General features: G+C 40.1%; 1 protein-coding gene and 1 long non-coding RNA gene across 5 annotated transcripts; one reads left to right on the forward strand and one right to left on the reverse strand.

The window, feature by feature from the left end:
• The first annotated feature begins 96,474 nt into the window (after window positions 1-96,474).
• Window positions 96,475-227,229, forward strand: LOC127660706 (protein quaking-like). Of its 4 annotated transcripts, XM_052151084.1 has the most exons (9): window positions 96,475-97,091; window positions 137,979-138,121; window positions 166,251-166,367; window positions 187,748-187,891; window positions 214,225-214,312; window positions 216,614-216,908; window positions 218,627-218,645; window positions 221,748-221,757; window positions 223,108-227,229. In XM_052151084.1, exons 1-9 carry the CDS (start codon window positions 96,950-96,952, stop codon window positions 223,188-223,190), a joined length of 1,041 nt encoding a protein of 346 aa, XP_052007044.1. In that variant the 5' UTR covers window positions 96,475-96,949; the 3' UTR covers window positions 223,191-227,229. The 4 variants fall into 4 exon arrangements, with proteins under 4 accessions (XP_052007044.1, XP_052007041.1, XP_052007042.1 ...); XM_052151081.1 differs by lacking the exon at window positions 218,627-218,645 and having other exon boundaries at window positions 216,614-216,913; window positions 220,109-227,229; XM_052151082.1 differs by lacking the exon at window positions 218,627-218,645 and having other exon boundaries at window positions 216,638-216,913; window positions 220,109-227,229.
• Window positions 158,559-159,349, reverse strand: LOC127660710 (uncharacterized). The gene is made up of 3 exons (XR_007972671.1): window positions 159,245-159,349; window positions 159,016-159,079; window positions 158,559-158,702 (listed from the first exon to the last, which is right to left on the reverse strand). It is a non-coding gene; the product is annotated as an uncharacterized LOC127660710 (long non-coding RNA).
• Window positions 227,230-251,307: the final 24,078 nt, after the last annotated feature.

Below are 251,307 nucleotides of genomic sequence, written 5' to 3' on the forward strand. Positions count from 1 at the left end.
TGATATAAATAAGCATGTGTGCGGAGGTATTTCTAAAATGAAAAACTTTAAAAGAATTGTTCACCCAAAACTGGATATTTTTCCATTTTTTACTGGCCATCACTCTTGTGTTAATCGATCTCAATGTATCCACGTTGTCGGGGGAAGTTAATGTGAAAGTTTAATAATATTTATGACTTCTGAAATTGAATTCTTGTAAATGTTATATTGCATATAAGATTATTATTTTCATATGTAATAAATAATATTTTATCCCGATCATAATTGAATCATCATTTTATGTTTTTAGTTTACAATTATTGTGTGCATTGCATAGACATACTATTGTTTTATTACGGTTCACATGCATTATCAACTGAGGCTGATCTAAAAATGATAAAGTCTTTAACCGAACTTGTTTCATATCATGAGTTTCACCTCTTAAATCAATAAGTGTAGTACAATACAAATATTGATATTAGATACAACACTTGAATAATCATATTCAAATATACTGCTGGTGATTGAGTCTGCTTTAAACACAGAAGGAGATGTTTAGAAGAGTGTCCGAGCTTCTGTTTTTTGCAAGTGGATGTGATGATTTATACTACCATACAACATATAAGACAAAAAAGCATTGTAAAAGTATCATAAAATACACTGCCAGGCCAAAAAAACCTGGCATTGTTTTGAAAAATGTATGCACTGTCACAACATTTATTTCCATCCAGAGTTGCATTAATATTTGGCCGAGATCTTGTATTGATGACGGGAGAGTTGAACCACTCTGTCAAGTCTTCTCCAGCACATCCCAAAACTTTCAATGGGGTTGAAGTTAGGACTCTGTGGTGGCCAATCATGTGTTAAAATGATTCCTCATGCTCCCTGAACCACTCTTTCACAATTTGAGCCTGATGAATCTTGACATTGTCGGCCTGGAATATGCCGTGCCGTCAGGGAAGAAAAAAATCCATTGATGTGATAACCTGGTCATTCAGTACATTCAGGTAGTCAGCTGACTTAATTTTATTGCTGCTTAACATTGCTGAGCCTACACCTGACCAATTGAAGCTACCCCAGATCATAACGCTGCCTCCAAAGGATTGTACAGTGGGCATTATACATGACGGGTACATCGCTTCATGAGCTACCCTTCTTAACCTGATGCGCCCAACGCTTTGGAATAGAGTAAATCAGGACTCATCAGAATACATGACCTTTTGACATTGCTCCACAGACCCATTTATATGCTCTCAAGCAAATTGAAGTAATTTTATCAGATTAGCCTCACTAACGCTTTCTTGTGGCCACACAGCTGTTTAGTCCCAATCCTGTAAGTTCTCGTCACATTGTGTGTGTGGAAATGCTCTTACTTTCACTATTAAATATAGCCGTGATTTTTTACGATGTGACTTCACAAAGCGTTTTAATGTGATCTCCGATCATGATCATTCAAGATTTTTTTCCAACCACATTTCTTCAGTGAAGCTGACAGTTCATCACAATCCTTACAGGTTTTAATTATGTGTTGGACAGTTCTTTACCCAATTCCAGTAATCTTCTTAGTTGTTTTCTTTGCTTGATGCAGGCCAATAATTTGTCCCTTCTGAAACACAGTAACATCTTCTCCACGATCACGGTATACATCTTCAGACATGATTGTTTAAGAAATGAGAGGCTACACGCTGCATCGGTTAGGGTTAAAATAATTGTTGCCAGCGGAAACATATTAATAACAGCAGTAATGATCAAATCATAAGCTCTTAAGAATCTGCTTATTTAAATCTAAATGGTAAAAAATAAATTGGCCAGGCAATGAAGTTCATATAACTTGTGCACTAGATGTTCTGAAACCATACAATAGCTTTGTGTGAAGAAGAAACTGAAATTTAATCTTTCACTGATAACATGGAATACTCTACTGTACGTTTTCCTCTTTTTGGGGTCCAGTATAGATGTTGGGGGGAAGTTGGCAACAGGAAGGCTTCACTGAAGAGAAACTCCCATAAGATACTGAGTGGATTAAGAGTTTTATATGTAAGTCTTCATGACTTGAAAAACTTCGAGAGTACATCTTACATGTAAGGTATCCTTCATACACATGCTTGCTGTTTTAAAGGGATAATACACCCAAAAATGTAATTCCTGCCATTATTTACTCACCCTCATGTTGTTTCAAACCTGTATGTTGTCGTTTATTTATGTGAAACACAGAAATAGCATTCGTTCTTGCTATTGGTTCTTGCATGTGCTATAACTAAATGCAACATGCCAATTCCAATATGCAGAATGGAGAATAAGAATATTCTGTGCGTAATTTACAAAAGGTTTCTGTAGCTCAACTGGTAGAGCATGTTACAAACAAACCAAGGTCATGGGTTCAATTCCCACGAAATACACAAAATGATAAAATGTATTCCTTAAATGCCCTGTAAGTCTCTTTGGATAAAAGTGTCTACAAAATGTGTAAATGAACATTTTGGTCTGTTCCACACACAAATCTACAGTAGTATGGCTTCAAAAGACAAAGAATATAGCACATTCACGCATTATTCACATGGACCACTTTTAAGGGTCTTTTAAGGTGTTTAGGCCTAATTGTCCTTTTTGGAACGTAACCCTAGGCTCTATTAACTTTTGTTGTATGGGAAGAGTGATGTGAAAATATGTTCTATGAGGAAATAAAAACAGCACATGTGTTTGGATCCTCAGGATGGTGAGTAAATAATGACAGAATTTTTATTTTTGAGTCCACTATGCCTTTAAAGCTTCTAAAAAGTATCTGTTTGTGTGCAAACAATGCCTTTCCTTTATACCAGCAAACATTTTTTTATTTCTAATCTATCCTAGCCGTCTTTGTCTTCTTTAATGCATTTCACCTCTCCCTCAATTGCTCTTGTACTCTTTTCTCTTTTTCCATCAGCTAATGTAGATGATGGCATGCCGTCAGCACGTGCTGAAATTGCATTAGGTCTGCGATGTGGGTGCGGGCCCTGGCGCTGCATCTATAAATGACAGCACTGTGGCAATCCTCTGTCTAGCTGCAGGCCTCGCCACCCTACACGGAAAGCCATCAGAGATAAGAGGAGAATAGACAGAGACAACACACACAGCCAGTCACAGCATGCACGGGAGATGCTATCAGAGCAGACTGTATGGAATCAGCTGGGCTCAGAGGGTGAAGAGTGAGAGGTAGTGTGATGGTGGTAAGGGGAGACGGGAGAGAAAAGTGGAGAGTGAGATATTGAGTGATGTGCCCATCTTACAAGGGACAACAGTCTGTGCATGTTTTATGTGGATTGACACATTTGTGGGATTAAAATATCGGTCTGTGGCTTTCCATTGTCGAACTACAAAGAGCATAGAGTGAATCTTGTGTGTAGTGAATGAGTAATAGCCCTTACTACATGACTTTCACACTACTAAAATGATTGTACAGTTCACATTATACACCAATCCATCTTGTCATCAGTCATGTTTTATATTACAAGACAAGAGAAGACGAGGTACTCAAATTCCAGGATCTTGGGTCAAGTGGTTTCCCCAAACAACGAGGAAAAAAAAAAGGAGCTTTTTTTCTGGCTGTTCAAGTCAGTAATTTTTTTTATGAGGAAGCAGTTTCCTAGTTCACGTTCCACCGCTAATTCAGTAACCATATTTTAACCATGATATTCATAGTGAAACCTTAATAATATAGGAAAATGACATCTATGGTAATGAATATCATAATTTTGTGGTTAATATGGTTTTAATATACAAATACAATAGTCTAGCTATTATTTTACTATATTTGTACACTGTAGTAACCATAATCTTTTGGCAGAAATCATGGTTTTACCATAGTAATCTTGTAGTAACCATGAAAAACATGTTAAGTAACCATGTTTTTTGGCAGAAACTGGTGTATTAGATTGTAACCCGCACACACACACACACAAGACGAGACAGTCACAATGTGAGTAAACACTGCTTTTATTAAAGAGCAGGCGAAGGTACAGTGGGGAAAATCCAGAGGGAGAATCATCGAGGAAGCGTAGGGTCAAAAGCCGGGGAATCAAAGTAGAGAAAAGGGGCAAATCCGGGAGAGAGTGGTCAACGAGAGCGGGAGGTCGAAGCCGGGAATCAGACACAACTAGACGGGACTAGTGGGAGCAAAAGACAGGGGAACAAGGGGAGCTGGCAAGCTAAGGGGTAAACTAGAGGAGTACAGAACTAGATGAGACTAGCGGGGGGCAAAGATACGGGAAACTAAACACAATAACCAACGGGTGTGAAACGAATGTGCTGTGATATAAATAGGGGAACTAACGAGCGGTGCAGGTGTAACGAATAAAGGGGTGATTGAGACGAGTGCAGGTGTACATAATGTTCTGGCGATTGGGAGCGGGCATGTGAGCTCGTAGGAGCAAAAACGAGCGTGCAAGCTCGAGCGAGCAAAAGGGGCGTGGAAGCCCGAGGGAGCAAAACGAGCGAGGAAGCTCGAGGGGGCGGAGCGAGAGAGCGGGGTTCGTGACAGTACTCCCCCCTCTATAACGGACGGCTCCTGACGGCCGCGCTCGGTTGCGAGGAGCGTGATCTCTGGGAAGTGGTGCTGGACGATCCCAACAAACAAAAAACCCTGAACAGACAACCCACAAAACACATAAACAAAATTGAGGGCAGTCCAAGGGGCACAGAGGGAAATGAGACAGTCCATGGGGTCAATGGCCAGTTTCAAGGCAAGGTCAGGGGGAACATAGTGGACAGGCGGGTGGTCGGGAGATCTAGGGGGCAGCCATAGGGCAGAGACTGGGTCAGGGGGTCTGGAAGGCGACTGGAGGACAGGGACTGGGTCCGGGGGTCTGGAAGGTGACCACCGGACAGGAATAGGGTCCGGAGGCCAGGGAAGAGGCCACAGGACAGGGAGAGTGTCAGGAGGCCACCGGACGGGGTCAGGGGCCCAGGGAAGAGCTGTGATAGGCGGAGCCGTGGAGGACTTGGAGACAGAGCCGTGAGAGACTCGGCAGGCGGGGCACTGAGAGGCTGAGGAGGCGATGCCATAGGGAGCCCAAGAGACAGGGCAGAGGGAGGTGGTGCCGCAGGAGGCTCTAGAGCCGGAGGCCTGGAGGCTCTGGAGGTGGAGCCGAAGGGGGCTTTAGGGGCGAAGGCCTGGAAGGCTCAGGAGGTGGGGCCAATGATTGTGGCGCCGTGGGAGGCTCTAGCGAGTTAGGCCTGGAAGGCTCTGGAGGTGGAGCCAAGGGAGGTGGCGCCGTGGGAGGTCCCCAAGGCGACGACCTGGCAGGCTCTGTAGTCTCGGGGGGTAGAGCCGTAGGAGGCCCGAGAGGCGGAGCCCTAGGAAGCTCTGGAGTCTCTGGGAGTAGAGCCGTGGGAGGCTCGGGGAAAAAGGTCGTGGAAGACTAGAGAGGCTCTAGAGGTGGGGCCCTGGAAGGCTCGAGAGGCTCGAGGGGGGGAGCAATGAAAGACTCAAGAGACGGAGCCCCGAGAGGCTCGGGAGGAGGAGGAGGAGCCCTGGAAGAGTCGAGAGACGAAGCCCCGAGAGGCCGGAGGGGAGGAGGAGCCCTGAGAGACTCGAGGGACGGAGCCCTGAGAGGCTCGAGGGGAGGAGGAGCCCTGAAAGACTCGAGAGGAGAAGCCCTGAGAGGCTTGAGGGGAGGAGGAGCCCTGAGAGACTCGAGAGGGGAAGCCCTGAGAGGCTTGAGAGGGGGAGGAGCCCTGAGAGACTCGAGAGGGGAAGCCCTGAGAGGCTTGAGAGGGGGAGGAGCCCTGAGAGACTCGAGAGGCGAAGCTGTGAGAGGCTTGAGGGGTGGAGCCATGAAAGACTCGAGGGACGGAGCCCTGAGAGGCTCGAGGGGAGGAGGAGCCCTGAAAGACTCGAGAGGGGAAGCCTTGAGGGGCTCGAGGGGTAGAGCTCTGGGAGGCTCGAGAGACTTGAAAGGCAGAGCCCTGGGGGGCTTGGGAGGTAGAGCTCTGGGAGGCTCGAGAAACGGAGCCCTGGGAGGCTCGAGAGGAGGAGCCCTGGGAGGCTCGGGAGGAGGAGCCTTGGGAGGCTCGTGAGGCGGAGCCCTGGGAGGCTCGAGAGAAGGAGCCCTGGGAGGCTTGAGAGGAGGAGCCCTGGGAGGCTCGAGAGGAGGAGCCTTGGGAGGCTCGTGAGGCGGAGCCCACGAGGGCTCTGAGGGGCGAGCAGAGGCTGGCAGAGCCGTGGAAGACTCTGAGGGCGGAGCAGAGCCCGGCAGAGCCGTGGAAGACTCTGAGGGTGGAGCAGAGCCGTAGAAGACTCTGAGGGTGGAGCAGAGCCCGGCAGAGCCGTGGAAGACTCTGAGGGCGGAGCAGAGCCCGGCAGAGCCGTGGAAGACTCTGGGGGCGGAGCAGAGGTCGGTAGAGTTGTGGAAGACTCTGAGGGAACCTCTGCTGTCTTGAGCACAAAACGAGACTGGGGAGAAGGGGCCCTCTTCCTTCTCTTACGTCTTCGGCCAACAGGGGACGTGGCCATGGGGACAGTCGAGGCTACAGGCGCTGGCTCTGGGGCGGTCGAGGCTACAGGCCCTGGCTCGCTGACCGTGGCAGACATGGGCGCTGGCTCGTTGGCCGTGGCAGACATGGGTACTGGCTCGTTGGCCGTGGCAGACATGGGCGCTGGCTCGCTGGCTGTGGCGGGCATGGGCGCTGGCTCGTTGGCCGTGGCGGGCATGGGCGCTGGCTCGCTGGCTGTGGCAGGCATGGGCACTGGATCGCTGGCCGTGGCAGGCATGGGCGCTGGCTCGTTGGCCGTGGCAGGCATGGGCGTTGTCTCGCTGGTCGTGCCAGGCTTCGAGGCTGGGGCCGTGACAGGCCTCGGGACTGGGGCCGTGTCAGGCTCCGGGACGGGGGCCATGACAGGCCTCAGGAATAGGGCCGTGTAAGCTTCGGGGCGGGGACCGTGGTAGGCTTCGAGAAGGTGGCCGTGGTAGGCTTCGAGATGGGGGCCATGGTGTGGAACGCTGGTTCAGTTTCTGCCTCCCCCACAGTAAACGAGGAACCAGCGTACAGTAGGGCGAGGTCAATAAACTGAGCCAGGTTGAGAGAGCAGCGACCACCAGGCATGAATGATGAGGCTGGCTCATTCAGTCCATATTGAAAAATGTCTTTCAGAGCCACCTCATCAAAATTCACCTGGTTAGCCAGGGCACAAAAATCCACAACATAAGCCTCCATGGGTTGGCTCCCCTGGCGCAAAACCAAGAGTCGGGCCGCTGGCTCCATAATGTCAAGGACGGGGTTATGAGTTACACAACCACTGCCTTGCACGAAAAACTCTTGGTAAGCACCCGAAGAGCCGTCAAACCTCTCAGGGGGTTGAAGGCTCACGGCGCTCAGAAATGCATTGGAAGCATAAACGGGCTCAGGGGCAGATACAGGTGAAACAGGGTGAAATAAATCAGAAATAGTGCATACCTGCTGCCCCTGGGCCATGAGCGCGTGGTCATCTCTCCAAACTGTAGCTCCTCGCGCCGAATGTGACGTGCATCTCCGCTCTAGTGAGCTGCGCGAATCCTCCGCGTGACGCATTGTGACTGTCTACGGTGGGGTTGGTTATTCTGTAACCCGCACACACACACACAAGACGAGACAGTCACAATGTGAGTAAACACTGCTTTTATTAAAGAGCAGGCGAAGGTACAGTGGGGAAAATCCAGAGGGAGAATCGTCGAGGAAGCGTAGGGTCAAAAGCCGGGGAATCAAAGTAGAGAAAAGGGGCAAATCCGGGAGAGAGTGGTCAACGAGAGCGGGAGGTCGAAGCCGGGAATCAGACACAACTAGACGGGACTAGTGGGAGCAAAAGACAGGGGAACAAGGGGAGCTGGCAAGCTAAGGGGTAAACTAGAGGAGTACAGAACTAGACGAGACTAGCAGGGGGCAAAGATACGGGAAACTAAACACAATAACCAACGGGTGTGAAACGAATGTGCTGTGATATAAATAGGGGAACTAACGAGCGGTGCAGGTGTAACGAATAAAGGGGTGATTGAGACGAGTGCAGGTGTACATAATGTTCTGGCAATTGGGAGCGGGCATGTGAGCCCGAGGGGGGAGATAGTGTACGAGCATGTGAGCTCGTAGGAGCAAAAACGAGCGTGCAAGCTCGAGCGAGCAAAACGAGCGTGGAAGCCCGAGGGAGCAAAACGAGCGAGGAAGCTCGAGGGGGCGGAGCGAGGGAGCGGGGTTCGTGACATAGATACAGTATACAAGTGAGCAAGTTTTGCTTTCCTCTCCTCTCCCTCTCTCTCTGTGTGTCTCCCGCTCGCCATTCCCTCCCCCCACGTCTCTCCCCCAGGTTCCCACGGTAAAAAAACTGGCAGGTGTGGTTGCCAGAAATTGTACAAAAAGTACAATTACCATCTTTCAGGCATAAGGGATGTCATTTTGGTGCCTGTACATTTACAGTCCACTACTATTGAATTAAGCATCATTAAATTATATAATGTTAATTCTAATCTACTAAAAAAAAAAAAAAACTGCTTTGCACTTTTAAAGGGGTCATGTCATGAGAAATCAAATTTTCCTTGATATTTTGACATATAAGTGGTCTTTCTATTATAAAAAAAAAAACATACTGTACATTTCAGAAAACTTAATGCCCAATACAATAAAAGTATTTAATGAAGCCGCTGCAAAAACGTCTTGGTTACTGTTGTAACCTCCGTTCCCTGATGGAGGGAACGAGACGTTGTGTCGATGTTTTGACACTAGGGGTCGAACTTGGAAGCCTCCAACACCTCTGATATTTGAGAAAAGGCCAATGAGAATTGGCGAGTGGAATTTGCATGCCACTCCCTCGGATATATGGGTATTAAAAGATATGGCTTTCAACCACTGATTTGGGTTTGCGCTGACGAGCCGAGATAGATTCCCGGCCATTTCAGCGGGTATTTCAGTGTTGTGGCAGCAGGGACACAACGTCTTTTTCCCTCCATCATGGAATGGAGGTTACAACAGTAACCAAGATGTTCCCTATCTGTCACTCACTCGACGTTGTGTCGATATAGTGTCACTAGGGTCCAGCAGCACTGTACACCTTGGCCGTCAAGGTGAAGTGAACTTACAGACCCTGGACGGGAGCCTAGGATGATACCGCCAGGTGACGGCATTTTATTCACCTGCTTCATGTAAGGAACCTCCATGTACCCCCTGGCCGCCCTGCCATTGAGGGTAGTGAGAGCAGAAGAACCCAAGATATGGGACCAGGCAGTAAAAGGTGTCTGCCAAGACTTCTTGAGGTCTTTATGCACCCCTGGAAAGGAAGGAATCCAAGACCTCCTGGAAGAAAGGAACTGTGGCAGAGCGGCGCTCTGAGCCCATGAACCAATCGTCCAGCCTCAAATGCTCAGGCCTGGGTGGCCCGGGTGAGCATGTCCATCAGCCCTGCGACGTACTCTGACTGGGCGCGCTCTCCGATGCTGTGATTGATTCCTCATCCTCATCGCGAACCTCGAATGAGACATTAAGCCCGCTCTAAGGCGAGCCGCGTGACTCATCCATGAAATTGACCAGTGGATTCGAACATGCAGGGGAATGGGAGGTCCGTAGGGATTCACTTGGTGGAAATGCTCCCATTAATGCCCCCAAATCATCCCCAGTGCTAACCGCCACGGCCTTGTGCATGTAGGTAAAAGGACCTGGATGGGGAACGACTGGAGTGGACACTGTGTCAAGTTACATTTCTGAAAAGTAGGCCCAATTCTGCTTTATTCAGCAGCTTCTTATTTCTGTTTTGAGCACAAACGCATCCTAAAGGTCTTCTTGTGCCCACCTGCACTATTTATTTTTGTTGGTATATGAAAACATGCCTTAGATGGATGTCTTTGTCTGTTTTGATGCGTTTCCAACAATGTACACGATGATACTGTACAATTTGTGTGTGCACATCTTGTTTTACTGTACTTTGGACTATGTATGTTATTTTTATCTGCTCATATCAGTGTGGATTGCTTGTCACCAGTCATAATACAATTCAAGCTTTGCAAATAAACTGTTATTGAAGGGTGAGGCAGTTAAAAACATTAGGACCCGATCGCAAAACCTATATTTCATATGTCATGACTGATTGATAGTTAATGCCGATGCAGTGCTTACAGTAAGTGAACAGTTTAATCTATTCGGCTGCAATGTGTTGGATGAGTATTATGTTTAAACACTGAAATGTAGTTTTATAATGTTTTGGAGCTTGTTCATTGTCTTCTGATTGAGTTTCAAATATTGCTGAATTTGAGGGGCTGCATGATGATAGCTAATCAGAACAGTGGGCATTTAAATTGAAGTTTTAAGGAGGTGCTTATGCCAAAACTGTGTGTTTCAGACAGAGGGCCAGAGACAGGGTGCAAAAAAACTTTACTAACATTATCAGTGGACCTCAGGGAAGATAATAAAACTTTATAAAAATGAGAGTATGTCATGACCCCTTTAAATGTACTGTTAACAAACAAAAGGAAACAAATTTCCTTAAATTTAACTAAACACCATCAGGATAACACACACGTGGAACTAAAATAATGACATAATATTAACGTAATAAAAAAAATAGTAACAAAACATTCCAATGTAGCAAACTAATATATAGAATAAGAAGGAGCATTAATATTTCAATTTAATTTAATCAGATGTGCTGATTTTTTTTTTTTTTTTACAGTTTAATATATCATTATTTTGGATTATACATTTGGTTATATATTTGTTTTTTATTTAAAAATCAAATGCCACTCCATGTTGGATTCGCATTCATCAACACACTTCAGAAACAATATGACCTAATCTGGCAGATTCTCGGTAACTACAAAGCTACTAAACACTTATTTTGATTTCATTCTATATAAATAGTTATGCAAAAAAAAAAAGATCAAAACAAAATATAAGATTTTACCAATAAAACAAAGGAATTTTGGGGGGAATTTGCCCCCACATTTTAAATTGCTGGGGTACTTTTGCTTTTGAAGGAAAAATACTTGTTTGAGCAGAATGGACTACTTAGTTATTACACTTTTGGTGCTTTTTAATGCTTTCAAATTAGACACTATCCACTACTATTGTATTGAAATCAGCAAATGGGACATCCTTCAAATTTCTTCCTTTTGTGTTCCACATAAGAAAAAGTCATATGAGTTTGGAACATCATGAGGTTGAGTAAATGATCACAGAATTGTAATTTTTACTGGAGTGAGCGACAATTTGTCTACAACCTAGTACTTGTATTATCTTGTCACTTGAATTGATAATTTCTGCTTTTATTACACATATTTGCAGTCACTTTGGATAAAAGCTTATGCCAAATGAAGAAATCACAGCAAATGTAAATCCCAGTATAGAGAAATGAAGTATTCTCTGTTATAAAGAGATTAACTTATCATTTCAAGCTTTTCTTTGATATTGGAACCATGCAAGCCACTGACAAAAAGGAACTTTCACATCCTAGTGCACTCTTTGTGTTTATACCAGACTGGATTAACCCGGAGACTTTGGCCTGAACCTAAAGCACATCTGTATGTGCAGTGTGAATAAAAGGGATGGATGGATAGATGGATCCATGAAGAGAAAGACCAGAGAAAGGAAAGCCAAAATCCAAACTCAGAGCTGTTGCTGTTTGGCTCAGAATGAATGCTCCTCTCATTCTACGTGAGGTGGATTGCAATGTGCTGTTAGATTGCTGTGTTTACGACTGGCCTCGTTTAGAAATCCTCTACACAATCAGTAGCTTATAAGAACATAAATATAAATGGTAAGGTCTGTAATGCCTCTGAATGACACAATTATAGGATGTCTTTTATTTTTAGGATTAAAAATGGGTACATTCTCACAGACTCTTATTATAATAATAACTTCGCTTACATTTATAAAACAGTTGCGGTCCTCAAATCTGATTGGCCGAGCTGTGTTCTAAGAGTTGTGATATTTAGTATAACAGCATTTGATATAACACTATTTGTTACTCAACAATATGTATAACTCAACAAAAGTGGCAAGAGTTATGATTCATCGTACATTTTTATTTCATTCACTGATTCGTTCAGTGCTCATTTATGCAGATAACATCTTTACTCCAGTAGGTGGCGACAAATGAACATCTTTCATGTTATGAGTGAGTCATTCAATCATTAGCTATGTTTCCATCCAAACTGGTAATTAAATGTATGCGAAAAATTACAATATCACCAAAACAAATTCCATCCTATGGAATGTTTAATCATGTTTGTTAACGAACGGTGGTAGATGTCTTATGTCTGCAAGCAATGGCGGGTGTAATCGCATATATGTGTGCGCTATGTGTGTTCGTTTTGTTCCATTCTTATGACTTCGCTGTTCTGATCTATACCATTTTTATATATGTGTCTGATGAACCAAATATATTATGATTTTGTTCTGTGAAATGGAATGGAAACACTGCTTTATTTGCTAATTGTTTTTGTGATATTGTGATTTTTCGCATAAATAAATAGAATTTGCAATTTGAATTGAAACATACCGAAACAATGGATCTGAACGAGACTGATTTGTTTACTTTAAAGATTCATTCAAAAACACAGATTCATTGTGTGTTGCCTGATGCGTTGGTTTCTTTTGTGACTATTTTCACTACAGAGAAGAAAGCGCAAACTATTTTTTTCTTTTCTGAAACACAAGTTATTTGATATTTTTACTTCTTTGTTTAACTGTTGTATAAAAGCATTATCACACTTGCAATTGTGATGTATATACACAGATGTATATACACCTGCACTATTTTCTTGGTACAGTTTCAGTGAGCTGTCAGAGCACAATAAAAGCGATCTTCATCATCAAATCTTGAACAGACGCTCTGATTTCGTCCGATGTTCCACGACTAATCAAATCATTTAAAATGTATTTACCTTTTCTGTTTGATTGTTGTTGCTTCTAATTTAAATGACAATGATCTATGTATACTACTTCACTGACAGCAGGTAAACATGTTTCCTCAGGGCTGCTTAATAGCCCTTTCCATCAGTCGAGCAGTGCTTTCTGAAAAATAGGCATAAACAGACAACACATGTCCACTGTGTTTTCAACTGGGCCAAAACTCAGCGGCCCCTGTGTGTATGAGTTGTTTTTTTCAAAGGGACGTTGAATGAAGCAGGCCTGACTTTGATCTTGTGTGACCTGCAATTGAAATGGATGCACATTATGATTTGTCTATCTATCGGTTAAACTCATCTCATCTGGTTTTCAAACAGTCTATGTCATGTTTCTCTCTAGACACAGTCAAAGGGCTCGGAGTCATCTTTTTGTCTTTGAACAATTGCATTGCCTCTGTCTGCCTGCACCAGAGAGCGGCTTATCAAGGACGGAAAAAATTGTTTTGACAGAAATGTTCCATTCTTCGGATTTATGCAACAGAATGCTTCGACTATTCAATCACAGTGCACTTGACTACTTTAAAGACTTTTAGCGAAAATATTTATTCCTTAGCTCATACTTTGCCTTTTGAAGTTTTTAGTATGTCTTTATTATATGCGCATGAAGGTCAGTATGTCATTTGAAGCAAAATGTTCTCTAAACATTTCTTAAGCTGCCTCAAAGATGCATTCAAAGGAAACACAAGAAAAATGAATTTGTTTAAATAGTTTGTAAAAGGACTTTACGTACATTCATGTCAACGTGACTATTTGCGTACAAATGTATTTGTTAACGATTTACACACAATATCATTCTGTTTGTTGTTTGCTGCACTTAATTAATGCCAGATTGACTGCAAGGTTATTTTGTGTACCATTGCTTGCAAGAAAATACTCTAATTTAGTAGGTTTATGAGCTAACAGGCTTGCGTAACAAAACTACACGTCCGATCTTGTGCAACCACAGAGAATGATAAAACACATAAATCAACAATTAAGCAAAAGAAAGGCACCCTTGATTTTCATTTTGTTGCACTAGTGCTTAAAAGCTCCATGTAAGGAAGTAAAAACAAGATAAATAATTATGAAATAGCCCATTTTATTTTGACCAAAATTAAAATTTCCAAGCTAGTAAGTGGGAACTTTCCAGGGCGATTTGAAGGAAGCATTTCAGGAATGAGGCCCAGTTAGTTTGTTTCACAGGCTCTTATTTGTATGGAGATAAAACAGTATCAAAACATCTCACAAATGCGCATGACAATCCACAAATTAACACAATAATCCACAAATGCACGCACAAGGCAATACACAAATGCACACAACTGATCTACACACACAACTGTTGCATACGTTTATGAATTGAGCAGATGAGCGGATCTGTTTACGTGCATTTTTGGATTGCTGTGTTTGCACAATTTGCACATGACAATCCACAAATGAACACAATAAACCACAAATGCATGCACGAGGCAATCCATAAATGCACACAACTGATCTACACACACACACAAATGTTGTATACATTTGTGAAATAAGCAGATGAGTGGATCTGTTTACGTGCATTTTTGGATTGCTGTGTACGCGTGTGGATCTGTTGCATACATTTGTGAATTAAGCAGATGAGTGGATTAAGCGCACATTTTAATCTGTTAAGTGCATTTGTGGATTTCTGTGTGTGTGGATCTGTTATGTGCATTTTTAGATTCTGTGTTCATGTTTGAAACTGTTGCATGCATTTGTGAATTTGTTGCGTGCATTTGTGGAATGTTTCAACTGCCGTTTCACGCTGGAAAGCTTGTTTATCTTTTGTTTTGTTCTTTTCCATCTGTTTTATTTTTTTTCTAATATTATGCACATCAATAAAATGGACTTTCTTGGATTTGATCCCAATTAACTTTTGTGCATTGCTGGCTGCTGCATTGTTGTCTGCCTTGCATCGTTTGCTGTGTGACTGCTGTGAATGGTGCTACTGTGTTTTGGATGGAGACTAATGCAAAATTTGGAGTTCAAGATTTCTGCGTGCATCTCCAAGTTGGAAGTTTGACCTCAAGTGCTACTCTATTGCACTTTTTCCAAGTATGAAGTTGGAAATTTGTACTTTCTTAGTTGAATACAATGCAGCATATCTCAGTCAATCTGCAAGGCACATCTAGTCATGTGATCTCAACATGGCGATCTCCATGAGGGGGTGACCAGCTCCATGTATAGTAGAACAGAACATCTTTTTATAGGCTACAGATATGACGGGAGTCTTCATCTCAAAAGAGTGTACATCAGTTACATTTTTTTTTAATAATTTGTGCTGTTCATTTCTCTAAATGTAAATCTTTTTAAAGATTCTTTTTAAAGCAAACCAATAATGCCAAGCATTCAAGTTGTGAATTCAGTGGAAGGTTTTTCTTGTAGCACGTTCAGCTTCTGGTGGTTCTGGAAGCTCATTCAAAGCCACACAAATCCAGGGGATTCACAGCAATCAGACACACTAGCCAGGTGAGAGTAGTACAAATGACAACAGAGATCAGATTGTTCCCTTCTACTGTCTTTCTCTAATGACCATGTTCTGGGAGCAATAGGTTTGTCACTCTGAAATATCAGCCAGACCGCTGAACAATAATCAATCTGCAATATCCTTGCTTTGTCATTCTTATAAAGAGCTGTATGGATTTTATTTGAAGTAAAGGACCAGATTCTTTGATTCTGAAGTAAGAAACATAGTCAGTCACAATGAAAATCATCTAGAATTAAATGGTTTAAAGGGATAGTTTGCTCCAAAATGGATATTCTGATTTACTCACCATCATATTGTGCCAAAATGAAGGATTTTTGTTCATCTGTGGAAATCAAAAGAAGTTTTAAAGAATGGTGTCACTTTTTTTCAAACAATGAAAGTGGATGGATAGCTTGACTGTCAAGCTCCAAAAAGAAAACAAAAGTAGTCTATTAAAGCACAATAAAAGAAGTCCAGACTTGTGTGCAATATTCCATTCCAATAGTCTTTTAAATAAGCGTCCCGATCTCATTAATAAACAGCTAATTGTACGTTTGACACTGATGTTGAAGTAGAGTGGTGCCAATTAAAAAAGAATGAATTAATAAATTAGCAATTTATTTATTTGAAAATAAAAATGTGAATTAATAAACCAGTTTAATAGTGGAACAATCAGAAATGCATGATTATTGGATTAGCTTACAAATGATTAGCATTTAGCATTGTTTTTCCCCTGCTGTTTGCAACATTCTCAGATCTGATCTTTGGTCTATTTTGACCCACCTGCTGAGAAACAATTCTCTAAAGCCATTCAATAGCTTTGAGTGATGTTTTTATCTATTTTTTCTCATTTATTTATTTTATTTAACTATCCCTTTAATTTCATTAATAAATGCAGTTAACATTCAATAAAAAAAATCTATACATTTGCCTACAAGTATTTTGCCTTATATTCAACAGCACAAATTTCTTATTAGTCAATGTAATATAAAGAATTCCATTCCTAGGAAACACAAAAAGCACTTCTCATTCAACAGATACCCAATACACCATGCTAAATCAGAAACTATGAAAGAACCTCACTGAGAGTATCGATTAAAAGATGAAGACAGGATTCAAATGAATTGCTATTGCAGTGATGAATAAAGATAATGGGGAATGAGATCTACCATAAGGATGATAAAGGCTTAGGTAGAGTAACGAAGCTAAGGGGAAGAGATGGGCCAGTGAGTGATCTAATGAGACCTGAGGTATCTTCTGTCCCAGGGGTCTGGGAGCCTAATGGTAATTACCGCCTCCTTTTACACTTGGTGTAGTACTACCAACAGAAGGGTCTGTAACAACATGAAGAAGTCTAAATAAATAAGAGCCGCAATATATAGGCTATGCTTTGGTTTATTTTAATAGTTTTTTGGTAACACTTTAGATTAACGTTCCCTTTGTTAATAGGATCAATAAGCACGAGTAAGTCATTTACAAATGCGTTATAAATCATTGGTATGTGATTATAACAATGTGTAAAATGGGATGACTTTCATGAAATACCTGCCAAATAAAAAAGCTACTTTCATCCAACAGTTGCTAATAAGTGAGTCATTTTACCTCACATGTTGTAAATGCTCAATAACACTTATTCAACATTAATAACCTACGAAAATGTACCTAAATATAAAGTGGACACATATGAGTAATTTATTAAGGAGTTGCTAACATTAGAAACCTGTGTACATAAAGTTCAGTATGGTTTATGGTCGTCAGACTTTATTATATTATATCCAACAGTTAGTTCCAGTCCTTGAATCTGATTGGACAAGAGACATTCCATTAGCACTGATGGTCTGACACAATCAGCACTCCGATGCTTCAGTGTGTGTATTACTCCGCTTGTGTTCATGCCATTCTAAACTAATGTGTAAGAGCAGTGCAGATCTGTTAAGATGAGTAATATGAGCCAGTTACGTGATGTGAAGTGAATCTGCATAAAAATAAGCCGTTAACAAACAACAGCTCTTCATGATCGCTTACAACACTTACACCGCTAAGCTAAGAAATAGCTTTAAACGGCTTTAAACAAACAACTTGAGCATTACGGCTCATCACAGCTGAGAGACACAACAGTCTGATTAATTACACAATGGGTGCTGTTTAAAATGGCGGAGGACATTGCGGTTTCTATAGTGATTGACTCTTGCAAACCGTCTACTGCAAAATAGGGAGAAATACACCCGCTTGGATGCTATATTTCCACTGAGAAAGCTGATTTTCAGAAAGCTGACAGCATCTCTGCTTGGGTGTGACAACAGGTGATTGCACATGCTCTCTCTCTCACACACACTCTCTCACTCACTCACTCACTCACTCACTCACTCACTCACTCACTCACTCACTCACTCACTCACTCACTCACTCACACACACACACACACACACACACACACACACACACACACACACACACACACACACGCATTCATCCTTTTTTATCCAATAACTTGTTCGAAACAGCACAAGTCATGATACTATTTCTGAAGTGACATTTTTGAATTACTAATGAAGGCTTGGACAAAACATTTAGTTTGAACCAGCAACGGCAGATTCTGATCCATTGCTTAAGAAAGTAGTTCCATGCACAAATTACCTACGGCACTCGGCCTGTGGCCAATTCACAGCAGTGCTGATGTAGGGAACATATCGCACTCTTGCTCGAGTGATATTGCTTAAATACATGAAGCTAATGAACATGAAGACCTGAAAAGTGGTTTTGCAGAGGACTTTAGGTAACCAGGACAACATAAGTTGGGACACCACTCGGAGTAGCACCATTCTTCAGACATAAACGTGACAAGAAAAGTGTCAACACAAGTGAGTCAAGACATTACAGTAATGAAAATAAACATAAAGCGGACTATTTCAAAATGAAAAAAATCTTTCCTTTTAATCTAATGAATTAGGGCTTGTTATGTTTTTGATTAATATAAGAAGTGTATCTAATAAGCATTTATAACATGTGAGTTAAAATGCTCACTTATTAGCAACTGTTGGATGAAAGTAGCTTTTTTATTCATGTTGTTATAACTGTATATGTATATGGTTTATAATGGATTGTAAATGACTCATTAGTCATGAATGAACTCCACTGTAAACACTTAACAAAGGGAACATTAAAATAAATTGTTACTCATTTTTGCAAACATTGAAACTTTAAATAGTTCTATGTTAATAATCACTAAATCAAATATTACATTCATATTTTGCAGTGTTTGTGTTATTGATAAAGCTGGTAATAAAGATATTGTAATGATGTGATACAATAGAAATCATTATATTAAATGCATTAATAGCTATTTTATTAAATCAAGGTGGAGGTGATTTCACCATGCACGACTGCTCCATCTACTGTCTGAGATAGCTGAGAGACTAGCAAAACCAGCTTAAACTATCTTAGACCAGCACACCAGCTTAGCAGTTTTTCTTTTCTTTCCCATCCACAGAATACCACAGATTTTCCTTCATCATTTGCCAAAAATGCAAAAATTCCAGATTCCGTCTGGGCCTACTTAGGGCTTTCAGCGATTAATTATGCATGCCTAACATGATGGGAATCAAAATAAGGGAGGAATCCAATAAAGCTTTTAAATGCAAAATCAGAGATACATGTGCGTTTTATTAAATCAAATGTGCAAGTCATGTCACCATATGTGATTGCTTGGCTGCTCCTGACTGGCATGTATGATATGAGCCCTTAAAATCCTGCCCAGCCTTAAAAACAAGCACTTAAATGGATGACCGTGAAACTTGCGTATTATCCTAGTGGCCCTTTCCCATGGCCCTCTCAATCTATCACAATGAAAAGCTGCCCCCCACAACCCTCAATCCTCATGCACTGGCCCCAGTAAACAGTTTTCTTTTATTAAGTAAAGAGAGAGAGAAAGAGGGAGCGAGAGAGAGACCTGTGGGTACACAAAAGAAATAGCCCAATTATCACTGGCATGAACAGTACCTCTATCACCACTGCTTCCCTTATGAAGGTACTTAGTGTGAATATAGCAAAGTGGCTATGCCTTTGATTTCCCATTTTGAAGTCTCACGGTACACCTTGAGTTTTTGTCCACTTTGCTTCTGATTGTGAACTATTGCAGAGTCACACATGGTTAGGGAGATCAAATGCAACTGTTGCACTTCACAGATGCAACAAAATTATGGAACAAACAATGACAGACACTTTTGGGAACTTGCTGTACTCACATGGCAAATTTGTTTTTAACAAATCAGAAATTCTTGAATGTGTGGCTGCAGAACTGTAGATTTCCACAGAATACGAATGCCTGTTATTCATAAAATAGAGTTCCCTAGGACATATCAGTGATCATTTGGAAACCATGAAAACTTCTCTTATTTATACTTTATTGTGTCCAATTCAATACTCAATAATTTCAGTAATGTATTATTTAAAATGATTTAAATTCCAATAATTTCTCTTACATAAAATGTATATTCCGTTCCTTTCCATAAACACATTTGTTTACTTTTTCTACTCTTTTTCTGTTATTGTTCAGTTTTTCCCACCACCCATACATTTATGTACCATATTCAAAAATAAAAAGTAAGGTCCCACTTTATATTAGGTGTCTTTAACATCTAAGTAGTAACATTAAAATACATACAATACAATGTACTTATTGTGTAACTATGCTGTTATGCGAAATTCTCACAAGATGGCCCACATTTGCTGCTTCTGAGGTTGAGGTACGGGTAAGTTTAGGATTATCAGGTATGACTAGCACCTTGCATTAGGGTTAGTGTTTAAATTAGGGTTAAGGTTTGAGGTAAGGTTAACAGTGTAACTACAGAGGTAATTAAATGCAGGTACTTTAAATATAAGTACAATGCAACAATACATATGCACATAATAAGTACATTGTGTCAAATGCCCAAGTACAGTAAATAGTAGTTAAAGACACCTTATATAAAGTGGTTCCAAAAATAAATAAATATGTAAACATTTTTTAAATAATTTATTAAATTAATGAATACACAAATACATACTCGCAACTTAATGGCATGTGAAAAATGCATTTATACGTAAACATACTACAGTCACAAGCAATATAACTGTGTGTCTGTACATATACATATAAATGATGACTTTCCTATTTTCCTACTTATAATATAATTATTATTTTTTGTTATTATTATTAATTTAGTAGCTTATTATCTCAAGATTTCCACAGAATAGGAATTCCTGTCATTCATAAAACTTGATGGAGTGGGAGTGGTGGAGTGGGCTAAAGCACATAATTGGTAATCAGAAGGTCGCTGGTTTGATCCCCACAGCCACCACCATTGTGTCCTTGAGCAAGGCACTTAAATCCAGGTTGCTCCGGGGGGATTGTCCCTGTAATAAGTCCACTGTAAGTTGCTTTGTATAAAAGCGTCTGCCAAATGCATAAATGTAAATGTAAATGATGGACATCAGTAAAAAGCCATGGAAATAGTAAATATACTTTTATGTACGTATGTACAGAATTAGTATATATATATATATATATATATATATATATATCGGTTTCAAGTTTCCTTCCTCATTCTGAAAACCATTACGTTTGGCATGCATAACTAAGTCCTGAAAGCCCTAAGTAGGCTCAGATGGAATTTGCAGTCTTTTTCACATTTTCTGTGCTAATGTTGAAGAAACACTGGAATTTTTTGAATGGGAACATTCCCTGCTAAAACTTAAGCCTAAGCTGGTTTGCTGGTAAATATATACAGTATATTATATATATATATATATATATATATATATATATATATATATATCCATCTGAGCCTACTCAGAGCTTTCAGGACTTAATTATGCATGCCCAATGTGATGGTTTTCAGAATGAGGAAGGAAACTTGAAACTGATATATATATATCCATCTGAGCCTACTCAGGGCTTTCAGGACTTAATTATGCATTCCTAACATGATGGTTTTCAGAATGAGGAAGCAAACCTGAAATCTGAAACTTGAAACCAATTGGATTTGTATTTAAATCAAAGATTTGTATTCAGCCACACTGCATTGCTTTGCATGCAGATTGACAGCATTCTATTCTTCCTCATTTCTTAGCTTCGGTAGGTACTTGAGTAAAAGACAAAAGTCCATGAAGAACCAGTTTCATATCAATATTTGGAGAGCATTATGATAAAGAAAATTCACAAATAAACAAATTCCTTTATTGGTCCAAAAGAAGATTGCTTTGAAATAGAGAAAGAGAGAGAGAGAACAGAAAACAGAAAAGAAAAAGTAGAAAGACCAGAACGCCTGAGGCACATCAGCAGGGATTCCTAATAAGAAATATTGATTTCCCTGTTTTCTTTAAATGGGCCTGAAGCCCCAACTGTGCAAAACACAGAGTAACCGCTTTAAAGGTTTATGTAACGATCGAGATGCTACACATGCTGTGTGTCTGAGGGATTAGGCTCCTAAAAGTGGGAAACTGAGGAGGGGGATTTCTACCATGTTAGAGAGAGAGAGAGAGAGAGAGAGAGAGAGAGAGAGAGAGAGAGAAGGTGGAGAAGCAATAGGATGATTTAAAATTATACAGAATGTTCTCATTAAGGAACGCCATTGCAAAACATCTTGTGAAAAGCAACATTTTGAGCCAGATTACGGAATGCCGAGGTGGAAGGGAGGAATAGAAAGCAGGAGACGCAGGAGTGAATTCACTAAAGAATTTGTAAGGAGTTGAACAGTACGTAGTACCTGCAATTAAAAAAAATCTTGTATTGAATGTATGGCTCCAGATTAAAAAAACAAGTATTTTAAAAATTTTATTTTATATTATTTTACAAAGCCTAACCTGGCAGTTTGCTCACCATTCAGTGTGTGGTTTTGCAAACTTCGGCATCTTATTTATGAAGTATCTGCAATCAGGTTTCAATAGTTGTTATATGTGCTGTTATAACACTGCACCATATTTAAATCAAGTCATTATCATTCTTTCTAGAGCTTATTATAGATTTTCTTTTTCACAAAACTCAGCTATTTGCCTGTTGCAATTAATGTTGTGCAGTTACCGCCCACGGAATGCAGGTGTTAAGAAAAACACCTGTAGGTGTATAAAATATATTTTAGTGTAGACTTTCTTTTGATCATGTCAGCAGTAATTTATAGTAATCACATAATGGAGCAGAACGTTATAATAGGCCATATTTCCATATGCGTGGTGTGGTGTGGTCAAGCATACTTTCAGCATTTTAAAGAGTCATTTAAAGTGTCTAGATCACAGTAGTTGAGTGAGCAATGCTGTTACGTTGCAAGTGTCAGATTGAGGTAGTCTGCTGCATTCTCCTCAACCTAGCATGCAAAATCAGCCTGGAAGATCGGAAATTGTGCTTTACACATCATTTTGGGACATATTTGCACCATTTCCTTTTTGCATAATATTTTTAGTCTGGACGCTAATACAACACAGACATTGTTTGCATATAAACAACGCTATCAGCGAGCACATTTCATTTGAGTGAACTTGCCCCAGAGATACAAAAGAGGAAAATGAGGTAGGATGCACCCTGCTCTCTGTTACAACACATGAAAACATTGTTTATTCTCATGACCTTGCTCAGCTATTCAGCAACACAGTCCAATCTCTGTTCATATCTGTTCCTTCGGGATTGTAAAGGCATCTAAAAATTTGCTATTGTTCGACAAATGAGAGAACAATGTCTATCCCTAACAGTGATACCCACGGCATGAAAGTCATGTGGTCGTTGCCGTAGGCGATACCATTGCATCATGATCCCCGTCCCTCCTCAGAAAGATAGGACTACAGTATGTTGACCTCGCAAAGTACCTGGTCAGCAGACACTTGCTCAAATTGTTCCCCACCCTAAAAGAATGCAGTAGGCGTCTTAGCTTTGTGTAGCCAACATTTTCACTATCGGCATGAAGTCTGATTGCAGCTTGTTTTGGTAAAGAACAGCCCACTAAGACAGGATTGGTTTTTCTGACTGATATGTAAAGCGACCAATCACGGTCCATTTTTACATGGCATTGACAGGCACTCATTCAAACAACTGCACATCAGTGTTGACCTGGAAATGGCTCAACAGACAACACTGAAAAAATGTGTAAATGTGTGTAGAATTTGTAATAAGAATTTCTGTACATCCAAAAGTTACACATACTAATTAAGCTCGACATTGTACTTCTGAAAGTTCACATCCCATTAAATCAACCATATTCTGCCGAGTTACTGACAAGCACCATCTCCCATTTAGACAATTTTGCAACAATTGAAATATGATCACATTTCCTTCTGCGTATTGTGGGGGCATCCTCAGAGACATTAAGTCTGGTCCCATGGAAACCACAAAGTAATCATGTTCACATAAACAATGATGACCATAATTCTGAGGTTGCATTTTCCCTCAAAAAATAAATTTTTACTTTACCTATGGTTAGGTATAGGGTTTGTGTTAAGGGGTAGAGTTCATAAAATGTGCATTCCTGACTGCATTGTATCACTTACAATTAAAAAAACTAGCATTTGGCGTAACTATGTGGACTTTATAACATCTCTTGGGGCAGTTGTTTGAATTGTTTTAAGCACAGACTGATCTTCTGTAGATTTGATCAAATTATATAGTTTAATTTTGAGAAATATTTGAGCTTTAAATCTCATACTTTGCTCTCTTGGTAAATCTGAGCTCAGTTTGAGACATTGGTAAGATCTCTGCTGAAACTATGGAGGAGATATATTTGAGATTCAGTGTTGGAGAAGCTGCTATGAAACTCTAGTTTCCCACTCTACAAGCTATTCATAACATAAAGTTGTTAAACTGCTGTCAAGATAGTCTTTAAAAATACAACACAGACATTTCTTACATATAAACAACACTATCATGTTTCATTTGAGTGAATTTTCCCCAGAGAGACAAAAGAGGAAAATGAGGTAAGACACACCCTGCTACACAGGCACATATCGCTATCTTAGTTCATTAGTTTAAATAAATTCACAGATAGGTTGGCTATGTCACTGGTTAAATAAGCTCTCGATGTTCCAGGTCCAGGTACACATTCTGAGTCAAGTTACAAGCCACTTAAGCCATTCGGCCAAGCAGGCCAAGGCACACCTAGCTAGCATACACTTGGTGCACATAGCTCTTTGGAGCAACAGCAGTACACAAGCCTTGGTGGTAAATCTGCTTGTTGGGGGGTTGTGTTTTGAATTTTTGCAGCTTCCCTGCTTTGTTGGGGGATGTATTTATGTTTAATTGTGCAGCAGCAGCATGTCATACATGCTTGATTCAGTATGTCTTGTTTTTCTAATTGTGCAGCAGCAGCAGCATGTCCACATGCTTAACTCAATATATCTGTGCGTGCTCTAGAAGAAACAAGCCTCTATACATGCTCTGCAGCAGCAGCTTGTAGCAGATCTAGTCTGCCAAGACCAATATCCTATTAATATGGCATACCCACATTAACATGCTAAATATTTCCAAGAGAGTTGTCATGACTGACCTATAGTAAAACTATGGTTAAAAAAATAGGGTGACAACATTACATTGAACATGGATTTATAATTAATATACAGTAAACTAAAACTAGAAACCCCTCTATTTTATATAACTGAATCAAAATATAGTGATAAACACAAAAGCAATTAACTACATCAGGAGCACTAATTGTGTAGTTGTGTAAATTTAACTGGTATAGGTATAGGTACTGACTTCTTAAATGTTGACATTTTGACAACACTGCCTACAATGCATAGCAGATCTTACAATAATGGCATTATGAAAAAATAAACAATAATAATTCCTTACATTTATGTAGCGCTTTTCAAGGCACTCAGATCACTTTTCATATAGGGGGAATCTCCTCAACCAGATATCTCATACCATAGAAGTGTAATAATCCCCAAACTAAATATTTCACTTCAAAAATAGAAGGCAAAAGCCCTTTAAGCACCTGGCTCAAGTGAATCATTTAATCATTTGTGAACTAGTTCATTTTCATGAACCATCTCAAAGAACTGACTGACTTAAATTATTTGGTTTTCCCATTACTACATGAGAGAGAGAGAGGACGGTTTTTTACTCCCTCGCCATACAATGTGACAAAAGTAGCATTTTGTGATGCTACAGTGCTACTCGTAGGAAAATGTAGCTCAAAACTGGAAAAACTATACTTTTGTGAATATAGCTGAACAATTGTCACGCTACTGAAACATTTTGTAAAGTTAGTGTTCCTACTATCAGTTAACTACTCAACGTTGGTGAGATTACTGGGCAACGGTTCACAATGAGAGGTAGACCATGTTATATAAAAGAAAGATACATATTTGTTGTCAAAATCATTAAAGACATTTCAAAGATACCAGGAAAAATTGAAAGGGGCTTTCTTTGTTTTGTTTGCAAGAAGCACACCCTGCATTTATGTCCTTTCTGATTCGCATCTTAATCTCCACCGGATTTGGTACACTAAGACCATTGTGTGAAGGTTATGAGAAAGGCTGGTCTGTTTAAACCGAGGCAGAGGGGAGCAGGAGGAGGGGGTTGAAGTGAATGACTGTGTGGATGTGAGGATGTCACTGCCCATCAGTTCCACTGGCGAGCTGGTACTGGGCTGCGTACACCAAACAAGCAGTGCATTCTAATGCTGCCGTGCTCTCTCCCCCAATCGAACAGAGCTGTTTATGGAGGCCTGACTGATGAGAATCTGTTGCTTTATCTCTGCTATTAACAGTAGCTGACAGTTCGTAGTGTGAATGTGTGTGCTTCCTCTATCTTTTCTGACAAGCAGCAACTGTGTCTTTATCGCTGTCAAGATCCTGCCTCCTTTTATTCAGCTGCAGGTCTAACCAGTCTGCCTAGAGGAAGATTTTATTGCTCAAAAGTTAAAAAGGGATTCATAGCTATGGCTTACCCATAGTCAGCTAAGCTGACAAAGCTTTGGAATATGTAGGGATGTTATTTGGGGAAAAAAACATTGCTTAGGCTAACTAATTAAATGTTATGAACAATAGGATTTATATAATTCCCTTGTCCAAGCTTTAACACTTTTCCACATACTGCAAAGGTAAGCTCTGTCACTGTCTCTTTCGCTAGGGAGATTTGGAATGGAGTTCTCAATTATGTTTCTTTTAAAGATACATAACACAAATAAACACAATATAAATATATATATATATATATATATATATATATATATATATATATATATATATATATATATATCTTTTGTCATAGCTTTAACAATACTTTCGTAAAAGTATTGTTAAAGCTGCATTATGTAAGATCTTTTGGTTAAAAATTAACAAATTGGCATTATTGATTGAGTATTTAAAGGTCCTGTAAGTGGTATCAAGAGAAATCAAGTCAAGAAAATATGCAAAAAATGTTCCTACTCCTTGAAAGATATTAATGAAATAAGTGTTGTAACATATCTCACTGGTCTCTGTGACAGCGCTAGACTAGCAAACAAAAATGTGTCTGCGGACAATGACGCTTTTTGCCTGTCAATAGTTTTGCGCATTCTCATATTATTGTAGATGCAGCAAATTAATGAGGCATAATGCATTTTTATGACATGTTGTTCATAACAGTTGTCAGTTGAGGGCACCATAGGGCTTACTACTGTTGTTTATAACAACCATTTCTGCTCTCAATAAAGCTCATTTGTTATCTTTGGAGTATGGGTTTTGGAAAGAGGGGGCGTGGCTAATCAAATGGCTCAGTCTCGTGGAAGTAGAACGCCTGAAATCGCTTACAGCACATTTAACCAATCAGTGTTCAAAACAATGTCCTTACCTTACCCCGATTCAAAAAGATTTGGCACGAAATCGCTGGCTTATGATGTACATCCTTGCGTCATGTCTGTAAAACCAGGAAAAAAGTACCCCCTGTCTCGTTTTCTGACTGGAGAACCTATGTTCAGTTCAATCAGTAACATTCACACTTTTCAAGACAGCATCACAGCAATCTCTGAGGATGTTTATCTGTTATATGTTTGGTAAAGTTGTTTACCTGTTATGATGCTTGGATATGTTTTCTGGTAGGGCTGGAAGCTTCCATTGCTTGTCATACTTGTATGAATCAAACATTACTCATGTGTTAACCGATCGTGATGCATCTACGTTGTTGGGGGAAGTTACTGTGACATGATGCATTTTTACGCATATTATTTTTCATGTTTAATAAAGCATATTTTATCCTCATCATTACTGAATCCTTTTTTTATGTTTTAGGTTATTGTGTGCATTGCATAGACATAGTATTACAGTACACAAATACTTCCGTTGAACTCGTATCAGCCATATCATGAGTATCACTTTTAAATTGATGTGTAGCATAATACAAACATTAATAGTAGATAAAACCCTTGAATAATCATATAAAAAAATACTGGTAGTGATTGAGGTGATTGAGTCCACTGTTTTCTATGTAAAAGCGCTTTGTATGTAGTGTCATAAAAGCGCTATAAGTGAAAAATTATTATAAATATGTAGATAGGCGTTCTTTCATCAAAGCAAGTCGTCAAGGTTACTATTGTAACCTCCGTTCCCTGATGGAGGGAACGAGACGTTGTGTCGAAGAAGCGACACTAGGGGTCTCTCTTGAGAGCCTCATGCATCTCTGAACTTGAGAAAAGGCCAATGAGAAATTGGCAGACAGAATTTGCATATCCCGCCCCGGACATATGGGTATAAAGGGAGGGAAATATGCATCTGTCCATTCAGGTTTTTGCCCTGAGGAGCCAAGAATGAGGTTCAGCCATAACAGGGGCTTGGTTCAGCATCATGGCTGGGAGGACACAACGTCTCGTTCCCTCCATTAGGGAAATGAGGTTACAATAATAACCTAGACGTTCTCCATCTGTCCCTCACTTCGACGTTGTGTCGAAGAAGCGGCACTCGGGGTCCATATTTAATCACAACATGCGCTGAACCGTGTACGTGAGCTGCTGACTGCTATCACACGCATCAGCGAAGGTGTTCTTTTCCAACTCCTATTCTTTCAGGGGGAAAAGACCCCACAGAGACCACCACCTGCCCAGGCTGGGGGAGGTAAAGAGTGCCGAAATAAGTCACATGGGTTTTCAGTCCACATTTGGAAATGGCGCTGTGGTAGATCCTACCTGCTGAGAGGGAGGAGTTGCTACAACACGGCGACCGGGGGCAGTGGGGACTGAAAAATGGAGACGCAGGTGTGCCCGTAGGGGGACCGTACCATGGAAAAGAATCCATACAGGGTTCTATCCATACATAGTGGGTCTGGTCGAGTAATTTCTCCGCTGAATTTGTGGACCAGAGGGCTAGGGAAGAGTCATCCAGGGAGCAGAGTTAGCAGGGTCTCCTGGAATAAGAGCCCACGTGATTGCCTTAGAACATCTAAAGCTCTGCGTGCGGTCTACATAAGTACGCAAGGCACATATTGGATACAGTAACGGGTCTGCCTCCTCCCGGGGCAGCTCTTGCAGGTTCACTACTTGGTCCCTGAAGGGGGACATAGGAACATTGGGCACGTAGCCCGGTAGCAGTCTTAGGACGACATGAGTGTCTGCCGGACTGAACTCCAGGCAGGTGTCGCTGACAGAGAACGCTAGCAGGTCCCCAACCCTCTTGATGGAAGCTAGCACGATCAGGAGGGCCATCTTCAAGGAAAGGGCCTTGAGCTCAACAGATTCTAGCGGCTCGAAGGGGTGTCTCTGAATGCCCGAGAGGACCACTGAGAGATCCCAGGAGGGGAACAGTCTTGGCCGGGGAGGGATCAACCTCCGGGCACCTCTAAGGAAGCTGATAATCAAGTCGTGCTTACCCAAGGACTTGCCATCCACTGCGTTGCAGTGGGCTGCGATAGCGGCTACATACACCTTCAAGGTGGAGGGGGACAGCCTCCCCTCCAACTTCTCCTGCAGAAATGAGAGCACTTACCCGACTGTGCAGCACTGCGGGTCTTCAGACCAGGAAGAACACCAATTTGCAAACAAGGGCCACTTCAGGGCGTAAAGCTGCCTGGTAGAGAGAGCTCTGGCTTGGTTAATCATGTCTATGACCGCAGGTGGTAGGCCACTTAGATCTTCCGCATCATGTCCAAGGGCCAGACGTGGAGGTTCCAGAGGTCTGGGCATGGATGCCAGAGGGTCCCCTTCCCTGAGAAAGAAGGTCCTCCCTCAGGGGAAATTTCCAGGGAGGGGCTGTTGCGAGGAGCATGAGATCCGAGAACCAAGTCCGAGTGGGCCAGTAGGGGGCCACCAGAATGACTTGTTCCTCATCCTCCCTGACCTTGCACAGCACCCATGCAAGAAGGCTCACTGGGGGAAATGCATACTTGCACAGCCCCCAGGGTCAGCTGTGTGCCAGCACGGCTGTCCCAAGGGGAGCCTCCATTATGGAGTACCAGAGTGGGCAGTGGGAGGTCTCATGGGAAGAGAACAGGTCTATCTGTGCTTTGCCGAACCATTCCCAAAGCAGCTGGACCATCTGGGGGTGGAGCCTCCACTCTCCGCTGAGCATACCTTGTCACGACCTGCTGCGTTGAGGTTCCCCAGGATTTTAGTGCCGCGCAGCGATCTGAGTCGCTGCTTGATACAAAGGAGGAGATGGTGGGCGAATTGTGACATATGACAGGAGTGCACGCTGCCTTGGCGAATTATGTATGCTACCGTCGCGGTGCTGTCTGAAGGGATCAAGACGTGCTTGCTCTGAATTAGCGTTGGACAAGCAACTCTAGGCAGTTGATGTGCCAACGCAGCGAGGGCCCTTTCCAGGAGCTAGCGGCTGTGTGCCTGTTGCACATGGCGTCCCAACCCTGTTTGGAGGCATCTGTGGTGACCAGAACGTGTCAGGACACCTGCTGTAAGGGGACTCCTTTCCGCAGAAAACAGAGGTCTGTCCAGGGGTTGAAAGTCTGGTGGCAGACGGGGGTGATGAACACATTGTGCGTGCCAAGGCGCCATGCCCATCTTGGGACTCAAGTCTGGAGCCAGTGCTGAAGTGGTCTCATATGCATTAAACTGCCGCGGAGGATACCATATGCCCCAGGAGCCTCTGGAACTGTTTTAGAGGTATCGCCGTTCCTGGCTTGAACAAGGTGAGGCATTTCAGCACTGACTGCGCGTGCTTGCTGGTGAGGCGCGCTGTCATTGAGAGTAACTCCATGCCAAGAAAAGAGATGCTCTGAACCGGGGCAAGCTTGCTCTTTTCCCAGTTGACCTGAAGCCCTAGGTGGCTGAGGTGCCTGAGCACTTGGTCCCTGTGTGTACATAGTAGTCGAGGTAGTTTAGTATGGGGATGCCCACATATCTTAGCAGGGCAAGGGCTGCCTCTGCGACCTTCGTGAAGATGCGAGGGGACAGGGACATGCTGAAGGGGAGGACCTTGTACTGAAACGCCTGGCCGTTGAACGCGAACTGTAGAAAGGGTCGGTGTCGAACCAAGATAGAGATGTAGAAGTACGCGCCCATCAGGTCTACCGCTGCGAACCTATCTTGATGCTGGACGCAAGTTAGAATGTGTCTTTGCATGAGCATTTTGAACAGGAGTTTTTGCAGGGCCCTGTTGAAAACTCGCAAGTCCAAGAACAGACGTAAGCCGCCGGTTTTCTTGGATACAATGAAGTAAGGGCTGTAGAAACCCTTCTTCATTTTGGCTGGAGGGACAGGCTCTATCACGTCTTTGAGTAGAAGGGTCACGATTTCTGCATGCAGGGTGTTGGCGTCTTCGCTGTGCAACGAGGTAAAGCGGATGCCACTGAAAAGGGGTGGGGGCCTGGCGAACTGAATCACGTAGCCGTGTTGGATGGTCCTGGCCTACCAACGCGACACATTGGGGAGTGAAAGCCATGCATCCAAGCTCCATGCAAGGGGCACTAAGGCGACAATTGTTTTCGACGTACCTGGCGAGGCTTTGCAGTGTGGCGAAGCGGTCGAAGCACTTACCTACCTCCGCACACCCGGCAGGGGGGCGGGTTAGTGACTGAGAAGGAGGTCCCATGCAGGCGTTGAGAATGTGAGAATGGCATTTGCGGGCCAGGTGACCCAGAGAAAGAGGAAATTGCTCTTTTAATTTAATGTGGGTACCACAGCCTGAAGGGTGTGCAGCAAAGAAAACAAACTGAACTGAAGAGTCTCCTCCCGGCCCTCCACTGGGGGATGGCGTGGTCTGCTTACCAGCTCCGAAGCAAATGTCTTGTTCCCTGGGTCGTCCATCTCAGGAATGCTTGGGAGCCTTCTGGGTCCTTGAGGACATTCGGGAGATGGGGATGTGCGCTTCCTGCGGGGTGCTCGACGCTGGGGCTGAGATTTGGGTCCAGGTTGGGGCAGAGCTGCGCTGTTTTCTGGAAGCCGCTGGAGGATGCCCTTGGCGAGCAGACCAACCCCACACTGACGGCGGCCCAGGCAAGTATCTCGGCCATCTGAGCATCAGCATCAGACTGGCCGTGCCGACCCGATGGTGGCAGCCCAATGGAGTCCTCCGCATCAGATGCCGGAACACTCTCCAATTCAGTGGTGAGCCCATCATCCAGCTCGGGGGGCTCAAGGGGATAAGCAGGCCGTGAGGTGAGCTGCTGTCACCCTGAGCATGGGCGAAAGTCAATGAGCGTGCCGAGGGGCGGGTGGTTCATGCGGATCTACCCGGCGAAACCAAGCCCACTGCCATCCCCAAATCGCCTCCATCGCCAGCCAGGTCGTACTCAATCCCATGGGAAGAAGGAGCAACGTGGGGGGCTGCTGGAGTGGCATTACTCTTTAGGAAGGAAAGCCGCGACCGCAACATTGCCATGGTAAGATTCTCGCTATGAGAACACGAACCATCTATAAATGCTGCATCGGTGTGATCGCTGCCCAGACACACGAGGCAGCATCTGTGACCGTCAGGAGCGGAGAGAACTCCAGGAACTACACAGGGGCGGAAGGGCATCTTTATAAAGAAGCATCCTGTAAAGGACATTCAACGCCGCTGTGTATTGCTCTTTTAGAGAAAACAAACTCTTTTAGGAAAATATTCTCTTTTTACAGTGCTGTCGAAGCTCCCAGGGGCAAAGCTGCACTGTTGTGCAGAGAAGGAGAAAGCCGCTGATATGCGTCATAGATCCAACAGCATACGCTCTTGTAGAGATGAGTGCACAGTCGGTGAATACAGCTCGCTGATCAAACAACTGCTCAGCTCTGAAGGAAAAATCTGAATGGACAAATTAACATTTCCCTCCCTTTATGCCCGAATGTCCGGGGGGGCGGAAAATGCAGATTCTGTCTGCCAATTTCTCATTGGCCTTTTCTCAAGTTCAGAGAAGCGCGAGGCTCTCAAGAGAGACCCCTAGTGTTGCTTCTTCGACACAACGTCGAAGTGAGTGACAGACGGGGAAATTCAGTTTTAAATGTTTAATTGTATAACAATATGAACATGAAAATAGCACGTTATCACTATGGCACTGAATATCTCCCAGTCATGATCACATAGGAGATGCCCAGGTATGCTCAAATCATTAGATTCATCCACCAGAAGAGCAGTGCTGAAACACGACTAACATTATGTGTTCTTCCACTAATTGTTTGCAATTTAAAAATTCAACCTCAGATATCACTAGACAGCACAAAGCTACTTAGTGCAGCTTTACTGAATAACATAGCTTCGCATATCTTTTGGTTTTTAAGTTAATGGTGAAATCTATTACTTTTTATTGCAGACTTTGGTATTATTTTTATTGCAGACAAAAGTCTCCATTTGCTCTCATGTTAATCTCCAGCTTGATCTCATTTTTATTCATAGGTATTTTTATAAATTTGGATAGTGGTTGAAATGTACAATATGGACGTATTTACAGTATCTAAAACATATACGTTTTTGCGTATTTACAGCTTTAGAAATGTAAACAAATTATTTATGGATCATTTATTTTATATATCGGAGTGACTATTTGCACTAAGTGTAAATAGCACCTGCCACACAGCACAGATATTTGCACTTCAATAGTCCAGTAGAAACACACAAATTGAAGACACACCAAGTCAAGTTTAATTCAAGTCATGTTTTTGTTTCAAGTCATTCATGTTTATATTTTGTTTTGTTTGGTTGACATTTGTAGTCAGGGTGTTTGGATATCACGTGTTTAAATAAAATTGCACTTGGGTTCTTCACGTCATCGTCATCTCTCTTAGTTCAGTATTGTTACAGAATACATGACCAAACAAAATGAACCCAGTGGATATCCTTACATGTCTACATCAAGGAAAGCGATCTTTAGAATATTATCTGGAGGACTTCTGTATCCTGGCAGATGAGGTAGGCTTCAATGAGATCGCCCACAAACACTTCTTTCATGCAGGCTTGAATGAGCCGGTGCAGTCCTGGATGCCTGGCAGATGGAGTAACTTCAATCTGGCTCAATATATCGACCTTGCCCTGCGGATAAATGGATCAACTTTCACTGTGGGGGAGGCGGATGCCAAGCCAGAGTTCCGCGTCATGGCCGCAGAGTCAGAGTTCCACGTCATGGCAGCCGAGCTAGAGTTCCACGTCATGGCAGCTGAGCTAGAGTTCCACGTCATGGCAGCTAAGCTAGAGTTCCTTGTCATGGCAGCCGAGCTAAAGTTCCACATCATGGTAGACGAGCCAGGGTCCAACGTCATGGTTGCCGAGCCAGGGTCCCAAGCCATGGTCGCAGAGCCAGGGTCCCACGTCATGGTCGCCGAGCCAGGGTCCCACGTCATGGTTGCCGAGCCAGGGTCCCACGTCATGGTCATCGAGCCAAAATCCAACGTTATGGTCGCCAAGCTTGTGCCACACAGATCCTGAGTCTGTTCCATGCCATGTCACAGCCACACCTCGGCCTGCTCCATGCCATGTCACAGCCACACCTCGGCCTGCTCCATGCCATGTCACAGCCACACCTGGTTCTGCTCCATGCCATGTCACAGCCACACCTTGGCCTGCTCCATGCCATGTCACAGCCACACCTGGTTCTGCTCCATACCATGTCACAGACACGCCTGAGTCTGCTCCATGCCATGTCACAGCCATGCCTTACTCTGCTCTATGCCAGGTCACAGCCACGCCTGAGTCTGCTCCATGCCATGTCATAGCCACACCTGACTCTGCTCCATGCCATGTCACAGCCACGCCTGGGTCTGCTCCATGCCATGTCACAGCCACGACTGAGTCTGTTCCATGCCAGGTCACAGCAACGCCTCAGCCTGCTCCATGCTATGTCACAGCAATGCCTCAACCTGCTCCATGCCATGTCACAGCAATGCCACAGCCTGCTCCATGCCATGTCACAGCCAAGCCCCAGAATGCTCCATCCCATGTCACAGCAACGCCTCAGTCTGCTCCTTGTCATGTGAATTAATATGTTCATAATCAGATTTTTTTTGGCCATTTGTTCTCTGCATCTGCACTTTCATCCTCCCACAGAAGTATTAGCATCATCATTCAGTGAGATACATTTTACACTCCACGGCTGGATTATTTGCAGCGGCTGTTGTAAAACGCCACATAAAACACGTTTCCAATTATACTTCTTTTTATTTTTGACAATAAGTATTTTCTCTGTCCTCCCCAGACTCAAAAGTTCTTAACAGCATCTGAGTGGCTGAGTTCAGCTGTGCCACCCCCCCCCCCCCTCTCCAGAGCTGGAGAGAGAGAGAAGGGGGAATGATGCTACTTGGGTGAGTGTTTTCTGCATGCTCTCTCACACACCCTCTTTCACATCTCCTAATGGTCTGGAAAGGTGTTAATGTGTTTTTTCAGTTAATTAACTACTTCAATTAGAACCGAGGAACTGTGGTGGAACAAGGCAGATAGAAGGCAAGAGGAAAGGAAATGAGTGCAAATGTAATGATTGAGAAAGAGAGAGAGAGAGAGAGAGAGAGAGAGAGAGAGAGCGCAAAGTAGTGGTGGAGGGTGATAGTAATGCCGTTTGGAGGTAGACGTGGTGTGTTTGGTTAGTATGTTTCCATGGCTGAGGTCTGGTAGGGATGAGAATGAAATGTGATTTCTCCTCATTAATTTGTAGCCTTGCTAATGGCCTGTAACTTTTCTAATGTTCAAGTTTATTTTTTTGTCTAGACATTGTTGCAGGTATTTAGGTGTAAGCTTTATAAATGAGTATTGTGATTAATCCTGAAAAGGCCATTCTATGCACAGTCTCATTTGCATTCACTCTCTTTGTGGCACTTTTTTAAATTCATTGAGAGCTAAGAACTGCAAACTATGGAAGCATTTTCTCAACATTCACATGCTAATTTTATAGTATAAAAATATTAATAATTTCATAATATTATGAAACTGACTCTCAAATCTTATTGGATAAGCCACATTATCACAGAGCTGTAGTAAAATTAAGCAATAAGCCACAAGAGGCGGTGTACTACAGAAATTTTACAGTAGGTAAGGGATGTTTAAGCAGTTTATTTTTAATAATCATATACACTCACCGGCCACTTTATTAGATGTACAAGTACATCTTATGCATGTGATTATCTAATTAGCCAATCATGTGGCATCAGTGTAATGTATACAATCATGCAGATATGGGTCAGGAGCTTCAGTTAATTTTCACATCATCCATCAGAATGGGGAACAATGTGATCTCAGTGATTTAGACCATTGCATGATTGTTGGTGCCAGTATTTCTGTAAATGCTGATCTCCTGGGATTTTCATGCACAACAGTCTCTAGAGTGTATAGAGAATTGTGCAAAAAACAAAAAAACATCCAGTGAGGGGCAGTTCTGTGGACTGAAAAACCTTGTTGATGACAGAAGTCAACGGAGAATGGCCGGACTGGTTCGAGCTGACAGAAAGGCTATGGTAACTCAGATAACCATTCTGTTCAGTTGTAGTGAGCAGAATAGCATCTCAGAATGCACAACATGTCAAACCTTGAGGCTGATGTGTTACAACAGCAGAAGACCACGTTGGATTCCACTTCTGTCAGCCAAGAACAGAAATTTGAAGCTGCAGTGGGCCTGCCATCTGTGTATCTCAACAGAAATCCAGATTTTTCAGACCAGGCAATGTTTTTCCAATCGTTTAATGTCCAGTTTTGGTGAGCCTGTGCCCACTGCAGCCTCAGTTTCCTGTTCTTAGCTGACAGTAGTGGTACCATGAGGGGTCTTCTGCTGCTGTAGCCCATACGCATCAATATTCAAAAAATGTTATGTTCAGAAATGCTTTTCTGCTTAGCACTGTTGTAATGCATGTTTTTTGGGGTTACTGTCACCTTCCTGTCAGCTTGGACCAATCTGGCCAATATCCTTTGACCGCTGTCATTAACAAGCATTTTCACCCACAGAACTGCTGATCACTGGGTGTGTTTTGTTTCTCGCACCATTCTCAATTAATTCTCAATTAATCGCACCACAATTATATCTCCGTTACAGAAATACTCAAACCTGTCTGGCACCAATATTTATGCCATAGTCTAAATCACTGAGATACATATTTCCACATTCTGATGGTTGATATGAATATTAACTGAAGCTCCTAACCCATAGCTGCGTGATTTTATACATTACAGTGCTAAAAATGTATAAAAGGGAATAACAGTGTGCGGATCCACTTCAGTTTTATTTCAATACATTACACATCTGCCACACGGTTGGCTGATTAAATACAGTAATTGCATTAATAAGTAGATGTACAGATGTACCTAATAAAGTAACTGGTGACTGTATATTTTCATTCTAAAATTAAACTTTTACTCCACTGATGGTTAGGTTTAGGTTTGGGCATTGGGTTAGGTTTAATAAAATATGCCTTACTAATGACTGTATTCCATTATTTACAACTAAATCCTGTGGACATTTCCCCTCAACAGCACTTCCAGTTTCGGCACTGGAGTGAGTGGTTCAAATTTTGGTAAGCATTGATCGATTTCAGTAGCATAACTTTTGCCCTCCTGTTGCCGAATTCACAGTGTAATCAGTCTGACTAGCCATTACAGTTAAGCTAAGGAACTAAAATTTTTGTAAAATTGTTCTGATTATTAGTAATAAGAAATTGATTATTTATTGGATATTAGTGTTTTAAACACAATGCAATTGCCCCATTTTATAAAAACAATAAGTCACTCAAGGAGCTGTTTTAAAGTGATTTTACTGTGATTTAGATACACACACCTGTGATTGCACATCAATTCAATTCTATATTAATGAGCTTAAAATCTATCTAAAGCTACAATACAATATCACCTACTAATGAACTGTATTACTTGAATTGTTAATTGTTTTTATTATTAATAATAAATGTAATCACATATTTAACATTGGTGTCTGATGTTAATTGTTTATACTGAAGCCATCAGTCAGTGTTATTTCATCTTCAATTAAAAAATCCACCAATCGCAAAACGCACCAAAGATCTCTGCAGCAACCACCCACTTCAATGATTGTGTCGGCATCTGGAAACAAGATGGCTGAAAAAGTGGGCAGGCGCTGTTTTGCCTTATTGCAGTCATTTTATAAAAGCAATTAGCAACTCAAGAATGTCTGTTACAGTGATTTTAGCACAGTTGAAGCTAAGCTGTACAATTTCTGCACCACTAGCATCACCAGACAGAATTTTGTAAATATAGATTGCTTTCGAGCAGGTACAAATAGATAGTCCCGCCTAAATTCACGCCATTGATTGCAACGTTGCAATATCGGGCTGGTCAGGAGCAATATTTTGAATATCGTAACACAGCCACAGTGTATACACTTATTTCTTTTAAGGAGAAATCAACTTACAAATGGCTTATTTATAATTGCCTCATAAAATACTAGGATAAAGTATTTTAACATTAACAAATTGACATACATTAGCTTTAAGGGTTGCTGTCTGGTACAAAGTGAAGCAGAGAGCCTAAAACCCCTCAACCATGTCTTATTGCTAAATTTGCACTATATATTTTGCATGAAATATAGAATGCTTATCAAGTTGCTCTCAATATCCCTGTCAACATCTCCCAGACCTCATGCAACCCTCCCCCATCTCCTCCCTATTTCATTCCCTCTCAATTCCCGCTCCACCTACCTCATATATCTCAATGACAGCACTTAATGACTGTCCTGAATGAGGGAACTTTTTCTCCTGATTTCATTCTATCTCCGAGATGCTGTCAGCGGTGACATGCTTTAACTGTAAAGTCTGCAGAGGCCCACAGCAGACACACACCATCTATTCATCTCCGTTTGTCCGTGTCTTCTCGATTTTTCTTTTAAAATCCACACGACGGAGAGTTTATGCATGTTTCCCCATACTTATATTCCTCACAGATTGGTGTTGATCGATTGCTGAGCCCTCAAACGGCCACAAGCTACTCACTCTGACAGCCACTTGGATCAGAATTCCACCCCTATTAATAGCCACTGACAAAAGCAGGAAAAGAGACGCTGGTATCTGAGTCTTCATCTTTCTGCTATTTGCATGCAGTTCTTTCTCTTTGAATGTGTGTGAAACTCTTAACGGCTAAGCATGAAATTTGTTCGGTCTACTGTAAAAGCATGTCATAAAGAAAAAAGGGTATTATATGAAATACAATTTTACAATGAGGGTCTAGATTAAGTGATATGAACCACCAGTGTGTACATTATACAATAAATTGTGTGACCCACGATAAAATCTTGTTATTGCATGTTCAACGATTGCCCAGGGTTATGTTATTAGTATTTGTAGATATTTGTTGACATGTATAGGTTTGTACATTTGGATTGACATCAATACGTGCAATATCAACGTAGTCACTAGAACTTACTGTATGTTCTTTCACGTATGTACAGCTTTACAGATGTACAAATCTTTATGAATCCTTTGGTCAGAACAGAAATTCCCATAACCTTTACTAGGATACAGCTGCAGATGAATGATTTCATTACTAAGACAAAATCCCTTAGTGGGACTGTTATATATCAGTGATAAAGTCTGTAAAGTTGTTCAAGTGTAATAAGGTTTATATTTCAGATGCTGTCAACAGATCAATTTTATACGTTTCAGTTGCTATGCAAATGTACAAAAGTGTATGTGCGATATAACCAAACTTTAAGAACCAATACGTAAAAATACTAATGTTATCACATTGGATTCTCTCACAGACTTCAATGCACAGATTTGGAAATTTTGGGCTCATGTGATTTTAACTGAGAACTATATTCAGATACCATGATTTTGATTGTTTTCACTTGTTTTATACTTGCGTGCAAGCCAATTAGACATAGTGTAATAGAATAGACCACATTGCAGGGGTCTAAAGTAGCATTAATTTACCTTTACACAGCATTGTAAAAACATTAATCTCATGGCACAGAACATTGAGAAAACAAAGAGAAACATCTAACGACATTCGTCTTAACGTTTTTGTACATAGACAAGTACAAGAAGCATCCATTCCCCTTCTGTCGCTCTCTCCACGTTGTGTCAGAGAAGCGACACTAGGGGTCTCTCTTGAGCGCCGATATCCATCTCTGATCTATGAAAAAAGGCCAATGAGAGTTGGCAGCCGGTATTTGCATGTCCCGCCCCCGGACATACGGGTATTTAAGCGGCGCAAATACGAGAGTTCATTCAGAAAATTTCTTCGGAGCCGATGGTCTGTCTGCAGTTTGCTGCGAGTTACACACCACTTTAAACGTTCCTGTTTCCTCTGACGATCTGCATGCTGTTGGATCTTGACGGCGCACAACAGCGGCTTTCTCCTTCACATTGCACGGCGTGCATTGTTGCCCCTGAGCGCTCGACAGCGCAGACACACACACACACTGTGTATTAAAAGAGTAAATTCCTATTAAAAGAGTAATTTCTCTAAAAGAGCAAAACACAGCGGCGTTGAACGCCCTTTTCAGGACGCCGTCTTTTCAAGATGCCCTTCCGCTCCTGTGATGTTCCTGGATGCGTAGAGTGCTCTCCGCTTCAGACGGCTACAGGCGCTGTCTCGTGTGTTTGGGCCGCGATCACACCGAGGCGGCGTTGTAGGATGGCTCATGTTCTCACTGCGAGAACATGACCACGTTAGTGATCGCTGCTTGCTTTCAACAGAAAGCAAGCCACCCCAGCTGCACCCCGCATTGCTCCTTCTTCCCACATGATTGAGGATGATGCGGTTGGCGCTGGGGCGATTTGGGGAGGCAGTGGGTGCAGTTTTGCCGGTAGCCCCCGCGAACCTCCCGCTTCCTGACACGCTCGCTGGTCCCCGCTCACGCCGCGGCGATAGCGGCTCGCCTCACGGCCCGGCTGTCTATCCTCCCGAGCCCGAAGCAGATGAGCTCGCCGCTGCATCGGAGAGTGTGATGTCTGATGCCGAGGACTCCCCTGGACTGCCAACTTCGGGCCAGCAGGCCCAGGCTGAGGCCGACGCTCAGATGTCTGACATGCTTTCCCGGGTCGCCGTGAGCATGGGGTTGGATTGGAAACCCTCCATCCTCCCCACAGCCTTCACGGTTGGATGACTGGTTCCTGGGGGCAGTGCGCCGTTCGCGGCCTCGCATCCCCCGGTCCCATTTTTCCCGGAGATGCATGAAGAGCTGACGTCTATGTGGAGAGCCCCGCTCTCCGCCGTCTAGGTGCCACCCACTCCACTCTCACCACCCTCGACGGCGGAGAGCGCCACGGATACGGGGCGATTCCCCAGGTCGATAGGGCAGTTGCGTACCAAAAGAAGCAGACGGAGGCCATCTCTCACTTCATGCCCCGCCGCAGACCTGCCGCTACGGGCCCTGCCCCATCTGCCCACCGAGGGCGTCCCCCTGCGAAGAAACCAGCTCCTGCTCCGCCTCAACCCGGGCCCAGCTCTCAGCCCCAGCGTCGAGCACCCCGCAGGCGGCGCACGCCCCCCTGTCTCACGAACCCCCTCTAGGACCCGGAAGGCTCCCAAGCGTTCCTGAGACAGCCGACCCAGAGCCAAAGATGTTAGCTCCGGAGGTGGTAAGACTGCTCCGTCCCCCGGTGGAGGGCCAGGAGGAGAATACTTTGTTTTTTAATTTGCCACACCCCCTGACGAGGGCTGTGGTACCCACATTCTCAATAAAAGAGCTATTTCCTTTGCCTCTGGGTCACCTGGCCGGCAAATGCCCTTCTCACGGCAATCTGCTTTCAGATTATGACAGTCCCGGTACACCGGACGTGGCGATCTCGCCTTCCGCCTGCCCACGACTGTCCCCCGGCCGGCCGGTTCAGACGAGTCCAGAGGACGCCAGCATCAGACCTCCTCCTCAGTCATGAACCCGCCCCCTGCCAGGTGCGCGGAGCAAGGTAAGTGCTTTGAGTCTATTCTCAGCACCTCAGCCTCAGGCCGCAACGAAGCCGCCCGACGCTGCACTACCTGTTCCGCCCCGCTGCGAGGCCCCGCCGGGTACGTCCAAAATACTCGTCCCTTTGTTGCCCCTTGTGCAGAGCTGGTAAGCGTGGCTTTCGCTTCCCAACGCATCATGCTGGCTGCACCGGACCATTCGACTCGGTTACGCAATTCAGTTTGCCCGGCTCCCGCCCCCCTTCAGGGGCGTCCGCTTTTCCGCAGTACACGGCGAGCATGCCAGTTCCCTGCGTACGGAAATCGCGACCCTCTTAGCTAAGGGCGTGGTAGAGCCCGTCCCTCCAACCGAAATGAGGAAGGGTTTCTAAAGCCCTTACTTCATTGTACCCAAGAAAGGCGGCAGCTTACGACCAATCCTGGACCTGCGAGTTTTCAATCGGGCCTTGTTAAAACTCCCGTTCAAAATGCTCACGCAGAGAAATATTCTGGCTGGTGTTCAGCATCTAGATTGGTTCGCAGCGGTAGACCTGAAGGACGCGTACTTCCACTTCTCAATTCTGCCACGACACCGACCCTTCTTACGGTTCGCGTTCGACGGCCAGGTGTTTCAGTACAAAGTCCTCCCCTTCGGCCTGTCTCTGTCCCCTTGCATCTTCACGAAGGTCGCAGAGTTGGCCCTTGCCCCGCTACGAGTAGCCGGCATCCGCACAGAGACCAGGTGCTCCGGCACCTCAGCCGCTTGGGGCTTCAGGTCAACTGGGAAAAGAGCAAGCTCACTCCGGTTCAGAGCATCTCTTTTCTCAGGTTGGAGTTAGACTCAGTCTCAATGACAGCACGTCTCACGAGCGAGCGTGCTCAGTCGGTGCTGGACTGCCTCGCTTCCTTCAAGCCAGGCACAGTGGTCCCTCTAAAACTTTTCCAGAGGCTCCTGGGGCATATGGCGTCGCCGCTGGGGTTGATGCATATGAGACCACTCCAGCACTGGCTCCAGACTCCAGTCCCGAGACAAGCATGGTACCACGGCACTCATCGGGTAAGGATCACCCCCGCCTGCCTCAAAACACTCCGACCCTGGACAGACCTCTGCTTTTTACGGGCAGGAGTGCCCCTGCAGCAGGTGTCCCGACGCTTTCTGGTCACAACCGACGCCTCCCGGTCCGGGTGGGGTGCCGTGTGCAGTGGGCACGCAGCAGCGGGCCGTTGGAAAGGGGCCCCGCTGCGTTGGCACATCAATTGCCTGGAGTTGCTGACCGTCCTTCTTGCTCTCAGGAAGTTCCTCCCGTTAGTTCTGGACAAACATGTCCTCGTGAGATCAGACAGCACCACGGTGGTGGCGTACATAAATCGCCAAGGCGGCGTACGCTCCCGCCACGTCACAACTCGCCCGCCGTCTCCTCCTATGGAGCCAGCAGCGACTCAACGTCATAGCGGACGCGCTATCACGACAACGCCTGCCCGGCTGGGAGTGGAGGCTTCACCCCCAGTTGGTCCAGCTGATTTGGGAACGGTTTGGCAAGGCCCAGGTAGACCTGTTTGCCTCCCAGGAAACCTCCCACTGCCTGCTCTGGTACGCCCTAACAGAGGCTCCTCTCGGGACAGACGCGCTGGCCCACAGCTGGCCCTCGGGGCTGCGCAAGTACGCATTTCCCCCAGTGATCCTTCTTGCACCGGTGCTGTGCAAGGTCAGGGAGGATGAGGAGCAAGTCACGTTAGTGGCCCCCTACTGGCCCACTCGGACTTGGTTCTCAGAACTCAGAATTCTCGCGACAGCTCCTCCCTGGCGAATTCCCCTGAGAAAGGACCTTCTCTCTCAGGGACGGGGCACGCTCTGGCACCCGCGCCCAGACCTCTGGAACCTCCACGTCTGGTCCCTGGACGGGATGCGGAAGAGCTAGCCGGCTTACCGGCGACCGTTGTGAATACAATCAACCAAGCCAGAGCCCCCTCTACCAGGCAGAGGTTGAATCCCTCCTTTACGCCCTAAAGTGGCGCTTGTTCGCAGATTGGTGTTCTTCCCGAACTGAAGACCCGCAGAGATGCGCGATCAAGTCAGTGCTCCTGTTCCTACAGGAGAGGCTGGACAGGAGGCTGTCCCCGTCCACCCTCAAAGTGTATGTTGTCGCCATTGCCGCCCACCACGATCCTGTAGACGGCAAGTCTTTGGGTAAGCACGACTTGATCCTCAGGTTCCTGAGAGGCGCCCGGAGGTTGAATCCCTCCCGGCCAGGCCTAGTTCCCTCCTGGGATCTCAAGGTAGTCTTGGCAGGACTCCAGAGACCTCCCTTCGAGCCGCTTGAATCAATTGGACTCAGGGCCCTCTCTCTTAAGACGGCCCTGCTGATCGCGCTCGCCTCTATCAAGACAGTCGGGGACCTGCAAGCGTTCTCTGTCAGTGACACTTGCCTGGAGTTCGGTCCGGCGGATACGTCTGTGATCCTAAGACCGTGACCGGGCTATGTGCCCAAGGTTCCTGCCACACCCTTCCGAGATCAGGTAGTGAACCTGCAAGCGCTGCCCCGGGAGGAGGCAGACCCAGCCCTTTCGTTGCTATGTCCAGTGCGCGCCCTAAGCATTTACCTGGACCGCACACAGAGCACCAGACGCTCTGAGCAGCTCTTTGTCTGCTTTGGGGGACGGCAGAAAGGGAATGCCATCTCCAAACAGAGGCTCGCCCACTGGGTTGTCGATGCCATCACACTGGCTTATCACACCCAGGCCGTGCCCCTACCCTTACGGGTCCGAGCGCACTCAACAAGGGGTGTTGCGTCCTCGTGGGCACTGGCCAAGGGCACCTCCCTAGCAGACATCTGTAGAGCCGCGGGTTGGGCAACACCCAACACCTTCGCAGGATTTACAACCTCCGCGTCGAGTCGGTTGCGCCTCGTGTTTTGTCAGGTCCGAGCCCGTGAGAACTTCGGTAACACGTGAGACCGACCGGCCGGTGGATTGCTTGCGCTCAGCGCCCTTTCCTGACGTCAAGGTAAAGTAGTGCACCTTCTTCCCAGGGCCTCCACTCCGAAGTCGGGACCCTGGTCGATTCCTCCCCAGCCCTCCGGGTCCGCTGGTTCAGCGGAGGAACTTCGCCGACCCAAGCCACTGCGGGTACCCTGATGGCTACCCTGTACTGGTATAGGTGCTCCACAGGAAAGGCCTCCTGCTCAGACTCCCCTGTGAGTAATTCCACGGTTCTGTCCCCTTACGAGCGGACCCCGTGTCTCCCTTAGGCAGTTACAGCTGCCCGGTCGCCGTGCTGTAGCAACTCCCCTTTCGAGGCTGGATCTACCACCGCACCATACTTTCCACACGAGCCCTAAGACGGCCGTGTGACGTGTCTACCACTTTTCCTCCCCAAGAAAAAGGGCAGGTGTGGTCTCCGCAGGGTCTGGGTAAGACTCCCTTCCCTATATGCGTGTAAGGGCCCCGGCCGTGGTTGCTCTATGCGAGAAACATAGAGAGAATAGAGGCCCAGCCAGGCTGGCCCGTTCCCATGTTGGCAAACATCGCCTTGTTCCCCTTCCAGGGTAACTAGAAGGATTCCGATGTTCTTATGGGGCATTGGGGAAGGGTACGTGCAGTCAGGTACAGACGATGCGCGGCACTGGATGAAATCCCTGCCCGCCTCTGTATCGGCGGTTCACGTACACGGTTCAGCGCATGGCAAGATTGGAATGGGTCCCCTAGTGTCGATTCTCCGACACAACGTGGAGAGAGCGACAGAAGGGGAACGTTTGGTTACGTATGTAACCTCCGTTCCCCGAGGGAGGGAACGACACGTTGTGTCTTTCCTCCGCCATGTCGCTGAACCGAGCCACTGTTGTGGCTGGACCATTTCCGGCTCCTCAGAAAAATCCTGAATGAACTCCCGTATTTGCGCCACTTAAATACCCGTATGTCCGGGGGCAGGCCATGCAAATACCGGCTGCCATCTCTCATTGGCCTTTTTTCATAGATCAGAGGTGGATATCGACGCTCAAGAGAGACCCCTAGTGTCACTTCTCTGACACAACGTGTCGTTCCTTCCCTCGGGGAACGGAGGTTACATACGTAACCAAACGATATGCTTTACATTTTCCAGATTGTATTCAGTTGGATTGATATTTATTATCTTAAGTGCAGAAAAAAGGTCTCTTAAAATGAATACTTGTATTAATCATTTATATTTAATACATTTTGGGTTTTTAAAATGAACCTTTTTCACACCTTTATATTAGAAATCCTAGAATTTGATGGCTGATACATTGGGGCATCTCAAGTTTTCACAAACTGAGGGACAAGTCTCAATTATTTTTGGTGGTATTTGACAGCAACTGATGCTTTAGATAGAGTTCAAATTGTATTTAACCCAAAGTAACACCATTTAATCCTTTCAGCAAAAAAAAAAAAAAAAAAAGCATTCAGAGTTTAGAACAGGGTGTAATATCCGACAACAAAGATTCAACTAACAGATAATGAAGCCACAAACTGTATCTCTGCACAAAGATCTAAAAGAAAGAAAAAAAACAGATACATACCTTTGAAGGCAAACATCCATTGTTGGCATGCTTTCCTGACCCCTCGCATGTGAGCATGGCTTTCTGTGTGTGTTTAGTACAGTGAGTCGGCACTGTGTGACATTCTGTGGCCCAGGTTTAATTGAGTTGGAGCTGAACTGTAATATTTGTGAGATGCAGCACACACTGGGCACTGGCAGGATAACAAGTGCTTTGGTCAGCTAGAAGCCCCTTGAAATGGCAAAAGGTTCTGGGAATGTTACAGAATTACTGAAAGATACTGTTCATCTACAGAGGAATTGCACAGATTTTCCTTGGTCAGTATAAACTGTGGCCAGCACCTAAATATGACAACTTTACGAAAAGTACTGTGATGGTACCATGGTAAAGTTTTGGTATCACCACATTGGGCATCACAGGAACTGAACTCTTCTGGTTTAAAACTTACCTCACAGGTAGATCTTTCAGGATTTTAATGGAGGGGAGCGGTGTATACACTAAAATATATATATGAAAATCTATATATTTTATATACATAAAAAATGTCCATCAAATTAAAATGTGTAATCTGTAATATTCATAATAATAATAATAAAGCTTTATTAATTTTCTTTTTATAAACATACAACATTTTAAATTGATGGAATTTTTATGAAATTGAAATGTGTAAATCTTAAAAATAGTAATAATTTTGTAAGTGTTTGTCACATAAACCATAAACAAGGGTGTACCTCAGGGATTGGTGCTTGGCCCACTTCACTTCTCAATATACACAATAATGTTGAAACCTGTCATAATGTCATAGTGAACACAAAAAAAAAAACACTTTAGAGGCAAACTGTACTTTTGTGGTCCCTCACTACCTTCAAGAAGTACTTATGTAAGCACTTGACTAACAATATTCAATGGGTTTTCTGAATCCACAACACTTTCTGAAAAACAGAAAATAAATAAAAAATAAATTTCTTTCACTGTGTCTCACTTTCATCTTTTTTTAGCTTATTCTTTTCTGAGCATCCTTTAAAATAATGCCACTTGGTTTGGGATCTTTTTTTTTTATTAACTGGAATGGCACACATGAACATTTTAGTGCTTAAATATTTTTTGGAGCCATGTAATTACATGGTACTCCAAACAATACCATGGTATTACCATAGTTAATGTCTGAAGAATCATGGTAATACCATTGTACCTGGCTGTTGATACTTTTTTAAGCGTATCATCTTAAGGCCCATTGGATTACTGCAGGGGAACTATCTTGCAACCTCAATATGTCAGACAGTGGATAGAGAAGTCATTTTAAAATAATGTACTAAATTAATATGAATCTAAACAATATTATACTGTAATATGATAATTATCATGACCAGATTAAGCATGTCTTAGCCACCATACCCAATCTGTGTCTTTGATCAGTATCTGTGATGTCAGCATTGTGAATGTAGTCTAAGAGGATCTGCTACGCAACAAGGGACAAAAACGGTCCGTCTCAATGTGCTATTATCAGTGCATGGGAAACTGCCATGCCTGTGAAAGCCTCTCACCCTTGTTTAAATGTCTGCTGACCCCCTTCCAAATTACAAAGCCATAGATGCTGATCTTAGAATTTCTTTCACCAAAACCTCACCAAGGTAGTCAGCAATGTTTTAATTTACATTACTGAATGTTTCGTTACTTTGTTATATTTATTCCTTTTTTTGATTGGTTGATCATATGCTGGTTTTATATACTTGACTGAAAGCTTTTCTGTGTCTGTAAGTTTGAAGGCCACTCGATGTGCTGTTCAAACAATAATTACTCAACACTTCAGCCTAGTTAAATGAAGAGGGGAGGGAGGTTAATGGGGTCTCATCAGTAATATGATCTCTACATCTCAAACCCAGATTACAAAAACAGACCGTAGTCATCTCTTACATCATACATTCACTCCACGGTTTTCACACTTTCACAGGTTTTTTCGGGGGCCTAAAGTTTCAACCACCTTCATTGACTATAATCAATCTAGTTTTGTTGTGGTGCTCTGCTTGTGTCTGGGGTAGACATAGTGTAAGAGATATAGTGTGAAGTAGGGATGTGCACAATTAATAGACTAATCGAGTACTTGTTCCGCATCAGCTAGTTGACTATTAAACACACTGCTCAAATAACACAAATTAATTTCCGTTATTTCACTGTAGGTTACGTGGAATTATACTGCATTTACCCTCCGAATCTCGCAGTTACAATTGAGTCCACTGGGGGGCTCTGTGGATATGTGTCGTCGAGATGTTGGATGAGAGAAGGAGATTTCATGGCATCTTTGGTGTGTGCTTTCAACAGCTGTGGCAATAGTAATATTTTGATTATTTTCTTAATTCTAAATTAAGAAAACTGATGCTATTATGGTAATGCACACACACACACATATATATATATATATATATATATATATATATATATATATATATATATATGTGTGTGTGTGTGTGTGCATTACCATAACAGCATCAGTACTGGTTTCTATATAAGCTCCATGTGAGTTAAAATGTTTTTAGATACATTTTATTATGTTTTTATTAATGCACATGGATAATTTTTTTATTTTTTTTTTTCCTAAAAGAAATGCATAGTGTGTTGCAGTTAGCTTATTTTGAAACATTTCTTACGTGTCATACTTGTTATTTTTTACGTACAGTTTACGAGTAATGAACTACTTGTTTTATGAGTTAGAGTATTCGACTACAAAATTTCTACAAAATGCCCATCCCTTGTTTAAAGGCTTGGTTAAATTGAACTTCACACGGCAATATACCGCTAGCGAAAAACAGACAGCTCAATGGGGATCCGCGCGATCAGGAATTTCACCTAATGGACCGGTCTCGAAGACATTTCCTTATGCAAATTTTGTGTGGAGTTCAAATTTGATGAACTTTGACACACAAATTTCCTGCGTTTTGGAGTGAATTCTGTGTGGGCAATGCTTCATATATAGCTTCATTGAATATTTTCACCGGATATTCACAATCGTCAAGGAAATAATTTTAACAGTAAGTTTCATGTTCATTCTTTTTCAGGGGTATGAGAATAGTTTTGCAGAGAATTGCCATCTTTTTGTCATCTCATCTGTGAAAGCTCTTGAACTCAGGACCACCTCAGGAGATAATGTGATATTGGTCTCGAGCATTTCAGTTTTCGGTCAGTTTTTGAGCAGCAAAAAATAGCCATTATTCCAACATTAGCTTCGATATGCTTTAGGTTAGGGTAGAAATAAAGTGATGATTATTTCTGTGTTTGTGTGTGGGTATTTGAAGGAACATTTTCAATTAGAATTGGTTTTTACTTGTGCCTGATATTATAAAGCCTCCTTTATGCTCCTCGTGAATTTCTTTATCTTGTGAAGGAATCTGAGAAGGAGTATGCTGGAGTGGGAATTTGCTGTGCTTGTACTTCTGCATGACAATGTCCACTCATTGATCTCACCAGGTCACGGCAGTCATGTCCTCCAAGTCATGAGGCAAGCAGAATGACTGAAGTGCTGATTAAAAGGTCAGAGGTCACTCTCACTGCTGAACTGCATCATAACATCACTCTCTCAAGACTTGATTGATGATCTGAAGTCGTAAAAAAAAAAAATAATAATTAAAAGGGCTATTCATTAACTTACTTTAAAGAGTAGTATGGTATATGCTATTTTGTGCATAGCTTAAGTGGTTCGAAAATAACGTTTCTCAAATAGAAGTGGAGTCCATGATTGGGGTGTAAGGACTGTCCTTGATGATGCATCTCACCCTGTTTTGGCAGGGATTATATGGGCTGTTAGTAACATGTTCTCCTGTCTCTAACAGGATCTCCCTTATCAACCGTATGCCCCTTGAGCTGTCACCTTCAACATACCCCTTGGAGGAAAGTACTTGATCATGACTCAGAGGAGGAATACATGCCTTGAATGAGCCCTTTATGATGAACGCTCATTTGATCCAGTGATCATGTCTGGGTCATGTGAGACATATGTGTAGTATATGTAATGTGACACAGTGCTGAGTAATCCATTTTCACTTATAGGAATTGTTTACCCAAATGACGTTAGGCAGAATGTCCGAACTTCCCTTTTTTCATAAAACGATATTGGATGGTGATTTATACTGACAAGCAGGCCCAGACTGGTCTTGCAACCGATTTGATCCGCTGTTTTTATTTTTATTTAATTGTTATTTTGAATTTTTTGCATGCCTGATGCAGAGTCTGCTTATTAGAAGCAACTTGGGGCTTATTTTATTTCATAAATTAGCAAAAATGAATGGCAATTGCGGCTTTATTCCCAGAATACAGTCACGTTTCCATAGTACAATAAAGTGTGACAAACTACTAATCGAAGTGGTCAAATATCTCCACCTACTTTTTGAGCCGTGCTCTACATCAGTGGCGTCAAACACACAGGCATATATCTGACCAGCTCGAAACCTTTGATCATGCACATACATGCAAATTTGCACTTTTTATCAAAAACTGGATCTGTTAGTGACAGGGTCACATGGAAACCCAGCTCATTTCCCTCACTCAGGACAATAATGAAAACATGGACAGAAACTAGTAAAAATATCAGAAGTAAACAGTGGATTTAAATAATTATTAGATAGTATGCATTAATACAGAGAAGCAGACTAGGTGTAAAAAAACTATCCGTACAGTCTGCTGCAGCTCCTCCACTACCCCAATGATGCTTAAAGGGATACTTCATTCAAAAATTTAAATTCTCTGATAATTTACTCAAACTCATGCCATCTGAGATGTGTATGACTTTCCTTCTTCTGAACGGTTGGCACGTTCCTTCAACTCATTGGTTGTGTGTCTGTCACATGTAGGGTCACATGCCATCGCACTTACGTCATGGGAGCAATTGTTTAAATTTGGCCATTCGTCAATGCCTAGCTGGAAGCCATTTTTTATAAGTGCTTAAATATCATTATTTTTTGCCCACAAAGTTATCGATTCACTTTTGAAGACATTACTGTCACCACTGGGTATAGGATGGACTACTATTTTGCTGACTATCTGTGCTTTTTGCACAGACATGAATGTATTTGCACACACAAATACACATCTCAGATGGCATAAGGGTGAGTAAATGATCAGAGAATATTAATTTTTGGGTTTACTATCCTTTTAATCAATGCACACATGCATGAGAGAAAAATGTAGCCATTTATGTAGACTTTAGAAATTTTGCCCCAGTCCAGCATGGCTGGAAAGCTCCAAAAAGGATAAAAAGACACCATAAATGTTTCTCAGAGGAAATCCATATGACTATGTTCTGAATTTTGAAGTTATTCTAAGCTTTCTAAAGCTATTCGATAGCTTAGTGTGAGGAACAGACTACATTTTAAATGGGTGTTTGCTGATCATTTTGATCGGGCCCAATGAGGGCATGATAGTGTGTGTCAGGGCCAGTTGCATTCCCACTGTCACTCTCGAGGCTTCATCATTCCAAAGGCCAAGGGTAGATCAACACACTTGTCCTTTACTTTAATAAGACTTTTAAAACATTTAGTTACTGTGAGCACCAGCAATTTAAATCATAATCCTGCTAAAGGTTAGTAGCCTATGCTATTATGTTCAGTTATTTCAAAGATTCATAATTCAATGCCAGAACACATTTTTTTAAAGTCTGTGAATTTTTGTTCAGTGTAGGAAGAAACACGTGAGTATTAATTACTAACTGGCAAGTAACACATCAGTTACTATTAATTTGTAATGTGTTTTTACTTTAGAATTATGTTCCAGATAATCTTTAACTACCAAGGAAGGAAACCATAAGATATCATTAATTAATAATGCGTTACCATGACCCTCACTTTAAAATAATTAGTAATTTGTTTATGTGGTAACACGTGACTCATTTTAAAAAGACCTTCAGCAATATCTAACATGCTGAAGTTAATAATTTGTAATGAACAGAAGAGATCCCAAGGAATACACATATTGGGCACATACGTACCTATATTTCTGTAAGGTAAGCTGACTATGATCATGGCCGCAACCACAATAGACATTGATGGGGACATGCCCCTGGACTACTGATATGGTTTTTTTTATTACATTTGGTCCCCATCAGTCCTGAATATGTGGTTACATCCTTGACTATGATACTTTACCAAAAACTGTAGAATAGTTTAGTGACCTGTTACATTCATAAATTAATTCTCACAAAGAACCCATGCATGTTTACCTGAAGGAGCATTTCATGATCTTGTTCACAATAAAAACATAATCATTCACATTTTAGACACATGTTAATGTTTTGATTAATAATTTATTAGTAGTTATTTAAATTAGCCATAGTTAGTTAATAATTCACATTGAGACAGATCAGTAATTATTGATTATCTAACAGTTTACTTCCTCAGTCATCAGTTCGCTATTAGTTACTGATTGGTTAATCATGTTTCCCTATTAATTAGTAGTAGCAACTAAAGTGCTAATGTAGTACTACTCATTTGTCATGCATTAATTCCTGCATAATTACATATTAAAGATGGACCATTATTATAAAATTTTACAGATTTCTGCAGAATTGGAACGCTTGCCATTCAGGTTCTTCTAAACCCATTGCATATTTAAGCAATAAGTTGTGAGAGTCCGTGTTATATTGTGAATATAGCCATGACTGAAGGGCATTGTTAGGCACAACGCTAAGCATGTAAAAAGTAAAAATAAAAAAAGTTCAACGATTCGTTCCCTTTTTTGTCTCGTTCGTTTAATGTTTGTTGAATTGTATTGGTGGATAAAAAATTTATGCTAGTCCTGCCGGGTGGGTTCGCCCCATTGTCCTTTGAATTTAAGAAACATAATCATCATGACAGGTCAGTGGATGGAGGTTTATTAAAAAAGAAGAAAAAAAACACTCTAGATTTTTATGGGACAGAATCTCAATAATAATAAAAAAGTTACCAAGTGCTCTAATCAAAACACCCACAAGCTCCACGAGCACAGAATAATGCCTACAGGTCTTCTGAGACACTTATTCAAACCAATCTCCAATGTGATCCAACAAAACAAAGTCGTTTGTGCTAATTAAAACCATTAAAAAGTATGGCACTACACTTTCCAATTAACAGAGGAAAGAGGGAAAGTCACTCTTTTGAGACTGAGCTAATTCTACTTGAGTGTTTCAACTTTAGCTCTGGTAAGCCACTGCTTGGAAAAGTGGCCATCATGATACAGTTATTCACTGGAAGTGGCAAAGAAAGGAAGACTCTTCATTAAAACATTGCAGGGCTAAAGAGGCCCTTCATTAACAGGATTAGCAGCTAACAATCAGGGAGGAGGGGGATGGGCTCATCAACTAAATGAGAGAGCTGGATCACAGTTAGTGACCTATGGTTAAAGTACACGGTCTTGATCTGCCCTTGAACCCTGAACTCAAACTACAGAAAAGCTCTGTGTTTTTCTACAGGTTCAGGATGGGCAAGGAGGAGACGGGAACCAGCAGAACAGTCAACATAAATCTTCTTCCCAATCCTGTAAAATTAGCCTAAAATTCCTAATCAAGGCATACCCAAAGTACATTTAAACCTGTTCTTGAACATTTTGGAGTACATGCATGGTTTTGGTCACTTTTGATAGGTGACACTCTGAAGTTTTCCCCAGCAGTCAGAATTATTGTAAGTGCTACTGATTTTGAGTAATAGAAGTTTGAACACAATGAAATAGAAGTTTGTTTTTCTGCCTGGATTTTTTTCTAAGGGTACACCCAGGCGTTTTACAAAAGTGCCTTTTGGATACTCCAAAAGGACCCTTGGTAACCATGGACATATACCGAGGATAAAAAGGCTACTACTTTTGAACGCTTCAACGTTTAGTCATAATTTTGGGCTCTAATAAAAGATGACACTTAGAGCTATCATATTCCATATCCAGATCCATTATTAGTTTTGCTGACACAGAGTTACTGAAGCATAAACACATTAGAGTGCTTTTTCCCTTCTTGAAACTAAACGTTGTGCATTTAAAAGAGTCAAAACTAGTGCTATAGGAAAATGTGTTTATATAAAAAATACACATCAAACTATTTACATACATTTTTACACAAAGTATTTACAAAGCTAGACAAAACTTTTCCATCTTTTCTGTATTCTACATTTTTACAGCTTGCTTCCTCACATCTCAGCAATTTACACAATGAAACAAAGAGACACACACACACACCTCCCCCAAAGGTCAGCAGTGAAACCAATACACACACACAAACACAACTTATATTCTTATATTCAATGTGTATATATAGTTTTTCTTTTCGAGTACGTAAATATGTATTCGTATATGTATATTTACTGTAAATACTGTATACTTTTGCAAAAACATATTTTGGTAAAACACAGATGTCCCCTCCCTCCATTCCTCTGCCTCAGAATCAACATATGACAAATCATCCGTATTTTGTTCCGAAATTTCATCTCCAGACTCATCGCTTTCACACTGAATGCATACTTCTATCACATCCTGGAGCGAAAATCTTGTTTTCCTGGTCCGTTTCACAATATTTCAATCTCCAATAGTGTAAACAGTTCCAAAATTACACTATTCAGCTTTTACGCACAGACGCACAAATCACCTCATGCTAGCAAGTAAACATTAAGCACACACGTTTTAGAAACATTCTTGAAACTTCCCACAAAAGCTGCATATCAATGTTTTCAGAATTTCATTGGCTATACGATGCGCCAGTCATCCTCACACTCGGCTGTAACTGGCTTGATCTTTACACAAAGGAATGGGGGGAGGCACTTACATTCGACACAGACTGTGGTTGGCTATTGAAGGCTATGGACAGGACATGGAAGCTCCTATTGGGTCAAATGCAGTGTCAATCGAAAGGTCAGAGTGCAGCATCCATTTTGATACCGGAAATAGGACATTTTTACATCTGAACTGAAGTTATGACAGAAAATATGTGACAGATTAGGCACAGCTGCCGGGTACTCTGAAATGATGCAACAAGAGTCTGTGGATATTTATTGATGTAATAATGTGATTTGACTAAAAATTTTACTTGATTTGATCGTTTGGACATTTGACAATGTAACAACACCGTATTTGTCGGGAAGTTATGGATCAGTGGACTACTATGAGTCTTCATAGGTGAGTTGCCTAAATTTTGTTATTGTTTGTTTATATGTTGGTGGTCTGACAAAGATATAGATTGTACCTGCTGTTGTGATTGTATCTTAAAATGCTTTATATCAATAGAAAATCAAGAAATGTAGCTTTCCAAAGATATGTAGCATGTGTACCAATGTACACACAGCAGTTGTGTACATCGCATATTTAATTTTTTTTGTAACATTTACAGGCCCGCCCACAGGCTGTTGAATGAAAACTAAATAGCGTTAATGACATCAGAAATCTGAACATATCATAAAACACATAGACGCACATCCACAGCAGCCATGTGCATCTCTCTCTCTCTCGAAATGGCACCCCTCAAACTGGCTTGTCTATATCCCCCTCAAGGCTGATACGTGACTAAGTCCGGCCACGCCCGCCTCCTTGTCACACTCATCCACCGGGAGAAACCTCCACCATGACGTACTCCCCTCCATTCCTTGAGGGGAAATGTAGCCCTTCTGGCCGTCCTTAGGTCTGTAGGTCTTCCCTGCCTCTGGAGCCCTCGGAGAGATGAGGGGAGAAAGAGGAGTGAGAGAGAAAAAGTTGCTCGCTGGTCCCCGGACCCACCGTAGCCTAGTCTTCAGCCACTCCGCCGCCCTCTGGGGATGACAGCCATTCCTCCCCTGGCAGATGGCAGCGAGTCCTCCAACCCTTGACAATGGAACAGCTCCTGCCCTTCCTGGTGGATGGCAGCGGTTTCTCCTACTCATGGCGGCGGGCAGCGACTCCTCCGTCCCCTGGCAGATGGCAGCAGCGAAGACACCACAACAGCGCATCCCTCCTCCTTCCCGGGTTTCGGCACCAGTGTAATGGGTTCAGGATGGGCAAGGAGGAACCGGTAGAACAGTCAACATAAATGTAATTACATAAAAGAACTGAAACATACATAAAACACATAAACAAACACACACAGCAGCCACGCATGTCTCTCTCGCTCTTGACCTGGTGATCCTGACTCATCTTTATCCCCCTACCAGCTGATTATGTCTATTCAGCACTGCCGCCCGATTCAGGCTGGGGAAACCTCCGGCATGACATACTCCCCTCCCTTCCTGGAGGGGAGGTTTTGCCCTTCCGGGAATCCTTCTGCCGGCAGGTCTTCCCTGCCTCTCTGGAGCCCTGGAAGAGATGAGGGGAGTGGGAAAGAAGAGGGAAAGAGTGAGGGGGAGAGACAAAGAGAGAGAGGAGAGAGAGAAAAAGTAGCTCAAAGTGTCCCCGGATACACTGTTGTCTGGTCCTTGGCCAGCTGGGCAGTGATCCTCTGTGATGGTGGGCGATAGCACTGGACATCACCTCCTGGTGGTCGGCAGCCTGTTCCTCTACCTCCTGGCAGACATCAGTGGCTCCTCCACCTCCTGGTGGCCGGTAACAATCTCCTCAGCCCTGGCAGTGGCTCTTTCGTTCCAGGCAGCTGTCAACTAGCTCTTCCGCCCCCTGGCGGATGGCAGTGGCTTCACCGTCTCCTGGTGAATGGCACCAGGAGTTCCTCCACCTCCTGGCAAACCGCTCCTGTACCACTGTACCATAACTTGTGTCCCTCCAACAATGGCGAGGGCTCTCCGACAGAGCATCCCTCCTCCTTCCCTGGGTTCCGGCACCAGTGTAATGGGTTCAGGTTGGGCAAGGAGGCTGTGGGAACTGGCAGAACACACCGGCCACACACTCCTCCTCATCACAATATGATATAAGAAATGTATACAGCTGGCTACTCATGACATCATGTTTGAGACATTGTTAAGATCTCTTCTGAAATTTTAATGGAGATTAAGATTATGAAATATTTTTCTCAGAAGTCAGAGAAGCAGGAGACTTGGGCAAAAATGTCCTTTTGATCTCCATAAAATCTCATTGCTGTCTACGAGAAACAATCAATCTAATTTGTATTTTTTTGTGCCCTATGGGTATTCTTATTGCTCAAAAAGAATAAATGTTTAAAAAAAAAAACTGGTTAACATATAGTATGCTCAAGGGTACAAGAAAAGCACCTCTTCTTCCCCAGCACCACTTGTCTAGAATTCATTTTAAAACATTGTATGTGTCTAATTGTTCAGCAGCAGCAAAAGCAGCAGCAGCAGCAGCATGTATTACATGATCAACACAGCATGTCTGTGTATGTTCTAGGTCTTCATACTTGATCTGCAGCAGTAGATAAGCAGATCTACTCCGCCAAGCCCAAACCTACCAACTTTTCATATCCATTGGAACATATTACATTTATAATCATTAATAAACCTATTACATTTATTATGAATGCTGTCATGGCTGAACTAAAAGAATTACTTAGCTAGAAGTTAATTTGCCTAGAAAAGTAGTCTCACCAAAAGGACGATAAAGACAAATTTACAGCTCACATTTAAGTTTGACAATTCTTCTTTTAAGCCCTCTAGGATGTTAGCCCCATAGAAGTCCACTGTAAGTGCATTACTACATAGAATTTTTTTTACCACATACCACATTAGACAGATGTAGACAGATCTTAACTTGTTCCTATGCTAAAACATGCCTTTAATTCAGTCTGTTTTGAATCCTCAAATAGAGCATTTATGAGATGTGTAAAAGAGTATATAATCCTACTTAATATCCATGCATCACCAGATATTAATGACATTAGATGGAGAAATCTAATAATCTCCCAGTAATAAAAATGAAAAGTAAGTTTGGTTAATTTATAGCCAAACTGCTCATTTGAGAAGGACATCAGAATTTTGATGATACATTTTTACGAGCTAGTTTCTAAGGGTATTTGGGGGTCACAGCAAAAGATGGTGCAGCATATGTACTGTATAGTATCAGGATTGTTCTGAAGCTTCCAGGAACCCTTGACAAGTGTTCAGTCAAATATATGGCTGAGCATAGGGCATAGCATATTTTGTGGCAGAAATGTAAGTCTTAAAATGGTGGATGTTATGTAATGGATAATCTACAGTCAAAATAAACCTGGACAGGGGTATCAGGACCTATAAATAAAGTTCCCCTTCTGTCGCTCTCTCCACGTTGTGTCAGAGAAGCGACACTAGGGGTCTCTCTTGAGCGCCGATATCCACCTCTGATCTATGAAAAAAGGCCAATGAGAGTTGGCAGCCGGTATTTGCATGTCCCGCCCCCAGACATACGGGTATTTAAGCGGTGCAAATACGGGAGTTCATTCAGAAAATTTCTTCGGAGCCGATGGTCTGTCTGCAGTTTGCTGCAAGTTACACACCACTAACGTTCCTGTTTCCTCTGACGATCTGCATGCTGTTGGATCTTGACGGCGCACAACAGCGGCTTTCTCCTTCACATTGCATGGCGTGCATTGTTGCCCCTGAGCATTTCGACAGCGCAGACACACACACACATTGTGTATTTAAAAGAGTAAATTCCTATTAAAAGAGTAATTTCTCTAAAAGAGCAAAACACAGCGGCGTTGAACGTCCTTTTCAGGACGCGTCTTTTTCAAGATGCCCTTCCACCCCTGTGTTGTTCCTGGATGCGGTAGAGTGCTCTCCGTTTCAGACTGCCACAGGCGCTGTCTCGTGTGTTTGGGCCGCGATCACACCGAGGCGGCGTTTGTGGATGGCTCATGTTCTCACTGCGAGAACATGACCATGACTACGTTGCGGTCGCGGCTTGCTTTCAACAGAGAGCAAGCCACCCCAGCTGCACCCCGCATTGCTCCTTCTTCCCACGGGTTTGAGGGCATTGCGGTTGGCGCTGGGGGCGATTTGGGGGCGGCAGCGGGTGCAGTTTCGCCGGGTAGCCCCCCGTGAACCTCCCGTTCCCCGACACGCTTGCTGGTCCCCGTCTACGCTCGCGGCGATAGCGGCTCGCCTCACGGCCCGGCTGTCTATCCTCCCGAGCCCGAAGCAGATGAGCTCGCCGCTGCATCGGAGAGTGTGATGTCTGATGCCGAGGACTCCCCTGGACTGTCGCCTTCGGGCCAGTAGGCCCAAGCTGAGGCCGACGCTCAGATGTCTGAAATGCTTTCCCGGGCCGCCGTGAGCGTGGGGTTGGATTGGAACCCTCCATCCTCCCCACAGCCTTCACGGTTGGATGACTGGTTCCTGGGGGCAGCGCGCCGTTCGCGGCCTCGCATCCCCCGGTCCCATTTTTCCCGGAGGTGCATGACGAGCTGACGTCTACGTGGAGAGCCCTGCTCTCCGCTCGTCTAGGTGCCACCCGCTCCACTCTCACCACCCTCGACGGCGGAGAGCGCCACGGGTACGGGACGATTCCCCAGGTCGATAGGGCAGTTGCGTACCATCTATGCCCTGGTAGCCCTACCTCCTGGCGTGGCCGCCCCGTACTCCCATCCAAGCCCTGTAGGACAACATCCTCGCTCAACGCGAAGGCCTACAGTGCGGCTGGACGCGCTGCCTCCGCCCTGCATGCGATGGCCCTCCTGCAAGTCCACCAGGCCAAAGCACTCAGAAGCATGCACGGGGGTGGACATGATCCTGATGTGCTGCAGGAACTGCGCTCAGCGACCGACCTCGCCCTGAGAGCTACGAAGGCCACAGCGCAGGCACTCGGACAGGCGATGGCCACCCTAGTGGTCCAGGAACGCCATCTCTGGCTCAATCTGGTCGAGATGCGTGAGGCTGATAAGAACCGCTTCCTGGACGCACCTGTCTCCCAGATTGGCCTTTTCGGCGACACCGTCGCAGATGCAGGCCATCAGTCACATCATGCCCCGCCGCAGACCTGCCGCTACGGGCCCCGCCCCGTCTGGCCGCCGAGGGCGTCCCCCTGCGAAGAAACCAGCTCCTGCTCCGTCTCAACTCGGGCCCAGCTCTCAGCCCCAGCGTCGAGCACCCCGCAGGCAGCGCACGCCCCCTGTCTCACGAACCCCCTCTAGGACCCGGAAGGTCCCAAGCGTTCCTGAGACAGCCGACCCAGAGCCGAAGACGTTAGCTCCAGAGGTGGTAAGACCGCTCCGTCCCCCGGTGGAGGGCCGGGAGGAGAATCCTTTGTTTTTTCATTTGCCACACCCCCTGACGGGGGCTGTGGTACCCACATTCTCAATAAAAGAGCTATTTCCTTTGCCTCTGGGTCACCTGGCCTGCAAATGCCGTTCTCACGGAAATCTGCTTTCAGATTACGACAGTCCCGGGAAACCGGACGCGGCGATCCCGCCTTCCGCCTGCCCACAACTGTCCCCCGGCCGGCCGGTTCAGACGAGTCCTCAGTCACGAACCCGCCCCCTGCCGGGTGCGCGGAGCAAGGTAAGTGCTTTGAATCTATTCTCAGCACCTCAGCCTCAGGCCGCAATGAAGCCGCCCAACGCTGCACTACCTGTTCTGCCCCGCTGCGAGGCCCCGCCGGGTACGTCCAAAATACTCGTCCCTTTGGTGCCCCTAGCGCAGAGCTGGGAAGCGTGGCTTTCGCTTCCCAATGCATCACGCTGGCTGCACCGGACCATTCGACTCGGTTACGCAATTCAGTTTGCCCGGCTCCTGCCCCCCTTCAGGGGCGTCCGCTTTTCCGCAGTACACGGCGAGCATGCCAGTTCCCTGTGCACGGAAATCGCGACCCTCTTAGCCAAGGGCGCAGTGGAGCCCGTCCCTCCAACCGAAATGAGGAAGGGTTTCTACAGCCCTTACTTCATTGTACACAAGAAAGGCGGCGGCTTACGACCAATCCTGGACCTGCAAGTTTTCAATCGGGCCCTGTTAAAACTCCCGTTCAAAATGCTCACGCAGAGAAATATTCTGGCTGGCGTTCAGCATCTAGATTGGTTCGCAGCGGTAGACCTGAAGGACGCGTACTTCCACGTCTCAATTCTGCCATGACACCGACCCTTCTTACGGTTTGCGTTCGACGGCCAGGCGTTTCAGTACTGTCTCTGTCCCCTTGCGTCTTCACGAAGGTCGCAGAGGCAGCCCTTGCCCCGCTATGAGTAGCCGGCATCCACATTCTCAACTACCTCGACGACTGGCTCATCCTAGCACACTCTCGAGAGTTACTATGCGCACACAGAGACCAGGTGCTCCGGCACCTCAGCCGTTTGGGGCTTCAGGTCAACTGGGAAAAGAGCAAGCTCACTCCGGTTCAGAGCATCTCTTTTCTCGGGTTGGAGTTAGACTCAGTCTCAATGACAGCACGTCTCACGAGCGAGCGTGCTCAGTCGGTGCTGGACTGCCTCGCTTCCTTCAAGCCAGGCACAGTGGTCCCTCTAAAACTTTTCCAGAGGCTCCTGGGGCATATGGCATCCTCCGCGGCGGTCGCACCGCTGGGGTTGATGCATATGAGACCACTCCAGCACTGGCTCCAGACTCGAGTCCCGAGACAAGCATGGCACCACGGCACGCATCGGGTAAGGATCACCCCCGCCTGCCTCAAAACACTCCGACCCTGGACAGATCTCTGCTTTTTACGGGCAGGAGTGCCCCTGCAGCAGGTGTCCCGACGCGTTCTGGTCACAACCGATGCCTCCCGGTCCGGGTGGGGTGCCGTGTGCAGCGGGCACGCAGCAGCAGGCCGTTGGAAAGGGGCCCCGCTGCGTTGGCACATCAATTGCCTGGAGTTGCTGACCGTCCTTCTTGCTCTCAGGAAGTTCCTCCCGTTAGTTCGGGACAAACATGTCCTCGTGAGATCGGACAGCACCACGGTGGTGGCGTACAAAAATCGCCAAGGCGGCGTACGCTCCCGCCACATGTCACAACTCGCCTGCCGTCTCCTCCTATGGAGACTCAAGTCGCTGCGTGCCACTCACATCCCCGGCAAGCTCAACGTCGTAGCGGACACGCTATCACGACAACGCCTGCCCGGCGGGGAGTGGAGGCTTCACCCCCAGTCGGTCCAGCTGATTTTGGAATGGTTTGGCAAGGCCCAGGTAGACCTGTTTGCCTCTCAGAAAACCTCCCACTGCCTGCTCTGGTATGCCCTAACAGAGGCTCCCCTCGGGACAGACGCGCTGGCACACAGCTTGCCCTCGGGGCTGCGCAAGTACGCATTTCCCCCAGTGAGCCTTCTTGCACCGGTGCTGTGCAAGGTCAGGGAGGACGAGGAGCAAGTCACATTAGTGGCCCCCTACTGGCCCACTCGGACTTGGTTCTCGGAACTCAGACTTCTCGCGACAGCTCCTCCCTGGCGAATTCCCCTGAGAAAGGACCTCCTCTCTCAGGGATGGGGCACGCTCTGGAACCCGCGCCCAGACCTCTGGAACCTCCACGTCTGGTCCCTGGAGGGGATGCGGAAGAGCTAGCCGGCTTACCGGCGGCCGTTGTGAATACAATCAACCAAGCCAGAGCCCCCTCTACCAGGCACCTTTACGCCCTAAAGTGGTGCTTGTTCGCAGATTGGTGTTCTTCCCGAACTGAAGACCTGCAGAGATGCACGATCAAGTCAGTGCTCCTGTTCCTACAGGAGAGGCTGGACAGGAGGCTGTCCCCGTCCACCCTCAAGGTGTATGTTGCCGCCATTGCCGCCCACCACGATCCTGTAGACGGCAAGTCTTTGGGTAAGCACGACCTGATCCTCAGGTTCCTGAGAGGCGCCCGGAGGTTGAATCCCTCCCGGCCAGGCCTAGTTCCCTCCTGGGATCTCTCGGTAGTCTTGGCAGGACTCCAGAGACCTCCCTTCGAGCCGCTTGAATCAATTGGACTCAGGGCCCTCTCTCTTAAGACGGCCCTGCTGATCGCGCTCGCCTCTATCAAGAGGGTCGGGGACCTGCAAGCATTCTCTGTCAGCAACACTTGCCTGGAGTTCAGTCCGGCTGATACGTCTGTGATCCTAAGACCGCGACCGGGCTATGTGCCCAAGGTTCCTACCACGCCCTTCCGAGATTAGGTAGTGAACCTGCAAGCGCTGCCCCGGGAGGAGGCAGACCCAGCCCTTTCATTGCTATGTCCAGTGCGTGCCCTAAGCATTTACCTGGACCGCACACACAGCACCAGACGCTCTGAGCAGCTCTTTGTCTGCTTTGGGGGACGGCAGAAAGGGAATGCCATCTCCAAACTGAGGCTCGCCCACTGGGTTGTCGATGCCATCACACTGGCTTATCACACCCAGGCCGTGCCCCTACCCTTGCGGGTCCGAGCTCACTCAATGAGGGGTGCTGCGTCCTCGTGGGCACTGGCCAAGGGCACCTCCCTAGCAGACATCTGTAGAGCCGCGGGTTGGGCAACACCCAACACCTTCGCGAGGTTTTACAACCTCTGCGTCGAGTCGGTTGCGTCTCGTGTTTTCTCAGGTCCGAGCCCGTAGAACTCGGTAACACGTAGACCGACCGGCCGGGTGGATCGCTTGCACCCAGCGCCCTTTTCCTGACGTCAAGGTAAAGTAGTGCGCCTTCTTCCCAGGGCGCCCCACTCCGAGTCGGGACCCTGGTCGATTCCTCCCCAGCCCTCCGGGTCCGCGGTTCAGCGGAGGAACTCGCCGACCCAAGCCACTGTGGGTACCCTGATGGCTACCCTGTACTGGTATAGGTGCTCCACAGGTAAGGCCTCCTTCTTGGACTCCCCCTGTGTGTAATTCCACGGTTCTGTCCCCTTACGAGCGGACCCCCGTGTCTCCCTTATGCAGTTAAAGCTGCCCCGGTCACCATGCTGTAGCAACTCCCCCCTTTCGAGGCTGGATCTACCACCGCACCATACTTTCCACACAAGCCCTAAGACGGCCGTGTGACGTGTCTACCACTTTTCCTCCCCAAGAAAAAGGGCAGGTGTGGTCTCCGCAGGGTCTGGGTAAGACCCCCTTCCCTATGTGCGTGTAAGGGCCCCGGCCATGATTGCTCTATGCGAGAAACATAGAGAGAAAAGAGGCCCAGCCAGGCTGGCCCATTCCCATGTTGGCAAACATCGCCTTGTTCCCCTTCCAGGGTAACTAGAAGGATTTCGATGTTCTTATGGGGCATTGGAGAAGGGTACGTGCAGCCAGGTACAGACGATGCGCGGCACTGGATGAAATCCCTGCCCGCCTCTGTATCGGCGGTTCACGTACACGGTTCAGCGCATGGCAAGATTGGAATGGGTCCCCTAGTGTCGCTTCTCCGATACAACGTGGAGAGAGCGACAGAAGGGGAACGTTTGGTTACGTATGTAACCTCCGTTCCCCGAGGGAGGGAACGACACGTTGTGTCTTTCCTCCGCCATGTCGCTGAACCGAGCCACTGTTGTGGCCGGACCATTTGCGGCTCCTCAGAAAAATCCTGAATGAACTCCCGTATTTGCGCCGCTTAAATACCCGTATATCCGGGGGCGAGACATGCAAATACCGGCTGCCAACTCTCATTGGCCTTTTTTCATAGATCAGAGGTGGATATCAGCGCTCAAGAGAGACCCCTAGTGTCGCTTCTCCGACACAACATGTCGTTCCCTCCCTCGGGGAACAGAGGTTACATACGTAACCAAACGTTTTATTTTGTGGTTTATTTTGTGATTATGACTGGCTGATAGAAAGTTACTCCACTTTTTACATGGTTACTTATAAAACAATTATAAAACAGACATTTCTGTGTGGATGTGAATTGTTTGAAGCCATTGTAAAATGACCATAAACACACACTGACCAAATATTCTATAGTAATATGCCAGGTTGCTGCATGCTTGATTATTGCATTTATCCATGCTCATAATTTATTGCTTAAATAAGTAAATAAACGGAAACGTAATGTTGATTCAAGTGTAAATAAAATTATGACGTGAGAAGGAAGAGACTAGTGAGTGATACAAAAACATTAAACTAGCACAACTATGTACAAAATCGTTTGCCTGGGATAATGTTCACTTATAATTAAAAAGGTACTATTAAAGTTATAAAGCCATTGCTGGAGTGGTACCCTTGTTTTTGGGTGCAAATTTGTACCATTAAGGAGATTAAGGAGATTGTTTGTTCCCAGAAGAGCAAAACATATAAATGTACCTTTAAAAGGTACACAATAGGTCTTTGGGTTACATTTATGTACCCAAAACAACCCTTTTACCTTAAACAGTACATGTTTTTCTGAGAGTGTACTTTAGCGGTCATTAAACCAAAAAGTTGGAAAGTTTTGATCATTCTTAGATGTCTCCATTTTTATGTACAGTAAAACCAAAATTGATTTAGCTAGCATAATCAAACACATTTCTTGCTGAGGAGCATTCCATAGATAATAGGCAGGCACTGTTTTGTCCTCTCAGGCTTTCACCCCTTTAGATTAACAGCCATCTGTTACCCATTACAGTTTTTGACAAGGGCATTGGGACCTTGTGAGAGTCACCACTGAAATTCATGTGTAAATCCAGCGTTGAAGATGGGGTGTGATATTCACAGCTGGAAAATATAGATCACACAAAAACGTACGACCACACACCTGTTAATCCTAGACATATGGACATATATATTCTTAGCATATGTATGAACATATTAATTGTGCCTTCCTCCAAACTTCCAGCACCACACTTACACATATGTGCAGATGAAGACGTAAGCAAGATCAGCTGTGGACCTTGGTCTATGGCTGAGTCCCTAGAATCTTCCACTTGCCAGATGTGTGGGGAAAAGGGTCTGTGATCTGAAAACAGCTTGTGGGTGTTGTTTAGCTATAAATAAGACATGTGCTTATGAAGAACAGTGTGTGACGACTTCATTATCTGTCACTCACTCAATTTGTGTCAATGAAGTGACACTAGGGGTCACTCTTGGGAGCCCGAGACACCTCTGATCTTTGATAAAAGGCCAATGGGAATTGGCGAGTTGTATTTGCATGCCACTCCCCCGAATATATGGGTATAAAGGAGCTGGCGTGTGAACCGCTCATCCAGATTTTGGAGCCGTGCTCCAAAATGGATGGGTCATGTTCTCACTGCGAGAACATGACCATGGCAATGTTGCGGTCATAGCTTGCCTTCGTAAGAAAGCAAGCCACCACAGCGGCTCCCCGCCTTGGTCCTTCTACCTACAAGTATGAGGCCAGCACGGCTAGAACTGGTGGTGATTTGGGGACCTCAATGGGACCACCTCTGCCAGACCTTTCCCCACAGACATCCCATTCCCCAGCATGCCCGTTTGCCCCGATCGGGCTTCCGGATGAGTATGCTGGCTTGTCTCAGGGCGAGTTTGACCTCTTGTTTGTGGCCCGCGAAAGTGATGAGCTCTCAAGCGCGGCATCGGAGAGCGGGCTCGTCCAGTCTGGGCTTCCCCCATTGCTACAGTTGCCTAGTCACAGGCTGATGCAGAAATTATGGACGTGCTTTCCCAGGCATGCTAACCCTCTGCTCTCCCCTGAACCCTCGCGGCTCGATGATTGGTTCCTGGCACCATTCACAGCCACGCCCCCCGTTCCTTTCTTCCCGGAAGTGCACGAGGAGCTGACAAGTTCATGGGAGGCACCTTTTACTGCCCAGTCCCGATCTTTCAGCTCCCCCGCCCTCACTACCCTCAATGGTGTGGCGGCCAAGGGGTATTCGGTGATGCCACCAGTGGATAAGGTGCTTACGGTGCACCTATGCCCGCAGAGACCCGCCATCTGGCGTGGGTGCCCGAAGCTCCCGTCTAGCACCTGTAGGTTTAGAGCGTCCCTGATGGCCAAAGTCTATGGTGCCGCTGGACAAGCCAACTCCGCCCTGCACGCCATGGCTCTCCTGGCGCTAAAAGAACTGCACAAGGGTAGTTCCACACTGGGAATGATGCAGGAACTGCGCTCGGCGACCGACCTTGCCCACCGGGCATCGAAGGTCATGGCACGGTCTCTTGGGCGGGCGAGGTCCACCTTGTTGGTCTAGGAGCACCACCTTTGGCTCAACCTGGTCAAGATGAGAGAGGCTGACAAGGCACGGTTCCCCATGCAACATATATCTTCCGCTAAATCGTTTCCCTGTTGGTAAACTGCGTCTTCCTTGGGCAGAGGGCCCTCTGCCCCTGTCACCATGTTTGTAGAAACTCCTCCCCCATTGGGTAGGGCCTACCATGGGACTTCTCCACATGAAATACTTCTGACAAGGCTCAGCTAGACCTTGTGACGTATTTCCACTCATAATAAATGGGGTGTGGTCTCCACAGTGTCTTCATCCTCGGGACCTAAGTGTATCCATGCTCAGCAGCTCGACACACATTAGTAAACTCAGAGGCTGATTGATTGGTAATCCTGGACAAATGTGGCTGGTTCCAGGACCTCAATGGAGGTCCAGGAAAAAGCAAGCAGCCTACGAGGTGTTGTCACAAAGGTCGGCCAGCTGTTCGCTCCCCATCTCATTGGCCTTTGTGCCAGCTCCCCAAGGATCGAGCAGGCGAGTTGTGCTCGCAGACAGTGGTCAGAGTGAAAATGTGGCCCACCTGAACCTCCAAAGGAAGCAAGCCTCATGTGGATCAGCTCACAATGAGGGCAACCCAAATCCTCCAGCCGTGTGGCGAAAGACAGCTCATACTCATATCGTGAGTATGACGATGAACGCCCATCCTCACATTGCCACTCAAAAAAGGGAGAGTGAAAAACTTGTTTCGACGTGAGTTTCCAGAAAATAACTTGGGCTAAGACAAATATTGTGACTGAAGTGAAGAAAATCTGGGGTGATGGCACCAGACGAGCACTTAAAAGAAGCCCATGATGTAGCTCCTTAAGGACGTTGCTTAAGTGCCATCAGCCAATGAATTGCCTTGATTGTAAAGGGCTTCAGACAGTGGTCACACTGACGTGTTTCCAAGGTGTCAAAGATGCAGCTTGGAGTTCCTAACGAAAGTGAACGGTTCCAGAACCAGTGGTGTAGCCAGAAACAAGACTCTGGGTGTGGCAAGGGAAAAATGGGTGTGCAGGAACTAAAGCACAAGAAAGTGGCATCAAATAAAGTAACCTTTAACAACCATTGCAAATTTTATTTTTAGCTTTAATAAAAATACTGCTGATTATGCATAATAGATTTTCATACTATAATGGGAACATTTATTGAACCAACAATTGAAGTATAAATGAAATCTCTCATCCATACAGGCAGATAAATCTAATCTTTAAGCCAAGCAGGGTCACAGAATGAACAACGTAATGGCAAATAGGGAAATGATTGTGAGTAAATGAGTGGTAGAGTATAACCTACACTTTTCAAGTATGTATTCTCCAAATATTACTTTTGTAATTGGGGAAGAAAATAACAACAATTAACTTCTCTTGCTCATATGGACACTTGCAATGATAAATAATGAGGCAGGAATCCAACTCTGTAGCAAATAGTTTCTGAATTTAAAGTCACGCGTTCTGCGTCTGTTGCAAGAGTGTGCATGTGTGCCATTAACACATTGGGCATTATTATAGTTATAATAATCAATTATTTTATTCCTTTAACAATGCTGTTTCAGCATAATATTGATGCATTTTACACCAATACATGCTTAAGTAATTTCATTTGGGTGTGCAAGCTTACGTTTTGGGTGGCATTTGCACACCCTGGCAATCACGTGGCTGAGCCAATGTCCAGTAGAATTTCCACTTGTTCCTCGCATGGCTTTCTTAGCATGGTTGACCAGCCGTACTCAGGACAGAAAACCGTGCTGGTGAAAATGTTTTATTGACGTGGTGACTCATGATTGGTAAATTCCTCAGTCAGTCCACGCTAAACTGATTTCGAAGCACCACAGTGGAAAAAGAAACTATAACCAAGCCAATGAGCCTGGATCGGTATGGAAGGCCACAGTTCCACAACAAGAACCATTCGACCTGATCGTGGTGAAGTGGCTACAGATCCTAGATATTTCAAATATACTGTATATTATCAATAATTTCCAAAGAATTCCTGTCTAAAGCCTGCTGCACACTGTACGATTGTGGACATTATTTTGCAATCTGAGATGATTTTAGGAATCAGAAAAATGTATTACATCGCAGAGTTAAATTTGCAGTCTTTTATCACTTAGCGTGACATCACGATCACAGACGGCTGATTAAATTCGCCTCTAACAAAGTTCTCACAGTCCTGTAGTGCGACTGCTCGCATGAAGGCCATCTAATGAAGAACAGAATAGGAGCACAGCAGCATTACCTTCATGTTATGATCATACTCTTAATCAGTTCATGACCTCCTTTGCTTAGCTGTGACTGACTCCAGACAATCTGACTGTATTTTTATTTTTCTATCTTAAAATTGTGGAAATGAGGATGTCAGAATGGATGCAAATTGGTTACTTAGAATACCTTGTCAACCTTAGTCATGTCCAAGACTTAGCTAAGACTTGTAAAGTACAGTTTTACATAAGTGACAGTTAATGTTGCACGATCTGCCTTGGCTTTTATCAAAAATTTTACTGGAATCTTAATGGAAAATCTGGCAAGAAAACAATCGTACAGGATAGAAAACAGTTTGTGTGCATCATGCTTAAAGTACACTGTTCCCCCAAAAGTAACAAAATATAAAACTAGTGTCTGCACAAATGTACCTTTCCACCCAATTTGTTTTTTGTTTTGTTTGTTTTCTTAGCTTAAGTATTGTCTCTAAAAAATTACAAGTAATACATTACTAACAACTAAATAAATCTTCTATGATGTAATTCGATTACTGTATTTATTACTCTGTCTGAAAAGTAATTGCATAAATTTTTACTAATTACTTTGTAAAACCCTTATCAACCTCGACCAGATGAAAAATACAAGGATAGACATGAAATTGTTCTTTAATTCTTTCAAATAAATCATATAAATTATTCATGAACTGGCCAAAGAATTTAAGGGGGCTGCGTTAAATTAGAAATCAGTTTACATTATACATTTTAACATCAGATGTAAAATGTTTATTTAAAATTCACTATATTTTATATAGAATTGTTCTATTGTCTATACAGTATTTAACACAATTACATCAGAAGTAACTGTAATTAAGTTACTGAAAAAGTAAGTGTAATCCCTTACTTTTTCAGTGAAAAGTAATTTAATTACATTAATTCATTAATGACTTAGTAATCCATTACACCCAACACTGGTTTTGTTAGCTTAGCAACATGCTAAATCCAAACTCTAGTCAGCTTATGAGTTAAATCTTCCGTGCACATTGCATGGAGAGTGCTATTTGTATGTACAGCATTCCAAATCGGTCACTTGTAAGATTCTACTTCAGTTAGGATGCCTACAGCAGTTGCATCAGCAAAGCAGCTCAATAGGTTTTGGAACAGATTAGGAAATGTTTCTACAGTGTCAACCTGTTTTTTTTTTGGGGGCAATTGATGTTCAATCAACAGAACGAGACCTTGAATAAACAAAGCCAAAAAGATTCTTCAAATCTGAAACACAGCATTGAAAGATTGCACAATCCCTTTATAAGCGTTTACTCGAGGACATTTTACAGGAAAATGTGATATCATGAAGATCAGACAGGCTCGTGGTCCTGGGGGACGGTACTCAAGGGTGGTGATGACATTTGACGAAGCATGCCGCACTTGGGTGACAGTAAATGACAGGTCCTATTCTTAGCAGACAGCCGTTTACTGCACAAAAGTGTTATTGACTACATTATTGTGTCGCTTCTTTCAGAGAGATTGATATCTGATTTGTTACCTGTTGTGTAGGAATCTTCTATGTCTGCGAGCATGCATACTTCTGTATGTTTGTTTGTGTGTGCACACTTGTGTATATCAAAATGTGTGAATAATGAGCTTTCATAAATAGATAGTCATTTGGGAGCAGCCATCTGTCTGAAGTAAAAATTGGAAGATAAGCTGCTTGAACTCTATGATCAGTATTGTCTAGCACAGTCAGGGTTTTCCCAGGAGTGTGCTACTGCGGGAGGTTTTCTTTTTCACATCTTCACATTTCTTCTAATTTTGCAAACCTCTGAGGTATACTAATCTTGGAGCCGACAAGACAAGAATTATACTGGATTGTGAAGGCTTTTCAAGAAGAGGTTTCTAACAATGATTCAGCATATATAATACAGTATATATTCCTTGACACTTGCTCAATTAACATTCACCTTGTCTGAAATAAATATTACAAACATGATCTTTCTAAAACCCTACTGAAAAGACCAGCTTATACCAGCATGAATTTCAGTGTTGGTCCAGGTTGGTTTATGGTTGTTCATGGTGTCCAGCTGGTGGACCGGCATAGCATTGCAAATCTTCGATGAGCAAGATATTTCTGGTGAAGCTGGTTGACCATGAAAGTTCTGCTGGTTAAGATAAGTTAAAGATTATACTGTAGGTGTGATTTTTTTTGGATAAAATATTTTGTATAATGTGCAGACACAATTATACAAAAAACATGATAAAGAAAATTGGCGTGATAGTTCCTTTTCCCCCTACCCAAATTCAGACCCAATGTGCTGAATTCCAGACAAGCACCACCATGTGGCGAATGTTCATGCCCAGAAAATCACCCTTGCTTTGTGTCACATCGACTTCACATTACCCTTTTGATATCCGGCAAGATACTACATTCACAAAGAAGTAACTGGGGGGAAAAAAATGCTGTTTTGTTATCAGTACTGTTAGGTTTAGGGTTTGGGTTAGGAGTATATTATTGCAAATTACTATTCACATGTTACTGAAAATCAGATGCCTAATGTCTATTCAAGAAGTCAATGAAAGACCTCACTTTTTGATTAAAAAAGGGTCTATGGCATGGGCCAGTGCACCCCTGCTGGTAGATGCCATAACTGCACCATCTTTCTCTATTGATGGCTAAATGTGACCGTGTTTTATGGCAAAATAAAAAAAATGCATTTCACATATAAACCACAAATATTTTTATGCAGATTTTGTTCATCATGGAATTGGGGGGGGAATTTGTCTCCAAACTGAGTTTTAATCACAATACCGAAACTGCTGTTGGATAAGTGCTTCTCAGATACCTCTATTAGCCATTAAGGGCAGCATGACTGCTGTCAACATTGCAAATTGGTGTGCTTCACTCCCACAACAAATGGAATCCATCAGAGCTGATTCTGACTCATCCACAGGTCACGATTTTATCACCCCCCTGTAAATGAACATCTACGTATACACTCACCTCCAGGTATTTAAATATCGTCTCCATAGCTCACTGTTCAGCTAGCATGTGGAACGGTTGTGCTAATTAGCTGCTATGGCGAGAGCTGAACAATGCACAGTAATTACAAGCCATCTCTCAGAGTCTGTGTGTATCTGCATCACAAAAGCATGCTGGTTTATGACTGTATAATTTCCAACACTGATTCAGAGAACATGAATACAGCTGATTTGACTCATAGCAATGCTATTTGAAATGAATCATAGTTCTCGTTGTGTTTTCAACAATTTTTACATGAAATGACTAAGCTAGTACTCAGCATCAATATAAATGTACTTAATATTTATTTATAAGTTATGACATGATTTGCAATATTTAAACTACATATGAAATTCACTTTCAGGTTTAAAGATGGTTAATACAGCGGTTGTGTGAGATCAGTGGTCCTCAACTGGTTTGGCTGTGGGGTCCAACACAAAGCGGCGACCCAACATAGTACCAAAATTTTTAATCATACAAAAGTAAACAAAAATACCCTTGACAATACATGATAATGAACTCTATGAACTTCAACCAAGATACAGATTAATTTCAGTCAAAATACGGTAGAGGCGTGAACTTTGATGTCAACAACAAAAGATATGAAAGTGATTTTGCCTCCCTTTTAAACAATGCAAATAGGTGGCCTATTTATTGTGTTATGTAAAATAAGCATGATTATATGGTTACATTTGCATTTTATTATTGTTTTACAAACCGGGACCCATTTTTGGATAGTGACCCATCAGTTGAGATCCACTAAGTTAGACCATCTTTGCTGGGGTGCATTTCCTGTACAACTACGTAACTCACTGATTAACCACCATAGCACGATGCAGCATTGGAGAAATTAACTAGCTAGTCACGACTGTTTCCCAAAACAGTAGTGACTATTTCACACAGCCATCATTCAAACCACATTGGTTCAACAATATAGAGCTGTCGTTAATGACGTTATGCAGGGGGTGGCGTAATACTTCTGTGGATATTAAATCATAATAGCTTATTTACATGTACACCAGAAAGCTGTTTAATGCACAAAAACAGCTGAAGACATGAAAGTTGCATGCAACTTGTAAATGTAAATGTGACAGATATTTTTGCTGTAATAGTTGGGTTTCCCTTTATATCAGACTTTGGGATTACCCGACACATTAGAGCAGATACGCACGTGCGCACTATTCAAAAACATATAAGAACTTCACTTATACGTAAACATGGATATTTAATCCTGATCTCTAACAGAAGCTGTGTGTGTTAACATAAAGTGCTTTCCCTTAACAGCCTTTAAAAGGCTGCATATGCCTCTACGTGACGTTTCACAAAACCTTTTTCTGCAAAACCCCGAAAAAGCAGTTTTCTTAAATGCATATAAACGTGGTCAAAGTTTTGATAAAATGAAATATATATATATATGGAATAAAAGATATAGAAGCCTCAGCGAAGTGAAATGATGTCCACACAGCAAACTAAAAAGGAGCTATGCTTCTAACCACAGGTGTAGAGCTGTAGTTCCAACCACACAACTTTATGATGCTGTTTGCGAATGTTCGTTGGAACTACAGTTTCAGGAAATACCAAATCGATGAACTATGTTGGTAACAATGGAACTTGCAACCATAGTTGACTAAGGATGCTGTTGGCATCAAAGCACATCTGATCAGTATCATCTTTCCATGACACATTCCTTTTTGTCAGCACATGGACAGCACTGTGTCACAGTATGAAGAAAATGCTAGGTACTGGGGTTAGAATGTCCCCAATGATTGTCCCCAATCAGTTTGCATGGGACATTCACAGCTGGCTTGCCTTGACAAGGGCGCACCTGCTCCGACTCCACATTGACAGCATCCAACCATAGACAGCAGGCCACAAATAGCCACCTTACTCCCAGTATTTTACCTATCCATGGATTCATGAGGCAATTAAGGGCATTGTCAATATCAGCTTAACAATGTCTCAACCTTGGGGAACAATGGCTCATCAAGTGAGTGACATTATACATTGACGGTCCTTTGTGGAGGTCATTTAAACTCTAGAGCTTTTCAAAAGACATTAGCTGCTATTTGAGATGTTGTGAATTGCATAGCAATAAAATGTCTTTTAAAATGTACTCTACCTTACGCTATTCCAAACTCAAAAGGAAATGCAGTCCATATACATTTTTATACACTGAAAATGTCTCCTTGGCCATAATTCTCAGAGCTCCTTTTCAAAGTTGCACCTCAATGACACCTAACGGTAACGGTTTTTATTTGCTTTATAACCGAATATGATGCGCCAAGTTTGAATGTGCAAAGGTAAATGAGATTTGAGTCCTATGGCTCAATAACAATAATTGAGGCAATAACAACATAGATTTAGGTCTGTGCCTCACACAAGCTATAGTATGGCTTCAAAACACTTGAAATATAGAGCATGAGATGTATGGACTAAGTGTATGGTTCTTTTGTCCTCTTTGTAGCTTGACACCCCCGTTGACATATGGAAAAGAGCAACTTTGACATTCTGAAAAGAATCTCAGTTTGTGTTCCACAGAAGAAAGAAAGTAATTTGGCTTTGGATCGACATTCAAGTGCGCACTAGAAGTATCAATATATAAATGTACTAGGTAGAAAAGAACAACAGTAAATACATTTGGTGCATATGTTCAGAAAGAAAATTACTGAAGCGCTGAACTTTCATTAATAATCTAGAACTTTATTTGATATTCCAGTTTTAGTTTTTTGTGAAACCCTACTTTGGATTTTAGGATTAGCACTTGCATAGTCCATATTTCCAATGGCTCAAGATGTGCATTCCAATCAGTCTCTTGCTCCCAGTGCTGCATATCTGCAGAGCTGTCCCATTCTCCCTTTAACATTCAGGCCCAGACCACAGCCCACTCGGCAGCCTGACAGCCACGTAGTTACTCCCAGACCAATTACACTGAACAGAGCTTTTGCCTAAAGCCCACGCCCCAGGATTCTGCTCAATCCTTTGGGCTCTATAGGCAGTATCATTCCCTGGCAGAGTCCTTGAGCAGCTGCACTGTCCCACCCAACCAGTGTCTTCCACCCCCCTATAGCCGGAACATTCTGTGCAGATGTTGGTGTGGGATAAAGATACAACAACACCACACGAACTCTATCAAGCAACTTATCAAATAGTGTTCGGTATGAGTTTTCTCCACAGTTAACACCTCTGTCTAGGGCTGGTCAGTAAGACTGTGTATACAGTAGACACATATAAATGTGTCAGATCTCATATATATTTTGATATTCTGTTCATTTTGAAGAAACATGGAGAAATTCAGAAATATAGAGTCCAAAGCAAGTCAAGATGAGGAAGAATTATTATTAAAGAAATAGTTCACCCAAAAATTCTGTAGTCATCCCTCCTGTTGTTATAAATCCGTATGACTTTCTTCTTCTGAACACAAACAAAACATTTTAGAAGAATATTTCAGCTCTGTACATCCTCACAATGCAAGTAAATGAGCACCAACATTTTGTAGCTCCAAAAACATAAAGGCAGCGTAAATGTAATCTATAAGACTTCAATCTATGTCTTAAGAAGTATGAAAAGTATGGGTAATAAACAGTTCAATCATTTTTTCTATCAATCTGCACTTTCACTTTCTTCTAGTTTTGTTTTTGCCAATTCACATTCCCTACTGGGCATGGAGGAGAATTTATAGTAGAAAGTACTTAAATATTGATCTGTTTCTCACTCACACCTATCATATCACTTCTAAAGACATGTATTTAACCACTGAGTATAGATTCATTTTACTCTGTATTTATGTGCTTTTTTGGAGCTTCAAAGTTCTGGTCACCATTCACTTGCATTGCATTGACCTACAGAGATGAAATTTTTCTTTGTTTGTGTTCAGCAGAAGAAAGAAAGCCATACACATCTGGGTTGGCATGAGAGTGCGTAAATGATGAAAGAATTTTCATTTTTGGGTAAACTATCCCTTTAAAATTATTTGAAGATGTTAAAATGTGCAAGGACATGTATAAATGAAAGTTTAATAAAATTTGGAGGTATGTGAATTTACATTAACTACTGATCTGTTATGCATTATACAATTTTAGTTAAATTCATTAGTTAACATTATCAAGCAAAATATCTCATATTTCTTACTATTTTAATATACTGTATATTAAATATATATTAAATAATGATCTTTTAAGCATCACATAATGTTTGAGGTTTTTTGTTTGTTTGTTTGTTTGTTTTTACTCATGTGTTAAGTAATGTGTTTGCACTTTTGCCAGACTTATTAAATTTTTTATGAATAGTTGATGGATGGTTTGCATCCATCAAGTTCCTAATAAAAAGAGAAAATAATCAAATAAGAAATTACCAATCATTTGTAAAGCATTTAATGGCATAGTAATGCATCTAAATGTTGTCATCATTAAGTCACACTGATATTGCCCAAAGCCGTATGACCCAAACCTTGTTCTAAACCTTTCTGTTTTCTGTGGAACACTACAGGAGATATTAGACAGAATGTTTGCATCAGTCACCTTTCATTTTTATTGCATCTTTTTTTTTTTTTTTTTTTTTTTTATACAGTGAAGGTGACTGAGGTTAATATATTACCAAACATCTTCTGTGTTTCATAGAAGAAAGTTATACAGGTTTGAAACTACATGAGGGTGAGTAAATGATAATTGGTATAAATTGGATAAATGGTAGTTATTTCTTTAATTCACTAGATTATTTAATAGGCATAATTATATGGTTATTTAAATAGAAAACATGTTATATTTCCATCATAAAAAGAAAAGTTAATTACATATATACCCATACCATTCTATAAAATGACTAATACAGTGGTAAATGATTTTGGTCATACTGCAAACCCCTACAAGAGCCTAATGAGGGGAGAACATCTTGCAAGTGGAATGAAAAAGACATTTTTTAGAAAATACCATCAGACCTCAAAAATAGTGCTGCACTTAGGTATCAGACAAAATATAAATCAAATGGGCTTATTTCCAGCTCAGCTATTGACCCACTAGACCCACGACCTGTGATGACATATGATTAGACACAGCTGAAAGAAACTTCTGCTATTCCACACACCCATATGTACTCACAGGTCTTTATTTATTGTGCTGTTTGCGTTTTGACGAACATCTGAATATGGATAGATAATCTCTGTCTACTTAAAAGAACTTTCTCTTGCCTGAATTATGCCACCAAAAATTCCTTGCACCATCACAACAGATTAAACTAGGGTTGCTAACTGCCCCGTATTAGCCGAGACATTCCATATTTTGTATGAAATTACGATGTCAGGAACAGGATGCCTCTTGTCCCATATTTCAGCACTAAATTGCTCAAGGGGGACTCATACAAGAAATGGATTGTGAAACACTGAAAGCTAACATTCTTCTTCAAATCTTTTATGTAAATGATAACAGAATTGTGCTTTTTTCGGTGAACTATCCCTTTAAGACTTCTAACAACAAGGTGAGCTAAAAGCCCGTTGTGTTTTTCATCACAGGATTCGAGGCATGATGTTTTCCATTCCTTATGGTCCTTCTAACTAACCCCATCTCCTAGGATAGTATGGTAGTGTGTTAGTGTTAGAAACATTACATTGCCGGGATTAGACCAGGAATGCGAGTAGAGCGGAAAAGAACCCATTCTCTCTGCTCCACTGCACCTGTGCAGTCGATCCAACACTGAGCCTGGATGTCCAGCAATAGGACAGGGGGGTGAGAAATAATGAACATTAGTATATCTAAAAGACTTCACTCAGAACCTTTTCAAAGGGAATAAGTACTAAATATATAATTACCTAAAGGCATAAAGCAGAGGACAGAGAAATCCCAAATGAGAGCACGTTATGATACAAACACTTTGTACAGACCAAAATTGAAGTCACTATTCACTAAATTCCAACCAATGATGTATACACAGGCCGAATTAAATATGGCAACTCATCAATAACATCAAACCTCATTGATTCTTGCACATCTTGTGACCAAACAACATGTCATGACACAAGAACTTATCATACAAATATCATCATAAAACATTATTGCATGCCTTCAAAAGAGTCGCATGGGGTCTTTTGGACTACTTTTATGACATTTTTGGGTGATTTTAAAGCTTTATAGTGAGTAGCTATCAACTACATGAGTATTGTATGAAATTCAGAGATTGCAACATTCTTCCTAATATATCCTTCTATGTTCTGCAGAAGGAGGAAAAATATCACAGTTTCAGATGTCTAAAAAATGTCTCAAACTGTGCTCGGATTTGCCAAGTTACCTTGCAATCTAGTCTGCAATCAAAAGTCATGAACTCAAAACTTTCTCTGTCACAGTGTGAACCCCTTTTGTCATCTTTCTGTTTCCAAAGACTCTTATGTTGAAATGTTCCAGGACTCATAGTTTGAAATGAATTTTTGTCTTCCTTGTCAAGCCAGTGTTCCTGATTTCATCCCTCATCTCTCGTTTAGTCATTAATCTTCATGTGTGTAAATATAGCCTTCATTTTTCGCTTAGTCTTTTCTGTTCTTGTTTGTATGTAGTGTTATTAGCCAGCACACTGTTGTTGAGTTTGAGTTACATTCTTCATATGTTTACTGCTTTCGTTGTATGCTCTTCTTTTGTTAATTATTAAAGTTCTGCAATTGGGTTGTCACTCTCTCACCTCTTCCCTGTACAAACTCTGACAGAAGAACCGACCTCACATAATGGATCCAGCAGAACAAGATTGAGAGACTGCCGCAAGGGTCCACTCCTGCAGCGGAGTACAACTGCATGTTTTGGAACCTGGCCTCTCAAGTGAACTGAAATGAGATCCCTCAAAGCTATGTAATGGCTTGTACTTTGTGGCCCTTTGAGGAAGATGGACTGTGATCGTCTGTATCTTCAGGATTTTATCTCTGAAATCTTAAGGGCTGACCTTCTGCTATCAGCTCCGGTGGTCCGTGAGACCCCCTTGACGGAGGCCATTCCCCTGCCACTGCCAGTGTCCATGGCCATGGAGGCCTTCCCCTGCCACTGTCAACGCCCACACTGGCCACGGTGCACAAGCCAGCGTCTATGCCGGCCACGGTCCGCGAGCCAGTTCCTGATGCCTTGTCCATCCTAGAGAAAGCTTTTGAAGCCATGTCCATCCCAGAACCAGATTTCACACCTGCTCCAGCCCTAGAGGAATTTGGAATTCCTAGAGGTGGAATCTCTAAGCTCCCTTCAATGGAGACCACTTTCTCCCCTGCCTCGGTGGTCCTGGAGATCCCTTTTATTAAGCCTTGCATGGCTCCGCCCCTCGAGCCTTTCACGGCTCTGCCTTCCTTCACAGAGCCTCCCATGGCTCCGCCTTCCAAGCCTCCCACATCAGCTCACGGCCGTCCAGAAGAAGAGGAGGAGGAGAAGAAGGGCTCCTACTCCCCAGTTGCTGGCAGTGACAGGGAAACCACCTCCGTGGCCGTGAGTGTTCACAGCCATGAATGCCATTTCCCTGTCACTGCCTGTGCTCACGACCACAGAGGTTCCTACCCTGTCACTGCCTGTGCTCACAACCACAGAGGTCATTCCCCTGTCACTGCCTGTGCTCACGACCATGGAGGTCGTTGCCTTGTCACTGCCTGTGCTTACGACCACGGAGGTCATTCCCCTGTCACTGCTTGTGCTCACGACCACGTAGGCCATTACTCTGTCTCTGCCAGCACTCACGACCAAGGAGGCATTTCCAAGTTGCTGCCAGCGCTCTTGACCATGGTGAGAATCCTCCTCCAGCAGCACTGCCCGCTTCTCATGGGACTCCTCCCACTCCATTTGAGACTCAATTCCCTGGTCTTCTAGCGGTTCTGCCTCCGGAGGCTACTCCTGAGACTCAAATCCCTGATCCTCCAGCTGTTCTGCCACCGGCTCCTCCTCCTCAAATTCAAATCCCTGCTCTTCCTGCGACTCTGCCTTCGGGTCCTCCTCCTGAGACTCAAATCTCTTCTCCTCCCATGGTTCCGCCCATTCCATCTCTGGCTTGTCCTCCTGAGTCTCAAATCCCTGATCATCCAGCAGCTCCACCACATCACCTCCGGCTGCTCCTCCTGAAACTCAAATCTACGCCTTCTGTGTCTCAAGTCCCAGAACCAACTGTGGCTCCACCCCCTGGGTATTCACCACCAGCGGCTCCAACCCCTATGGCTCAGCCCCCCCGTGGCTCTACCTCCAGTGGCTCTACCTCCTGTGGCTCTGCCAGTTCCATCCTGGTGTCCTGATCCTCCGCCAGTTGCCTTCCTGGAGCCACATCTCAAACCGTCGGACCCGTACACTTTCTGGAGCCGCCTCCAAAACCTCCCGACCCCACTTCCTTCCTGGAGGCTCCTTCCTGGCCTCCTGATCATCTGCCAACTCCTTGATGATTCTGTATGGAGGTATCCCCTGAGAATTTTTTTTATTTTTATTTAAAAGTCGGAATGGACCATTTTTATATTTTCATTAAGTGAGAAAGACTAGGCTACAAACTAGTAATTTGATTGTCTTTCCTTTTTATCCATGCCAGAGATGATGACATCTGATTAATTTAACAAAATCAGAACAGAAATCTGTTTGTTTTTATTAAAGGCTCATAACATGCTGCTTAATAATCTAAATTTAGAAGGATAAACTTTTATGGTCTAAAAGCAGTCAGGAATTGTGTTAATTTATGTGGCACCTCATGTCTACTCGCATGCGGGGAAAAGAGGCAACGTGTGCAGAGTGGTACAGGGCATAGATGAAGCATGTTTGGTGCTAGAGAAAAATATTCAAGCATACTGCACAGATATATCAGATGTTGTGGGCCAGTCACCGCAGTCCGGGTCATGCAGTGACTGCCGTAGCCAAATAGTAAGCAAGGCAACTAACGTTAGCAACTTCATGAAGTCTGAGAAATTTTTAGCATTTTTAGCAACATGCACGTGATCGTCTAGATGGAGAATATAGGCTAAATATCAAAAATTCCATAAAAGCTTATCATGGATTTTTGCATCGCAATGAATGTTGAGATTGTTTTATCGCTCAGCCCTACCAAGCAATCAACAAAAGTTCCTGTCGCAGTTGATCAGTCCAAAAATCAGATCGTGCAAATTATACTAAATTATCTAAACTATGCAATCTCAGATAATTTTATTGCTCTTTGCCCTTATTGTGTGTCAAAATGGTCTTATCTGTCTTTCTGTATTTCTCCCAAGGAAGATACTTAAATGAAACATAACGGAGAACAGAAAGTCTATTGAGCTATGATAAAGCAACCACAGAACAATAACATTTCTCCTGTGTGTAGCTGAAGTACATTTTAAATGCAAAACCTACAATGAAAATTATGGGACCTGTGATTTAATAATTTAGTGTTGAGTCCCTTTCCTTCTAAGTCACTTCATTGTAAAGCCACATCCTGAATTTAGCTTTTAACACCTTGCGGCATAATTGTGGCTGATGTATTGTGCATTAACGACATCAAGATAAATTACTGTTGTTTGCTTGGTTCCACATATAAAACCCTGAAGCAGTATTTGTACACTATTTCATAAATGCTCTTAGTTAGTCCAGTTATAGCTATAGTCCTCTCTCAGGCAGATAGTTCATTCTGCAGACACACAGTTGTGTCTGCTTTACTAACAGCGGACGTTCGCTCTGAAAGACACGAATAGAGAGTCCCCTGCAGAGTAAACAAAAGAGGGCTGCTTCATCATGCTGCTCTTAAATCTGGCCCTGCTTTGTGGGTGTGCAAAAGGAGCAGGTCAGGGTTAAGTTAGGGCACTCTAAGGATAGCAAAATCATTACATGACATTCTCCAATACACCCGAAAAGTATGAAGGAAAAATAGTGCCTAAAATATTTGCATGCACAGAGTAAGATTTGTAAAACTTAAATGAAGTTACATGTTTGATATGAAAATGTGCATGCACAGAGTGCGATTTGTAAAGGTGTAAATCAAAGTGCAAGCATAAAAATGAATTGCATGCACGCAGAATATTTTGTAAAGGTGTAAATCAAGTTGCAACCGTGAGAAAAAAAAAATATTAGCAACACTTTAATGCTTTGTATAATTGTAATTCATGTGTTGTGAATCTATAATAGCGTGTTAACACTAAGTACATTTTGTGTGTATTCTTCTGACTTCCTTTTTTTGAGCTTTCACTTTTGGCACTGTTTTTGTGCCTAAACATGGACAGAAACACTGCAAACCTGTAACAGCAATATGCAAGCAAAGAAAGGGTGTTATGAACAGCAAAACAGATTGTCAGCGTAAAATCAGTCTGTATGTGTAAAATAAACTACTGCAAGCATGTAAATGACTTGTGTTTGTGCCATAAATATTTCCCAGAAATAATCTGATATACACTGTTCCGTCTTCCCTTTTGTTGTGCTCACATGTTTGGCACGAATTTCTCACTGAAAAGAGTTTTGCAAGCTTGAGGGGGAAGGCGGGTCTACCTGTAACCAATCAAATTAGGTTTTCCTTGACACACCAAATTTACTTCGAAATTACAGATTCTCAGCACATAAATTACATTTATACAAAGCATTAAGTATTGCTAATATATTTTTTTCTTGCAACGCTTTTACAATTCTACACTATTGAACCTTCATACAGAAGTGCATCTCAGGTTGGGAAGCAGGTAATGCTTCAACCATATTCACAAAAGGAACAGGTTTTCAGTTGTTTTATATGTTCTCTTTTTAGTGCTTCACGAGCAACCAAAATAAAAATTGGCCCTATATGTTTTCACAATTTTCCATAAAAATTGCATCACTTTCCACATGTCTGAAACAGCAATCATAAGAACCCACCACTAAGTCTCTATGATATACTGTTCCTTAGTTATTCTTCCTTCAGTGTACACTCACTGAGCACTTTATAAGGAACACCTGTATACCTACTTATTCATGTGATTATCTAATCAGCCAATTGTCTGGCAGCAGTGCAATGCATAAAATCATGCAGATAGCGGTCAGGAGCTTCAGTTCTTTTGAGCAGTCACATGATCTCTAATGCATTGAGTAAGACTGCCACACAACTTATAATACAGTGCTAAAAAAATACTTATTTTCTGTGGCTTTATTTCGTTGTGTTGTAGTTTATTTCCATTGTATTTTCAGATTTTATTAGCTTTGCTAATTTGGTTGTGTTTGCACAACTCGGCCACCTTACAAACCAAATGTGAGGCTCTTCCACTGAACCTCATACCACTCTAGATTTCTTGCCTCTCCCCGATCTAGCTCAAAGCAATGACACTGGCACCATGCCTATGGCTGAATGACTCTGGGGTCATCAATGATACGGCACTGAGCAGAATTTTCTCTGTTGTACTACAGGGGAGGAGCCCTTATTATCCGTGTATGGCTGTTTGAGAGAGGGCGTAGTGGTGATGTCTCTGAGCTGGGAGTATACTAATTGTCTTTGTGTACTGGTTCTCCACTCTGTTCCATGCAGGTTACAATAGTGCACAATGTTCCCAACAGAAGACAATCACTGTCTGTCTGTGCTGGACACAGTCACTGTCCACTCTGACCATGCACACACTCACACTCATAGTTATACAAAACAGTCAAAAGAACCCGTCCCCTCTGTGATGTGCTGGTGACTTGAGTCCCTCCTACAATGCAAGTCTAAGTGATTTTTTCACCTGTTTATCATCCCCCAGGTGAAGAGCAGATCTCTGTGAAAAGCAATGTAATTTCAAAAAGACATTCTACAATTCCTAACGTTTGGGAGCTAATCATTACTTTTCAAAGCCTGTGCCTTAAAGGTAAAGTTTGTGACATTGTATCCTCCAGAAGACTTGGTATGTGAAGTACTATCATCTTGTTTGATAAAATTAAGACGTTATTCACTTTCAAATTGAATCAAATCATTGTAAACAGAGCACAAATCCAATATGGCGACATGTCAATAACAACAAACCTCATTATTCCTTCAGTGTCATTATGTCTCGATGTTTGGTCATGAGACGTACAAGAACTAAAGAGGTTTGATGTTACTAATGTGTAACAAAATTGAATTTTCATTGTGTTTACAATGATTTTATTTTATTTGAGAGTGAATAACGACTTAAGTCTGCTCATCATAAAAAAAAAGATTGTTAGTCTTCATAAGACTTGGAATATTACACATGGACTACATTTTCACAAGATGTAATTTAAATATTTGGTGTCCCCAAAATGTGTCTGTGAAATTTCAGCTCAAAATACGCTACAGATCATTTATCATACCATGTTGAAAATGTCCATTTTTGGGCGGGAATAAAAACAAGCTGTTATTGTGTGTGTGTCTTTAAATGCAAATGAGCTGGTGCTCCCCAACCCGTATCCAGAATAGGGCGGAGTTTTGACATCTCCGCTTCGGATAGCTAGACATCATAAGCAATATGACTGACAGTGAAAATAGTTGTGTTCAGCCCTATATGTTTGAACCGGAGTCAGACACTGATGAGGGAGAAGTAACAACTTTGAGAATGAACCAGGAAGTTTCCGAATGGTTATTTCATAAATGTATTTATTTGTTGTGGAGTTTTTCAGCAGTTTTGCAACGATGGATGAGCAATACACACACAAATACTGTTACACCGTTCGCTATGCGCTATAACAAAATAACACACACAGACAAACATGTCTGTCGGCAGTTTCTGTCAACAGTCATGGGCAGGGCCTGTCCGAAGTGACGTTACTTTGTACAGAATCTGCGAGTGGCTTGTTCTGATACAGTGCTTATGATTAATGGGGATTAAAAAGAGGACTGGGTGGATTTTTCATCATAGAGTGGATGTGTACACACACTGCCAACACACATTTATGTTGAAACACCATGTAAAAGTGAATTTTGCATAATAGGTCCCCTTTAAAAAAAAGCTCAAATCTTGGTTACAGTGAAGCACTTACAATAGAAGTGAATAAGGGCCAATCTGTAATATTGATACCACTTTTAATGGATAAAATCAAGTCCTGCCCTACATTTGTTTCTAGTTGAATATCCTGTTTCAATTAGAAATATGTCAGATTATGGAATTAAAAGAGGTTGCAAATGCAGTATCACTTTAATGTGTCCACTTTTCTTTGCAAACTGTTTTTATGCCACTACTTTTTTAAACTAAAAAAACACCCAAATTTATATATTTATATAAATAAAACACACACACACAACACATACATTTACAAGAGTCCATGGCAAATATAAGGGTGCATTTGATTATAAATGGTGATAAATAAAACAATAACTGTGGACACAATAATCATTAATACATTAAGCCAGGAGAAATTGGTTTGTCTATGATAAGGTCTAGGAAGAAGAGAGTGTTATTGTAATGTAAATCGCATTCAGACTGGGTTACATGTAGCCTATAATAGCATCATATTGACGCATTTATTGGCATGGTAAGAGCCCGGGCAAGTCTTCTCTTAGTGGGAAAAAAGCTTAGCTCTTTTTGTTAAAAGACATTGTCTGTGATTTGCATTTCTGAAACAATACTCATACATATGGGTCACTGATACGTTTCAATTTTCGGAATAATTCTTGCTCACTGCTTAGACCTATTCATATAATGCAGGTTGCGTATAGAATACAGTCAGCCTTGCATTTAATCTATACAGAACCTGAATATACAGGCATATTTGTCTCTGAATAGGGATCACTAAAGATGACAGCTAAGGTTTGATTATTACTGAATTTTTGAATTCCAGTCTAAAAACTGGGTTTATGCTTGGAACAGGGTTTATATCAAACAAAACAATTGCTCAGAGCCTTAAATATCCCAGTATAATAGCAAGGGGAACAGGCTCATAAAGAAAAACAGATATGCTTAAAAACAGATACAACTCATTTTGAATAAGGTACTATATCCCAGAGATCCCCTGCTGAGTTACTAAATCACGCATGATGTAGACAATAATGTAAGAGCTGAGGTGGAATGATTGTGTTGTACACTCAGATGGGGTCTTGTAATTGTATGATCTGTTCTGACACATAGAAGCACACAAAATAACTTTTGGATACCTGACACGGCCTTAATTTAGATTTCCCTAAAGTCTGGTTTTCTGCCACTTTCTCTCTCTGTCTAATATTGTTCTCCATACCTGCCGCAAAATCTAAATAACTGTCAGATCTCTCCAGCTAAATTCTCATGAAGCCTTGAAACGCATAACAAAACCATATATGTGCACTACAGATATCCTGCGGGCATTGTCTCGGTTCGTCATTGCGGATTCATCTGTAACAAGTAAGCAGGCTGACATGGAAGCTTTTATAAGAATATTCCAGGTTCAATACAAGTAAAGCTCAATCGACAGCATTTGTGGCATAATATTTATTAGCACAAAATGAATCCCTCCATTCTTTAAAAAAAGTACAAATCTGGATTATATCAAATGAAAACCCTTTATTGTCACTCAACCTTATACACAAGTGCAACATTGGGTGAAAGTCTTGGGTTCCAAGCCACATAACAGTATGACAATTACAATAAACATCTGATTTACACATAACACCTTTAACACATCTTGTTACACAATGCAATATACAATATACACATAATAATATACAATATACACAAAATAAGAAGACTGTATAAAAACAATAATATACAATATACAGTATACATAAAATAAGAAGACTGTATACAATAAAAATATATTGATGACGTAACACCATAACCATAAAACCCTAAACAATGATTTAAACAACTTTACAGCTCAAATAATACCTGAGTTTTAACAGAAGAATTCATTTAAGTTCTTGTATAAAATTATAAGCTTCACATTTCGGCCCTTAAACCCTCCAAAAATTGGCCAGAGAACACAGAATATTCCTTTAATTAGGCCATTTAATGGAACATACATTAATACATTTAGTTTTCACCGCTCATCAACCCTAGAATGACATTTTCTTCCACAAAAAAAACGAAGCATTCCGAAAACACTCTCCATAACTGCATACTTTGGAAAATGATGATGTTAAGAAACTGAAAAATTGATTGTCAAACAAAAATTCATTAGTGTGGATTAACACATGCCACACCCTTTGCTCGTTTGTTGATTATGTTTTCATCGACCAATAAGACGTTTAATATTTTAACATAATGAAATTCATTTAGCAGATTTAGCTACACTCCAAAACAGCACAGAAAATAAAAAAAGGTCTACGGATTTCATCTGAGCCAGCAAATAAGTATATTCTTGGCTACATATTAGTTTTGAAGAAACCAGATTAGAAGTTCAATGTATCATCACAATGTATGCATTATGTCTTCTCCATGAGCTGTCCTGGGAATTTCCATTAACGTGATTTGTGTTATGAAAGCCAAAAAGAAAAACATACTGTCCTCTTGTACAGTAGTTGTTTACTGGTTTATCCTCTCCTCCTCAGTTTCCAAATTCCACTTTTAAACTTCATAGACCCCTTTGTTATCATTTTTGCTCTGTGTCTCTGATTTGAATATTGTAGTATCTAGTGTGACAAGGACCAACCACATGGCTTTCTGTTAATTACTTCTTTATTCTTTTAATCATGCGGGCCAGGAAAAAGGACTGTCCGAGAGGAATTGCCTGACCCCTGCATTAAATGGCCCACATTCCGATCCTTTGATGCTGAAACTAACATGAGTCCCCCCTTTATCTCTACAGTGCGTCAAATTAGCACACAGCAGACTCAAGTTACAAAAGACTCGGTCACCAAAAGAACTTAGACACAACCTGATTGGGTTTTTTGTGGCTGAAATCATATTTGTCTATGTATACTGAAGCCACAGGGCTTCCATTGGAACTAATGGCCAATTTTTTTTAATACATTATCAAATTTAGTAATGGGTTCGATAAGACATTTGCACTGGAAATGAGCCTTGGAGCACAGTTATGAAAATTATTATTGATGTTTTATGGTTGTTTTCAGTAATGCATTCAATCATTCATAGCTAAATTAAATTTAATGTGCTCTGGCTTCACAAAACAACTGTAATTGCACAGATTCCTCACGTTTATAGAGGACATATCAGCACACTGATTTCCTAAATTAGTCATTAAATTACACCAAGCAATATTATATACTATAGCTGATTCTACTGCTACTATTAATACAGTAATAATTTTCAACTCTTGTGGATTGCTACTTATTCGTATTCATATTTGTATGTATTCGTACATAAAGTGTGGTCACGAGGCGGGCATGAACCTGTAAGGTTTTATGTTATCGATGTAGCTGCCATATTGTATATCAGTGCACTTAAAAATATTGCTTTTTGGCTTAACTTAATTCAGTCGTGGACAGTGGTTTCTCGTGTTTGAAATTGGTTTTCTTAACCTTGTCAGGTATTCTTTCTGCAGGTATTATGAAGCTAAATTTAAGGAATCAGTTGATGGGAAACACAATACGTCCATATGTTCTCTAAATGTAAATGTCTTGAGAGCACATGAAGACTCATATTTATATCAACACTTCAAAGTTTAAAAATGCAACTTTCAAGAGATCTCCATTACTTTTTAACTACTTTTACAAAAAGTATCTTAAGGCTTGAATACCTCTGCTCCCAACCACCAGAATGTGGAAATAACTTTTATTTATTGTACAATTATTTGGTTTCTCAGCATCTTCAGCACATTTGATTTCTTCAGTGGCTATATGATGAGATCTATCGTATGACACTTGGGACAATTGAGGGACTAATACACAACTATTACAAAAGGTGCAAACAATTATTGATGCTCAAGAAGGCAATACAAGGAGAACCAAGGGGTGCAAACTTTTGGGATGATTTGTGTAAATAAGAGAGATTTTTGTGTTATGGTGCTTTTGAAGGTCAGTACATAACAAATATAATATTTTATCTCTTATATGCTATTTGTATAGAGTCTGAAAGGGTTGTGGAAACTTATAAAACAAAAGGGGTGTGCAAACTTCTGCACTTAACTGTATAGACTATATAGTTTGTGAAAATGTATATTTTATTTTAGATTTAGATTTGTTTCAACATTTTAAGCTTTTTTTAAATTTTTTTAAAAAAATTTTTAATTCCATGTAGCCTATCCTATCCATATGATGTCATATTGCATGACTACAAAAAACGTGAACGCCAGGCGCATGACATCACTGCCATGGTAACCAGATATATTTCAGCGGATTTGCTGAAAGACTTGAATTAAAGTATCGTCAAGTCAACGTGTGATGCATCAAAATTGCTTCTCTTTTCTGCACACGATACCAAAAACAATAGTGAGAAGGAAAATTTGTATATTAAATGTAATTAGAAAAAAATCAGTGAGCCTACCATCTGAAACCGGGACATAGTTACAATGTTTAGAGAATTGTCGGGACACACCTATTAAAAACGGAAATTTGGTCACCCTGCATAAACGCAACGAGAAAACAATCCCTTATACAGCATTTATAGCCATGAACTTGTGAATTTAAGACTTGCTGCTCCGATTTAAAACCTTTTTAAGGCCTTATTTGCAGAAAGGCGAAACAAGACATTTTAAAACCTGCGGAAACCCTGTATGTAATCTCAATGCAAGCACTTTGTGTATAAAGAACCTAGCTGAATTGAGTAAACCTAACAAATTTAGACATGCCAGTGTAACTCAAATAAATCTCTTTCATTTCTTTATAAAATAGCTAGTAAAAGTGAATGTTTGCATGCTATACACATGCTGGTTTGAAACACTACAGACTGGAGTTTCAAAAAATCTAATAGATTAAGTAAACTTCCATTTAACAAATTTAAATGGATAAAATGCAATTAAATCAAGTTGTGACAAAATGTTCAGGAATTGTGTTGCTTTAGTCTATTTTAATTAAGCAAAGTGAACAAGCTGCAAAAATCCTTTTTTTGTGTGTGTACTGTTTATAGATTTTATTAATGATTTAAGCGAAAACTTAAGAATTACGGTCTGTTCTTCATCATACAAAGTGAACTTTTGCAAGTTCTTCTAAACAAACTTAAGCACCCTAGGCAAACGAAGCCTGCGGTTATACAATGAGTAGTGTCATTTTCAAGTTAGTTTACAGAGGAAAATAAATATAGAACATCACTTCCACCTCACAATTACTTTTAACCATCATTAATGCTCTTCAACTAGCCGAGTTCTCCTAGATCAAGCATTTTAGGGATGTGCAAGAACAGGATCAACAAACAACGATAACATCGTGCATTTGAAGAATAAATAAGCATTTAAGCATTAAAGTAATTCCCAGTACCACCATTGTATTTAATTCAGTCAACGGAGATTCTTTAAATGCTTTCCTTTTGTGTTCCACAGAAGAAAGAAAGTTATATGGGTTTGGAACAACATGAATGACAGAATTAACATTTTTGGGTAAACTATTCCTTGAAGACTTGATCCAATGCTCTGTTTATGAGATTTCTGGGATATTTGAAGCAGAGCTTACAAGTGACAAAATGATAGAGCTAGAAAAAGGGAGATGGAGAGAGATGAAAGGGGTGGGTTTGAAAGCAACATTGCACTTGTTCCCTGGTTCAACTAGACAGAGACAAGCTTGCTCTTCTTGCCCGGTTTCATGGTGCATGTGTAAAGGAATGCATTCATTAACGTAATTCCTCTGCTCTCAAACAAGGCTTCTGTCGTTTGGAGAGCGAGTGAGCGAGCGAAGCGCTATGGGGTGAATGTGTGAAGGAGGGGTAGTTCTCGCTGAAGAAGGGGTGAGGGGTAAATACACCCCTTTCTCTGAACTCAGGAGGGCAAGGCGCCCTAACACAGGCCTCCGCGTCCAAGGGGGATCTGCATGTGAAAGACCCGGGCCTTACAAAAGGATGAAAAGGTGCTGGGCAGGACCTGGACAATCCCTTCCTGTTCTGGTGGGTCGTTTGTTTCCATGCTGTCAGATATTGGGCCGCCAGCCCTCTCTACCCTCATCTCCTCAGCCCTCTGGTGTGGCTTTCCACATTTTCCCTCGTTTTGTTTTCCGGCTATTTCTTATACATGTCCCTGTTTTTTTCATTCACGTAAATAGAACTGATGGACCAATGTAACGCCAAACAGTGACTGGAATGGTTGCTTTCAAGGCTGTATATAAAGCCAAACAGCACCAGGCATGAGAACCATTTTACATAACAAAAGGAGTGGCAAAACCATTAAGCCAATTAGAGTATTTATATAAACATTTTAATGAAGGGATTTTAGCAGTTAGAAATTATGCTCACTGTGCGGAAAATAACTTTAGTGCTCTCGGAAATTTCCATTTGACTATTTTTATGCTAGAGTGGTCCTAATCGCCTTTATTTTCTAAATGTAATGCATTGCATTAGTGCGAATTAATGCAAATTTTAAATGTAGCAAATCAAACTTTCCAAATGTCTATATTAGGTTTCTGCTTATGCAGTTCTTATGCTGTTACAAATAACAACAAAAGAAGTATAATCGAGAGGAAGGAGCTGTTCCCATTGCAATAGCTTTAGTGGAGTACTGGCACATATTGACAAAGCATTAGGCTCTATCTGCATTTTGTAACACTTTCTTTTTTTTCTGGAGTCCTTCTATTGAGATAAATGCCTCATTTTCTTACCATTGTAGTTCATTGTGAAGTTCTCTGGCATTTAGTCAATCACACTTCTCCTTTACAATCACTACCATTCCCATCCAGCTTGCCAAAAGAGGAAAAAAGGACAAATGAGTCTTTTATCCATGCGAGCGATGCACACTCAGGTACACAAACACCTGAAGTCAGAGATTTCTGAGTACACAATAAAATCACCTGTATTAAAGTATCCTTCCTAGTTCAATTTAGAGGTTAAGTAGTTAAAAAAATTAAGCAAATTTTGTTTTGTGGGTAGGGGTCGATTGGATTTCGTTTTGATTCCAATTCATTTGGGTATATTTCAGAATTATGTTAATTTTCTTAATTAGGAAATAAATTATCTCTCAGCTCATGTTGCTAATTATAAAGGGATCTTCTAACTTTGTCCATTACAAAAACATTAATTTAACTAATCTTTCTTAATCATAAGTTGTTGACCATTTTGGTCCCATTTTAGATTTTTAAAAATGGACAAATTCCATGTATTTCATCAATACATTTGATGCCTTGAAAATGCATGTATTATATTGCATATATTTTGTTACATGTTTATTGTTTACAGGCATAATTTGTACTTTTTACAAGTATTTATATTGATATGTTGAACAAGTGCTAAAATGGTCTCTAGTGACAGTTCAATGAGCATGCCGCAGAAGTGTTTTGATTTGTGTCTCTTTGTGATAGTACAACAAGGCGCTGCTCATTACCCGATCGCAGTCTTCAGGTGGGAACGTAGCTCTGCAGGAATGATTTTAGGTACGCTGGAGCAGTCCCAGTGACTGTTCTGTATGCCAGCATCAGAGCCTTAAATTTGATACATGCATCAACCGGCAGCCAGTGAAGAGAGACAAGGAGTGATGTAACATGTGCTCTCTTTGGTTCGTTGAAGACCAGATGTGCTGCTGATCCAGATTCTGGATCATTTGCAGAGGTGATGTCTGCCAAACAGGCCGAGATTCGAGCAGTCCCCATGTTGTCGTTGGGCTGGAAAGACAAGTAGAGCTGTGTGTCATCGGTGTAGCAGCGGTAAGACAACCCATGTGCTAGAATGATGGGTCCCAGTGATGTTGTGTATACAGAGAAGAGAAGTGACCCAAGCACTGAGCCCTGAGATATCCCAGTAAGTAGCTTACTTGGAAACCTCAATTCTCCAGGCTATCTTGAAAAACCTACATGAGTGATAGGCCTTAAACCAGCCCAGCACAGATCCTTTGATGCCCAGAGTAGACAGGGTGGACAGTAGGATCTGATGGATGACTGTGTCAAAGGCTGCAGAAGGGTCCAGTAGAATCAGAACAGATGATCTGTATCTAGCTCTTACCTGTGTCAGCGACTCGGCAAGTATCGGTGGAATGTCCACTTATGAAGTCTGACTGATTGTCAACCAGCAGCTTGTTCTGTGAAAGATAGGCAGAGATCTATATTAATGAGAATGAAGTTGAATGGCTTTTTTACAGTATCCGTGCTATTCACTATTACTATTAAATATTTCATTTTTGGTCAACAACAGACTGTAAAGAACAGAAAGTGTATTATAACTAAATTATTCAATGACAAATGGGTGTGTGAATCTTGTCTTCAGATGCATTAAATGGAACGAGTCAAACCAAACTTTTACTCTCAACATGCAATAATAGGTCCTTGGTGCTGAACTTCTTTGCCAATATACTACTCATTCATTGGTGAGTGAAATCTAAAACATTTACCAGCCAGTAACCCACCCAAAAAAAAAAAAAATCACAAAATGTATATTTTTTTACCCAGCCCTTTATAAATTTTTTTTAGTATGTGTTGATTTAAAGGAATAAAGCACCCAATGTTGGAAACACTTTACAAGTTTACCCAAAAATGAAAATTCTCTCATTATTTACTCACCCTCATGCCATCCCAGATGTGTATGACTTTCTTTCTTCTGTTGAACACAAACAAAGATTTTTTTTGAAGAATATCTCAGCTCTGTAGGTCTGTACCAAGAGAATAGTGGCCAGAAAAAAATCCACATGATTCCAGTGGTTAAATCCATGCCTTCAGAAGCTATATGATAGGTGTGGGTGAGAAACAGATGAATTTTGAAGTCCTTTTTTACTATTAATCTCCAATTTGACTTCAACATTTCATCATTTATTTATTTTTTTGACCTTCAAAGTTCTGGACACCATGCATTATGGACCCACAGAGCCGAGATGATAAATCATGTCATGATAAATGAGAGAATTTTCATTTTTGGGGAACTTTCCCTTTAACATCAGTTAATGCATAGGTATCATTTATAAATCGTGGTTAATAATAAAAATGCAAATGTTAATAGTTAATTCATGTCAGTTCATAGTGAATTAATGTTACTGTATACTAAGGATGTGCTGAACGACTAATTTCACTGACGTTTAAATGGACATTTTTAAGTCGACTAGTCTAAAAAGAAACCAACCTTCAGAAAACAGTCAAAAAATGTGTTTATACGACCCATTTAAATACTTAATCTATTCCAAATACGAAACTAAAATCTGTAATATCTTTAATGTGCTCGCCTTGCATTATGATCATTGTACATTAAATATAGGACATGACACGCATTCACTGAATCAACGTTAGCGAATATTTAACAGGCATATTGTAAAGCAGTTCGATGGAAAGGAGGAGGCGAGAACCAGCTTGGCAATATAAATATTAGTTTTAATGATAAACTTAAAAAGACACAAACACACATGACGGACATGTCCGTAAACTATCTCTCTCTCCCGCACCACCGGCCGCCATCGGCCTTTATCCCTCTCGGAGGCTTAATTAGCCTGATAAGGGACCGGTTGTGTATAATGACAACCCGGCCCCGACCTTCGCCCTGCCACATTCCTCCCTCGTTCTCTCAGGCTGGGGAGCCCCCAGCCTGACGTACACCCCCCCCCCCCCCCTTTCCCTGGGGGAGGGCGTGCTTTAAGCCTGGTCTACCGGCAGGTCATCCCCATCGACCCGGGAGGGGACAAGGGGAGGGAAACAGAAATAATTCAAATGGGGGGTATTTCTTGAAACAGTGTGGTACCCTCCAAAAAACACTGTAAAATTTAAACGAGAGGGAAAAGGCCAACGCAGAGCGGCAGTGAGAGAGAGAGAGAGAGAGAGAGAGAGAGAGATAGAGAGGAGAGAGAGGAAAAGAAAAAAAAACCTACTGGCCGGTTCTCCGATACACCGTGCTGTTGTGTGCGACAGAAGCAAGTAATTGCATATTAGATGGAAACTATGTCCAGCGACATCATTGGCTGTAGTGAAAGTCGTATGAATTCAAATGAGTGCAGTCGCACGATATCATATGAATTAGCCAAATTTTGAAAAATCTTGAATTCTGACGATTTCGCCTTGAGAGTGTGTTGTTGTATCTGCTCCAGATATCCTCTTTTTAAAGTAATATTTGTAGTATTAATTCTATTTAAAATATGTAACATCATTATGACAGTAATTTAAACACTCTGTAAAAATATAAAGCCATACATAAATGTGTAAAAATTATGATCAGTTTAATAGGGGAAATGTTAACCGACTAGTAATTCCAGTGTCGACTAGCAGCATCTGAAACATTTATTCAACTAATTGAATAGTCTCGCACATCCCTACGGTATACAACCTTTTGTTTTGTATTCGTATATGTCAAAATGAACATTTACTCGCCCCCATGTTGTCTCAACCCAGTATTATTTACTTTTTTCCATGCAATACAAAAGGAGATATTAGGCACAATACCCAAGCTGCTTTTCATAAAACAAAAGTGGATGGTGATATACAGAAAGGTTCCAATGTCAAAAAAGCTAAATTAAAGTACTGTAAAAGTTGTCTTTATTATTAGTGTGCTATATTCCAAGTCTTCTGAGTGCATAAGATAGCTTTGTGTGAGGCCTGGACTTTAAAGTGTTATTCACTGATAATCTTCCTCCCTGCCCATCTCTCAAATCTAATTTGCGGTTGGATTTGAATGACAATTCTAATCCACTTTAGTTCATATATGACAAAAAAAAATTTCTTACCGAGTAATTTTGTCTTGGTTTCCAGTAAAAATGTCGAAACACTCTTAAATCAAGATACATTTATTTGATAAACAAAACAACATTTTGTCTTGTTTTCTGAGAAATCTAACAATATTTTGTAATGGTGCTTATAACAAGAAAAATCAAGTAGATTTTTCTTACCCTATTGGCAAATAGTTTTATTTCCTTTCTTGTTTTAAGCATAAACTCCTTTTAAAAGTTGTTGGATTTCTCTGAAAACAAGATTAAATGTCTTATGTCATTCTGCTTCTTAAGTATTGGTTTCTTTTTTTAAGGATATTTAGATATTTTTACAGGAAACTAACACTAAAATATGTTTTGCAGTGTATTTCGTTCAATACTTTGCTTCATATTATTTATGTTGTATTTAACAGAAGAAAGCAACTAAAATATGCTCGGATTTGAACATGCGATGGCAAAATGATCATTTTTGGGTGCACTGCTCCTCTCATTATTGTGATGTGTAGGCTGCATGCATAAAAATAACAGAAATTGTGATGGTGCCAGGTTATTGAGGTTGCAATTTGCAAGGAAAGCAAAAAATTGCCAATCCTTACAGAATGGTTCCTTTGAAGATACAGTATATCCTGTATAAACACGATGTTTTAGAGTTCCAAATGTACAGTCTCTCTCTCTCTCTCTCTCTCTCTCTCTCTCTCTCTCTCTCTCTCTCTCTCTCTCTCTCTCTCTCTCTCTCTCCTCCCACAGTCTGATTTCATGCTGCTAGAACTCAGTGTGATCATGTGACGGGCTCGCGAGCGCAGGCAGAGCTGGTCTTTAACGGAGGACCGAATGCCAATCTCATTGAGAAAGACGGGAGGGACAGACGCTTATATTGCTGCACACATACACATACAGAGACAAGACACAGGAAGCTCTGGGGAACTCGGGGGAAAATGAACATTTGTACCGCCCCAGAAGGACAAGTCTGTCGCTCAAATAAATCATAAGAGGGGCACTGGGCACGCGGGAGTCGTATTTTTGGTTACGAGTAACTTGTGGAATTTATCGGGCACATTTTCCTGAAAAGAGACCTGGCTTTCCTCTCAACCCGTTTATATTATATTTCTACTCATTTAATTTAATTTCGTCAGCTGCCCTAAAAACTGTCATTCAGAGAAGTGCGGTGTTGCAGCAGCGGACGGTGCGTAAAGACCGAGGAGACACCAGCCGCGGACGAGCAACAGACACTTGTCTCATTCACTTGCGGTTTTATACTTTATTTATTATTTATACTTCAGCCTATTTATTTGGGACTTTTTCGGTCTACTTTGGGGCGTCGGTGGTGATTTCTGTGGAATATGGTGGGGGAAATGGAAACGAAAGAGAAGCCGAAGCCGACCCCAGACTATCTGATGCAGCTCATGAACGATAAGAAATTAATGAGCAGTCTGCCCAACTTCTGCGGGATCTTCAACCACCTTGAACGGCTTCTCGATGAAGGTAATGCCGATGACATGTCTGTCCAATAGATGAGCGGCGCGCGGTGTTTAGGTCTCATTGAATCAGATAAAACGCCTTTAATAGCGTCAGTTTATGGCTTTAGTTGCTTTTTTGATATCAGACAGTCATTTTTATTTTTGGTCACCGAGAGGGCAATTAAACGACACAGAACGCTTTGATCGGCAACACTTAAGTTTACGCTTGAATTCTGTAGTCTCTTCGTTGCAAGAACCTGAGGGGGCTACCTGTGGCTTGAAAACCCATTGTTTGGTGTGTTACTAATGTATATTTCGACTATTAATAATAACAAACCATTTTTGCTTTGGTTTATGAGCATAATGCCGTATAATGCAGTGGGTTAACTTCGCATTTAAGATGTAATTTGAGGTCAAATTAATAGTCGAATTTATCATTCAGAGTTCAGAGATTAAAATTTTATTGAAACTCTGATTCACATAAAATGTCTTGAATTGACGTAGGTAGTAACACATTCCGAGGGTTAAACTGGCCTAAAAGTGAAACTTGGCCATCACATATGTGTTAATATCAGCTAGCCTAACAAATTGTATTGGGACGCAAATAGCGATATGATAATACATTTTCACTAAAATGTGGTAAATAATTGTGATAAATAAACCACGTGCAAGATAAAGTGACGGTCACACCTGCTGATTGTCAGTTGCGTTCTGACAGTTAAAACTGGACCGTTAAAATGTAAACTGTCATCGCGAGACCTGCATTTAAACCAATTTGCTAAACTACTAAAAAATAACCCAGCAGTGTAAAACTAACAGTGACACAATGATTATGGCAATATAGGAAAAACAACCCAACGTTATTTAGCTTTTTGGAAAAACGGGTGAAACAAACGTAAAAGGCTTCGTAAATTCACATTGCATATTTGGTCACATAAGCCTTTTAATTACTATGTGCAGTGTGATACGATTTTATGCTGCCCACAGTAGTCAAACCCCTCTGCACTTTGCCATTTCGTGTACTATGGCATGGCTCCTGACATTCTTTAGAAACATCTTGTTCCCCTCTCCAGCTGACACTTTTATAAAGTTGTAAATTAGGTTTTATACTGTATATTTACGCAAACTGTTCTTTTTTACCATTTTGGCTTTTTTATTAATGTTTCATAGTAAGTCTTGGGCCTTTAGTGCAAATAAAAGTTGTTTAAAGAGGAGTTAAAATTATTAAATCTATCTCTCTTCTGTCTGTCTATCTATTTTCTGTCTGTCTGTCTGACTATCTATCTATTGTCAGTCTGTCTATCATCAGTCTGTCTAACTATCATCTGTCTATCTATCTATCTATCTATCTATCTATCTATCTATCTATCTATCTATCTATCTATCTATCTATCTATCTATCTATCTATCTATCTATCTATCGTTGTCTGTCTTTCTGTCCGTCTGTCTATTGATCTATCAACTACTCCACAGTTTGACCCCTGAACCTGTAGTATTCCTAAATGTTGGAGCTGTTATGTCACAGTGAGAAAGCGAGAGAGAGAGAGAGAGAGAGAGTGAGAGAGATCTTCAGAAGGATATTTTATTGTTCAGTTGTAGTCCAGTATGCGCACCTATTAATCACATGTTTCTTCATTTCTTTTTCACTGCCAAAAGAAAATCTTAAAAATATTTTTTTTTTTGTCAAAGTAAATGTAATTTCAAATAATGGTTCACTTGAAATAATTTTGAGCCTCTTGTGCATACCACTTTGAATTGCATTTCTAAAACTTTATCATTACTCACATAACTCTACATATAATCATTACTTAATCATTACAGTGTTAGGCAGCGAGCGGTTATATTTCAGACATAGGCTCTATCACCTACCTTGCTCAAGGTAGTCACAAGTAACAGTTTTTTTGCTGGTGAATCATCTGTGCCCAACACACCTTCCAGTATGAATGTGGTCTCTTGGCTTCCGCAATTAAATACCAGAAGATCCTATTCATCTGCAAATCAGGGTGGAATGATGTAAGCTTGATAGCATCTCTGTGATGAGGTTTTGAATAATGTCTAATATTATTTATTTTTCTAGTAAAGTTTACTCTAATAAGTTGGTAATTTAGACACCATCATAAATGCTCAGAAAGTGTCACACATTTTTATACTTTCTTTTCAAATGATCATATGTCCCTAGGGTGTGCCTACAGCTTGGCTTTGCACTCGGCACTTTGTGAATTGTAGCTTTATTCGTGTGCTTCTTTCACAGTTGCCTTCTTGTTTATGCCTTGTCACTCACATTTACAGCCTTTCTCTCGACTGCACTGACTCGCTCTGTCTGAGCAAAATCAGTTTTACCGGCAACATTAGCCATGCAATCAGGAGTGTGTTGTGGATTTTACCTGCTAACATCAAGGACATTATACATTTGACTTGTAAAATGTGTTTATGACTCACATATGCGTTTTTACGGCTTGTTTATAGAGAGAGTTTGTGAGAATCTGGCATTGAAACGCATCATGCAGTTTAATGCAATCTATTTGGGTAATAAGCCAGTTAGATGAGTTTCCTCCCACTACAGATTTTTGGTTTGTTAGAGTTTGTCACAGTCTAGGTTATGTAAGTGCATGCATACCTGAATTGTTAACATTTTTAAGGGGCACACACTCAAATACTATCTGTCTGACTGCAGAGGTAGCAGCAAGTTGGTCTTGCGTTCATGGAAGTGAACTGACCCATCGGTTTCACTTCCACTATTGGCCCATTGCAGAACTGAGCCCTGACCTCCAATACACAAACGCACTGCTGAGATCACCGTGTTAAGAGTGGGTGTGCAAATGCATCAATGCATGCCTCTGATCATTTGCTTCTTAAAAAAGCTAATTGCAATTGGTCGTGGTCATGCCAAAATGAATCTGTACTCTGCAGAAAGCTCCACTGATTTCCTCAGAATTGGAATACTTGATATACACAAAGTTCCATACTTCCCCAATCCCTTCGTTCATTTATTAAATGTCTTTGCCGATTTGATAGTGCTTTTGGCTATCAGTAAAAGTGTTTTACTCTTTTGTTTGTTTTTTCTTCGGTCTTGTTTTTTTCCGTACTAAAATAGGAAGTTTGCTGTTGGGGATGGAGGTGGGGTGGCATAAAAATGGGTAGGCCCATATAACGGCTTTAGTTAAATCACATCGGTGAACCATAATTTATGACCTGCAAGTCAGTTGCAGGTGGTATTAGGGGGAGGGACATTCTCATTCTAGAGACTATTGCATTGGACAAACATTTGGATAGTACAAGATGAGTCATAACAATTTTGGTCTGTTTTGTTCTGTGTAAATTTTACAACCTGTTCTCTTAGAATCACGTTTTTACAATTATATTTTTGCAAAAGGATTTTTTTCGTGGCTAGTTGTATATGTATCAAAGCAGTTTCCTGGCACTACAACAATGACTTTGATTCACTTTCACACAAATCACGAGCAAAATGGCATATAATCAGTTCATGAACACTTATTTTCCACTCTATTCCTCACAAAATGCTACCTTATGACATATAAACTTCAACTTGTAATCAGTGGTGTAGTAGTGGGGGCGTAAAATATAGGTGAAAAGCTATGTGAAGGAAGACATTGCCTCAACTTCACACTGATTCATTCAATATGCTGTCAGTCATTCAATGCGAAAGTGCCTGCCTCTCATGCTGTGGTCCTCACAGCAGGTCTGCGCAGATCACTGTGAATGGGACGAGCTGATGGATGTGGAGAGACTATTTACAGAGTAAACAACTAACCAACTCGGACATCACCACTTTCGATTAACATAATTTTAAGTTAATCGAAATTAACTTAAAATGTCTTAAAACTTTCAATATTCTGGGACTAACCTGCTTTTTAATGAGCACTTTTTTAAAAGTTAGATGTCCGTGCCATCATGCAGTGTTTACAGAGGAAGAGATGAATAATTAAATAAAAGGCAAACTGATACGACTTCATATGCAGAAATCTGGACCCATATTCAGAAAGATTTTTATCTCACCTGTAGAAGTTCTCCAAATAATTCCTAGCTAGGAACTTTTGCTTAAAACCTATTCACAAAACTGCTATGGATGATGCCACATTTTACTTATGTGTTCTTTTAAATCACCCTCAGTGATTGGTAGACAGGGAACTGCTATTTGTCAGCTAAGACAATGATACATAGTATATATTTACTGTACATACAATACATATATACATACTGTACATACATACATACATACTTACATACTTTCAGTAGATAGATAGATAGACAGACAGACAGACAGACAGACAGATAGAACCTTTATTTCCAGTGTAATTGGGTTGTTTCAGTTTTTGGGAGCGGTATTTGCGTCTCTAAGGTTACAATAATGAAAACACCCTCGCGATTCAGATCACTGTCAACTTTATGATATTTATAATATTATATTATTAAAATACACTCACCTAAAGGATTATTAGGAACACCATACTAATACTGTGTTTGACCCACTTTCGCCTTCAGAACTGCCATAATTCTACGTGGCATTGATTCAACAAGGTGCTGAAAGCATTCTTTAGAAATGTTGGCCCATATTGATAGGATAGCATCTTGCAGTTGATGGAGATTTGTGGGATGCACATCCAGGGCACGAAGCTCCCGTTCCACCACATCCCAAAGATGCTCTATTGGGTTGAGATCTGGTGACTGTGGGGGCCATTTTAGTACAGTGAACTCATTGTCATGTTCAAGAAACCAATTTGAAATGAATCGAGCTTTGTGACATGGTGCATTATTCTGCTGGAAGTAGCCATCAGAGGATGGGTACATGGTGGCCATAAAGGGATGGACATGGTCAGAAACAATGCTCAGGTAGGCCGTGGCATTTAAACGATGCCCAATTGGCACTAAGGGGCCTAAAGTGTGCCAAGAAAACATCCTCCACACCATTACACCACCACCACCAGCCTGCACAGTGGTAACAAGGCATGATGGATCCATGTTCTCATTCTGTTTACGCCAAATTCTGACTCTACCATCTGAATGTCTCAACAGAAATCGAGACTCATCAGACCAGGCAACATTTTTCCAGTCTTTAACTGTCCAATTTTGGTGAGCTCTTGCAAATTGTTGCCTCTTTTTCCTATTTGTAGTGGAGATGAGTGGTACCCGGTGGGGTCTTCTGCTGTTGTAGCCCATCCGCCTCAAGGTTGTGCGTGTTGTGGCTTCACAAATGCTTTGCTGCATACCTCGGTTGTAACGAGTGGTTATTTCAGGCAAAGTTGCTCTTCTATCAGCTTGAATCAGTCGGCCCATTCTCCTCTGACCTCTAGCATCAACAAGGCATTTTCGCCCACAGGACTGCCGCATACTGGATGTTTTTCCTTTTCACACCATTCTTTGTAAACCCTAGAAATGGTTGTGCGTGAAAATCCCAGTAACTGAGCAGATTGTGAAATACTCAGACCGGCCCGTCTGGCACCAACAACCATGCCACGCTCAAAATTGCTTAAATCACCTTTCTTTCCCATTCTGACATTCAGTTTGGAGTTCAGGAGATTGTCTTGACCAGGACCACACCCCTAAATGCATTGAAGCATCTGCCATGTGATTGGTTGATTAGATAATTGCATTAATGAGAAACTGAACAGGTGTTCCTAATAATCCTTTAGGTGAGTGTATATCGACTCAATTGTGATTCAAATAGTCAATGATAATAATATTCTAATACATAGTTTTTAATGTGTAGATTGACGACAGCAGCCATGCTTCGAATCGTTTGTGAGTCACTCTTAAGTTGCCTCAAGCTGTCGTTGGTTTAGGAGCTACTTTTAGCATTAAAATGCTTCATGAATCACTCTTAGATGAAAATCTTACGAGTCCTAAAATTAATAATGACACGCCCCTCATTTTTAAGCGTTGCTCCTAAATTTCTTTTTTAGCCTTAAACATTTTTGTGAATATGGCCATGATATATGGTCATTAACATATAAAACCATACATTATTGATTTTTACATGTATAGCTATGTATAGCTGTATGAGTTTAACTTGAAAACTATATAAAAATCAATTGGAACTAAAATATGAATTAACATTAGCCTTGAAAAAAAAAAATAGTGATGGCACTCTGCCTGCTCATAAAAGTCCACCACAAGCCACTAAAGTTTAGGAGTACTCTAGCATATAGATGACCTCAAAACTTGGCCTAAAAGCCACAAAACTATTCAGCTGAATTCTGCAGATTTCCCAGGGTCTTTTGTGAATCCTTGGAAAAAAGGACTTGCTCTCGCCTCATGTTGTGGACTGTTCTTTGAGAAATGCAGTAAAATACAGAGAACTCTTCCATTCTGCAACAATGCTGCATCTCATGGACCAGTAAAAGAAGCTGGGGCAGTACAATATACTGCACAGTATATCTTAATCTATGAAGCTGTGCCGCTATAGTCAATTAATTACCAAAGCAATGCTAAATCATTGGCTTTTGCTGAGCTCAGCTCTATCCTGTCCTGGTAAAATGGACCACAGCATTGATCAAACATGAAACTCCTTTTCATACATGAAAACCTTTTCTGCATGACTCTGGAAATGAAAACAGAGAAATGAACTGAAAGTGTTGAAAATCTGTGGCATCATCGATAATAGAGACAAATGATATCTCAGAAGTGTTCAGTAGCTGTGTGAGATTTAATGTGTGATATTCCCTGTGGGATGTTGTAATATCCAACAAATCTGGCTCTGTTTGGATGAGAGCGTGCGAATGTGCATGCTCGTGTTGGCTTGGATGCATCTCATACTGCCGATTCATTTTACAGTCTTGTTTGTATTATCACATAATCAGATACAAGCAGTAGCATGGGAACACTTCAGAATTTAAGCAATTGCTGTCATTATGACTCTGAGATCATTGTTTTTGTTCTGTAATTTATAATTTTTTACAATTTTGAATTTAACACTGCTATGTATTTTAGGCCTCCCGTAGTATGTATTAGTCCAGAGGAGCTATTTCCAAACTGATCTCATGAAGATTCTTGCATCATTTATGAGTTGGCTATTTCGTATGGCCTTGCATGATTTTGTTTGCATAAACTTGTACGACTTCATTACATGCAAATTCACGGATGTGTAATGCAGAAGTAAGCATGAGTTCTGCATACGAGGCGTTAAAGACATGCTTATTAATATTATGCCCTTACCCAAACCCCTCATCTAAACTTTACGAATCAGTAGAATGTGTAAACATGATTGAAAGCTGTTGTGTGTGACAGAAGCATGTCATTTTCACGTATTAGATAGAAACGATGTCCAGCAACGTCATTGGCTGTAGTGAAAGTTGTCAGGATTCATGGTAAGAGAATAGGCTTCCAAAGAACATCGGTTCACACTTATTACAAGGGCACCATAAACTGAAGAGTACCTGGGATCCTCTTTATCATTATGGTGTTATTATTGAATCATTGTTATGCCTTCAAGCAGAGCACTAAACCAGGTGAATTGTCCCTGCACTAAGTGTACTCTAAGACACTTTGAATGAGAAAGCATTTGTTAGAATGGCAAACATTTTTTAATTTTATTACTTTTTCAGCTATCTATTTTTTCGATATATAGTTTTATGTTTGGGAATATTATTTAGTTTAATCTAGGGGTGGGTAAAAATCTAGATTTTTTCTAATGCATCTCAAGCTTCAGTTTAACGATCTTGATATCAGGTCTTAAATCCCAAGATTAATAATTTATGCGCAGCCCCCTACAATAACAGGAAATTGCTTGCATTAGCGACCAGATTTTGTGCTATGTGGCTAAAATGTATATATTTGCAACTGGGTGATAAGTGTTTATATTTCATTGACCAGTGAGTGTGTAGTATAGTGGTGGAGTATTCAGCGAGATCCTTTCACTGCATGTTGAGAGTCAAAGTTGTTCCGTATAATGTGTGTTCAAGACGACATCCACGCTACCCTTTTGTCAATGAATAATGTCTCTGTTAATACCCTTTCTGTTCTTTACAGTCAGTTGTTGATCAAAAACAAAAAATAAACATTTAATTCAAATCATGCATTGCACCGATGAGATAAAGCCATCTGAGTACTTTTTTGTTAACATGCGCTCATTTAAAGACACTGTTTATAGAAATGCCGTTTTTTGTAGGGCTGTCGATTTAACGCGTTAATTCACTGTGATAAATTTTACGAAAAAATAACGCGTTAAAAAAATTTGACGCAAATAATCGCACTTCCCCCAGACCATAATAAGGAAGAGTCCTGAGAAATGCAAGCTTGTAGTACCACCTGTTTTCTCCAGAGGGCAGTAAATGAAACTTCAGCTGTATGAGCAATGCACAGTTTATACGGTGAAGAAAACAACATTCAGCAGCAACAAAACAAAGATGTGTTACGTTGAAGGAGCGCAAAGGCGAACTAAGGGATATCAAGATGTGTTTAAAGATTGAGTATTAAACTATATTTAACTTGACACAGTGACCTAAACATTTTATGTTTATGATGCAACACACCCGAGATGCTACACAAGCATGTCTGACGCAGGGTGTGGCTGGATTGAGATGGTGCAAAATTTGGAAGTTACCCATAAATATTTAATCACAAATAAAATCAAAGAAATTTCCTTCAAACTTATTTGTAAGTAATACCTCACTAATTATTTTCTTGTAGAGAGATTTAATTGTGATGTCGATATATTCTGTACATTTTATGGTCTGCAGGCAGAAAAATGTTTTCATTTATTTTGGAGCTGTCCCTACTCGACTTGTTTTTGGTCTGATTTTTGTAAGATTGTTAGAGATCATATTATTCCCAGATTTCAACTTTGTTTTGAAAATGTTTTATTCGTTTGTTTTTTAGCTATGACATGTCTCTTCATAAGGAATATTATTTGATTAATGTTCTGCTTTTGTTGGCGAAGTTTAGTATTCATAAATATAAGTATGGTGGTTATAAACCATTAGTTTTCATTTTTAATTCAGAGGTTCAGCAACACCTAAGAACAATTTCTAATTTTAGTAACAAGAAAGCTGTAAAGTGTATTGAAATATGTAAACAATTTGATATTTTTATTAAACAGTTTATTTATTTATTTTCCTTTTTGTTGTTGTTTGTTTTAATATTGCCAATATTAAATGGGCCAATATACCTCTTGGCTCTAGATGTAAAAGTTTTGTAAGCATTAATAAAAAAAAATTAAAACAATGTCTGGTGCAGGTGTAAATTGACGGGTCCTTAAACAAGCCCTCATAATAAATCTCGAACTGATTGACAAATTCACTTGTGAAATGGATTGCTGTGAACTGTATGCCAATGATTGACTTATGATCAATAATATGGTAGTAAACAATACATTGTATTCTAAAGCCGTTTTTTGTATTGTCTTATCAATGATTAACTCTTCTGCCACAAGAATGTAATACATTTTAATTATCTGAATATTTTGTATTTATATATATATATATATATATATATATATATATATATATTTTTTTTTATTTTTATTTTTTTTTTTTATATATACACTCACCTAAAGGATTATTAGGAACACCTGTTCAATTTCTCATTAATGCAATTATCTAATCAACCAATCACATGGCAGTTGCTTCAATGCATTTAGGCGTGTGATCCTGGTCAAGACAATCTCCTGAACTCCAAACTGAATGTCAGAATGGGAAAGAAAGGTGATTTAAGCAATTTTGAGCGTGGCATGGTTGTTGGTGCCAGACGGACCGGTCTGAGTATTTCACAATCTGCTCAGTTACTGGGATTTTCACGCACAACCATTTCTAGGGTTTACAAAGAATGGTGTGAAAAGGAAAAACATCCAGTATGCGGCAGTCCTGTGGGCTGAAAATGCCTTGTTGATGCTAGAGGTCAGAGGAGAATGGGCCGACTGATTCAAGCTGATAGAAGAGCAACTTTGCCTGAAATAACCACTCGTTACAACCGAGGTATGCAGCAAAGCATTTGTGAAGCCACAACACGCACAACCTTGAGGTGGATGGGCTACAACAGCAGAAGACCCCACCGGGTACCACTCATCTCCACTACAAATAGGAAAAAGAGGCTACAATTTGCAAGAGCTCACCAAAATTGGACAGTTGAAGACTGTAAAAATGTTGCCTGGTCTGATTTCTATTGAGACATTCAGATGGTAGAGTCAGAATTTGGCGTAAACAGAATGAGAACATGGATCCATCATGCCTTGTTACCACTGTGCAGGCTGGTGGTGGTGGTGTAATTGTGTGGGGGATGTTTTCTTGGCACACTTTAGGCACCTTAATGCCAATTGGGCATCGTTTAAATGCCACGGCCTACCTGAGCATTGTTTCTGACCATGTCCATCCCTTTATGGCCATCATGTACCCATCCTCTGATGGCTACTTCCAGCAGGATAATGCACCATGTCACAAAGCTCGAATCATTTCAAATTGGTTTCTTGAACATGACAATGAGTTCACTGTACTAAAATGGCCCCCACAGTCACCAGATCTCAACCCAATAGAGCATCTTTGGGATGTGGTGGAACGAGAGCTTTGTGCCCCCACAAATATCCATCAACTGCAAGATGCTATCCTATCAATATGGGCCAACATTTCTAAAGAATGCTTTCAGCACCTTGTTGAATCAATGCCACGTAGAATCAATGCCAGTTCTGAAGGCGAAAGGGGGTCAAACACAGTATTAGTATGGTGTTCCTAATAATCCTTTAGGTGAGTGTATATATATTTAAAGATAACTATGTATAATTATATATTGATATAAATATGTGTATATATATGCTTCTATGACACTTTATGGGTGGCTGTGGCTCAGGTGGTAGAGCGGGTTGGCCACTAATCGCAGGGTTGGTGGTTCGATTCTTGGACCACATTTCTCCACACGCCGAAGTGTCCTTGGGCAAGACACTGAACCCTAAGTTGCTCCCAATGGCAGGCTAGCACCTTGCATGGCAGCTCTGCCGTCATTGGTGTGTGAGTGTGTGTGTGGGTGAATGGGACAGAGTGTAAAGCATTTTGGTAGCCGCTAAGTTTAAAAAGCCGCTATATAAGTGCAGACCATTTGCCATTTACTTTAGGACATATCAACTTGCGTGCTCTTCAGGACTCACACCCCGATCCTTTGCATCACAAGTGCAATGCTCTATCAGTAGAGCTACCTCTCAATTTGATCGCACATGAACAAGCTTGTAAATGTAGTTGGTTATATAATGCTTAAATTAAATGACATTTACAATGGGCCATATATTGAAAATACCACAAGCACAAGCAATTTTCAAAATCTGTTTTTGATACACATTATTACTTGCCAGAGTCAGTGTTGTAGAGCGACATTTCTCCTCACTCTGAAGGGTAGTGTGGCCTTTAGATATGAGAGGAGCTACTGGCCCTGGCATGTAACCTGTGAGCGATGCATTTGCGTGAAGCAGACGTGATGCTCAAAGGCTGATGCACAGACCTAGCGGAAACCCCTGCCCCCATTAGTGCAGATGAATGCTCTCAATGGGCAACAGGAGCAGTCAACCATGCTAGGCCATGCACTTCGCTCTGTAATAAAGGTGATGAATTTAATCATGGGAGTAGCCTCCACCACCAGTACAAGGACCATAAGGCAAAGTTGTGCTGCTGACATCCATAGAGAATAGAATCAGTTGCTGTTTAAATAGAGACACTAATAGAAACTGAGATGTATGTGGGCCTGTCACTGTATTACTTTGTGATCATTCATGGTTTGTTCACCAAATTGTTCTTTTATGAAGTCATGAAAGGTTTCTAAATAACTGACCATTGCAAGTTAGTAATTAGAAATATATTACATTTAAATTCCTAAGCTTTCAAAACCAGTGTACAAACATTTATAATTAAATTCAAGATATTCTATAGTCTTTGGATGTCTTGTGTAGTAACCCATGGACCACCCACAGTCTGTTCAATGGTATACTGGTGCATATTGCACTCAAAAATTTCATGTGCAGGCTTAAATCAGCAGGTTTTGAACTGATTGGCTGCTGCCACACTGTACCTGTTCGCATGTAAACAAAGATGTGTTTATAAGATACTAGAATGATGTAATAATTGCTTTTGATGAAGCACTTATCTCTGGATTTGCCAGAGTTTGCCAGGTTAGTGGCATCAAATCTTTGAAAGATTTGTTTTGTCTGAGGCACTTAACTAAGCAAGAAACCAACATATGTATGTGCAAAATTGTATCTACTTTGTTTTCTGAAATGTGTAAATGTATTTCCTATGCTTTGTTTTCTTTCTGTGAAATGGTCTGTTATTATTACTCTATAGACAAGCTTTGGTTACATACATGTTAACTGTTTAATATAAATAAATAAAATAAAAAATCTTACCTATAGTTGTCAATAAGAAAAAGCAAAAGTCTGTTATTTAGTACTCAGAAGCCCCATTGTCACAACAGTACTATCACAGTTGTAGCTAACCAGGCAAAATAGCTCTTCCATAACTGTTGGTTCATCACTACCCAGACAGGACAGACACTCTAACAGAGGTCATTAATCACGCTCACAGATTTGCATCTGAAAAAATTCTGAAATGTGGCTTATAATCACACTCAGAAGACCAATTTTAATTACTTAAAACTTTGCCTTTTAAACTCAAAAAGTTGTTTACTTTTAGAAAGAGGTATTTCTTGAAAGACCCTTAAAGTTCCCACGAGGACCGGAGAGCCCCATGCTCAACTGACAATTAGTCTAAGTGGTTACATTGATCATCTAATTGGAGCAATGAATTAACCCTGAGGAGTTTTAGTGGAGTCAAAGTCAATTTATCCAGAATTAACTTCTTTAGGACTTTTTTTTTTAGTTCTGTAGTTGTCCTTTCTGGGATGCTTTACAATTCCTCTCACCTTGTGGCATTAGAGGAAGAGGAAATGAGCTGTGTCCTCATTAAGAGCTAGAGAACAGAAGAGACACAGGTGACTTTCAACAGCGGAGACACAGTATTACCATTTTACTGAGTATAATGTATTTTATGAATAAATACACTGGTGTCGGTATCATTTGAACATTACTCGTCAACACTGTTGTACTATTGCTAGGACATTTTAGCTTGTAATGTGACATACATAGTTTGGATGGCTATACTATAATATGCAGTACAATGTTTAAGCTTATTTATGTGTTGTGATACTATGTAGATTTTTGAGTGGGTCAGTTATTGATTTGGTTTATATTTAGGCCTGGGCAAAAATATAGATTTTCCAATGAATCAAGATCTTCACTGAATGATTCTTAAAATTAGTATATTGATCTTTTAGTCCATATGTTTTCTATTCTTTACAGTCTGTTGTTAATCAAAAACAACAAAAATATAAACATTTAATTATAATTGCACATAGCACAAATGCAGTAAAGAAGTCGTGCAACACCACTTTAGTTAATATGCACTCAACCGAACACTTGCGTAACGAGATGCTCGCTAAACTGCTGCTATTCTTATCTATGTAAACAATAAGCATGTTAATATACTGTATGTATACATACACTCACAGAGAACTTTATTAGGAACACCTGTACACCTACTTATTCATGCGAATATGTAATCAGCCAATTGGGCGGCAGCAGTGCCATGCATAAAAGCATGCAGATATGGGTCTGGCGCTTCAGTTATTGTTCACATCAACCATCAGAATGGGGAAAAAAATGTGATCTCAGTGATTTCGACTGTGGCATGATTGTTGGTGCCAGTATTTCTGTAACTGCTGATCTCCTGGGATTCTCACGCACAACGGTATTTAGAGTTTACTTAGAATGGTGCCAAAAACAATCCAGTCAGCGGCAGTTTTGTGGACAGACAGGCATTGTTGATGAGAGAGGTCAACAGAGAATGGCCAGACTGGTTAGAGCTGACAGGAAGGCTACAGTAACTCAGATAACCACTCTGTACAATTGTAGTGAACAGAATAGCATCTCAGAATGCACAACATGTTGAAACTTGAGGCGGATGGGCTACAACAATAGAAGACCATGTCAGGCACTTTTATTAGGACCATAGTAATGCTTAAAACAGACTTATGCACCTGTTACATCTAATGTGTGTATCGCAGGTATTTTCTCTGCCATGTGAATCGGTCAATTATAAGTATATAACAATATACATTGTCAAGTCAAGTGGTTTTTATTGTCGTTCAACCATATACAGTTAGTACAGTATACAGCGAAACGAGACAACGTTCCTCCACCATGACCATGGTGCTATATAAAACAACATGGACAAACACAGAACCACATGAGACTACACAGACTAAATTATATTTTGACATAAAGTGCACGTGCAAACGTGTGCAAAAAAGTACGGGACAGTAGTGCAGCGCCGACCAGTACACATTTGTAATGAATAGTGCAAAAAGATGACACTCGAAAAATGCCACATGTAAACATAACATACTATGAAATAGTGTTCTATGGACATAGTAGCTTATTGAGGTAGCAGCCAGGTAAAGTGACAATGAATTAAAGTGAAACTCTGGACATGTGCAAAAGTTGGATGGTGTACAGGTGTGTGTGTGTCAGTCCAGTCTCTGAGTATTGAGGAGTCTGATGGCTTGGGGGAAGTAGCTGTTACACAGTCTGGCCGTGAAGGGCCGAATGCTTCGGTACCTCTTGCCAGATGACCGGAGGGAGAAGAGTTTTTGTGAGGGGTGTGTGGGGTCATCCACAATGCTGGTTGCTTTGCGGATGCAGCGTTTTGTGTAAATGTCTTTGATGGAGGGAATGGAGACCCTGTTGATCTTCTCAGCTGTCCTCACTAACCTCTACAGGGCTTTGCAGTCCGAAACGGTGCAAGCCCCAAACCAGGCAGTGATGCAGCTGCTCAGGATGCTCTCAGTAGTCCCTCTACAGAATGTAGTGAGAATGGGGGTTGGGAGATGTGCTTTTCTCAGCCTTCAAAGAAAGTAGAGACACTGCTGGGCTTTCTTTGTAATAGAGCTGGTGTTGAGGGACCAGGTGAGGTTCTCCGCCTGGTGAACACCAAGGAATTTGGTGCTCTTGACGATCTCCACAGAGGAGCCGTCAATTTTCAGTGGAGAGTGGTCACTCTGTGCTCTCCTGAAGTCAACAACCATCTCTTTTGTTTTGTCCACATTCAGAGACAGGTTGTTGGCTCTACACCAGTCTGTTAGCCACAGCATTATAATGTATGAGTCCTTTTTATCTAGGTGGGAGAGCCAGATGGAGGGTGGTGACGATGGTGTCATCTGTTGAATGGTTTGGATGATACGCAAACTGCAGTGGGTCTAGTGAGGGGGGCAGCTGGGTCTTAATGTGCCTCACGACGAGCCTCTCGAAGCACTTCATGATGATGGGTGTGAGTGCGACAGGATGGTAGTCATTGCGGCAGGACACTGAAGACTTCTTTGGCATGGGGACAATGGTGATGGCCTTGAAGCACGTTGGAATGACGGCGCTTCTCAGAGAGATGTTGAAGATGTCTGTAAGAACATCTGCCAGCTGGTCTGCACATCCTCTGAGCACTCTACCAGGAATGTTGTCTGGTCCAGCAGCCTTCCGTGGGTTGACTCTACGTAGAGTTTTCCTCACATCAGCCGTGGTAAGACAGAGCACCTGGTCGTTGGAAGGAGGGGTGGTCTTCCTCGCCACCACATTGTTCTGTGCCTCAAACTGAGCGTAGAATTCGTTCAGCGCATCTGGAAGGGAGGTATCTTTGTCACAGGCAACTGATGTTGTTCTGTAGTTGGTGATGGCCTGGATGCCCTGCCACATGCGCCACGTGTCGCCGCTGTGCTGGAAGTGATTGTGGATTATCTGGGCGTATGCGCGCTTTGCCTCTCTGATGGCCCGGGACAGTTTGGCCCTCGCTGTTCTTAGGGCCACCTTGTCACCTTCTCTGTAGGCAGAGTCTCGGGTCCTCAGCAGCGCACGCACCTCCACAGTCATCCACGGCTTCTGGTTGGGACGTGTGGTGATGGTCTTGGAGAAAGTGACATTATCAATGTACTTGCTGATGTAGCAGATCACTGATGCTGTGTATTCCTCCAAATTGGAAGAGTCACTATATGTTGCAGCCTCCCTGAACATGTGCCAGTCAGTACACTCAAAACAGTCCTGAATAGCAGAGATGGCTCCTGCTGGCCAGGTTTTCACCTGCTTCTGTAGCGGATTTGTGCGCCTGACAAGCGGTCTGTATGCTGGGATTATCATAATAGAGATGTGGTCTGAGTAGCCGAGGTGGGGTGGGGATCTGCCGGTACGCTCCTGGGATGTTTGTGTAAACAATATCAAGCATGTTCGCCCCTCTCGTGGCAAAGTCCACATACTGATGGGATTTAGGGAGCACTGTCTTCAGACTTGCATGGTTGAAATCTCTGGCGACAATAAACAGTCTGTCAGGGTGAGCGTTCTGCAGTTCGCTAATAGCCCCATATAGTTCACAGAGCGCTTCCTTAGCATTAACGCGGGGGGTAATGTAAACTCCAGTTATAATGACAGTGGTGAATTCCCGTGGTAAATAAAAAGGTCTGCATCTAACAGTCACAAGCTCCACCAGCGATGAGCAGTAGCTAGAAACTAGCATAGAGGTCTTGCACCATTCTGTGTTGATGTAAACACACAAGCCACCACTGCGAGTCTTACCGCACAGAGCTGCATTTCTGTGGGCACGAAACGAGGCGGCTAGGGTTTGTTTTTAGCCTATCATGGACCACCACCCTCGGCGACGCTGAGGACTGGAGGCCTGGAATCCGCAGCAAGCCGAGGTCACGTAGCTTCTCCTGCAGATCATCATACACCTTGGTTGTTGCATGAGTCTTATATTTTAGCAGTGTCTGGTGATGGTAAACATGAACACTGGTTGCTCCGATGTCCATGTGTCGTAAAAAGTCGGGCTAAGTACTAAAATATCATAATTTTGGATCGTGCTACCGCGCAGCCATGTTGGATCTGATGTATATATATACAACATCATATAATTATTAGAATAAGTTTTATATGAATACTATAACATTAATAAATTACACACAATAAAAACATTATTTATCATTATCAATATTATACAGCCGTTTTTAATGCAACTGGTGAAAATTGACTTGTACTCTCAAAGAGATGATTTACCCAAAACATTTTATTGGGTATCACTTTACAAAAAGATTCCATTTGTTAATGTTAGTTAACTACATCAATTAACATGAACTAACAATAAACACCACTTTTATATAATTTATTAATCTTGGTTTATGTTATTTCCAACATACAGTATATTTGTACATTTTCACACATAAAAATAAAAAGTTGTATATGTTAACATTAGTTGATGCACTATGAACTAACAATGAACAATTTTATTTTATTTATTTTTTTGTAATAAAAGCACAATCAACTAAGATTTATAAATGCTGTAAAATATTGTTCATTGTTAGCTAATGCTTTATCTAATGTTAATGAACCTTTTTGTGAAGTGTTACCAAATTCTGTCATCATTACTCGCATTCATGTTGTTCCAAACTGGTCTGACTTTCTATCTTCTGTGAAACTCAAAAGGAGATGTTAGGGAGAATGTTGGTTTCGTCTCAATCCACTTTTATTTTATGGAAAAAACAAAAAAAAAGATGCAGCGAATAGTGACTGTGACTAACATTCATCCAAAAATCTAATTTTGTGTTGCTCAGAAGAGAGAAATTCATACAGGCTTGAGGGTTAGTCATGATTTACAGTCTTTCTGCACTGTGTTCTTAATGGTTTTTAGGTGTAAATGTTAAAGATGGAGGCTTTTCTGTTTTTTTCTTATGTCCTTTTTTGTTTTTGTCTCCGGACAAGTAACTTGTTTACTCGGACAAGTGAATAATCAATTTAGGACAAGCACATGACAATGCTTAATGTTGAGTCCTGCATTCTCACAGAGGTGATTGCCCATAATGCATTGTGCTGAAATCCAAGATGAATTACAAAGAATATTAATTATAAATATACTTATATTTCAGTCATTATTTAATATCAATAAACAATATTTAAATCAAATCAAAATTGTAATGGGAAAATGTTTTACCCAGTATTCATGTTTGTTTTTTTATGCTTATTAGAGTACCGCATCATTAGCTTATCAACCTGCTAACGTCAAACTCTATTGGAATCAATTGTGAGTTGAGCCTCCCATGAGGAGCACTATTTGTTTGATGTACAAAGTTGCTGCCTATTTAGAACCTTTTAATCCAGTCACTTATGACATTATATTTCAGTTAGGATGCTGTCTATGCAGGCAGTAGTCATTTTAATTCTTTCAAAGTCACTTCACTGGCCTCTTAGTTTTATAATGCTCAGGTAAAAGATGTTTATATAGTGTTCACTCTGTGACTGTCTTCAGGTTGTGAGTTTGCAGCCAGTTGCAATCAGATTCCTGGGACACGTTTCCCTTCTTACATTCTGACACCCATTGTGTGCCAACATGATGCAAAACCAAGTATAGTCATATTGTAGCTCTTTCTTTTCAAGTATGCAATGCTATTTTGAGATCTGAAAGCAGGATAGTACTTTCTTTGTGACCAGAAGCAACTGTGACTGTGTGCAAGTGATTTAAGAGGTTATCTTTGTAAAAGCATCAGAACATAGGTTAAGTTATTGGCAGGCTCTCCTTATAGCTCCCGGTCATGAGATAACTAGAGGGGTCATTAGAGCAGAGGTGAAGAACACACACAGACTGTCATCTGACTGTATTAAAACACAGAGGTCATGGGGTCATTGTGTCACAAGGTTGTGACAATTTGAATGTAAAAATCAATAGCATGACATTTTTTCTCCCCTTCCATTTTCTCTTCTATCATTTACTCTATATATTATTGGGGATTATTATGGCCGGCTTCCTGTGATGCCATCATTATTAGTGAATACATCAGTGTTGAGCTTTATAATGCATTCACATCCCTCATTTTAAAAGCACTCTCTGTAATAGAAACTGTTCCACGCAGACTGCTGACTAAGTCGTCCTGGCCGCCATGGGCTCACAGAGAAAGTGGGTGAGAGCAGAATGTGAATAGAATGCACCTATATGGAGTCATATTGATTCCAAACAAAGTAAGAGGGCAAATAAACAGGCAACATCTGAGCTTGTGTATGTCAATAGATTTTGGTCTCTTGTCGTTCCTTATCCTCAACTGTTGCGTCGGAGAGCGAAATCCTATAACCTGAAATAATTAATATTCCAATGAGCTTTACAGTGACTCTTACATGTTAATCAAAAAGCTATTTTAATTTTTTATTTTAATTTGCTTTAACTAAAGTAAACTGCATGTAAATGCAATATTTGTCAATGGTTGGGGACCAGATTGTTAAAGCAGACCTGTGTGAATTTTGCAAAGTTAAAATACTTTCTCCTATCCCAGCTTAATATGCAGAAACGACTCAAATGAAACCATTCATAGAATGATTTTCCAAAAAAAAGTGTAAACTTTTTAAATAGTTCGGACAGACATGAAACAAGAACTAAAGCGTTTGGGGTGTTCATAGCCAATGTTATGTTGCCCTTTCTCTGTTGATTAAGATGTGGGATTTCTGCATATGACTAAAATACTCAAGTTGCGTTATGACATCCATACACATATTCATTTTTATAGCAAGTTTATTTCTTCAGTAGTGATGTACAGATTCTGAATGTTGATTATACAGCCATGGCCAAAAGTGTTGACAATGACATACATTTTGTTGGCAAAAACATTCAATATATGCAAAGAGTCAATATTTACAATGTTGACCCTTGTTCTTCATAACCTCTGCAATTCGCTCTGGCATGCTGATATCAGCTTCTGGGCCAAATCCTGACTGATGGCGATCCATTCTTGACTTATTAGTGCTCGTAGTTGATCACAATTTTTGGGCTTCTGTTTGTCCACTTGCCCTTTGAGGATTGACCACAGGTTCTCTATGGGATAAAGATCCGGGGATTTGCCTGGCCATGGATCCAAAATTTCAATGTAATGATCTCCGAGCCACTATATTATCACTCTTGATTTGTGACATGGTGCTCCATCATGCTGGAAAATGCACGGATCATCACCAAATTGCTCCTGGATCGTTGGGAGAAGTTGCTCTTGCAGGACTTTTTGATACCATTCGTGGCAATGCTTTTGGGCAGAATTGTGAGAGAGCCCATTCCCTTGGATGAAAAGCAACCCCACACATGGATGGTCACAGGATGCTTCACTGTTGGCATGACACAGGACTCATGGTAGCGTTCCCCTTTTCTTCTCCGGACTATCGATTTTCCAGATGTCCCAAACAGTCGGAAGGTGGTTTCATCAGAGAAAATAACTTTGCACCAGTCTTCTGCTGTCCAATCCTTGTACTTTCTGCAAAACGTCCTGTCCTTGATGTTTTTCTTGGAGAGAAGTGGCTTCTTTGCTGCCCTTCTAGACATCTGGCCATTGTCCAAAACTCTTCGCCTCAATGTGCGTGCAGATGCACTCACACCAACCTGCTGCCAATATTGAGCAAGCTCTGCAATGGTGGTGACCCGATGCTGTAGCTGACTCCTCAGGAGGAGACAGTCCTGGTGCTTGCTGTACACTCTGGGACATCCTGAAGCCTTCTTCACCGCAGTTTAACCTTTCTCTCCTTGAAGTTCTTGATGATCTGGTAAATGGTTCTTTCAGGTGCAATATTCTTTGCAGCAATTTCCTTGCACGTGAGGCCATTTTGATGCAAAGCGATGATGGCTGCATGTCTTTCTTTAGAGGTAACCATTGCTAACAAGAACACAATGATTGGAAGCTCTTCTTCCCTCCTTTTATAGCAATCAGTCTGCTCTAATAATCCAATCAGAATGATAGAGTGATTCCACCTGACTATTACTCGTTCACACTTTCCCAGGTGCTGCTGATATGATTAGTGAAATGATGTTGGCTGGTCATTTTTGTGCTAGGACCAAAAAACTGTGAAATTTTGGTTTTTGTGATAAAGTAAATTTTTTAGGCCAATGAAGCTTTTTGCAATTATTTAAAATGCATCACTCTGCACAATAATCTAGAAACAATGTGAATCAACACCTGAAGCAGAAACTTTGTGAAATACAACATTTATGTCACTGCCAATACTTTTGGTCACAACTGTACGTTGAGTTTGAAATCCACTTTATGTTGATGCATGTAGCATAATAATGCAGGTATTAGAGAACGTTTTTTGTAGTTAAGGACCCTAACGGAAATTAACCTTTGTTTTACAACAGTAATACTGTCGTTTCCATATAGTAACCTTGAATTTACTATAGTATTGTAACCATGACAGTAACCTTGTTAATTTTGTGGTAACTATGATTTTACTACAAATAAAATGTTAAAACTATGGTTATTGTAGTAAAACATGGTGATTAGTAGTGAGGGCAAATCTCTTGAAGTGTCTGTCAACAGTAAAGGCAAACCTGAAACAACGTGTACAAGCATGAATGTTATTTGAGAGCTAATTTTCTGTTTTTAAATATTATTGAGTGGATTTTGTAAAAAATAAATTGCATATCCTATTTGCTATTATAAAATCATATCTAGGGCTGTCAATTGATTAACATTTTGAATAGAATTAATTGCAGGTCAGTTAATTAGGGCTTTCGATTTAACATGTTAATTTATTGAAATTAGTTATATAAAAAATAATGCATAATAAAAATGCAAGGCCTGTCCAACGGCTGAACAAGCGCCGGCAGATCGGCGCGATGACCACGCGATGTGCCCCGTGGCGTCATGCCCATCTCGGGACTCGAGTTTGAAGCCAGTGCTGAAGCAGTCTCATATGCATCAACCCGAGCGGTGTGACCGCCAGCGAGGAGGGCATATGCCCCAGGTGCCCCTGAAATTGTTTCAGTGGGACCGCCGTTCTCCACCTGAGTGACTTCAGGTAGTTCTGCACCGACTGCATACTCGCTTATGAGGTGCGCCATCATAGAGACTGAGTCTAACTCCATTTCAAGAAAATAGACGGTAGTCTCGGACGGTTCCGCCAGGTGGTGGCGCCTTGTGGGCACAGGTCCAACGCAACCGCCTTGTCCACCTGGGGAATCGCCAATTACCCCCTGGCAGCCCCACCATCGAGGGTAGAGAGAGCGAAGGAGCTCAGAGATCGGGTCTGGGAAGAAAGGGACTAGGGCAGGGTGCGGCCGTGAGCAGCGCTCCAGGCCCAAGAAACAATCATCAAGCCGCAAAGGTTCAGGGTGGGGCAGAGGATTCCACTCCAGCCCGACACTCGCAGCCACCCGGGCAAGCATGGCCGACATCTAACCGACACGGCCTCAAACCTGTAGGTAGAAGGACCACGGTGGGGAGCCACGGGGAAAAGCAGTGATCACAACATTGTCATTGTCATGTTCTTGCAGTGAGAACATGACCCATCCACGAACGCTGTCTCCTCGTGAGGCAGCAGTCGTGGGCCATCGGAAGCGGAGAGGTAACCACAACCAGGAGTTATACACAAAGGGAAAGGCATCTTTAAAAAGATGCTATCCGTGAGTGCCACTATGTTAGAAGGACATATATCGACACAACATGGAATGAGTGAGCATCATATAATGTGTAGTTGTAGTGTTTTCAATTTAACAAATGGAGAATATAATTTACAAATCCCTATTTTTTTTTACTAGCATTTTTCAACTTTTAACTTTCAAAAAATATATATACTGTATAATATTATAATTCATCTTGAAATATATTGCATTGTTGCAGACGAGTAAAGCACAAAACGTTTTTGGTCAACACAAAAAGTTGCTTTAGAAGTCAATATATTGTTAATATATTTCAGCATAAGCCTACGCATAAGGAGTTTGTCAATCTGTCCTGTTCTCACAGAAAGCGTTTTTGCATTCCGTCTGTGCTATTAATTGTTTGGGCTATTTACATATGCGTCAGACAGACAGTTTTGCTGGTTTTTCAACATCATAAACTCTGCATTTTTAGGATGCTGTGTCAATTTAAATGTAGTTGAAACTTTGTAAACTGGGTACTGAGATCCCTGCATTATGTTGTGCTTTGCTCAACTGTCAAGAACGCGATCTGTGTGACCGGCTCTCATTCTGTGGATGCATTGCTTGTAAGGTTTGATGAGAAGTGCTGACTGCTCCCTACTAATGCGTCTCGTAAAAACACAAAGTATCATGTAATTCAAACATGAATTGCTCAGATTGTAGGAAAATATGCACTTTTATTACGGAATTTGACTGATGTGGTCAGGGAGCATGTTTAACTGTGTTAATTTATCTAACACATAATTTGTTCTATTATTATTCGCTCTAAATCAACGTGTTAAATTGACAGCCCCATATTATTGGTCAATCAGCTGTTAATACTGTCCCAAATAACATGTCTGGTAAGAGAATCCAATTGATGTCTTTTTCCACCAGAGCACCATGTCAGCATGTCTTGGTGTTGCTCAGAGCTGTTCTTTGTCGTTGGGCAATTTTTTTCAGTCTGCTCCAGATTCAAAGGTAACGCTTGGTCAGATTTAAGAATTGTTGCTGCTTGGGTAGTAAAAGGAGATTGATGTGTTTACCTTTCGTCAGCAGTACAAGGTGCAAGGTGTGGGAGAGACATTTAATTGAATCTTTCCTCTTCTGAATGATTTTCATACGTTCTGGGCTGGAGCCAAAGCAGATGCCTTTTAAAGGACACGGAGGGACCATCTAATGTGTCATCTATTAGACTCTTCTGCTTAATATAGATAAAGAGCAATCCCAGCCATCTGAGAAATGATCGATTCCCTTACCTTCCTAGTGTGATTTATCTCATACCCTTTAAACACCAAATGTGCATTTTAATCCTTTGTTAAAGGCTAATGGCTCTCGCAGGTTTATATATAATGTCAGTATGCAGCCAAAATGTCCCTATTAATGGGGCTTGGTTAGTTTTGTAGTAGAGTTTTTAGATGTTGTTTAGGGGGCTGAGTTTCTTATTTATCAGAGTTCTTGTTGAGGAGTTGTGCAGCAGGATTTTCAGGGATAATGGAAGGGATTGGTTAGCCATATAGCAGGGTTTTGCTGTGAGTATTTAGGATTTGGGTAGTTCTAAGGAAGTGCCTGGAGGCATGTGGCATGTGCATTTGTGTGACAGAGTAGCCCATATGCTGGCCTCCGTGTGGTGCCCAGCAGAATGTCACTCCTGCTGCATATAAGCACTCACCGCTAAGAGCCGTCATTTCCTCTGTGTCAGCACCTCCTGAGGAAGCACACACATACACAAAATAAGCACACACACACACACATACTTTACACACCAGAGTTGCCCCGAGGCCTTTGGCTGCCTCATTCTGGCTGATGGGATACCCCCCTCCCGTTTAAATGCTGCGGGTACGATTCTGAAAAAGAAGGTGCTGCCTCGCACTTTTAAATAGGGCAGAAATCGTTACATACAACAGAGCAAGTAGACAGATCTAGGCTTTTTAACACTCAAGGGCATTTGCACAAGGGAACAAGAGCACAGAAATATATGATCATGCAAATTTATTATGGAATATCCACTCAGTTCGTAGACCTGGAGAGAGATGCTGCTTCTTTGACTCCTTCAGTTTTTCTTTGTAAAGGGCTTTTCACACTACTCTAAACCCTTGGTTAAAATAATTTTAACCCCATGTTAAGACCACATTTAACCCGGAGTAATTTTATTTTTAACCCCATGTTAATGGCATTTTTAACCTTGGGTTACTGTCATTTTAAGCACATGTTAAGGCCACTAGGTAAACATAAATTTAACCCCATGTTAAGGACAATGGGTAAACATGATTTTAAACCTCATGTTAGAGCTACTTTTATCCCTGGTTTAGCATCATTTTAACACTGGGTTAGCAGTTATTTTAACACTCTAAGGCCACTTTTACCCATGGATGAATGTTATATTTAACCCCATGTTATGAACACTTTTAACATTGGGTTAATGTAATTTTTTATCCCCATGTTAAGTCCACTATTAACCATGGAGTAATGTCTATTTTAAAATGTTAAGGCCAGTTTTAACCTTGGATGAATGTAATTTTTTAACCCCATGTTAAGGCTACTTTAGAACTTAGGTTAATGTAATTTTATCCCCATGTTAAGGCAACTTTTAACCATGGGTTAAAGTCATTTTTAACCTATGATCAGATGATGATCAGTCATGAGCCAAACCATTAGAAAAGACGTAACTCATAAAATACAATAATCACATTCGTTTAACTGTGTTTTTAGCCACCTCACGTATCTCTGTGGATTTTTTCATGATCTATGTACAGTGTTACACAGTGTTTGAGCTCATTTTAATCGGGATTCTCTTCTGGAAGTTTCCATATTCTGTTTATGTTTCATGAAGTAATAAGCAAAGTCACTTAAGTATATATTTGAGTTACATTTTTGTTGTGTTTTCGTTTATTAATTCATGAAACATGTACAGAATATGGGAAATGGCATTTTGTTACAGCAGATAATGCCGAGCAAAACAATGTAACAAGGTGCAGACATGTTGAAATAATCCTTTCAGAGCAACATGAGCTTGACTTGCAACTCTAGCCTGGCTATTTTTTATTTTCTTTTTTTCCGGTGATCGGCTAATAATATATCAGCTACTGATATATTGTGCACCCCTAATTTTACCAGTAACATGACCATAAGCAAAAATGGCAGCCTTCGTTGTGCATACTTCCAGGGGTTCCTGCGCCCATCCAAGCACCACCATAGAAATTAATATGGAAGCTAATGGATAGCTCTCTCCAGGTATATTAGAACTCCTTGGGTTAGCACCACTTTTAACCTTGGCTATGAAACCATGCCAAAGGTATAGTGCCAAATACAGTGCATTGCAGTGTTTGAATGTAACATATTCCTGGAGCTCAAACGATACCCCTAGGAATGCCAAGGTCACGGGTTCAAATCCCACTGAATGTACTGTAAGAAATGGTAAAATGTATACATGTACCTTGAACACACCTTGATGAAACGAATGTAACAGCCAATTGTTCATCAACAGACAATCAATCAGTAACTGAACAGTAATATGCAAAAGAAACTTAACCCAGGATCAACTATACATAAAGTGTAAAATCTCAATAACTTTAATTCCCAAGAGTAATTACTAACCCAGGGTAAAGTATGAACCATGTGAAACATGGAACAAGATAACCCAGGATTATGTTAACCCAGCATTTAGAATGACCCTGGGTTAACAATTACAAGTGTGAGATTATGTGAATTATTGTTTGTGTTCCACTGCAGTAACAGGAGAGAAGGAGTGTTTTTTTAAATGCACTGATGCCTGCTCTCCTCTACAGCACTCTGAGCTTATTGAAGTGGGTCTGTTCCAGAGCGGTGATGCAGGCAGTGTATCCCCCTCCTTCCTCTTCGCTTTTCTATTTCCTCCCTCATTTCCATTGTGGGGCTTGTGCCACTGAAGCATTCCCTGCTTTTTCCGGCGCATTCTGGTGGATTTGTTCCCTCAAGGCACAGATGGCCATTGTCACTGTCTGTTGATGTGACCATGCAGGAGGACACAAAGTGTTGCGTCATTGCAGTCAGTACATTTCCAGTCTCTCACATACTTAACCAAAAACGAATGCATGCTTTCCACATCCTTGTCACGTCTCCTCCTTAAAGCAGTGGCAATTAATGGAGTGTGAGTGTTCTTCATTTTGATAGAGACGGTACGACATGGAAGCCCACAACCTCCCTATTGACATATTGACGTCCAGTATGCTGGTTAACCTTGATTAGTTACAGTCTGTGTTGTGTTCATGAGTGGGACTGAGTTAGCAGCTCTTCAGCTGAGCCAAACATTATCTTGTTTACCATGACAAGATTCTTGGAAAGATACTCTGAAGTTCTTTAGTATTGCTAATTCAGACGTCAATGGTACTTCATCAGGCAACATTGTTTCAAGATGCTTCTTCTAAAATTTGACCAAAAAATAGACAATTGTTGACTTACAGTAAGAGTATAGAGCTATAAAACTAATGTTGATAGCTAAGGTCAGATATGTTTTTGTCTTTGATGGAATTAATGAAAAATGTTTGAGTTCATGTTAAAGTGACTGACATTTGATTTCAGATTTTGGTATCTTTGCAAATCTGAACCAAGTTGGAGACAATGAGCATATTTACATGCATGTTCTAACATTGAATATGCTTTAAAAGCCCACAAATTTTAAAGTCATGCCTTAAATGGGTTTCCTTCATCTTGTTAAGGTCAGAAATGGTTTAAGCATAAACCGATCGGCAGATGAAGATTTTTGTACATTACCTATATTTCACGTCGCATGTAAACACCTTATCCATTGTGCGTAAGTGTTGTGCACATGTCTGTTTACATTTTCATGTCAAAAGCAGAGAATCATCTGATGATTTCAAATCTCATGTTAATGTGGTTTCACCTGGAAATATGAATTTCTCCCACCTTGCTTGTGCCTCATGATTGTCTATAATCACACACACTAAGAAAACAGCACCAAGTTTGTTGCATTTGTCCGTCTTCAATTGCTTGCATGTCTCTCATGTCTTATCTCTGCCATCCAGCAAAAAGGTTTTGTTTCTCTGGAGGAATCCGAAAGATTCTGCTTCAGTTTCCTTCTGTTTGTATCATCCACACAAGCAGGCATGTTTTCTTTTTTCATCCGAGCACTGGCGAGTGTGTATGTGTGTATGTGTGTGTGTGGAAGCAGCAGGTTTTTTTGAGGGCCGCGCAGTATTATCATTCCGAGGAGAGCGCAGGCCCAGATGGCATCTCTGTTTGAGAGCGCGCCCTCTCTCCCCCTCCTTCGCTCGCGATGCAGTCGCCTCTGACAGAGCAGCATAATTACAAACCCAGAAGGACGTCATCTCTGTCTTTCACGATGTTCCCTTTCCTCTGTCTTTTCATACTTTTCTCTATTTACTCTCTGGAAAGTGTCAGTAAAAGCATGTTTTTTTTTTTTTACTTATGTCTGTGGTGGGGTCAGGTGTAGTTTTCATTCTCAGTGTCCACGCTGTAATATCACTATCCCTCTGTGCTCACATCCTACTCATGCTCTCTGCCTCTTTTTTTTGGTGTTACATGATACCTATAGCCACCTTTAAGAGCACCTTGAAGAATAGGCAGTTTCTCATACTGCTTAGTGTGTTTCTTTGCCACAATGAAGGCAATAAATCATTTTTCAATAAATCATTTTCTCCTTCTCTTAATTAGCAATTTTGTCACTGTTTTATTTATGGTTGGGCAATACCACTTATTTACTTTTCAATCTGATATAAATTACTATCAAGGCCAATATCGCAGATATTGATACCGATACTTGCGAATGGTTGTGTCATTCAGCATTTCTGCTCGTTAAGATGAGTGAAAGGAGAAATAGATGCAATCATATGTAACTATTTGTTTATATTGATAATAGTAATGTCACTTGATAACATTTTAATCGCGATTAATCACATAATTTTGCATAGTTAGTCGTGATTAATCACAGATTTTGATAGTGCTGACATTTTACTCAATATATACTTTTTTCCTGTCAAAACACACTTATTCCCTTCTAAGGAAAGACAAAAAATCCCCAATATGTGTAACCATTTTTTATTAACATTTTCCAAACAAAGCCTTCCACAGTATAAAGATAGAAATGCACTAAAATAGCATCAATTCAAGTAACATTAAACGTTTTCTAAAGTCTAAGTGGGAGGTTAACTAAATAGAAGAATGAGTTTCCACTAGGGCTGAAATGATTAGTCGATATTATCGACAACGTTGACGATAATAAATTGTCATTGTTGAATAGTCGTTTGATCTCGTTTAACATACATGAGATCACCTTAAACTCTAATGATGATGCGCAAGAGCAGCACTAAAGTTCGCACCTGAATGAGGAGAAGAAGAAAACACATGTCCAGATGCACACTAAACTTTCTAAACAGCTTTAGGTGATGTAGATTACAAAGAATGAGGGAATTATGCAAAAATACAAAATAATAAATACAGAAGCATTCTCGTTGTGGAATAAGTCGGAGTCGGAGCTCTTTAAAGGAAACACCCCGGTGTTACACCTTAAATGCAGTTTTAATGCGTTTTAGCTTGATTAAAAGTTAAAATAATACAGAAGCAGGTCATGTAATTCACTACAAACTCCGAAGCTGGCATTTCTCTGTGCAGTCAGCACCTCTTCTATGAGTTGCGCGAATGTCCCGATCTGAGGAGGAGAGATTGAAACTGCACCTGGCTGAGACTCACTCTGTGGCGGGAATGCTCATCCCTCTCATGTCGCTTGACGCAGCTAGATTATAACCCGAATGCTCGTGACTTATTGAATCATAATATATGTCACTGTGCATTTCTTATCGTGAAGAAAATTGCCAATAAGCAGCTTTATTGATAAGAGAGAGTTTGTGTGTGTGTGTGTGTGTGTGTGCTGCGTGTGTGTGTGTGTGTGTGTTTGTGTGTGTGTGAGTTCAATATGGTTTGAAGTGAACAGAAAGGGGAGAGAGGGTAGTCTTCGCCCCATTATACACTGCAAAAAAATAAGTTTATGATTTGTTATGGCTTGTTTTCCAATAAAAATATCTAAAACTCATTTAAAACAATGTACATTTACTTAAGGAAGTATACTGCAGAAGAAAAAATTATCTGAGAATGTTGAATATAATATTAAAAATACAAATATTTTAAAATATCTAAAAATCTTTTAAAATAAAATGTATTCACCTGAGAAGCAGAGTATTGCTTTTAGAGAATAAATCTTGAGTGTAAGTAGATTTTGTCTTTACTGCACTCTCAGAATTATAACCAAGTGAAAAAATACACTCAAATACAAAATACATTTAAGATACATTCTCTTAAAGCAAGTCTAAATATCATGTTGCTTCTCAAGTAAATGTAACTTGTTTTAAGGATTTTAAGACCATTTAAAATGGAAAACAAGACAAAATACTTGATTACAATAGGATTTTTTGCTGTGAATTTCTTTAATTCAACTTAATAAAAAGTATTTTTCCCCTTTAATTCAGTGAATGTCATTTAGAGGTATTTTTAAAGATGATTTTGTCCTCTTTGTTGTTAGTAAGCATGTTTAATACAACCTTTTAAGTCGGGACACAAGCTGAATAATCGGTTAAAAAAGAATGATTAATCATTGCAATAATCGCCGAATAGTCGAACAATCGTTCTAATAATCGTTAGATTAATCGATTATCAAAATAATCGTTATTTGCAGCCTTAGTCTCCACATAGGTTGCATTTTCATTGCAATGGGCATTATGATTAATATCAGGGCGTCAGTGCCAATGTCAAGCACTCCACATGAAAAGTGCTTGCAAACACCATCACGTTCTGCAATTTGTGTTAGTTAAGACTTGACGTGCTTCTGTGATAATTAAATTGTGCATTATAGAGGCTGCAAAGTACTTGATTTATATCACAAGTCCCACATGGGCTTATTTTGTACAATAATAGCGTTAAGAGGTCCTTTCCACATTATTTGATCACTGACACGACTTGTGTTTCTGTTTGTGGTGTGTACAGTGTAATGATTCAGGGCAGACCCATCGCAAAGGTTTCCCCACTTCTCTGAGCAGTATATATAATTTTTTTATGCCTTATTAATGGTAAATGCGTTCATCACGATTAAGAAAAAAATAACGTCTTAAACCTTTTCAATTAATTGCATGTGTTAATGCATTGAAAGTAATGCTCTAATTACTATTTTTTTTTTTTTTTTTTTTTAATTACTAATGTTTTCATGGCTAATAAACTATAAAATCACTAGTTTAATAAAAACCTTTAGTATCTATATTTTTATGAGTGTCAGTCCTTTTAATACAACATCAATATCTGAAGTATTGATACTTCCACCCATCCCTAATTTTGTTTCTTGTTGCCTCATCTCTTAGTTGTGCTCCCAAAAGAATATTTAATTGCTCAGAGGTTGGTCTTTTAAAGCCCAGAAGAATTAATGGAGTTCTCAGTTAAGCATCATTTAGAGGTGTGAGTGTTAAGTGTGTAATTTCTGAGGCACTAACACCATAACGTCATGTGAACGTAATTAAATTTTTTTTTTTAGTCTGTTACAGTTTGACACAAGTTTTTGTCATTTTGCACATTATAATTAACTAAAATTGTTACTTAAATGTTATTTTATTTTTAAATGTTATAAAATTATATGCAATTATAGTCAGTAAAACTTACTACAGGTAATGAATATGACATGACAAAATATTTACAAATTTTAAAGGACATTTTTGTCAAAAGACTAAAACTATGACAATAACTAAAACTGTAGAAAAACTATGACCAAAAACGGTGTCAAAAATAACACTATAAGCTGGAGACTTGAGCAAAAGTCTTGATTTACTCCACTTAATCTCATTAGAGTCTAGGGAAATAATTAAAATATTAATTAAATCATATGGGAATTTTTCTTTCTATGGGTGTTAATATGTCTATTATTTTAATTTACAATTTTTCCTTGTTCTTTCTCTTATACTCTACTTCTAGCAGTCCCCCCATGCTTTTCTGTTTTTCTCTCTCTCCATGCGTACATCTCTCACGGACTACATGTCCGTGTTGTCGTACTGTATTCATCTGTTCAGATGATCACGCCTTGCTCACAGGCATTGTCACATACGTATAATGCTCTGTGATTTCATCTTGCAGCTATCATTAGAGCTGAAGTTGTCATCTATTCGGAAGACACATCATTTTACAGGTGTTTGGTCAATATTAAGAAAGCCGAGGTGTCTGTGATTTGTCACCAGTAATATCTACGAGGTCAAAGGAGGCGTGGCGGCTACAGCTGCCGTGTTTTCAGTTGAAAATTCTCTGATTGAGCAGAGCTGTGATTATAATTGGAGATCACTGCCAAGATAGAGTTGCCCGGTTGTTGAGGGGCACTCACTCTGGGGCTGGGCTAATAGTCTGTGATGCCGGTGAAAGGCGAGTCTGATTGTGGGAGATCTGGAAGGCAGATTGTGTTGAAGTGACAGTTAGGATAGATCGAAGTGTATTGACTGGGCATTGCAGGGATGCAGAAAAGTGTTTCTAGAGATTTCCTTTCTAGAGACTTAGAAAAGAAGCAGCAGCCCTTCTGAAAAGATTTGCATGGTTGGTCACTATTTGTTTTGAATGCAGGTGCCCAGAGTGTAGGATACTAGTTTGCTGATTTAACCCCTAAAGTCTGCTTAAAGGAGTAATTCGCCCCAAAATTAAAACTTTTTTATTATCTACTCATGTTGTTCTAAACACGTTTGTATTGCTTTCATCTGTGAAACACAAAAATGGGCTATTTTTGCTAAAGGTAGACAATTCAGACAATGAATGTGAATTTGGATTGGTGCTGTCGTGCTCCAAAACGGACAAAATGGCACCAAAAAAGTGCCATAAGAGTAGTCTATACAACTTGCACACTATATTCCTAATCTTCTTATGCCACACAATAGGTTTTTATGAGGAAAAGACTGAAATTTAAATTGTTTTTGAAAATTAATTAACAGTAATTCAGATTTTTCAGTGAACATTCAAATTTAAACCTAATGATGTTTGAAACCATTGACAAACCTGCGTGTATTTAATAAATAATAAAATAATTTTTATTTTGGACAAGCTGTTCCATGTTGGTTTACCAGCATCTCAGACCAAACTGGAGTTTTGCTAGACCAGCATCAACCAAGCACTAACCAGTCTGAAGTATCCTAAAGCAGCTTGGAAATCTAGCTGGTCTTGGCTGGATGTGTTGGCTGTTTTCCGTAATTAAGTTATGTGAATACTTGCACATCTGTGTTGGAGGAAGCTTCCATCACACCATGGACTCTTTGTGTATGACTGCGCATGTAATGTGTGCCAAAATGAGTATCAGTATGTGCGCAGGTGGTTGTTGCGTGCTCAGTAGTGCGGTAAGTCCAGCCCTGGAGGCCAGCACAGGAAAATGATTGAATTCGGAGGACAAGAAAGCTGACAAATCACTAAAAAAACGCTTTTAAAAATGCTTTAATAACGCTGTCCATAAATCATCACTGACAGTTTAATCGGGTCTGTGACCTGATCTGTCCACTGGGCAGCCCTCCCTAATCAGCCAATGAAGAAAACAACCTTGAGCACATCATGCATTCTAGGTATGTGCAAACTACATATTTTCATAATCGACTACTTGGTGGGTCTTTAAAAAGATAGTTCATCTAAACTAGTGTCATAATTTACTCAAACTCATTCTATTTGAAACCTGTATGTTTCTTTTCTTCCATAGAAAACAAAAGGAAATGTTAAGCAGAAAGTTAGTTTCATTCACCTTTCACTTTCATTGCATTTTTTTTTTCCCATGCATAATGTCAACCATCATGATCCATTCCTGATGCATTCTTTTCTGTTTATGCCTTTAAACACTGTGCATTTGGATGTGAGCATCTATAAACATGTCCACATTGCCCAACATGATCTGACAGTAATATTAAATCACTCAGCATGCATTTGGAGGCACTGCAGGGATTTGAACTCTTTTGGTAAATGAGTTTATCTGTTTGGTAGCAAAATGTTATTCCTATGGTTTTTTAAGGTTTTTACAGCTGTTAGCAGTTTGACAACTAATGGCTTGGTGTTACTCAGCCTTCTAAAGCTGGACGAGAATGCAGTTTAAATCGCTGTTGTTAGAGCCAGTGAAAGATGCACGTCTTCGTCTCCAGCGCGGCAGAGCTAATCCTCAGCATCTTTGCTGTGAAATACAGACTGAGCGGCCTTGACGTAGAACTTTGGAGTACCGGTATATTTGTAAAGCTAATATGGGGATCTGGATGGACTAGCTGGTGTTTTAGATTATCATAACAGGATACTTGGAGCCAAGGCAAATTTATCATTGAAATCACAATCAGAGCCTTGTCTTCACAAATAGTATTTGTGTGTTTTATTTCATTTTTGAGACTCCTTAAATCTTTCTAATTTCCTGTGTTGGGTTAAATGCTTTACATTTGGAGTAACAAGTAAAGTAACACATTACTTCTTAAAATAACACCATAATTCAGAATCTGAATTACTTTTTCAAATAAGTAACATTTACTTTTCTATTTTTCTAATTGATTTACTGACAAATGCTAATGAAAACCTCTCCCCTCCCTATAACATAGTCACGTAGGTTTATGCAATGCACAACACAGTGTCTACTGTCTACACTTCAAGCTACATCTCACTTATTATCATCAATGAAGCTGTCTACACTGCAAGTGGTGTATTGTGTAGGTGTTCCATGCAAATTATGTAAATGGAGACTAACACAGATCTACAGCTATAATACCACTTAAAAATAAAAAACACCTGCAAGCCAAGAATAGTGCTACCATCCTGGAAGAGAGAAAATCTTAAACAACTGACTGTGAGAAAAAGTAACACAATTAAGCAATATCACCTAAGCACGATTACTGTTGCTCCATATATTAGCATAGCTGTGATTCGGAGAGGATTTACAGAACAACAGCACTCATGCTTATACGGTATTGATTAAATGCAAGTTAGTTCATGCATTTATTTTCCACCCGCGAAAATAGTTCCGTAAGAAGCCAAAGCATGAAGCAGAACTTCACTAACTGCTCTGCTCACCTAATTTGGTTGTGAATTAATGGTGTTTAATTTTTTTTAAGAGTATCAGTGTTTTTGAAACAAATCTTTTAGGCAAACAAATTGTTCTCAATCACTTTCATTGTTTCGGTAGAGAACGGGTCTATGATTGAATGACTCATAACATAAAAAGATATAAACTCGACTGACTCAAGGGGCTCGAAGGGAGCTCTCCGAAGGCCTGAGAGCGACCACTGAGAGGTCCCAGGAGGGAAAGAGGCATGGTCTAGGGGGTTTCACCCTCATGGCACCTCTCAGGAACCTGATAATCAGGTCATGCTTACCAAGGGACTTACCTTGGATGTCATCTTTTTTAATGCTGCTATAGCAGCTACATAAAACTTGAGAGTGGAGGGGGACAGCTGCCTGTCCAGACTCTCTTGCAGGAAGGAAAGCACTGACCCGACCTCGCAACTCTGGGGTTCTTCGCCACGGGAAGGACACCACCTAACGAAGATACCCCACTTCAAGGAGTAGAGGTGCCTTGTAGAAGGAGCTCTAGTCTGAGCGATCGTGTTAACGATCCATTAGGTCCGCCACATCCCGTCCAGGGACCAGACATGGAGTTTCCAGAGGTCTGGGTGTGGGTGCCAGAGGGTACCCCATCCCTGAGAATGAAGGTCCTTCCTCAGGGGAACTTGCCAGGGGGGAGCTGTCACTAAGAGCGTGAGGACAGAGAACCAGGTCTGTGTGGACAAGTACAGAGCCACGAGGGTGACCTGCTCCTCGTCCTCCCTGACTTTGCACAGAACCTGTGCAAGTAGGCTCACTGGGAGGAATGCATACTTGCGTAGCCCTTGGGGCCAGCTGTGTGCCATCACGTCTGTACTGAGGGGAGCTCCCGTCAGGCCATACCAGAACGGGCAGAGGGACTCCAAATCAGCTGGACCACCTGAGGGTGGAGTCTCCACTGTCCCCTGAGCGTTACCTGCTGTGACAGAGCATCTGTTGTGACGTTGAGGTTGCCCGGGATGTGAGTGCCGCACAGCGACCTGAGTCACGTCCGACTTCAGAGGAGGCGGCGATGGGCGAGTTGAAATATGGGACGGGAGCGTAAACCACCTTGGTGGTTTATGTATGCCACCGTCGACATGTTGACCATCCGGACCAACACATGCTTGCCCTGAATCAACGGCCATAGCCTCCGCAAGGCGAGCAATACTGCCAGCAACTCAAGGCAGTTGATATGCCAATGCAGATGAGGTCCTGTCCAGGAGCCAGCAGCTGAGTGCCTGTTGCACATGGCGCACCAGCCGGTCTTGGAGGCGTCCGTTATAACCACGACACGCCTGGACACTTGCTGTATGAGGACTGCTGTCCGCAAGAACGCAAGGTTGGTACAAGAGCTGAAAAAGCGGCGAGAGCCAAACGATATGTGCTGCGGTGCCATGCGTGTCTCGGGACTCGGGTCTGGAGCCAGTGCTGTAGTGGTCTCATATGTATCAACTCGAGCTGTGTGACCGCTGCTGAGGGCTGAGGATGCCATATGCCCCAGGAGCCTCTGAAAATATTTCAGTGGGACCGACATTTGCCGCCTGGATAATTTCAGGAAGTCCAGCACCGACTGCGCGCACTCGTTCGTGAGGTGCGCTATCATTGACACCGAGTCTAACTCCAGTGGCAGTGAGGCAAGCCTGCATCATCCCAGTGCTGGACGGAAGCTTATGAGCGTATTGGGGAGTGGCCGGTCCGTGGGGATTTTCCCAGCGGAGCCGTACTCACTGAAGCCTGCAAATCGCCTCCGGTGTCAAGATAAGCAAGTCAAGCAAGTTAAACTCACATGACACGATCATACAGTTGTCCTTTTTCAATGTGAAAATCCCTTCCAGAGATGGTCAGCTGTAAACTATGCTTGAGGCATTCTCCACATCCATAACAGTTGATGCCAGATCTGCAGCTGCCGTTAAAATCCACTAAGACTCTCCCTAGCCAATCATGTTGATAGATAAAAATAAAATCAGGTCAGGGAAGTAGTGAACACAGTAGCGCAGTAAAAGTAAAATTACAACACTTAAAATATTCTAAAGTAAAATTACAATTATACAATTTTTAAACTACTTAAAAAAGTAACATTCTTGGGAAAAAGTAGTTAATTACAGTAACGTGAGTATTTGTAATTTGTTACTTTACACCCCTGCATAAAAGCTTATAATGTATCCCTTCCCATAAAAAGTTTACTTTTAAATATAGTTCCCCAGCACTATTCATGAAAGTTTCAAGGGCACTTTCTAAAACCTTCACACTCACTGGCCCTGTCCAAATGCCACACTCAGGCCTTCTGGTCCTCCTATATGTCCACACTTTGGTGAAGTAATGTCACAGACTTTATGTCTCCTAACTGACTCATTGCCTTATTGCACTATAAATTTGGTCTGATGGAACTGTATTGTTTTCTCTTTATGTATTAATCGCTTGCTTGTAATAGTTACTTTGTATAAAAGCTTCTGCTTAATGAATACATTTAAATGTATTCATAGCAATGCCTGCCACAGCTTTCGTGAGCAATCGGTTTGCTTAGATGCAACCTCTTACCTTTTCTTACTGTGTTTTATGGACACATGTTCCATTCATATAACTAACTTCCCTCTAAAGTTAATGGAAAGAAACGAGTCTAGAAGAACTCTCATTCTTCACTAATTACATTATTTTTTATGGATCGAGAGGCTCTTATTCTCCCACACCGACTCTTAATGGGCAGGTGCTGTTGTGGCCATCATTCTTGTCTACCCAAGCTCAGAGGAAGTTCTCTATCAATGCTACTGTCTTTCTTGGCGGTGGCCTTCGATGTCAACGTGGAAAGCTTAAATCACTTTTGATAACAACATTGCTATAAAGCCTGCACTTTACTTATGGCCACTATCAGGGCTCTTTTAAGCTGAGATTTATTGAGATGAGCTCGGACAACCATTAAACAGACATTTAGAAGTGTCGGTCCAAGGCAACCTCGGTCCACAGGCTATGATGTGGGAAGCTGCTAAAATATTTTTAGATTCTTTATAGCTGAAGTGTAATTTCTATAGATAGATCGTAAGGATAGTATTTAAGTAAATTTAGTAACTTTTTAAAAGATATACAATTTTTGAAATTGTGGGGACATTTTGTCGTTCCCCATGAGGAAAACAGCTTATAAATCATACTAAATTATGTTTATAAAAAACGTAAAAAATGCAGAAAGTTTTCTGTGAGGGTTAGGGGTTAGGGGATATAATATATAGTTTGTACAGTATAAAAACCATGTTTATGGAAAGTCCCCATTAAACATGGAAACCCAACATGTGTGTGTGTGTGTGTGTGAGTGTGTGTGTGTGTGTGTGTGCGTGCGTGCGTGTGTGTTTGTATATATGGCAGTGTGCAATCTCATTGCAATTATATCTCTGTTTCCACATTGATTTGCCCCTGAGAATTGAGACAGGGTATTCATCCTCCACTAATAAAATTACACAACATTGGCAGTGGCTGGAGAAGTGGAAATGTAATGTCTTATATGAAATATTAACATATTTGGTGGTTTTAATTGACTTTCCCACCATATTAGAACTCTCACTTGCTCTGTATTCTACCTCAATGCCTCTCTCTCTTGTTTCTAATTCCTGCTTCTCCTCAATGATAATAGTGGCTAGTTTCAGAAATGACAGTTATTTCTCACTTTATTAAGTGACATAAGGGATCACATGTAATTATAGTGATTGCCCTTCTCCATTTGACCTCATTCTCCTGCAGTAGACTGCAGAGTTTACAGAGTAGAGTAGAGAGCAGGAGTTTCAGAAGTTAAGAGAAGTGTGTCTTTATTTTGTTGTTAATCTACAGTGCTTTCTCCTGTCCCACTGCAATGTGCAGAGACTACTATTAGAAAGCCACTTGTATGTTGACTTCTGGAATAGTGTAAGTGTTGCGCCTCTGTGGTGCTTTCAAAATATTGCTGTGTTTGAGTGCAAAATGTTACTTTCTAGCTCAATCAATGGCAGGACTACCTGTTTGGCTGAACAATGAGAGATGGATGGATTTATTTTTAGAACCCTTTTTGGAAACAATTATTAGTTAATAAATACGTTTCTTTAGCTTCTGGCCATTTCGTTTTCTTGGGGTTGATTTTGATTAAATGAACATATTTAAACTTTTTACCCAACATACTTTATACCTAACCTAACTTTTTTATTCTAATTTTATTATTATTTATTGTAATGTAAAGGTCATAAACAACTGATAGAAACTTTTCACTAAGGCCATCATAATTTAATTTTGGTACTTTTCAAATGCCTTTATGTATATATTTTTATATGAAAATCCATTATAAAAATACAAATTATAACATGTTTAAAACAATCTAAACAAAGAGTGAAATAAACATAAATCTTATTATAGTTCACCTTATTGCATAAACCTTTATATTTATTGTCATTTTAGTTTTTTAATCTTCTTTTCTTTTTTTCCAATTACAACTGTCCCACAGTTGTGGTGTAATTTCCACCACTACAAATTTCCACCACTGTTTTTTTTTTCATAAATTGTGCTTCTTTACCTCATATTACACTAAAAAAGCAATTGTCCCGGCTGGTATAGCTAATGCGCGTGCGTGTTCTCAAGCTGCTTGACAGGCAATGTCTGTATCTAAAAGGCTCTTTTACCTGTTAGGCAGGACTTCCTTTCTACATCCGCTGATCGTTGGCTGCCATTCTGTGTTCCAATTTCTCCCATTCATTTTAATAGAAGTGGCCCGTCTCTGCTAAATAGTTGAACATAAATAATGTTAGACATTGTTAGTAGATAAATTATATAAACTAGTGAGAATGTGAAAAATGTCTGTGCCTGAATTTGAAGAAACATCCCATTATTGCTTATACACAGATTTTAGGATTTGGAAAAAAAAAAAAAACATTTTTTAAGTACTAAACTTTGATGCATAACTTTTCCCACATGTTTATGCTATGGACTTTAATGATACCTTGAATCATGTTGCTTATTGAGAGATAATTACTTTTTCACTGATTTGACTTACAATTTTCAGCTGACAGATGATAAAACGGGCAAAAATATCCCATAGACTTAGATTGAAGGAGGGAAACAAGCCATATCAGGAAGCCCTAGCCAGTAGCAATGACCTAACAATCACCCAGAATTCTCTAGCAACATCCTGGCAACCACCCAGAACACCCAGCAAACACATATCAATGTGCCATAAACCACTAAGAACATATTGGCAAACACATAGCAAAACCTTGTAAACAGCCCACAACTCCCTAGCATTGTGGTGGTGATTTTTGGCACAGGCAATGGACATTTTGTTGATCACTTGGTTTCTTTTTTGGAGGTATTTCACTGGGTAGACTCGGCCACTGTGAAATCTCGTAGGTCCAAAATTCTACTCCACAATATAGAATGACATGACTTCAGTCTACACTATCTTATCGACAAACTGCTTCCGAATGTGCAAGTAACCTAAAGTTGACCCCATCCTGCCAAATTACTGACATGTGCCAACACTGATCAGATATTTTTGTATCAGTTCAGATGTGTTCATCTTTGCCTGAGTTGCTACTGATCACATGTCCCGAGCAAAATCTCAACAATATGGGTTCTGTTCCCATTGAAACCAGGAAGTAATCGTTTTATCTTAAGCAAAAGCATGATTTGGAGTTTGTATTTCTGCTCTAAAATTACATTTTTGCACCATTGACAGTTAGGTTTAGGGTTGGGGTTTGGGTTAGGGTTATCTAAATATGCATTCCAGTTTGCTGTAATACGTCATTTACAACTAAAAATACAACTCACTTTTGGCCTCCTCTGTGCATATTTCACCACAACAACACTTCCACCTTTGGCCAATGGAGGCAGTGGTTTGAAATTCGGTAAGCACAAACCAATTTTAGCAGCAGAACTTTCAACCTCCTGTCTCCGTGATCATTCTGCTTCAGTTGTGCTTTGTTCTATTTTGTAGCAAAAGGAGTACAATTGCTCTGCGCCCTAGTAGATGTGTTATTTTCACAAGGTAAACCTTCGCTTGCCAGCTAGTCGAATGCTTTTCAGGATTACTAGTTGACTAAATGAGTATTTGCAAGCCAAGTTCTGATTTGCTGTAATTGTGTGGTGTCGTGCAGCATTTTCACTATTCAGAGAGAAAAGAGAAATTTGTTGATGGAATCTTTTCGTGTCATGCCTGGCTACGACATGGTGTAATGACATTCTGTGGTTCATTATGTTTAAGAACAGCGTTTAAGGAGCTTTTGCACTCTTCTACTGCCATATAACAGTAAAGTGCATATAATCCATAAGTAATTGTTATGCATTCAAAGAAATGTAGCATGTCATTATATCTCAATGCTACCCAGAAGTTTCAAATCCTGTTCTGGCCTATTGTGCATCCTAAATGAAATAGATACTAACACATAGTTTACATTTCCACTTTGTTTCAGAGATCAGCAGGGTACGAAAGGACATGTACAACGACACGTTAAACGGGAGCACAGAGAAGAGAAGCTCAGAGCTCCCGGATGCTGTCGGCCCTATTGTTCAGCTCCAAGAGAAACTTTATGTGCCTGTTAAAGAATATCCTGACGTGAGTATCAAATCTATAGCCCACAGCCGTAAAAGTCATTTTTCTGAAAATACACTTAGCTATATTTCCACTACACCCTTTTGAATAATTGATTACATATTACTTGAGAATGTGAGTTCCAATTCTATCAGTTTGTTTGTTATATAGTAATTAAATATTAAAATTAAATTTATTAATAATTAAAAATGATTTACAAATAAATGTGTACACACACACACACACGCACGCACGCACGCACACACACACACACACACACACACACACACACACACAAAAGCTCTTTTCTGATCCTAAGTGAGTAAGTGGAATGGTAAATAACTCTGCAGCTGCCCGCTATGGCTCTTATTTAATTACAGAGACATACAAGCCAATGTAATCTAGTTTTCCCTGCATTAGGACATGGGCCCACGTCCAGTATATTGATTTCATTAAGACATACTGAAGAAGTGAGGTTGCACAAAGTGTTCGAGTCCATTTTATGAGCCCATTTAATTTATTGTGTTATTAAGCTGATGGTTTGCGGTGGTCTGTCACTGAGCAATATAAATTCAAGGCTTTTTTTCTGTCTCTGTCATGGTCCGGAGTGAATATTTAAGTCCAACCATCACAACTGAAAGCATGAATTCCCGGCAATGATGAGTAATGCACAATTTATAAAAGACTTGAGTTAAACTCAATCGACAGTGTTTGTGGCATAATATTGATTACCACAAAAAATGTATTTAGTCTTTTAAAAAAAAGGAAAAATCTGGGTTACAGTGAGGCACTTACAATGGAAGTGAATGGAAGACATAAGTCTTTTATAATTTGTTATAAATTTGTTTTGCCTATTAATCCAAAAATTGGCCCTTTTCACTTCCGTTGCATATGCTTCACTGTAAATTCGATTTTCCCTTTTTTTTTAAAGAAAAGGAATGATGAGTCAAAATAATTTTTTTGTTGTAATCAACATTATTCCACAAATGCTGTCGATTGAGTTTAAATGTGAAGTGTGTAATTTCTGCGCTCCTAGTGTTAGCAAACGGAATTACAAAAATAAATTGTGTTTTCAAACAATCTTTGCACACATCCCTTAGACCCATCACAGCCTTTCGCACTCTCTGATTCCCTATGAACAAATAGGCCATACTAATTGAAAGGGGATAAACGTTTAACATCATAATGAACAAGATCACTATAACATAAACACACCGGATGGAAAGTGTGGCATAGACACTGCCTCATCCAAAAACATTGCTGGATTGATTGGCAGCTGGGTGTGCAGTGCGGGACATCCTGCACGTGAGGTAGGATTGTACTTCTTGTAACTAGTAAGCATAACAACAGCGGCATTATTGAACGTTTTGGAGCCCTAGGCAAGATCGCTTTTGTTGACGGGGGGATGGAAGTGGTGTATTAGCTACTTGCACGGCCTTCTCTGTATTGGCACTCATGTTTGCCGGAGAAATCTCATAATATGTGGTGTGTGTATGTGTGTCCTCCAACTTGTAAATATGATGCCAATGCTAACTCTGAATTGAATCCATACTGTCTCTGTTGGCGATGCTAACTTTATTTTCCTCTGTACATCTCAAACATGAAAAACATCTGCCATGGATTTTCAAATTCCTCCAGCTGAACAAGTTGCCACACCCCAAACTCACGCTAAAGGATGAGCTATAAAGGTATGGACTGAGCGGGCCGCTCAAAAAATAAACATCAGTGCTTTGATAGTGCCTGGGAGGCTCAGTGTTTACACTTTTGGTGAAGGAAAACCCATGAATAGCTTACCTATAGTTTTCAATGAACAATAAACTGGATAGTAGAACCTATTTTCACATCAAAAAAGTTACACACTTCATCTTTAACTTGTATTGAACCCCGGAATATTCCTTTAATTTATTATTTAAGAGATAGGCCACCTAAAAATGAATATTTTCGTTACAAACCCAATTGTTCTGTTTCAAGTGAAAGGGGACAAAGACTGTCAAGCTCAAAAATGGCGTCAATAACGTTTGGTCACGAGAGACGCACAAACCAATAGTCATTTACATCAAACCTGTTGTAATTCCACATTTGTCACCTTCACTTTCATTATATGGAAAAGAGCAGCTAGGATATTTCACCCTATGTGTTCCGTAGAAGAAAGCAAGTCATTGTTTCTAACAAAATGAAACAACATGAATAAACAATGATAGAATCATTTCGGGAACTAGTCCTTTAAATTTAGCACTTCCTTTGCACAGTCTCTACTAAACATTTTAGCATGCTCCTTTTCTCTGTCCATCAATTGTTGAAAATCTCTATTAACAGGGGTGACAGTGACACTGAATTCTGCTTCAACTTTCCAGTTTGTGTTGTGTCAGATCTGTTCAACCACATCACCAACGATCCTTGGTCAGTAATAAACAAATCTTTCAAGCAATCGCCGTCAGATCTTGCTCGCCTAAGGCTCCCAGCCCTGGGGTGCCAGTCCAGTTTCGACCTGATTGATCCCAATTAACTTATTCTATCGCTGCTTGATTCCTGCATATTGGCAGCACAAATTGAGTCTCTCCAGCAGGGGTGTATACACAGTTTGGGATTAAGGCCCTCTGTTTTGCTGAAGTTTCCTGGTTCAAGGGGTCTATTTATTCGCTTATATTTCCCACGGGAGAGCTATGTTGTTTAGCACAAGGTGGCCAATGAAAGAGTCGCACTGCATGTCTTTGACTACTTCATGCCTCAACAATATAAATGCTGTGTCTAGAGCCGGGTAGAAAAAATGTGTTGTTGTTAACACGGCCCCTGTTTGATGTATAAAATACCTTGAAACACCCTCACGATGGCCCAAACTTGTATGACTTTCTTTCTTCAGTGGAACACAAAAGGAGATGTTAGGCAGAATGTTTGGGACTGACAGTTACCATTCACTGACTGAGGCTTCTATCTAACATCTCCTGTTTGTCATATCAACAAATTTAAATGGCTTTTAAGGAGCCGTTTACACTGGACAATTTCTCGTGTTCAATAAACTTTTTTTAACGTGAACCAACATCTTTAACGTTGAACACAAGAATGCATGGACGGGGGGTTGGGTGGTTTACGAGGACTTTTTTTAGGTTACAAACTGGTAATTACAAGGGTATTATGCTATAAATGTGGTTTATGAGGACAATTCTAGTGTCCCCTTAATTCAAATTGCTTGAAAATGTGAAAATGTAGAAAGTTTTTCTGTGAGGGTTAGGTTTAGAATCTATAGTTCATACAGTATAAAAATCATTCTGTCTATGGAGAGTCCTCAACGTGTGTGTGTGTGTGTGTGTGTGTGTGTGTGTGTGTGTGTGTGTGTGTGTGTGTGTGTTCTGGCTACCCTTGCTGCTCTGAAGGACAGACAGGATAATAATTAGTGAGTTGGGGTTCATTAGGAGGTGGAGAGGATGAGTGATAAAATGAGATGTTCTCAAATAGCCCTCAGTGTAAATGGAGTCCTCCAGATCCACGTAGAGTGTGTGTGTGCTTGTCTGTGTTAGAGAGGGTGTAATAAAAGTGTAAAGTAACCTACTTTAAATGTAAAAAAACAAACAAACAATTAATTCAATGATTATGTCTGTCTTAATCAGCATCCTTGTTCAGTAGTCAAAGCACTGATCAGGGTGTCAGCCATTTCTAGGGCTGTCTTAATTGCAGAAATGTTGCAGTGCACTGAAACGTTCGCTCCCTAAAATATTTCCAGAATGCACCATAAAAATCCCAGAGCATCGTTGCTCACTATGTTCACTTACTGGAAACGTTGTCATGTCTTCTGAAGTCTCTCGAGTCATTAGAGGATGAGCACAAGTGTAAAACTATGAAGTCAGTGCCTTAGTTTCTCTTTAAAAGAGATGTTGTTTGTATTTCATTCATAATGAACATGAAAGTGAAACTATCTTTTGAATATTAGAGTTGTTAGAAGGTTAAAAATACATTCCTTTATAATTGTATTCTTTTTTTTAATGTAATTTCAGTGTCTGAAAGATTTTGCATGTTAATGTGGGTGACATATTGAGTGCGTTTACATGCATTTTAAAAGTTCGATTTCAGACGGATTAAAGCAATAAAACGTCTTGTGTGCGAAAGGCTGTGATGAGTCTAAGGGATGTGTGCAAAGATTGTTTGAAAACACAATTTATTTTTGTAATTCCGTCTGCTAACACTAGGAGCGCAGAAATTACACACTTCACATTTAAACTCAATCGACAGCATTTGTGGAATAATGTTGATTACCACAAAAAAAAATATTTTGAAAATTTCATGTAAATGTGCTAGTCCGACAGAAATCGTACCAGTCTGGTTTTTCAAAATCGATCTAACGGACCTAGATAATGCGATTGTAAATCAGATCCAGTGTAGTAGATAAAATCATTTATAGATCGGTGCTCTTGTCAAGTGAATTTGCAGGGATATTTTAAATGGTTTTCTCCTATCCCTACTTGATATGCAACTAAGACACAATGTTAAAGCCTCACTCAGTATTGTTTTTATGTATGTTGAAGTGGGTTACATTAGCTTAAACTGACACCTAGTGGCCTGGATGCTGATCATTCAAGCACAGTAGTTTTCAGTTATCAATGCCATTGTATAAATTCACTATGCACAGTAAGCCAGGATTGATTTAAATCATGAAAGAAAATGTCCAATTACAGGGTGGTTACTGAGATTAAGCAAATAGTATTCAGCTGGTCATGTGATGCTAGCATGACTGCACCCATGAGCCGCCCCTGCCCCATGTAAAATAAAAGAGCTTTATGAGGATAAATATACGTCTGAACTCTTCATCTCACATGAGTGGTCATGATTGCATACATTTGTTCCAAAATTCCTTTTTTAATGAGGAAAAAAATACTGAGTGAACCTTTAAGTATTCCTGTCAGAGGTTGATCCCCTGGAAAAGTGTAAACACTGTGGTTCTGTGGCACTTTAAAAAATTGTTCTGGTTAAGCTTTTGTCATAGCAACATGACTGGTGTGAATTTGAGGTGGGGCTATCTGTTTATCGACCAATGGCAAATGGTGGTAGAGTGTTCAGGACACCTGTATGTCAGCAGTTATTATTTTTGATGTTCCGTTTGGTGATGCTAGTGGTGCAGAAATTACACATTTTTACCTTTAAGTCTTGCTGTAAGAGTATCTCTGGCGAGCCTGTAATCTCTCTATTTCCTGTATTGATGTTAAAACCACCTCGATCTCTCCCAGCAGACATCTGGTGGAGGGGGGAAATCATGATAATTGCACGCGACCCCCTCTGGACAGCCATTAACCATAAACTATTTGTCATTAAACATCACAGCTTCTCTTCAAGAGACAACTTCACAGAGATAACAATTACTACCTTCACATGATTGATAGAGGGTTGCAATGTTTCTGTGTTTGTGTACATGTTTGTCTATGTGTTTATGTGTGCCTGTATGTGTGATCTTACATATAAAACCCCAATTCTGAAAAAGTTGGGACAGTATGAAAAATACCAATGAAAACAAAAAGTAGTGATTTGTAAATAATATTCACCCTGTGCTATATTGAAAAAACTACAACTACACATTATATGATGTTTTACCTTGTGAATTTCATTGTCTTTTTTTTTATGTACAGTAATTTCAAATCAGATGATTGCAACTTGCTCCAAAAAGCTGAGACAAGGGCAATGTGAAACAGGTGAGGCAATTGTGTCATAGCATATAAGGAGCCTCCAAAACATCCTAGTCCTTCAAGAGCAAGGATCATTCGAGACTTGACAATTTGCAAACAGATGCTTCAGCAAATAATCCAGCACTTTAAGAACAATGTTTCCCCAAAGGCAAATTGGAAGGATTTTGGGCATTTCAAGTCAAGTGGTTGCATGCGCACCCTCTATAGTGCACAATATGGTTAAAAGATTCAAGGAATCTGGTCAAATCTCGGTGTGTAAAGGGCAAGACGAAAACCACTTCTGAATGCACGTGATCTCTGATCCCTCAGACGTCACTGTCTTAAAAAAACATCATTCATCTGTAATAGATATCATCAACATGGGTTTGGGATTACTTTAGCTAACTTTTGTTAGTCAACACCATTCACTGCTGCATCCACAGATGCACGTTTAGATTTTACTATGCAAAGCAGAAGCCCAACATCAACACTGTCCATTTGGCCGACTTCTCTGGGCTCATCTTCGATGCAAAGTAGAACAATGGAACCATGTTTTTTTGGTCAGATGAGTTTACATTTCAAATAGTTTTTGAAATACACAGTCATCCAGGCCAAAGAGGAAAAGGACCATCCAAGCTGTTATTAGCATCAAGTCCAAAAGCCAGTGTCTGTATGGGCCAGAGGTGTGTCAGTGCCAATGGCATGGGTAACTCGCACATCTGTGAGGGCACCATTAATGCAGACAGATATGTAAAAAATGTGGTGTAGCGTATGCCATCCAGCACCGTCTTTTCCAGGGACGTCCTGGCATTATCAGCAGGACAGCTCCAATTGAGAATGTGTGGTGCATTATGAAGCGCACAATAAGGCAATGAAGACCCCGTACAATTGTGCAGCTGATGACCTGCATAATGGATGAAATGGGAAAAATTCCACTTTTTGAACTTAACAAACTTCAGTGTCTTCAGTGCCTAATTGCTTAATAAATGTTAGTAAAAGAAATGGTGATGTTTCACAGTGGTAAACACTCGACTGTGCCAATTTTTTTGGAGAGTGTTGCAATCATCTGATTTGAAATTACTGCACATAAAAACAATATAAAAAATAATAATGAAATTCACATGGTAAAACATCATATAATGTCTAATTGTAGTGCTTCCAATATAGTAAAGGGGAATATAATTTACAAATCACAACTATTTTATTAGCATTTTTCATACTGTCACAACTTTTTTGGAATTGGGTTGTAGGTAGACCTTTGCAAGCATAGTGAATTTCTGTGTAATTCTCATGTAAATTTGACACATTTATGCAACATTTAGAACTGTCTGATATACCGTATCAAATATTTCAAATATATTCACAATGATTTTGATGGTTATGTAAAATCAAGCCCCGTTATGAATATTGCAATGATTGTAAAGCACTTTTTTTTTGGCCACTTAGTTTGCGTTAGACTAGTTTCACAATCCTTCCTTGACTTAAATCTCTAAATTAAACTTAGCAAAAACTGGCATTAGAGTTGGTCCATTTTCGTGAATTCGTTCAAACTATCCCTCAATGAATCAATTGAAAACTCTGATTCAACGCTTTGTTTGTATCATCACTTTAGAAAAAATTGTATTGTTATGTTGGTGCATATAAATATTGCATCTAAATATTGTTCATTTTTTTATCATTTTTTTTTTCAATGTGGAAGACAGTTCTCTTGCTCATCATAAAGGAGGAAGCCGGAACTGGGTTAACAACCAAAAATACTTTTAATTAAACACAACATAAAAGTGCTTTTTAGCATAGCCAAACATAAATGCACACAGCTATGTGTGCACCTCTCTCTTTCTCTCTTGATCTCTCTCACACTGATTGGTGTAACTCAGCACCAGGCTTCCATCCTCACGCCCCGGCCACGCCCTCCTACTCATCACAATCAAGCTATACATTCTCATTAATATGTGCATTTCCTGGGAATCAAACTTATGACCTAGTGTAGCTAGTGTCATGCTCAACCAATTGAATTAATATTCTGATTAATACATTCTTCAATGTGTTCATTACAGGGGTCATGAAATGCTCTTATAATTGTATTATCTTCTCTGAGGTTTTTTTCATTAAAAGTCATAATTTACTAATATATGATCATATTCATCCCTGTCTCTGGCCATCTGTCTGAAACAATCAGTTTTGGCCTAAGCGTTTCCTTAAAACTTCAATGTAAATGCCCACTGATATGATTGCCTAGCATCATAGAGCTCTTCAAATACAGCCATATTTGAAACTCAATAAGTTGAATGAACAAGAGAATGAACAAGCCCACAACATTATAAAACAAAATTTCAGGGTTTACATATAATGCACATCCAACACTTTGCAACACTTAACTGTTCATCTCAAGCACAACTGTTAACATTCAGCACCATAAACTATCAAACAGTCTTGACATTTGAAATATTCATGACTGGAACTGTTTACTTGTGATCTCATCCAAGTGTTTTTAACTGCCCCATCCTTCAATAACAGTTCCTTTGCAAAGCTTGAATAATATTATGACTAGTTCACAAGCAGTCCACACTAACATGAGCCAAAAAAAAAAAACACACATACATAGTCCAAAGCAGTAAACTAGGGAGTTAGATAGTGAGCAGTGTAAAGTGCCTGACATGCTCTCCAGTGCTCAGTGCCCCTGCTGGCTACCCATCAGAGTCACGTGCTGGCTGATGAGCGGCACATACTCGGATCTCGGTACTCTGTCTTTTGTGCACTCTGAACAGGCGCTCATAATGCGGCCTCCTTTTCAGTGTTGACACTGCGTTTTTTTAATGTGGCGTGAAATAAATGACAATGATCAAAGATGTCTGTCTAGTGCATGTTTATATACAAAAATAATTCAAAAGTGTTGGACCTAATCAAATATCTCCATCAAAATATCTTTGTGTTCAGCAGAAGGTAAAAGTCATACGAGTGTAAGATGGCATAAAGGCTGGTCACATATACCTTTGCTTGGTGAAGTTCTGTGGGCGAAATACAGTTATTTCAATGGAAATATGCACAATTGTGAATTCGCAAGATGGACTTCCGGTGGTGATAAATTTCACGTGGACTAAACTACTTTGACAGGCAATTTTGCTGCACAGATTGTACTCAGCTTCACGGAATATTCACAATGGAGAAGCATATCTTTTTACTTCACTCTCAAAGATTATAAAGAGCAGCAATTAAAAAGAGGCTTATTGGGTATTCATTTTTTACTGATTTCACACACGGCCCGCCCATGCCTTCTTCACCAGTGGAATTTTGCATTGGAAAGGTAAATGTGACCGCGCTTTGAGGGTGAGTATATGATGAAAACATAATTTTTTGGGTGAACTATTCCTCTAAAGCCTTTCAGAGCAAATTTATAAATATTGTGATATATATTAAATATTGTGATATAAAATAAAATAATATAAGAAAAACAAAACATTTAAGCCCACCAAAAGTGAAAATTGACATAAGAATGATTTAACAAACAATTTAAACAAAAATTCTTCGTAACTTAAATGAGACCCAATGTTTATACAAGAATCCACACGAATTCACCTCCCGAGCAGGGCTTAAAAATCTCTAATTATCTCATTGCAGGCTGTCGCTGATATTTCCAGGTCAGGGGCAGAATGACATGACAGATTTATAGATGAGGTAAAGTATGAAGGGAAGAGTGTGAAAGAAAGAGTGAGAAAGATAAGCAGCCTGGGATGAGCGGCGGTGATGAATGTGAGGGTATGATGAGGTCAGGGAATCGGGGCAGAGGAACAGCGGCCTGCCCTGACTGATAAAAGAGAGAGAGTGGCCTCACATACACCCCGAGCACCCCACACACACTTGTCTTCCAGACAGGCACGCAGCGGCACAGAAATTAATTTGCTCCTTCAAAATCGTGCTGTTTTGCCCCTCTCTCGGCAGCACGCACCCGTTCTGATTTGCTGAACACTGTTATTAGGCTGAGAAAGACAGTTGTCCTAGAAGAGCAGGGCAGCTCACTACTATTGTTGCCTTTCATTTTGTGTGTGTGTGTGTGTGTGTGTGTGTGTGTGTGTGTGAGAGAGAGGGAGATAATTTTAGAGAGAATATTCCAGGTCATGGAGGAAGAGCACTATAAGTACTCTGCTCAGGGTCTTGGCAGGGTAAATCACTTAAGTGTAGCTTAATTGGTAAAGCATGGCGCTAGCTATGTCAAGGTCATGGGTTCGAAACACTAAAAAAAAGTTTAACCTAAAGGCATGCTTCTGGTAGTAACATCTAAATGCTTTTAAATGAGCCTAAGCTGTACTGAACCCAGGACATTCCATTAACACATCATCAACACCCAAAAGTTTCATAAAAGTAGTCCATGTGACTTATGTGTCATATACCTAGTCTTCTGAAGTCATACGATCACTTTGTATGATGAACAGAATATAATGTAAATCGTTACTCAAGTTCATTAACTAAATATATAATTATTAAGGTCCATAAACAACATTGAAATACAGTTATGGTGTTATTATGTTATTCATTGATAACATCAAATGCATTTCACTGTAAATCAATTTGGAAAAAGATTTGGTTAAGTGTGTAAATCTAGATATTGCTCTGTGTTAGAGCTTGTAAAGCAAAGCTTGCTCAGAAGCCGTAATGATGTCTGTTTTGCAAGCAAATCGTTTACTCAAGTCTTTAAGTTCCTCTTAAAGAATCAGTCAACCTGGATCACTAAACGGCCTGACTGATTTATTCGCAAATTGATCTGAATCAAAACTAAATGAATAAACTTTATCTACTGACAAATCACAAATGACTGGAAATGTGTCACTCACTGTGATTGTTTCTTTTCATTCGAAGGTAAATCCATTAATAACTTTACATTATTATTGTTGTGTGTAAGGGAGATATTATACCGTAAAGAGAAGACTCCGAGATGTGGAGGAAGAATGTGGGTCTTTGTGGAGACAAAGCTTTTAATTGTTGAGTGCCGAACAGAGCTAGCATGGAGCAGTGAGTGAGCGAGTAAGCGTGTGTTGTCATTTATCATTTCTTGCAGGTTGTGCTTTTCTGGGTCATACTCATCCACAGTCAAGATGAGCAACTATCACTGATTATTAATCATTATAAACATGAGCTGCAAGATTGATTTCTCCTTGGCTCGTTTTGCTTGGCTTTTGTCATCCTTCAAGCAAGCATCCTAATGCAAGTGTGTACTGTGGCCCCAAAAAGTATATTAAGCTCCACTTAAAATGTTAATTAATTGCATTTGATAACAACATTTAAAAGCCAGATAATGCTAGATATCTCAGAACTAACTTCACTTTTCTTTTAGCCATTTTTTTTGCAGTTATGTTCAACTAACATCTGAAAACCAAAAAAGTGTCTTTTTTTTTTGCTTCATTCTTAACAGTCTATCATGTCTAGGAGAAACAACTGAGATATCAAAGAGATCTCATTTGTGATTTTTCTTTTCCTATTATTGGTAATACCCCCTGCAATTTTCCATGAATGTCCATTCATGACAGTTTTTGCTGTTTTTCCTCTCATACATAGAAGTCTGTCCTCTGGGTGTTTAACAATACATTATAGTTTCACCTTACCCAACCAGCAATTTGCCACTCCAAGACACTGCTATTTCAGGAAGACTGTTGTTTTCAGACAGCGAGAAGGTTTGAGATTGTCCATGTATATGTATGGATCTAAAGGGCAGTGTGTGTGTGTGTGTGTGTGTGTGTGTGTGTGTGTATGTGTGAGCGTGTATTTATCACTTTGTGGGGACCAAATGTCCCCATAAGGATAGTAAAACCCGAAATTTTTGACCTTGTGGGGACATTTTGTCGGTCCCCATGAGGAAAACAGCTTATAAATCAAACTAAATGATGTTTTTTGAAAATGTAAAAATGCAGAAAGTTTTCTGTGAGGGTTAGGTTTAGGGGTAGGGTTAGGTTTAGGGGATAGAATATAAAGTTTGTACAGTATAAAAACCATTATGTCTATGGAAAGTCCCCATAAAACATGGAAACACAACATGTGTGTGTGTGTGTGTGTGTGTGTGTGTGTGTGGGTGTTGTTCTGTCATTCAGCAGATCTGCCTGACTGCCCTTGCCCTCTCCAGGTGTCATTGTTTTAATTAAATATGTCTGATAGGATGGACCAATAACTCAGAACTGAATGAGGGTCTAATGAAAGAAAAACTACTGGATGTTAAATATTGGCAGTCGTACCTACAGCAGATGGTGTTAATTAGTATGACTTCATCTTCTATGCGCATCTGTGTGTGTGTGTGTGTGTGTGTGTGTGTGTGTGTGTGTGTGTGTGTGTGTGTGTGTGTGTGTGTGTGTGTGTGTGTGTGGGCGGGTTTGGGTGTTTTACGAGGACTTTTTTTTAGGTTACAAACTGGTATTTACAAGGGTATTATGCTATAAATGTGGTTTATTCCCATAATTCAAATTGCTTGAAAGTTTTTTTTTTGTGAGGGTTAGGTTTAGGGGCAAGGTACTATAGGGGATAGAATCTATAGTTCATACAGTATAACAAATCATTATGTCTATGGAGAGTCCTTATAAGGATAGCCACACCAACGTGTGTGTGCGAGCGAATATCTGAGCCTATCTTGCAGTATTGTAACTGTGTGAATTAACGTTTACATTTATGCATTTGGCAGACGCTTTTATCCAAAGCGACTTACAGAGCCCTTATTACAGGGACAATCCCCCCAGAGCAACCTGTAGTTAAGTGCCTTGCTCAAGGACACAATGGTGGTGGCTGTGGGGATCGAACCAGCAACCTTCTGATTACCAGTTCAGCGTTTTAGCCCACTACACCACCACCACTCACAATTAATGTTTTTTTTTTTTTAACAAACTTATTACAGAGTTGTTACTGTCATGGAAAACTTGGAAATATTAGGGAATTTTAAAATTGTGTATAACATAACAAATCTTACAAATAACAACAATTAATATTGTGAACATACATTTTTGTGGTTATGCTCTGCTCTAACATTTTTCATTGGCTACAAGTCCTCGCTACAAGTTCCTGTAGCTCAGCTGGTAGGGCATGGCGCTAGCGATGCCAAGGTCATGGGTTTGATTCCCAGGGAAAATGCCTAGTGTTAAAATGTAAATCTTAAATGTATTATTAATTAATTAATTATTACATTTTTTGTTATTTTGGATAAAAGCATTTGCTAAGTTGCTTGTTGTGACAGCTTGTGAGTAAAACTTCTAATCCAAAATACAGTTGTTGACTTATTTTCAATTGACAGCATATTTTTGAAAGTAATTAAGTTCGATACCAAATGAAGCAAATTAAATCAATAAAATTGAGCAAATATCAGGTTTCTGGATATGTTGCTAGTGTGTTTTTGTTCAGACATACTCAATTCACATTCAGACATACTCAATTCTGATTGGACAATCATGGCATCCAGTTGTCTGATATTTCTAAATAATGACCTCTTATCCTGGGATAAATTGATATTTCACCGTTCATCTGGTTATTGCGTGTCATCTTTCCTACTTATCATATCTGGAGGTTGAATTGAGCTGTTTCTGGAGTCTCTGTGTTCTTTCTATTCACATAAGAATATAATTTAAGCTTATATCAATATTTGATGTTTAATTGTTTACTTGTTAAGTAACCTTGTAATAAGCAGCTTTACATTGAGGTCCTCACCATCTTGTTGGGGTTTATTTCGCAATAATTACCAACTGACTAAAGAATTTCCCTTACATATAGATGGCTATGCGGTCTTTGGGTGATAACTCATGCATGAAGACTTTGCGTTATAAGTGGATGGTCAGGTTCTGATTTGAACAGATGGTTTCAATAAGGCCGGGCATTTCCCAGAATAAGGTTATGGACTCCAGCACCTCCTAACCTCACCATGTGAAAGTCTAAAATGTGCTAGTCTTCTCATTACTCTGATAATGAACAATAACATGCACACAGGGGAGAGGTGCAGCAGCGTTCTGGATCACCTCACAGCTAAAGAAGTTTAATTAGGGTTCATTAGGACATAATGAGTGCTCACAACACAACCACAGCCCTGAGCTTTATGGCCGCTGGGCACCTCGTTCCTCCCTCTCCGGCTGTAACTCCTGAAGGCTGCACTGCCGCTTGAACATGTGAACATCAGTCTGAATCAATGAGAGGCCAGACAAACACCATTGTAGTTACAATATGTCATCACTATTTTAGATAGACTATATAGGGGAGAACGGGGCTAGTTATCACATGGGGACGTTGTCACAGGGGATATATCTCAGTAACAATAAGATGTGGAGTCCAAAGTCCAATTGTGAAAATGGGTATTTTTCTCTCTCTCTATCTCTCTCTCTCTCTCTCTCTCTCTCTCTCTCTCTCTCTCTCTCTCTCTCTCTCTCTCTCTCTCTCTCTCTCTTTCTCTTTCTCTCTTGCAGAGGTTTTGTATGTTGGTTTCAAACACCTTGGTCAAAACCCTCTTAAATTAGAATATTTTTTGTGAATTTTATGCTCCGGATCACATTGGCATATATTAAAGAAAGGGTCACTTACTTAATGAAGGCATATGTTAACTGAAAGGATTACATGTGCTCTTAGGACAAAGGTATTTTTGTCACAGGTTATATCATGTTTTAAATGTCATACATTTATACATTTTACAATTACATTGCAATATTTGTAGGCCGAAACTGTTTTTTAATATTTTTGGGTGTTCCCTTCTCCAACATTTAGTTGTTACATTTAGTTGAGTCATTTTGTGCTTGTTAATTGTTTACTTCACATTTTTGCTGAAAAGCCAATTATAGGCTGTTTAATGCAGGTGTAGATATAAAGAGATATGAAGATTTGGTTTTGGTGGTTGTGATTTTGGGGACATGCTCTGCCTCTAAAATGTTTTAGCTCACAACACAACCTGCAACCACATGGCTCCATTTTGGTATGTAACACCCAATTTTCAAGATCCAATCAATTCTCACCATACATGTTATATTGTGGAAGTAAAATGGGTTGCAAACGTTGCATGTTGACTTTAATTATGTAATTACATTCACATGTGTCTGTTATTTTGAGGTAATACTTATACTGAGAACTCCATTAAGTTTCCTGAGCTTCTAAAGTGAAACCTATGAGTAACATAATTTTCCTCTGCTTTCAGTTAGTAGACAAAATCTTTAACCACCAGTCTTAACTTTAAACATTATAGCCTGCTTGATTATTTCAGGTCTAATGCTGTGTAAAAACCCCTGTTCTATTTTATTCATAAATCTAAACATCATATCAGTGGGCCTTTGCCACTCCAAATTTCCCCTCAATCTAGAAGTGTGTGAAAAGGTGGTGGATAAAGACAGCTTGACTTATCGGCCTCATCGGTGTATAGCTTACCTCAGCTCTTTAGTGCTCCAGAAACAAAAGCCACATAAAAAAGCATTGGGCTTTAATGGAATCTCTTATATCTGCTGTTCAAGGCCGGAGCCTATTTACTCAATCTGCACAGTGGAGATTAAGTGTGTTTTCCATCAACTACAATAAAATAGGCAGCGGGGACGTAATTAGGGCCGTTTAAGATGGCGCAAATGCAAGCCTGCCAGAGACTGCGAGTGATGGTATTATCTTATGAAGATAAACGAGTCTGCTCTGGTAATAGGCAAATTAATTATCGTGCAGCTTCTAATAACACTGCGCTCTGATTCTCTGCTGCAGGATGTCTTTTGTTTTCATTATTGTGCAGGACAAGGGGAGGGGATGTAGGGGGGACTTGTGATTATTTCAGAGAGGTCTAACCATGTGTGCCTCCATATCTACAACACTTGATCTCAAACGTTTTATCAAGGCTTCCTGTACTGATGATCTGGGAGTGCTATTGATTGACTGATTCCCTTGCGGTTGTCTAATTTCCATCTGTTGAGACTCTGTGTGTGTGTTTGTGTGCTAGTAGTGGGTTTGTGTCCACTCGAGTAGCTGCGTCCAAATTACTTAAACATTGTGTCATATACAAGACACCTGCTACTTGAATTAAACACATGCCAAATTATTTCAGTACAGTTGTGGTGATGTCAACTTGCATCTAAAACAGAAAATTGAATTGCTCAGACTGTTGCTCTTTCATAGCTCAGGAGCTATGTATCAACTTTGTCTCCTAACACAAAATAAAGGGAAAAAAAAGCTGCAAGCGGTGGTCATAGGCTCCAATCAGTTTAGAAAAGTAGAGAATGATTCAACTTTAAAAGAAATTAGAATAATAAGTTTCACACCATTCAAAAGTTTAGAGCTTTTTTGTTATAGCGCCAACTAGCATTGGAAATTATCAACATTTGGCATGTTTCTTCAGTGTGTCCTGTTGTCTATATGTGCCAAATGTTGATAAGTTTGAATGTTGTGCACCCAAGCTGCAGGTCAATTAGTCATTATGGACAGTGCTGGAAAATGTATCAAATAAATTAATCAAAATTCCTTTGATAAATGTTGTCAGTACCATCTCTAGATGATACCAAGTTTAATGCGAATCAGACAAACAACCTGAGACAATTAAAAATAAACTATATTTTTTAAAGAATTAAAAATGTCCAAACATTTGAGAGCTGTTTATTTACATTTTTATGTGAACTATTCCTTAACTCCAAGTTTCTCCAATGAGTTTGTCCCTTTAATAAGTGTACTTTCATTCACTTTGGATAAAAACGTCAGCTAAATTAAAATTAGTACGTTAATTACTAAGCATGCGATTACTTTCAGTTTTTAAGGTGGGATTCAAACCGAGGTCTCTACAGCCACAAGGGAAGGCAAACACGCTGGAGGTGATGTAAAAATGTCTAATAGTTGATGGCGCTTGTTAATAATAATATATAGCCGATGCTAGGGTATTGAAACTCTCGGAAGCAAATGCTGACTTCACTTGTGATCATTGTTGCTATTGCTCTAGAACAGAGGTTCTCAACGGGGGCATTCAAAGGATGCCAGGTGACGCTGAGAGCAAATTAGTAGAGAGGGGGGGCGTTAGGTTACAAATTGGGGGAGTTTATCACTCATAATAATCAAATCTATCATCAAGTTCCTCTTTGCATTAAAACATTTATCTACTGTAGACTTGGAATATACGGGTTGGTATACATTTGTACCGCAGTTCATCTGATTTTGAAGTCTAGTGACACATCTGAAGGATCTGGTTTAGCAGTGTCAAATACACAGGTGGAGGCACAACCTCTGCTAATGCACCTGTACAGCTCTGTAAGTGGATACGGCTCAATGGACAGAGCAGCGCGAGCTTTCTGAGAATCGGTGAGAAGCAAGGAGCGAGAAGCGGAAACCATTTGAATTCGGCAAAGAATTTTACATCATCACCCTCAAATTTACTATAATAACACTAACTGTACTTTAGGCAGAAATAGATTCATAAAACATATTATCATATCACTACTTCAGCTCTATTAAATTTATCATAGGCTACATTAGGGGAGTGAGGGAATATAATACATTTTTGTTTTTGTATTTTATTGTGTTTATATGTGTTTAGAGTATGTCTACTGTTTATAATTACAAAAATGCCATAGTTTAATTTTTTAGAAATCATGTTTCATCTAACCATGATAGTGAAGAAGATCCATGTTTCCATGTGCTTGCTTACTATGGTCTTGTTATGAATACCACTGTTCAAACAAACAAACAAACATATTAACAATAACACTTTTATTATTAGTTTCTATCTTCGCTTGTTGATTTTATAGGCCCCAGATATAGCCCTCCATCTGCTTGAATTCAATAAACGCTTGGTTTGCTCCCACATTCATGACGTGTAAGCCTGCTGAATTTATTAACAAAACTTTAAAATTATGCAATGCATCGAAGTTGCATATTAAAACTGTTTGCATGAATAATGCCATCTGTGAGAATGCTGCAAATTATCTCCATCACGGGACGGGAGGTGCTGTGAGTTTTGTTCACTTTATTTCCACATGGGTAACACGCATTGTGAATTTAACTGTGCAGGTTCATTAATATATATCCTTGTATTAAATAAACAAAGACGAAAGAGATTAAACCATAAATTAATGTGAGACACGTACACCTTGAACCTACAATTTTGTGTTTGTGTTAACTGCATTACCAAAATGCAATACAAACACATTCGATAAGAACACATTTGGTAGCATTATTTTGGGAACACAAGGGCATTTATTAGACTTATTTATGTTGATTATCATTGTCTTTTGTTACATCCCAGGGCATAATTATTATTGTTATTTGTATGATAATTGTACTTCTTACTGTGTATGGGTTTTGTCTGTATTGTGGCAGTGTTTTGTGGTGTTTTGCTCTCTCTCTCTTTTTCTTTCCTTCTCACTCGCTCTTCTCATTGCAAAGGTTAATGGACACCAGCTAACAATAGTTACCTTTGATTGCTGCCTTGCTCTGATTGGTTGCTGGACATAGAGCTTGAGGATAAAGCTGGAGAGTTAACTCACTTTGAGGAGGCCTTTTGTCTCCAGGCTGCTGAATTGGTTTTCGCCTCTCCCCAAGCAATTAGCAATTAGCAATTAGCAATTAGCAATTAGCAATTAGCAATTAGCAATTAGCAATTAGCAATTAGCAATTAGCAATTAGCGCTATTGTTGGTATATTAAGTGTTTCCTCAACTTATTGTAGTTGTTACCAGTTGTTATTGTACAACTTGTTGCTTATTGAAGTAACGTTGGTAAGTGTTAATTCTTTTTCACATTTTAAGATATTGATACTCATAGAGAATCCTTAGTTCATTGTTTATTTATTTTTGTTCTTTCTGGAAGCAATAGGGAGGATTTTTTTATTTTTAATTTAGACAGTGTTTCCATGGGTCTTAAAGTCTTAATTTGCACTTCTGCAAAATAAGGCTTTAAGAAGTTCTTAAATTGGAACAACATGTCTTTAATTCATAAGGTTATGCATTAAATGTTGTATGAGGGATTGCTTTATCGTTATGTTTCAGTAGGGTCACCAGATGTTTCGTGTTGAAGAGGTGTGTCCCGACAATTCTCTAAACCTTGTAATTATGTCCTGGTTTCAACTTGTAGGCTCGCTTTATTTTTCTTCTTCCATTTGATGTGCTAACTTTCCTTCTCACTATTGTTTTTGGTATCATTTGCAGAGAAAGAAACGATTTTGAAGCGTTGTACATTGATTTGACGATACTTTCATTCTAGTCTTTCTGCTTGCATGTATCTGGTTACCATGGCAATGACATCATACGCTTGGCGTTCTCTCTTTGTCATCCTGTCAGTCAGCAAAAGTAGAAATGCAGCAATAAAAAATGTGTTTTCAACAATGAGTTGAAAGGAGCCATTTCTGTGTGCAGTGCGTGAATGTGAAAGCGAGTATTTTTCTGTAATGCTCATTTCCACACGAGCACAGTGGTAAATCAGACAATGTCAAATTTAGACCGCTACACTGCACTTACGTAGTACAAGCGCTTATGTTCAGATGTGGGGGTTGTATTTTGAATTGTTTACAATGTTGTGAAGTCATTTCATAATTACACATGCAATATGACATCATATGGTTAGGATAGGCTAAATGGGATTTGTACATTTAAAAAAAAAAAAGCTAAAATGTGGTGAAATCACTGATCTATATATATAACTGGATAGCTCATAGAATTCTAAACTGCCAGCAGTAGGTGAAGCTACCGGAAGTGCTCTGGCGGCCATCTTACTATTCCCTACCGACAGAGGGCATCGCGGCATGTGCAGCGTTTAACCGCGAAACAACACTCACTTAAGGATGTGGCTAAAGTGCCCAGTGTAAAGTGTATGTATGTGTGTGTGTGTGTGTGTATATGTATGTATATATATATTACACACACATTAATTTACCTTTACTTAATGAATGCAAATGGATAATTCCATTTCTGGAACATGTACATACCAGCTTGTGAGCATTTAATTATTTCAACAATCCCCTAATATTTTAAATCATAATCAGAAATAGGTTTATTGACATATGCACACTCAAGGAAATCATACATATTTATTTGTTCGATAACAAAAGCTTCCAAGTACATAAAAAAATTGACTTAAAGAACAGGTGGAGCAACCAAATTAAGCACCAACTTAGTTGCAAACTAACTAGTAGTTACTGAAGCCTTGAACTTTATACCCCAACTTAAGACCTTACGCACAGCTATTTACTCAACCTCATGTCCTTCCAAACCTGTATGACTTTTTCTGTGGAACACAAAAGATGACATTTAAAAAAATGTTTTTGTCCATATAATGAAAGCCATTGGTGACCAAAACAAGCTATTTTGCTCACCATTTACTTTCATTATATGGAATACAAAATAAATTTTTGGGGGTTCTGCAAAAGAGTCACATGGATTTGGAAGGACATGAGGTTGAGTACATGATGACAGAATTTACATATTTGGGTCAACTTTTCTATTAATATTAAATGTTATAACTATCTGAAACACAGTAATTTTATGAGACTTATACTGCATGTTGTAAAAGTATCTTCATTGCAAATAAAAACAGACAGTATAATATTTTTTACTCTGTTAAAACAGCTCTTCATTGAAGCCAGGCTGACTCCTCATACAGCTTTTCCTCCTGTTGCAAACCAATTCCAATTTTATCTAGCATTCAGTGCGATGTTTATTGAAATCCAAACGGCAAATTTATCTTGTTTAACTTCAACAATATCCATGTGCACCTTTTCAGGGCTGGACTGGAAAGAGAAATCGGCCCGGGATTTGACATAACTGTCAAAAAGTTGTTGGGGGGTAGTGTTACGCTAACGCGGCGGCTCGTTTTAGATTATCGCGGCCGACACAGCGACCCGCTCGGTTCTCCGATGGCCAGTCCACCCTGATCGGCCCCAAAGTTTGTCGGTCCACCGGAAAAATGTCCGGTAGTCCAGATTACCAGTCCTGCCCTGCTCCTCGTCTATTCCAATTGATCACTTTATAAATGATGCCCGTGAGCTGGACCGTATTCAGGCCTGCACTGCAAAAAGTACAAATCACACACAGAGAATTAATGAAAGCCCACATTATATTTATCATATGTAACCGGTGTTGATCTGCAATTGGATATTCAACTTGACCAAAAAAGCTGACTTAGGAAAATAACCACATTGCATAACAGTATAACACACTAAGTTAACGTTAGCTGCATAGCTAATATTCATTTATCCTAAGAAAATAACCACAATGCACGTTCAACGTAAACAAAAGCTACAAAACATACTTATGTATTCAGAATAAAAACTTTAAAAACCTGCAAAAAATATGTTTGAAAATGTCTACTGATATCTTACCTCAGTTTCTTAAACTTGTTTCTATTGAAACACGTGCGCACGTGCGCCGCTGAACGTAATGCTGCTGCAATAAAGAGTAACATAACACGCTCACATTTAGAATAAGCGGGGGGGAATTAAAGTTAAAATAAATAATGAATTACATATTTAGGAAGATTGCATTGTGATACAGTGTATGCAGATATAAGTAATGTGTTTTAATGTGACTGGATGGGGACAAATTACTCACCAAAACAGACGATTTCCCATTGAGACACATAGGAGTACAGAATGTTAGGGAATACCAAGATGGCGGCGCAGTAGCTTCACTGTTGTGACGTCATGAGCTATCCAGTTATATATGTATAGATCAGTGGGTGAAATCATTAAACTAAATCTAAAATATACATATTCACAAACTATATAGCCTATACTGTTAAGTGCATAAGTTTGCATAACCCTTTTGTTTCCAAACCACTTTCAGAATGTATACAAATAGCATAAGCCTTTTTTTTTTTTTTTTTTTTTTTTTATGTAGTACTGCCCTTCAAAACTACATAACACAAAACGTACTCCTTTACACAAATCATACTGTTCAAATGTTTGCACCCCTTGGTTCTTATGTTGCTGCCTTGAGCATCAATAATTGTTTGCACCTTATGCAGTGATTGTGTATTAGTATTGTCAAACTCTGGACCTCATATATAGCCACTGTTAGGAAGAGCTCAATTGTGCAGAAGATGCAGGGAAACCAAATAATTTGACTGTAGTTGTGGTTTTTTCTTAAGAAAAGTGGATGTCTTCACTGCTCAGGACTAAGCAGGGATTCATGAACAGTTATTACACAAACAATCATTGAGAAAGCAACACACCATATTAGAAACCAAGGGCATGTAAACTAAACAGGATCATTTGTGTAAATTCAGTTGCTATTTTGTCGTGTGGAATGTATGTGAGGATGTGTTATGTCAAATAGCATCTTCGGGGAAGTACTAAATAAAAACAATGCCATATTTATGATCCATCATTTAAAAAACACAAAGGTTTTTTCTCACCAGTGTTGGGTGTAATCCAGTTACAAAGTATTTAGTTACTGTAATCGAATTATTTTTAAGATAAAAACGTAGGGTTATGCATTACAGTGACTGACTTTCAATCAATTTAATTACTTTCAAGTGCATTATAGGATTATGATTATTTCTAATATATTATTTATATAAAATACATATGGCCCTGTATTATGGCCCGTAACGAGTCAAGAAGAAGAAATGTGGGTTGCTGAGTGTATGACTTGTGTGTAACAATGGACAAGGAAGAAATATAGACAAGGGACTAAAAACAAAATGTTTTTCAAAAGTTTCGTAGCCTCCTTTCCAAAAGGTTACGGATAGAACGGTTAATGGTGTTATTTTAAAAATGATAGAACTCTGTGCTTAGAGGTGGGTGAAATTCCAATTATGTTGCCAGATCTTGCAAGAGAAACAAGCAACATGGGCTGGAAAAAAAGCCCAAAATAAGCCACTTGCCTTACAAAATTATCAAAAGCAATGTTTTTTTCTCTGTGGTGAATTTATCAGCATAGGAATCATAACAAGCAGATAATTAACAGTTAAATATAATTTTATTTAAGATCTGCTTCTGAGTCCAAGACCCAACCGCATCAAATCTGTATTAGTGCATCATATCTAACAATAATTCAGTGAAGACTTTTCTTCAATTGAAACAATTGAGATGTACTTTTAACCTCCTAATAATGTTTTCTTTGTATCTGGATTAGCTGTGCATGTAGATGTTGTAATTATATATAGTTGTTAAAAAGATCTTTATTAATTGACATCCACAATGGATAATTAGGCAAATAAATGTATGATGCATCAGTTTCCTTATGGATCAAAGCATGTTTCACTTTTTCAGGAAACATGAAGTGCTGCAGTTCCAAAAATATACTGTGATGAACCCTTTGGCCTTAAGTTTCGTGAAAAAAAATTATCGGAACAAAATGAACCGTTTATAACCCTTTCCAGCATTTAAAAATAATGTTTTAACTCCGTAACAATTGAAAATCACTTTGTTCTGGTTTTCCGTTACGTTATGTTAAAAATGTCGTGTTTCCGGTTTTCTTTCCTTGAACCGAATATAGTCCCTGATATAGAAATTATTTTAAGCTTGTTTAGTGGAAAAGTGTTTTAAAAAGTAACTTAAAGTATTTAGTAATGTGATTACTACTTAAATGAATTGATTAGTAGAGTAATCTGAAACTAAATAATGGTGACTTATCTTCCTGATAGATTTGCGGGACTTTCACCTGTTTGAAGGCTATATTGATTTTATTTTAACATATGAATTTGTATTTATATTCCCTGCAAAATGTGTGCTTGACATTTCGCATTTAGCTCGACACCTCCAGCCTTCAGAATAATGTAGTTATACATACAAATTAAAAATATGTTTCATACGGATATCAATATCTCAAATACCAGGAGAAACCACAGTAACAACATATTCCACAGATAATGTAGCCTAAACATTCAGCTTCATCTGGTAAGAAAAAAAATTATAAAATAATATTTTTGTAATAATTGTTGTATTATAATAATAATAATAATAATAATGATTATTATTATTATTAGGCTATTATTATGAAAAGGCATATTTTATTAATAGAAACTATAAATGTGGATAATTTTGTCATATGTACAGATAATGGCTTCGCTGCACACCTCTACGAGTGAGGTTTGATTTTGTTTGCTTCTTTGCCTAAGAGCTATAACAAAAATATGATGATTATGAAAATGTATATTGGATGATGGCATTTACAAAAATTATTCTAATTTAACATTGTGTTGAACAAGGTGTTTGAAACCAACATACAAAACCTTTGTAACCTTTGACTTTGGACTCTTATCTCATTTTAACTCTTTGTTACTAAGATATACCCCTTGTGACATCTTCCCCATGTAAGAACTAGCCATGGTCTCCCTAATCTAATACTGTATCTAATATAATGATAACATATTGTAACTGCATTATATTTGTTTGGCCTCCCATTGATCCAGACTGATGTTCATGTGTCCTTGTGGTCAAGCAGCCATCAGGAGTGACATCCTGAGATAGGAACAATTTGTGAAATCTTTTGTGAAAGATTTGGCTCTTGTGACAACTTCCCCATATGACAACAAGCCTTGGTCAACAAAACAACCCCACCTTTTGACTGTCTAATTAAATCCTGATGGATAAAACCAAGTCTCACCACACATTATTTTTCAGGTGAATGGTCTGTTGCATTCAAATATTGGGGTTTCTTTGGTAATAGAAAACCTAGAAATATTGGGGAATCACATGACGCCTGTTAAATATGTTGCGAATGTTGTTTCGTCTTGTTCTTAACAGTAGCTTCAGATTTAGGGGACATATGACAACTGCCAACTGTTTATTTAGCTGCTTTTCCACAATTTAACACATTATATTTATTATTAAATGTTTAAAACATGAGAAGTATTCAAACTTTACATTTTATATATTCACATAAAGGATCATCTCAAATGGCAATACGTGAAGGACATTGAAACAGATCTTTCCCATCAGAGGATCGTTGTAAACATCTCTGAACCCTGACAGCTGAATAAAGTTGAATTTTTCTGCTCTGTCCGTATTTTTTTTAAGTGCTCTCACCAGGCTGAGCATCACATAATCCAGACGGAGAGCAGGGGTCGCCCGGCCGTCCGTGATATGCTACGGAGAGCTGTGTGTGTAATCCCGACAGATGTGTGAATACAGCAGGGACTCCGCCGATGTGTAATTTGTGCCTGCCAGTGTCAGAGTGAAGCCGTTCCTTCTGGAGTCTCTCGCACTGATTACTCAATCTCCAAGGGCACCTTGTAAATTCGTCTGTGCAAGCCCAATGAAAAGCCTTTGATTTGAAATAACCAGCTCTTTCCAATCACATTGCGACAATGACTCTGAACATACACGACCTTACCTGCATCCGAAATGGCTTGTAAGTTCAGTTTGTTTTCTTATCATATCTCGTTTTGCTAGTAATAATGCTTCTATACACATGAACTCTCCCTAATGTCATAAAATAGCCTTGATGATTAAAGGGATAGTTCACCCAAAAAATAAAAATTCTGACATCATTTTCACACCCTCATGTTGCTTCAGACCTGATTGACTTTCTTTATATTTTGGAACACAATAGGAGTTAGTCTCAGTCACCTTTCCCTTTTTTTTTTCTCTCTTTTTTTCCACACAAGTGAATTGTGACTGTGGCTAACATCTGCCTGACAGTGAGTAAATGATAACAGAATTTTCATTTTTGGGTGAACTGTCCCTTAAAATGTTAGCAAATTTCTATTTGGCTGTGATGAACAATCGTTGACTTGTTTTGTTGTCCTTCAATCTGATGTGGAGGTAACATTTTTAATAAGTTCATCATCATCGTGACATTTGTTCCTTTGTGTGTGTTGCATGGAAGAGAAGACGCCCTTTGCGGCAATGCCAGGTGGCGTCTTCATAATGTGACAACTGACAAAGTGCAAGATCAGCCTTTCATTCAGCACACTGTGCTATTTATATATGTCATTTAAATTTGTATGCATGTGATGTGATGGAAGTGGCAGCTTTTCAGGTGATGTTACTATTGATAAGCATTAAGTGATCTTGGCTGTGTTCACTAAAATAAATTCTGATTTAGACGTGCTCTTTTTCTATGTAATTTAAATTTGAATTATTGGCTTGTAAACGGTACCATATGTTCATCATAATGAGTTTATTAATTATAGAATCATGGGCGACAATCATCCCTTATTAACCGCTTTCCTGATGCACCTGTAGTTTGAATATTACTGATATTCACTAAGTTTTGTATTTTAGTTTGTTTTAATTGTTTGTAAATAGTTATTATTTTGTTTGTATGTGTGGACATTTTTTTGTTTTAGTTTAGTTTTCAATTCTTCACTTACAGCACTACAAATTGTCACCATACAACACTTCATCAGAAAATGCAACACGCAAACTAAGATCTTTTTAATGTTTTTTTTTTACATAATATACTTGTAGTGTATGTGCAGTTTAATTAAATTAGAACCTCTAAGGTTGATTGCAAATTTGGCTAAAATCTGATTATGAAATAGTTTAGTTTAATTACATTTTATTCAAAAAGTAGTGTAACACATTACAATTTAAATTCTTGTTATTACAATTACTGGCTTTCAATTAAAATAATTACTTTCAAGTACATTACTTGAGTTACAAAAGTAACTCAACAAAAGTAAAGTAATTAGTAATGTGATATAATTTCAATAAACTAATTAGTAATGTAATCTGATTACAATTTTAGAGAAGTAATTGGTAATTTGTAGTGGATTACTTATTTTATGTAACTTACCCAAAACTTGTTGTCATTTCTATTTTATGTAACAAGAATATATATTTCAATAACTAGATTTCATCTTTATATTAGTTTTCTATAAACACGCAGATTTAAACACACACGCAAATTTACTTGTAATGTTAGGACGAGCACATGCATACAAATGTAATGCACGCCCTGATGCTTTTTGCCTCCAAGTAAAATTTAATTGCTTCTTTTCATTCATACCCGCAAGAGCACTTAGACAGGGTTGAAGGGTGGCAAAAAAATTTAATAAATGCACAAACACTCTCACATTGACTGTGCTTTACCAGTAGTCGATTATGCATGGAGCCAGTCATGTGAAAGGAGCGTAGTGTCAAAATACCAAACACATTGATAAAGCAGACCCAGGCTTATTGATTAGAGCAGTGTAGTTTGCAGTGTAAAATGGGATTTTATAGAACACAAGGCTGCATGCATTGAGTTTCAGCTTCAAAACAAACCTCTGTCACACATCATACCCACTTTTTTAGAATGGAGTTTCCCAGAGGAGAAAGAACTGCTAATGGCTATAATACATTCTGACCCCCATGTACTCAAAGTTGGTCTGATATTGTCTGAAAAAGCAACTCACACATACATTCACCTGTCAGTTTTCCAGTACGATAGGGCACCGCCCGGGCCAGAGGCTTTGACTGACAGCCATTGTGTTATCTTGTCAGTGAAGATCCAGAGGAGGTTGTGGCGTAATAGCTGCTGCTCTCTTCACATTGTCAAATCCCCAGCAGATAAGCTTCATGATGACACTTAAGCAGCCTGCTCAAGGAAATCTCATTCTTACATTTGTGCTGAATTATGTTCAGAGACCTTAAAAGGATGAGACGGGCCACTCATATACATATGAATGGGAGAAATCGTAACACTAAACAATCGCCCCGCCTTCCAGTTTCAACAGCGAATGACCTTTATGATAGATGCATCACAATGCTGGAACTCCTGCCTTACAGTTTAGAGAGCCAATCACCTGCTTGTTTACTTGAGAATGCGCATAATTAGCCTTAGCGGATGTTATTTTTATTTATTTATTTGAACTAAATAAAAGCTACATTTAGTGATAACTTAGAGTGCAGCTCATGCTCTTTCCTTTAAAAATTCGATTTTGAGTGTCACTACCTTTGTGTTTTGTGTATGCTACTGTTGGTTGACAATTTAGATTTTTTATATATGCATGTGGCAAGATGTGGGCTTCTATTTCTGCAGAGATTCTCCCTTTAAAACATTGATTGCATGGTAACATCTCATGATATCATTTTAGAGTGTGTCGGTATGATGCAAGGCTGCGATGAGGAAGGATGATTGTGATTGACATGCAGATTTAAGTGCCTTCTCTAAAATAAAATACATGACTAAATAAATACATAAATGCATATAATATTAATCTCTCTTGCTCTTAATCCTCTTATTGTCTGCCAATGATTATCCCTCAGTGTGCCAATGGTGGCATGCGTACCTTCACAGTGTAACTGTGTTTTTAGAATCAAAAGATGACACAAATTTTATCGTTTTTACAAGAAAATCTGGTATAATCCTTACAACTAGCTTAATGCTGTGTTTACACCATACCAGAATTATTTGAATTAGGAGATGACAATTTACAGATTCTACTCAGAGCAATTCTGGATGAAAATCATTTACTCATCCTCACGTGGTTCCATACCTGTATGACTTTCTTTCTTCTGCTGATCACAACTTAAAAGTTCATACATCCTCTAAAATTTATATTTTCCGAAAAATAAAATGTAAACGCATATTAAAGTGTATAGCTGTCTTTACTCTCTCCATCTGGACACAGATGCAGTGATAGAGATGTGTACTGATTGCTGTGTGTGTTTGTGTGTTGCAGTTTAATTTTGTGGGCCGGATCTTGGGCCCACGGGGGCTCACAGCCAAACAGCTGGAAGCAGAGACAGGATGTAAGATCATGGTGAGAGGGAAAGGCTCCATGAGGGACAAAAAGAAGGTAATTGTTTTTGTTCGAATTTTATTCCAAAGTTTTGTAATGTGTGTTCACTTCCTGCTTCCTGGTTGTTGTTGTTTCTTGTCTCTGCCCTTTACTGCTGGTGTGTGTTTACCTGTGTCTTGTTACCTCATTAGCCATTTGTGTATTTATACTACTTAGGTCTGCCTTACTGTTTGTCAAGTGTTGTCCATGTAACCTGGTTCTTTTAAAAAATTCATGAACAATCAAGGGCAGAAAACTTACATTTACATTGAAACACCAACTGCACACAGATGGAGGAAGCTGATTGGCTGATTTCATGCACATTCTTTAAACTTCCATATGCTTTAACATATTGCTATTTCTTCAACATTCACTTAATATTTATTCCGTCAGCCACTGTTCGCAATATGTGGCGTGGTTTAAAATCTGTCCAGATGATAGTGCGCGGCGAGGCTTTCGACTGGACGAGTTTACATGCGTATGGTTTGTGCAAGTGTAAACTAGCCCGGTCCAGTCTGCACTGCCCATAGACTGAGATACTTTTACAGGGAACAACAAGTCCTCCCCACTCCTGAGAGCTATGGGCAGGTGTTCAAACAGTGTCCTTGGCCTCAGATGAGCGGGGGCTGGATCCTGTGGCCCTGCCAGTGCTCCTCTCTCTGTAAAACCACAGTCACGGTACTCCATGCTGGGCCAATGATGCTGGGGCGGTGAGGGTCAGTGGAGGGTCTGGAAGCACCGGGTCACGTTCACTGTCCATCATTAACACTTGAGTAAACACATGTTCACGTGAACACAAACACAGAGTTTATTATCATTGAGATAAGAGAGTGGAGGATATTATTGGTATTTTTGAACACCAAAGCACAGTATGATTGCACTGCTAAACAGATGTGCTCTGTCACACATGCGCTTGTCCATCTTAAAGGAATGATCCAGGTTCAATACAAGTTAAGCTCAGTCGACAGTATTTGTTGCATAATGTCAGTTACAACAGAAAGTGATTTCTACTCAACCTTTTTTAAAGGGCGAAACATACTGCAAGTACGCAGACACATCTTACAATGCATTGTGTGTTTACTGCTGACTGCACAATAAATTGCCCCTTGAGGACAATAAAGATATCCATAACACAAGCTTGATTTCACGCATTGTTGCTTTCTGAAATGTGTCAGACCATAATTCATAACACAACACAACACAACTATGCGTAACATTCTCAATATTGCCACAAGGGTTGCTATAGTGAGATTGCTGTGAACTGTCCACTTCTACGGTGAGTTTACTATTGTTATAGCAGAGCAACGGTTTGTAGAGAGTACTACTGAGGAAGTAAGTTAAATCCGATATATTTATTGCAACTTAACCTGAATAATAAAACATCCAGTTCAATGGCATAGATGTTCAATCACCCGCTTGATTACTGAGATTTTTCCTTCCATGGTAATGCAAGAATGATCAGCCGGACTGTGCATTGGCAATGCGGTGGTCAAACACTCGCATCTGCGTTCAGGTACTTGCGTAGAGTGTGTTCTGGCATTTAAGGTCTTTTTTGCTCTTTTTAAGGAGTAAGGCCACACCCACACTAACACATTTTAATTTGAAAACTCAATTTTCAGTTTCTTATTGTCATCATTTTCAAGAGTATATGCTGAAACATACTCTACACAAATACATGAATGTAGACACTTCTAGCTGTGCAAACTCCATTTCGTTTGCATTTACAATACATGTACTTTGTTGCATTACAAAATGTGTCAGACCGGAATTCACAACACTAGTAAGCATTGTGTCCTCAACATTGCCGCAAGGGCTGCTATAGCTGACATTAGTGTGCACTGTCTGTTTCATTGGTAAGTTTTCTCTTTCAAGCCAGCTACTGTAATAGCAAAGCAATAGTTTGAAGAGAAAACTGCAGGACAAGAAAGTTAAAGTCAATATATTTATTGCAACTTACCTGAATCCAGTATAGTGGCACAAGCTTTTCAAGATAACTCTGCCGTTCCCTTTAGGACTCAGGTTTGTAACCACTAGAGTAACGTTAAGCTGGTTGAGCATGTTTAACTCTATGTTGGCTATGAGTTGGCCAAGCGCTTAAATCTGTGTACACATACTTGCAAAAAGTATGTTTCTGGCCAATGCAGTACTAAATAACATTTTTGAAAGTCTCTGTGGACATGACCTTAGGCACTTACAATGGAAGTAAACAAGCCCTGATTAATATTTTTGCTCATATTTTTTGTTTGTACACTTACATTAGAAATATAATTTTTTAGCTGTAAAGTTCTTCTTTCTTTTTAATGTTTTAAAGGAGGATTTGCTTTTTGGGTATAGACAGAAAGGAAATTGGATATAGACAGAAAGTAGAGGGAGAGCAAGGGAAATGTAATAAGAACAAGGCACAGACTGGATTGTTGAGACATTTAATCTGTAAAGTTCTCAATTTTTTTTTTATGTGGAACTATTGCTTTATGCAGATGAACTGGTAGGGCCTATGCACTAATAGTTGTCACACACCTGTTGTCTGGTAAAGACATAGCAGATGGCTTTTTTTAGACTGTTTCGGGCTGGTTTTCGTCGTAGGACATTGCACAAAGGTTTTGTGGTTCACAGGCTTTACTAATGTTACGTCGTCAAGACAATGAAGTCCAAAGATTGGACATGTTTATTCCCATTGTGAGTGCTTACAGTTGTAGTTGTTGTAATTTACTGCCTTGCAGACCTAACTTTGTGTCATATATCTTAAATATTGCATTCGCCCAGCTGTCCTTAGTAAAAAGCAGGTTGCGTTGACTGTGGTAGATTACTGCCAGTGTTGGGTGTAATTGGATTACATAGTAATTAGTTACTGTAATCAAATTACTTTTAGTCACAACAAGTAGTGTAACTCATGATATTTTAAATGATTGTAATCAGATTACAGTTACTGATTTTCAATGAAAATAATTACTTTTAATTTCATTACTTGGGCTACAAATATAAAAAAATATAATATTTATGTATAATCCAATTAATGTATTAATATAATAAAAAATTTGAAATATTGTGTTCAAATGTACGTCTTTTTGCATTTCTGTGACAGGTGAAATCTCTACGACAGTGAACAAGGAAAAAAATCATGTTATTTTTTTAGAAAGAAACAAAGTAATTAGTAAGGTGATTACTTTTTCAATGAAGTAATTAGTAAAATAATTTAATAGTTTTAGAGAAGTAGTTAGTAATTTGTAGTGGATTACTTTTTTTTGTAACTTACCTAACACTGATAACCGCATGTTCGTTCAGTCCACTGCTGATGTGACATGTTGGCTGAGGCTTCTGTGTCTTAAAGCTGTCGTCTGATGTAGCCAGCTGCTATTTCTTTGCACGGTGGAAAAACTCCAAATATAATGTAGAATTTCCCAGAAAGTGAGATTTGTACAAGTGAGTACAAATCCCATCCCATCTTAAAATGGTGAAAACTATTTTCTTTGACAATTATATAATATTATGCCACAATTGCTGTCAATAGAGATTAACTTGTATTGAACTCAGAACACACGCTGATGCACACATATGTATCTGATCTGGAAGCACATTTGTGTTTCCATTAGTTGGGCAGGACCTGTATTTGGACAAGTGCTTGGACAAGCAGATAGCTATCTGAGCTCATCCTGCGCGACCGTGAGGAAGATCTGGAGAAAAATAAAACAAGTGCTCTGTGAAAATCGTTGTTGTCATCTCTAACCCTTCATGCACATCTGGATCGGTTCTGCATCCTGTCGGAGCGCAGCTGGTTGTCTGCATATCAGATCTCAGCTGTGTGCGTGGATTGCCCCTTTCTGATAGTATGGCCCATCCGACATTGCCGGGGTCAATTGAAGCTCTTTTGCAAACATTCACATGTGTGCTTAAAGGTTCTGACGGCCTTTGCTCTTTGAGGCTCATGTTGCTTTGGTAGATAGCAAAAAAAGTCTCCTCTCTCATGATCTCTATACCTTGTGTTCTTTCTCTTTCACACACACACACACACACACACACACACACACACACACACACTAACACGCTTACTAATCTAAATAATGACATACCATATAATAATTTTTTATATAAAACTAATTGTAATGACTACAGATTAAACTTAACTCTACCCCTAATATAACATTTTGGCAAAACTTTACAACAAAGTTGTATTAGTTTGAAGACAGTTAACATAAACTGTTCACATGAACTAGCGATGAACAATTATTTTACAGCATGCCTATATCTTGGTTAATGTTAACTGCTACATATACAAATGCATATTTTTCTACATTTAAAATTGTATATGTTAAAATTACCTAATTCAATACAAATAAGAATACAATTTTGACATTAACCAATATTAATACATGCTGTAGAATAATCATTGTTCATTATTAGTTCATGATCCCTAATGCATGAAAGTTTTCATGAAATGCTCTTTTTTTTATCATTGTATTATTTTCCCTGTGATCCACTGATTATGTTAGTAAAGTTATTTTTTGCACCAAAACAGTCATAATTTAGTAATATATTATAATTTGTCACCCTGTCGCTAGCCCTGTGTTTGAAATGCTCAGTTTTGTCCTAAGCACCTCCTTAAAACTTCAACGTATACGGCCACTGTTATGATTGGTTAACATTGTGCAGCCCCTCAAATACAGCCATATTTGAAACTCAATCGTAAGAGAATGAACAAGCTCCACAACACTATTAAACTAAATTTCAGTGTTTACGGATACACCTGGTGTAGACGGGGTGTCAGCACCATAAACTATCATACACTCATTACATTTGAAATATTCATGAAAGTGTTACTTACTGTTTTGAGATTGGGTCTGACTTTTTTAACTTGCCCCATCCTTCAAAAACAGTTCCTTTGCATTTACATTTATGCATTTGGTAGATGGTTTTATTAAAAGTGACTTACAGTGCCCTTATTACAGGGACAATCCCCCTGGAGCAACCTGGAGTTAAGAGCCTTGCTCAAGGACACAATGGTGGTGGCTGTGGGGATCGAACCGACAACTTTCTGCCTTACAGTTTAGTGCGTTAGCTCACTACACCACCACCAGTCCTTTGCAAATAATGAATAGTTTTATGACTAGTTCACAAGCAATCCACGCTGACAGCCAAAAAAACATGCAATCAACACTGAAATATGGGTTATATGTGTTTCAGTGTTGAAATGCACATCCACATGACACACATACATATTCTAAAGCAGAACTTGACACACACACATCAAGTTCCCAGTATCATCCTGCACGGAAATGCATATCACCAGAAATACAACAAGATGGTCAAAGACGTCCATCTAGTGCATATACCAACAAAAAAAAATACTCTTTCAGAGTTGTAACTTGACACCGCGTCTTCTAAAAGTGGCCCGTGGTACATTTAAACAGTCAAAAACATCTGTCTAATGCATGTTTATATACAAATATAATTCTAAATAGTCTAGATGGGTCCCATTTGGTGTTCAGGAATAGTTAGGTCACACTAGGCCTGTCTGTCTTGCTCTCTCTCAGTTTACAAACTGAAGCAACAGTGGGCAGGACCAAGGGTGCGATGATGTGAATTAGGCGGTCATGAATTAATGGGCCCCCTAGTGAAAAAGGGTGTTTTTGCAGCTTGGTTTCAAATAAATGGTTTTATTGCATTTGGGGATTAACTTTTGAGTTCTGAAATTTACAGTATGTTTTTATAGTAGAAAGACAAAATGTCAAGGAAATTGTATTGCTCATGGCATGACCCCTTTAAGTAATTTGTATGAATAGATCCTTATTGTAAAATGTTTTTTCAAAAACATTTTTCATTTGGCTTTTATGGGGAATTTAGCTAGTCTTTCAGTCTCACCTTCGCCTTAAGCTTAGCTCTGATATAAAGTCTTAATCATTTCTTTGTCTATAAACCTTTTAAGGAGAAAAAGCCTTTAAAGTCATTTGATTAAAAACCGCAGCCATGTATTTAGATTGGAAGAGTGAGTGTGCACTACCTAAACAATGGACTTGCCCTGCCCATGTCTTCAAACATTAATGCTGATACATAGAGGGAACGTGGAAAGTGTTGTGAGGTGGTGTCGTCTTTGTTCTGACTGGGCCTGTCAAAGAGACTCAGCTGCAGTTTTGGCCCGCTGGCAATTACTGTTATTAGAACTATCACAATCACTTCAGCTTCATGCACTTTCACTTTCACCATCATTTAGCAGAACTGTGTGTGTACGCGCAAGTGACAGTAATATATTCTCACGTACATATTAAAGTGGCTATCCATGTAAAGCGTAACCATGATAGTACTTTTAACACATTGTCACAAAGCTTCAAAGCTTTGAATAGGTACTAGTAGATTTATAATGCCTAATTTAAAGGAATCAAAATACCCAATAATATAACTCAATAAGATAACATTTTCCTTGATCTTTTGAGGTAAAGTTTGTTTTTGTTGTATTATGAAAACATACTGTAACTTCCAAAACTCAAAACTGCCTCCTCAAAAGAGACCATTTATGAAAGCTGATGTGTGTAATTTTTTCCATGTTAAAATTATTTCTTGAGTCCCAAGTGTAAAAATAAAAGTGTAACACTGTGGCAATATCAAAACATTCCCCTATTTGTTTGAGCCTGACACAGCAACATAGGCTCGACCAATAGTGTAAGGTGGGAATTTTCTGGAATCTGGTTAAAAACAGCGATGATTTTAGAATAACAGCGAGATTGCTTGTGGAGCAGAAATCCATGGATTTATTACCGCACAACCCCAAAACAATTGCATATGATATAAGGATGATAATAAGGATATATACAATTATTCCTATATTATTATTTAGAACAACAATTATTTACTAATTCGAATGATGTTCTAAACCCAGATGCTGTTATTTTTCCAAGTGTTATGAAGCCTTATTACGCATGTCTCTGGAAAACTTGATTCTGATTAGTCAATGGTATCATCTAGCAAAATAACTGCACAGCCGGGGATTAGGACATCAGATCAGTCATCCGGGTATTGCGAGTCATCTTTCCTACATTTTGGATCACTGTGTGATCTCTACATGTAAGTTAATGAAATCATTTAAACTCAAATCAAATCAATATTTCATTGCATTTATTTATTTGGCATATAGTCTTGTAATAAGCTGGATATTGAGCAGTCTGACAGTCATTATTTACAAAATAAACTCAAAGAAATCTCTGACACAAGGAATTCAGCTGTTCAGCGATGTCTTCTCAGATATTAACATAATTTCAATGCAAATCAATATTTAATGTCGATTTATTAATTTATTTGGTTTGTAGCCATGTAATAAGGGTTTAATAACTGTGTAATAAACCCCTTTAGGGTATAACACCCGGGACAAAAAACAGCTTACTCTACAGTATCCCTTATATAGCTTTGTGTGAGAAACAAAACTACATTTAAGTTGTTATTCGTTTAGAATCTTCCCCTTCACAGCAGCACTCAAATTTCATGCTCCATCCTGCAGATTAGAAATTAAACATCGTGTTCACTTATGCGATGAGATTTTATAGCTTTAGCAAAGGTGAAAAATGACATAAAACAACATAAAATTGGTCTGTTCGAAATACAATATGACAAAATTGGTCTGTTTGACATGAAAAATGACATAAAATGTATCTGTTCCTCACACAAAGCTATTGCATGGCTTTAGAAGAATTGTAATTTTGCGTAAAAGACAAACAGTATGGACTACTTTTATTATGCTTTTAAAGTATGTTACTTTTTCTGTGTTAAAAAAAAACTTTCTCATATCTCAGCTTAATATGCAGAGACAACTATAAGTAAGCCACGTATAGGTCAAATGTTTTTTTTTTTAATAAACACTGTGTCTCTGTGGCACTATGAAAACAATCCTGTGTTTGTACTAAGCAACCCGCATATACCTGCCCCAACAACGTTACTCAACCAATGATGTGAGTTGGGGGCGGAACTATCTGACTGTTTGAACAACAGAAGTCTAAGGGAGTATTTGGAAAGCTATTTTGAAAACATTGTTTATCTTTGCAATTCCATTTGGTGGCGCTAATGTCTCAGAAATTACATACTTTGGCTTTAAGGTGCTTCTTTGTTCTTTTTGGACCTTTACAGACATGGTCACTATGAACTGTCATTGTATGGAAAGAGCTCTGTGAATATGAAATATTTTGTGTTTCACAAAAATAATATGCATATTTGTTCGGAACAACATGTGTGTGAGTAAATAATTACATAATTTTAAGATTTTGGGTGAACTATTTCTTGGACAGCGGATAGAATACTGCATTGCTATATTGCAGTCCAGAGTTCTCTAACAAAGGAAGTTAACTTTTATTCTTGCGTTCTTTAAAATCCTCTAACAAGAAGCTCTGATATGCCTGCACTGTTACACAAGCACCAAATCAACAGGATTTGACAGCAAAACCTATTACGTTCTCCAGAGAGAGAGAGAGAGAGAGAGAGAGAGAGAGAGAGAGAGAGAGAGAGAGAGAGAGAGAGAGAGAGAGAGAGAGAGAGAGAGAGAGAGAGAGAGAGAGAGAGAGAGAGAGAGAGAGAGAGAGAGATATCAGTGTTTTTAAACATCCATCTGGTTGAGTGCAGAGTTCCATGTCTGTAATTTTCAAGTAATCCCGAATGCCTTGATTAGCAGGTTCAGGTGTGTTTTACTGAGGTTGGAGATGAACTATGCTAGAAAAGTGGCCCTCCAGAAGCGTTGAGAACCCATGCCTAGTCATTGCATCATCTTAGCTGCCAAATGTGCCTGTTTTCATCACTGTGGCATTATAAAATAGGAACATAAGGTGAAGAACATGACCACATCTTACTTACTATGGATTTGCAGGTTAATCCTAAAAATCGATACTTCTGATATTAATGTTGTATAGAGGGGATCGATCCTTACTTGAAAATATTGATCCCAAAAGTTCAAACTGGTGATTTTATTATTTCCCATGAAAATGCATGTTTCATCAATCTTTGAAGTAAAAAATAAAGAATTATATTTGCAAAAAATTGGTAGGACAGAAACTATTTGTTCTTCCACTAATCTTTGCCTGCAAAAATGTAGACAGATGCTAACAATCATAAGCAATGCTCAGTTATAGTGCTCATTCAAAAGTGAGTAGTCTTTGTGTGTGTTAAATGACAGTATATAAACAGCTTCTTTTACTTTACATAAAATGACCAAATAACATGTGACATTTATTACTGTATAGGTTTAATTCAGTTAAAAGTAGTTAGAAGATTTATAGTAGCGATGCACCGATCGACTGGCCAGGGACCAGAATTAGCCGATTTTCCGCATGCTCGGACCGACCAGTAACCGGCCGGTCAGCCTCACGTCTTTCCGATTCCAAGCCGGTCCATTTTGTTGCCAGCGGCGCAGGCAATAACGTCACAGCTGCATGTAAACATGTCATTGGCGTGGAAGATCTTCTCTGTGAGTGAAGAATACATAAAGTTCGAAATGTGTAATAATTGTAAGGCCAAAGTAAACCGTGGGGGAACCACCACAATAACTTTCAGATCAACAAACCTAATTAGACATTTAAAACACCATCACCCAGCTGAAAATGCCCATTTTAAAAAAGAAGCTAAAAAGTGAAAGCAGCTAAAGCTAGCCAGAGCTCTGAGCCAGCCACAAGTCAGCAGCCTCTCCTATCATTCCTTGGAATGAGCAATGAAAATACCAAAGCAATTACGAGGAAAATGATGGAATTCATGGCCCTGGATGACCAGCTGTTCTCCATAGTTTAGGACAGAGGCTTCAGAAATCGGATAAATTTCCTCGATACAGAGTAGGAGGTACTTTCCGACGTCGCGTTGCCCGAGTTGTTTAATCTTGTGTCATGTCACACACGCAGCCTGTTATCTGTCAACATTTTGGGTACACAAATCCGGGAGAGGGGAAGTGGGGTGCTGGATGACAGAGGCAGGCTAAATACTATACATATTGTGCCGTTGTGATTTAATGTGCTGAGTAACGTAATTTTTCCCACCGTGTCCGATATTAAAATCAGTGCGACACACATTGCAAAAGGCGTGGGCATTGTCGATATGGCTTCGGGATATGAAATTAAATTCTTCCATCCAGCTGTTGTTAAATGTACATGTATATTTTGTTTTTTTTCACCGGAGCACCAGCTGAGTCTTCTCCTCCCATCTACCAGTGATGCTTGATTTAACATCCCGCGTCTACTGCCTTCGCAGATATCAACAGCGCAAATGGGTTGTAGGTTGCCAGATTGTGGTCATAAATGATTTGTAATATGTATGATGTGTCGATTGTGTGAGTAGGATGCGTTTCATTCAAGAATCTGGCAACTGGACCACCTTGGAATAATATATTGATTATTCATATAACGTGGTTTGGGCCTTACAAATTACGGGACTTTTTTTGGGAGAAATAACAAAACGGGAGACTCCCGGGAAAAACGGGAGTGTTGACAGGTATGGTTACAAGCCGTTCCCGAAGCAGTGCTCAGTTTTACAACTGATATTTGGACTTCTAACGTAAGTTGAGCGTATTGGACACTTCAGTTTTTCAGATCTTTGGAATTGTTTTGTTAGACGAGTAATAAAGAGAAAAAGGTTCATTTATAAAAAGTGGAAAATGACATCTGTTATATAAAGCAACTCATTTGCAGTTAATTGTTATTTCTACCTCTTTCCAGTCACAGAGCACTTTATTTTGAGAGTTGTTTAAGTGAGAGAAGATCCTGTAACTTAGTGCAGTTTGGGGGAAATTGTAATGTTTAATCATTTATTTTATTATGAAAATAAAATTTAGCATTGAAGAAAGGTAGATTTTGTTTGTATATGTGGTCAATAATAGTTCTTCGAAAGAAAATCGGAATCTGAAAAAATCGGTATCGGCAGGTCACACTTGCAAAAAATCGGAAATTGAAATCAGCCAAGAAAATTGCAATCGGTGCATCTCTAATTTATAGTGTTCTGTAATTTTTTTTTTAATGCTAAACAAAACAGAAGTCTTATTATTAGCAGTTTGGAGGCCAACAAGTCCTATAAATTATGGCTTTAAAATATAACATTATATGGCTACATTTCTAAAATAGAAATATTTACCTTCATTGTACTTGGTATCAGATTAAAAAAAAATGCCTATCCCTATCTTTAACTCCCTTACTCTTCCCTTGTCCTGTCCCATCCAAGCTGTAATATTAATTCCCAGAACCTTCCACCGAGGGGTCTGTGCTCCTTTAGGGTGGCATTATTGCTTCAGTGAGGATTACAAAAGAAGAGTAGAATGGATTTATGGACATTGATTATGCTACTGCTCAGCTACATGGGCAGCTTAGAGAGGTGTAAACAAAGGCCTACTGGAGGGCCATGAAGTTGGACATATTTCCTGGGTCGAACATTGAGGGAGCGTCACCTTGACAACGAGCCTGTTGCCAGCCGCCTGGCAAGGCCGGAGGAGGATCGTCTGCAGACTAATATGAGACAACCTGCCTTGATCACAGGAAAATAAGTGTCTTAGCTGTATCTTACCCGCAGACAGACTGGCCCACACATCACCTCCTCTCCAGTCCCTACATGCGGCCTCTGCCCATCGTTTCTGAGTGTTAGTGACAGTGTGGCCCTGGGTGAGTTGCTGGGCTGTGACAATAAGCCTCAGAAGATCAATTTATAGCGCTTGTCACAACCAAGGAAAGCCAAGAAAATCAGCCATGCAAAACCGGAGGGGGGAACAAAGAATAAAAGGAAGTGACCTCATAATACCCGTGCGCCTCCATCCTAATGATAAATCATATTGAGTGTGTTTGGTGATGCTAGCGCTAACGCAACCCCGTTTTCCCCCCTTCCTCGCTTCACAGCAAAAGGGGCAACAATGGATCCTTAATGAAAATCAACAGGCAGAACGTGGGAACACAGACGGCGACGCTGATTGCCATCAATTTCACATTTGCAGGCACGGGAAGAAAACTTTAGCACTGTTTACATATCTGATTATTGCATAAATCAGATCTTGATTTTTCATTTGGAAATCCTATAGAAAAACAGTCAAACAAGCCAAACCCAGACAGACAAAAATGGTAAAGTAGGTGGAGTGCAACGAAGCCCTTCAGCTTATTATGCTCTGGGTTTCAATCAATGAACCAGTTTGCCCTCAGCAATCTACAAATCTGTTTATTCCAAAGCTTTTATGGCTTTGTTGTTTAAGTTTGTGTTCTGTGATTAACAATTTATTTTAGACTTTTAGTTTTAAGTAGGGCTGTCGATTTAACACATTAATTCAGTGTGATTAATTCTATAAAAAAATACAGCTTTAAAAAATGAACGCATTTAATCATGCCCCACGACTATAAACAGGAATGTTCACTTTAATGTTTGTACGATTCCCAGGAAGCAGGGGGCAGCAAGCGCAGCTCCAGCTTTACAAGCAACATGCAGCTGTACAGAGAACAATCCTGGATTGCTACAATTACTGACAAAAGACAGCACATGATGAGGATGCATTTGTGTGTTCAAACACAGCTGGATGGAACGCAACTCCAAAGCTGTCTCGAGATGTGTTCTGAGTTTCAAACTACATTTAACTTGGCACAGCAGCCCAAAAATGCTGTGTTTATAACTCGAAACAACCAAACATAATGCTCCAAAAGTGTCCGTCTGACACATGTACATAGATGTGTCCTTAGAAAAGCTCTTATAATAAGTCTACCTCAGACAGACTGATGAATTCAGTTGCCAAACTGATTTATGTGGACTGCTGGCCAATGAAAGACTTACGTTCAATCATATGGAAATAAACAATAAATATTGCCTTCTAAAGTCACTTTCTGAATTGCCTAATCAATGCTTTACTCATCTGCTAAATTAATGTAATGTATTTTAATTATTATCTTTATTGTATATTATATTTACAATTATTTAAATATAAATATTTATGATTATTTAATTATTTATTGATTTATATTTATTTAGGGGCCTTTTTCTGCAAACGGTACTGTATCTGATTAATTGCAATTAATTTGATTAAATAATAGTCATATCATGTAATTACAGTTGCAAGAAAAGTATATGAACCTTTTGGAATTACTTTCTTTTATGTATAAATTTGTCTTGAAACGTTTGGTTACGTATGTAACCTCCGTTCCCCGAGGGAGGGAACGACACGTTGTGTCAGAGAAGCGACACTAGGGGTCTCTCTTGAGCGCCGATATTCATCTCTGACCTATTGAAAAGGGCCAATGGGAGTTGGCAGTCAGTATTTGCATACCCCGCCCCCGGACATACGGGTATTTAAGCGGGGCAAATACGGAAGTTTAGTCAGGATTTTTCTGAGGAGCCGGAATGGTCCGGCCACAACAGTGGCTCGGTTCAGTGACATGGCGGAGGAAAGACACAACGTGTCGTTCCCTCCCTCGGGAACGGAGGTTACATACGTAACCAAACGTTCCCCTTCTGTCGCTCTCTCCACGTTGTGTCGGAGAAGCGACACTATGGGACCCATTCCAATCTTGCCATGTGCTGAACCATGTACGTGAACCGCCGATACAGAGGCGGGCAGGGATTTCATCCAGTGCCGCGCATCGTCTGTACCTGGCTGCACGTACCCTTCCCCAATGCCCCATAAGAACATCGGAGTCCTTCTAGTTATCCTGGAAGGGGAACAAGGCGATGTTTGCCAACATGGGAACGGGCCAGCCTGGCTGGGCCTCTTTTCTCTCTATGTTTCTCGCATAGAGCAATCACGGCCTGGGCCCTTACACGCATATAGGGAAGGGGGTCTTACCCAGACCCTGCGGAGACCACACCTGCCCTTTTTCTTGGGGAGGAAAAGTGGTAGACACGTCACATGGCCGTCTTAGGGCTCGTGTGGAAAGTGTGGTGCGGTGGTAGATCCAGCCTCGAAAGGGGGGAGTTGCTACAGCACGGCGACCGAGGCAGCTGTAACTGCCTAAGGGAGACAAGGGGGTCCGCTCGTAAGGGGACAGAACCGTGGAATTACACACAGGGGGAGTCCGAGCAGGAGGCCTTACCTGTGGAGCACCTATACCAGTACAGGGTAGCCATCAGGGTACCCGCAGTGGCTGGGTCGGCGAGTTCCTCCGCTGAACCGCGGACCCGGAGGGCTGGGGAGGAATCGACCAGGGGCCCGACTTCGGAGTGGAGCGCCCTGGGAAGAAGGCTTTACCTTGACGTCAGGAAAGGGCGCTGAGCGCAAGCGATCCACCCGGCCGGTCGGTCTCACGTGTTACCGAGTTCTACGGGCTCGGACCTGACAAAACACGAGACGCAACCGACTCAACGCGGAGGTTGTAAAACCTCGCGAAGGTGTTGGGTGTTGCCCAACCCGCGGCTCTACAGATGTCTGCTAGGGAGGTGCCCTTGGCCAGTGCCCACGGCCAGTGCCCACGGCCAGTGCCCACGGCCAGTGCCCACGAGGACGCAACACCCCTTGTTGAGTGAGCTCGGACCCGCAAGGGTAGGGGCACGGCCTGGGTGTGATAAGCCAGTGTGATGGCGTCAACAACCCAGTGGGTGAGCCTCTGTTTGGAGACGGCATTCCCTTTCTGCCGTCCCCCAAAGCAGACAAAGAGCTGCTCAGAGCGTCTGGTGCTCTGTGTGCGGTCCAGGTAAATGCGCATGGCACGCACTGGACACAGCAACGAAAGGGCTGGGTCTGCCTCCTCCCAGGGCAGCGCTTGCAGGTGCGCTTGCAGGTTCACTTCCTGATCTCGGAATGGTGTGGTAGGAACCTTGGGCACATAGCCCGGTCACGGTCTTAGGATCACAGACGTATCTGCCGGACCGAACTCCAGGCAAGTGTCGCTGACAGAGAACGCTTGCAGGTCCCCGACCCTCTTGATAGAGGTGACCGCGCGATCAGCAGGGCCGTCTTAAGAGAGAGGGCCCTGAGTCCAACTGATTCGAGCAGCTTGAAGGGAGGTCTCTGGAGTCCTGCCAAGACTACCGAGAGATCCCAGGAGGGAACTAGGCCTGGCCGGGAGGGATTCAACCTCCGGGCGCTCTCAGGAACCTGAGGATCAGGTGCGTGCTTACCCAAAGACTTGCCGTCTACAGGATCGTGGTGGGTGGCGATAGCGGCAACATACACCTTGAGGGTGGACGGGGACAGCCTCCTGTCCAGCCTCTCCTGTAGGAACAGAAGCACTGACCTAATCGTGCGTCTCTGCGGGTCTTCGGCTCGGGAAGAACACCAATCTGCGAACAAGCGCCACTTTAGGGTGTAAAGGTGCCTGGTAGAGGGGGCTCTGGCTTGGTTGATTGTATTCACAACGGTCGCCGGTAAGCCGGCTAGCTCTTCCGCGTCCCGTCCAGGGACCAGACGTGGAGGTTCCAGAGGTCTGGGCGCGGGTGCCAGAGCGTGCCCAGTCCCTGAGAGAGGAGGTCCTTTCTCAGGGGAATCCGCCAGGGAGGAGCTGTCGCGAGGAGCCTGAGTTCCGAGAACCAAGTCCGAGTGGGCCAGTAGGGGGCCACCAACGTGACTTGCTCCTCGTCCTCCCTGACCTTGCACAGCACCGGTGCAAGAAGGCTCACTGGGGGAAATGCGTACTTGCGCAGCCCCGAGGGCCAGCTGTGTGCCAGCGCGTCTGTCCCGAGGGGAGCCTCTGTTGTGGCGTACCAGAGCGGGCAGTGGGAGGTTTCCTGGGCGGCGAACAGGTCTACCTGGGCCTTGCCAAACCGTTCCCAAATCAGCTGGACCGACTGGGGGTGAAGCCTCCACTCCCCGCCGGGCAGGCGTTGTCGTGATAGCGCATCCGCTACGACGTTGAGCTTGCCGGGGATGTGAGTGGCACGCAGCGACTTGAGTCTCCATAGGAGGAGACGGCAGGCGAATTGTGACGTGGCGGGAGCGTACGCCGCCTTGGCGATTTATTTACGCCACCACCGTGGTGCTGTCCGATCTCACGAGGACATGTTTGTCCCGAACTAACAGGAGGAACTTCCTGAGAGCAAGATGGACGGTCAACAACTCCAGGCAATTGATGTGCCAACGCAGCGGGGCCCCTTTCCAACGGCCCGCTGCTGCGTGCCCGCTGCACGTGGCACCCCACCCGGACCGGGAGGCGTCGGTTGTGACCAGAACGCGTCGGGACACCTGCTGCAGGGGCACTCCTGCCCGTAGAAAGCAGAGGTCTGTCCAGGGTCGGAGTGTTTTGAGGCAGGCGGGGGTGATCCTTACCCGATGCGTGCCGTGGTGCCATGCTTGTCTCGGGACTCGAGTCTGGAGCCAGTGCTGGAGTGGTCTCATATGCATCAACCCCAACGGCGCGACCGCCGCGGAGGACGCCATATGCCCCAGGAGCCTCTGGAAAAGTTTTAAAGGGACCACTGTGCCTGGCTTGCTGTCATTGAGACTGCGTCTAACTCCAACCCGAGAAAAGAGATGCTCTGAACCGGAGTGAGCCTGCTCTTTTCCCAGTTGACCTGAAGCCCCAAGCGGCTGAGGTGCCAGAGCACCTGGTCTCTGTGTGTGCATAGTAACTCTCGAGAGTGTGCTAGGATGAGCCAGTCGTCGAGGTAGTTGAGAATGCGGATGCCGGCTACTCGTAGCGGGGCAAGGGCCGCCTCTGCGACTTTCGTGAAGATGCGAGGGGACAGAGACAGGCCGAAGGGGAGGACTTTGTACTGAAACGCCTGGCCGTCGAACGCGAACCGTAAGAAGGGTCGGTGTCGTGGCAGAATTGAGACGTGGAAGTACGTGTCCTTCAGGTCTACCGCTGCGAACCAATCTAGATGCTGAACACCAGCCAGAATATTTCTCTGCGTGAGCATTTTGAACGGGAGTTTTAACAAGGCCCGATTGAAAACTTGCAAGTCCAGGATTGGTCGTAAGCCACCGCCTTTCTTGGGTACAATGAAGTAAGGGCTGTAGAAACCCTTCCTCATTTCGGTTGGAGGGACGGGCTGTACCGTGCCCTTGGCTAAGAGGGTTGCGATTTCCGTGCGCAGGGAACTGGCATGCTCGCCTTGTACTGCAGAAAAGCGGACGCCCCTGAAGGGGGGCAGGAGCCGGGCAAACTGAATTGTGTAACCGAGTCGAATGGTCCGGTGCAGCCAGCGTGATGCGTTGGGAAGCGAAAGTCACGCTTCCCAGCTCTGCGCTAGGGGCACCAAAAGGACGAGTGTTTTGGACGTACCCGGCGGGGCCTCGCAGCGGGGCGGAACAGGTAATGCAGCGTCGGGCGGCTTCGTTGCGGCCTGAGGCTGAGGTGCTGAGAATAGACTCAAAGCACTTACCTTGCTCCGCGTGCCCGGCAGGAGGCGGATCTTGACTGAGGAGGAGGTCTGATGTTGGCGTCCTCTGGACTCGTCTGAACCGGCCGGCCGGGGGACAGTCGTGGGCAGGCGGAAGGCGGGATCGCCGCGTCCTGTGTACCGGGACTGTTGTGATCTGAAAGCACATTGTCGTGAAAACAGCATTTGCGGGCCAGGTGACCCAGAGGCAAAGGAAATAGCTCTTTTATTGAGAATGTGGGTACCACAGCCCCCGTCATTCTCCTCCCGGCCCTCCACCGGGGGACGGAGTGGTCTTACCACCTCCGGAGCTAACATCTTCGGCACTGGGTCAGCTGTCTCAGGAACGCTTGGGAGCCTTCCGGGTCCTGGAGGGGGTTCGTGAGACAGGGGGCGTGTGCCGCCTGCGGAGTGCTCGACGCTGGGGCTGAGAGCTGGGCCCGGGTTGAGGCGGAGCAGGGGCTGGTTTTCTTGCAGGGGGATGCCCTCGGCGGGCAGACGGGGCAGGGCCCGTAGCGGCAGGTCTGCGGCGGGGCATGATGTGCGAAATGGCCTCCGTCTGCTTCTTCACCGCGGAGAACTGTTGGGCGAAGTCCTCGACGGTGTCACCGAAAAGGCCAATCTGGGAGACAGGTGCGTCCAGGAAGCAGTTCTTGTCAGCCTCACGCATCTCGACCAGGTTGAGCCAAAGATGGCATTCCTGGACCACTAGGGTGGCCATCGTCTGTCCGAGTGCGTGCGCTGTGGCCTTCGTCGCTCTCAGGGCGAGGTCGGTCGCTGAGCGCAGTTCCTGCAGCACATCAGGATCAGGTCCACCCCCGTGCATGTTTCTGAGAGCTTTGGCCTGGTGGACTTGCAGGAGGGCCATCGCATGCAGGGCGGAGGCAGCGCGTCCAGCCGTAGTGTAGGCCTTCGCGTTGAGTGAGGATGTTGTCCTACAGGGCTTGGATGGGAGTACGGGGCGACCCCACCAGGAGGTAGGGCTACCGGGGCATAGATGATGCGCAACTGCCCTATCGACCTGGGGAATCGCGTCGTACCCGTGGCGCTCTCCGCCCTCGAGGGTGGAGAGAGTGGAGCGGGTGGCACCTAGACGAGCGGAGAGCGGGGCTCTCCACGTAGACGTCAGCTCATCATGCACCTCCGGGAAGAAAGGGACCGGGGGGATGCGAGGCCGCGAACGGCGCGCTGCCCCAGGAACCAATCATCCAACCGAGAAGGCTGTGGGGAGGATGGAGGGTTCCAATCCAACCCCACGCTCAAGGCGGCCCGGGCAAGGATGTCGGACATCTGAGCGTCGGCCTCTGCCGGGGCCTGCTGGCCCGAAGGCGGCAGTCCAGGGGAGTCCTCGGCATCAGACACCGCACTCTCCGATGCAGCAGCGAGCTCATCTGCTTCGGACTCGGGAGGATAGACAGCCAGGCCATGAGGCGAGCTGCTATCGCCGCGAGCGTGGACGGAGACCAGTGAGCGTGTCGGGGAATGGGAGGTTCGAGGGGGGGTTACCCGGCGAAACTGCACCCGCTGCCGCCCCCAAATCGCCCACAGAGCCAACCGCACCGTCCTCAATCCCGTGGGAAGACTTGCTTTCTGTTGAAAGCAAGCCGCGACCGCAACGTGGTCATGGTCATGTTCTCGCAGTGAGAACATGAACCATCCACAAACGCCGCCTCGGTGTGATCGCGGCCCAAACACACGAGACAGCACCTGTGGCCGTCTGAAGCGGAGAGCACTCTACCGCATCCAGGAACAACACAGGGGTGGAAAGGCATCTTGAAAAAAACGCGTCCTTAAAAGGACGTTCAACGCCGCTGTGTTTGCTCTTTTAGAGGAAATTACTCTTATAGTAAAAACTCTTTTAATACACAGTGTGTGTGTGTATGTGTCTGCGCTGTCGAAGCGCTCAGGGGCAACAATGCACGCCGTGCAATGAGAAGGAGAAAGCCGCTGTTGTGCGCCATCAAGATCCAACAGCATGCAGATCGTCAGAGGAAAACAGGAACGTTTGAGTGGTGTGTAACTCGCAGCAAACTGCAGACAAGACCATCGGCTCCGAAGAAATTTTCTTACTAAACTTCCATATTTGCCCCTCTTAAATACCCATATGTCCGGGGGCGGGGTATGCAAATACTGACTGCCAACTCCCATTGGCCCTTTTCAATAGGTCAGAGGTGAATATCGGCGCTCAAGAGAGACCCCTAGTGTCGCTTCTCCGACACAACGTGGAGAGAGCAACAGAAGGGGAATCTGGGTTACTTTTCATCTAAGTTACAATAATGAACAAACACAATCTGTTTTAACTAATAATGCACAAATTATTGTATTTTTCTTGTACATATTGAATACATCATTCAAACATTCACAGTGTAGGTTGGAAAAATTATGTGAACCTCTAGGCTAATGACATCAACAAAAAAGCTAATTAGAGTCAAGATTTGGCAAACCTGGCATCCAATTAATGAAATTATATTATAAGTGTGGGTTAGAGCTACTTTGACTGATAAAAAACACTCAAACATGTTGAGTTTGCTATTCACAACAAGCATCTGCTGACGTGCACAAAATAGATTTCAGAAGAACTACATTTAAGAATTGTTGCTGGTTAGGGTTACACAGTTATCTAGAAGAGCTAAGATATCCATCTGTCCACAGTTAGACAAATTGTCTATAGTTTAAAATAATTTAGTACTGTTGCTACTCTCCTTAGAAGTGGCCATCCTGCCAAGATGACTCAAAGGGCACACCACTAGTGGGAAAATGTTTTGTGGGCTGATGAAACTAAGTTTGAATTGTTTGGGAAGGACATGCAGCAATATGTATGGCATAAAAAGAGCACTGCAAACCAACATGAAAACATCATCCCAACAGTGAAGCAGGGTGGAGGGAGCATCATGAGGGCTCCTTTGCTGTTTTGGGGCCTGGACCGCTTGCCATCATTGAGGGAAAAATTAATTCCCAAGTTTATCAAGATATCCTAGAGAATAATGTCAGGGTGGCTATGCACAAGCTGAAGCTCTTTAGAAGTTTGGGGGATGCTGTGGAATGACCTCAAAAGAGACCAGACATCCAGAATATGGCTGAGCTGAAGCAGTTCTGTAAGAAAGAATGGTCCAAAATTCCTTTTGAGCATTGTGCAGGTCTAATCCGCAGCTACCGGAATGTTTGGTTGAGGTTATTGCTGCCAAAGGAGGATCAACCAGTTATTAAATCCAAGAGTTCAGTTTCTCTTTTTTGAATGTTTAGTGGGAAGAGTTTGTTGAATGTTTAGTGGGATGTGTTCAATAAAGACATGAAATATTATAATTGTTTGTGGTTTGTTAGCTTAAGCACATTGTGTTTGTCTATACTTGTGACTTTGATGAAGATGAGTTCACATTTTATGACCATTTCATGCAGAAATCCAGCTAATTCCAAAGGGTTCACAAACTTTTTCTTGTCACTACTTTTCTATAAAAAAAAAAAATAATCGATTGACAGCCCTTGTTTTAAGTTTTTGAAGCTGCTGTTTATTTCTTCAGCAAAGCAGAAGCAAATAGATTGTAAAAAATTAAAGAAACATATTTAAGCGCAATAATAACATGATGAGTGGTGCTTCTGAAAATGACTAAAAATTCCAAACAGGTTTTTCAAGCACTCATATCTCCCCTGTCTTCCATCGTTTGAGAAAGCAGGTGGTCCCTCCCCAAACTCTGGGATGGGACATTGGTTGAGCCATAGGTTGACATGTCAGGCTATTCAAACAAAACAGTGTAATGTTTTGAAAGTGCCAGATTTTTTCACTCTCAGGAAATCAGCCTACAAATGACTCTCTGCACATTAAAATTGAATATAATAAAGTATAACACCAAAAAATGCAATAAAATATTCTCCAGCTTCTAGCACTCATTTCTGACTCATAGCAATGATCTAATTTTGATTTGTTGCTCATGCTATTATTGCATCTCTCTGGTAGCTGTGAAAGCCCTTGCCACTGTCTGTCTTAAGTCTGAGAGAACTGTTTACAAAGTTTTTTTTTTTTTGCATCTCACTGGATGACATACACATGGCATCCTGACTTCTGCTATGGTAGCAAGCAGCAGATCAAAGAATCAGTTTCTCGTTTTTATCTTTCACATCCTCTCCTGCTTTAAACTTCCTGTACATTTTAAAACTTTCCTCTGTCTCTCTTTATACAGGAAGAGCAAAATCGAGGCAAGCCCAATTGGGAGCATCTGAATGAAGACCTCCATGTGCTCATCACGGTGGAGGATGCCCAGAACCGCGCTGAGATCAAGCTGAAGCGTGCAGTGGAGGAGGTTAATAAACTACTTGTGCCTGCGGTGAGTGACATAGTTGTCCCTCTTGCACACTTCCTGTCTATTTAGTCTTTTTGTGCAACTCTACAGAATATCACACATCATGATCATAATAGTCTCTGATGTCAAATGTGTCAAAATGAAAGGAAGTGTTTTGAAATTACATTTCATAGGGTGTTTCTGCTCTTCTGAATCCACTATGAGCATTTTAGAGTCAACGTAGTATTTGTTATTATATTATTATGTAGTTAGGCAATTAGTTAATATTGGCCCAGTACCGTAGCAGATAAATTGGTCTTTGCAAATATTGGTAGGGGTTATATATTGGTAGGGGTTTGTGACAGGGCGGAGGGTGGGGCCGGGCCGTGATTATGCACACCCGGTCCCTTATCAGGCTAATTAAGCCTCCAAGAGGGATAAAGGCCTACTGCGGAAGGTGGTGCGATGAGAGAGAGAGAGATCGTTTACGGTCTGCTGACCATCATGTGTGTTTGTGTCGTTTGTTTAAGTTTCTCAATAAACTATTATTTATATCGTCAAGCCGGTTCTCGCCTCCTCCTTTCCCGTTTATTCCCTTTACATGGTTATATATAAAATATTTATATATTGATTGTTGATCGACACAAATATTTTATCAATATATTTTTAAGGCATTGATATATTAAAATTTTAATAAGAAGCATATTTTGCATGCTTTCCAATTCACTCAATTAGCCTTCTGTTTAATAGAGTGGCAGAATAGCATTGTGAGGACAAAAAAGGGTAAAATAACATTTACTGAAGCCGAGTCGCGGGTTGGAAAAACACCGCCATCACACACAGAGGATGAGCTGCTGCAGTGCAGCAAATGGTAGTCCAAAGTTAAGAAGGTTTTTGTACCTTACAAAGTGACGTTTATGAGTTTGCAGGTTAGTGTATGAAACTGGTGTAACTGCGCTAACTGAAAAATGGCAACGTTTATTATGCAATTTCTCTGTATGTAGCAACGAGCAGCCCTATTTATATCTGAAAAAAATTCTGATATAGGCTATATTTATAATCAAATGAAAATTCTAATGATTATCGATGCATGAAAAAGGCATGGATCCCAAGGCTAGTAACAGGTTCTGTTCACAACTTTTTTGTGTCTGGTATCTCACTGCATTGTTTAAATACTTTTATAATTTGCTATTTTCCTCCACTGTATCTTATAACTTAAAAGACCTTATTAGAGTATTTAGACGTGCAAATATTTTATAATCGCCAGCAGTTGACCTTTAAAATAAATTATCTCTGATTGCTTTGCTTGGCAATTTAAAACAGAACTTGATCATTTTAATTAGTTAGCAGCTGGAAATCAAGAAAAGATTACATATTATGTGTATTGCTCTATGGAGATTACTCTACCTTTACATGAACACACAGTAGTCTATGTTCCTTTATGTTTTTTTTGTTTTAGTTTTTTTTTATAAATATTGAACTATCAGGGCCAAAATTTCTTGTGTTCTCCCTCACTGGTGTTTTGGGCCATATGACCTTAAAAATTATGTCTTGTGATAAGGAAGTTAGTGCATTGAGGTCATGGGCATTGGATTATTCTAACTGTTGTAGACACATTCCATGGGACTGGGAGTCTGCTAACAACTGCAGCATGACCAGTGAGTACTACCTCTTGATTTCATTATACATGGGGCATTAATGAAGAACACAAGCTTAGACACTCACTGCATACTCTGTGCATGGAACATGTACAAGAGTACCATAAGAGGGCCTCATGGATGTAAACACTTCTTTTTGCAGCATACTACTTCAGATGTGGCTTCGTTTGCAGTGCAAAGACTGCTAGATAGGCTAATTAAGGTCTAAACAGAATTGAATTGGCGAATAACCCCTTGAGGGGTCACCGTGGTGGAAGCCTGTGACTGTACTAACTATGGTTATATGGTTAATTTTTGTATGGGCAGGCCTCATAATGACCAGCGTGGTGTACCAGATTGGAGAGTTTTTATCAACAACATTCAGGTCTTATGTTCCTAAATTATCTTAAGATTGTGCATGTAAACATGCTCAATGTGACTTTAAGATCCTCATGTCAAGTTACAGAATGAAAAGTACAGAAACCTGCCACCACAGAAAAAAGCTGATATTAATGCTACAGTTTTAATGCTATATTTATTTGTCATGGCAACTACCAACAGCTTCAATCAGCTCAGTGAGAAGGGTCACACCTCCCCAATCAGTGGACCTTCAGGCAGGGTCTCATAGTGGACAGCTATGGCTGCAATATAGACATAAAATGTAACCTGAGCCTCCACCTAAGACCAATTCCCTCACCCAGCAACCAACCCCCAGATGGCCCACTGAGAGGCTGCCCTGTCCTTATCAATCACAGCCCCACTGCTGCTGTGTACGATGTCCAACAGTGCACACCCACATCTTAAGGTAAAATCCATTAACACCTCTGTGTTTGCTTACAGGGACCTTTCTCGGACAAATAGATGGATGAAAGCATTTTTCCCTTTCTGTTTGTGCTAAGATAATAGCTGCTAGTGTTGTGCTCCAACTCCTTTATAGATCTCCATAATCCCTGCTGAAATTTGCATATTGATTGATAGCATCTCGTGGCATATGAGCTTCTCTACTTCTCCACATGTGGGTAGAGCAGGCTGTGCACTTTTGGGGCTTGTGGGTAATGTTATTTTTTCAATGGCATATATTGCAGGCTGTTCCCACAGTGAATGTTGTCACATAAAGGGTGGGTGTCAGTGCGTTACTTGCTCATTGGATTGATGGTCTACATTCCAGAGAAAGCATGCAACTTATGCACATTATACCTGGCACATCAGGAGTTGTCAGCTTGGCTTCTTAGTCAGCCCTCAGTCATCTATTTTAAATCATTATCATTGTCGGCATCACAACTGTTGCTCTCATCATCATAATCAGCAGCACTGGCAGTTGTGGCAGCAGCCGGTGTGGTGCACGCTGGAAGCCAATGACCAGCAGGATGCTGCTAACGCAGTCAAATGCATTACCTTAACAATTGGATCTGATTGTGCTGATTGAGACAAGATCTCACCAGGCTCCCCTGAGCTCCTCTGACTCGCATACATACAGGAAGAAAAGTTTGTTTCCAGACTACCGGCAGCAAATCCAGAGTGAGTCTTTGTGTTCATAAATCAATGTTTAATAAGTCACAAATGGTGCTATCCTAATGTTTGAAGTGCAAAGGGAGAGGAATATTTTTCTTCACTGTTCCGGGTGTTTTAAGTGTCAAATACATACTTGGCATGTTGCAGTAGCCCAGAAGCAGAGGATCTGAGCTCATAGCCAAAACGCTGAGCGTTTATTCCCAAGGAACTGAGGAGTGAGACTAAGCCAGCAACTAGAGGGTTACCATTGTGCTCATAACATAGCGAGTAACAAGTTGCCCTAGAAGGGTCTATCTCTCTTAACTGGTCACATGTAAGCTGGCAGGTTATAGATACTTCCTGTCAAAGAAGGAAGCCCCTCGTATCTGCATACGAAGGGAGTGATTTTTCACGCAAATAAGTGCAAATTGAAAGTTCCTTAAAGTTTTTCTAAGCAAATGAAAGCTCTTAACCTCCCACATGTCACTGATGATTCATATTCTTGGAAAAAACAGACGTCTCTTGTCAGCTTGCTCTGGGTATTTTCAGCTACGCTAAGCTGAGAAGACACATAACTTCAGCACCAAATTACATGCACACCCCGGAGAAAGCTAATTTCAGAAAGTATTTTAGAGTTTTTATTTAGAACATAAGCCGGTAGGCAGCATCTAAAACCTGTGGTGAGGTAAAGCTCTCACTGCTATCTGTTAGCTCCCGCTATCCTCACTCTGTCTCCCCACCCTGTGTTAGCGGTAGCTAGGCCTAAATGGTCATTGCTTAAGGGACTACTTTAATTAAAATCCTGTCTGTCAGCTGCCCTGCCGTGGCTCCCAGCCTGAAGCCATGACAGATAGAGGCAGCTCTAATTGTCAGGGCCGGAGATAAAGTGAAATTTGAAATTGGGTGTGGAGGGGCCACTACCGCGCAACACACACATACACACACAAACCTCCCCTCTTTGCCCCATGTGGTTGGCCAGCTGTGCCAGCAGTGGTGTTGGAGAGGAGGGGAAGTTAAGAAAACAGTGAGGGCCAGCAGGGGCCCAACCTCCCTACAGCCCAGTATGACTCAGATTAGAGCAGCCTGTCAGTCAAGACTCCCTGCTTGGGCTGAGATAGTTTATGTGCATCCCTGAGCGTTAGCATTTGTTGTCTGCTGAGGAGTCTGGCGTTTTATGTGATGCTGTGCTTGCTAAATTTTAAGGATTTGAACAACCCTTAAACTGAGTCCTAATCAATTTTTTGCGACAATACAGAAATAGAAACCTATCTCATCCCTTGTTGCAGCTGGTTAAGACAAGGTGTAACCATTACTTTTTAGCACGTAGAGATTTGGGAGTGGCCTCTTTTGTCCCTGGCCAGTAAACTTCTCCTAGCGACCACCTTGAATTGTCGTAGCACACACCCTGCACCATCGATTTTTTTTTCAGAAGATTATTTAATTACTGTCCAATCATGCTCCATCCCTTTTCTCTCACCTTCTCACATACTTTATCCACATGGCAATTTTTTCAAATTTTCAATCACCAGTTTCTTCCGTCACCCGCTGGCACATATGCTCATGATGGTATTTTAAATCCCACAGATTGCGAGCAGCTGCTGGGAGAAGTGATATCTGGGTGGGGTACACACAAGTTTAGTTTGGGGATTCCCGTGACGTTCTCAGCAAGTGTTAGTCACATGTTACTGAGCCTCTGCCTGCATGATTACCCATAAAAACCTTCACATCTCAATGAGAATGTCAGAGTACATGTAAAAGGTGCATTATGGGTGAGCAGAGCCGGTGTAGCTGTTTGTGCTGGTGTTTTTTTTATTTTTAGGAAGGTAGCAGAATGAAGGGCCCAGTGGTTTGTGGGAGTTCCCATCTGTTCCCTCTACGGCACAATAGACTCCCTCTTGCATGACATGTTTTTCTGCCTCTCGCTGTTTCTCAGAGTGCTCAACACAGGCGGAGGAGAGAGAGAGAGAGAGAGAGGGAGAGGTTGAATAGAGCCCATTCCTCTCACTTGGTGGAAATTCAGCCTCTTTGTGTGTGTGTGTAGCTTGTGACTATCTTTCTCTAAATAAGACATGTTGTGCTAATTTGCATGCATCCACATTTGGATATCCAGAAATCATTGCACGTTCTTCTGTATCTTTGTGCAGTTCTGCAGGTGTAAATACCACTATCTTTTGTATGTCGACGGGTAAAGATCCTTGTGTTGGTGTTGTGTAGTGTGAATGGCTGGGAGACTGCTCTCTGGTCACATGATGGAGTAGTCATCCATGTCTTTGAGGCTGAGAGAGCATCAAAAGGCTCTTTGTTTACCACTGGAGGGTGGAAATCCTAAGCAAGGCACTTTGGCCCTGCAGGGCTGAATAATGTGCCCAGTGGGGCTCAGTCCCCTTCCACTCCTCTGATAGAGTTCAGCATCTTTTCACTTGTTCTCTCATTCTGTTCTGTTCTCTGTGTGTGTCCCTCCCTCTGTCTCTCATGATGTTATTGAGTAACACTTTGTTTTGGAGCAGTGTTGGTACAGTTTGGTTGCAGGAGAGGGAATAAAGCTAGTTGGGGTTCATGGGTGCATTGCCGTGGCAACTTACTGAGAGGCCCCATCCTCAAAGGAGGGCACAGGGTCATGTGACTGTACTACAGAGGGGCTTAAATTGTCAACCCACCATCCCACTTTCACCTCTTTCATTTTTTTTTTCAAGAACAAGCTCACTCATTCATAGGCCCCAACAGAATCTGTAGACTTTTGCATTTTTTGCCTTGATTTTGAGGGAAAATCTGCAGAGAGGATTTAAATATGGTAAATCCTAAAAAAGAGCTAAAAGTACTACACTCTTATTGGTACTGTAGCTAAAAGCACAGTCAAATTGGCCAAAAGATTTAAAGTTGAAATATGTAATTTCTACGCCCCTAATGTCACCAAATGGAATTCCTAACAGATTTCCTGAACACTCCCCACATCTGCCATTGGTCAAACTAACATACAGTCCCGCCCCCAAACTCACATTATCGCTTGAGCCATTGTCACATGTCAGGCTGGTAGGAATGCTCAAAGTAATGATTTGATTTTACAAAAGACAGGTGTTCCTGCGAAAGACTTCTTGGTTTTTTAGGTGCAGATTCCATGTGGGCCTGCTCATTTTTTTTCTCAACACCTTTGTCTCTCTCTGTGCTCCCTCTCTTTCTCCCTCTGTCCCTACTTTCCCTGGAATTGCACAGTAATCTGTCAGTAAATAGAGGGATAGTGTAAAGATGTAGACTCCATGGCTGTTCAGAAATGAATCCAGCTTCTCTGCTTTGCCGAGCTCCAATAGAACAGCTGCTGTCCCCCGGGCACCACTGAAACAAAATGTCAGCGTGTACATTTTGTCAGCAAACGTCACTTTCCCGAACGCTACACTTAGTCTTTAATGCACTGCTTGACTTTACCAATGCTTGGTGGCCTTTTCTCCTGAGAACACGTCAAAATCTCTTGCATGTTGTCATCTCCGGAGGGTTTTCTTTTCGGTGTCTAACATCCCTTCGGTGCTGCAAGGATAAAGAACGAATATTATATAATATGATTGTTGATCATGAAAAGGGCATGCGAAGGATTGACTTTCTTAATTCTCTGGTTTGATTCTCGGGACTTCCTTCAGGCCAATGTCAACAGAGACCACACAGAAAGTGATTTAAATGAAGATATTTTGTGAAGACTGCCTTTGAAATGGTGCACTATTGGAACGTTTCTCAAAACCTATTTTATTTCTCAAGAGGCTTTATGGAGATTTCGGTTATGTTTCATTTTCATATCAACTTTTTACTCGGCTGTTTCTCGTAAAAATTCCTTATGCAGAATTTTTGACGTGCTCAAGGAGTATGGAGTATTGTTGACTTAGAATTCTTGACATAGAATAAGAGTATAGAGGAATTTGATAATAATGTTCATATTGAGTTCATAGAGTGCATATTGAAAAATTGCACTTTTAATTGGAGACTTTAGTATCTTGGAAAATGTGAGCACAGTTTGAGACATTGCTGAGATCTCTCCTAAAACTGTATAGGAGATACAGTACATGTGAGATCACTGGGATGTTTTGCTTAGGAGAAAATCTGAGAAGACATGTACAAAAATATGCAAAAGGTTTTCATTTAAATCTCAATTTAATCTCATTGCTGTCTTGTAGAAACAAATGAGATTTTAAAGTGATCTCATTTCTGAGTTTTCTTTCCTTCAGGCTGTCCCTCAAATGGTTCAGGTTGGTTCATTACTCCTGTAGTGTACCAGTTCATTAGCCAGCGGTTCTGATTGGTCTTAAAAATACTCTTCATTCAGGCGAAAAGATAGTCCCTCTTATGCTGATATTTTGAATTCGCTTGCAGCCTGAAGATGAATAATACAAGAACACATGCATTTTTAAAGGCCAAAATTACTCAAATCTGTTTTTCAGACAGTCTGGGACAGATGTGAGCGCTCTGTAGGATCCGCGCTGCTGGTGAGCAAGTAAATTCTATGTGATGTTCAGGAGCACTTTTACTCGCTCTCGCTCTCTCTCTTTTTCAATTCCCCCGTCATGTTTTTGAGTTTGTGACCAGCCTTTTTGTTGCAGTCCTCATTTTTTTGGGATGTTGTGAGAGATCAAAGCTCCCTTTTGGACAAAGATAAGAGGCCCTGTACTGTTATTGAGAGGTGGCTAGTTGCAGAGTTACTGAGTAAGAATTTGTTTGTGTCTCTTTGAAAAGAAAAGTGTGTGTGTGGGCTGTGTGGTATAAAAAAGTTGTATTGTACTAGAAGTTAACAATGCTACAGTACCAGAGTTTTTGCTACAATACTACTGTATTGTACAATAGAGCAATGCAATGCAGTTCAGGTGGTGTGACATGAAGCGTGAAAGCAAGGTTAAAGTTCAGGGGTGTAAAAATATATTGGTGCATGATTTGAGAATGAAGATCAGGAACTCTTTCTATGTATGAAGCCCATATGGTAACACTTTACAATGAGGTTCCATTTGTTAACATTAGTTTAACAATATGAATTAACATGAACTAGCAATGAACAATACTTATTAAGCATTTATCTTAGTTAATGTTAAATTCAGCTTATAGTAATATATTTCTCAAATCAAAAGTTGTATTTGTTACATTAGTTAATGCACTGTGAACTAACAATGAACAATAGTATTTTTATTAACTAACATTAACAATGATGACTAATCACTATAAAACATATACTATTAATTGTTTGTTCATGATATCTGCATTAACTAATGTTAACCAATAGAACGTTATTGTGAGGTGTTACAAGCCTATATTTATAATGCATTATAAAGGCATTATGATGCATCAGTAATGTCTCATAATACACCCTATAATATGTTATAACTTCTCATAAATAATTGTAAACACAATTATGATACATTAAAATACTTACCTATTCATGCATATACCTCAGAGTCTAATGTAATATATATTTGTAGTATGCATAATAGGTATGTTTTAAGTAAAGAGACAAAAGCGATGTCTTCTTATAAACATCCATAATATATTTTTAAGTGGTGATAAGACATTACAAGTCATGCTGGAAGTTATATACATTGGACATGTACAAAATACAAAATAACACACATTCCATGTACATTTTGAGATATTACGAAAAACACGCAACAATATATCAGAAACTCTCTCTCTCACACGAAAAAAAAATATGTATGTTGATCACTCATGTAGCCAATCTTCTTGGGTGTAAACACAAAGCTTTTTGATTGATCTACTTAGCCCTATCACCTAACGATTACAGCCCCATTGACTCCCTGTGCCAATGCATTGATGAAGTTAACAGTTGGATGTTCCAAAACTTTCTTCAGTTAAACAAAGACAAAACTGAAGTCATTGTCTTTGGAAACAAAGATGACGTTCTCAAGGTGAATGCATACCTTGACGCTAGGGGTCAAACAACTAAAAATCAAGTCAGGAATCTTGGTGTGTCTCTAGAGTCAGATCTTGGTTTCAGTAGTCATGTCAAAGCAATAACTAAATCAGCATAATATCATCTGAAAAATATTGCAAGAATTAGATGCTTTGTTTCCAGTCAAGACCTAGAGAAACTTGTGCATGCTTTCATCACCAGCAGGGTGGATTATTGTAATGGACTCCTCACTGGCCTTCCCAAAAAGACCATAAGACAGTTGCAGCTCATACAGAACGCTGCTGCCAGGATTCTGAGCAGAACCAGAAAATATGAACATATCACACCAGTCCTCAGGTCTTTACACTGGCTCCCAGTTACATTTAGATTTGATTTTAAAACATTATTACTGGTATATAAATCACTCAATGGGCTAGGACCTCAATATATTGCAGATATGCTCACTGAATATAAACCCAACAGATCACTCAGATCATTAGGATCACATCAGCTAGAAATACCAATGGTTCACTCTAAGCAAGGAGAGTCTGCTTTTAGCTATTACGCCAGCCGCAGCTGGAACCAGCTTCCAGAAGAGATCAGATGTGCTCCTACAGTAGTCACATTCAAATCCAGACTCAAAACACATCTGTTTAGCTGTGCATTTACTGAATGAGCACTGTGCCACTGTGTGTCCGACTGTTTGTACTGTATTTTATTTTATTCTAAACTGTTTCAATTATTCTTATTTTTTTATTCTTATTTTAATCTCTTCTATGTAAAGCACTTTGAATTACCATTGTGTATGAAATGTGCTAAATAAATAAACTTGCCTTGCCTTGCCTTGCCTTGCCTTGCCTTGATTGTTTACTCTAAACAGCAATTATCCGATTAACTTTATTAACTTCTGCTGCTAAAATTGGATGTTGCTTGTGTTATAATACATCATACTGTAAAGTTTAACTATGAATAAGGGAAGTCTTATAATGTTTTATAACTGTAATTATAATTATTTATAAGAAGTTCTAACTTATTATGAGGTGTATTATGAGACATTATGTATTCAGTATAATGCATTTACAATGTGTTATAAAAATGGGCTTCATAGAATGTGTTACCAGAAAGGAAACATTATCTTTTATAATGACAATAATAACGGCCATGCTAGATTATGTATGCACTCTTGCAACAGACGTTGAGCATATGAGACTGGGGACAATAGAGTGCATATTACTATACATTAATAAAGTTCATGCTGCCGAGTTCAGCTTTTTGTGGCAATATTCATATTGGTTTGATTTATTTGAGCAAAGTGAGTTCATTGTTGTTATTTTCTTTCTCAATTACAATATATTGGATTTATATTCTAGAATTTTTTGACAGTACATTTGGAAGTGCTGTTGAAAATATGCTGAGATAAATGCATTTAAGATAATCAGTTTTTGATGCGTTTCAAACGGCATTAATAGAAAGATAATTGTTATTAATTCTGTGACCCTGCTTGATTTAATGATCTGCCTCTACATGACATAACATTCTTGATTACATCTGTATTAATTAATAACTTAGTAGATGTTATCACGCATATTCAACAGTGAACTTACCTACCATCTTTTTGTATTAGAGACCATTTGCTGGAATGGTACCAAAGCCAAATTTTTGGTATAAAGCCAACCCTACGATAAAGTAAGTCTTAGTTAGTCTTAGTCTCTCTCTCTCTCTCTCTCTCTCTCTCTCTGTATGTGTCTCTGTGTTTGCCATCTCCTCAGTTCAAAGCCAGTTTGATGTATGAGAATTCCTCCTCCTCCTCCTAATTGCACCTCTTTAATTCCAATGAGCAGGATGCCTACACACTGACAGCTCATCTCTGACACAACCCGAATTACTCGCCAGTTTTGTGTGCTTGTCTGGAAACGTCATGTCTGTTTCAGCTCTGTGTGTGTGTGTGTGTGTGTGTATGTGTATGTGTATGTGTGCATGCCACCTTGCATCGATGCCACTATAAAATCTCTGCTCTAGCAGTGTCTTGCTGTTCTAAACTGGCGGGCACAATGGCTCAGGTCATTTCTGGCTTGCCATACGGTCCCTTTATATGTTCTCTGATAATTCTGAAAGGGGCCATATTCTTCAGTTTTATAGCTTTTTATTTTCTTGTCTTGAAGTCCACTTGTAATGTTAGCCAATGTTTCTAACACCGAAAACAGTTGTAATTTTGTTTTTCCATTTAAACCCATATGCTGATCCTTAAAATGAACAGGCTTGGAATAGTTCACCCAAATATGACATTTCTCTCATCATTTACTCACCCTCCTGCCATCCCAGATGTGTATGACTTTATTTGTTCTGCAGAACACAAACAAAGCTTTTTGAAGAATATCTCAGCTCTGTAGGTTCATACAATGCAAGTGAATGGTGACCAGAACTTTGAAGGTCCAAAAATCACATTAAGGCAGCATAAAAGTAATCCATAAAACTCCAGTGGTTTAATCCATATCTTCAGAAGTGATAATTTAAGTGTGGGTGAGAAACATATCAATATTGAAGCTTTTACTATTAATCTATATTCTTTCACATTTTGAAAAGGAAATTTATTGTTAATTTAATTCATTTTGGGTGAACTATCCCTTTAAATGTTTTGCTGATGTACCTTTAAGAGTTCCATATGAGCATGACCTCTATTATTATTGGCTCATTACTTTGTATGTAAAATGAGTAGGGATGGGAGTCTTCAAGCACTGGTCAATTCTTTTAGTACTTTTGAGTACTAAATAATCATAGTCATTCATAGTTATATAAATATCTTTAACTATGAACAATGCAATGTTGTATATCTACTGTCTTTGCATCATTTTACAGAACTGTTAAATGGTACTGAACATCATGAAAGTCAATTCAGTTCCAGTATTATTTAAAAAATGGAATCGTGGTGGCATGATGTGATGCTCTCATTTTAAATTCCCTGTATGTAACAACTGTTTCAGAAATTATCAGCTTGATGAAATGTTTTCATGTTTGTTCTTACAAGCGATTTGTTCTTTCAGCCGATTATTTAAAATGCAAATTATAAATAAGAGATGTAATTATTTTGGCTATTTTAACACTTGATATAAGACAGGTTATATCTTTTCCTACCTTTATTATGTGCTTCCAAATTATGCAAACAGGATGAAGTGAATTACCATTCTTGTTTGTCTTAATTTACTATGGAACCAGATTGCGCGCATGTGTGAACCGAGAGCTGTGTCTTTTTTTTCCTCTTCGGTGCTCCTTATACATCCTGTCGGCTTTGTGTGTAACTGTTGTTTATGGGCCTTGGAACAGTCTTCATTAGTATGCGTACGGACACACATATGCACATATTTGGCATCAGGGACACTTGCGCTACTTCCCTCTCTCAAAGCCAATTAACATGAAATCTCATGTGCGGTGAACTCTTAATACTGTAAGCTTGGTCACATACTGACTTTCCAAATGTAAACGTACAAGCATACATATACAGCTCTCTCGGGTCATTGTAACCCTGAGTCTTTTCTCTCACATCCAGGAAAGGCTGCTTCCCTGCCTCTTACAGAAATAACCTGCTGTCTAATTTTAACCTGCATGTGTTGAGACAAAGAAAAGAGCCTGTGCACTTTGTGCTCATTTATGTATGTGGCTAAATTTACCTGGTGGATTTAGCGGAGGCTGCAGAAGTATAATTGATGTGTTCACAGTGCAATTTTAAGTTCTAGCTGTAATGACACCATCAAAAAGTTACCATTGTATTACCATATTTTTTAAACATAGGACCATGGTAATGTCATATTTTTTTGCTTAATGTTTGTGCAATAGGATTTTTTTAGATTATGTATGTACTATGGGGATATGCACCCCGGAGTGCCATTTAAAAGCCATGGTATGTGAATTTTATATTAATTGAGTTAAACTATGGTATTCTTTGAAGTACATTGTGGTACCATGGTTAATAAGTATGGTAATCATTCAGTGGCTATATATCATAACCATGGTATTATAGGGATAGTACACCCAAAAATGAAAAATTCATTCATTATTTACTCAGCCTCTTGTTATTCTAAATCTAAACCAATATTACTTTCTTTTTTGGTACATGTAACATGCACCATGTTAAAACCATGTAAAATATATATATATGTATATGTTATGTGTTATTCTTTAAAGTACCTTGTAGTACCACATAAACACCATGGTACATGAATATGGTAATTATTCAGTATCATGGTATTTATCAAAAGTACCATAGTATTAACTTGGTTTTGGGGTGTGTTACTCTGGTCATTACATGTTTGTTTTTTGGACAGTACCATCATTTTTTAGATATGTAGAAGAATATTCATTGGTTTTCATGGGAGTACCCTGTCAATACTTTAATGTTCATTCAGTACCATGGTGTATTTCAAAGTATCATGTTATTTACATGCTTTTCTGGACATTTACCATGGTTGTACCATATTTTTGGACATGTATTACAATGGTATCACAATATTCTAGATACGTTCCATGGTATTCATTGAAGTTCATTGGAGTAATATGTAAATGCAATGGTACATAGATACAGTATAGTAATAATTAAGTACCATGTTTTACTGTATATAAGTGTACCATGGTTTCATGATCTGATACTATCTCTTTTTTGTGGCAGTATATGATGTTCTAAGTTAATTTATTTCTCTTTTAAAAAGTGCTTCTCATACCCAGTTGGCCAATTACAAGAGGTACCTCAAGTAGGCTCAACATAAATATTGGATTAAGCTGTAATTACTCTCATAAAGCAGGTTTAATCTCCCCATGGCTGTAAGAAGTGGGCATGCGAGTGTGTGTTAAAGCAAAAAGGAAATGTGTGTGTGTTTTCTCTGATTGTCTTTGGGTCTCCATTGGGATGGATGCTCTGTCCGCAGCTGCAAAAGTGTCAATCTTAACTTTTTTGGTTTCGCTCTGGCTGTGGTACAGCACAACAGGCCAAACACTGATGGTGTTTAAATGCACAATTTGTAGAAGAAGCGTTTATAGAAGAAGCCTTTATTTTTTGTCACACATTATACAATTTGAACATATACATGACATTCTTTGTATTTTTCGCATATCCCAGCTAATCTGGGGTCAGAGTGTGGGGTGGATTAATGTGGATAGAAAACTATAAGTAAATCATTCTTAGGTTGACGTGACACTGTGACACTGTGGCTCTGTGGCACTATTAAAATGTTGTTTGTTTGATCATCCAGACCGGCCTGACACAACAATATTGTCTCATTAAAAGGTGTGATTTGTCGGCGGGACTATCTGTTTGCTGACTATTTGTTGACAGTTCAAGAAACCTTTGGGAATTTTTTGTCATTATTTTTTGGCATGTAAACTCTTTCTACACTTAAACTCTATTATTTTATTGTGAACACTCAGTGAAGGCAACTCTTTGTGAATTATCAATCATGATTCACTGAGGAACAGAGCCTGGAGATGTTGCACTCAGGAGTGGGGTGAGATAAACCAGCGTGCAGCGGTGCCGTGCTGAGGAACAGGAAGGAGTGTCGAAGAGATTGAGGCATCTCTATGGCTAGAAGCCAATTGTTCGTGTTTGTGTGTTGTAAGAGAGCAGCTGCGTGCACTGCAAGTGGAACGCTAGCATCCGGTTACTACTTGCCAGGTCCTCCCATCCACATTCTGTCAATTATAGCACCTATCTGTCCTTCAGCCTTTCCGTTCGGCCAATGACAGTCTATGCTGTGTTTGGCTTTGCATTTGACAGGCTTATATGTCCTTGCCTTTGAGAAATTGGTACTAACAAGATAAAGTGTTTAATAGAATAAAGCAAAGTATACAATTGGATCATATTTTGTTTTGTTAGAGAAAAAGCAATAACGTGAGTGGTTTAAGAGAGAGAGGGTGGGGGGACATTAGATGTACTTAGCGCAGAAGACAGTAGTAACAAAAGAGAGAGAAGAGCCAAAGAGATACAAAAGAAAAGAAAATAACAGGCTGAAGGACCAGCAGACAAGAGGGCTCAGTGTCTCTCAGCTCACCATGCACATAACAATTCTATCGATCCCAGTTCACAAAGAAAAACAGCCAAAAAAAGCAGCTGCAGAGGAGAATGCATGTCAAGGAGGAGGATAAGGTAGGGAGGGAGAGAGAGAGAGAAAAGCTCTGTTCCAAAACCTAGTGAGCTGCCTGCCTAGACAGCATTTAAAGACGTTGTGCTCCCAACAAAAAGGCTGTACCAAAACAATATGGCACCTTCTAAGATACCACATGTTGGCCAAATTCTAAGTCAGCATTGCATTTATCTTTCATTGAGAAGGGAAACTCAGAATACACTGCGATGAGCTTAGTAAATAAAATCATCCAATATGGCAGATAAGTAAAAAAAAGATTGATTATAAAAAAAATATTTGTATATAATGTTATATTTTTGTATTGTTTTGTTCTATTATTTATTTATTTACTTATAACAATTATTTTTAGCATTTATTCTAACTTGTATAATTTATTTTGAATTATTTCAATTAAGAATAATTATAGTAAATATACATATTTTATTTAAAACTTAAATGAATATTTATTTTGTGATTTTTATTCAATACATAAAATTATTGATAAAAACAATAGGCAAATGTAATTAAAGATTGATTATTTAACCCAGTATTTGTGTGCTAGATATATTTGTTGTTAATCTTGTATATTATTTTTATTGTTAATTTTATATATCTTATATTCTTATACACAGCGTTGAGCTCAGTGAATAAAATCACTCAATATGGACACTTTTCACATTTTCCGTGTTTGGAAAGCGGAAGTAAACTGAAATGGGGTAAACATCTATAGCATTAAATGGGATACCATAGCAAATATTATTTTTGCATTTGCTCCATAACTTTCCAAAATTGGAAGAAAAATATAGAGCAATGAATTACGGCAGTTAGCAGAGGGAAATATGCCAAATTTTCTTTGATTACATTTTTTATTAATGACGGTAATATAACACTTAAACATATAATGTTATAAATTGAAACTAAATAGGAAAAAAAAATGGTAAAAAGTTTTTGCTAATTAAGAAATAAATTAGTCATCACAATCTGTGAAAAGGGTCAATTGCAGAAGAATTTTTAAGCCATTATATATATAAAAATAATATTTAAATCAAAGCTAACTTTTATATCTATTTACTGTATTTTATTCAATACATAAAAGTATCCATAAACAAAATGGTAAATCTAATGAAAATGTACTTTCTTTTTTTTTTTTTTTTTTTATCTTTTACCCAATATTTGTATGTTTTATGCATTTTTATTGTTATTATCAAGTCAAGTCAAGTCAAGTCAAGTGGTTTTTATTGTCGTTTCAACCATATACAGTTAGTACAGTACACAGCAAAATGAGACAACGTTCCTCCAGGACCATGGTGCTACATAAAAACAACAAAGGACCAACATAGGACCACATGAGACAACACAACGAAATAAAATACCTATATAAACAACCTACATATACCTATATAAAGTGCACGTGCAAACATGTGCAAAAAGTACAGGACAGTACAACAAATTACTGACAATGAACAGGACAATAGACAGTGCAGCGCCGACCAGTACTCAGTAGTGCAAAAAGATGACAGTTTCTAAAAATGTAAACATAACATACTATGAGATAATGTTCTATGCAGTTATTGAGGTAGCAGACAGTTATAAAGTGACAGTTATTAAAGTGCAACTCAGGACACGTGTGTGTCAAACCAGTCTCTGAGTATTGAGAAGTCTGATGGCTTGGGGGAAGAAACTCCATTGGAATCCATTGCAAACTCGGAGGAAAGGCACATAGAGGGTGTATAACATGTGTAAAGGGATCATTCGTGAACACCTATTTGATTAATAAAATGACAAATGGGTCAATCTATGGTCTGATATGTGCAAGTGAAAGTCACCAGACCACAAGTGTGTCATTTAGGACCGTGCCTATATATATATATATATATATAGATGTCTGTACACAGTAGACAGCAAGGCAGCGCACTAGGTTTTGGAAAGAGAGCTTTACAGAGTGAAAGAGCGAGATAGGCTCCCTGACAGGCTATGATGGAAAGTTGTAGGCTGGCAGGCATTGTGTTGTAAAGGTCATTGTGATCCCAGTGTGAATAGCTCCAGAGTGATTCCTCTTTATGCTAGTGGACTAAAAGAATTTTACACTGCCTGACTTGAGCACACACACTGCTCTAGTCTCTCTGGCCTCTCATCATCTCTGTATCTTATCACCTCTTATCTTTTCTTCTTTTAGGAACATTTTACACCTCATATTAACATCCGTATTGGGTGGTCTGATCAGAAAGGAAGTCCAAAATATTTTGTGATCAGATCACTCAAACCACATTCAGAGCATCACAATTTGCTGTTCGCTTTGAGCGTCACAATCCTACACACGGATGCTCACACATTAACAGGACCGCTCTGGTGCAGAGAGAGGCCCTTTGTGCTGTCAGAGTGCAGGATCGGCCCACGGCAACACTGTCTTAGAAAGAGAGAGAGATGAAAACAGAGAGATGATAGCGGAGAAAAAGAGGGAAGGAAGAACGTGGAGCGTCATAGAGATGATTGAGGCTTGGAGCAGAAAGATGTGATATTCTGTTAATCGTTACTAAGAAATGTTGTCATCAAATTTGAACCTTGCAAAAGTGAACAGGAGGACAACTGATTTTGATTTGTGGGGAAAACATTTGTGTTTCTCGACAGATTTTGTATTTTTTTGCACATCAAGTAGCAACCCAATTCTGCCCTTCACAGACAAAACACAGTAAACACGGCAGTTGTGGGTTTGGTATCGATTCAGATTTCCCAGTTTGATTCGATTGTGATTCACAAGTCTATGATTTGATTCGATTCTGATTAATTTAGCTATATTTCACTTCTAATGTTCATTTTGCTTACATATGAATGGAATTCTCTCTGTGCTAATGCTGTTAAATATACAAGGAATCTTTTAACTTGATACATTAGGAAAATAATCATTTTAAACATTAAGAAACAGGACCCAAACTATGTAGCTCAATAGAGCACAGTGACAGCCCAATTTTCCAGCCGTCTGGCATCCAGAAGTATTTTCCCCATTCATTTCTTTCATAGAATTAATAAAATCCTTCATAAAATTGTTCATTGTAAGCTATGAACCAAATCAACCAGCTCCAAGGAGAATCACAACATCACAAACTTATGTATTTGAAAATCGGACATAAAGACAAAGGTATAAGGCTGTGTACTTACCGTCTTTCCTGAGGGCACAAACTACAATCCCATGAAGCATTGCGAATTATTTCACTGAATAAAAAAGTATGGGAATATATAAAAATAATGATTTTAGGTTGTTGATTATAAGTATAGAAACAATTTATTTTGCATTTATTGTAAAATATTCTGATATGAACAAATATATAATTAGTGTAAGAGTGAAGAGAGACCAACTTGATTACGTAATTCACACTGCCTCATGGGAGCGCACAGATGCCCTGAGGTACATTTTTTGCAGGTTTTGTTGGCCACGGTTCTCTGATTGGTAGTTGTTTACCATGAATGCTGCTATTAAAAAAAATTTAAACAAAGAAGTTGAAAACACGTACGGATGGTTTCAATGGAAGCATATACAATCCACGAACTATCGATTTCACCCAGCCCTAGGATTTGTATTTACTGCCATATTCATAGTCTTGGGGCCCCATGAAATCCATTCAATTGTTTTCCAAATTCCATTTAGTTTTATTCCAAATTCTGTGTTTTCCATTTTATTTTCTATGAATTGCGTGTAAGTTTAATTACATTTTATCATAATTGCATTTTATCAACAAACAAAAAAACTCAAATCAAATTAATTCATTAAATTTTAATCAAATGAAAACAGAACAAATACTTTTCAACATACCATTGTATTGATTTCTATTAAATGGAGAGCGTCTACTGATCCTCACGCAATCCAAAACCTAAAATTTGAGTTTTGTTTTTTATTATTATTATTATATTTGTATGTATTATTATTATTACTTCTACTACTACACAGAATGTTACATTTTACTATACAGAAGTAAAATATATAATATATATTTTTTTTTTTCAATTTCATGCATCTAGTTAAATGGAGCTTTTTTGGGGGGATTTGGTGGAAAACCAGATGTTTTTGATGGCTTCACTTCTCACCTCTGGGAAAGTAGTTCACTATAATAGTTAATGTGCTAATGTGCTTATTTAACTACAAAAACATATTGTCTGCATGTGCTGTGCAATAAATTGCTCTGCTCTTTGTCATTGACACACACACACGTGATGTTAATGGTGCGGTTAGTGTGTAAGCAGTGGCTTCTCTCATTCTCTTGATGAATTGTGCATTTATACAGCCGTGGCCAAAAGTATTGGCAGTGATATCAATTTTGAGTTTCGCAAATGTTTCTGCTTCAGTTGTTGTGGTGTTGATTCACATTGTTTCTATGTGATTAGATGCATTTTAACTAATTGCAAAAAGCTTCATTGGCCTAAAAATTTTTACTTTATAACAAAAACCCAAATTTAACAGTTTTTTGGTCCTTGCACAAAATGACCAGCTAACATCATTTCACTAATCATATCAGCAGCACCTGGGAAAGTGTGAACGAGTAATAGTCAGGTGAAATTCTGTCATTCTGATTGGATTATTAGAGCAGACTGATTGCTATAAAAGGAGGGTAAGAAGAGCTTCCAATCATTGTGTTCTTGTTAGCAATGGTTACCTCTAAAGAAAGACATGCAGCCATCATCGCTTTGCATCAAAATGGCCTCACATGCAAGGAAATTGCTGCAAAGAATTTTGCACCTGAAAGAACCATTTACCGGATCATCAAGAACTTCAAGGAGAGAGGTTCAGCTGCAGTGAAGAAGGCTTCAGGATGTCCCAGAGTGTCCAGCAAGCACCAGGACCGTCTCCTCCTGAGGAATCATGTCACCACCAGTGCAGAGCTTGCTCAATATTGGCAGCAGGTTGGTGTGAGTGCATCTGCACGCACAGTGAGGCGAAGACTTTTGGACAATGGCCTGGTGTCAAGAAGGGCAGCAAAGAAGCCACTTCTCTCCAAGAAAAACATCAACGACAGACTGAAATTCTGCAGGAAGTACAAGGATTGGAAAGCAGAAGACTGGTGTAAAAAAAATGTCTCTGATGAAGCCCCCTTCCGACTGTTTGGGACATCTGGAAAATCAATAGTCCGGAGAAGAAAAGGGGAACGCTACCATGAGTCCTGTGTCATGCCAACAGTGAAGCATCCTGTGACCATCCATGTGTGGGGTTGCTTTTCATCCAAGGGAGTGTGCTCTCTCACAATTCTGCCCAAAAACACTGCCATGAATAAAGAATGGTATCAAAACATCCTGCAAGAGCAACTTCTCCCAACGATCCAGAAGCAATTTGGTGATGATCCGTGCATTTTCCAGCATGATGGAGCACCATGTCACAAAGCAAGAGTGATAATATAGTGGCTCGGAGATCATTACATTGAAATTTTGGATCCATGGCCAGGCAAATCCCCTGAGCTTTATCCCATAGAGAACCTGTGGTCAATCCTCAAAGGGCAAGTGGACAAACAGAAGCCCACAAATTGTGATCAACTACGAGCACTAATAAGTCAAGAATGGATCGCCATCAGTCAGGATTTGGCCCTGAAGCTGAAATCAGCATGCCAGAGCGAATTGCAGAGGTTATGAAGAACAAGGGTCAACATTGTAAATATTGACTCTTTGCATATATTGAATGTTTTTGCCAACAAAATCCTTAAAAACTTATGAAATGCTTATCATTGTTTTCCAGTAAACCATAGAAACATGTGAAAAAATAATCTACAAATACTGAAGTAGCAAACTCTGCAAAACACTGTCAATACTTTTGGCCAGGGCTGTACATTAATTTCATCCCAAATATGTCAAATTCCATGACATTCTGCATTTTATAATTAATTCAGTTTTTATAAATGGATTCTACGATCCATTTCCGGTCCGTGTTTTCCACAATGCAGAAATCATAGAGCCCTACAGTCTGTTTTCTCAGAATCTGAGCATATTTATGCTAAACCCATGTGTCATAAGACAGAACATAGTCTGAGAGACAAGTTTTGGTAATCATTTTTGTGTAGTGATTGAAGTTTGCCTTTACATGGCAGAATTTTTTTATCGTACAAAAGTAAACATAAAATGAAACATTGAAATTTAATACAATTAGCATGAACTGCACAATTTGTAAAACATGACATGACTAAATAGGAATATTAAAAATTGTATAAAAGCATAAACAACCGCAGAAGTGTAATTTACACGCAAGCCTTTATATTATGCAGTCTAGGTCATCATTTCTTCTACCTTCTGTTGTTTGGTTCACAGTTTTCAGGGATGAGGGCATGTTATGAAACCTGTCCATATTGATAACTGGATTACAGTAAAATGTTTACTGAATACACTGTCTTAAAAACGATATGGATAGCAATTCTCTTTTTAAAAAGTTGCAAAATTTACTATTCTAAATATGCACAACATATATAATTAGTTCTGTTTCATTATTTGTATTGTTTGAAGTTAGCATTGCTGTTTTTTTCCTTGCTGTCCGCAACCCTATCAGAACTGACTTGTGACCCATTTTTGGGTCATGACCCACTAGTTGTGAAACTCTGCTTGAGAAATGTACAGTAAAATTCAACTCACTGTGTCTCTGGTGCTAAGTGTGGTGAACAGGACTAGGTTCTGAGTGGGTAATGAGACAGACTCATTTTTAAATTACTGCATCCCTACAAATCCAAGCCTGAACCTTCTTGAAATGCTTTGATGACATCACAGCACCTCTCACTGGCACATATCTGATACTGCAAGCCTGTTAACATTGACGTTAGTAAAAGCACACTACCGTATATCTCTTCTGTAGTGTAAGCACTGTGTGCATATGCATAGAATATCCAGATGATATCTACCAAAACGTGCAGGAAAACAACAAAGCACACTGTGCATTGTACAGAATCCCTTTGTGACCAGTTTGAGAAAAATAAATATTAGCCATGCTTTTTTACATGCTTTTCAGACTCATTATTTAAATGGGCTGCCAAGAGTTCAGACCTTTTTTTTAATATATATATATATATATATATATATACAAAATTTGATTAAAAATGCTAAATAGTATTTTTTGACACTTGCTGAAATAAACATGCAACATAACATGGTCTTGTGACAACAATTTAGCATATTATGGTTTGAAATGTTTATTGTTGCATAATGTCTACTGTTTCACATACTATTTTTAAAGAATAATAAGCATTGTATAGGATATTGTGCAGTATTCAGTAAGTAAGCTAGCATTCCATTCCAAACAAAAACCATTTGGACTATTTCTCAAGAATGTAGTGGGCCTATGAATACTGAATTTGATTTGAACTTCTGTTTCCAGTGTAGCCAATGATCCTTACCTAATATGAGCTATGATTTTTAACATTTTCTTTTTTTAATCTTTTGCATTAATTGATGAATTTCCAAGAGTTTAGATGTTTTAACTCAAAATTGGATAAATACAAATTTTATTTATGATGATAAATCTGCTTGCTGAATTAAACATGCATGTGTTGCGGCAAACATAATCATTATAAAGAGGTCATTTAACAACAATTAAGCATACTATAAAAAGAAGAAATGTTATCCATTTGCCAACTTTTATACATGAAGTGCAGATCAAAGTGATTATCATAGCAAAAATTGCATGTCAAAGGAAGTGACTGCACAAATATTACAAAAAGTATTTTTGAAAAATAAAAATAAATGTATTTTAAATAAAAAGAAAGATTTAAACAAAAATGTATAATAAAAAGTAAATTATTTATTTAGTCAAGAGATTAAAAAGTAAACAATTACATTCCTACATATCAACAAAATGCTAATAATAATTAAAAAACAAAAAAAAATGTCTTTAAATGCCAAAAAAAAAATAAATAAATAAAATGGATGCTTGGAGCCTGTCTAATTTTAGTTAGTAGAATGTTCCAGATCTTTGGGGCATAGTGGCTAAAAGCTGCTTCACCTGATTGCAAAAAAAAAAACAATCTGGAGCATATTTTGATAGACAGTCAGAAATACTTCTCTTTGTGTATCATTAAATAATGCATACTGTTTTACATACTAGTTTTTAAATATAATTGTAGGCAGTACACTGTGCAGTATGCAGTAAGTAGTACACTAATATTCCATTCTTAACCTAGCCATTAAATAGTACCTTTTATCAGTAAGACTAACCTCACTTCACCCTTATGAAATCTTCAAAACAACAAGATATAGCTTGCTAATAGAGCATTGTATGCTCACAGCCACCCTGTAGTGTAGATCAAAACAACAACATGGTACCAAATAAAATATTTATTTCCAAACTTGCTATGTAAGCCATCTCTAAAAAGAGTTTTCCCCAAAACTTTCTCACCTCGTCCTCCGGTTCTCATAAGTGAATAAGTACACAGCAGACAGGGCCGACAATCTCAGAGGCCCCACTCAAGGACAGGGTACATTAGGCAGATTAAATAAAGACAGAGAGTGATTTATAACAGCTCTGTCCCACTCTATTCATCAGTAGGCTCTTGACTTAATAAGATATTGATATTTAGATACACATGGAGCAGGCAGCGTTTCAGTGGTGACGGGAGGGCACAGGGGACTGGGGCCCTTAGAAGAGCTTTGCTGCTGGGAAGTAAATACATCTCTCTTAACATAGTTCATCTCCATGTGGCATAAACAGAGGCCGAACGAGTGAAGGCCGGGTGGCACTTATCTCTCTGAGTGCATTGCTGATGTGAGGGACGTTATCAAAGACGGCTGTGATGGGGAGACTGGCGTGGCCATTCAAATAAGCATTGTAGTTCTTTTTGTGTTGTTCCATATTGCAGATGAGCGGTGTTCAGGAGGCTAATTTTAAATAATAGTTTACGAATCTAAAAGCTATTCATTATTTAAAATAGTTAAACTACAATAAACTTTAAAGGTTAGATAGTTCACCCAAAAATGAAAATTCTCTAATCATTTCCTCACCCTCATGCCATCCCAGATGTGTATGACTTTCTCTTTTCATCAGAACACAAATGAAGATTTTTAGATGAATATCTCAGCCCTGTAGGTCCATACAATTCTAGTGAATGGTGGGCAGAACTCCAAATAGCACATAAAGGCAGCATAGAAGTAGTCTGCATGACTCCAGTGATTTAATCCATGTCTTCAGAAGCGATATGAGTGGTGTGGGTAAGAAACAGATCAATATTCAAGTCCTTTTTTACTATAAATTCAAACAAGTAGGTGGTGATATGCCCAAAGAATGTAAATCACCAAAATCAAAAGAAGAATGTGAGTGAAAGATAAAAGTGGAGATTTATAGGAAAAGGACTTAAATATTGATCACCCACACCTATCATATCGCTTCAGACAACATGGATGAAACAACTGGATTTTTATAGATTATTTATATGCAGCCTTTATTTATTTTGGACCTTCAAAGTTCTGGTCACCATTCACTTGCATTGTATACAGAGCTGAAATATTCTTCGAACAATCTTCGTTTGTGTTCTGCAGAGGAAAGTCAGACACATCTGGGATTGCAGGAGGGTGAGTAAATAATGAGAGAATTTTAATTTTTGGGTGAACAATCCCTTTAAAAATATATGTATAATTGAATAAAAAAATTATATACAGTAAGGCATAAATAGTTTTCATTTATCAATTAATGTTATACAAAGTCATTAAAAAAAATCTAAATCAATTTAAAAAATCTAAATCAATATTTGGTGTGACCACCTTTGCCCTTAAAATAGCACCAGTTCTCATAGGTACACCTGGACACAGTTTATCTTTGTTGTTGGCAGATAGGATGTTCCAAGCTTCTTGGAGGATTCGCCACAGTTCTTCAATCTATTTAAGTCTCAATTGCTTCTGTCTCTTCATGTAATCTCAGACTGACTCAATGTTCAGTGGAGGGCTCTGTAGGGGACATAACATCTCTTGCAGAGCATGTTCTTCTATTCTAATCTTTTCTATTTGCAAAAGTAATGTTTGGGATTCTAACATTTATATTTCCTATTGACACAGTAAAGCTGAAGATATAAATAACCATCTTAAGACAAATGCTTTTGTGAAACATCTTATGTGCCTCAGACTTTTGCACAGTACTGTGTATTCAGTACCGGTCAAAAGTTTGGGTCACATACTTATTCTTTATTCTTGAACTTTTTTCACATTTTCGAATAATATTAAAATCATCTAAACTATGTAATAGCAGAAATGGAACTATGGGAATTAAGTTGTGATTATACAAATCCAAAATAAATCAAAACTGTGTTATATTTTAGCATCTTCAAAGTAGTCTTTGCCTAGAATTTGCAGACATGTACTCTTGACATTTTCTCAACCAACTTCTTGAGGTATCACCCTGGGATGCTTTTTAAACAGTGTTGAAGGAGTTCCCATCTATGTTGGGCACATATTGGGTGCTTTTCGGTCCAAGTCATAAATTTCAAAAAATAAATATTCGTTTTTTAAATACAATTTTAGTTTTGTAATGAAATATATTATTATGTTGGCATAAGTATATATATTTTCTAGAAAAATAATTTGAAACATTAAAGAATACAACTTCAGATCAGGTGTATATTGCACATTGAGTGCAAGATGATGTCTTTATTTTTGTCCATTTTTCCAGAAGAGAAAGACTGTACATTTTGATAAGATAATTTTACCAACTTTAGGAGTAGCCTGATTCTCACAAAACCTGTCAAGAAAATGTCCTGGTCATATTGTACTCCATAATCAAAAGAAACTAATAATAATTAATATTTTGCATACAAAACTAAGCCTTTTTGTAGGCTCGTTAAGATTTATTCTTTTTACGCTCTGTGGAAAAAGATGGATATCTTGAAATATATATCAATGAATTATAATCTATTTATACATCATAGTAGTACTGTTATCTTAGTAGATGCATCTTTTTTTTTTCAGCTCAGTTGTGGTAAATGTGACAAAATGCTGTTTTTTATGTCACGCTACAGTACATTGCGTCTTGTTGGGAAAATTATTGCTTGATGAAGCAGAAAATGCTACACTATTTTGAAAACAACTGAGATTTTCACGTTACTGAATACTGTATTTAAAATGAAGGAAAGTATCACTCCTTTCGTTAAGGAAAAATGTATGTGAGATATTGTGTGTGAGATATTTAAGAAAATGAGCTAATGCTAACAACTACGGTGAATAGTGGCAGATAGCAGAGTTTAATGTATATGTCTTGTATTTAAATATATGGTGTCCGTATGTTTCCCTATTTCTGACATCTTTGTATGTATTTGTTTATGCCGACAGGCTGAAGGGGAGGACAGTCTGAAGAAGATGCAGCTGATGGAACTGGCCATTCTTAACGGCACCTACAGAGACGCCAATATTAAATCACGTAAGCGGCCACCTCCTCTCCCAAGGAACACAGGCAGTATTGTGCGAGGCTTTTGTGACCGCAGCTTTCAGTAATCCCCAGCACTGCTCTCTCAAATATCCCTGATTCTCTGATAAATGCTCTGACAAATGCCTCAGCAATATGATGCAGAGCTAGCCCTTCCAAACCCATAGAAGAATAATGAGATCAAATGAGATCTGTTTAATATCTTAATTGTTTCTTCTAGACAGCAATGAGATAAAATGAAGAGCAAATGGAGAAATTTCTCCTGCTTTTCATATTTTTCTCCTGAGAAAAATCTCCAGTAATCTCAGAGTAGAAATCTCAACAATGGTTCTGAGATTTGCTAAAATGAAAAAGTTTACAAACAAATATCAGTGATTTCACTATGAATATTTCTCATGTTTTTTCAAGACTGAATTATCTGGGCTATGTTATCCACATGAATTTATAGCTCTATACTGTCACTGTCAGTACGTTTATATGCACTTTAAAAGTTTGATTTCAGTTGAACTAAAATAATAATTAACCTCTTTAGTCTGACTGAAATCTTACCAGTATAATTTTTGCAAAGTCGGCCTAACAGACCTAGATCATTGCAATTGTAGCTCAGCTTTATCCGGAATGTATACACATTCATTGGACCACAATTGGCAGAGGTGTTGCGTAATATGTATTTACCCAGCGTATTTGATGCCCTGAAATATTCAATTACATGTTGTGTCACAGACAGATGAAGCCTGTAGTTTGACTACACAAAAAACTATGTAGCAAGATTATAACTGTGCATGTAAATGTACTGAACGTATCAACACTTATTTATCTTATTTTGGAATTTCAAGAGAAACTTTTGAGACAGTTGATAGTTGACACATACAGTATATGAACTGAATATTGCATGAAGTCTCAGTTGAGTCATGAAAAAGCATCCTCTTAGCAATTAGATATTCTTCTGGAAGAGCTGCTAATGAACCGAAATAATTGAGAAAATGCACTGCTATCTGTGAAAACAATGTTTTCTTAATTTAAGGCATGTTGTGACAGCCTCCTTTTCGCTTTGCTGCTTCTGTAAATAGTACTGAAGCACTGTAGAACTGCTGCTGTGCGATATTGTTACTAAGGTGTATGTTTGACTTAATCAGCCCCTTCCCCTCTGCTGAAAAGACCAGCATATGTGCAGTGTTAATCTCGTCAATGAAATTGATGGCTAAAATATTGAAAACCCTGTAGTTCTCTCTTGGGTACCCACTAAAGCTAATCGGGGTTAGCCAGACTAGTACCTTGATGAGAGACCTCCTGGAGAACACTATGGTTGCTGCTGGATGAGGTATTAGTGAGGCCAGCAGGGGGTGCTCACTCTACAGTGTGTTTGGGTCCTAATGAGTGATGGGGACAATAAACTGTAAAAAGGCACTATCTTTCAGATAAGACATTATGCCAAGGCCTTGACTCTCTGTGGTCATTTAAAATCCCTGTGCACTTCTCATAAAGAGAAGGGTATCCATTATCCACTTTGCTACAGCAGTCGTGAAGCTGCATTTACATGATTTGCCACTTTGAATTCCACATGAAAACCACTTCCAGAGAATGTCTTGTTTTGCCTTTTGCGTTAGCAATTATATGTAATGATAGTTCATCCGAATTGTCTGGAGCGTGATGCTGGGGAAATACTGATGCTTCACTTCAGCGGGTCTTTGAATGCTGCTTTTCAACAGTCCCATCTAGGTTTGTTTTGTACAAAAAATTACAGTTAAGTGGTCCTTTCTCCATCACTTGATCACTGACACAGAATCACTGTTTTGTGTTTCTGGTGTGTACATCAGTGTAATGCCCCGCCAGACACGGCACAAAGGTTCTGCCCTACTTTAACCAATATTTAGCATTCACACAGAGCTTAAAAAAATTTCAGAATCGAATGTGAAAATTGCTAAGTACATTAATCGCGATTAAGAAAATGTATGTGTTAAACATTTTAATTTATTGGATGGGTTAACATGTTCATTTCAACAGGTCTAATATATACACCGATCAGCCACAACATTAAAAGTACCTGCCTAATATTGTGTAGATCCCCCTCGTGCCGCCAAAACAGCATCAACCCTCATCTCAAAACAGATAGTCTTGCCCCAAACTCACTGCCATTTTAGCAGTCCCTTGCCTTATTTACTAATGAATAGCTAAGCAGCTTTTCAGCTTTGTATCCAGTATATTCATGTGCATGATACTAACTATTTTGTCTTTTTGTCCCAACCCACCCGTCTTCATCCACCCCCCACCCTCACATTTTTCTGCTCACCGCAGCTGCCCTTGCATTCTCTCTTGCAGCGAGCGCCCAGGCACCCCGGATCCTCACTGGCCCAGCACCCGTCCTGCAGCCCACAGCCTTGCGTACACCCACGCCCGCGGGGCCCACCATCATGCCCCTCATCCGCCAGATCCAGACTGTCATGCCCAACGGCTCAGCCCACCCAGGAGCCACCACCCTTGTGCAACCCGGTCCGGAGTCGGGCCTGATTTACGCGACACCCTATGAGTACCCCTACACGCTGGCTCCTGCTACCTCTATTCTGGAGTATCCAATAGACCCCAGCGGGGTGTTAGGTAAGCATAGCTCTACCTGCCAATGTCCCAATGGTTCAGCACACCACCTCGACCAAAACCCCCTTCAGCATGGGCAGTGGACCCCCAGACCCCCACACCTATCTTGATTCTACACAATTCTTCTTAAAGATCACCTAAAAATTACATTTTGGTCATTGTGTGCTAACACTCATGCCGTTCCAAACCCTTTCTTCTTGGAAAAAAAACACATAATGAGAAGTTTAGTAGAATGTTCATGCAGCTCTTTGCAATATGATGTTTGGAGCTCTCCAAAAATGACTTATAGCACCATAAAGGTGTCATGAAATCTTCTCATATTCTTCTTTGTTTGAGGATCAAACCAAAATGTAAATCTTCACAGCTCCAGTCCCCAGGCACATTTATGGAAAACGGCAAAACTTCTCCATTTGTGTTACATATAAGAAAGTATAATTTTATGAGATTACGTGACTGTGGCGACATTTGAAAAATGTATATTACGTGGTTCCTGAGACCTAACGTGGCAGCTCGAGGTGAAATGTCCACTGTGTGGCACTAAAAGCGAGTTACATTTCTCATTTTCAAAGTTAATGCTTTTAATAAAAAAAAACCTACCTTAAACCTTAACCTTACTGATAGTGTCATAAAAAGCAAATGTAGGATGAAAAATGCAATTGCTGAAGCAACCATGTCACTATGTGGTGCTTCTATGACACTCTGCAGGACTCGTATCCTGGTCCTTTGCATGCAAGTGTAACGCTCTATCAGTTGAGCTACCATGCAATTTGATCACATCTGAACAAGCTTGTATATGTAGTTGGTTATGCAATGCAAACAATAAAATTTATCGCATGACAAGATAGAATTGTTAAGATACAGAGCGAAAAGTGCGTGTGAGGGAATAACAATCACTGTTGTTTTATCGCTTCTAGTGTTAAGTTGACAAGGAAAGCTGCCGCAGTACTTGCAATAAACCACATAAAAATCATTTAGCAAAATTCAAAGTATATTAGGCCTATGTGATTATATGAGACAGGTTGGTGATACGGGTTTGGAATGACAGGAGGGTGAATACATAAAATTATTTTTATTTTGGGGTCAGACTGTTTCTTAAAATAGACCTCCATACCCACACATACAGGCCCAAATCCTGCCCTCCTACTCCAGAAGAAAATAATTTTTTTTAAAATATAAAAACGCAAAAAGCTTTTTCCACTTAATCCATTTAACGTCATACAATCCTCCCTCATCACAAAAAAAATAAATAATTTTAAGAAATGTTTGTATAAATGATTTGGCTTTTAAGTGCTCCACTGGCTTTATTTGAATAATGAGAGCTCTCTCTCTCTCTTTCTCTCAAAAACCCTGTCCTCTCCTCTCCACACAAGCTGTATGACTTCATTAAAGCACTTCAAAAAAGCTGATTATGAATATCATGTTACCAACAGCATTCTGGCAGTTTAACACTGGCTTCTCCCAAAGGCACGGTGTTAAGTTGACCAGCTACAGAAAGCCTGTCCCAATGCCAAGAGCAACGTGTCCTATTAGAGCCCATAAAGAAAGGGTTAGCTGCTGTCCAATTAGCATGTTTATTGAGCTAGTCTCAACCAAGCTGGTTCACAACAGCATCATAATTGGACTTCATCAGCATTTCTTGGGTGGAGGGAAGCACCCTAAACGGGCGTTCACACATACAGCGATTTTCACATAGAGTACACATACAACCTTTCTCAGGTTGATTCCCCCAAAATGTGTAAACATTCAGTAAATTTACATGTGTAGTTATAATCAAGCTTCGGTGGGTTTTCGCGTACTTTAGCTACAGTGTTCATCTGTCTGTCCAAGTATACACTACACAATGCGTAATCAAATATTTGATGGACTTCAGCTGAGGAAGTGACAGTAATACTTGACACGCATTACCTCTGTCTTTCGAAGCATGTGCATAACACTGAAGCCACTTGTGGTCCAATTTCAAATGGCATTTGAAAAAGACGAATTATTGTTTTACGTCGACTGAAATCAAACTTTTAAAGTGCATGTAAACGTACCGACTGTGGTTCTGTGGCGCTATCAAAACATTGCTCTGTTTGTTTGAGCATCCAAACCAGCTCTACACAGTCCTGTTGGCTCAACCAATGGTGTTTGGGGCCATCTGTTTTTTTCTGAAAATTGGCAGATTGGGGGCGTGTTCGGGAAACCTGTTTGACCCAAATGCAGCAGCAATTACTTCAACTTTAGTGTGAGCATTTCCACTGTTCTATATGAATCGTCTTAGACAACATACATACACTCATTAAGCACTTTATTATGGACACTATGGTTCTAATAAAGTTCCCTACGTGGTCTTCTGTTGTTGTAGCACATCCGCTTCAAGGTTCAACATGTGCATTCTGAGATGCAATTCTGCTCACTACAATCGTACAGAGCGGTTATCTGAAACCAGTCTGGCCATTCTCCATTGATCTCTCTCATCAAAAAGGCATTTCCATCCACAGAACTGCTACTCACTGGATGTTTTTTCTTTTTGGCACCATTTGGAGTAAATTCTAGAGACTGTTGTGTGTGAAAATCCCAGGAGATCAGCAGTTACAGAAATATTCAAACCAGTCTGTCTGACTGCAACAATCATGCCACGGTCGAAATCACTGAGATCACATTTTCCCCCATTCTGAAGGCTGATGTGAAAATTAACTGAAGCTCCTGACCCATATCTGCATGATTTTATTCCTGCCACACAATTGGCTTATTTGATAATAAGTAGCTGTACAGGTGTTTCTAATAAAGTGCTCAGTGAGTGTACATAGGGATCAAATCAAAGTAAATGATGAATGGAAAACCGTGTCTGAAATTGTCCCCATTCTGAGTACGTTTGATTTCAATTCTGAGTACGTTTGATTTCATGCATTGATAATTGTTCATGGCGTTCATGATATGATACATTATGCATTGCTGACATTTATATACAAACACTTTCCCCTCCAGAATGTTCATTTTTAACAAAAAAATATATGGTCGGTTGTGTATCCCACCAGTAACGTTAAGACATACAGCAGTTGTAACACCCACTACGATCAACAATGCAGCCACTCGGCGACCACCAATGATTAAATCGCTGCACGTGTGAATGCCCCATAGGAAAAGGAAGGGTTTTCTGGTGGTGGGAAAGGTGAAGGAGTTTTTCACCATTTGTTCTTTCTTCTGTGACCTATACAGGGTCCTCAAAGGCCGAAGAGCTGCCGCTCTACCTGGGTTTTCAGACCTGTCACATTCCCATCACACTCCAGCGTGGAGAGCCAACCGGTCGGCCTCCATTTTAAAGTGGCCCCTCCTCTGTCCCCACCCCTCCAACAAGCCCCTCCCTCACATCACAGACACGCCCCATCCTGTGTCCCCCACCTCCCTCAAATCGGACTGGCTGGACTCCCCAGCCTCTTTTACTTTCTGTTTGTTTTTGTTTTTTTTCATCGAATCATGTTTTTATTTTATTTTTTGTAATTTTATCAATGTGATGTTTTCGTTTGTTGTGTGTATAGTGATGTGGGAGAAAAAGCACTGAGCCCCAAAACTGCTGCACATGTCTTTCTGAATGACCCCCATCCCTCAGACTGAGCGGGCTGCATCAGGGTTAGGGGCATCAGGAAGGGCAACATGAGGATGGTGAGGGGACAGTGGGGGTCAAATGGGGGCTTATTAAATTGGGAGGGGGCACTATTTGAGAAAGGGTTATCTATTGAAAGCCAGGCTCTTCACCAAGCAGTTTTAGGACAGTTTAAGTTCACTATACTGTAATGGTGTCTTATGGCTGGAAAGTCTTAAGAGACATCAACAGTCACATAGAATACATTGTCGGCTTAAAGAAACATTTCTGTTTAAAAGTGAATCTCAAAACGTCTTTTAAGAAGATTTAGGTTATATTTTCATAACTTACATAAACATTTTTGGAAAAAATAGAAAATACAGTACTGTGCAAAGGTTTTAGGCACTTGTGAACATTTTGGCTAAGTGAGGAATTCTTCAAAAATAATGCCATAAATAGTTTTCATTGATCAATTAACATCATACTAAGTCCAGTAAATATAAAAAAGCTAAAGCAATATTTGGTGTGACCACCTTTGCTTTCAAAACCAATTTTCTTAGGACACCTGGACACAGTTTTAATTTGTTGTTGGTAGACCGGATGTTCAAAGATTCTTGGAGGATTCGCCAGTTCTTCTATCTATTTAGGCTGCCTCAGCTGCTTCTGTCTCTTCATGTAATCTCAGACTGACACATTTAGTTGGGATCTCTGTGGGGGCCATGACATCTGTTGCAGGGCTCCATGTTCTTCTAATCTTTTCTATTTGCAAAAGGAATGTTTGGAAGTCTAAAATGTCCTGTTGACAGTAAAGCTGAAGCTATAAATAACCATCTTAAGACAAATGCTTTTTGTGAAACATCTGACTTTTGGTCAGTACTCTATATTGGCATAAAGAAAATAGCATTTTTGCATCGTAACATTATTTTTAGCTATTCATTATTTCATGCTCATCGAAAGATAAGCATATTTACCCCACAAATTCTCATTACTGTAATGCAAAAAATAATAGTGATATATTATTTGAAATGTGTACATGGTCGTATCTGATATAAATAATAATAATACAAAATCACATTATGTCTTTACTGTAATGGTATTTTTTTATTACAGTAATGGGGATCTAAGGAGAATTATCATTGAGAATAATAATAATAATTTAAAAAAAACTTGCATTACATTGTTTTGTTTTTTTGTTTGTTTGTTTGTTTTTTAATGAAAACTTAAACTCATTCGGAACTGAATTTGTTAAAAACATAAAAATATAGTCATACATAGGTTTATAGTTGTTTTACCTATGTTTATATTTTAACCTGGATATCACCATGAAAATAGCCATAGAAGCTGGCATGGCGTTAACAGCAAAATAACATTATAACAACATCTTTGTTCCTTACTATTTAACTCAAATAGATTTTCATAATCAGAAATTAAACTTTTACTTTACTTAAAAAATGTAAGGCAGCAATTAAACTTATTGTACTTTTTCAATTTGAGTGGGTTAATTTGTTTCACAGTGTCCAGTATAAGAATCTGAGCAGAAATTGAGCTTAATTACCATTTAAATAGTGTCACAAAGCAAAAAATCTTAATAGATGCAAAAATAGGCGGCTTTTTGCTAAAATATAATTTCTTCCTTTTTTCCAATTGATTTTGTTGTAAAATATGACCCAGACATGTTCCTGTGACATTCTCCCTTTGAGTACCATATAGTCTTATGAACTGTCCTAGATCGTGCTTTTGTGAAACCTCTGACTAATTGTGTGTGTTGCTTCCCCGAGGACGGCCAGTCCCGGCACTAATGTCCCATTCCCTTCCTTTATCCTTTAGATTTGGCTTTCCACACAAAAGGCAAAATGTGGAGCCTCACTGCGCCCCTCATCCCATCTGAGTGTTAACACACACATGCGCTTTCGTTTCACAGCTGCCTTGTTGGTTTTGAGTGTTGTTTGTTGAGAAGCATGAATCTGGGCCTAGCAGTCAGCCACACACACTCCTGTTTGTTTACACTGGCTATTCCCAGAGCCCAAAGAGGCTGTACTTGTAATGCCATACATATGCCTCCATACTCATACATTTCCCCTGGACTGTGCTGTTGACTGCTATGTTTTAGAGTGGAATGGAAAGAAAGAAAAATCGATCAAACGTTGTCCTGCTTTACTAATCACTTAATTCATTGCTGTGCATTTCTATTCTTTCTTTTTTGTACTATACAGCAAATGTGCCTACATATTTTCCTCTCTGTGCCCAAGCTTAGAGAGTGAGTTTATCAGTATTATATTTAAAGACCTTCTTCACTGTCGCTCCACTGCAAGATTACGTGACTAGTAAAGCTCCCTAGTTAGGGTGTGTACTCCTGTGTGCTCATCACTTATGTATGTCATACTGCATCCAAGCTACGCAAAAACCCACAGATCCACCAAGGATAAATGAAATCATGTTTGAATTTTGTACTTTATAGATTTGCATATGGGGAAAAAAGTATTATTTGTGCCTTAACTTGTATAATTTAAATGATTTGCTTTTGTCAAACATTTGGTCATACCGATCAATTATACGAAACCTGTTTGATTCATCTGATGGAAACTGTGAGGTTTGATTGATCTGTTTTTTTCTGGTGATGTTATTGTAATCTAAGCAGGTGCTGTGACAACTAAGGTTCGAAGGCACGAACTGCGCGTCCATCCTTACCAAAGGGTAGTGACCGCAGACAGAGGTTAGTTTAGTCCATGTGCTTCTATTCTTTATCAGTAACAACTCACTGTTGGTCCTGATCTTTTGTGCAACGTGTGCAGTGTGAGCACGTTAAAAGATCCAGTGCTTGAATTCAGCAGACTCAGCCTTCTGTGCCATTTTATAAGGTGTGTAGAATGTGTTTTTTTAAAGCCTTTGTTTTCTGTGCACACACACACACACACACACACACACACATGATCTTTCCTGCGCAGGTGGAGTGGTTGACTCCGTTATTTTGATGACTTTATGACTTCAACATAATGTTAATGACGAATAATGGAACTGTTCATGTGAACATGGGCTTAAATCAAGTTTCCATTATGCTCTTATCACAAAATTCTAATTTGTAGTTGAAGTTTCTAATACAAAAATTCTATTTAATTTTGTTGAATATAAATAAGTCAATTTGATGGAAATGTGTTATTAAATTGGAAATGTGTTAAGTCAATCGCAAAAATAGGTTGATTTATTGATTTTTATTGTTATTATAATTTTTTCTGTGGTATAGGGTTTGTTCTAAATAACTAACCCTTAGTTCACCCGCAAAAAATGTAAAGTCTGTCATCACTGAAAATATAAATGAACTCTCAATGCAAAAACTTTCCATTTTAATTTACCCTATAAACTTTGCAAATAATTCAACTCCAAGTTCTAACGTTCAGACTCCGTTAAAGGTTTGATTTGTAGATAACTTCAGCATGCACGCTATCTGTATGGGAATTTTGTAAACTTTATATTTAAAATTTACATTTAAAGTTTGATGTGTAGATAATTTAAGCCTTAGGCATGCTATCTATTTTGGGGTTTAAATAAAATTTTGAAATGTAAAATTAAAGTTTAATTTCAAGTGACTTCAAGTAATAGAATGTTCACCATTCAATCTATTTGACATCGACGAGTACTTGTAATGTAATCTATTTACATTTGTATTTTTATTATTATTTACAAAGAATCAAAGCCTAAAACCTCAGCTTACCTACATCCTTAACACTACTCTTTTGCTGCCCAATAACTTTTAGAAATTAAATCCATTAGTAACAGCTAAAAGTACACCAATATTATTACATGGTTTGCATAAATGTTTAAAATTGTAACCAACCCACACTACCCACTAAAGTAAGATGGTAGTGGTGTGGGTAATGATTTGACAAGCAAAATGTGCATGTTAATTTATTTGCAGTATTCAAGACAATGAAACTGAATATTTCCAAAAATTCAAAACTTACAGTATATTTGCCTGTTCACATGCATCTAGTTGCATTTAAATTCAGTTGGCGTAGGTTAAACATTTGTAAGTGACGTGTGTGTGCACGGTTAATATGTTTTGTTTGGTACCATCTTTCATTTGGCTCGCTTTAACTGCCAAAAAGACCACGGATATCAAGCAGATCAGAAACTGATATTTTTGGCAATGTTGTATTTTCATATCCTTTTTGTGCTATATACAGATTTTATATAATAGAACTACTGCTTTGAAGATACATTTAAGAATCCATTTGCACAGAGCTTCCAGAATTACATTCTGTGCATTTGTACTGGACCACACCAATCACTTTTTTATTTCAGCCATTTACTTATTTTATTATTTCTATACTGTTAGTTTTTGTCTAATTTCAAAAAGAGATTATATGTGGCACAAATCTTTTACTTTGCACTGAATAATAAATCATAAATATCATCTCCTCTGCTCATGATAGTAAACATGTTAAGTAAAACCTCCATCAAACCTCAGACCATTAAACTGGAAAGAATCTATCGAGTTCCTGTAAGATCAGAGTCTTATGGTGCACCACTGCTGAGTGGCAGAGTATAGATCAGGGGTCGGCAACCTATGGCATGCATGCCAGCATTGCATAATCACTGGCACGCCAGCAATGGCGAGAGAGAAATAGACTGTTTTATTTATATAAATTCTGCACCTGCATTCTAATCTACATCTTGATGTAATACTTCCTCATGATCACGCAGAGTGTTTTCATGAGCTGAATGGGAGGCTAAACTAAAAGTTCAAATGTGACGAGACTGCAGTATACCCAACAGACTCAGGCAGTGCGTGCAAGCCATTAGCAAGCCCGACGGCTCTTCACTTTCGGTTTGTCGCATGAGTAAACGTGCCCACTTTGCTTTGGTCAGGCAGCGCGGACGATAGCCAACATTCCGTTTTTTATTTGTTTCTTTATGCTTCAGAACAACACAATATTTAATTAGGAAAACACCAGTTTTCACCAGATTTCTCTCTTTAAACTGTGGTCACACTCAAAATTACATAAACGATTAAAAGAGAAAACATAAAACCACATTGTGGGAGTCTATTAAAAATATAAATTAAACTTGGAAATAAAGTTGTAGGATTTTGCAGATGCGATTCAGCGAAAAGTGCTAAATAGTTTGATTGGCTCGTGATGCGCGAATGGCTTGCACGTGCAGCGTGAGTCTCGTCATACTTTAATGGTGTTTAGTCTCCCATTCAGCTGATGAAATCACACTGCGTGATCATGAGGAAGGATTACATCAAGATGTAGATTGGAATGCATGTGTAAAAAACTCCATATACTGTAAATAAAATAGCCTGCCGAAACCTGGGAAGGAGGATGGACTCGCTGTCTTGGAGTCCTCGCCACTGCCATCCTGACGGCTCCCGTCAGGCCCGGCAGTCTGTGAGGACTCACTGCGGTCCGCAAAGGGAGGAGTGTGCTGTTGTCCGCCAGAGGTCAGAGGAGTGGCTGAGGACTGGGCGACGGCTTGTCCGGGGACCGGCGAGCCAGTTTTCTCTTTCTCTGCTCTTTCTGTCACTCCGCCTCGCTATTTCCCTCTCCCTTTTCCCTCCCCTCGTCTCTCCCAGGGCTCCAGAAAGGCGGGGAAGACCTGCTAGCATACACGACAGGAAGGGAGGAGAGTATGTTATGCCGGAGGATTTCCCGGCCTGAGTTGGGCAATGGAGGAGTGTGACGAGGAGGAAGGCGGGGTGGGGCCGGGCCGTAAGGACACACGCTAGGCCCAGAATCGTACTAATCAGCCGGGTGGGGGACAAAGATGAGCCGGAGGCACCAGTTCGAGAGAGAGAGAGAGACACATGCGGCTGCTGTGTGTGCATATCTATGTGTTTGTGTTTAAGTTGATTTGAGTTAATTTATGTTATTAAACCTTACGTTGACAGTTCAGCCGGTTCCCGCCTCCTCCTTGCCCACCTTACCCCGTTACAACTGTGTTAACTCGTTTTGTACAAAAGGACAGGTTTTCTTTCATTGAAGCACTTTCAGAATATGCTCATGCAGGATCATGATTATATCATAATCATCAGGTTTTGCATTCAATTAGAAAAATACAAAATAGAAACATTTTCACAAGTGAACTCAAACTTCGGAAAATCACATACATGCCCATGTTTTTGTATTGTTTTGTTCCATTGACCAGGAAAATTAAAAAATGGCACTCCATGTCAAAAAAGTTGCTGACCCCTGGTATAGATGCACTTAAGAAAAAAATCCACTTGATATATGTTTTTTTTTTTTTTTTTTATGTTTTACTGTACGATTCTTTTTATTTTTTTGTTGAAAAGAAAATAGTATTTACTTGTTGCTTTTCAAAATATATAAAAATATATATAAAAAAAATATATAAAGCAGGAATGTATATGAAATGTCAAATTTTACTTGTATTTTGGAAGAAATAGCAATGATATTATAGAGGGCTATTTGTAGGAAAGTTAAAATGTGCATCATAGCAGCTTTATAGCACCACGTTAAAGAATTTCCTATATTTTTGGATATATGTTAGGGCTTTATATGGTTGACAGGACTTTTTCAATGTTTATATGCAAAGGCATTTTTATATTATGTGTCCTGTAATTTGTCAGTAGTCTGCAATGCCGAGGGTAATGGCTACAATTCCCACGGCTTGAATTTCCATGGCTATTATATGCTAGAAAATACCTTGTAGTGTTGCTTTGTATCATTAAGGCCAAGATTTTTATGTTGTTGTAAATAGAAAAAAAGATTTTGAAAAGGCAATAAAAAGTTTTATGGAATAAAAAACAATCAGCAGTTATTTTGGCCCTAAATTGTTTCTCCTCTCAATGTGGACTAAATGCCTCAATTCTTAACAAAACATTAATCTTCCATCTCCATCTTAACTACCAGCTTAAAGCTTAGCAGCTGCCTCTCTCATGGTGCGTTCACACTACACTTTGTGGTCCATTCACTTCAATTCTTACGCATACATTAATAAAATTGTAAACTCAAGCTTCTGACTTGAAGATGGTTGACCAATAATGGATATAAACATCACAGATTGGCCTCTTGGCTCAATACAATTTGGCTTACAATACAAATGATATAGCTGCATGGTTTGCAGTGTTGCAGGAAAGTTGAATAGAAAATGTAATTTAACATTTAGAATATATTATTCTTTGTTTTTAGAGAATAATATTTATTAAAATCAATAACCCTATAGTGTTGTGGTCACTTATTTGCTGATCCGCAGTTCAAATTCAGACCCAAAATTGTTAGGATTGCTTACATTTACAAAGCAATTTGGCTGCCAACTTAAAATTGAATTTTCCTGAACAGCACTTTGCTCATTTCATTTCACAGCCATATGACACACTGACTCCTGAAAGAGATTTTGGCACCTTTGATTGTTCAGACCTCTTGGAACTTTAACTGGCATCTGCAGAAACATTGCACACTTAACGTCTAGTGTGGCCGCACCTTCAGTCTGTCTATTCACTTTGACTTCTACTAACAACTGGACACATTTACCACAGTTGAATTCCTTTGTATCTTCAGAGTGTTTTCTCTTTTGATTTCTTCCTTTATAACATGTGACCTATCAGGATAGGCTGTCTGTAATGCTGCGTGTAAAATCATGCCTTGATGTCATGATTTTACTGTATTACAGAAATGAAGGCCAATAGTTCATTCCAGGCTTTCATATTCAGTCAACCCACTGCGAGTTTTGGGCCTAAAAAATACTCTACGTATGACGTCAACAAAAACGTGATTTTGCTGCACTCAAAAACATGTCAGACCGCAGTTCATAAAGTAATTCAAGTATGCGTTTACACTGTTGCCACAAGGGGCGCTATAGCAAACATTAGCGTAAACTTGTTTCCTTTGTCAGGTCAACTACTATAATGGCGGAACAAGTTTGAAGAGAGTCTTGTTAAACAGGAACTAAAAACTAAATGTTTTTTTATTCTCTGGAAAAATTGAAAGTGACTTTGTTCCTGTTTTCAGTTATGTTCTGCACAAAACAATTTCATAAACTAATTGTCAGTGTTTTTGTAGCTTGAACCCTTTTTAGTCCCTTTTGCTGAGCAAGGTAGCTAAAGTGTTTAATTTCAAATTAAATTGCCAAAATAATGATTGTTTTCAAACAGGTTTCCAAAACTTTTACGCACGTCTGCCATTGGCCAAACAGAGAGATATTTTGTCACAAACCCACGCCATTGGTTGAGCAAATGTTGCTTCGTCAGGCTGGTCAGGATGCTCATACAAACATAACAATGTTTGATAGCACCACAAAGCTAAAGTTTTTACCTACAAATGGCTTACTTATAGTCTTTGCATAGGCCTATTTCAACACTGACAAACATTATGCACTTCAGCTTAAAAGATCGATATGTTTATAGCTAGCTACCTGAATAACAACATGCTTTAATCTCCTGAGACCCGAGCGTGACTGCTGTGTGTATTTTCCATTTCCCTTTTTGATTTGTAACTAGTAGCACCTAATAAACATGAAAAACATTTATAAATCTAGAACAACTAAGCTATAGAAAGTCAAATTTGTTCATCAAACTGTTTATTGTGTTTATTGTGTTAGGACTGTTGGTTATTTATATTTTTGAAACATTACAGACATTACATCAGAAATTAGCATAATTAATTCTGATACAAGTAATGGCCAGCATCATGCAGTCACTGCCAACTATGTTAAAATATAATAACACATTATACATTCTGAATCTATGTACTGATTGTCCCATTTCTGCCAAACATGTTGAGTGGTCCAAACAACATCTGTTTCCTGAAACTGAACTTTTGGTCAGATTTTAGGATTGAATGCACTTAACTGCATAGAGAGATATAAGATGCTCCCTTGCTCCTTATTGAGTAAATGGCTTAACCTCCAGTGTACTGTCTGTCTGAACTGGTCTCAGAACAGTTCATAATTAAATTAATTTTCATCCTAACTCCATAGAAAGCTTCTGAAAGCAACATTTTTCAGAGCTTATTGATTCTCAATATGAAAATGCACAGTAAATATAGTAATGCATTTACTAATGTTAATGAATAGAACCATATTGTACAGTAATAACAAAATGAAATATGACCATTTATATTAAAAAGAAGCTAAATTTACTCACAGATGTGGACATCATGTTTATCAGCAAGCCGATGCACAAAAAATGTATACATTTTTTAAAGTGGCATATCCAACAAAACTAGAGACACTACTCTTTACACCCAAATAGATTTAAATGTAAAAATATGAAGAGGTTTCTTACTAGGGGCACTTATCTGCGCCCGGTACTTCACAGCAGTCAACGTCATGTTGTTGTGTCACGTGACTTGGTGCGCCAGCAATTTAACACTTAAATGCCCATCTAGAGTCTTGTGAACAGTATTCAGTTGGCTTAAATTAATTTAAATTATGTGTTGCATATAGCAAAGCCAAAATGCAATGTCCACACTTCTGGATACAGAGAAGCACAAGGTTAATGGTGCAAACATCTTAAGGTATATCTATCTCCCCCTTGAGTACTTGAGGTTAGTTACTGCCACAGCAATGCAAGAGCTCACGCAAGTATGTTCAGTATTTCTTTTCGGCCTTACTCGCAAGATCAGCTGATTTTCACATTTTGTGTTTAGCAAAACATCGCCTAAATGGTGTTGTGCGAGATATGAAACCTGCGCTCGTGGAGATTTGACTGAATCAAAAGCCTAATTGTGATTAGTTTATAAATACTTTTCATATTGTCATCCTGCTTTCACTAACTGAAACTAATCTCCTTTCTATCTTGTTTTTCTTTCCTCCTCCTTTTGTTTCCCTCCTGTCTTTGTTTTCCTTTTCTGTTCGGTTGTCTCTTTAACCTACCCAGCCACCACTGGCAACTAACCCTTGACCTTCTGACCTCTTCACCCAATGACGACCTGCTCATTACCTGCCTGCAGATCACACCTCTGCCCTAAACATGAATGAAAGAAAAAGAGTATCTAAGAGCCTTCACTTGTCAAAGGCAGTGGATATACAGCTTCCCTAAAGCTCATGTGTCGGACACGGGTGGCAGATGGCTGCCACTAACTTCTCAGAGGGGCGGACGGTCCTACCACTGTAGATCTGCACTCTTTGTAAGCAATAAGCAATAATGATTTGCCCCGCACCCTCTAAATCAAAGCCAGACCTTCAACAACTCCTAGTTCACGGCAATATAAGCAACATCACAAGCAACACAGGCCCTTCTTACAGTGGAGAAAAACAGATGTCAACTGCCCTCCGTCGCACTCCAAGTCACTAAAATGGTCCTCCGGTTACGGTAATGAATCTGTCTCTGAATGTATTGCATGATGGTGTGGATGGTGCATGCACCTCTTTATCTCATCATGGCAAACCTGTGAACCGGCAAATATTGTCTGCAGTTCTATATCCTGACCGAACGGTCCATTATAGAAGTATTTTCAGCTAGGCAGCGTGAGTCAATGCTGACTTAATCTAATATGTACTGAAAGTATTTTCAGTATTCATATGAAAGCATTTCCCTTCCGGATCAATTCAAAACTTCAGTCAACGAGCCTCTTTGAGGATGTATAAGCCATGCTTGCCTATCTGCTGTACAAATGTATGAAATTTGTAGATAACTTGTTCAAAAAGAAAACTCATGTACAGAAACAACTTTTATTATTTCTAGAGAACATATATTTTTACAACTTGAGATTTTATACTGACAAATATTGTGACGAGAACAAAGTTAAACTGAACCCTTTATGAAGTGAAAACAATCCAGTTTTCTTTAGTTGGATGTAGACACGGATGACCAAAACATCCCTCTCGTTCTATGGAAGGGGTTGATAGGGAAATATCATTAAAGTGCCTTCTCATGGTTTCTCATGGTTCATGTTTAATCTGAATGTCATCTTTATTGGCGAATGAGCATAACAGATCAGTACACACAGCTTTTCCTTGAAAAACACTACCAGTAAAAAGTTTGGACTAACTTGACTGAATATGTTTCTTACAGAAGAAGCCCTGAACTGCAAATAGAAATCCACTTGGTGTTGTTTTTTTTAGATGTCTTCGTGCCTTCCTAAGCCTATGTCCTACAAAAAAAAAAAAAAGATTTTTTTTTTCTCAGGCAAAATGTTATTTGTTGTTTTTTTTTTTTGGCAGAACCAGATTTTTTTTTTCACCTTGTGAATTATTTTTTTTCACCTTGCGATTCAGGGCCTCCGTAGTTTCTCATTAAACAGCACATCTCTGATGTGAAGACTTATGCTTGAAATTAGTTTTGTAGACAAATATACATTTTGACTATGCATGAATTTCTTTACAAAACTAACATTCACGCCATGGGACTGTCTAAGACAGTGGTAATTAAAAAACAAATTGATAGGAATCATTTTCACACAATAAATATTGTAATGGTTTATGTTTATTTCACTCTGTTTAAATTATAAAATTTTTAAACATGTAATAATTTCTATTTTTTTAACTGACTCTCAAGTTTTCTTTAACTTCACTATTTTTTATTTCTTTATTTTCTCAGGAATATTTTTTTCTGTGATTAGTTTTTTCTTTGAATTTTGTTTTCTCCATCTAGTGAATTTTTTTTTCACCTTGCGGCTCAGGGCCTCTAGTTTCTCATAATCTCTGATGTGAAGATTTATGCTTGAAATTAGTTTTGTAGACAAACATACATTTTGACTGCATGAATTCCTCTACAAAACTAACATTCACGCCATGGGACTTTGTAATTTTCTTTTTTTTAAATGTACGTATAGAAATAATTTTCACACAAGAAAATGGTTTATGTTTATTGCACTCTTTGTTTAGATTATCAAAGTAATTTTTATTTTATTAATGCATTTTTACAGTTTACTATTATTTATTATTATTATTACAGTCTGGTTCTGGGACAAGGATAAACCTGTAAAAACTGTATATAAAAGGCATTTGAAAAGTACCAGAAATAAATGATGATGGCCTGTTAAAGTTTCCAATTCAGTTTTAGCGCAACCTTCATATGACAAAAAGAAAAAAAGTTTAAATCTGTTAAAAAACATCCTGGTTAATTTCATAACCTCCATTCCCTGGTGGAGGGAACAAGATGTTGTGTCGATGTAGTGACACTAGAGGTTGCCCTTGGGAGCCCCAAACACCTCTGATCTTTGAGAAAAGGCCAATAGGAATTGGCGAGTGGAATTTGCATGCCACTCCACCGGACATACGGATATAAAAGGAGCTGGCTCGCAACCACTCATTCAGGTTTTGTGCTGAGGAGCCGAGACAGTGTCCTGGCATTTCAGCGGGTAGTTCAGTGTTGGGGCAGGAGGGACACAACGTCTCGTTCCCTCCATCAGGGAAAGGAGGTTACGAAAGTAACCAGGATGTTCCCTATCTGTCACTCACTCGACGTTGTGTCGATGTAGTGACACTAAGGGTCCTTATACAAAATGCCACAACTATAACAGCACAGCATCTGCTGCGCTGTTGAGGTCGCCCGAGTTATGAGAGGCTCACAAGGACTTGAGTCGCTGCTGGCTCCAGAGGAGGAGATGGCGTGCGAGTTGCAACATGAGATGCGAGTGTAAACTGCCTAGCCGATTTATTTATGCTACTGTCGCCGTGTTGTCCATCCGGACCAATAAATGTATGCCCTCGATCAATGGCCAAAGCCTCCACAGGGCAAGAAATACTGCCAGCAACTCGAGGCAGTTGATATGACAATGCAGTCGTGGCCATATTCCCCAGGAGCCTTTGAAATTGCTTCAGTGGGACCACCATTCTCCTCCTGAATGACTTTAAGCAGTTCTGAACTAGGCCCGTAGAAAGGGCCCGTGCCGAGGTAAAATGGAAACGCAGAATTACGTGTCCTTCAGGTCTATCGCCGTGAACCAATCTTGATGCATCAGCATCTTGAATGGGAGACTTTGCAAGGCCCAGCTCTATACTCGCAGGTCGACGATTGGCTGCAGCCATTCATCTTTCTTGGGTATGAAGTAGTGGCCCTTCTTCATCTCGGCTGGAGAGACAGGCTCTATCGCGTCCTTCCACAGAAGTGTTGGTGGTAAAGGGTGGTAAAATGGATGCTGCTGAACCCGGGTATCCATAGGCCTGGTGAACTGAATCGCATAGCCAAGTCGGACGGTCCTGGTCAGCCATCGCGATGGGTTGGGGAGTGCAATCCACGCCTCCAAGCTCCTGGCGAGGGGGACCAAGGGGATAATCATGTCAGACATACCGGTGGGGGGGGGGGGCCTTGCGGGCAGGGCGGAGCTGAAGGTGCAACGTTGAGGGGCTCAAGCCACGAGCTCGTGGCCGTGCTGAGGCGGGAGACATCGACGCACTTACCTGGCCCCAGGAACCCACCACAGGGCCAGTCAGCGACAGGGGAAGAGGAGAACCGTCTTCGTAATCCATCACAACCGCCTGGACGTGGGTGTGTTTGTGCCACAGCTAGGGGGTGCAGGGGCGGGGGACCGCCTCCGCAGTGCCGCGCTTGCCGTAAATGTGAGGTGTCTGGGGATCATGACAATGACGCCCGTAAACACCAGGTGTGTGACCCAAAGAGTGAGGAAAACACATTTTTTCTGTGAATGTGAATGTCCGATGCTGCATTCAGGAGCACATCCACTCACTGCACTCAGCCGGTGCACGAGGGAGAGAAACCACTGTAAATCCAACAGCATGCAAAGGTGAATGGACCGGCAGAGGAATTCAGCTAGCTGAAACACAACCACTCGGCTCTGAAGAAAAAATCGGAATGAGTTGTTGCGAACCAGCTTCTTTTATACCAGTATGTCCGGGGGAGTGGCATGCAAATTCCACTCGCCAATTCCCATTGGCCTTATCTCAAAGATCAGAGGTTATTGGGGCTCCCAAGGGTGACTCCTGGTGTCACTACATCGACACAACGTCGATTGAGTGGCAGATAGGGAACAACCCCTGGGACATGAAACTGTCATAAGTAGAATAAATAACCATATATACCTTTTTGAAATGGATGAGTTGTCAAATGTCAAGCCTGCATGGGAACTCCTTCAGTACTGTTTAAAAAGCATCTCTGGATGCATGAAGTTGGTTGGGAGACAGAACCAGAGTGTTCAGGGCTGGAATTTAGACATATGGTACTTTTTGGTTATTTAATTCCCACACTTCCATTTGTGTTATTCAATAGCTTGGGTGACTTTACTATTATTAATTAATGTGGAAAATAGTAATAGTAAAGCATAAGTAGGTGTGTCCAAATGTTTGACTGGTAGAAAAAATACCACCAGCCTATACCTGCCTTCCTGTTTCGGCTGCAACGAGTCAAAGTTTCAGCCCAGTAATACACGATGATTCAATTCAAGGCCTTCCGCATCACACAATTATTGACAAATAGATTTGGGGACTCAACGCTGATTTATTGCCTTCAATCTTGATTCATCCTTCAGAATTGTGAGTATTTTGCTCTTAGTTCTTGAAGAATGAATAAAACGATGAATTTTGCACTTTATTTTAAAGTTCATTGCATTGTAATATCAGTGTGATAAGATATAGAACTGTCCCAACTATATGCATATACTGTATGTGAATACATAACTATGGTAATACATTATTTCACTATTAACAGAGGATAAGCTGTGTGTTCTGGGCTGCACTATACCATAAAGTGTAATGTGTGTCCCCCTCGAAACTCTTTCTTTACTATGCAACAGAATGGCCTCTGACATCTTGAGGGGAGTCTCTATGACATCAAACATGTATTTTGTTGTGTCTGCATCAAATCCCCCCCAAACCACCACCACACACACATTTTCCAGTTATGATTATGCAGTGCCATAACAGTATCAAGATTCAAAGTGTTTGGATTTCTATTGGAATATGAAATGTTCTATATATTGAAAGCTATGTTTTTTGGTATTTAAGAGTACATCAAATTGGTTAATAGGAGAATAGCTCTAAAAGATTCTTTCTGAATAAAGGTAAAGTTTATTCAGAGGTGAGGTAAGTTATATCATAATTGATAAAGCATGACGTTTCACTCTCATTGACATTTAAAAGTATACTATTCTAATTTGTGCTGGTTTTACAAATGATTTTACTGTGAAGTTTAAAGGTGCATTCAGTAGTTTGGAGCCAATTTAAAAAGTTTTAAACATTAATGAATGAAGTGTGAAGTTTGATCGAATGGTGTACGCTCGCATGAGATGAAAACTGTACTCATAACAGTTTTCTATAAAAAGTGTTTTATTCTACATGGTGCGGGTCACCCCCTTCAATGTGTTTCGCCATGTTGAAATCACATGACCCGCCGTGTTTCACTAAACGTCAAAGAAGACAATCCTCAAGCTCATTGGCTGCCGTCTGTGTAGATATGCCTGGCTGTGCTTGGAACATTGTTGTTTGGTGACACGAAGAGCGAAAATAATCTGAATGAGCTTTATTGCCAAGTACGCTTACACACACAAGGAATTGTCATGGTGACAGAACACCTTGGAACATACTTATTTATCGTGCTTTAGCAGCAGAGATAACAGGAGATCCAGTATTGCCGAAGAAGCAAAAAAAGGTCTGAAGTAACTTGCTTTAAGCAAGAAACAGTAATGGTAAAGCATCTACGACTTCATTAGTTTAGTGCAAAGTAGCTTGGCACAGTGATTGTTGTGGATTTTGTTTAAGCCGTGACGTTGTTTGCTTGGAAATAAAGCCAGTTTGTCAAATACAGTTTTCATGGACATGATAAATTTGATCATCAAAAACAATTCTAATCTTTCCTTTACCATGACATTTTGTGTCACTAGATTATTGAAATTTGTTTCACATTAAGCAGTTCTCTAATAAAGGTAAAAACTGTCTTTTGAAATAACGTGAAAATTAGACATTCTCCAAAGATTATTGATATGACGGATAATAATAATCTGTCCTTTACAGTAGATGCATGTTCACTTGATTTCTGGCACTTGTTTTTAGGCAAAACAATTATATTATAGGAGTAATAAATAACTTTAGAAATTACCTCAAACACTGACATTTTCCAGATGCAAATGATATTCCAGAGCTGGCGGGGGCAGCAAAGACGATCATGCTGATCCACGTCGATAGATGGCAGAACAGTGTCTAACACCACTGTCACATCAGTACTTAGATTACTCGATGAAGAGCAATGCTAACGCTAGTTAGAGAATTACTGAATGCCCCTTTAAAGGTGAAGTGTGTAATTTACACCATCTATATATCCATCCATCCATCCATCAAACAGGTTTCCCCAACACACCCAGAGCTCCCATCAGTTATTAGCTGGACAAACAAACAAAACGTTGACTTGCTTAAATGAACAGCCATGCCATAAATAAGTATTACTTATGAAACATTAAACTGAGATTACAGAACATATTTGAATGAAAAGAAAATTACAAACTTCACCTTTAACTTTAAGATTTAATTTGAATCACATGAAAGTTGTTTATCATACATGTGATTTGAATATGTGTGTACAAGACATGACATCTTTCAGCTCCAAACATGTGTGTTCCCTGCCTATGTATTGCCTGTGATAAGACATGTCTGTTTTAAAAACAATTGTTACAAGCTTATGATGTATTTTTCTATATCATTTTATATATATGGAATAAACAACATTAAATGCCTTGTCTCTGTCTCCTGGTTATTTGCAAATTGATCTTCATGTTGTTTCTGACAGTTTAATATATTTTAGATGAATTATTGTGCTTTTCTCATATAAAACCCAATAGCACATCAGGTTAATATTGCATATCATTATACGGCACTGATTTATCATAGTGATTATTTGCTGATCTGAGTGAATAAGGTCCTTGGTGGAGTTTCTGTGGCTGGAGACAGTGGTGCTATGAATCACCAATGATCTGTGCCAAGAAAGCACTTTCAGAATTGGTAGAGCTCTATTTCATCTTGGCCTTAATAAGTCACACGCAGGCTGGCTTTGTCATTAGCCTCAAAGCTACATTAATGCAATGGATATTTAACGCTTTTCCCTAATAGACAATCAATCAATGAAGTGTACTCAGAAGAAGAGATGATTCATGCTCTTTGCCCTTGACCTTGACAAGGGAAATCAATACAGCATCAATACCACCAGAACAGAATAGACTACAAAATTATTGGGTTTTGTATTGCCAGATGAGGACTTTAGTCATATTATTCATCACACTATAGGGAGCATTGTAATAGTTTTAGTAAATTAAACAGTCTTGCTTAATTTACTAAAACTATTACAATAGGATGAACCATGTTTGAAGCCATGTTCAAAAACTGATAAATGCACACCTGTGACCACACATCTATATTCTATACTAATTCTACAGTATATGAATGCACCGAGAGGCTTCAAAGGCCTACCAAAATGCTTGTTACAGTTGTTTGACCAGGACTAAGATTATTTATACAGTTTAGGTGTCATTCCTCAAAAATGCTTTTAAATCCTTTCAGATCTCTGAGTTGTTGCCACATCTGAAAAGCCAAGCCGATATTTACAGACACTGTCACTTGTTCTTTTTTCTTGTAGACTCTGCTCTGTTCAGGGTTTCTTTGTTTTTGATTATCCCCTTGGTGATTCCCATCAGGGGAAGTTTGCCGTTTTGAATGATCCATGGTACATTTGTCTTGGTAACAAACTTTCAGCATTATCTACTCTCACACCATACACGTGCTACAGTAGCCTGAGCTTATTTTCTTTGTGTATTGATATGACGTGAACATGCACAGGCGATGTATGCAATTTCCCGCGAAATCTGTCCTGACAGTTCTAAAATAGAAATTATTGTTTCCAAGTCATGGTTTGGAAAATAGATTTTTGTTGCACTCTCTCATTAGTAATATTTTGTTATTGTTTAACAAAAAAAAGGTACATATTGTAGCTTTAAGGTAATTTTTTGAAATATATAAATGTTGTATTTATTGAACTTTGGTGTATTTTATTTTAGCGCAAAATTTGGTAACACATTACATTAATGTTCCTTTTGTTGAGGGTTGAAGTTGTTTTCAAATGCATTATACATCATTGATATGCAAAAACATGCGTAAAAAGGGCGACTATCATGTTTTACTTGCCAAATAGTGAGCATTTTACCTCACATGTTATAAAAGCTTATTCATACTTATATACATAAGATGTATATAATACATACATGTATTGAAATGGTTTATGCCACAATGTATAGAAAATAGAATATTATAGTGAGAGTAAAAGGAGGAATTATATCATTCCACTTTTCTTGTCAAAAGAATGGTGCTACTCCAAGTCAAGTCAAGTAAATGTTATTTGTATAGCGCCTTTCACAACACACATCGTTTCAAAGCAGCTTTACAGAATATCAGCATTAAAAGACGATAAAACTGTAATGTCTATAAAGTCGATTAATCATCATTGTGTAATTTAGATAAAATACGATTTTTAATAGTGTTTAAAAATAATTAAATGATAATTGTATTAATAACCCCAGTGAGCAAGCTGTAGGCGACTGTGCCAAGAAAGCACAAGTGAAATTATTACATCAACAAAGTTAAATAGAGTGAGGAGTTGGCAAACATGGCATCCTATTAAAGAAATGAGATTGGAGGTGTGGGTTAGAGCTGCTTTGACTTATAAAAAGCACTCAAACAGTTGTAGTTTGCTATTCACAAGCAGGGCTTGACATTAACTTTTTGACTCACTGGCCACTCTGGCAAGTGTTATTCCAAAGTCATTTGACACTCACCAGTTTCAGTTGTCTCTTTTTCAGATTGAGACTTCCTCAATATAGTGCATTAAAGATTCTCTTCAGAATTCAAATGGGTCACATAAGTTTTGTGGTCTCCGCTGGCAACCGCGATATTGAGTGAAGCGCTACCGAAACACGCAATTTCTGCTCTGTGCTGTCCCTGAACTCTGGCGATCTTAGCTCTAGAACATGCTGATGTGTGATTTGTCTTGCATATATGCACGTGTAAGTTGTGAGAGGCATATTTATTGCATACAAGCCACTGAATGCGGGATTAGGGCTGCTTTGCTGATTCAAGGCTTGGACCACTTGCCATCATCCAGTTATAAATGAATTCCCAAGTTTATCAAGATATCCTACATAATAATGTCAGGGTGGCTGTGTGCCAGCTGAAACTCAGTAGAAGTTGAGTGATGCAGCAGGACATTGAACCTAAACATCGAAGTAAATCCACTACAGAATGGTTTTAAAAAAGAAAACCCACCTTTTAGAGTGGTCCAGTCGGAGCTTAGACCTTAACCCAATAGAGACGCTGTGGAATGACCTCAAGAGAGACATTCACACCAGACATCCAGAATATGGCTGAGCTGAAGCAGTTCTGTAAGGAAGAATGGTCCAAAATTCCTTCTGAACATTGTGCAAATCTAATCCGCAGCTACTGGAAATGTTTGGTTGAGGTCATTGATGCCAAAGGAGGATCAACCAGTTATTAAATCCAAGGGTTCACTTACTTTAAAAAAATATATATAATCGTTTGTGTGTTGTTAGTTTAAGCACATTGTGTTTGTCTATACCTGTGACTTTGATGAAGCTGAAATCACATTTAAGACCAATTAATGCAGAAAGCCAGCTAATTCCAAAGGGTTCACATACATTTTCTTGCCACATGTATATGTTCAATTTACATTAAGATACATATGCATATGTTACTAATGTTGAAAAAATTTTATTAAGCATTTACACCATGTGAGGTAAATTAGCTAACTACTTGGAAAGTTTAGCATGAAAGTCTTCCTTTATTCATTTTGTAATCGCATATCAATGATTAAAAATTAATTTGTACTTTAATTATTAGTCATTAATGAACCCATTTATAAACCCTTTACAAAGGGAACATTAATGTAAAGTGTTATTCAAATTTCTATAAGTAATCAGGCATGAGAATCTGTGTGTTACAGTGATTTTTCCACAGTTAAGGGGCTTGCCGGTACTTGACGCTTCATGTCGTGCCTTACAATACCACTTAACCATAGTAAAATTACTGTAACACGTGGTCTCTAGTGGGTATATTTGGATATCACTTTAAAGGGGTACACACAAAAGGAGATGTTAGGCAGAATTTAGCCTTGTATACCATTCATCTTTCTAATACAGAAAAAAGTGACTTGTGACCGTAGGTTAACATTCAGCCTAACAACTCCTTTTGTGTTCCTCAGAAGAAAGGATGTCATACAGGTTTGAAACAACATGAGGGTACGTGAATTATGACAGAGTTGTCTTTTTTAGGTGAACCTTCCCATTAAGAAGAACTTTAAGGTTAGAGGAAGAATACAAATTACAAGATCACCTCTACACTATCAAAACAACTTCTAAACCCGTGTCACTTCCGTGCATTCCCTTCCCATCTGCTCAAACCAATCCTGGGCTGTACAGTGGAATTGCTGTGTCTATCAAAGGGCTCAAATTGCCTAGGCCTCTACGGCCCTCTGCTCTGAGCTGATAAGACATACAGAAGGCCCCTGCGACTGCTTGGTTGTAGAAATCGCATCTTGAGTCACCTCCAGGTTTTGAAACATGAAAGTGTTTGTTTGTGCGGGGAGAGAAAGAGAGTGCTTCCGGATCTCATGATTGGGCCACAGAACGTGTGCTCTCGCTCTGTCTCCAGCTTTCCCCTGCTCTTTAATTTTCTCTCACTCCTCCACTTGCTTCATCACTGGTCTCTCTCACAGCTTGAGGGCAGAGGGGGAGAGTCAATTATCCCGTGGTTGGAGGAGAGAATATTCAGCATAGACAGTACTGCATCCAACAGTGCTGAGATATAAGGATGAGAAGTAAAAAACAGCTGCTGTTAAAACAGTGACAGTGCATTCAAGGAAGCAGATTGGAAGGGGGCAAAGTATGAAATCATTAAAAACTGAAGAGGGTATGTGACTTTTAATAGCCATACAGCTGCGCACAACATAAATCCACCAACTCATAATTAAAGGGCTGTTTGTTCTCTTTATTCATTGATAAAACAAGCTGTTAGAATTTTAAGCTCATAAAAACAGTTCTTTCATTGCGTGAACATTAAAGTTAGTGCGTGTGTCTGACACATTGGTGACATGAGAACATGAGTTCAAACATGAGTTCATCGTTTACTCCCCATCATTTATTGTCCTCTATTTATTTTCCACCATGGATCAGGGCAAAAAAAAGAAATCCCAGATATTTAAAGTGAAGGAGAAAACCAATCAATTCCCAAATGATAAAAATCAAGTAACACTGGGTAAAACTAATGTTCCCTTTGTTAAGGGTTTATAAACTAGTTCATTAATAACAAATATGTCATTTAAAAATGCATTATAAATCATTAATAAGCAGTTACAACAACATGAACAAAAAAGGTGACTTTCATGCAATACTTGCTAAACATTGAGCACTTTAACTAACATGTTATTAATGCTTAATAAACACGCTTATTCATACTTTAAATACATTACATTAATTATATTAAATACATAAAACCCCAAATGATTTATGTCACAATGCAGCAAAAAATAGTCTATTATAGTGAAATTAAAAGGAGAGATTTTGTATTTTTGCTACAGTTTGCTTATGTCTTGGCTTGTGTTGTCACATTGATGTCAAAGGAATGTTGCTACTCCAAACTGAACTAGTCCTAGTTACTTAAAGTCCTCTGCAAAAACACTTTTCAGGTCTTCATACTTATTCACAGCAATATAATACAGCCCGATGCCTAATGACTATTAACAATACTAAACTTTATGTACACGTTTCTAATGTTCGCAACTCCTTAATAAATAATTTAGATGTATGCACTTTACATGAAGGAATATTTTCATAAGTTACTAATATTGAATAAGTGTTATTAAGCATTTATAAAGTTAAATGGCTATTTACTGTATTTGGTGGGTATTGCATGAATGTCACCCTTTTTATGCATGTCATTATAAATACATGACAGTACAGCAGGATGATACAGCCATGTTGATAGATAGACAATACAGCACGATTGTGATTGTGATATTGCTTTTATTAAACAAATCAATTAATCAATTTAAAAACAATAAATTGTTTGTGTTCATTAGACTAGCATTAAATGATATGCTAAGTGCACAATGTATTTGTTGTACATTATGCTCTATGTGCTTTATAAATCTTAGTACAGTTAAATCTAAATAGAAAACTTGTTGACTTAACATTAAAAAGATATGTCAAACTAACATGATATGTGTTTTTGTGTCAAGTGAACATAACATTTGTATGTTGTTTTGACATTTCTGACCATTTGTGTAGACTCTACACTAAAGATTTGTGTCATATATGAGTTTGGATTTACAGTGTAGTTGTACATTATTTGTAATGACTTAGTTAGGACTAAGTTATGTTTATGCTTTCTGTCACATTCACAAATGCAGCAAACGGAGTTAAGTATCAACTTTACGATGTGCCAACTGTTCTTTTGCCGCAGCACAGTGCAGCACAACAGTAGACCAATGTGTTTGATAATACTAATAATTCTTTATTAGTATTATTTGTAAAACATAGTACAAAATAGTGTTTACAAATACATGGCTTTAGGTGTTAGGGAAATTGACACTGATAATATGAATGCAAGAATTTGACAGTGAAACTGTGGCAGAAATTGTCAGTATTGGACAAAATGGCAATAAAATAAATAAAATAGTTTTAAAACGCCACGACACAAGCGGAGAGACACAAACTGTAAAGTTCCCAGTGCTGATGTTATCACTCTTGCGTTCTTGGAACGCCTCTCGTCCAATCAGATTTGAGGACAACAAAGTGTTAATAATATCTATATTCATTAACTCAGAGGCAAGTGTTGTTGAATGTGTAGCTAATATAATGTGTTTTTATATAAAAAAAAATTTAAAAAAAATCTAGAATCATTTTTGTAAACAATGTTCATTCCTAGCAAATCTTAAAACAACAATTACATTCAAATCTACTGCATGAGACTTTATATTATTTCAATTGTGTTCCAGCAATGCACTTATTGTGTTATGATATATTGTGTTGTAATAGATTTGTACTGAAAATCACATCCAGGTGTCAAGTATTGACACTGCAATCCACTTAATTAAAGTAGCAAAAGGTCTTTAATTTTTTAATAAGATTAAAACCAAGATTAATAAAATTGCTCAAAGCAAATTCAGGGTAAGACCAACAGGAAGTCCCCTTGCTGACTGCATTAACATGTGATGGTGAGATCACATTTTTACAGAATTGGTAAAGCTCATTCCTTAAACATGTGCCGTGTCAAATAGTCCAAGGATGGTCCAATGTGGCGTCCCCTAACGTGAGCAACTGAAAGAAGAAGAAGAAGAAGAAGAAGGTAAAGCTCATTCCTTACACTTAAGAGCCAGGATGCCCTCCCTAATGTGGAGTGTAACACAACACAATGAGACTGGGAGAAGGTGATGAGGTGGGGGTGGAGGCTAATGAGACTGTAATTGTGCTGGTGAGAGCTGAAAGAGCGCTATGATAGGCCAAAGCAGGGAAACTCGAGCTGGTCTAGGTGAGAGAAAGAGCCCTGAGGGGTGTTTAGCAGAGGCAGGAAGGATCGTCTTAGCTGATCAGAGAGCTCTGCTGACCTTCATGTGCAAGCAGGGATCTCTGGCTCAGTTTTCTGGCATCAGGCAGGACATGCGGTCGGGCGATGCTGACTTCAGTCAGTTGAAATAGTTGTCACTTAAGAAGGCTAACAAATGTGCAGTAGTGATGCAAAGGTACATTGTGGCCCAAAAACGTATTTGACACATAAGATACACTTCAAAATGTTTTTACATATGTTTTACAAAATGTCATTACATTACATATCAAAATATTGGTAACACTTACATTAATATTCTCTTTGTTAGGGGTTTCTAAAAGGGATTAATTACTGATAAGTCATTTACAAATGCATTTTAAATCACTGATTTAATCATTGACTTTCATGCAATACTTGCCAAATAGTGAGCATTTTACCTCACATGTTATAAATGCTTAATTACACTGATTCAACATTATTAACCTATGAAAATGTGCCTCAAAGTAAATTAGACAAATATGAAGAATTATTAAGGAGTTTCCAACATTAGAACCCTTTAAATAATAGTAATATAATTTATATAAATATATAATTTCAGTAATAAATATAAACACAAAGTTGACTTTAGCAAACTGACAAAATCCCTCATTTTTAATATCATTATAATAATCTTTTTTTTGGGTGGGGGGCATTATGACATAAATCATGAATTATACCATGTTATGTTTTTTTTATTAATATAAGTATCAATACATGAATCTATTAAACATTTAAACATGTATGTTAAAGTGCACATAGCTCACTATAAATATTACATGAAACCGCCCTTTTTATTCATATAGTTATATGCATATCATTGATTTATAATTCATTTATGAATTGCAAATTAGTTATTAATTAACCCCTTTATAAACCTTCTACAGTGTGAATATAAATATAAAGTGTTTTTAAAATACACTGAAAAAAGGGAAAGCGGCTCTATTGAAAATACTAAATCAGTACACTTGAAATCTACTTAATAAATGTATGTTTGAGATGAGAACATAATTCTATTGCGTTCAACACAGTCATCAAAAAGTGACATGATCGCATTGCTATGAAATGTTCAAATGGATTCAGATTTCTAACAGATGGTGTTCACTCAACGTGATTTTTACCGTTTTCTCAATTAACTTTAAAATGAGCTACTTAAACAAAACATTTTAGCATTTGGTCTTAATTTCATTTCGTTTTGTACAATCCATGTATGTCCACTTAATCAAATTGGGTTTGACTATGTGAATAATATTTGTTACATCAATGTATTGCTAAAACTGTGCAGGGATTTCCAGTTCCCAGCATGCTTTGCATGGGATTGGATTTGGAGAGTACGTTTTAAAATAAGGTGCCATTTGAATGTATTTGTACACAAAATAAATATGAGACTTTTGGTGTTCAAGTCATGTAATGTTGGGATTTAGAGGAGTTTCTGCTTGTCAGACTTTAGTGAAACATTTTCATGGTTAATGTGATGAACTGCACCTTGGGTTACTCTGCTTGGACACTAGTGTGAACCTGAGGGGAATTGACTTCATACATTTACTAAATATTAACTTGAGACCATTTAGTAATTACAAAATGGCTCAGAAAAGTGGTTGATCGATAGAAAAGGTAATCATTTGTTTGGAGTTGCCACTTGGTTTGGAAACAAATGTGGCTTTAAAAGGGGACCTATTATGCAAAATTCACTTTTACATGGTGTTTGTACATAAATGTACTCCCGGCATCAGAGCCAATGAAGATGCAGTGGACAAGTTTTGTTTTTGAAGGAAATGTGGCACAGCCCTCAGCCGGAAAGGGGCGGGGAGCAGCAGCTCATTTGCATTTAAAGAGACACACACGAAAACAGCGTGTTTTGGATTCCACTCAAAAAGAGGCATTTACAACATGGTATAATAAAAGATTTGTGGGGTATTTTGAGCTTAATCTTCACAGACACATTCTGGGGACACCTCAGACTTATAGTAGTGCATCTTGTAAAAAGTGGCATAAAAGGTCTCCTTTAAAATCAACATGAAATCAAAATTGACTATATTTACTTTATAAATGCACATTCATTTTCTTATTGTGAATGATTCATCAGTGCATATTATTCCAAATAAAAAAAAGAAAGAAAAATTGTCTTTGGTGATGGGTACACTCTTATTACAAAGTAGTTACAAAGTAGCTGAACGTAGAGTAACCCATTACATTAAATTCTAGTAATCAGATTACAGTTAATGACTAATAATAAGTTCATTACTTCTAAGAGCATTACTTGTGGGTAACACATTTCTAAAACAGTATAATAGAATTTAAAACATGAATCATGTTTATGTGTACATCTTTTTGCATTTCTGTGCTGCTGTAATAAGTCATTGAAAGGGAGAAGTGTGTGTTGCTGAGTGCACGATTTGCATGTGACAATGATCAAGGAGAAAATATCCAGACATTATTTTGAATTCGTTGAGAAAAAACAAATAAACTTAAAATTAAAGCAATTAGTAATGTGATTTCTTTTTAAAGAAGTAATCAGTAAAGTTATCTGCTTAAAAGTGTATATAAGTAATTCATATTTTGTATTAGATTACTTTGAGTAAAATACCCAACATTCCTCTTCCTCTTCAGAAATGTTAATAAAAATGTAATAATTGCTCCGCCTCTGAAACGACTTTCCTTTTTGCTGACATAATCCCCTCTTACTTTTCAACTCCTCCTCTCCAACCACCTTGTAACACACTTTTTAATGGGGATATCACAGACAATTATTTGCAGCAGAGTTAGACAGAGACTCACAACATGGCTGTCATTCTACAGGTGACATTTATTTGCAGTTCCACAAAATTTGCAGTAAGCAAACACGCCACTGTCAACAGCATTACTTAATAAATAAAAATAACAACAAAAAAAGAAATATGAAAAGCTTCTGTGCCCTGCAGACATGTAGTGTGCACAGCTTGTGTTCACTACATCGACTGAGTGCTTAACGGAAAAGGAAACAGTAAAGAGCGCGCAGTACCAAATTCTACCTGTCTAAACTAACTCCATTCTGGTATGTGACGCCCACTTTCTTGTTGAATATTCATTCACTCAGAAATATATCAGATGCAAAAATAAAACAAGATGTGAAATGACACCGCCTTGATTTGAATACTTGGGTCTAGTCTAGCCCATCAACTTTTAGTTATATTTGACAAAAAAGTAGCTGTTATTTCTGCCCTCAAAGTTTTTATCTGATGTTCCTTAAATGAATATTTTTGTAAATAGTCAACCCAACCCAACCATCTGTCCACATGTCTTTGTTTTAAGCTGTAACAAGCTGTGTTATCATGCAAAAGCCTGATGGTACTGCAAAGATTTGAACAATCCACTTCTGGATTTATATGCACTTCTCATTAGAGTTGGTTGGCCTGAGGCGAGGTTTGTGCATTATAAATATCACTAAATGAACAGCGGTGAGCTCTATTGAAAGAGTGGAGTAATTAGCTTCTGCTTATCTTCTAATTCTGCCCTTTGGCACCGTCTGAATCTCACCCCATTTAACCATAGTAGTACATCGTGTAATACCAATTTCTGATGAGTTTTGAAACATCCATCGGTTTCTGCACTCTGTCCGATCACCAAGACCTCATGATGTGAAAAAGCAAAGGGGAGGGATTACAGAAGAAACACAACACAATCTTCTCATCTTTGGAATATTGACATTAAATGGTAACCATACATTACCTTGTACATTGTACATGACATCATTGCCAAAATGAGTCAATGACAAAAATGAGAGACATTTTAGTGGATGTCACACTTGCTTTTGGTTCTCAGATGATAAAATAGACGCTTGCTGATTCGCATGTAAATTGAGATGAAATCAGGGATAGTGTGAAAGGAATTTCAAGTTAGAATGTGTCTTCATTCAGTTCAGATTTATGCAGACAGCTCATACTACACATCACTTCCACTGTAGGCTGCCGAGACAAAGTTAAATACCTCACTGCTAAATCACGCAGTGGGTGTATTGCTGCAGGGAACTAAAAATGAAGACATTTATCCCTCGCTCTTTCTTGAGAGGAAAGAATGTTTCAGAGTATGTTTATTTCATATGCTAATTCCCCCTGTGAGAACAGAGTGAATGAGTTGGGTTCTAAATAGATATTTTCACCAAAAAAGCCCCATGGTGACACAGAAAGTTCTCCTGAAGTGACCCAGGCAGGTAGCCAAACTAGCAAGAGAAGAGTCTTTATAAAGCATCGTGAGAACTTTCAGTGCTTACAATAGTTTTTACCCCCTAAAACACTTAAGCACATTTCCACTCATTGGAGAAATGGAATAAGACGTTTTTTAGGGAAAATACAATTTGAATACTGTGTATCTGAATATATAGTAGTACATCCAAAAAATATACCATCCATCCATCCATCGTCAACCGCTTATCCTGTGTACAGGGTCGCGGGGGGCTGGAGCCTATCCCAGCTAACATTGGGCGAAAGGCGGGGGACACCCTGGACAGGTCGCCAGTCCATCGCAGGGCCCAAAAAATATACAGTGATTGTAAATCAGAATATATAGTTATATATATATATTTAATATGTTGTTATATATCTAAATATATAGTTGTAAATCTGAATAAATAATTTTGGAATATTGTGGCAGCGGGGGCGTGGTCAAGCGCCCGTCCGGGAGAGAGAAGCGGTAAGGGCGCTCACACCTGGGCCAAATTATGACTAACACCTGTCTCTAATTGCAGTAGAGTGAGGAGAGCGGTTAAGAAGCCAGCAGCCTCAGAGCAGAGAGAGCCCCCGACCAGAACAAACCAACCCAGTGCGCTTGTGTTATTATATGTTTGGTGTGTAAATTGTTGGAAGAGATACGGCAATTAAAGCCTTACCCTTTTTGTTAAAACCTTTGTTTCCTGTCCTGCTTCCCGTGAGAGTCTCACAAATATATTTTCAAATCCAAAGATCATTTTAAATCCAAATATATGGTTAAAAATCCAAAATTTACAGTCATAAATCTGAATATATAGTTATAAACCCTGAATGTATTGTTACAAGTCAGAATGTATAGTTGTATATCGGAATATGCCATTATAAATCCTGAATATATAGCTATAAACCTGAATATAAAGTTAAACCCCAGACAATATAGTTATACAGTGGAAAGAAAAAGTATGTCATCTCTTTGGAATCACCTGCATTTATGTATAAATTTGCCTTAAAATCTGGTTTGATCGCTGGCCAAATTGATGCCCTACACAGAGTTCCAGGTGGACGGGGGTGGGGGGAGTTTGCGTGATTTGAGTGCGAAGCGATCAACTGTGTTCCGCAACTGCTTTCAGTCCTTGAATAATGTATAATGTGCGAGTAAGGGCAGGTGGACTTTCTGGTTCCCTCCTAAGGTAAGATGGTGCCCCACTACGCATACTGCTAAGTCTGCTTATAGGGAGTGGCGGTACTGGGTTTGATCTTCAACTAAGCTACAATAATGAAAAACACACAATCATTTTAACTAATGAAAAAAATTATTGTATTGTTCTTGTACATATTGAACATTTACAGTGTAGGTTTAAATAATTATGTGAACCTCTAAGTTAATGGGGTCAACAAAAGGAGTTGGCAAACCTGGCATCCAATTAATGAGATTGGAGGTGTGGGTTAGACTTTGACTTATAAAAAGCACTCAAAAGGAATCACTGGAACTGGTTAACATCTCTGTTCATGAGTCTATTATATGGAAAACATTAAACAGGCATGGTGTCCATGGCAGGACACCATGAAGGAATCCGCTGTTTTCCAACAAAAACATTGCTGCACACCTGAAGTTTGCCAAAGGTCACATTGACACTTTAAAACGCTACAGGGAAAATGCTTTGTGGACTGATGAAACTAAGGTTGAATTGTTTGGGAAGAACACACAGAACTACGCATGGTTTAAAAAGAGCAGCAAATACCAACATGAAAACATTATGCCAACGGTAAAGTACAGTGGAGGGAGCATCATGATTTGGGGCTGCTTTGTTGCTTCGGGCCTGGACCACTTGCCATCATTGAGGGAAAAATGAATTACCAAGTTTATCAAGATATCCTACAGGATAATATCAGTGTGGCTGTGTGCCAGCTGAAGCTCAGTAGAAGTTGGGTGATGGAGCAGGACAATGAATCTAAACACTGAAGTTAAACCACAAAAGAATTGCTTAATACAAATTAAAAAAAAATTAAATAAAAATCTGTTGGAGTGGCCCAGTCAGAGCCCAGACCTTAACCCAATAAAGATGCTGTGGAATGACCTCAAAATAGCCGTTCACTCAATGCATCCTAAGAATATGGCTGAGCTGAAGCAGTTCTGTAAGGAAGAATGGTCCAAAATGCAGGTGCAGGTCTAATCTGCAGCTACAGGAAAATCTTGGTTGAGGTTATTGCTGCCAAAGGAGGATTGACCAGTTATTAAATCCAAGGGTTCACTTAATTTTCCACAGAACTGTGAATGTTTAATGGGATGTGTTCAATAAAGATGTGAAATATTATAATTGTTTGTGTGTTGTTAGCTTAAGCACATTGTGTTTGTCTATACCTGTGACTTTGATGAAGATGAGATCACAATATAAGACCATATAATGCAGAAAGCCAGCTAATTCAAAAGGGTTCACATACTTTTTCTTGCCACTGTAAATCTTCAATATACAGTTATAAATATGAATATTTTGTTATAAATGCTGAATATATTTTTGTAAATCAGAATATATAATTGTAATATATAGTTATAATTCCTGAATGTTTTGTTACAAGTTTGAATATATAGTTGTATATCCGAATATGCAGTTATAAATCCTGAAGATATTGATATAAATCTGAATATAAAGGTAAAAACCCAAAATATATTTTTAAATCATTAATATATAATTATATATCAGAATATGTTGTTATAAATGCTTAATATGGATTAATAAGTCTATAAATAATAAGTCTATAAATCTATAAACAAACAATATATATAGTTGGAAATCATGAATATGAGCTGAGAATTGAAATATCCTTCAGATTTTTACTGGGATGCACTAGAGTTTAAATTAATAAATAACCAATTCTTGTTTGTTTGTTTTTAGCACATTATAAAGTTCAATCAAATAGGATCTTGATATACTGGATTCTGCGATCACAAATCTCAATTAAACGTTCAGACCCTTTGTCTAGGTGATAGGCTGGACCATGAAGAATTGCAGATTTGTTTTTGAGGTGTTGTAATTCTTTCTGGTCCCTCTGTGCTGACACTCCCTCCCCTACTGACTGATTTCAAAGAGGAACACCCCCCTCCCTTTCGCTGTTCTGTTTCCATGATTCCATAGTTACTGAGCTTCACTCTCTTTCTGCCC

This window comes from Xyrauchen texanus, chromosome 20 (genome assembly GCF_025860055.1).
Source record: "Xyrauchen texanus isolate HMW12.3.18 chromosome 20, RBS_HiC_50CHRs, whole genome shotgun sequence".
NCBI classification, from domain to species: Eukaryota; Metazoa; Chordata; class Actinopteri; order Cypriniformes; family Catostomidae; genus Xyrauchen; species Xyrauchen texanus.

Excerpts from the sequence above, each read along its gene's own strand:
- LOC127660706 (XM_052151084.1), top strand. The coding sequence starts at position 96,950 with ATGGTGGGGGAAATGGAAACGAAAGAGAAGCCGAAGCCGACCCCAGAC. Across the intron at positions 166,368-187,747 it reads CCATGAGGGACAAAAAGAAG|GAAGAGCAAAATCGAGGCAA; the intron begins GTAATTGTTTTT and ends CTCTTTATACAG. Across the intron at positions 214,313-216,613 it reads AGACGCCAATATTAAATCAC|CTGCCCTTGCATTCTCTCTT; the intron begins GTAAGCGGCCAC and ends TGCTCACCGCAG.